This window comes from Onychomys torridus, chromosome 9, assembly GCF_903995425.1.
Source record: "Onychomys torridus chromosome 9, mOncTor1.1, whole genome shotgun sequence".
NCBI lineage: Eukaryota > Metazoa > Chordata > Mammalia > Rodentia > Cricetidae > Onychomys > Onychomys torridus.
Window position 1 is genome coordinate 4,623,326 of NC_050451.1, and position 250,625 is coordinate 4,873,950.

A 250,625-nucleotide genomic window follows, 5' to 3' on the forward strand; every position below is an offset into this window, starting at 1 on the left:
TGGTTACTACATTTTTTCTTTATTGTGAACCTGCTACTTGTAACTTTTAATTGACTTCTTTTACCATATGGGGACATCTGATGGGGTTTTTCTGTAAACTAGAGCTAGGCCCAAGGTCAGGGGCTCAAGGGCACGTTATGCTATGCAAGGGCCTACATCCTGTTGGGTCTTTTCCACAGCCTGTCATGGCTGCAGAATCACCAACCAAGGCAGGGGTCTAGGCAAGAGCCTGGGTTCCTCACAGGGGCTGCTCCAGTGCCACACCTATTTCCATCCATGATGATCATGAACTAACTCTCTAAAACTGTAAGCAAGGCCCCAGTTAAATGTTTTCTTTTATGAGTTGCCTTGGTCATGGTGTCTCTTCACAGAAACAGAACAGTTACTTTGAAAAGGAGGACCCTAGCAAGTCTGGTCAGTTTCAGGAATTTCCTGAAGCTATTTTGAGTTGCTTACTTCTTGTCTTAATGAACTTTCCTGCAGGATAGAGTGTTTCAATCTCAGAGGAATTATTACACAACTTTCAACTATGTAGAATTGTCTTTGCAGGCATAAAAGATCTAAGATTGAGTCTCCTACCATGCTTCCAGAGAGCTATTGAGGCCTGTGCGTCAGGTCAGAGTAAGGTGTGGCAGGGTCAGAATTCCTCCAAGGAGGCCCTGAGAAACTAGTCCGAAGCTCTGTGGGTGAAGCCTAACTTGCAATGGAGGTTCCAGGATATGGGAAGTGCCCAAATCACAAGATGTCTACCAAGGAAATCTGCATGCATGGGGTGTGTCTAACTCAAGAGAGGCTGTGGGTGCTGAAGGCCATCAGATGGGAGAGGCATGGCTGCCTAGACCTGTTAGCATCCAGATGATTCCCTCTTGATTCCCAGATGCCAAACATGAGCTCCAGGATTGAGTGTTTTCCCTGCTGAGTTTCAGTCTTGCTTTGGCCCGAGCATTCCTTGCCTTGTTCTCCCCTTTTGGAATAGGAGTGTCTACTCTGTGCCGTCAAATACTAGAAGTACATGACTCATTTTTTATTTTATAGCAGCACATGGTAAAGAGGTTGCCTTGAGTAACCTCAGAAAAGACTTTGGACTTTTAAATAGTATTGATACTGTTAAAAAACTGGGGACTTTTGGAGCTGAGCTGAGTGCATTTTGCTTTGAGATGGCCATGAGCCTATGGGAACAAAGGGGAAGGAGATGATATGTTAAAAGTGATGTGTTTGGGTGCCAGGTTGACAGGGGGTAAACTATCACAATTCTGGTTGTGAATCTGACAGCATCTAGAATCATCAAAGAGATGAACTTCTGCCAATGTCTGTGATATATATCTAGATTAGGTTAGCCTCTTGGCATGCCTGTGATATAATATCTAGGTTAAGTTAGCCTCTGGGCATACCTGTGATATAGTATCTAGATTAGGTTAGCCTCTGGGCATACCTGTTATATAATATATAGATTAGGTTAGCCTCTGGGAATGCCTGTGATATAATATCTAGATTAGGTTAGCCTCTGGGAATGCTTGTGATATAATATCTAGATTAGGTTAACCTCTGGGAATGTCTGTGACATAATATCTAAGTTAGGTTAGCCTCTGGGAATGCCTATGAGGGATTATCTGTATTAGGCTAATCAATTCCATGGGCTAGATTTCTCAACTGTGTAAAAACGAAAAAGTGGGATGAGTCAAGCGTTCATCACTTGGCTTTCTGACTATGGGTGGAGCCTCCTGCCCCTGCTATCATGGCTTCTCTGCCAGGATGGATTGTACCTCTTGGAACTGTAAGCTAAAATAAATTTTCCTTCCTTAAAATTATTTTGTCACAGGAATGAGCCCATAATACAATATCCGTGTTACTCAAAGCCAAGCTTTGGTCCAGTCTGGGTCTCTATGAGTTTTGTTTGTCGTGGGGAATGGACAGAAGACAGAAGAGGAAGAGGCAGAAACTCTTCACCAGAGTGAGCAGAGGCCCATCACCTTCACATGAAGGGCAACTCGCTCCCCAGAGCAGGGTGCATTGTCTTGTACTCTTGTCCTAAGACCAGCCCAAGGAAAGGAGCCTTAACAGGACAATTTCATATAGTATGAGGAGACAATGGGGTGCTGTTCTAAGTCTCTGAAAGCTCAGCTTTGGACAGTGTCTGTCTCTGTCCTTAGGATGGACCATACTAGTCTGGCTAGCACAGTCTCCCATTCCCACAAAGAAATCTGACTAAAGTGAGGGTCTGAGGTGCCTGCTCCTATAAGATTCCTCAGGACCCCAAATCTACCTGCAAACAGTCTTCAGGTGTTTATGCTATTACTTAGCAGACTTTGCTCATGTACCTCCTTGATGACTGGAAGAGACACCCAGGACACATCTGTGGCATGCTTGGTGTCAGAAAGAATGGGTTGAGGACCTAGCTCTATCATTCATAAGCTGAGGGACTTTCAACAGGTCACCTAACCTCTGTTTCTTCAACTGTAAATGGGCCTGTCTATAAGAAGCTCTGGGTTAGTTGTGATGGCCCTCACTGTCAGAGCATCTCTGGGTTCCTGGGATGCATGAAGGGCTCAATTGGAGGAGTCAGAGACCACGGAGCCAGCCAGTTGCAGAGAACAGTGTGCATTCTGAGCTCCAGAGCTGGTGGGTTTTCCTCTCACCTCAGCATTCTTTGCCCACCTCTGGGCCTGATGTGTTCTTGAGCTGTTACAGATACCTCTCTCCCCAAAAGCAGCCAACTCTGCACTGGACACAGCCTCTCTTTAATGAAATCACAGGATGTCTTGACACAAGGGACCAGCATGTTCAGGGAGGTGGGGCTAATTCAATGCTCTCTTCTCCCTCATCAGGGGAGAACTGATGTGTTAGCTGGAGGGCTCAGAAGATGTCAGAGACAATATAGTCAGTGTGAACGCCATCGATCAGACCAGCTCCGTTGTTGTGGATAAACCAGCAAGGCACTTCTGTTCCATGTCTGGGGTCCTTGCTGTAGTCTTTTTGTAAGCCTCTGGACACAGACAAGACAGCTGGGGTCCTTCTATAGACAAGGCAAGGCTGCACCTCACCTTACCCACATGAAACCGGAAAGAAGGCCTGGGGGACAAAATGCAGGCAAGAGCGGAAGCACTGGACAGCAGCCCACTCACCTGGTGACTGTCAGCTGCCGATTCTTTACCACCATTGTGGCATCTGACTTTGTAGGGTCAGAGCCTGGGCGGATGTCAGAGACTTCAAAATCCAGGGGAGTGAAGAATTGCCCTGCAGAGGCACATTGGAGGCCGCGGTTACTGATGAAGGAGAGAGAAGCCTGAAGGGCAAGTGCCTCACAGAGAGCAGGGGGAACAGAAATGTCACAGAGATCTGGTGACCAATGACCTGCCGCTCTTACAAGGTCCCTGGAGCCCTCTGACCTTCCTGTGAATTGGGTGTTTCTGCCACTCATTCCCAGGCTCCCTTAGCTTCCTAAGTCTCACTCTGTATTTGCTCACCATTTTTAAGCTGGACAAGGCCTTCAAGCACTGAGTCTTAAAGGATTATTATGTTGGATTGGAAATTGGCCTGTCCTAGTGCTCTGGGACCCATGAGCACACCCTGGCTTCAGAGCACCAACTCACAGTTCTGCCTGCCTGGCCAGTCATACCCAGTAGCCCCTGCGTTCGGGCTGACATCCTGAAGCTATCCAGCACGTAGAAACCCAGAAAGTCCTGGTGGACTGCACTCCCCTTCCATGTTCTGTGCAGGACAATCTCAAAGGTAACTCTGTCTTCCACAGACACCACCAGGTTCCTCTTCTTATTGATGGTCACCACGACCCTGCAGGGCCAGGGAGGCATCAGAACAGGATTAGCTGCCCTCATCCTCTAGGACCCAGACATAACAACGCCCCCGCCCCATGGCCCTCATTCTGTGAGGTCTGTTTCCTCCCTCTCATACGTCTCTCTGTCCTGTGTGGCTTAAAATGTCCCAGGCCCGGTGCCAAGTCCTCTGTGTAAACTGAATCGCTCAATTTTTCACTCTGATCCCATGAAAGGACCAAGGTTCAGAGGGGTTAAGTAACTTTCTGGAAGTCGTGTAGCTAGTAATTGGTGGCTATCTGAGTCTGCGTCCCACAAATCCCACTCATGGCCTGAAGCGTCCACCTGGTCTCAGGGCTTCTTCCTGTAGCTATGTTGGTGTCTCGAGGAGTTGGTTGAATAAATGAATGAGTAAAGGGAGGAATAGACATGACAGGTACCCCAAAGGAAGAGCAGAGGACTCAAGTTCAGGGCAGTAAGCAAGCAGGAGAGCTGTGGGGAGGGAGTGGCCTTTCTCCCAGCCTGGGGCTGGCTTTGCTTGGTGGAGATGGGAAAGATTCACAGCTCCAGTGCCAAAGCTCATGCCCAGGAATGAAAACAGTGGGCTGTGGGATGGCTCAGAGTCTGGCCATGTGCATAGGTCCTGTGGGCATCCCTTGAGCACACTGCCTGGAAGCTGCGGGCTCTGAAGACTCAGGCAGCAGAACTGGGGCTACAGCTTTGGACCTTGACCCCATGCCACAACCAGGCCTAGTTACCCATCCTTCTGCAGCGTGACCTGGTCCCTCCAGGAGAACACAGGCCCACCAGAGCCTGGGTTCAGTGTGATGTTCTGAGGAGTCACTTCCAGCTGAAAGTCTGATGCAGGATTTGAAATCCCAAATCTCCCAAAGTATGTGCTCTCATGTTGCCCAGGGCTGCTGGCCTTGTTTCCAATGAGCTGCCCATTCACTGAGAAGCCTGCAGTGGGGTGAGGAGCCATCCAATCAGTCAACATGGGCCTCTGCTTATGCCCCAGCTCCTTCCCAGGATGTCCCTTGCATGCCACAGGCCATGTCATCTTTAAAGGTCTCACCTCCAGGAGTGGTCCTGCTCTCAAGACCTCCTGTGGTTCTCCTGCTTCCTCCCACCCAAACTGTACCTACTAGATATCCTATACTTAACTTTCTCTTTTGGACTCTGGCCCCCTCATACAGAGACAGACTCACAGGAGGTCTAGAAATGCATCCCCGAGGCTCTGACCAGCCTCATCCTCACTGACCCTAAGTGTTGTGCCTCACGCTCCAACATGGACATCTAAGAAACTGATCTTCGAATGCTTTCTCCCTTCCCTAAGTTCCCTGGTCTGGCCACAGGTCCTGTGTGTTGTGTGAGTCACACACGCAAACCTTAGGGTAGGGTGTAGTCAAGGACATGGAGTAAGAGAAAAGCAAGAGGTGCCTGCCAAGCGGATGTTATGCAAGGCAGTGGGCAGTGAAGACCACCCCAGTAGCTTCTATTTAAATAGGGAGGGTAGAGGCACACTGGCTCTGCCCCCACCCTGACAGAGAGCGTATTACCCACCATACCTGTGTCAGGGTCCTGCACCAGGCTCAGGATCACACCAGGTTCTTCATTGATGTTGAAGCACAGGCTATCCTCTTTCTGGGGCATGTAGATGATGAAGTGGGGATCCGTGTCCACTGGGAATACAGCATGGAGTCCATTACATTGTGTGTTGGTCTGATGGGGCCAATCAGGGGAATCCCTCAGACCCTCCCGAGACTCACCACCTGTCACTCGGTTTGGCAACTTTGAGACTATTGGACTGTGGACTGTAGGAGAAGGCTGTGTGGCTGACAGCACAAATGCTGTAGGTGAGAATGAATGGTACTGAGAGGGGGGAGGGGTGATATGGCCTCCTAGAGCTGTGCAGACACCCCTGTCCATGCAGCTGGCCCAAGGCTACAGACAAGGCAGTCACTAAGGCATCGTATGCACTCCATGCCTTTCAGGGTATTGGTCCTGTGAGGTAGCCTCGACCCCTCTGTCTTCTTCAACTGCGACCATGGCTGGGGAAACCAAGCCTACTCTGGGAGAATGTTCTAAGGATTTCCAGTGAGGCCGTGAAGGGAACCAGGGTGGGTGATAACCAGGGTTTTGGTCAGAGCTAAGTGCTCAGTTGAGGGCCAGCAGGGTAAGTAGGGAGAGTAGGAGTCCCCAAGATGGCTGCTACTTACTCCTTCTGGGTCCCACCATCTCTGCAGAAGACAAGGAAAACACAATGTTACTCTGACACCCACCCCAAGGACATGCAGCTCAGTCCACAAGTATACCTCGTGCTGAGATGACCTGGTCTAGGCTCAGTCCTGCTGAGGTTGAGGGTGCCTCCTAAGGGTCCCCCACTACACACACACACACACACAGACACTGAGCAGAGGGGCTCAATGGAGACCTGAGGGAAGGCTAGCAAAGGCTCATGAATCATGAAGGATGCAAGCCTGAGCTTGTCATGAAGACAGAAGGAAGAAGCCCAGGAGAGGTTAGGGCCAGGGAAGATACAGAAACATTGAGTTTCGTGCTTGGGGAAAACAGCGTGTGTCACCTTCCAGCCACTTAAAGCCATGTGCCAAATCAACAGGCCGAAAACTCACCCAGGGGCTGTGAATCTAAAAGGAAGGGAAGAGGAAAAGAATTAACCCCCAGGAGGATTTTGGCACATGACCGTCCTGACCACAGACCCCCTACTGCCTGTACCCTCTGGGGTCTTGTCAATGGTAGGCTCCAGCCCATCCTGGTCTGTCAGGCCTCTGATCATCATAGAGGTCAATGGAGTTACAAACTGATAGTCCAGGGACATCTTCAGGACCTGGGACGACAGGTTGGCCCTCTCTTCCCGCTCCGTCTTCATCCTGTTTGTGAGGGATGTACTTGACTCCAAGACCTCCACACAAGGGATGACAGGCATGTGCTCCTTCCCTCAGCTTCCTGTCTTTCTCTTTCACCGACTCTACAAACATTCAAGTGCTCACAGTGCCCTCCCTGCACAATGACTGTGGCCTTAGGGACTTCACGGTTGCAGGACTTCTCATGGTGAAAACCTGGATATTTGTCAGGGCCAAGGCATGTGCCTCAGAGCTACACAGCTTGCCTGCTATGAGACCAGGGTAGCCTACCTCTCTGACCTTTGTACTGCTCTCCCATTGAGTAGAGGTGACAAAGGAACAGATGTGCATGTCTAGACACAGCAGCCCCTCTGAGGCAGACTCCTCTGAGGCAGACTCCTCTGAGGCAGACTCCTCTGAGGCAGACTCCTCTGAGGCAGACTCCTCAGTGGGGCAAATGGGCTGTCTTCATCCCAGAATCCCACCCACAATGGAAGACTCACACTGTAGACCCTGAGGAAGCAGAGGGGGGAAAGTACCCTTGATTCCCTCACAACCCTCGGGCTCAGAACCACTATTCTCTGTCTACCAGGAACAAGGGTGAACGGTGTCCACTCCTGACAGCTGCAGGGCCCCTACCGCTTAGCCAGCAGCTCCTGGATGGTGAGGTAGGCCCAGAGCCGTTCCACGTGATTCTCTAGCATGTGGCCACGCTCTTGGAGCAGTTTCTCCATCTCTTCCTCATCCACTAGGCAGGTGGCCTTGAATTCTTGCCTCTCCTGAGAGTTGAAAGAGGAGGAAGGCCGTAAGCCATGACAGTACAAGCCTTGGATGATGCCAGAGGCTGTGGCAACCACCCTCATCTGGTCTCTGCTTCTTCATCCTTTGTATCATCACCTCTCTAGAGCCTGCTTTCGTCCCCATCCATCATCCATCCATCCATCCATCATACAGATGTGGCTAACCATCCCTTGTGAGCCAGGTATAGCCTAGGCCTCAGAAATTCGATGAGACAGGAAGCCCAGGCCTGTCCTTAGGGAGTTTCTCTCTCTGGCAGAGGCCAACAAATAGCTGTTATTTCTGCTGTTCACTTCTCCCAAGGGTCACAGAGTGCCAGCTCGGCTGCGCTGGCCAGCTGGACCATAGCTGGACCATAGGCATGCATTGTAGTCCCCAGAAGTCTTGGGACAAGGCATTCTTTGTACCAAGGCCTGTATCTTGTACTATATGAATATTCCATTTACCCCCAACACATACACAGGCACTCAAGGGTAGTGCTATCTCTATAGTACAGAAAAAGTACCATCTAGAGAGACGGACAGGGCAAGGCTAGATTCTAGCTCGCTTTCTTCCCTCCAGGCCTAAGTTCTAAGCCCTCAACCCACTGTGGGTTGAATCCATGCCCTAAAGGAGGTCTCCTATCCCTGGGACCTTCCACACATGTGCATGTAGCTGGTACGTAGAGGTTGTCCAGGAAATGAGACCTAGTGAGAAACAGAGACCGGCCTCTCATTCTCTCAGGCTTGGGGTGAGAGGTGGGGGGCAGATGATATGAGGAGGATTGAGTGATCCTACTGAGCCAAGGGATTACACTAATTAATGCCACATTGGTTCTATTCCAGCCTGTCCAGTACCAAGGCTGGGATATATTTGTCTTCCCTTGAGAGGACATTACATCGGGAAAGAGGCCCTTGGGATGGTGGGGTGGGTGGGGGAAGAGTGTGAGTCTAGAGTATCTAAGTACTGCCTAGTTTCTACACACCCCCCCATCCCTGACAGCCTTTCGTTTACCCCACGAGCCCGAACATCAGCCTTAAAGGTGCTCAGTTTGTGATCAGCAATGCGTCCAGCCACCACGATCTCGGAGCCATCATAGTACTGTTTGTGTTTGTGCTGAGTTAGAGCCAAGACAGCATCCTGGGGATACTGCAGCTCCACATCTGTCAGCAGGGGGTTAGCTACTTGATTGTAGAAACCCTGCAGGGAGAGGGAGTGTAGCCTCAGAATGAGCAGCTGGGAACCTGTGAGGAAGGCTACTACTCACAAAGTGGAATGTTGATGTCCCACTTTAGAGGTGGGATCTAGGCGGAGAGGGGTTAAGTAACTGCTTAAGGTCATGTAGTTGTTGACTTCAACTCTGCAGATCTATCCTCTCTAGACTGGTAGGCAAATGGCCACCAAGACCCCATGACATATTGATGATGGTGTGTGGGAGGGGTGAGGGAGACCTGTAGCTGCTGGGTGGCATCGTGGTCCTCATAAATTCTCTGGGCCCATCCGTTGTTCTCCATGGCCATGAGCTCCAGGAAGTTAAAGTCCAGATCTTGGCCAAAGCCGAGATTGTAGAGTGGGAACCTGCCCCGGATAGCGTTGCGTACATTCTTGAGGATCTGGGAACGGTCCTTCTCCCCTGCAGCCATACACATCCAGGTGGTGATGGGATGCTATATCTCAGGCATAAAGGGGGCCCTAGAAGCCTTTGAAACACTTCCTGGGAGGCAAGGTTCCCATCCCAGATCTACTCTAGTCCCCATTGACAACTGGAGGCACCACAGGGCAACCACACCAGCTGGAAGCAGTTCATTGAAGGCTCTACCCGACCATGTGGGCCCATCGGAGGCAGATGCGAGTCTGCTCCAAACTCTCCCATGGCCTGTGAAGCCCCGCCAGCCCTCCCACTCTCATTTTGCCCCATTCTGCCCTTGTCCTCTTTCCTGGGCAGGCCCTGCCAAGGTCTCTTCCTGCCCTCTTCTCTTCCTTCCGGCTCAGGGCTTTCTTCTTCCAAGAGACCTTCTCAGACCTCACCTGGGCCAAGTATCCCTTGTCAGGAATCCCATAACCCTGTGGCACCCTGCTCTTCTAGCTTCTGTGGTAGAGATTCGTTATACCACCTTGAGGGCAGAGACACATCTCATTCTCTTGGTGTCTCTTCCCAGCCCCTTGTCCTGGACTAAGCCTGAATAAATGGCTTAATGAAACTTAACCTATAAATCCCACCCATCTTTTGAGTCCCTAGGCATCCAAGGACCATATAGAAACAGTTGCTGTTACCCACTCACAGGACAGAGGTACAGCTTGGAGCGCTGTGGTCTGAACAGTTTTCAGGCTAGCATTTGACTTTGCCCTGAGCCTTTCTGCCCCAATGGCCTCTCTAACAGATGAATTGGTCCTTTTCGGTACTGAGATCATCGCCTCCCAGGACAGCCCTTGAGGAACTCACCCTCAGTAGGCTCTCCATCTGTCAACATGATAAGAATCGAGGCCGGGCTGCTGAGCTCTGAGTGGCTTCCTTGAGCTTTATTTAAGATCTCAATTCCTCGGAGCAAGCCTCCATTCAGGTTTGTGGCTGTAAAGGAGGAGAATTGGACCAGATGACACCCATATCACAGGGAAACAGAAGTGATGCTGGGGTGTCCTGAGACCCCCTCCCTTACCTCCAGCTAGAGAAAAGCGCCGCACAAAGTCCTGAGCTGCTTGCAGATTGGCCTTAGACGCAGGTACCAGTGAGCCCCTCCAGGACTGTACTTGAGACCCAAAGAGGACCAGATCAAAGTTGTCTCCTGGCTTCACATCCTCCAGGATCTTAAGGAGTGCCTCCTTGGTCTGCAAGGACAGGAAGTCAAAGGAAGGACATGGCCCCCGCATGGCTACAGGATAACTCCTTCCAGGAACCCAGGTAGCCACTGTAGAAATCCATAGTGGACATGTGGAGCTGACAGTCAGCCCCAAGAAAGCAGCCTGCTACTGGGACTTGGGGTGCATGAGGGGCACAAAGAGGGAAAATGGACCAAGTGTAAGGAGAAGAAATCACTAGAAGTTTTTTAGTGGGTAGAGCAGGATCCATAGAGTGCCCTCATTTCCTACCAGAGCTGGTTTTAGGCAGCCATGACTTTACCACCCATTGGGCAAAGTACTGAAAGCGCCAAGGTGCCAGGCCATAGATCATTTATCATTCCCAGCATTTCCAGGGCACGGGCTTTCTCTACCGAGTGCTTCTCCATGGGAAACTCCATGACCCGTAGGCACCATTACCCTCTGTTTCAAAACTGAGGAAAAGAGCTGGGCTCTCCTACCATCACACAGTGAGGAAACTGGCTGATCCCAGAGTAGGGATTCCCAGTTACATCCCCTTGTCTCTGCCCATCAGCATAAGTCCCAGACCCCTGTGGCAGCCAAACCTTCATGACAAGACTCATCAGAGAAGCTTCGGCTGCATGAGCCGATCAAAGCCGCCGTTTACCTGCCTCACTTTCTGGCCTTCCATGGAGCCACTGATGTCAATTACAAAAACCAGGTTCTTGCTCAGGTTAGTCAGGTTTTGGGGGGCAAAGAAGTGTGCAAAGTAATTGTTGGCCACCTGGAACAGAAGAAACCCAGAAAAGCCTCTCTCCCAAGTATCCTTCCCAGACCTCTTGGACTTGGGCTGTGAGCTGTAGGCTTACCAAGAGGTCACAGAGCTTGTCTCGATTGACATCATAGGTCACCTTGAAGTCTCCATTCAGCAAGGATGTAGAGCATGTGGGGCAGGTCTGCTGCTGTCTCACCGTGGGGCGGAAGAGCACGTGACCCTGAAAGCCAAGAAGGTGTGAGGCACTGGGGCCTGCACAGCTGCAAATAGGGGTCTGCAAAACAACTTAAGGGTTTTTTTTTTTTTTTTTTTTTTGTGCATGTGTGCATGGTGTGTGTGTGTGTGTGTGTGTGTGTGTGTGTGTGTGTGTGTGTGTGTTTACACCCGGATGTGTTTGCCTAGGCATCTAGGTTCTGAGGGTACACACTTGTCTGTGGTAAAAGAAAAGACCTGTTCCTTTGCTTTTATGCTCCTGGACTGTTGGATTTCTGTACTAACCACCACCATGTAGGGTATAAAATCAGGAATCAAAGCACAGCAGTATGACAGTGTGAAAGACAGCAGTCATCTTAAACTGTGGGGTGAGCAAGGCTAGAAGATGCTATGGCAGAAATGCCTATGATGCCAGCACTAAAGTGGCTGAGGCCAGAGGATTTCCAGTTCAAGGCCAGCCTGGGCCACATAATGATATAGTGAAATACTGCCTTTAAAAACAAAAAGTAAGCCAGGTGGTGGTGGTGCATGCCTTTAATCCCAGCACTTGGGAGGGAGAGGTAGATGGATCTCTGAGTTCGAGGCCAGCCTGTTCTACAGTGTGAGTTCCAAGACAGCCAGGGGTACACGGAGTAACCCTGTCTCAAAAAACAAAACAACAACAACAGCAAAAAAAGAGATACCCTCCCTCAAAAAAATCGAATAGACTATTGGTCTGTGATAGAACCAAGAAGAGTGAGACTAGAGGAAGTTAGTCACTGGAGAGGTGCCATGGCTCTTTGGGTGGTCTCTCTCTCTCTCTCTCTCTCTCTCTCTCTCTCTCTCTCTCCCCCCCCCCCCCCATCTATCTATCTTTCTCTTGGCTTCCTGGCTGCATAAGGTGAACAACCTCTATTCCTACATGCACTTCTGTCATGATGTTCTCTCACTATGTCCCAGAAACAGTGGAACAAGCTGATGACAGATTGAGACCTCAGAGACCATGAGCCAGAAAAAATCCCTCCCCCCTGAAGCTGTTTCTCTCGGGTATTTGCCATAGTGGATGGGAAATCTGATTAATAACTCATCATGGCAGCATAGCAACCCTGCCTGGATATTTTATAAGGGCCGGGCTAACTGTTGCTGAGGGCCCATCCCATCCCCTGCCAGGACACATACCTTTTTCCCTGAGAAAGACTTCTGGATGGTTTGAGCAGCAAGTTCTTTGCTGAGGAAGGAGGCCTGAGCATCGAGCTTGCTGATTCCCTGGGGCTCAAAGATGTCCACATCAATCTGCATCATGAGAGCCAATTCTGTGATAAGACCCATTTGGACTAGCACCAAATTTCAGCCCAGAGCCCTATGGACCTGCCTTCCTACTATGTGCAGTCCCCACCCAGCTCTTAGCAGAGCCTGGCTCATTATAGGCAGAAATACTGACAGACAGAAAGGTGTTCACATCTGAACCCTTCAAGTCAGCCCCTCAAGTTGCTCTATACATAACTGGGTCTTCAGTGTTTTTTTGTGATCTGGTGGCAGTCCTGGAGAATGCAGGAATGCCCTCAGTTAGTAAATATATAAACTGGAGGTTCCTGAATGAGGAGAAAGCTGGGAGATTCAGGAAGCTTCCTGCCCAGGAAGAGCCCACAGAAGCACTGAGGAGTCCATCTCATTCCCTGCATTTTCAGGCCTGAGAAAACATGGAGAGGGGGCTGGACCAGTGCTGGGAGCCAGAGATAGATGATAGATAGATAGATAGATAGATAGATAGATAGATAGATAGATAGATGATAGATAGATAGATAGATAGATGATAGAAGGACAGACGGATGGATGGATGGATGGATGGATAGATAGATAGATAGATAGAGAGATGATAGATAGATAGATAGATAGATAGATGATAGAAGGACAGACGGATGGATGGATGGATGGATAGATAGATAGATAGATAGATAGATAGACAGACAGACAGATATCCTTCCCAGGGACCTTGAAACTACCTCAAAATGTTGCACCAGCTGCTTGGGCCTGACTTTGATGACGATATCATATTGTGTAAGTTTCCGCTTCAGCATCTCCTCATAGGTGAGTTGAAATGTGGCCTTGCTCTGGGGTCCAGTGGTGATGTGGATGGTGAACTGTTCCATATTTCTGCCTGAGGCCCTGGATATGTCACCAGAGGCAACAACAAGCAGACAAAAGGTGACATGTGCATCCGTGACACCCAACGCATCAGCCTCAGAACTGTCCCTGAGATTATATCGACTGGATGGTCAAGGCCAGAGCTCAAGAATGACACCTATTCCACAAGACCTAAAAAGACCAAGTGACCCCTACCCTTGCCCCAGAGGCCAACTTAGACCGAGAGATAGGTCAACATGCTGCTGTACATTTGAAGGTCTGTTTATTCCTTTATCAGCATGAAAAGAGCCTTCGATGGGCTGGACACAACGCTAGGAGCTGGGATATGCCCATGATGAAACTCGGGGGCCCGCTGTGTTTAGAGGGTTGATGTGGAATGAGACAAACCGATGGAAGGAGTGGACCCCAGCGAGTGGCTGGAGGCTGAAGAGGCCTAAAGAGCTGGATATAATGGGGAGGGTGGAACTCATCTCCACGGGATCAGAAGGCGCCTGGGAAAGAGAGGCATTTTAAAAGGTGAAGTCAGGGAGAGGAGAGGAGGGACTTTGGCAAGCTGGGACAGGTGAGCTCTGCTTTCAGTCTGTGGCTGTTACAAACACCATGGCTGGAAGTAACTTAGGGATGGGAGGGTTGATTTCAGCTTAGACATTACACACCATCGTTGAGGAAAGTTGGGGCAGGAACTCCAAGCAGGAACTTGAAGCAGAAACCATGGAGGAACGCTGCTTACTAACTAACTAGCTCACTCACTAACCCATCCTTTACTAGCTTTCTTATATAGCCCAAGATCACCTACCCAAAGAATGGTATTGCTCACAGTGGGCTGGGCCCTCCTACATCAATTAATAGTCAGGACGACCCCTACAGACATGCCCACAACTCAATCCCTCAACCGAGACTCCTCTCTCAGGTGACTCCAGGCTAGGTCAAACTGACAGTTTAAACTAACTAGGACAAAGTATGTGAAAACCTTTAGCTTTCAGGGTGGAAAACACTGAAGGGTCTAAGACTAGAATATTGAGAGCTAGATACTGTGCTATGTTCCTGGAGTACAAGCTACTGAGGCAGGAGGGTCAGTTGAATGGAGAGTTCCAAGGAAGCTTGGGAAGACAAGGAATACAATCAGATAAAAAAAAAAAAGAAAGAAAGAAAAGAAAAGAAAAAGGCTGTTGGAGATGGATAATGCCAAATCTGGCTCGTAGAAGGAACTAGGAGCATGCTTATTTGGCTACAGTGGTGGCAGGTGACAGAAAAGGATGAGAAGAGCTAACAGTGATGTGTCCTCGCCTGGCACACTTTTCAGCATCTTTATGTCCCATTTCTTCGCTGTTGCCAATGACCCCTAAGCGTTAGGTATTGTTACTTTCCCCACATTTAGGATGAAGAGGGTAATTGGCCCAGCCCGTGGCTATGGGAAGGGGAGAGAGTCAGGAAGCCTGTGAGGTTGCTAAGGATTAAGCCCGAGGGCCTGGGTGGTCGGCTGTCTCACACTGCTGATGCTGTGCCTTCTGCAGCATGGATTGAATCCTCCAGCTGTGAGCCCAAAGCAATCCTTCTCCCCTTAAGTTGATTCTTGTCAGATATTTAGTGACAGCAAAGATAAAAGTGAGGAATACAGCTTAGGATGTAGCTCAGTGGTGGAGTTGCTTGTCTGGGTCTCTCCAAGTAATGCTAAAAACAAAAACAAAACAAAGATGTGAAGGGATTAAAAACAAAAAGTCACTGTGTTCCAAGACTTTCCATCCTAGGTCCCATGTGGTCTGGTCCCTGCTCACTTCTGTCTCACCTAATTCATGGTCCTCATGGGGCTGGCAGTGTAAGACATTGTGGTGGTTTAAAAGAAAATGGCCCCCAAAGGGAGCGGCACTGTTAGAAGGTGTGGTTTTGTTGGAGTAGATGTGGTCTTGATGGAGGAAGTGCATCACTGTGGGGGTGGGTTTTGAGGTCTCATGTGTTCAACATGCTGCCCAGTGTCTCAGTCTACTTCCTGTTGCCTGCAAATCAGCATGTAGCAGCTCCTTCTCCAGCACCATCTCTGCCTACATGCTTCCATGCTCCCTGCCATGATGATAATGGGCTAAACCTCTGAAATTGTAAGCCACCACCTCAATTAAATGTTTCCCTTTATAAGAGTTGCCACCAAAAAAAAAAAAAAAAAAAAGAAAAAAAAGAAAAAAAAAGATTTAAGCTGGGCGGTGGTGGCGCACGCCTTTAATCCCAGCACTTAGGAGGCAGAGCCAGGCGGATCTCTGTGAGTTTGAGGCCAGCCTAGTCTACAGAGCGAGATCTAGGACAGCCTCCAAAGCTACACAGAGAAACCCTGTATTGAAACCCCCCCCCCCAAAAAAAGAGTTGCCATGGTCATGGTGGGTTTTTTTTTTTCCCCACAGCAATAGAAATCCTAACTAAAACAGACTTATACTATAGACACCTATTCCCGATCCACATAGTATATAGGTATCTACCTGTCTGTCTGTCTGCCTGTCTTTCTGTTTTAAAGAAGCAATACACACATCACAAAAGCCTGGGAGACTTCAAAGGAAGCAGGAGAAGTCAAGAGAGGAACTTGTGTGGACAGGGACAGTAGGAGAACCAGTAAAGTTCTAGAAACCAAGAAAGGAAAAGATTTCCCAGAAGGGCAAAGATGTCCTTTTAGGAGCTGGGCTTGGTGATGCATGCCTTTAATCCCAGCGCTTGGAGGCAGAAGCAGGTGGATCTCTTTGAGGTCAGCCTGGTCTACAGAGTGAATTCCAGGACAGCCAAGACTGTTACACTGAGAAACTCTGTCTTGAAAACCCAAAAAGAAAAAGAAAGAAAAAAGATGTCTTTTTAGGGTGAAGTAAAATAGATGTGTCTTGGATGGAGAAAATATTGAGTCTTGGAGAGAAACAAAACAAAACAAAACAAAAAAATCATCCCCTACCAAAATATAGATTACTATAATGGTCTATAGCCTACCCAAGAGTCACAATATGTAAACAGATACACAGTGTGTCTGTGGTACTAAAGGATAACTGGAAGAGGTGGTAAGAAAAAGCTGTCTAGAGCCTAGGGACATAGCTCAGTTGGTAAAGTTCCTGAAGATTTGAGTACCTGAATTTGATCCTCAGAACCCACATAAAAGCCTTGCATGGTAGCCTATGTATGCAACCCTAGTGCTGGTGGTATGGAGACAGGCAGATCCCCAGAGCTCACTGGCCACCCAGTCTAGCCAAAGTGTTGAGCTCTGAGCTCTGTAAGAAACCTTGTTAAAATAATGAGTTTGCTTTCCTAGCCTCCATGTGCACACTCACACACAAATGATGAGAACAACAATAAAAAACATGTACACACACACACACACACACACACACACACACACACACGATGGTAACAACAATAAAAGCTGTCTAAAAGGTCTCCTTAAGGCGACAGTGAAAGGCAGGTTGGCAACACTGCTCTATATCTTACTTAATGGCCTAAAAAACTGGCCAGGTGTGATGGCGTACACCTTTAACCTCATCACTTACAACACAGAGGCAGGCAGATCTCTGTGAGTTCAAGGCTAGCCTGGTCTACATTGTGAGACCCAGGCCATGCAGGAGATACTGAGACCCTATCTCAAAAACAAACAACAAAAAAAACCCAACAAAAATAAATAAGTAAAAAAACACTTAAAAGTAACTATTTTTTTTATTGTGGTAAAATATGCAAACATAAGGTTTACCTTTTTTTTTTTTTTCCCTTAGTCTCTTGATATAGTTCAAGCTGGATTTGAACTGGAAATTACCCTGCCTCTGCCTCTTGAATGCTGAGATTACACACTGTGCAACTATACCTAGCTACCTTTATTTTTTATTTATTGTGTGTATGCTTGTGTCAGTGTGTGTGCATTTATGTGCGTTTTTGTGCATTTGTGTGTGTGTGTGTGTGTGTGTGTGTGTGTGTGTGTGTGTGTGTGTGTGTGTAGGTAGGTAGGACAGAGGACAATTTGTGTCAGTTAATTCTCTTCTTCTACCATAAGGGTCCTGAAGGTGGAACTTGTCATCAGGATGAATATCAGCCTTTACCAGCTGGGCCATGTCATTGGCCAATATTTCTCATTTTTATCATTTACTTATTCTGTGTGTGTGTGTGTGTGTGTGTGCTCATATACATGTCCTGATGTGCAAGTGGATGTCAGAGGACAACTTTCAGGGGACAGTCCTCTCCTTTCACCTTGTGGGTCTCAGGAATCATTCTCAGTTCATCAGGCTTGGTGTTGAGTGACATAACTCACTACTTCCAGCTATCATTTCAAAGTGTACAATTTAACAGTGTAAGCACACTTATAAGTTGGACAGCTGCCACCACTGTCCCCAGGTGAAGCTCTGCACCCCTTCTCTGTCTGGGAGCTGGGGAGCCGGCTGACCTGGACAACACCATTCTTCCTTCTGTCTCTGAATTTCCTTCCCTCCTGTATAACTTGCATAATGATATCAGACAATATTTGTCCTTTGTGGTTGACACTTCATTTACATAATGTCCTCAAAGTCTTTTCATGCTATTGTATGCAAGAATTTCCTTCCTTTTATATCACTTTATGAGACACACACACACACACACACACACACACACACACACACACAGACACTTTTATCTATTCACCCAATGATGGGAACTTAGGTGGTTTCCATCCTTTGCTCTTGTGAATGTTGATGTGATCACAGGTGTACAAATATCTCTTTGAATCCCTGCTTTGAATGTGTGTGTGTGTGTGTGTGTGTGTGTGTGTGTGTGTGTGTGTGTCCAGAGGTAAAATGGCTGCATTACGTGTGTAATTTTTTGAGGAGCCATGATACCAATTTCCATACACGCTGAGCCATTTTCTGTTCTCATCAGTAACACACAGGGTTCTAATTTCTCCATATCCCTTGGTCTTAATATATCTGAGGGATTACACTTGCCAAATGATCTAGTTACATATTTAAGATTGGCACATTTCTTTGGCAATGCCAATTTCCTCTCAATAAGAAAACTAAACTAAGTGAACCACAAATAAATATTGAATTGTATTTAATGATATTGCTAAAGATAAATTAGTTACAGTGGAGGAGGCAGATTTGTATTAGTAACTATTGACAGTCACAGGACAAACTGAGTTTCATTTCAATTGTGCAGAGGTGACTGGGCCTTTTAAAAGGAGAATGAAGGCTGGGCATCGTGGCACACACCTTGAATTCTGCACTCAAGAGGCAAAGCCAGGCCCATCTGTGAGTTTGAGGCTAACCTCAGTTACATAGTGAGACCTTGTCTAAAACACACACACACACACCACCACCACCACCACCACCACCACCACCACCACCAACAACAACAACAACAACAACAAAATGGATAATGAGGGGGAGATAGAGAAGTGAGCAAAGGGGCTTCTTAGAAAACTGACAAATTCTAATGGTTTAGGAGCATGATGCTGTTCTATGCCTGGAACTCAACACTAAAGAGTAGCATTGCCAGGTTAGTTACATTGGCAGATCTTATCCCAGCAACAGTAACATAACAATAACAGTTAAGCCAGCTGTATCTACTAGAAGATGGGATTCTATTTTCCCACACAAACTGGGAAACAGATGCCTAAACTTTCTGATGACTATATTTCAAAAGGGCTTTCTCTCCTGCAGAAAAACATTCCTGGCTTGTAGAAGATACATGCATATATATTCCGACGGGACAGAGGAATAATCAGTAATTCTTCACCTTTTAAAAGCAAATTCTTTGGGCAAAGCAGGTAGGTGTCGGCTAATAGACTTCTTCTCAGCCTTGTACTTGCTCAGACAGGTGTTAAAAAGGGGTCTTGGTGTTCCCGGGGGAAGCAGCATGAAGCTCCCTGTTAAGTCTCTCAGGATGGTGGTTTTGCAATCATTCTGTGGGAGATCTTTGCAATTCTCAATCAAGCAGGCTGAAACTTTTAGGGACGACAAGTACTAATGTCTAGTGTATTTCTCAGTGCATCAAAAGGGCAGGCGAAATAATGTCATGCAAAAAAATAAATACAGTGAACATCATTAGTGAAGTTTAGAGTCAGCCAATCTTTCAATAGAATGTGATCCAACCGCACAAACAGTGAATTTTTGTAGAACGAATGAATGATACTCGGCTCTTATAACCAGTAAGGACTCATTGAACAAAGGCCGAACCACAAAAGCAGGACCTGAGACTCTGGAGTCGCTCTGGCTTCCCAGTAGCGAAGCTCTATGGCAAGTCCTCCACGGTTGTGGGACCGCTCTGGCCGCTCCAGTAACGACTCAATGGTAGGTCCTCCCGAGGCTTTGGAGCCGCTCTAGCTGCGGCTATGTCGGCTCTATGGTGGGTCTTCCAATTCTGAGCATGCGCAGGACTACACCGCCTGTATTGCTATGGTAGCGGCGTCCGGGTGGGCCGGGCCTGTAAGCTCCTGGCCCGACTGGGCCGTGTTTATGGAGGACTTCACCTCCTGTCGGGCATGAGCGGGGCCTCCCGCTGCCTTTCCTGCCGCTGCCGCAGCTTCCCGACTGTAGACTACCTCCGGGAACATGCCTCAGGCTACCTACTGCTACGTGCGGGTCGTGGGCAGGGGCAGTTATGGGGAGGTGACGCTCGTGAAGCATCGGCGGGACGGCAAGCAGGTCGGGGACTTGGGACCCTGCCTGGGGCGAGGAGGGAAGGGGTGTGCCGAGGGCAACCTCAAAAAATAGTAGGTCCTGAGTGGGCAGGGACTCATCTTCGACTCGAGGTCAGCTTCCCAACTCCTTCTACAATAGTCGCCCCAAACTTTGTCTCTTCTATGGTATTAACTAGTGTACTTTATCTGCAAACCTCCTGTCACCGTAAATTTCATGAGAGCAGGGGCCATGCGTTCCGAGGCCTCAGTGCCACCCGTGAAGCACCATCTCTTGTGTGGCTTGCTCTACTAAAGCTCAGCTCATCTTTCCGCCAGCACTTCCCAAAGTCCCTGTTTCAGTGAGTACCTTGACCAGCCATGCAGCTGCCTAGGCTGGACTCGTGACAGTTATCTTTAGTGCTCCCAACGCTGTTTATATTCCTGTCACCAGACCAAACCAGCATCTCCATCTCTCTTGGTACTACCCCAATACAGGACACCATTCTTTGTAGCTAAATGCCCGCTCCTTCCTAAACGAGTCCCTGTCGCCTCTTTTCTTTTCTCTAACCCATTGCTTTTGTGGCAGTGGTCTTCCCAGAACTCATATCTGATGTCATTCCTTCTTTGTGTAAAGTATTTTATCTCCCAAAGGCTCATGAGCCAGTTCTTCAGTATGACTTGCTACCAGGGTGTCCACAGAATGTTTTGCAGAAAGGCACAACTATGAAACGGAAAAGTGGCGTTCCAAACAGCTAGCTGAGAGAGCCCGCACACTCCAAGTCTAGGACCCACTCTCCTCACAATGCAAGATTCTCCGCCGACAACATAAGCTTTCTCATAAGGTTAATTCAGTAGGCACCCTGGGGAATTATGGGACATTTGTGCTAAGAGTCAGCTATAATAATAACCCTTCTTTTTGAGCAGTACTTTGAACTTCAGGAAACACATTTATGCATGTGTTTATTGAAGGAGTGAATATATGATCTTTGAGATGATTGAGGGCACTATATTAAATAAAATATTTTCTTTTTAAATGGGAATGACGTCCTATATGGAGGACCAATGATGCTTTAACATTTTTGGGCCATGAGTATCTAATGTGTCTCATACACCTATTTAAGCTATATCTTAATGCCTCTTGTGGCATTTAAAGGTTAAGGAGCCTTTTCCTTTTTTTGTCTAACAGTATGTTATCTTGGATTCACTTTTGAGTCATTATTAATTTTTGTTTTTCCTCCTTTTTTGAGATAGGCTATCACTATGTTGTTCAGGTTGGGTTTCAAATTTCTGGGCTTAAGTAACCCTTATGCCTTAGCCTTCAAAGTAGCAGTGGTAGCGCGCTTGCCTAGCAAGGTCCTCAGCTCTGGTTAAAAAAAAAAGTAGCTGGGATTGCAGATTCAAAGAAATTGTAAAATGCAGAGGGAAAGGGTAGTTTGTGACCTGGAATGGGCATAAGTCAGACTTAATAATCATTAGCTGTACTAATTGGTATAGTACTTACCTAGCATGTACAAGGCCTGGAGTTTGAGCCCAGCACTGGGGAAAAATGCACAATTGTCAGGGGCAAATAGTTTCCCCAGTTTTATGCTTTTGTTTTGTTTTGTTTTGAGATAGGTTTTCTGTGTAGCCCTGGCTGTCCTGTAGCCCAGGCTGGCCTCTAACTCAGAGATCCACCTGCCTCTGCCTCCAGAGTGCTGGGATTAAAGGTGTGCGCCACCACTGCCTGGCCAGTTTTATGATTTTTAGATCTGCCTACCACCTCCTCTTCAATGTATCCAACTGGCAATTTTGTGCCTCTTGAAAAACAAGCCAGTAGTTTATCTGATAGGCTCCAGAGGTTGGTTTTGAGGACTGGACATTCGTGAGAACTCTTAGCTACTTCTGAACCTAGAGAACTCTGTTTTCTTGCACCTTATGAAAGTATTCATTTTCTTTGTTAGTACGTCATCAAAAAACTGAACCTCCGAAATGCTTCCAGCCGTGAGCGCCGAGCTGCTGAGCAGGAAGCTCAGCTCCTGTCTCAGCTCAAGCACCCCAACATTGTCACCTACAAAGAGTCGTGGGAGGGAGGAGATGGTCTGCTCTACATCGTCATGGGCTTCTGCGAAGGAGGGGATCTGTACCGGAAGCTCAAGGAGCAGAAGGGGCAGCTCCTGCCTGAGAGTCGGGTGGTGGAGTGGTTTGTGCAGATCGCCATGGCTTTGCAGGTACTGTCACTCATGGACTGCCGTAGGGACCTGACAAGGCCAGCATTCTCCCCTAAAACGGCTGCTTTCCGGTACTGTTTCCATGCGCTCACTCTGTCCTTTATGTCCCCAATGAATGTGTTCCCACCTGCTGTGCTGCACAAAAGGAAAAAGTCCTCAGTGATGGTGGCCCCCTTCACTGCCTGGGTTGTCCTTTATATTTGGAGTGTGCTTTGCCTAAGAAGACCCTGTCCACAGGACTCCTTGAAAAAGAGGTGTTTATGGTCTGTCTGTTGCTTCTACTGTCCGCTGCCCAGAGGACCCATGGGAAATCAGTAGGTAACCACCATGTTCACAGAGGCCAGATCACATGCTGGCTTTGCTCCTTGAGTGAAAAGCTGAAAACAAGCAGTGAGAAGGCTAATGGTTCTGTGTAAAGTAAGAACTGAGAAGGTTAATGGATCACTTCCCTCCCGTCCCTCTAAGCAGGGCCTGGCCATGACCAGACATGAGGTCACACTGGCCTCCCGCTGAGCAGGTAAATGGACACAACTGGACTAGGGTGGGGGACTTAGACAGGGAGTCACGCACATGGCAAAGTCACTGATGAAGGCTGTCTTGGGGATTTCCATATCGAAAGCCACCTCCCTGGCTTCATCAGCACTGTTGACCACTTGGCTGGTGATGACGTAGTGGGCAAAGCGTGAGGTGACTTTACAGTTGACTTTCAAACTCCTGATGAGCACACCATCAACTGTCTGGAGTAGAAAATTGGGGGATCCTGCCCACTCTAGAACAAAGGCGCCCAGATTCCAGAAGAATATACCAGACCTCCCAAGGAGATCCCCCTCTCTTTGCTGGAGACAAGAAGCAAGGTATGAATAATGTCACATTTCAGGGGATGGGAGCCTCCTCCCACCCCCCGTCTATGGCCCTGACAGGGGTGGGAGAGAGAAACCTATAATAAAGGCCCCATCCTCAGACCCTTTGCCAAGACTTTCACTTACTGTATCCACAGCCTGCCGCTTCTGCAAAACAAAACCAAAGCTGAGTGTGAGTGGGTACGCTCAGGGACCGTGGCCCATCTGTTACAGGGTGGGATTAAGGTCTGTGTCCCTTACTCCTCCACCTCCCTCCTCCTGCTGGGGGAAAACCCTTCAGGCAGACATGATCCAGTGGGTGGGGTGGCCCAGGTCCCTGAGTAGGATTTTCTGCAGCTCTAGGACCCCATGCAGGCACAACTAACTGCCTGTCTATGCCTAAGTCACATACCTCGCTTCCTCTGGGTCTGCCTGTGGCCAAGCCCAAAGCAGGCATGGCCTGCAGAGTGAGGAGGGACCCCAGGTACACGCACAGCAGCGCCCAAAGCCCCATGCCACCGTCCATGGTCTCCAGGCTTTCACTTTCCTGTCACCTTCCTCGGGACATTAATCAATACTGTGCCAGATAAACATAGTTTAAACATTAGACACAGCAGAGGCAAACGGCAGGACTTAGGGAATCAAAGCTTGGCAGTGAGCTAGGTCCACAGCTCCGTGGTAGACAGTTTGTCTAGCAGTGTGGTGGGAAGGTGGTGCCAGGGATGACGTAGTAGGATAGTGACCCATGGACTGTGTGTGAGTGATTTCACTAATACAGGAAAAGTTAGAGTAGAATTTACTAAATTTGCTGAGATACAACCACAGCAGGCAAGAGTGAAGAGAAAAACTGTCTGTACAGGGATATTGTTAGGGCTGGGTTGTTTTTAGTTTTTTAAGACAGGGTTTCTCTGTGCAGCCCTGGCTGACCTGAAACTCACTCTGTAGACTAGGCTGCCCTTGAACTCAGAGATCTGCCTGCCTCTGCCTCCCAAGTGCTGGGATTAAAGGCGTGTACACCACCACCTGGCGTAAGAGTGGCATTTTCTGCAGCAGTGTCAGGGTGACTACAACCAGGACTTGTTGAGGTCTTTGTGGTCTTGCTGAGAGGCACCAAGGCCCTTGGTCTTTGCTGAGCATACTTTGTGTTTGGGTGAGAGCTCCTCCTCAACCCCTGGCACTCTGGCATCCCTATACCCAAAGAATCTATGATGTTCTGGTGGAAGATCCACCTCAACTCTCCTCCCCCATCTCTTTCCCCAAACCTGCCCCTTCAAACCCCCCAAACTCAGCTCCTACCCCAGAGAGGCTCAAGTCCATTCCCACAGGGTATATAAGCTGCATCCCAGAAAGCAGACACGTGGTTCTTCTGGTCTTTCCTCCCAGTCTCCTCTCTGAGGGGCTGAGAATCACCCAGGAATGCTTTACCCATTAAACCTGGGCCTTTCCAATTCGGTCTGATTTGGTTTAATTTGGATTGCTGCGTTGGTGAAGAGGCAAAGACTTATCACTTTGATGTAAACGCAGCCTTGTTCTGAGGTTAGAATGGCTCGGCCCCAGGACAATGTCTGCATATTTAGGAAGACATCTTTTCACATGCTTACATGGGGGAAACATGTTTGTTTGTTTTTTTAAATGTCTGTAGTGTTGGAACTCCGGCCACTCCTCCAGCTATGTGACTGCACAGGCACTGTTCAGTAGCCAAGCAAGGGGCCTTACGTCCTACGTAATTTGTGCAGTCTGCGCATGCGTGGCATAGCTCCATAAGCCCATATGCACATGTGCAGGGGAAGCCATAAGAAGTGGATCACAGACCGCTCCCCTTTCTCTTCTCCCCACTCTCTCTCTCTCTGCACCTGTCTCTTCCACAGGTCTGGTCGCGCTCTCTTCTGTCCCTCCCCAATCCCTTCTAAGAAAACTCTGCTCTGACAATGGGTTTTGTCATGCCTAATGAACTTGATCGCACAATAACAGCTCTGCTTATTAAAACCAACAATTAGGAGCTAAATCAGTCTCTCTTGCTGTAGCATTGGGATGTTTCTGAGTGAGTGTCATCTGTGTTAAACATGGATTTCATATATAATCACAGAAGATACTCATTCTTTGTGCATTAAATATTTATAGCAAAGTCAGGTTTAAGAGCCTTGAGTTGACAAAGAACCAAGGATGACCATGTGCCTTATCAGTTGGTCAGCTAAGTCTCGTTGAAAGATGGCTGGGCTAGTTAGTATTCCAGTAATGTGTGGCTCAGGTTGTCCTGTTGCTGTGGCAGAGTGGATGAAAATGCAGAACAGATTTGTGTTTTAATATGTACATCCCTGAGTGAGACTGTTTTTGAAGTATCTCTCAGGCCCGGGGCTTATTTGTCCAGAATTAATTGAACTTGTTTAAATTCTCACATGCTCTCTAACTTTTAACATTAAGAGAAACCCAAATACGTCTCAACTTCGACCTTTTCCGCAGAAGGGCTCCTAGAGTCCTAATTATTCAGCTGGTAGCAATGAATATTAGTCAGTTAATCAAAGCCATTAGTGAGGGCTGGGTGCAGCTCGGTGGTGGAACTCTTGCTCTGCACTTGCCCTGGGTTGGACCCCAGCACTGAAAAAGAATTCAATTATTCCGACAATAGATATTTACAAAGATATTTACACTTTTTCTCTAAAGCTAAAAGTGATGCTTTGTACTTTAAAATGTTGTCTAGGATTTCCTAGGTCTGAGAGGAGTGCACATCTGGCTTTGGATAAGTTGTTCCACCTTCAGTGGGAGTTTGTAAATTTTTATTTTTTTCTTGGAGACAAGCATTCACTTTAGTCTAGATTGGCCTGGAACTCACTATATAGCTCAAGATAATCTCAGACTTATAGCAGCCATCCTGTGTGAGCCTTCCAAGTGTTGGTCTAAATAGGCCTAAGGCACCATGCCTGTTTTATAAGCATATATTTAAATGATCCAGGTATTATTAAAAAATGATAGAGTTGTCAAGGCATCAGTAAATAATTGCAGAAGGTACCAGGCCAACTAATACGTTGAACATAGATGTGTGCACATGCATATGCACATATGTGTGTATATGTGTGGAAGCTGGATGTGAAAGTGTTAGACATTGAATGTGAAATGCACTTATGTGGCAGCGAGCTCCAGAGATCCTCTGGTCTTCACCTCCCCAGGCTAGGAATGCACCAGTATGCCTGGCTTTTTACAGAGTGCTGGCGATCTAAACTCGGGTTCTCATGCTGTGTGACAAGCATTTTGCCAACCGAGCCTTCTCCCCAGCCCCTGGAATTCACTTTCCTTACTTTGAAAGTTGTAAAGTAGTTCATTATTTAGAGCTTATAGAACAGTAATGTTTTGGTTGGCAGACAACTAAGGCTGTTTAACTTAATTACTCATGGTGTATATAAAAACCTGGAAATAAGTAAATAAATTAGTATACTTACATATAATGAAAACTTTTTCTGTCTTCTCAAGTATTTACACGAGAAACACATCCTTCATCGAGATCTGAAAACTCAGAATGTCTTCTTAACCAGAACAAACATCATTAAGGTGGGCGACCTGGGGATTGCCCGAGTGTTGGAGCATCATGGGGACATGGCGAGCACCCTCATTGGCACTCCCTATTACATGAGCCCTGAGCTGTTCTCAAACCAGCCCTACAACTATAAGGTAGGATGCACACAGCTGTAAAGGTGTGCACTGCGTGGCCTGGCCTCTGGGAGAGACCAGTATTTCAGAGCCCGTATGAGTAGTTAAATCAGAATTAACTGTGAATCAGTTGGAAGAAAATGTATGCTTTGTTTTGAGAGGAAAAATGTAAATAAGATATTCCACATTAACCATTTACTGTTCTTCTCTTGTAGTCTGATGTTTGGGCTTTGGGATGCTGTGTCTATGAAATGGCCACCCTGAAGCATGCTTTTAATGCAAAAGACATGAATTCTTTAGTTTATCGGATTATTGAAGGAAAGGTAAAATAATTTTAGAATTGGACAAGGTTTATATATGATAGCTTTGTAAATATCTATTGTCGGAATAATTGAATTCTTTTTCAGTGCTGGGGTCCAACCGAGGGCAAGTGCAGAGCAAGAGTTCCGCCACCGAGCTGCACCCAGCCCTCACTAATGGCTTTGATTAACTGACTAATATTCATTGCTACCAGCTGAATAATTAGGACTCTAGGAGCTCTTCTGCGGAAAAGGTCGAAGTTGAGAAGTATTTGGGTTCTCTTAACGTTAATATATAAAAGTAGCCGATTGGCTTCAAAGAGCTGGCAGTTTGAAAACTTCTCCCTGTGACTGACTACAGGATGCATAGGTGCTATCTCCCAGTAGCCTATAACTGAGCGAGCCCTATTTACAACAAATTCATGCTCTTAGAATGTGCTCTTTGGTAATTGTCATAATTGCAAGTAACTGATAAGAACTGCAGAATGTATTAAATATGATGTGGATGCCAGAAATACTAACTTCATGTTATTTCCCTGAGGCTGGTTGCCCTTTGCAGTGACTTAAAGATTATCCAAAGACCCATTGAAAAATTTTTTAAAGTGCACAAGTAAAATCATTGTAGGGCTGAAGAGATGGCTCATTGGTTAAGAATGCTGCTGCTCACACACAGCAGCTCTCAGCTCTATGTGCCTGCAGACCCTAGGGCATCTGATGCCCTCTTTCAACCTCTGCTGACACTGTGCTTGTGGTGCATTTACATACATACAAGGTAAAACACCCATATACATAAAATAAAAATAGAAACTCTTTAAAATTTGTTTCCAGTCTTACTATTTAAAGAATTCAGTTTTAAAAAGGAATAAAAACATTTTCATGTTCTTTTTTTTTTCCCTTTTTTTTCCAGAGCTGAGGAGCGAACCCAGGGCCTTGCGCTTGCTAAGCAAACGTTCTACCACTGAGCTAAATGCCCAACCCCTCATTTTCATGTTCTTGATAACTACTATTAGCAATCTATTCCAAGGCCTCTCTTTTCTTTCTTTGAAACAGATATAGCTCCTGGTGTGTATGCACTTATACACAAGTAGTCTAAACAAGAAACAAGTGCATCTCACTGCACACAGTGGCGGGACCCAGCTTACATCTTTGGATTAGTCGTAGTACTTGTCTTTTACTTTTAAGCAGCTGCTAATGTTTTATGGGAAGAATATTGCTGTGAAGAGACGCCATGACCATGGCAGCTCTTACAAAGGAAACATTCAATTGTGATGGCTCACTTACAGTTCAGAGGTTCAGTCCATTATCATAATGGTGGGGAACATGGTGGCACACAGGCTGACATGGTGCTGACTACATCTCTGCTTTCAGGCAACAGGAAGTCAACAGACCATAGGAAACCTCAAAGCCCTCCTAACAGTGACAAACTTCCTCCAACCAAGGCCACACCTACTCCAACAAAGCCTCACCTCCTAATAGTGCCACTCTCCATGAGCTTACGGTGGCCAATTACATTCAAACTACCACTGTAGCACAACTTACTCCTAAGTCCTCTACACTTGAACACTTTATTTCTAGTTACTGACTACTGCAAGACCAGCACTACACTGAATATTGTGGTATATAAATTTTATTGGTGCTCTTGGGCCAGTGAGACAGCTCAGTGGGTAAAGATGGTCGCAGCACAAGCCCGATGATCGGAGTGTGACTCCAGAACCCATGGTGGGAGGAGAGGACCCACTCCCAAAAGTTGTTTTCTGGCTTGAGTGTGTGCATGCTCATTAATGCACACATGCTAATAATAAGTAAAATTTAGATGAAACTTGTGTTCCTCTCTGAAGGACAGAGTCCTCAACTGGGATTGCTCAGCTGAAGGGATACTGTTGTATTCTTTTTTTTTTTTTTTTTTTTCAGAGCTGAGGACCGAACCCAGGGCCTTGCGCTTGCTAAGCAAACACTCTACCACTGAGCTAAATCCCCAACCCTCTGTTGTATTCTTATAAATGTGTTATTATAACCAGTACAGACACTTTACATAAACTAATATGCATGCTGTTTTCTACTTTTGTGGGTATATTACTTCAAGTAAATTAATAACTATTAATACTTTTATATCTTATAATGATTTTTAAATATTGGGAAAGCCTGCCAGTTTTTACTTTGTTTCATAATGTCATTAATCATGATTACAGTATTGTTATTCTTTGCAGTTACCACCAATGCCAAAAGTTTATAGCCCAGAGCTGGCCGAGCTGATCCGAACAATGCTGAGCAGGAGGCCTGAGGAAAGACCCTCTGTGCGGAGCATTCTGAGGCAGCCTTATATAAAACACCAAATCTCCTTATTTTTGGAGGCCACCAAAGCGTAAGATGCTTCCCTTACAGAAGGCTGGGCTACTCTGGTGGGGCAAAAGGGGGAGGCGTCTAAATTTCCTTTCTTTTTAAAAATTATTTATTTATTTTTTTATCTTATGATCATTGGTGTTTCACCTGCATGTATGTCTATGTGAAGGTGTCAGATCCCCTGGAACTGGAGTTACAGACAATTGTGAGCTGCCATGTGGGTGCTGGGAATTGAACCCAGGTCCCCTGGAGGAACAGCCAGCATTCTTAACTGCTGAGCCATCTCTCCACCCCCCCTAAATTTTCATACGTAAAGATTTATGGTGAGTTTTTGTTCTTGTTTTTCCTAACAAAAAGTAAAACTACATGATTAGAATATGTAAGAAGACAAGATTCTACCCTCTTGGTGTTTTTTGGCCTGGGCCTCAGAATTTAACTTGCATAGGAAAGTAACAAAATTTATTTAATAAAAGGTTTATGTTTCGTACGTAGAATGAAGTTTTAAGCAGTGAAACCTAATGTGTCTGTGGTAGGCTAACAAGAAAGGGATTGTGAAAGGAGCAGTGTGGAGAGGTAAAGGGAAATTAGAATCACCTTACTGAGGGTGACAGATTTCTATCCACTCAGCTTTCAGCTTTTGGTTTTTTTTTTTAAAGTTTTATTTATTTATTATGTATACAATGTTCTGCCTGCATGTACCCCTACAGGCCAGAAGAGGGCACCAGATCTCATTACAGATGGTTGTGAGCCACCATGTGGGTGCTGGGAATTGAACTCAGGACCTCTGGAAGAGCAGCCAGTGCTCTTAACCTCTGAGCCATCTCTCCAGCCCTCAGCTTTCAGTTTTTCATTGTATTTTATTTAATTTTTTTTGTTTTTTTTGAGACAGGGTTTTTCTATGTAACAGCCCTAGCTGTCCTTAGAACTTGCTCTGTAGACCAGGCTGGCCTCAAATTCAAGAGATCCACCTCCCTCTCCTCCAAAGTGCTGGGATTAAAGGCATGGCCCACCACTGCCCAGCAAAGTTACATTTCTTAGGGTGGCATATTCTGTTACCTTTTATGTACATGTTAGTCAGATCTAGTGGCACAGGCCTATAATCCAAGCTACTCAGGATCACAAAAACAAATCCTGCCCAAGTTAGAGAGTGAGCCAGCCATGGCAACTTAGTGAGACCTTGTCCCTTGTCCCTGTAAACAGACTTTCTTTGGACCACCAGCTTAAAAAAAAAAAAACCAAAAAAAAAAACAAAACGACAGGGAGACTTATTAATTATGAAAACTCGGCCTTAGCTTAGGCTTGTTCTTTTACTCTGTACTGCCTGTCCTGCTTCCTCTTCATCTGGCTTATGACTCCTCCTTTCTTCTTCTCAGAGCTCTCTCTGTCCAGAAGTCCTGCTTATACCTCCTGCCTAGTTATTGGCCATTTAGCTTTTTATTAAACCAATCACTGTGACACATCTTTACACAGGGAAAAGGAATTTTCCAAAACATTTCCCCCTTTTTGTCTAAATAAAAAAGAAAGGCTTTTAACTCTTAACACAGTAAAACTATATACAATAAGAATAATTATCAAGTAAGAATTACATTTACAATGGCCAGTCCATTTGCATTTGGCAAATTTAAAGAAAATATTCCATTATTTATCCTTAGTCCAAAGTTTTATACCTCAACTATTTTTTGTAATAACTTTTTAGACCTTAAACCATCTTTTTAGGTAAACAATTTAAGCTTCTATGTTTCTTGACCTTATAAACTTTATATCTCTTATGTAAGTTTCTTTTCTGAATTTGGTAACAAGCAAAACTGTACAACTATAACTATCTAGTCTTCAATCCACATCAGAGACCCAAGAAGGATAAAATATTACTTGAGTAAACAGGAAGTACAGGGTGAACAACTTCCAAAATAAGAAATGACAGAGACATCTGGCTGCCTAGACAGTCACCCAAGGTTCCTCTGTAACATTGTAGTATCCATCTTTGACCTACAGGCTTAGACTGTCCAACAGACTTTTTTTAAAATTTTGAATTTTGAAGGGACTGTCCTACCTTGTCTTGGTAAAGTTTGGCACTTGCTTTCTTTTATGTCCTGCTTGTCCAGTTGAGGCAAGAGCAGTTTCTTGGCCCAGCGGCTAGCATTTTCCACAAAGAAAGCAAACTCCATATGGAGGTTTTTCAATGCCCATCATCCCTTTTTGAAGTAAATTAGTGCTGCCAGGAGCAGACATGGCTCACTGTCATGAAAAGCCTTATATTATTAAAACGTTTTGAATGCCATATTCTGTAAGTCTTTGAAATGTTTGAAGACCATCTATCTAAAATATATCTCTGTATAACCTTGAAAACATATCTAACATGACTACAAGTTTGATTGTTATAGGTGACTAACTACAACTAACTTGCATTCTTTACTATCCTAAATAGTTTCGTTGTTGTTGTTGTTGTTGTTGTTGGCTTTTGTTTTGTTTTGTTTTGTTTTTCAAGACAGGGTCTCTCTGTGTAGCTTTGCGCCTTTCCTGGATCTCGCTCTGCAGACCAGGCTGGCCTCGAACTCACAGAGATCCTCTTGCCTCTGCCTCCTGAGTGCTGGGATTAAAGGCTTGTGCCACTACCGCCCGACTCCTAAATAGTGTTTTTTTTTTGTTGTTGTTGTTGTTTTTTCCAGAGCTGAGGACCGAACCCAGGGCTTTGCGCTTGCTAGGCAAGTGCTCTACCACTGAGCTAAATCCCCAACCCCTCCTAAATAGTTTTTAAAGATTAAAACTTTATTTTTATTTTTCTGAGACAGAGTTTCTCTGTGTAACAGTCCTAGCTGTCCTAGAACTCACTCTGTAGCCCTGGCTGGCCTCAAACTCACAGAGATCCACCTGCATCTGCTTCCCGAGTGCTGGGATTAAAGGCGTGTACCACCACGGCCCAGCTAAAACTTTATATTTTTAATTGAGCTGCATAGGTACAATATCTTAAACAAGAATAGAAACATATATACAGTATAACAAAAATAACCTTAAATTTGTATCAGTATACAAAAACTCATATCAATGTAAAGTATTTAAGACTACTAGTTGCTTTTTTAATATAAAAGTAGATTCAGAATCTACACCTTTATCCTATCATTTCTATATTATATTCCCCCTTTTTCCCTTCAGAAAGAGATCCCTGAATCTAATCTCCTTTGTTTAGTTTTTTTTCTTGACCATGACCAATAACAGCTTGTAACCAACCCCCCTAAATGATGACAAACATCCATAATCCACCAAATGACAAAAACCACCCATCCCACCTCTTGAGAATGTGGGTGTCATGTTCTCTAGACTGTTTCCTGTTGTCTAGAAGTGACAACATCTTTATGAGAAAATTGGGATAATGGTCAAGTCCTGGGAAAACTAGCCATAATATTAACTGTTAAGTTTCTGTGCAATGGGAAAGTATAAGACTTATCTGCAGGCCTGGCTAGAATAGTCTGTGAGGCTGGATCATCTCAGCAGCAGCCTTGAAGCTGTTCTGGATGTAGAACTCTGAGGAAACTAACAGAAGCATTCTGAGAGGCTGGATCACCTGGGCCACCTGTCTTCATTGGTGCCTGGTCGCCTTGCTCTGAAAACACACACTTTTAAGAGAAACATAAATACCTGCATGAACACAAGTATGGACTATGTGTTGTACACAAGCTAGCCAAAGATGATTTTTTTGTTTCATGTTTGAGCAGATAAAATTTACATCACCTATCTTGTAGTTTTTCTAGGTTTATTTTTTTTATGTCTATAAAAAAAAATAAAGGATTTTCAGGGGGGTCTCCCCTGGTCAAATTTGATTTCTATCAACCTTGAGTGAATCCATAGCCTTTTGTTTTTTGTGGAAACAAAAGCAAAACCTTTCCCCAATGCAACATATTTTTTGACCTTCATTTTGGAGGTAAGACATTTTAAAAATATATAGGTTGGTTTAATTTAGCAGTCTCCATAATCTAATGTTTCTCAGCAGCTGTTGTTCACTCATCAACAATCAAAAAGTTTAACATCAACAAAACACAACACAGGATCCAAACTCTCTATATATTTTCCATCTTTATGTAGCTTATCCTTTTTATATTATTTTATTTGCTTTTTAAAGACTTTATCTTATTATTTTTAAAAATTTTTGTGACTGTCCATACTTTTTTCTTGTCTAGACTATGCTTTTCTGGGTGCCTGTAGCATTCTCTGTTTACATGAGTCAAACTTTAAACCCATAGTGCAGTTTAGATCACAGGCAGCAGCTGTGAAACCCGCTCTGTACAATATGGCCCACCTAAGAGACTGTGGAACTTGGAAGCTGCATCTGATGTTTGTGTCTTTGGAACTTTCCTTTTTAAGCTTTCTCAGGCTCTGTGTGGAAATATGTGCCCCATGTTGGGCACCATAAGTAGGTGAATTTTCTCTTTGGGCTGCCAGCTCACAAAAAAATGACACGGAGACTTATTATTAATTATGAAAGCTCAGCCTATAGCTTAGGCTTGTCCCACTAGCTCTCATAACTTAAATTAACACATTTCTATTCATGTACATGGTGCCATGGGACTCATAGATTTTATCTCTCCTCCTGCATGTTTTGCTCTCACTGTGTCTGGCTCAAGATGCCTCCTTTCTTCTTCCCAGGGCTCTCTGTCCCCAGAAGTCCCACCTAACCTCTTCCTGCCTAGCTAATGGTTATTCAGCTCTTTATTAAACCAATCACAGTGACACATCTTCTCACAGTGTAAAGGAATATCTCACAGTGTGTCCCAAAATTAATAATGGGCTAGACATTTAACAAATAGTGGGATGCTTGCCTCGTGTACAAGGCCCTGAATTTAAATCCCAGTATCATAGAAACAGATATTAAAATTTGCATAATTGTTGAATCAAAAACCTAGAGAACCATTTAGATGGGCCAGTGAAGTGGCTTAGCAGGTATAGACACTTGCCACCAATCCTGAGAACCTGAGTTCAGTCCCCAGGATCCACATAGTGAAGGAGAATCAGCGCCTATAAGTTGTCCTCTGACCTCCACATGTGTGCACACACAGACATGAATATATGTGATTTTTAAAACCATTTAGAGAGCTACTCTTAATTATTCCCCATGTAAGAAAATGGTCATATATAAAAATTTCTGTGCATTCAAGTTTTCTCTTCGTTCATATAACTTTTCAAGAGAAAAGGAATCCCTTTCTTTGACCACATGTCTTACTTTTAGCAAACTGATATTTGTGTATCTAAGACTTAGGGTCGGACAAGATTGTCACTATCTTGTTAGCTTACTTCTGCCTGTGGCAAGAAAGTTTGTGAGGAGAGGAGGCAATGTTAGAGGTGCTCAGGGGACGAACATTTTCCCCTTTTCAGACAAGGTCTTGCTATAGCCCAGAACTTGGACTCTTGGTATCCTGCTTCAGTGTCCCAAGTGCTGGAATTACAGACGTGTACCACCACTCCAGCTCATCACCACTGCCTTTCTGTTCACTCTTTTTCTTTGTTTGGTTTTCAAGACAGGGTTTCTCTGTGTAGCCTTGGCTGTCCCAGAACTACCTATGTAGCCTTGAACTCACAGAGATCTGCCTGCCTCTGCCTCCCAAGTGTTGGGATTAAAGGTATGCAGTGCCACTGTCTGGCTTGTTCACATCACTTCTAATTGGCCTTCTGTGACTCAACTCTCCATGCTTTCCTGAGATTCAGCTCAGTCTTAGAACTGTGTTAAGCAGTTCAGGTGTTATTTTTGTACACATTTATTCTGTAAGTTAGAGAATATAAACCAATTATTTTTACTCTGAAAATTTGCATATTTATAGTGATATTATATTACTATAAACATGTGAAACTTAAAAGAGGAAATTTATCCTGGTCCTTCCATATGTGAGCTACTTTCTCATAGAAATTTTGGAATTTGTATTCATAGAAAGTTATAAAGATAGTACAGAGTTACTCTATACCCTTCATCCTACCATTAGCATCTTAGATTATTATCATGGGGCATTTGTCAAAATTAAGAAACCAGGGCTGTTGATCTGACTTAGCAAGTAAAGGTGCTTGCTGCTAAGCCTGCTGACCTGAGTTCAGTTCCCGGGACCTGCATAGCAGAAGGAGAGAGGCAACTCACAGATTGTCTTCTGATCACATGTGTGTATTTTTGTGTACACATGCACACAATAAATGAATGAATAAATGTGATTTAAAGATTTATTTATTCATTAGGTATACAGTGTTCTGTCTGCATGTATGCCAGAAGAGGGCACCAGATCTCATTACAGATGGTTGTGAGCCACCATGTGGTTGCTGGGAATTGAACTCAGGACCTCTGGAAGAGCAGTCAGTGCTCATAACCTCTGAGCCATCTCTCCAGCCCCCATAAATGTGATTTAAAAGAGTGTTTTACAAGTAAGAAACCAGTTCTGGGTATAGTGGTGCATGCCATTAATCTCAGAATTCAGGAGGCAGAGGCAGGCAGATCTCTGTGAGTTCCAGGTCAGTGTGGTCTATGCAGGAGTTCCAGGACATCTAGAACTATATAGGGAGACTGTTTCAAAACAAAACAGAAATCTAAGAAACCAACCAACACTGGTACATTACTGTTAACTAGCCTCAGGCTTCATTGGCTTTTGCTAGTTTTTCTGTTAATATTTCCACTTTATGTGCCAGGATTCAATCCAAGACACAATACCCCATTGAGTTCTCCAGTCTCTTAAACCCCCTTGACCTCCTTTGTGTCTCTGATTGCTTTTTTATTTCTTATATTCTCAATTATCTTGAAGACAAATGTCTTAGAAAATACTCTATAGGTTTTGACAAGACAGTCTCTGTAAAATGATGCCATTATTTTGTAGACACACATATCACATATTTTTTCAAACTGTCAATCATCACTGTGTTGATAATATTACTTTCTTTTCTTCCCTATAAAGAAAAACTTCCAAATATAATGTTAAAAACTGTGACTCCAAAGCCAAGCCTGTTGCTGCTGTAGTTTCCAGAAAGGAAGAATCAAATCATGAAGTGATTCACTACCAGCCATGGCCTTCTGAGGGCTCCACTACACATGTCATGGTATGCTCCCTGGTCTAATGCTTTAGGGACTGTATGAAAACAGGTCATTTAAGTGAACAACTTTATGTGTCAATGACTGCTTTTCTAGAGATTCATTATGCAGTAACTTCTGGTTTTCAAGAAGGCATACTGGTGAAGGTCAGTCTATTTTCTTACTTTATCTGCAGTAGACTGTCAAATTGTTCACAAAGTCAATACAATAACTTTTATTTTTTAAGATAAAATTTACATAAAAACTATTTAAACTACTCTGTTCATTTGTGTGTGTGTGTATATGAGTATACTCTCATATGTGTGAGAATGTGACACCTGTGTTTGTGGGGGCCGGAAGAGAGCATTGGATCCTTTAGAGCTGAAGTTACAAGCATGTTTTGGGGACCCGGCTTAGTGTGTGGGTGTTGGGATGCAGACTGGTTAGGATGCAGGCTGTGGTTGGGATGCAGACTGTGGTTGGGATGCAGACTGTGGTCTTCATGATTGCACAGCAAATGTTAACTGCTGAACCATCCCTGCAGCCCCAAAGAAGCCCACATAATGTGGACAGTCATGGGCATTTAGCACACTCACAAATTGCAATTATTACTCCTTTTCTAGTTCCACAATATTTTCATCACCAAAAGGAAGCTCCTTACACATTAAGCTGCCACTGTTTACAGCCTCCTCTACCTTGCCAAATACCAGTGTTTTCTGTTTCTATGCATACATTTCCCTTTCCTGAATATTTCATAAAGTGGAATCATATAACTGGTGGCCTTTGGGTCTGAGTTATTATGTTTTTAAGGTCCACACAGCGTATACCAATACCTTATTTCTTTGAGGTCTGAATAATAAACTGCATCGGTTTATCCACTTATCTATTGGTAGACATTTGGGTTCTTCTCACTGATGGGTCTTGCTGTGAACATTTAGGACCAGTGCTTGAGCACCTGGTTTCAGTTTTTTTGGGTTGTCTACCTGTGTGTAAAAGCCAGGTCAAGTGGTAAGTCTGTGTTTAACCCTTTGATGCACTACACAGTTTTCCCAGCAGCTGTATCCTTCTGCATTTCCAGTTTCTTCGTGTTCTCACCAACCAATATTACTTTCTGTCTTATTGGTTCCATTTTTATTAGTAAATATTAATATAATAATATCAGACAGGTGTGGTGGTACACACCTTTAATCCTAGCACTTGGGAGGCAGAGGCAGGCAGATCTCTGTGAGTTTGAGGCCAGCCTGGTCTACAGAGTGAGTTCCAGGATAGCCAAAACTACAGAGAAAGCAGGAAAAAAAAAAAAAAAACTAACAAACTCACAAAATTTTGTTAAATTTATTAGTTCTACTAGGTTGGTGTGTGTGTGTGTGTGTGTGTGTGTGTGTGTGTGTGTGTGTGTGTGTGAGAGAGAGAGAGAGAGAGAGAGAGAGAGAGAGAGAGAGAGAGAGATCTTTGTGTGTAATCTTGTAATCTTTAGGGCTTTTATGTACAAAACCTTCTAGCCTACAGACAGATAATTTTATATCTTCCTTAGTGCAGATGCCTCATTTCTTCTTACTTGCCTAACTGCTCTGGATGTCACCTACAGCATTATGTTAAGGGAAAGTAATGAGGGGCAACTCCCCTTTGCTTCTGATTTGGAAGGGAAGCCTCTTAGTCTGGCCACTGAGCACACTGTGCAGTTAGATTTCCCACACACGGCCTTACTATCTTAGGATGGTCTCCTCTGGCCCTTGTTTGTTTGTCCACGCCATGCAAGGGTATTGAATTTTGTCAGAGGATTTTTCTGTATCTGTTGAGGAGGTCATGTGCTTTTTCCTTCACTTGTAAACACCCTCTCCACCAATGCTAGGGTGTTCACCCACAACCTTGTGCATGGTAGACAGGAGCCCTATTGCTAAACTGTATGCCCAGACCTTGAAAAACATTTCTTTGCATTTATGTCTTACTGATTTATTTTGGCGTGTGTGTGTGTGTGTGTGTGTGTGTGTGTGTGTGTGTGTGTGTGTGTAGAGACAAGGGGAGAGAGGGAGAGAACTTGCAGTAGTGTGTTCTTTCTTTCCACCACGTGGTTCCTTCTGGGGGTCAGGCTCAGCTTATCAGGCTTGGCAGCATGTGCTCTTGCCTGCTGAGCCATCTTGACAGTCTGTATTTTAACAACTCTTAAGCATATTGTCCAGTGTCCTTGATTATATTCACAATGTTGTGATGTAGCCCTCATCACTAGCCTCAGAAATTCTTCCAACATATAAAACTGAAACTCCTTACTCATTAAGCTCTAAATCCCTAACCCCATCTCCAGAGCCTAGGAACCTCTTATCTGTTTTCTGTATCAATGAATTGTCACGCTTTAGACAATTTATATAAATAGAATCATAACACACACACACACACACACACACACACACACACACACACACACATACATATATATATATATATATATATATATATATATATATATACAAATATATTTGTTTGATTTTCTCTATTTAGCTCTCGCTGTCCTGGATCTCTTTCTGTAGTCCAGGCTGGCCTTGAATTCAGAGATCGCCTGTCTCTGCCTCCTCAGTGCTGGGATTAAAGGCGTGTGCCACTATCGCCTGGCTATATGTAGTATTATTTTTTTTATCTGGATTTTTTCACTTAGCTTCTTTTAAGGGTCATCTGTTTGATAACATATTTTAGAATGTCATCCCTTCCCTTTAAAAATGTTTATGTCTTTGTATATGTTTATGTAAGAGTATGTGTCATGTGTGGGTACTTGCAGAAGCCATCTTATGTATATACCACACTTTATCCATTGCTTTGTTGATAACATTTGGGTTGTTTCTACTTTTTTTCTTTCTTTTTTTTTTCTTTTGGAGACAGGGTCTCTGTTATTTAGCTCTGACTGTCCTGGAACGCAGAATATAGACCAAGCTGGCCTTGAACTTGTAGATATGCCTGCCTCTGCTTCCTGAGTACTGGGATTAAAGGCATGTGCTACCATGCCCAGCTTTCTTTCTTTTTTAAAATAGAGTCTTGCTATATAGCCCTGGGTAGCTTGGAACTCACTGAGTCCTCAGGCTGGCCTCAAATCATAATTGTCCTATTTCAGCCAGCCACCTCAGTTACTGAATATGAAGCATGCCACTGTGCACACTCTTAATAATGATGCTGGAATCATTGGCCCACATACCTGCTTGAATTCCTCCTTTTATTTTTCTAAAGTGCATGCCATGGGGCTGGGGAGATTGTTCAGTGGTTAAGAGCACTGACTATTCTTCCAGGGACCAGAGTTCAATTCCCATCATCCACATAGTAGCTCATACCTGTCTGTAACTCCAGTTCCAGGGCTTCTGACACCCTCACATAGACATACATGCAGGCAAAACACTAATGATCATAAAATTAAAAATAATAATAATAATAAAGTGCATGCCAAGAAGTAGAATTGCTGAGTTAAATGGTAATTCTATTTGAGGAACCTGCTGTTCCATTTTGAGTTAATTTTTGTATGTGGTATAAGGTACTGTAATAAATTCAGAACATCTTTTCATCTAGGGTGAAGATAAGTGTTTGTCCCAAGAGAAACCAGTGGCCACTGGTCCGTTGAAATCACCTGCTAGCCTCAAAGGCCACACTGGCAAGCCAGACATGAACAATACTGTGGAGTCACTTGCCACAATCAGCAGGATAAACATCGATATCTTACCTGCAGAGAGGAGGGACTCAGCAAATAATGGCATCGTTCAGGAGAGTCAACCGAAACAGCCGGACACCTCTAATGAAGTCGACAGTCAGCGCAGTATTTCTCAAGACAAGAGGGAGCGGCTGCAGGGTGATAACAAGTCCAGCGAGCAGCCTGAAAATCTGCTTCCCAGATGGTCTTCTGATGATGGGGATAGGGATGGGGATGAACCACTGAAGCCATTGCAGCCCCTAAATAAAGACCAAAAGCCAGAACAGGTGAGTGATGCACAGAGGGAGTGGTTTGCAGAGGGAAAGAAATAGGAGTATGGTTACATAAGTGTAGGTGTGGGCTAGAGAGATGGTTCAGTTCATGTTGCTCTTGCAGTGGGCCTGGGTTTGGCTCCCAGCACCCCCATGGTGGCTCACAACCATCCATAACTCCAGTTCCAGGAGCTCCTTCACAGGCACTAGCATACATGTAGTACACATACATACATGCAGACAGAATACTCATGCCTATAAAATAAATAAACAAATCTTAATTTTTAAATTATTAATAAAACCCAAAGATATGGGTATGTCGGTTGTTTGTTATGCAAGTTTAAACTAGAGAATATTTTCATCACCTATTAAAAAGAACATCAAAGCTGGGTAGTGGCGCATGCCTTTAATCCCAGCACTCAGGAGGCAGAGGCAAGCAGATTTCTGTGAGTTGGAAGCAAGCCTGGGCCGCAGAGTCAGTTCTAGGAAAGGTGCAAAGCTATACAGAGAAACCCTGTCTCGAAAAACCAAAACAAACAAACAAACAAACAAAAAGAACAACAAAAACCAACCAACCAAACCATGCACAGTGACAGTCACTCCCCTTTCTTCCTCATTTGCAGCCAGTGGCAGTCCGTGGATTTGCCAATCCTCAGCATCTCATGTAAATAGAGTAAATGATTCATGGCCTTTTGTGCCTGGTTTCTTTTACCTTACATAAAGCTTTATGTTTTCAAAGTTTATCCATGGCGTTGTGTGCCAGTATGTTTTTATTGTCAAGTATGTTGCCCTGTATGTATCTACATATAATGCTTTGATTTGTGTGTGTGCATGTGTGGTATTGGGGATTGAACTCAGGGCTTTGCACATGCCAGGCTAGGCAAGTCCTCTACTACTGAGTTCAGTCTCTAGCCCTGCTGTGGATATGTGTGTAGTGCTTCTTTAAAGTTTGTTTATTTTTATGTGTGTGCAATGCCTGAAGAAGCAAGACAATGGTGTTGGATCCTCTAGAATTGGAGTTATAGACAATTGTGAGCAACCATGTGGGTGCTGGGAATCGAACCCAGGACCTCTGGAAGGGCAGATAGTGCTCTTTACCCCTGAGTCATCTTCCCAGCTCCTGTTTTTGTTTTTGTTTTTGTTTTTTAATAATATTTAAAAAATCATTTGTGTGCATGTATGTGTGTGTGTGTGTGGAGCATGTGTGTGCTGTGACATGCAGGTGGAGGTCAGAGGACAGCTTATGAAAGTTGGAACTCTTCTACTATGTGGATTCTGGCAATTGAGCTCAGTTTGTCAGGTTTGGTGGCAAGACCTTTACCCACTGAGCCATCTCATCAGCTGTGTGTGTGTGTGTGTGCACGCGCGCGCCTTTTATGGATATATATTTTCATTTGTTAGGTAAATAGGAATATAATTACTGGGTCTAATGTTTAGTTTTATGTAACTATATTTAACTTTTTAAAAAATTGTTTATTAATATGTGTATATATAATGTGGGGAAGGGAGTAGAACATATCATGGCATGCAGAAAGCAACTTTGTGGAATTGATTCTGTTCTTTATATTCTGTTGAGTAAATAGGGATGGAATTGTTGAACCATAGGTTTAATTTTATGTAATTGTATGTTTAACTTAGAAAATATTATTGTGAAAAAATATTGTTGTGTATATAATTGTGTGTATGTGTGTATGTGTGTGTGTCATGGACACCATGGCCTGGGTATCGATGCCAGAGGACAATTTAAAGAGTCAATTCTGACTTTTATATGGGTTCAAGGGATCAAACTCAGGTCATCACACTTTCATGGCAGAGCTTTTATTTACTTAGCCATTTTACTGTACCTATGTTAACTGTAAAAATGTTTATGAATGTGGGTGTTTTGTCTGCATGTGTGTCTGTGTACCACTTTTGTGCCTGTTGCTTGTGGAGGGCTGAAGAGAGCATCAGAGCCCCTAGAACTGGAGTTATAGCTGGGTGTGAGCTATAATGTGGATGCTGAGAGTTGAACCTGAAAGAGTAGCCAGTGGTCATACTCACTGAGCCATTTCTCTAGTACCCCACCATGTTTTAACTTTTTAAGAGACCACAAGGCTGTTTTCTAAAGCAACTGTTTGCTTTCCAGTAGTGATGTATGAGGGACCTACTTTGTCCAGAATTTTTGTCAGGACTTGTTCTTGTCCATCTTTTTGTTTGTTTGTTTGTTTAAATACTGTGACCAAACACAGTGCTTAATACAGGCTAAGCAAGTCCTCTACTACTGTTCTACATCTCCAGCCTTGTTGTCCAATGCTGTTTTTTCTGTCAGCACAGAGACTGCACTTTAATCTACTGCTGTTTCAGCTAGCAATTGTGGCTCCGCTCAGGCCACAGCTTGTTGGGAATTCTGTTCCCTCAGGCACCGACTATGTTACTACTGGCAAATATAAGTTTTAATTAAATCACTATCATTCTATTTACCAGTAAGACTTGGGAGTCAAAGGCTGGGATGAAAACTTGCTAGCTCAGAGAGGTTGAGTACTAACTCTTTGCCTATGTCTCCAAAAGAGAGCATCTTTCTGCTCCACTAAAACAAAAATCCCACACTACACAAAGTCCCTCCCTACTACCTTCTGTGCATCTCTGTCATCTTACAGACACCCTCTGACTCTGTGATTACTTTCTGTCAACGAGTTGCTGACTTGGCCTCCTGACCCAAGATTGATTTTATTAATGCAAATGTAAACTCAGGGTTCATGGTGTAATCAAATATCCTGCAACATTTCCTCCTTTTTGTCTAATTAAAAACAAAAGGTTTTAGCTCTTAACACAGTAAAACTATTTACAATAAGAACAGTTGGGCTGGAGAGATGGCACAGAGGTTAAGAGCATTGGCTGCTCTTCCAGAGGACTCAGGTTCAATTCCCAGCACCCACATGGCAGTTCACATGAGGTGCTATTCCTTTTTTTTTTTTTCAATATTTCTTTAAAGTTTTATTTATTATGTATACATTGCAGAACACCAGAAGAGGACACCAGATCTCATTACAGATGGTTGTGAGCCACCATGTGGTTGCTGGGATTTGAACTCAGGACCTCTGGAAGAGCAGCCAGTGCTCTTAACCTCTGAGCCATCTTGCCAGCCCCCATGAGGTGCTATTCTTAACAGTTTCCTAAGCAGAGTTGAAACAGATATGGCCCGTATGTGTAGGAAACACAGTTCTTTTGTTCTGAGCAAGCTTCCTTTTTCCCAGCTGTATTGAAAACACTGGAAAGCAGAAGAGTGCTTCTGTAATTCTACTTCCAGAGGTTCTGACACCCTCATACAGACATACATTAAATAAATACATCTTTTTTAAAAAAAGAACAATTAAGCTGGGTGGTGGTGGATGCCCCAACATTGCAGAGGAAACTTGGGTGACTGTCCAGGCAGCCAGATGTCTCTGTCATTTCTATAGTTTGGGAATTTGTTTACTCTGCACTTCCTGTTTACTTAAGTTGAAGGCTAGATAGTTATACTGCTGTCTTTGTTACCAAATTCAGAAAGGAAACTTACAAAAGATATGTAAAGTTTCTAAGTTGAGACACATAAAAGCTTCAGTTGTTTATCTAAGAAAATGTTTTAAAGTCTAAAAAGTTATTTTTAGGATGGTAAACAAGTTATGATAGAAAATAGTTTAGGTATAAAACTTTGGACTCATCAAGATAGGTTAGATAATAGAATAATTTCTCCATACAAATGGACTAGACATTGTGAATGTAATCCTTACTTGATATTTGTTCTTTTTATTTTTTCTTTATTTGAGACAACGTTTCTCTGTGTAATAGTCCTAGCTGTTCTAGAACTCATTTTGTAGACCAGGCTGACCTCAAATTTACAGAGATCTGCCTCCCTCTGCTTCCAGAGTGCTGGGATTAAAGGCGTGTGCCACTACCGCCCTGTGAAAACATAAACTTTTAAAGGTAACATATATATATATATATATATATATATATATATATATATATATATATATATATTTGCATTAATGTAAGTATGGAATGTACAGTGTGCATAAGTCAGCTAAAGATGACTTTCTGGTTTGTTTGTTTGTTTGTTTGGTTTGGTTTTTTTTGTTTGTTTTTTTTTTGCTTTTTTTTTGAGCTGAGGATTGAACCCAGGGCCTTGTGCTTGCTAGGCAAGCGCTCTACCACTGAGCTAAATCCCCAACCCTGACTATGTTTGAGCAGATAAAAGGCATTTTATCAACTTAATAACTCCATTTGGACTGCATAACCAAACTGTAATATAAATCTCTATCCATGCCATATGAAAGGATGGCATGTAATAATAATAAGTCATGAGGACTCTGTAGCCAACAAAATTTATCATGTCTCATCCAGTATCAGACCTGTTTGCATGTTGAGGGATCAGCGTATACGTCACCTGTTCTGTAGTTTTTCTTGGTTTCTTCCTTTATGTTTGTAGCCAAGATTTTTTTTTTAAGATTTTATTTATATTGTTTTAAATTATCTATATCTGTGTCTGGGTATGTGCACATGAGGGCAGATGTCCTATCAGGCCAGAGACATCAGATTCCCTGGAGCTGAAGTTACAGGTGGTTGTGAACCACCTGATATGGGTGCTGGGAATTAAATTCAGGTCTTCTGGAAGAGCAGTACATGTTTCTTACCACTGATCCATTTCTCAGACCCTTAATGTGGTTTTGACTTGCATCTTCCTAGTGACTCATGTGCTGAGGATCTTTCTATACACGTACTGGTCATTTATGTACTTCCTTAGAGAAATAGTCTGTACAGAATTATTGGCAGATCTTTTAATATTTATTTTAATTTTATGTGTGTATTTGCCTGCATGTATATATGTATACCATATGCATTCCTGGTACCCATACAAGCCAGAAGAGGGTATTAGATCCTCTGGATCAGCACTGCAGACAGTTGTGAGCCACCGTGTGGTTGTTGGAAACTGAACTTGGTCCTCTGCCAGAACAGAAAATTCTCTTCTGCACTGAGCCATTTCCTAGCCCTTGTTGCCAATTTTTAATTGGTTTATTTCTCTTTTTATTATCAAATTGAAAGAGTTCTTCTAGATACCACATCTCATGAGACATAAGATTTGACAATATTGTCTCCCATTCTATAGGTGTCTTTTACTTTTATTTAATTTTTTTCTTAGTGCTGGTGACTAAACCTAGGACATGAGACATGCTAGGCCAGTATTCTACATTGAACTACACCCCAAACATTAGTCTTATATTTCTTTTGTTAGTTTATTTCTAAGCATTTATTTTTATTTAATGCACATTGGTGTTTTTTGCCATGGGTGTTGGGTCCCATGGCACTGGAATTACAGACAGTTGTGAGCTGCCATGTCGGTGCTGAGAATTGAACCTGGGTCCTCTGGAAGAGCAGTGAGTGCTCTTAACCCCTGACACATCTCTCCAGCCCCTATTTCTAAGCATTTTGTTAAAATAATTGCTTTTGTTTGAGACAAGGGAGTAAAAACCAGAACATAATTAAGGTCATCATTTCCTGTAAACATAAGCATTCATTTTGAAAAAGAGAATGCTTCCTTCTCACTTCCATTATACAGTTAACATTATTTTTAAATTTATGTGATATGTAGGTGTTTTGCCTTCATGGATGTCTGTGCACCAGGTGTGTGGCCAGTGCTCATGGAGGCCAGAAGAAGGTGTTGGATCCCCTGGAATTGGAGTTATGGATGGTTGTGAGCTGCCATGTGGGTGCTGGGAATTGAACACAGGTCCTCTGGAAGAGCAACCAGTGCACTTAACTGCTTAACTATCTCTCTAGCTCTTCATTTTGCAATTGCAAAAGTAGGTGTGGAGAGTTTGGCATCTGAAGTTCTAAGACTGTTCTGTGACTATGTGCAGTTCTTTAGTATGTGTTCCTTTCCTTTCTTTTCTTTTAAGGATCAAGTTACTGGTGGATGTATAATAGAAAAACAGGACAGCATCCACCCAAGACTCCAGCCACACAACTCTGTGTCTGAACCTTCCGTGTCTCGACAGCGAAGGCAGAGAAAAAGAGAACAGACTGACCATGGTCAGGCAAAGAGCCAGGTGAGCAATCTCTTTGCAATGAGTCATTGTGCTGCTTGGGAGACAGGCTCTGGGAAGCTTGACTTTTGTTTAGAATGAATAACAGTTGCCAAAAAGTACAGAAGAAACAGAAAGAATGGAGCGAGAAGCTGGGCAAGGATAAGATGCTTCATACTCATTTTCAAGTATCAGTGAGTTGGAAATACAGCAAAAATGAGTGGGTCATTTTGAAAGTTAAAGGAACAGGCTGTTTGGTTCCTTTGTGTTTTGTTGCTGAACATGAATTTTCTTTTTATATATTTTCTTGACCATACATATTTTTTTCTATGCAACGCTGGAAAATGAATTCAGGGTCTTGTGAATACTATATAGGTACTCTACCATGGAGCTGAATTCCTAGCGCTTGATACTGGCCCCTATTAAAATATCTTCCATTGGGGCTGGAGAGATGGCTCAACAGTTTAGAGCATTGGCATTTCTTCCAGAGGTTCTGAGTTCAATTCCCAGCAATCACATGGTGGCTCATAACCATCTATAATGGGATCTGATGCCCTCTTCTGGCATGCAGGTATACATGCATATAGAACACCATATACATAAAATAGATAAAGCTTAAAAAAAGAAGCTATGTCTTAAAATATATATGTATATGTATATGCACATATATCTCTCTATATAGCTACATATGGATATATACATTCAGATATCCTATCCCTAAGCTTCTTAAGTAGTCCTTCACTTTTGGCAGAGTCTCTGTAGCACAGGCAGTTCTTGAAACTGTGATTTTCTTGCCTCAGCCTCTCAGGTAGCTGGGATTATGGCCTGCACAACCAAGATTGGATTTTAAAATGTTGATATAGCTCATTTGGTAGTTTGCTTGTCTGGCATGCCTGTGGCCCTGGGTTTGGTTCCCTAGCATCAAGTAAACCAGGCATGGTGGCACAAGCCTATGACCCCAAAATTTAGGATGTGTAAATACAATTAGAAATTCATACTCATTCTTGACTACATATAGTCAATTTGAGGGTAGCCTGGGGGAATGAGACCTTCCTTTGTCAAAAAAAAAAAAAATTAAGTGCTTTAAAGTTTTTAAGGACAAATCAGTAATGAATGCATGGGGACTTGACAATGGGAAGTTTTAGAGTATATGAAACTGATAATCTCCCCCCTCCTCTTTAAATTACTTAAGTTCCAAGAGTCACCCCCTCGGCTTTTGCCTTCCCCCCCTGCTGTTGGAAAAGTGGATACCGTAGCAACAAGACAAAATGATGAAAACCAAAGTAGACCTGTGGCTGAGTCTGTAGACAGGTCAAGGATCAGTTCAACATCATCGTCTAAGGTTTGTATGAATGTGTGCTGGCTTTAAAAATACTTCTTATAAGTCAGTGTATAGGTGGAGGTTCATATTAAAATGTATTAGCCCCACTTTACCAATTCTAGAAGGGACAGATTTGTGCCTTCCAGCATCGGCTTTGGTTGCAGTGCACATCATCTGCACTTCCAGAGAGCCACTGCAATCACTTAAGGAGACTAAGTAGACTCTGAATATGAGAAGTACGAAAGTATTTTCTCGCTCATCCACAAATGAACATCTTCCAGAAGCCAGGGCTATGATCACTCTTCCATAGCTGTTACCCTTGTGTGGACCACGTGCACTTGAGAGACCCGTGGGAGGCCGTTAGCACTGTTGGATGATATGTCATGCATTGCTACAGGGAAAGTGAGTAGAAACAGAGATAACTCCATGACTTTCTCTCAGGATCGACCGTTATCGGCCAGAGAGAGGAGGCGACTGAAGCAGTCACAGGAAGAGACGCCCCCCTCAGGTGACTCGGACGTCTTTATCTTGTTGGTTGTTGCTGGCTGGTGAGAAGAATTGGCTCTGGTTGTTAGGGGTACAATCTTGGAAGCAGAATAATCCATCTGGGAAAAAGATTTGGAAGAGTTCTTAAAATTTCTTAGATAAGCCTTATAAAATACTGTAGAGTATATGGACTGACTATTGACTGCGTATCAGAGAAAGAGGGTTAAAGTGAGAGCCAGGGAGTGGAGAGATGCTCTTGCAGAAGACCCAGGTTCAGATCGCAGCACCCACATGGCAGCTCACAACCATCTTTCACTTCAGTTCCAGGGATCCAACACCTTCTTCTGACCTCCATGTGCACCAGAACACTCATACCCATAAAATAAAATTTTTAAATCTAAAATTCTTAAACAAATAAATGAATAAATTTAAAAGAGAGAGAGAAAGCCAGAGTGTTTGAACTTTGAATCTCAGGCTGGAAATCAAGTGAATGTTTACCATGTTTTCCCATCCAGATCCTGTTAGTCAGGGAGCTACACTGGGCTAAGGAATGGAGGGGTTTGGGTTTGTTTATTTGTTTGTGGTTTGTTTTTGTTTTTGTTTTTTTTTCAAGGCAGGGTTTCCCTATGTAGTTTTGGTGCCTGTCCTGGATCTCACTCTGTAGACCAGGCTGGCCTCGAACTCAGGGATCCGCCTGGCTTTGCCTTACAAGTGCTGGGATTAAAGGCATGCGCCTCCACTGCCCAGCTCTATTTGTTTGTTTTTTGAGATATGATCTCACTATATAAACCTTGGCTGGCCTGGAACTTACTATGTAGACTAGGCTAGTCTTGAATTCAGAGATCCATCTGCCACTGCCTATTGAGTATTGAATTAAAGGTGTGTGGTACCTGGCTCTATGGATTTTTTTTTTTTTTTTTTTTTTTTTTTTTTTCCGAGATAGGGTTTCTCTGTAGCTTTAGAGCCTGTCCTGGATCTTGCTCTGTAGACCTGGCTGGCCTCAAACTCACAGAGATCCACCTGCCTCTGCCTCCCGAGTGCTGGGATTACAGGCATGCGCCACCACCGCATGCCTGTAATAATTCTATTTTTAAAATTGTTTTTAGATTTATTTTATGTGTATGAGTGTGTTACTTGCATGTACATATATAAGCCACTTGCATGCCTAGTGCCTACAGAGGTCAGAAGTCGTTGGCTTCCCTGAAAGTGGAGTTATGGATGACTGTGAGCCACCATGTGTGTGCTGGTAACAGAACTCAAGTCTCCTGCAAGAGCATCAAGTGCTCATAACTGCTGAGCCATCTCTTCAGCCCCTCTGTGGGTCATTCTTAGTACCATCACTAAAAGTTGTGTTACCAGTTTTCCTTTATTAAAGGTGGCTGTGTCTCCAGCATTATGGTAAATGTGTTAAGGGCAGTTTCTTATTTTGTATTTATAGTCATCCCCAAAGGTAGGTAGTATTACCCTGTGGTTCTAGAAGGCTAAATAACGTGCCCAAGCTTCAAAGCTGGTAAACCCAGGACTAAATTTGAGCTAAAGTGACAGACAACAGAATGACGATGCATATGCTCTTTGGGTTACTCTGGCTGACTTTTCCTGTAGTGTCTTCTGTACTCAGTACAGTGTCCTCCTTAGCTGAGTCCAGCACACCACAAACGGCTGCTGGGGTGTTCATATTTTCAGGTCCTTCAGTTCGGAGCACTCCAAGTACAGCAGAGCCAGTAAAGCCACAGGAAGACCACCAGCCTGTTTCTGCCAGACCATTCTCTTCTGACTGCAACATCACTCAGGTGCATCACACACTCCTGAGGGACATGGAGATGATGTGTCTATTCTTGGGAATCTTAATACGGCTAACCTAACAGATGTCAGCATCATGTTTTAGGGGCTAATCCTTTTGGGAGACAGAGTCTCAGAAACCGAGGCTGACTTGATACTTACTATGTAGCTGAGGGTGACCTCCAAATCCTCCTGCCTCCATGTTCTGGGTGTTAAGAATACCGGCATACACTACCATACTCAGTTCATTTTAAGATTAAATCTTGTTGTGTAGCCCAGGATGACCTTGAACTCTTGATTCTCCTGTCTCCATATCTGTCTTAATGTTCTGTTGCTCTGAAGAGACACCATGACTATGGCAACTCTTATAAAGGAAAGCATTTAATTGGGGCTGGCTTACAGTTTCAGAGTTTTAGCCCATTGCTGTCATGGTGGGGGGCATGGTGGCACACAGGCAGACGTGGTGCTGGAGAGTGACTGAGAGTTCTACATCTGGATCCGCAGGCAGCAGGAAGAGAACAAGACACTGGGCTAGAGCATAAGAGATCCCAAAGTCCACATCTCCTCCAACAAGGCCATACCTCCTACTGGTGCCTCTCAGTGTGACCAAGGGTTCAAATCTGTGAGCTTAGGGGGCCGTGCTTATTCCTACTGCCAATGTTCCAATTTCTGGGGTTAAAAGAAATGTGTGCCACTATGCCTAGCCCTCTTTTTCACTTTTGATCAAGAAAGGAATTCAGGCCAGGCGGTGGTGGCGCACACCTTTAATCTCAGCACTAGGGAGGCAAAGGCAGGTGGATCTCTATGAGTTTGAGGCCAGCCTGGCCTAGAGTGAGTTCCAGGATAGCCAAGGTTACAGAGAAACCCTGTCTTGAAAAACCAGAAAACAAAAACAACCCCTCCAATAAACAAATAAAACAACAACAACAACAAAAAAGAACTCAAATAATAATTTAAAAGGTTATGCTTAACTCATTGAAGGTACACATTTTTAAATGTGTATGAGTGTTTTCCCTGTATGTGTGTTTGTTCACTACATGCATGCCTGGTGCCCTTGAGGCCAGAAGATCTCCTTGAACTGGAGTTACAGATAGTAGTGAGCCACCATGTGGGTGCTGGGAATGGCATCGAGTGCTCTTAATGGCTAGGTGACCTCTCTAGTCCAAGGCCATATATTTTCCAGGCATTCTTGTTAACAGTTGAAGGTTTAAGTCAGAAGCCTTTCTTAGGGAGTTGTCTTGTTCTCTCTCTCTCTCTCTCTCTCTCTCTCTCTCTCTCTCTCTCTCTCTCTTTGTTTTGTTTTTGTTTTTTGATATTGGGGATTGAGCCTAGGGTCTCACACTTGGTAGGCAGGTATACTACCACTGAAGTATATTCCCTAGACCATTTTTCAACTTTTATTTTGAGACACGGTTTTCAAACTCACTAGTTGATCTTATAGCCACTCAAGCTAGACTTGAGCTTCAGCCTCAGCCTCTGAAGTAGCTGAGATTACAGTCCTGTACCAGTAGGTCAGGCTAAGATTGTCCATTAGGCAACACTTGGTCTATTTTTCTGTATCACTAAATATCCCATGTTCATGGCCTGATTTTTGTTTTGTTTTGTTTTGTTTTGTTTTGAGACAGGGTTTCTCTGTGTAGTTTTGGTGCTTGTCTTGGATCTCACTCTGTAGACCAGGCTGGCCTTGAACTCACAGAAACCTACCTAACTCTGCCTCCTGAGTGCTGGGGTTAAAGGTGTGCACCACCGCTGCCCAGCTTTATGGCCAGATTTTTAACTCAGTTGCTAATGATGAATCTTTAGTTTCCTGTTTGTGTCAGGTTATTTAAGGTTTTTGAGATAGAGTCTTCTCAAATTCACTATATAAAGCCTAGGCCAGCCTGGGGCTTACGGCAATTCTTCTGCCTAAATTTCCTGTGTGATGGGATTAGATATGAGCCACTAGCAACCTGGTGTATTGTTTACAGTATCATTTAGTTACTTCACTAATTGACACCTGCACTTTCTAAAGCTGTGAGGTTTATGTGAATTATACTAGGTAACCCTGTATAATAACTTTAATATTTCACATAGGAGCAAGTAGGAATTGCCTGGATTAATGTGTCATTGTGTTTTGTTTAAAATGCTCCTTCTGGGGTAAGCCCCTGTGCCTGAGAACCGAATCACCAGAACAGCCATCCACTCTGCTCTGCAAAGGAAATACCTTCATTACTTGAGACCCTGCTGTTCCTCAGTCTTCAATTGTGAACTCCAGGAGTGAACTGGGACAGCATTTGAATAAATTCACTTTGTTTTGTTTTCTGAGACAGGGTTTCTCTGTGTTACAGCCCTGGCTGTCCTAAAACTCACTCTGTAGACCAGGATGGCTTGAACTCAGAGATCCACTTTCCTCTGCCTCCTGAGTGCTGGGATTAAAGGTGAGCACCACCACCGACAGGCATTCATTTGAATAAATTAACTTCAGGTTTTCTGTGAGTTTCTCCTTTTTAGTTGCATGGAGGTACATTATGTCTGGTTACTGCACTTAAAACATTTTGAGTATTACGTCTTGATTTTGTTCTTTCCAAACACTAATAGGAAAAGAGACTTATACATGGTCTATCTGAGGATGAGTTAAGTTCTTCTACAAGCTCAACTGATAAATCAGATGGGGATTCCAGGGAGGGGTAAGTTCTTGGTTTTCTGTCTTACTTCTGTTTGAACTGAGTCTAAAAAGTATTCCTACCTGTGGTACTCATAACATTACACATGGTTTGTGGTACATGCTGGAGCTTAAAATACCTCTTCTGTGAGAGGAAAGGAGAGAGGGCTCAGTGGTGAAGAAGGCTGGCTGCTCTCCCAGAGTACCTGCGTTCCCTTCCCAGCACCCACATGGCATCTCCCAACCCTCTGCCCCTCCAGTTCCAGGTGACCCGAAGCCCTCTTCTTGCTCTGGGAGCACTGAATGAAGGTGGTGCATATACACGCAGGCAAGACACTTACACACATAGAGTTTTTTAAAAATTTTAAACATTTGGGGCTGGAGAGATGGCTCAGAGGTTAAGAGCACTGACTGCTCTTCCAGAGGTCCTGAGTTCAATTCCCAGCAACCACATGGTAGCTCACAACCAACTGTAATGAGATCTGGTGCCTTCTTCTGGCCTGTAGGACACATGCTGTATACATAATAAATAAATAAATCTTAAAAATAATTTTTTTAACGTTTATATCTTCTATGGAAACTGTAATTTTCATTCAGAATTCTTACAGAGTATATTCTTGGACCTACAAGTTTGCAGTTGTTATCAGTGTTGGCTGCTATTTTCCTTAGAGCTTTACACACACACACACACACACACACACACACACACACACACACACCCCTTTGCCTTCTCTAGGATTCTTTTTTTGAGACAGGGTCTCACTGCTCTCTGAGAATTCTAAATAAATGTGTATTAGACTGCTTATCTAATTAGATAATCTTAAATCTTATTAGACTGGCCACAATCTCTGTGATGCTCAGATTAGTCTTCCACAGTTTTCTTTATTCTGTTTTTCATAGATTCTATTGCTACGGAAGATTTGCGCTCACTCACCTATCTGTGTCTAGTTCATTCACCCCATTTAACACATTGTGTTTTCATCTCTAAAAGTTCAACATAGGCCCATTGTGTGTCTTCCATACTGTTCCCTTAGCATGTTTATGTTCTTCTCTCTGTAGCCATATGAAATATATCTATAACAACCACTTCAGTGTCCTCGGCTACTCATTCTATTACTTCGGTCACTTCTGGGCTTGTTTCTATAAATTTGATTTTTTTCCCCTTCACAAGGGAGATCTCTCCTGCTTCTTTTCAGTTTGGAGCCTATGGATTTTAGCTCTCTGAGGCTGGTATTTCTGTGACTATTCTTGACTTTTATATTTGTGTAAAATTAAGTCACTTGGAAATGGCTGTGTAGAATTTGTATACAAAGTTGGGTTGTTTCTTTCTGACCCTCCTTTCTCAGATCCCTCTCACCTTCCATTTGCAGTGGCTATTGACCCCTGACCCTTGCTTCTGCAGGTCAGAAAACCTGAAGCTCTGCTTCTGTGTTTTGAGATGCCTGTGGTCTGCCCTTGGGCTAGAACTGGACTCCTTTCCAAAGCCACCTGTCGATTTGGTTCAGTCTTCATTGCCTTCCTACAGTTGATTTTTGTATTTTATAAGATTATAGTTGCTGTAGAAGGGTCAGTATGTCAGACAGCAAGTGCATGGGCATTGGCAAGCAGAACTCCCTAAGGGTCTTTTCACATCTAACTTGTCGGGAAGTCAGGTAAATATTAAGGAATGTTCCCCCCTCAGGAAGAGCCATACAAATGAAATGAGTGACTTGGTGCAGCTGATGACTCAGACTCTTAAGCTGGACTCTAAAGAGAGCTGTGACGATCTCCTGGTACTAAATCCAGTGTCAGAATTCAAACTTCATCGGAAGTATCGTGACACGCTGGTGCTTCACGGCAAGGTTGCAGAAGAAGCGAAGCTCCACTGCGAGCAGCTGCCTTCAGGTGACTACTGGATTCTTTCACGCAGAATAGCAAATTCAGTTAGTGGAGAACAAGGCTGATAGTGTAAGTTGTTTTTGTTTTTAATTTCTCCTTTGGATAGCTACATAAAAGGTATATCTTATGTAGTCAGTAGATACATTCCAAAGTTTCATGAAAATTTATATGTCTTTATGTTTTGGTTTTATGAGGGCTGGGATTAAAGGCATATGCCACCACTGCCCAGCCAATGACTAATTTTTAAGCATTAAAATACTAGAGGTGAAACTTAGTGGTGGGCACTTAGCTAACATGCAAGGCCCTGGGTTCCGGTTATCCCTAGCACCTGAAAAACCAATTTTTTTAAAAGATTTTTTTTTATTTATTATGTATATAGAAGAGGGCGCCAGATCTCATTACAGATAGTTGTGAGCCACCATGTGGTTGCTGGGAATTGAACTACCAATTTTTTAAAAACTAAAGTATAAGGGCTGGAGAGATGGCTCAGCAGTTTAGAGTACTGGCTGCTCTTCCAGAGGACCTGGGTTCAATTCTCACTGTCCACGTTGCAGCTCGTAACTATCTGTAACTCCAGTTTCCAGGGGACCTGAGACCCTCTTCCAGTCTCTGTGGGCATACACATAAAATAAATATGAATTTTATATATATATATATATATATATATATATAAGCTAGACAGAGTTACTCATGCCTATAATCACTGTACTTAGCAGGCTGAGGCAGGAGTATCACTTGGAATTTGCAGCTTGTTGAGCTACAGACTAAGATCCTAACTCAATCAGAAAAAAGTAACATGATAATAACATAGACATGGTAAGGAAGTGGATAGGACACTATTGGAAGTGAGGAAAGGGGGCTAGTGACTGGTGGGGAGGTTTGGGGAGGTCATAGGAGGTAATTCTGATCAAAGTGCAATAATTATACAAATGTCATAATGAAACACAGTATTGTATGTCAACTAAGAAATTTAAAAAATAAAACAAAGGGCTGGAGCGATTGCTCAGTGGTTAAGAGCACTGGCTGCTCTTCCAGAGTCCTGAATTCAATTTCCAGCAACTACGAGGCAGCTCACAACCATCACTAGTGGGATCTGATGCTCTCCTCTGGTATAAAATTGTACATGCAGATAGAGTACTCATTCTTAAAATAAATAATCTTTTAAAAAAATAATAAAATAAAACAAAAAAAGGTATATTTATTTATTTTTTGATACTTTGGGTTTTTTCTTTTTCTTTTCTTTTTTTGTTTGTTTTGGAAACATGGTCTCTCTACACAGCCCCAGCTGTCCTGGAACTTATTCTGTAGACCAGGCTGGCCTTGAACTCACAGAGATCCACCTGCCTTTGCCTGGGATGAGAGGTGTGCACCAGCATGCCCAGCTCAGAGAGCGATGTATAGATGAAACCATTAGGCCGGACTCTTGTTGAAGTGAAAATAGCCTCAGCAGGATCTGTAAAGACTGTACTGTTCTCACTGTAGTGGTCTTACTGCCCCTGGTTTTGTTGCTGCATTTTTAGCTATCATATCGGGTTCTGAGAAGATCAGGAGAATAGTCGAAGTCTTGAGAGCTGATGTAATCCAGGGCCTGGGAGTTCAGCTTCTAGAGCGGGTGTATGATATTTTGGAGGAGGAAGATGAATTGGAGAGAGAGGTAAGTGTCTTAAGCTGCTTGTGTTACAGGCTTTTAAATATACATAATATAGTTGATGTACCATGTGATTTGCTTATTTGAAGTATACATTTCAGTGATTGTCCATGTCCATTGTCCATAGATAACCATAGCCAGTGTTTACACATTTCCCCTGCTCCCCGCAGAAACCTTAGAACATTGGCAGTGTTCTCCATTATTTCATGAATCCCCAGCTACCCCAAGCAGTCACAAGTCATTCTCTCCACATATATTTGCATGTTTCCTATTCTGGATGGTCTGTATAAATGGAATCTCATACAAGTAACCTTTGTGTTTTGCTTCTCTCCATGTAATAACATGTACTAATGCATCAGTCTTTTTCATGGCCAAATATATTATCCTGTGAATTTTGTTTATTCATCAGGGGATGGTTATTTGTGTGGTTTCCAATTTTTAAAAAGATTTATTTATTTATTTATTTATTTATTTATTTATTTATTTATTATGTATACAGTGTTTTGTTTGCATGTATCCCTGCAGGCCAGAAGAGAGCGCCAGATCTCATTACAGGTGGTTGTGAGCCACCATGTGGTTGCTGGGAATTGAACTCAGGACCTCTGGAAGAACAACTGGTGCTCTTAACCACTGAGCCATCTCTCCAGCCCAGTTTCCTTTTTTTTTTTTTTTTTTTTTTTTATAAATAACTCTTCTGAACACTCATGAGCAATTTTTTGTGAGGGTTCACTTTTCTTGGATTTGTACATTGCTCTCGGAGTGAAATTGCTTGATCATACAATAGCTATATTGAAATGTTTGGGCAGTTTCCAGAATGTTCTCTAAAGTGACTATACCATTTTATATTCTCACTAGCAGTATAAGATAAGAAGTTCCAATTTCTCCACACCCTTGACAATCCTTGTTACTGTCTGCTTGATGATAGACATTCCAGTGGGTATAAAATGGTGTTCATTATAAGTTTGGTTTGTATTTCCTTGATGGCTAATGATGTTGTGTGTATTTTCATATATTTTAACAATTTGCATATTTTCCTTGGAGAAATGTTTATTTTAAACCTTTAAATTGTCGAGTTTTTATATATTCTGGATACAAGTCTGTCATCAGATGTAAGATTTACAAATGGTTCTCCTAATGTATGGCAATATTTGATTCAATCCTAACACTATGAGCCTATACAGATTTTCTGTTTCTTTGTGAGTCAGTCTTGGTAGGTTGTTTATTTCTAGGAATTTCTCAATTTCAACTAGGTTATGAAGTTGGTTGCCATACAATCATTTATAGTTGTTGCAATATTTTTTATTTGTGTAGAATTGAAAGTAATATCTCCATTTTAATTTCTAATTTTCATATTCCGAATCTTTCTTGCTTATTAATCTGTTTAAAACTTTGTGAGGGGGCTGGAGAGATGGCTCAACGGTTAAGAGCACTGAGCTCTTCCAGGAGTCCTGAGTTCAATTCCCAGCATTCACAAGGCAGCTAACAACTGTCTGTAACTTCAAGATCTGACATCCTCACACAGAAATACATGCAGGCAAAACACCAATATACATAAAATAAGAATAAATCATTATCATTATTTTTAACTGGAGCTGAGGACCGAACCCAGGACCTTGCGCTTGCTAGGCAAGCACTCTACCACTAAGCTAAACCCCCAATCCCCGAATAAATTATTTTTAAAAGTAAAACTTTGTGAACTTTTAGTAGCACTTGCTTGCAGTCCCAGGTACTCAGAAGGCTGTGACAGGAGGTCACTTGGTTCCAAGTGTTTCAGACTGGCTGGGCAATAGAAAGATCTGCCTGAAGAAGAGACAGGGGAGAGTGGGCAGCGGTGGTGGCGGTGGTCAGGGGGGCATTTGGCTAGAGGAGGAGAAGAGGACTCAGGTAGTAGGTTCTGGTTTTCTTGGGATACTGTGCTGTGTAGTCTGGGACAAAGGTAATTGACACCCAATTGTTTTTAGTGTGGCTGCACCCCCAGTCAAATCTCGGTAATTGACACCCAATTGTTTTTAGTGTGGCTGCACCCCCAGTCAAATCTCGGTCCAATAGGCTGTGCTGGGCAGAAGAGGAACTCTTGCTTCTTGGCTGAACTCTCCTGGATTTTAGCTTCAGTTTTGCAGTAGAATGATAGACATGTTGATGTCCTGCTTCTCCCAGAAAGATAGCCTTTTACCTGGGAGCAAGGAGGCTGTTGCATGAATCCTAAATGGTCCTATAATAAAAACCCAGAGCCAGATATTGGGGTAAATGCTGAAAGATCAGAGAGGCAAAGGAACAAGCCACGAGAGAAACTTCTCATCACTACCAAATCCTCAGGCCGAAAGAGCGGTGAGATTCTGTCTCCATGGATCCTCAGACTGAATGCCTGAGTCCTTAGCCAAAAGGGCCGGACTCCTGTCTCTTCCCACTTTATATTCCTTTCTCTGCCCAGCCATATCACATCCTGTCTCAACCTTCCTAGGGATTAAAGGTCTGTGCCACCACTGCCTGACCTCTATGGCTGGCTCTGCCCTCTGATCTTCAGGCAAACTTTGTTAAGAGCACAGATGAGGCAGACAGACCGTGGTGGCGCATGGCACCAACAATACAGAGAAACCCTGTCTCGAAAAAACCAAAAACAGTTTTTTTAGATTTCATTTTATGTGTGTGAATGTTCTGTTTGCATGTTTGTCTCTGCACCATGTGCATGCCTAGTGTTCACCAAGGTCAGAAGAGGGCATTTGATCCCCTGGAGCTTGAGCTATGGACCATGTGGGTGCTGAAAACTGAACCCAGGTCCTCTGCAGGAACAAGTGCTCTTAACTGCTGAGTCATCTCTCCAGCCCTCTATCTTTTTAAAAATTACACTAATTTACTGCGTGTGCATGTGTGAATGCATGCATGCATTCACATACATACATGCACATACCATGACAAACGTGGAGAGTGAAGGACAGTTGGAGAGTTGGTTCTCTCCTTCCACTGTGTGGTTTCTGGGGATCAAATGCAGTGCAGAGGCCCTCAGGCTTCAGTGGCAAGTGTCTTTACCCACTGAGCCACCTCACTAGCACTTGAATGGATTCTCTCATACATTCTATGCCTACTCTCCAGCCCCCACATTGACCCTTTTCAAGAGTATAGACCATGTGTTCAGTAAAATAACACTTGGAGCCCGTAATTCCAGCAGTCGGGAGGCAGAGTCAGATCTCTGAGTTTGAGGCCAGCCTGGTCTATAGATGAAGACAGAGAAACCTAGTCTCAAAAAACCCAAAAAATTAAAATAAAATAGCATGTGGTTTTGTATTTTTCTATTTTCTTCTGTTTCCTTTCTTTTCTTTTCTGGACAGGTCTCATGTAGCCTAGGCTGACCTCAGATCTGCTGTGTAGCTGAGGGTGACTTTGAACTTCTGATGCTCCTACTTCCCTACTCCAAGTGCTGGGATTATAGGCATATGCTGCCAAACCCAGTTTATGCAGTGCTGGAGACCAAGGCCAATGCGCACTGTGTGCTAAGCAAGATTAAGTCCCAGTCCAGCTACTGGGCTTCTCTAGGTTCTCATGAGTAGTTTTACATTGTGTTTTTTTAATGAGGGCCTTTGTTTTGTAACATAAACTGGCCTCAGATTGGTAGTCCCCTGCCCCTGCCTCTTGATGCTGGTCTGACAGACATAGGCTACATTCTGAGCTAGGTTATTCTTTTATTTACTGGCAGGGTCTCATGTAGCCTAGGCTGGTCTCAAATTTACTATGTAGGCTAGTCTGGAAATGCTCAGTCCTCCTGCCTCCACCTCCAGGTTATGTATTTTTACCAGAATATCATCAAAGTGATGCTGTGTCTTCAGTGAATTCTATCAGAATAGCTATCATATCCATTCAACATACTAGGTGTTATTCTAAATTTCAGCATCCATTTCAGCAGATCTGTATGTATGCCACGCCTCTTTGGGTTATTAGTTAGGTCTTGTAAGTCACCCTTTTCTATTTTGAGATTGGGTCTCACTCACTAAGTTGCTTAGCTTGGCTTCAAACTCACTCAGGCAGGCCTTGAACTTGAGGATGGGATTCAGGTCTGGATTTGAGGTTTCAAAAAAATTTTTTTTGTTGTTGGTTTTTCGAGACAGGGAAAGTTTCAAAATGTTATGTAGAAGTCAGCAGTGTGGACTAGAGAGGAGGTGTTCAGGGGTACAGGGTGCAGTGGGGACAAGCTCTTGCCATGTAAAAGTGGAAGTGGAGGGCCAAGTCCACAGAACTGCTCTCTGACTTCCACGTGTGCACCACAGCGTGTTTGAACTTACACAGTTGTACTTAGATCATACACATACGTTTTATGTAATTTTATGTAAACATAACTGGTAGTATTCCCCATATGGTTTTCTCCTTGGTATTGTTAGAAGTAAGACAACAAATTCAGGGGAGTAGTAAGATGAAGCAGTTTTAAATGTACAATTCAGCAAAGGACAAAGCAGATAGGCAAGGCAGAAGCAGCTGGCTTGCCGATTTGGCACAAGTTTTTCAAGTTCCCAGACGAAGAAATTCTCCACCTTATTGGTTTATCTTACCTAATGAATAATCTGGGGTGTGAGGCTGCCCCTTTCTGATGGCCGACCCTTGTAGCCAACTGCCTGCCACTACCCCACCTCTTGGACTTGTGTGACAAGAGCCACCAGCTTGGGGCTCAGAGCTTCCTTCTTATCTGACATGGTGACCTACTGGAATGGACCTGATCATTACAGTGTGGTACTCAGGAAAACCTTTGTTTTAGAGATCACAGGAATTATTTTTCTGTTCTGTCCTGATTTTCTTCTCTGTTTCTCAAATAGGAACGATTACGGGAGCACATGGGGGACAAGTATACAGCTTACAGTGTGAAAGCTCGCCAGTTGAAGTTTTTTGAAGAAAATGTGAATTTTTGAGATTTGTTCTAATGTGCTGCCAGAACTAAAGACTATTTTCAAAGGTTTTTCAATCTATACAACAACAACAACAACAAACCTGTTTCAGTTACTCAGAGGCCACTTGCCATCCTCCAGGCTCTCTTTGGAGTCTTCTTATTATATAACATTAGACAGGCTAGCCTAACATGAAACATGTTCACAAAAGAAAAAACCTTGAATATCATTTTATTTTTACGAGGAAAAATGTTCTATTTGTTACTGTTTACTGAGCCTTAAATCAACTTTATATCTAGTTTATTTTTAAAGATATTAACTAGCTAGAAATGGGGCCAGAAAACGTTGGATTATATTGTACTGCAGTGATAAAAGCAAGAAGAGAAAAAACTGGCATCTCCTTCTACTTGCTATTGTTTATAACCTTCGAGAGTAGTGATGTTTACTCGATAATGTCCACTTAGTGTTCTGGGAATAGAGTTAAAGACCATGAAAGTCTATGTTGCATATGAACAACCTTTTTTTTAAATTTAATCTGAACCTTAGTGGGGTTCAGTCTTCAGACTCTTAGAACTCTTGTTCAGTCTGAAGTGTAGCTTATAACTCATTTCTTTTTTCCATCAGCAAAGACATCTCTTAAACGTGAATTCTTCTTTCAACTAAGCAATGTCTACGGAAAGTCCAGGTCCTTAGTTCAGTTGGTTATAGGCAATGTCTGTCTTTATGTACAATAAAGTGTCAGTTGAGTTTCTATATCTTAAATGTGTAACTGGACAGCTGGGTGCAGTGGTGCACACTTGAATCCTAGCACCTGAGAAACACAGGCAGGTGGGTCATGAGTTCAGTGCTAGCCTGGATGACAAAGTAAGTTCAAGGCCAGCTCATATTAGAGACCCTCATCTCAAAAAAAAAAAAAAAAAAGTCAGAATTGTATATCACATGTGTTACTTAATAAGTAATGTCCATCTAGAAAGATTTTTATAAATAAAATACAAAAATTTTCATTTTTAAGATTAATTTTCATTGTGTGTGTGTGTGTGTGTGTGTGTGTGTGTGTGTGTGTGTACACGTATGTGTCATGTATGTGCAGGTGTCTGAGGAGGCCAGAAGAAGGTGTTGGATCCCCTGGACTCAGTTCTGCAGGTGGTTGTGAGCCACCTGATGTGGGTGCTGGGAACTGAACCCAGGTTTTCTGTAAGAGCAGCAAGTGCTCTGAACTGCTGAGCCACCTCTCTAGCCCCTCACCATTATATTTGAAGGACTGAAAATTACTCCAAATGTTTTTTTTTTTTTTCTCAGACAGGGTCTCACTATGTAGCAGTGGCTGTCCTGGAACTCCCTATGTAGACCAGACTGCACTCCAACGCACAAGAGATCCGCCTGCTTCTTAGTGCTGGGATTAAAGGCATGCACCACTGTGTCAGCTCCAAATGTTGTTTGTAGGGGGAAATCATTTTCTTTGAGAATTACACACCAATATTTTAATGGTCTCTTTTAGTCCTTTGTTTTTATTGTGCCAAGAGGTAAAAGTATTGAATAAAGTAAAACCTGTTGACCTTACAGTCTTAAAATTCAGGTCACAGCCTAGTCCCTAGCCTCTTCGTTTTGCTCTGATGGGTTTATGAGAACAGCTTGAAGACCCACTGTCAGCTGGGTGTAAATCTTTAGCACCCAGCCAGCTTTCCTGGGCTGGCCATTTCTTCCTTTTCTTTCTTCCTTCCTTCCTTCCTTCCTTCCTCCCTCCCTCCCTCCTTCTCTCCCTTCCTCCTTCCTTCCTTCTGGTTTTTTTGAGACAGGGTTTCTCTGTGTAGCTTTGAAGCCTTTCCTGAAGAACTTACCTTATAGCCCAGGCTGGTCTTGAACTCATAGAGATCCGCCTGGCTCTGCCTCCCAAGTGCTGGGATAAAAGGCGTGCGCCACCACTGCCTGGCGAGCTGGTCATTTCTTAAAAGTTCTAGAACCCTACGTCTTTCTGGATAGTCTTATTTCTAACTTACTGGCATAAATATATTACAATTATCTTCCTAGCTTTAAAAAAAATTCTCCCGTTTAACAAAACCAAACCACTAAACCAGGTATGGTGGTACACACCTTTAATCCCAGTTCTTGGGAAGTAGATGCTGGAGTTCTAGGCCAGCATGGTTGTGTAGTGAGCTCCAGGCCCTGTCTCAAAAAACAATAATGCCATGTTTTCATATTTCCACATTGTTTCAAAAAATTTTCCCCATATTGTTTTTTCTTTCTTTCTTTTTTTTTTCAGAGCTCTACCACTGAGCTAAATCCCCAACCCCCCATGCTGTTTTTATTTAAACATTCACTAAGTTTCCATCTTCATTTTAAAATGTATTCTTGAGCCAGAGAAATGGCTAAGTAAGTACAAGTCTGATGGTCTGAATTTGGACCCACATGGTTGAGAACTGACCTCGGCAAGCTGTCCTCTGACCGCCACATTCATACTGTGGTGCACCTGCCTGCACATAATACACAAATAAATGTACATGTAATTAAAAAGAGTCCACAGAGAGATGTCTCAGCAGCTGAGAATATACTACTCTTGCAAAGCATCCAAATTTGATTTTCAGCACACTGACATCAGGTGGATCACACCCGGGACCTTTGGCCTTTATAGGCACCCGCACTCCTATGCACACACCTCTATACAGACACATGCACACAGTTAAGAGTAAAACAAAAAAAATCTTATATATATATAGCAATATTGCGTTTTCTTACTGTTTTTCTATGTATCACTTTGATGTGATAATCCGTTGACACTGGTTTCTGAAACATTAATTCTGATACTTTCTCTAATTTTTTTTTTTTTTTTTTTTTTTTTTTTTGAGACAGGGTTTCTCTCTGTGTAGTTTTGGTGCCTTCCTGGATCTCACTCTGTAGACCAGACTGGCCTTGAGTTCAGAGAGATCTGCCTGGCTCTGCCTCCTGAGTGCTGGGATTAAAAGCATGCACCACCACTGCTCTGCAAAGTTTCTAAGTTTTGTTTTGTTTAAAGATTTATTTATTATGTATAGTGTTCTGCCTGCACGTATCCCTGCAGGCCAGAAGAGGGCACTAAATCTTATTATAGATGGTTGTGAGCCACCATGTGGTTGAAATTGAACTCATTGAACTCAGGACCTCTGGAAAAGCAGCCAGTGCTCTTAACCACTGAGCCATCTCTCTAACCCAGCTTCTAAGTTTCCAATCACATTTATTATACTTAACAATATGCCTCATCTCTGTCTTAATTTTTCTTTAAAAGAATCTTTTCTGGGTTTGTGGAATTAGGATCTTTGCTGATGTTAAACTCATAATATGGGAAGTCCTAAGAAATACAACCCTGCTTTTAATAATTTTTCCATATCCACTCCTAATATGAGACCTTTAAGCACATTTTTCTTTTCAGTCCTTTGGAGCTCTTAAAAGCAATGTCCAGCTTTATAGTTACGACTTTGGGCTCCCTCAAGCACACACGTTTTCTGCTTAAATGCTCTTGTCCCCGGGGTGCCAAACTGCTATCTTACTAGACTCACATTGGTGGGTTCCGCAGAGGTGTTTGCTGTGAAGACTTACTGGCCACCCTCTCCCTCTCCCAGCGCCTTGGTTTTCCTTTCTCCTCACCTCAGGCTTGCTTCCTCCCTGGCCTGTTGGCTAGGTTGGCCACCATAGGTTTGGCTCCAGCATAATGGGATGGAGATACCGCAGAGGTGTCTGGGTAGGGCTGGGTTCTCAGTCCAGCCCATAGCCACCTGGCTGTGGAGTCTGGTGGCTTCCTGGGGGTCTCTAAGCTTGAAACTGCCTCCTCTCCAACAATTAGGATTATTTAAAATTAAAAATGTAAAAAGAACTGTGGTGTGGGAGGGGGGTTTGGGGGGGGAGGGTGTGTATGGGGTGTGTGTGTGTGGGGGGGGGGGTGTCTTGTGAAATGGCTCTGCAGGCAAAAGCTTTTGCTGCTAAGCCTAACAACCTGAGTTCAATCCCTGGGACCCACACAGAAGGAAAGAACTGACTCCCACATCTGTCCTCTGATCTCTACATGTGGGCCCACACACAGTACATACAAGTAAATGTTCAAAATGAAAAACAAAAAAACAGAAAGAGACAAGGGGGCTGTTGATACTGCTCAGCTGGTAAAAACATCCAACAATCTGAGTTCCAGCTCCAGGATCTAGATGGTATAAAGAGATAACCAATGCCTGCAAACTGTCTTCTAACCTCAACATGCACGTGCGTGTACACACACACACACACACACACACACACACACACACACACGAAATAAAAATTTTAAAAAAGTGTGAATTAAAAAAAAAAAATCTAGGAACTTGCAGTGACAGAAGAAGATGATGCTTAACGTTTTCTAAACATAAACATCTAACTTTGGCTTCTTATAAAAGTTTTGTAAAATAACCAACTAAAGATCAGACATAGAATTGCACCATGAGTTTTAATTGATAGCATTTGAGCTAGGCATGGTGCGGCATGCCTTTAATCTCAGTACTCTGTGAGGCCAGCCTGGTCTACATAGAGTTCCAGGACAGCCAGGGCCAGGCAGAAAGACCTTGTCTCAAACAAACAACAAATAAATGCACAAACAAAAAACATCACCATACCACCACCAAAACCCACCATTAAAACCATTCAATTGCCGGGTGGTGGTGGCGGTGGCTCAGGGAGGCGGATCTTTGTGTGTTCGAGGCAAGCCTGGGCTACCAAGTGAGTTCCAGGAAAGGTGCAAAACTACACAGAGAAACCCTGTCTCGAAAAAAAAGAAACAAACCAAAAAAACAAAACAAAACAAAACAAACAAAAAAACCATTCAGTGACTCATACTGAATTATGAAACTTCGATAGTTACAAATTGGACTATCAAGCCAGGTGTGGTAGCATATGCCTGTAATCTTAGTTTGGGAAGCTGAAGCAGGGGGATTTGGGGCTTGGAGACAGCCTGGTCTACATAGTGATAACCTATTTATTGCAAAACTCTATTAGAAAAAAAAAGTGCTAGCAGTTATGAGGTGTTTATTCATCATGTACACCTGAAAGAAGCATCGTATACTTATATTCCTGTTCTCCATAACAAGATTATGAAGAGATGGTATAAAACAGTTATAAGTTAAAATACAACTTGAATCATGAAAGTGCCGATCAATTATTTTTGGCATGTCTCTTCATTTTTCTGTCCCCCGATGATTTCTTGTCTTCTGGGCCTGAGTCTTGAACAGGTAACCACTTCAGGGGGTGTCGGCGATAGATAGGCCATGGAGGAAGTGTCAGCTAGATCAAAAAGGAGAAGAGGCAGCATGTATTTCCACTCAAAGTTTAAAAGATCATTATGTATAATGTCTGGTCCCCAAATAACCACCATGCTAAAGGTGAACAAATGACCAGAAAAGGTACGGCAGGTGGTGAGAACAAACAAGCCTTAAGTGTTTATACATACAGTTTTAAGAACTAAAAGAAAGATGGAGGCAGTGGGCACAATAGGAAACCCCTGCCATATTTTATCTTACTGCCTGGAGTAAGCTGCAGAAGGAAATTAGAAAGCTCTGCTCTTCTGTGCAGCTCACACCAGCTGACATTATTTAACATTCTACTTTTCCAATAATACAAAGCAGAAACATTAATGGGAAAGATTAAGAAAGAGCTGATTCTGGTTCTCACTACTAGGTCCAACCAAGTTTCCCAATTCAGAAAATTTATGTTGCTGCTAATAAACACCCACAAATTTCTTACCAAACAAGAGAAAGCAAATCCGGCCATAACTATGTAGACAGTCCACCCAAACTGTTCAGCCACGTACCCGTAGATAAACCCAACGACCTGAAAAAAAAAACCCAAGTATATTAAATACAGTCAAACAGAAGGAGACGGGATTACAAGATTAAAGGTAAAAGCAATACTTACCGCAGAAGAAAGAATAATTCCCTGAAACATCTGTTCAGCTAGCTTCTGGCCCTTGTAATCCTAGGGACGAAAGAGAAGGGGCAGAGTTGGTCCTACTACCGAAAGACTGCAGTTCTTGTGGGGAACTCTGTGTGTTGGCACATTCAACGCCTGTAGTTTCCCAGAAGGGCCCGAATAAGGAAGCAAAATATTGATTTTCGGGGAAACTCTGGCATCTTAACGGAGCATGGGTAAGGGAATCCTTTCTGGGGCAGAGAAGAGTTAGTAGGGGAAAGTTACGGCGGTCTTTGGGGATGCGAACCACGCAGCACCAGTCGGTATTCCAGCAGGGTTTTAGAAGCAGCTAGGCTCCTAAGTGGCGGGCGGGGACCTAGGACGCGAGTCCTCACCATCTGGGTGGGTAGCGAACTCAGATGTTCCAGCATGATTGGCGGAGAAGATCGACGACAAAGCAAGGGTAGCTGATTCTTAAGGAGTGTAGCTTGCGGGCTGAGACACCGAACGCAGGCTGGCCGACCTGCCGAGCCCCTCAATCCGTCGGCGGTGGCCCCGGAAGCGGATGTCTCTGACGAGCACGGACAACCTCTGGCCCCGCCCCGCGCCATCACCAAAGGAGGTACGTCTCTTAAGGTTCCTCGAACCCGGCACACTGCTCACGAGGGCTGGGGCTGCGATCTGGCCGGAGCATCGTACGCCGGTCAGTGCTACCGGCTGCCGGGAGCCGCGATCGCGGCGGGAATCACTTGCGGGCTGCGCCCCCACCCCCACCCCCGCCTCTAAACGGCCAGCGGCACGCGCCGCGTCTCCATAGCGACGGCCTTTTTCCAGGGAGGACCCGGGCAACCGGGCTGCCCCGTGGCGCCTGCTGCGCGTGGCTCTCTGGAAGCGGGAGCCACGGTCAGACTAGGGTTTGTGGCACAACGTGGCTGCTGCAGAGCTCGCGGGCCGTGGGCCACGGCCGGAGTGCGGTGGACGCGGGCGGCTCGCCGGTGGGCCTGGGGCTGGGGCCTGCGGTGCGAGCGCTGAGCTGGCGGGGCGGGCCGGGGCGCGGGCGGCGGCCCCTCCTCCCAGTGCAGGTAAAGGCGGCTGCGCTGAGCTGCTGAGGGCCACGATTCGTCTGACGCGGCTCTAACCTGGCGTGTCAGAGCGTGGCGGGATCCCGGGAGTGCCACACCACCTCCCCGTCACTCCTAAGCGTAAGGAGGCCATTAATGACCCCTAGAGTTAGAGAAGATAACCGAGCCACATTCTCCAGGGAAAGGAGATTGCCTCGGAGAAGAGGCCCTGGTGACCCCACGCCTTATGGAATGAGCTATCATACTCCCACCTACAGGGTTCCAAATTCAGCCCAACTACTTGGTTGCAGGTTTCCATGGCTCTCACACTCCCAGACCAGGCCCTCCTAGTAAAGACCAGCTAAGTTTCTCTTAGCCCCCTTTTTCAAGGGTGGTGTGTATTTCAAATGCGCGAGCTTTCCCTTATTAGTGAGCAAGATGGGATACCCGTTCTGGGGATCTGGCCCTGTGGGGCCGTCTGCCTCTCTGCTGTGCGTGTAGAGTCAGTGAGATGCTAGGCACTCTAGGCCTGGAGGTTGCTGCTGCCCCCATCTATGCATCCACGGAGCCACCAGTTTTTCAATCTTTTTTGTTTTTCTTCCAGCCAATGGACCCAGGCACAGCTATGACTTAGAACTTGAATGTGTCAAGGGAGATGATGGCCACATCACTCCAGAAATATATGGCTTTTGAATTAGCTGTGAGGGAGAGGCATCCAGGAGAATGGAACACAGGGAGGTGCAACGTGGCGTTTGGGGAAATTTCCTGACCCTGACAGTCAAGTAGGACCTAGCCAGTAAAGGGTGAAGAGAATGTCCCGGTCTCCTTGCACTTTGCCACCCTACAGAAAAATACAGACTCCTTTGGCACTTCTGACCTCAGAGACAGAACATCTTAGGGCAACAACAATTTTCATGGGTCTTCCCCCCTTTTTCCTTCCCTGTGTTTTTCTTAGTATGTATGAATAGACTCACTCTGTTACAAGTGTAGCCGTTCATCCCTCAGGGTTGTATCCCGACCAGTGCATTTCATAGGATGGCGGTTGCGATAGAGACCATAAAGTGTGTGAACTATAAAACGAAGGAAAACCGAAATGGTGTTTTACCAGGTCTCCTTGAGCTAGTGCTCAGCTGGAATCCCATTTCCTTATGCTGGAATTGAGTGTCCATTATTATTAAGATTATATTCTCTTCTTGAATGGAGAACTGGATACTCCTGGATTAGTAAAACCGGTCAACAAATGCCACATGCCTGTTTCTTTGGTGGGGATGGTCTTAGGTGACAGGGATACAGCAGTAGAGTTACATTGTTATTTAGTTCCCTGTTTCCATAGAACTTACATTCATTCATAGATACAAATACATACGTGTGATGATTTCATAACTGAAGGAAGAGTCAGATTGTTGGTGTAAGAAGACCGAAAGATGATATTGGTTGGTGGTCTTCACAGAGCAATTTGAAAATAGGATCAGACATCTAAGAACACAGAAGCAAAGGCAAGAAGAAGAGTGTTTCAGATCTTCTCAGTCCTTCAGTGTGAAGGAGGCAGAGTGCTATTCTGTCTGTCCTCCATTTCCTCCTCCTCCCCATTTTAACTAACGGAAAGACCCCAGAACATGCTAGCATGCGGCTGGGTGTGCTCCACCAGGAATAGAAAGGAGGTTTTTTTGTTTTTGTTTTAGTTTTTTTTTTTTGTTTTGTTTTGTTTTTTGTTTTTGTTTTTTTTTTTTCGAGACAGGGTTTCTCTCTGTAGCTTTGCGCCTTTTCCTGGAACTCACTTGGTAGACCAGGCTGGCCTCAAACTCACAGAGATCCGCCTGGCTCTGCCTCCCGAGTGCTGGGATTAAAGGCGTGCACCCCACCACCGCCCAGCGAAAGGAGTTTATGATGCTTTGTGAAAACAGTTATAAGACAGGGCACAGGGCACGCAGTGGGATGGCTTCTTGTGAGTGTGTGTGGTCTACGGTAATAGGAGGGAAAATTAAAAATAGTTGTTAAGACTGTGACTATAAATATAAGTAGCTAGCATATTTATTTGTTTTAGAGATGGAGGTTGGCTCGAGGAATGGGTAATGTGCTTACTACGCAAGTGTGAGGACCAGAGTTCAAGTCCCCATTATCTGTGTAAATGCAAGGTGGGTGTGGCAGCCACCTGAGATCCCAGCACTTGAGGTGGAGATGAGATCCTGTGAACAAGCTGACTAATAGACTGGCAAGTTGGGGTTCAATTAAGAGACTTTGTAAGGTGGAGTGTGATCATCTGATGTCAATCTCTGACTCTCCCCTACACACACACTTGCACTCATACATGCATTTATACATGCCATAATATACATACACAAGCAAAAAAAAAAAAAAAGAAAGAAAAAGAGTCTGAAACCTGGTGCAGCTATAATCTCAACACTAGGCATCAGGATCGAAAGTTCAGGGTCAGCCTGGGCTGTAGAGTTGAGATCCTGTCTCAAAAACAGCAATAAACAGAAGAATTTTTTCCTTAAGATTTCTTTCATATTAATAGGTAATATCTGTCCTGCATGCTCCCCCTCGGTGTGTGTGTGTGTGTGTGTGTGTGTGTGTGTGTGTGTGTGTGTGTGTGTTTATGAGGAGGTTTTTTGTATATGAGTGGTTTGGGAATGTAAAAGTTTTATATTTCTGAGCAAATCACCATGATTTTTCATAGTGAAGAAAATTGTACACAATTGTGCTCTGACAAAAATGTTGCTACTATTATATACCTAGAGTGTGTATGAGATTTTGAGAGCTCCTTCTGAACAAATCAAGGAACCCTCATTACGAGGGAAACAACGTTGGTCAGATTTACTCTGATAGCTGGTATTTTTCGTGTAGCTAACTGGAAGACTTAGCATCGATTGCATTCTGTCATGTGTCTCTACTTAGGTGCATTCAGTGTTTGCTAGAAGTGTCTTTCTATGTTCTGCTAACTGGAGTAGCTCAGATACATGTAACTTCCAGTCCGTATACAGTGCTACCTGTAACTAACATAATGGAAGTTGATGAGATAAAACATGGCGTTTTGTACCAGCAACTAGCTGGGGTTTTTTGGAATGAGATTGTTTTATCCAGTCTTGGTGGAATTTAACTCAAAGCAGGCAGATGTTAAGGCTTTATTGAGTAGCTCCCAATCTGCCAGCTTCTGTATGTAAGACTCAACTTATGATGTGATAAACAAAGAACAGGGTATATAATGTGTGTTCTTTTCTTTTGTGTGTGTGCAGTCCTGTGTGTGTATAAGAACAAAAATGTGGAGGCCAAAGGTCAGCCTCAGGTGGTGTTCCTCAAGATGGCCATCTACCAGGGACGCTCCTGTCTTCATCTCAGTGATGGGATATGAGTCTGCTACCACACCCCGGTTTTTCTGTAGGTTCTGGGGATCTGACTTGAGTCCTGACTCACAGAGCAAGCACTGTGGACCTGGCTCTCTCCAGCTTACAATGTGTGTTCTTTAAGTTTTTTAGTGTGTGTGTATGTGTGTGTGTGTGTGTGTGTGTGTGTGTGTGTGTGTGTGTATGAGAGAGAGAGAGAGAGAGAGAGAGAGAGAGAGAGAGAGAGAGAGAGAGAGAGAGAACCATGGTGTGCACATGGACACAATTCCCCGGTTTCTGGGGATTGAACTGTGGCCATCAGACTTGTCCTGCAAACACTCGCTTACTCACTGAGCCACCTTGGCAGTCTGTAATGTGTATTTTTTTTTTTTTTTTTTATAGAGGAAGTTCATTGGTGGAATGTGTTTTGTGTATACTGTTCTAAAAAGAAGTGTGTTCATGTGTTTTAGATTGTTCTTTGTAAGTCTGAGTTACATTGTCTCAGATTTGTAATATGACCCATGGTCCGATTTAAAATAGATATCCCTGCTTTTATATAAAGACCTTGGGAAATTAAATGTCCAATGTACACATGGGTCAGATTAACTTTCTTAGCAGTGTGGTGTGGCTGAAAGTGCTTTGTAAAATAACTATCCCTATCTACATGTTTAGATACTACTATAGGTGAAGTTTACAAGAGGGTTAAAGAGTCCCAGTGTCTGGTTTTATAAAATCTGTCTTTGAGGAAATATTTCCAAGAGATTGTTATAGAAATATGTTTAATCGATTTAGTTCCATACATACATATCCAGTCTTATTTCCATGAATTGTTTTGGAAAAGGAAAGGTGTCAAACGGGCAGAGGGCCCAGAGAGTGCCAGCATTGGACCCACTTTTTCACTACTGGGTCATTTCGTCAGCAGAGGTGAATCTGGGGGCTCTGTCTGGGTGTGTTGTGCGTGCAGGTGTGCAGAGCCCAGAGCCGGGCCTCCAGTGTGCTGCTGTACCACTCTGCTCACTGAATCTGTAGCTAGGCTGGTGGTCAGAAAGCCTGGCGAGCCTCCTATCTTTGCCTCCCTCCGTCAGTGCTGAGGTCACAGGTGTGCATTTGACCATGCCCAGCTTTTGACGTGGGAACTGCAGATATACATGTGGCTCCTTGTACTTACCCAGCCAGCACTCTTACCCACCGAGCTGCGTCCTCAGCCTGGCTTATTTTCCCTAAAAGCAGGGTTTTTTTTTTTGTGTGTGTGTGTATACGAACATTCCTGCTTCTCTGTGTGTGTACCATGTGCACAAAGTACCTGTAGAGGCCAGAAGAAAGTGTTGAATCTCCTGGAACTGGCTAAAGCTATGTGTTCTCAAATATCATATGAAAATACTGTATTATGATCATCATAAAATTTTTAGGCTCTGGGCTGGAGTGATGGCTCAGAGATTAAAAGCACTGGCTGCTTTTCCAGAGTTCTTGAGTTCAATTCCCAGCACCTACATTGTGGCTCACAACCATTTGTAGGTGGATTTGATGCACTCTTCTGTCGTAAAGGTGTGCATACAGAAAGCGCACTCATACATACATCAAATCAATCAATCAATCAATCAATCAATCAATCAATCTTGAAAAAAAATCTTTTTTCAGGCTCCAGATTGGGCGCTTGGAAGTTATTAATTTAAAAGTAAGTGTCTGAATAAGAGTGTTTAAGTGGGGCTGGAGAGATGGCTCAGAGGCTAAGTGCGATGCCTGCTCTTCCAGAGGTCCTGAGCTCAATTCCCAGCAACCACACGGTGGCTCACACCATCTGTAATGAGATCTGGCGCCTCTTCTGGCCTGCAGGCCTGAATGCAAATAAAACACTGTATACATAACAAATAAATAAATTATTTAAAAAGAAGAGAGAGAGAGTGTTTAAGTATTTTGATGACCATGTACTTACTGACTTTGGGGACTTTTATTTTACAGGATTAGTATCGAATGTTCGTGTAAGACAGAAGAAAAGGATGTCATTCCGTAAAGGTATGTTCTCTCTCTCCAAATTCCATTGTTTTTATACCTAGACCAAAGCCAAAAGATGTAATGCAGGTTTCCTCTGTTTCAGTAAACATCATCATCTGGGTCCTGGCTGTTGTGCTCTTCTTGCTGGTTTTGCACCATAACTTCCTCAGCTTGAGCAGTTTGCTAAGGAATGAAGTTTCAGGTATGGGAACCTTTACTAACTCTGTACTCCTGGGGGTCCTCATGTCCCACATTCTAACTTGTAGCACTAATTTAAAGAAAACTTGTTTCTGGACTTAGAAAGACGCCGAGACAGTGTAAAGGGGCAGAAGGCCAAAAGAGACCAGTGACCTCAGCAGATAGGACTGTTCGTTCCAAACAGCAAAGGACAGACACAATGGGGAAGGGGTGTCTGTGAAAAGAAGGAAGGGAATACTTGGAGTTTATAGAGGAGATTTTGGGAGTGGGAAGTTAAATGCAGATTCAGGACTGTGTGCAAGTTCGACTTCCTGGAGTAGTTTGTCCAGACAAGGCTGTTCTAGCTTTAGAAGTTGTCTTGCTTGGGCTGTCTGGATAAGGTGGATAGCAGTCTGGGTCTGGCAGCTTGTTCCAAGTTTACTCCAACAGAAGGCATAGTGGGTACTCATCAGTTTCATATGGTGCCTCCCGCTCTTGTCTCTGTAGTGAAGTCTTTCGCTAAGGACTTAATCTGAGAGAATATTTGTTCTATCAAGGCAGAGGCCTTAAGGAGTGTCTGTGGGCTGCCATCTGCTTGCCTTTCAGCAGGTCAGAGCTTTAGAAGATGAGTACACGCAGTGACCTGGTGTTCGTTTGACGCTTGCTCTTGTCACTACAGTGCCAACATGGTGACGTTCTTTTAACTTAGCAATTACAGCAGCAGGACTTTTGTAGTAAAACAAATCAAAGTCTATCAGCTGATTAAAAATCATTCTATTGTATAATTACAGTGCAACTCTCTAGTTGTTCATATGATTCTACCCTGGTAATGAGGGATATTTGAGGCTTCAGGGTGTTTGTAGATATCTTTTTGTTGTTTTCTGTTGTTTTGAGACTGGATCTGTGGCTTGGACTGGCTTTAAACTCACTATGTAGTTTAGTCTGTTCTTGAATTCCTGATCCTCCTGCCTCCGCCTCTATAGTAATGGGATTACAGGTGTGAACCATAATGTCCTTGTTTTCAAAAATCATTTTTGAGGCTAGATGTGATGACCCCCACCCCCCAAATCCTAGCAATTGGGAAGTGAGGCAAGGCAAGAGAATCATGAATTCGAGGCCAGTATAGGTAATAGCAAGACTTTATTTTAAAAAATATATATACACACACTCTAGTGGCTAGCAATCTAGCAGTGTGCATCTTGGCATACCCACACATCATATATACACATACACACAATAATAAGTAACATTGGTGGTGGGGTGGAGTTCAAGTCGTCTTTGGTTATGTACCAAGTTGAGGTCAGCCTGAGCTACATAAGACTCTCAAAAAGGAAATAAAGCCAGAGTTATCTCATATCTATAAGCCCAGTACTTGGAGGCAGAAGTGGAATTATTTAGTCCAAACTAGTTGAATAAGTTATTTCATTGATCCGAGAACCTACTATAAAAATTTTGACCTGGTATCTTCTTTTCTCACTTTGTATTTTTTCTATATATTTGAGATTATATTAAACTACATGATAAAAATAAGCTTTCCCATGATTTTCATCATAAGCATAATGTAAACTTCATATATGTAATTAAGAATTTTTTTTACTTTATTTGTGTATGTAATTTTAATGCTGTTAAATTTATTTGTAGCCATAAGAAGATACATTTTCTTTTCTTTCTTTCTTTCTTTCTTTCTTTCTTTCTTCCTTTCTCTCTTTCTTTCTTTCTCTCTTTCTTCCTTTTTTTTAAACTTTCAAATTTTGATGGCAATCCCACAGTAAGAACTGCATTACATGCAGCACATACATAGACATAGATATCTGGCTAGTTAAAATTCACATACTTTATTCATGGTTATAACTCCAGGACTAGACATTATCTCGCATATAATAGGATTCAGTGTTCATTGATGGCAGAGTTAATATACAGCCGTCCTAGATTCATAGTACTGGCCATAGTATCCAAATCTTCAGATATCTGTACCTTTTGCATAAAATTATAAAAAACTTGCATATTACTTTACTATAAAGTATCTCTAGATTACAAATATCTTGTATAATATAAATCCATGTTATATTGTACTATTTAGGTACTAATGATAAAAATCAAAGTTCTACATATTTAGCACAGTAATTGCTTTCTGATGTTTTCCACTGTTGGTTGACTAAATCAGCAGATGTGGAAATCATAAATATGGAGGTCCCACTGTATCATAAAAGGCAAGGATGGTTTACAGAGTAATACTGCAGTTATTTTGTATTGAACTATCATTTAAAATTTATTTTTCTATACTAATCCAAAGCTTTTCCTGTTTAAACTCAAACCATAGGCCTAGGGATATAGCTTAGCAGTAGAAAGCTTGCTTAACATATGTTAGAACCAAGGTTCATCCCCAGCTCAGGAGAGTAAATTCTGATCATGATTCGTTACATTGATTTTTATGCCTCCATATGATTTGTGGTTTGAAAAACTGTTTCTAGGTTTTTATAAATATAAATAAAAGGGTGGCTTGTTTTGGGGTGCTTGGGTTGAACCCAGGGCCTTATACATGCGGAATGTATACCCTTACTGCTGAGCTAAATCCTCAGCCTAAAAATTTGACTCTTCTCTATTTTAGATATTGTCCTTAAGAAAGAATGATTAAGACAAAGGCCATATACCCCTTTAAGGCTGCTTATAAACTGCCAGAATACATTTTAGAAAGGTTCTGTAACTTCCTACTAATGGCATACCAAGAGTGTTGTTGCCAGATTGTTTTTTAATTCTCCCACTTCTTTCCAAGTGGTTACATATATGAAAACACAGCATTCTATTGTATTCTTCAGAGTTAGTGGGCAAGAATAAGTACATTGCTACTATAATTCTCCTGTTATCTCCTTCCATGTCTTGGACTCTGTAACTTGCTGGGCAGCCCGGTGGTAGTGGCACACCTTTAATCCCAGCACTCAGGAGGCAGAGGCATCACAGTGGATCTCTGTGAGTTCAAGGCCAGCCTGGTCTACAGAGGGAGTTCCAGGACAGCCAAAGCTCCACAGAGAAAACCTGTCTCAAGAAACCAAAAAATAAAAAAATAAGAAACTTGCTGGACATGTTTACATTTTTTAATGTAAACACCTTTACTTTCAGCAAGGGAGATCTCCTGAGTTTTGAGGTCAGCCTGGTCTACATAGCATGTTCCAGGCCAGGCAGGACTGCATAGTGAAGCTCTGTTTCAAAGAACAAAAGAAACAAAAAATTAAACCAAACCAGAACAAAATATCATGAGATTGTTTGTGTTCCTGTGCTTTCCTTGTGTGTGATCTTTTCAGATTCGGGAATTCTGGGGCTTCAGCCCGTAGACCTTGTTGCGGATGTTCGTCAACATCCAGTACATGGGAGACAAGAGGAGATTCCTGTGGTCATTGCTGCCTCTGAAGACAGGCTGGGTGGGACCATTGCTGCCATAAATAGCATTCATCATAACACTCGCTCCAATGTGATTTTTTACATTGTTACACTCAACAGTACAGCAGACCATCTCCGGTGAGCACTGCTTTCCTAATGATTCTGCCTCTACCTGATGCTCTTCACCGGCCCACTGCTCAGCCAGGAACTACTTTACAACATATATGATATCTTCCTGTACAGTACAGATATTTTTTTCATGTGATTGTGTCATGTCTCTATGGCAAGAGACATGATAATTTATGTCAGGGACTAAACTAGATGTCATAGTCACACTGTTCTTTTAGTAATAGGTCTCATGTTTGGCAGCCTGACTTTCTGAATAAGGGAAGTGATATATTGACTTATGAGTCATAGCTTCTTACAGATATGCATGCACAAAGCACTGGGTTCAATTCCCAGCACCACAGAAACTGGGCATGGTGGCCGTGCCTGTCATCCCAGCACTCAGGAGGTAAAAGCAGGAGGATCGGAAGTTCTGAGGGCATCCTGGACTACAAAGTGAGTTTAAGGGAAGCCGAGGGCATCCTGGACTACAAAGTGAGTTTAAGGACAGGCTGGGGGTATGAGACTGCCTTAAAAAAAATTAAACCAGCCGGGCAGTGGTGGTGCACGCCTTTAATCCCAGCACTCAGGAGGCAGAGCCAGGTGGATCTGTGTGAGTTCGAGGCCAGCCTGGTCTACAGAGCGAGATCCAGGACAGACACCAAAACTACACAGAGAAACCCTACCTCGAAAAAAAAAAACAACAACAAAGAAACAAAAAACAACAATAAAATTAAAAATAGAAACCTACAAAACTTACTCTAAAAAGCAGTTTGTCTGAGTCTGTCAGAGTTCTGAGTATTTCTGTCCTTACGGCTTTCTCCATGATTCACATTCATGAAAATTATGTTTTCATTCTTGAAAAATCAGAACCCATCTGGGATATAGAAACATACTGCAGGTTTGGAATGAACTAGAAAAATGTATAGTGCTTCTGCAAGTAACATGGATGTTCTTACAGAGTCAGATGGATGAATTTCTTAGGTTCATCACAGTAACTAATCATTCTGTAGCTAACATTGAATACTAGTTTTATTGATAACTAGCGTTTACTGCCATTAAGATTGGACTAATTTTTTAGAAGGCTAAACATTCTATGGCCCAGCTGGGTGTGGTGGTGCACCCTTGTAATCTCAGTGTTTGGGTGGCTGAGGGAGAATAGTAAATTCAAGGTCACCTTGGGCAATGTAATAAGATAGTACCTCAAGAAAAGAAATAAAGGCTGGGAGGTGGTGGTGGTGCACGCCTTTAATCCCAGCACTTGGGAGGCAGAGCCAAGTGGATCTTTGTGAGTTCAAGGCCAGCCTGGTCTACAGAGAGAGATCCAGGAAAGGCACAAAGCTACACAGAGAAACCCTGTCTCGAAAAACCAAACCAAACCAAAACAAAACAAAAAGATAAAAAGTCCATGTTTTGGTGAGGTATTCTCAAGTCTAGAGTTTGTGCAGTAAAGCTTTGGGAGAAGAGATTTTCTCGGAGATCCTTGGTTGAGAAGGAACTTTGGTGGAAATGCCTTCATCTCAGGTGAGGAACCCCTAGTATTAGAGAGATAAAGAACTTGAAACACCTATTTTGTGCCTTGGGTTTCTCTTACATTGCATTATACCACTGTTAGAAAAGCATACATGGTGCTGGAGAGATGGCTCATAGGTTAAGAGCACTGGCTCTTCTTCCAGAGGTCCTGAGTTCAATTCCTAGTAACCACATGGTGGCTCACAACCATCTGTAATGAGATATGGCGCCCTCTTCTGGCCTGCAGGCATACATGCAGACAAAACACTGTATACATAATAAGTAAATATATCTTTAAAAAAAAAAGAAAAGCATACAGAGATAAGGCTCTACTTCAGAAACATAACTGTTTAAGACTGAAATGTGTTTTTCCTTTGTCAGGTCCTGGCTTAACAGTGTTTCATTGAAAAGCATCAGGTACAAAATTGTAAATTTTGACACTAAACTTTTGGAAGGGAAAGTAAAGGAGGATCCTGACCAGGGGGAGTCCATGAAACCAGTGAGTTCCATGTGTCTTTGTTTCTATTGGGGGAGTATTTGATTAGAATACTTGTATAACTCTGGGTACAGTGCAAGTAGTTCCCTAGGGACCAAACCTGGGCAGCTCCAAAAGTCCATTATCTGTCTTTTATAAGGGTTCTGAGAATGTTCTAATAGCGTCTACAAATAAGAGCCCAGCTACTATCTCCTGTGCTGATGCTTGTTTCCTTTTCAGTTAACCTTTGCAAGGTTCTACTTGCCAGTTCTGGTGCCCAGTGCAAAGAAAGCCATATATATGGATGATGATGTAATTGTACAAGGTACCAAAGAATGAGTTCTTTTTTTCATCTGCATTCTGGGCTGTAAGGATTGTTCTATGATAATCCACCACAAAAGGCCACCATTAGAAGTGGGAGGAACAGGTTACAGGGCTGTGGTGGCACATACCTTTAATCCCAGCACTCAGAAGGCAGAGGCAGGTGGATCTCTGTGAGTTCATGGCCAGCCTATTCTACAGAATAATTTCTAGGCCAGCCAGGACTACACAGAGAAACCCTGTCTTGAAAATATGGGGGAAAAGTGGAAGGAACAGAATCTCAACAGCAATTGTTCATTTCCCTTCATCCATTTCAGGTGATATTCTTGCCTTGTACAACACACCACTGAAGCAAGGACATGCCGCTGCATTTTCAGAAGATTGTGATTCCACCTCCACGAAAGTGATCATCCGGGGAGCAGGGAACCAGGTAAATTGCTTACTGCAAATCTTATTCGCTATGAAAGCTTTAAGTGGTAAATTCAGGGCTCAACCTTACATTAAGCAGTTACTTAACTCCAAATTGCATGCATGCTTTTCTGTGGATTCATTTATGGACTTTACAACCAAATTCTTCTCAGATAGTCTACTTACTAAGACAAATTTTAGATCCCAACTGTATTTCTGTCAGACCTGTCACTTTTGCTAATCACTTGAGAAGTCTCCTTTGTCTGACTACTGACTTCTTTGCTATAAAAAGATTTTGTTTGAAGCAGCAAATATCTCATTTGTGTTTTTAGTACAATTATATTGGCTATCTGGACTATAAAAAGGAAAGAATTCGTAAGCTTTCCATGAAAGCCAGCACTTGTTCCTTTAATCCTGGAGTTTTTGTTGCAAACTTGACTGAATGGAAAAGACAGAATATAACTAACCAGCTAGAGAAATGGATGAGACTTAATGTGGAGTAAGTATGTAACTCATTCAGCTATTTAAACAAAGCCTTTACTAATAGAAGTTGGTCAGCACTGTTCACTAACATTCTCTATGTTTTACCAAGAGAGGGATTGTACAGTAGGACACTGGCTGGCAGCATCACCACGCCTCCTCTGCTTATCGTATTTTATCAACAGCATTCCACCATTGACCCTATGTGGAATGTCCGCCACCTTGGTAAGTAGAGAGTTTGTCAGGCTGGGTATGGTGGTTTATGCTGGTAATCCTAGCACTTGGGAATGCTAAGGCAGCAGTACTACCTTGAGTTTGAGGTTAACCAGAGCCACCTAGCAGACTCTACATCAAAACAAAGAAAAAATAGCGGCTGATTCAAGCTAATTAGACATTGGTATCTAAGAACTCCTCTTTAGGGATGAGCTATTCCTGGTGTTTCTCTTAAGGTTTCTGCAGCACAGCACAGCATTGCTTTGTCTTCCTAGTACAATCACTTGGCACATTTCCTCTCTTTAAGGTTCCAGTGCTGGAAAACGGTATTCACCCCAGTTTGTAAAGGCTGCCAAGTTACTCCACTGGAATGGTCACTTCAAGCCTTGGGGAAGAGCTGCTTCATATGCTGATGTTTGGGAAAAATGGTATATTCCAGACCCAACTGGCAAATTCAGTTTAATCCGAAGACATATGGATACCTCAAACATAAAGTGAACTACAATTGAAGTTAAACGCTTCACTCAGGAAATCCTGGAAGATACCACATGTGGGAAGTTAACAGTGTTAGGCTTGGGTCCCTCTGTAGCAACTCACAGAAAAGGGAATGTTTTAGCTGGTAGAGATCACAAATTGCTTCTGTGGCAGTCAGCTTCCCAGATGACTACAAGTATCTCCATCTGCCTTACCAAATGCTTGCTTACTATATTGCTGACCGACCTGAAGGACAGACTGATAAAACCAGCACTTGTCTATATAGCTGGTGTAGTTAGGAACTGCAGCTTGGTTTTAATTTTGTAATCTGTGGTCCAGTTTGTAAATAAAATCTACATTTTCCAATAAATTTCTTTGCTTCCAGAGAACTAATTTTCTACCCCGTATCTTTTTTTCACATTTTCAGTTTTTAAAAAAATTTTAAAATAATATAGCCTCATAATTCCAAAGATGGGAAAGCAGAAAAGGGTAAACATTTTAGAACTCTTTCCCATATTGGCACCCAGCCTCCTGACAAGGGCAGCTTGTTTTTTCACATTTTACATATCCAGTTTCTCCCCCTACCCGCTTCCACTCTTCCCTCTCTATTCACATAGGTAAAGCCTCCCTTGGGAGTCGACAGAGCATTGTCAAGTTGCAGCAGGACCAAGTTCCTCCCCACTACATCAAGGCTGAACAAAGCATCCTACCATATTGAATAGGTACATCAGGGACAAGTCCTGTCCCACTGCTAGGGGACCCACAAAAGATCAAGCTACACAACTGTCACCCTGATGCAGAGGGTCTAGGTTGGTCCCTAGTTGTCCATCCAGAGCCCACAAGCTCAGGTCAACTGTATCAGGTTTTCCTGTCATGATCTTGATGCCCCTAGCTCAGACTCCCAGAGTTCAGCCTGGTGCTTGGCTGTGGATCTCTGCATCTGCTTCCTTCAGTTACTGGACGAAGGTTCTGAGTTAGGGTATTCACCAATTACAAGGGAAGGCCAGTTCAGGCACCCTCTCCAGTACTGTTAGGAGTGTTAGAGCCCCCCTAACAAGGTATTTCTTTTATTATTCTTGTCCTCTGTTCCACCCCCAACTTGACCATTCTGATCCCTCATGTTCCCATCCCCCTCCCACGAGTTTACCCAGGGTATCTTATCTATTTCCTCTTCCCAGGGAGGTCCATGTGTCTCTTAGCTTCCCCCTTACTGTAAAAATGTAAACACTGCTGTTCTTCCAGAGTTCAATTTCCAGCAATTCAGGTCACAACAGTATTACTGTACTAATTCTTCTAGAGCCTCCACCCCATGGCATACAGACCACCTACCTACTCACTTTTTTTTCAGACAGGGTTTCTGTGTGTAGCCCTGGCCGTCCTAGGACTTACTCTGTAGACCAGCTGGCCACTAAGACAGAGATCCTCCTGCCTCTGTCTCCTAAGGGCCAGGATTAAAGTTGTGTACCACCACGCCTGACACAAATGCTTTGTAGTTTGTTTTTAATGTACATAACATGATACATATTCACAAGATTTACAGTTTGTGTCATATCAATCTGGGGCACTGCAGACATCTAACATCTGTAGCAGTTATACATAATCTGTTTTAAAGTCGTAGGCATCATCATCCTCTTCACTCATTTTATCCAAGGTAAATGATCTGTCAGATGGTTTACCTGTATAGGAGAAAAAGAAAAGTTAGATTTTTATACAAGAAAGTAAAAGCAATTGTGCTCAAAATCCTCTGTCCCAGACTCACTTGCTGTTGACTCCACAGTTAATTCCCTGTTGTCTTCTATAGGGGTACAGGGTACATCCGAGTTCTCTGCCTGTGGACCAAAGACATCTCATTAACCCTATGGGGTAGGGTAGGGTAGGTCAGTCTTGGGTGGCACACCAAATTAGGAATTCTGTCACCAATTGTTACTACCTTTGGCCCCTCCTCATTCTTCCGAGCAGTAACACTAGAAAAGTCACTTACATTGTTTTCACCATCAACACTTCCTTCATCTTCACCATCCTGTTTGTGTTCTTTCTGTCTTGGCAATTCTTCAGGTATGTCTGCTTCTTCTATTATTGCATTTGTCAGGCCCGAGGACCGGAAAAGGATTCTATTAGTTAAATGAGGGCCCTTGAGAACTAGGAGGAATAAAACTCAGGTTAACAGCTAAGACTTCTAGCATTGGCACTGTTATACTCATCAATACAAAAGGAAAACAATCTCACCCTGGATGCTGTGTGCATTATTTGTTTCTAGTTCTTCTAGATTAAAGCCCTTCTTCATGTTTGCTGCAGTAATTTCACTGAGATGTGGAGGAGGAGTCCAGGGTGTAGGAGGATGGCAGTAGTAACCTAATGAGGCACTGGCATTAAAAATAAGATTTGTCAAACACAGTTGAGTCCCTTATTATTCTATGCTGTCTTCAATGCCAATACAAAGAAACCTTACCCTGTCCACTCAGACCATAACAATTTAGCAGCGCTTTCAACATTTGGGCTTCCACCTTTTTGGTGCAGACCTCTTCTCTGAGCAAGTTTAGTAAAAAAATCCAGAGCATCCTTATACCCTGGGACAGTGTATCTTAACACCACCTTAAAAACAAAACACGAACTACTGTCATTAATCTGTGTCGATAAAGAACAGTGGTAAGGAGTGCAAGGGGACGTCTTTACCTGTTGACTGTCAGCCTGGGAGAGAACAGCACTGGCGGCCTCTACTGGTCTTAGGACTTCAATGCTTGCTGGACTCCGTAGAGCAAGTGCAGCAGAGGAGTTCGATGGTGAGATAATGAAGCATGGACTATCTATGACTGTGATCTGCTTGTCCAAAGGGACAATCTGCATGTTCCTGAAAGAAAAAGAGAGGGAGATGGAATTAACAGGGACACTGGTCTATCTAAGGGCAAGACAACATGAAGCTCAGGGTTGGATTGAACAAACTCAGCACAGCTGTCAGATCCAATTTGTCATCAATGCTTCATGTTTATGTGAAACCCTAACACATAGATATAGATATAGCCCTTCTAAAATAAGCACTGTACGTTACAGTGCAATATACCCAAACTTCAGTTATTTCCTTATCTTTCCGAGACCAGGTCCATTTACCTTCTTTGAGGCAGCTTTCTTCAACCTTTCAAACTCAACTGCAGGTAGCTGGGCCTTTCCAATCAACTTCCCTAGCTCAGCACCAGCTATCTTTCTTTCACTGATGTCTTTCTAATTATTAAGTTTTTTTTTTTTAAGCTGAGGATCGAACCCAGGGCCTTGCGATTGCTAAGCAAGTGCACTACCACTGAGCTAAATCCCTAACCCCTAATTGTTAAAGTTTTATTTACCTTGTAAGTCCCATGGGAACTCCAACATTACATATCCGTTCATGTTTTAAGCTATTAATGATGCTGCTTTTCCCCACATTTGGGAAACCTACAAAAAAAGTAAACTCAGATTATAAACCACTTTATCTGGCCATACCAGGTTAAGTGTTCTCCCAGATGCCAACTTCTGAAGCTGGTAGGTATTTTTTTCCCCAGTGTTTTGTTGAGTTAAGCCAGAATTAACATTTGAGAACAAACCTGTTCTTTAGTAATTAACCTTGGCTAAGTTTTTTTACTTTAGACTTATGTGCTGAACGAAACTCACCAATTACTCCAACCTGAATAGCTTTTCCACACGACTGCTGAAAACCTCCAAGAAGCTTACAAAGGGCTTCCTTGCCACAGCAGATTTTACTTTGGAATGGAACAGTCTTCTTCTTCTTTACCTTTACACATTAAAAAATCCAAAATACAGTAGTTTTAATTAATTCTGGCAAGTACCATCAGGTGGACTCCAATAAGTCTGGCACCAGAGTCCAGTTCTTAGAGAACCCACGGGGCTCTACTGCCTTTCAGATGATCTTTTGATGAAATCAGAGTTGGATCTTATTGTTTTTCATCTTAATCAACATTTTGCATACTCATCATATTTCAATCATCATAAACCCGAAGAAACCAACATTTCCCAACACTAACAGTGTACCTTGAGCATTTTCTCTCTGCTCTTCAGGTTTGTTGAGGCTTTGAACACCACCGTTGGCAATTCTTTATTTAAATAATTTAGCCAGTTCTCCAAATTCTCTTTTGGTACTAGATCTGGTAAGAATCGGGAAAAGACATGCTTCAGTTTGGTGGTTTTAAGCCTAATTTATTAAATGTGGTAAACTATTGACTGTATTCATTTGCATTTCCCCAATCTTTCAAAAGGAATTAAGGAGAAAAGTAAACTTCCTGTCATGTAACTTGAGTCTTGAGATGAGTTACATCTTTATTTCTTTATCCCTAGTCCCATGTATTCCAGATTGGCCTTCAAACCACTGTGTAGTTGAGAATGGCCTTGAAATTTGGAACTTCCCTTTATCCCCTCAGTGGTGGAGCACAGAAACACACCACCATGCTTGCTTTTATGTGGTGCTAAGCAGCAAACCATCTTGAGTACCAGGCAGGCATCCATACCCACTGAGCTATTTTTGAATCTTGGTACTACTCACTCAATCTAAGCACTAGGTCAACCTAAGAACACATTTCCAGAATTTTCCTTCACCTAAGAGGCACCAGCTTTCTAAGACCAACAGTGATTTAAAATCACTTTTATGTTAGTTTTCTACAAAACATGCCCCCCTCCCCCCATATCTGTTTAAACTTAAAAACCACTGCTGGAAATTCCTTACTAAAATTTAGCCAACTCTCCAAAATCTCCTTTGGTAGCAGATGTGTTAAGAATTAGGAGAAGACAAATGCTTTCTCTTCAAGTCTCTCTTCTTCAGCTGCTCAAGCCCACCCAGACACACAGCTGAGGGAGAGTAAGTCCCGAATCCAGTGCAGAAACCACCTCCCCCACGCCCTTGGCTACCACAGTGCACGTTCATTGGGTCTGCTGAGGTCAGAGTTGGATCTTATCAGTCTTCAGGGAGAATCAGACTGTTCAGATATTTTCCTCATACCTCACAAGTGCACACATGAGACAAAGGGGATTCTTTCTACTCACCTGATTTATTTAATACAAGTACCAGCTTTTTACGTCCACTTTGGACAATAGCTTCTTCTACTTGAGGACACCTGCAACCAAGAGGATCTCTGGCATCCAGAACCTCTAACACAACATCGGAGGCCTCAATCACCTGTCAATTAAGAAACCATCACAACAGCATTCCTTGTTGAGCAACACCCTCAATGTGGCCATGAGTCCAGAAAACAGGAGCTCTATGCTTTCCTTTTCATATGAAGAATGTTGGCAATATCTCCAACACAACAAAGGCAGATAAACTGATAAAACATGGGTCTCCCAAGTGGAAACAACCTCATCAGGTCAGAACACATGATCTATTTAGAAGTACTGAGAAGGCTTAGCCAGGTTCTTGGAACAGAGAAGACTGAGCCTGAGATATGAATATCAGGGTCAGCAGTGCTAGGAAGCAAGTGCACCAAGAACCCACTACCTCCCTCTCGACTTTGACTGCAATTTCTATGGATTCTCACTTTACAAAGGAGCTCTCAAGTTTTCAAACTCTCATTACCATTTTTGACACTGACCTATACTAAGATACCTTTTTAAGTTCCTGACAATGCAACTTCTTTGGATTCTGTTTGCCTGATTTAGCTTTCTTCCTTTTGGGTTCTTCAACCTCCTACAATATAAAAATTAGGGGAAAAGATGGTAAAATCAGTAACAGTAGTTGCTACCAGTAATATTAACATTTCCACAGATGACTACAGGCAATATATTTGGTATTTTAAATAGGAGTCAATCTACATTTTCTTATAAATCTTTCATGCCTTTAATTTTATTTCTGCTTCAAAGCACAGCTCATTTTTAAAGAGAGATATAACCCTACCTGCTGAGGTTCCACATTAGATTGTTCGTCACCAGGGTCAACTTCATGTTTTCTTTTCTTTTCTTGTTCTTTTTGCCTATCAAGTTTCTGCTGCTGCTTTAGTTCTTCAAGCTGTGTCAGAGCCATAAAAGAAATGAATGAGCTGGAGACCGGTGTTAGTTTACTCTGGAAACCACATTCTACTGCAAGCTGCAGCTTGCAAAGTTTACCTGTTGTTTCCTTAGCTCAGCTTCACGAAGAAGAGCTTCTTTAAAGGGAGCACTATTTGGAATCCCAGGGTCCTTCCTAGGCTTCTTGTGACCCCGTTTTTTTGCTTCCTTTCTTAACTTTCGATGATGTTCTCGTACCTATAAAAAACAACACTGTAAGGTCGGAAGAGGGTGCTTGCCTAGCATTCATGAGGCCATAGGTTCAATCCTCAGTATTGTATAAAAGAAAAAAAATTCTCACCCTACAAAAACACTTTACCACTTAGGATTTAGGCAATAAGCCAATCTTAAGACATAATTTACAATGCATGAGAAGCACCCTAGAAAAGTGGAACTTCAAGTGGAATTATGCAGAGAACATGTATGCATAAAACAGAAAAAACACTCAGCAGCTCTTTGTAAAAATTCTGTCACAGTGAGCAGTTTCAGCTTTCTCTCACCCTGCACCTTCCCACAGCCGCATTCTTGATGTTTAAGAGCTTATATCCACATCCAATCCCTGAATCATTAATAGAGCTTTCCCCATGGAGGATAGAGTATGAAAAAATCAGTTTGGTATAGGTCTCCCAGGAACACTCACCTTCTTTTGGATTTTATACCGCTTATGGCAGGTCATACGTTTGCTTGCTTTCTTTAATTCTGCCAAAAACAAACAGAAAAACAAACAAACAATTAGGAAAATACTGTATACCTGAGCAGTAACCTAGTTTTCTTTTTACTTTCTAAAAATTACATGTATGGATGTTTTGCCTGCTCCTCTCAAGGCAACCACATGTATGCAGTGCTCTCGGGAGGAAGCCATTAGAGGGCTTCATTTCTCCATGGAAAGCAGTGAGCTGACATGTGGATGCTGGGACTCAAACCCTGGTCTTGGTCTTATGGAAGAGCATCCAGTGCTCTTAAATGCTAAGCCACCTCTTCACTCCATCCACTAAAAAAATTATGTTTCATTTACTTATTTTATGTTTGGTCTGAGAAGTAAGTTCTCTCCACCATGTGGGTTTGGGAGATTAAACTCTGACAGTCACAGTTGGTGGCAAGTGCCTTTATGAGCTTAGCCATATCCCTGGCTCTCAAGACACTTATTTTATCAGGCCAGGGGACTTACAAATTTATATTGAAAATTTCAGGCCTTGTACTTACGTTTTTGATGACCACAATGTTTTGAAGTAATTTTCTTGTTGTAAGTCAACCACCAATTTATATGAGACTCATGGGGGCGAGAGGGGTTGGAAGATGGCGCATGCCTATCAACACAGCACTTTGGAGGCTGAGAACAAGAGGACCGGGAATCTAAGGCTAGTCTGGGCTACACAAACCTTGCCTCAACCTTCCCTGCAAAATTATGCCAGGTGTTTAATACTAGTACATGCTCCACTTTCAAATCCCGGTCAATTTGACCCAGTAGATCGAGAGTGAAACCAGCTTCTAGAGGAAAGCACCACAAACCTCAAGGAGAGTAAGGGGTTTCCTTTTATGAACTTTTGCTCCAGGGTTTCAGTACAAAATCCAGGATGGCTGCAAACTTTCGAGCCTCCTGCGTTATCATTACGTGTACAGGGCTATTGGCACGTGCCACCAAGGCCGACGGACTGGTTTTGAATAGTTTTTTTTGTTTTGTTTTGTTTTTTGAGACAGGATTTCTCTTTGTATCTTTGGAGCCTGTCCTGGAATTCGCGCAAGGTAGCCCAGGCTGGCCTCGAACTCAGAGATCCGCCTGTCTCTGCCTCTCGAGTGCTGGGGCTAAAGGCGTGCGCCACCACTGCCCGGCTTTGAATAGTTCTTATACGAAAGGAAATTGCCGGTCCGAAAACAGGCTCAGACACGTTAACGACATAAATCTGGTTTAGTCTTCACCTAACGGGCCTAGCTTTCCTTCTACAGAACAGGCCCTGGTGAACATGGCCGAAGTCGGTCCTGGGCCTTCCAACCCTCAGTTCTGCAGGGAAACAGAGCCACGGCCTGCGGGAGCCCTCTGCCTACAGCCAGAAAGAACGACCTGCTCGGTTCGCGGACTACGCACACCTCCCGACCCTACTCACTCGGCCGCTTCATCCTGGCAGCGGACACCTCAGGAGCAGAAGAAGGGTCAGATCCACCTTGCCTTCACGGACGCCACGTGCGAACTGAGGCCGCGGGCCAAGGTCTCGCGCTCAAGCTACTGCCGTAAAGCCCGTCGGTGCTCTGCCGCGTGCGCGCGCACACACTGTCGCGCAGAGTCGGGATTGCTTGGCGGCCCCGGGTTGGATTTACGGCAGCATTGGGAGGGGTGAGGGCGGTAAGGGCGGCGGGTGCCGGAGCGACGGCAGCGGCCGCGGCTGGAGGAGCAGTAGCAGCCGTGGCGGCCACGGGGCGGGGCGCGGCCGTCGGGGACCGCGGCCGGGGCTGCAGGCGGCGGAGCGGCGGGGTAAGGCCGGGCCCGGGGCGGGAGGGGCCGCTCCCCCTCGGCCAGCTGCTGGGCCTTTGTGTCGGCCCGGGCGGGCTGGAGCCGCGGCGGAGGCCCCGCCCCGCGGTGCGGACGCGCTGGTCGGGCTGGGCGCGGGGCGGGGCACGGCGGCGGGCCTCGGGACAGGCCCAGCAGCTTGGCCGCACCTGCCGGCGGGGACAAAGGCAAACCAGGGCCCGGAAACTCCCGGCGCTGCTCTTTCCCGCCCGTCGCCGGGCGGCTTCAAAGCTGTCAACGTTTCCTTTAGTCCCCAGAACCAGTGACAGGTCGGGCAAACTCTTCTTTTCCTCCGCCTCTCAAGGCCTCCTTTTTTTGTTTCTTGTGCGTTCGGCAAAAACTCCCGAATGAGTTTTTTGGTTGTGTTTTTTCCTCTTTCCGTGTGATTGCCCAAACCGAATATTTTTGTCAGTGAGACATATTTAGAGGTTAGAGACTTCAGCTTCTCATCTACAACGTCACGACGAATCGGGGTTTTTCAAACTGTATTTTCTGGTTTTAAAAGTGTTTTCCGCCTCAAAGTATTTTACTTTCCGAAAAAGAAGTGAGTCTTGCTATTAGCAGAAAAGACTTTTTATTTGAAAGATGGGGCAGAAATACAGAATTCCTGGAAAACAAATGGCAAATACACAGTAAGGTGGATATAGAAATTTTAGTAATAACTGGAGAAATGTTTGTTGGTTTAAGCTGTCTTAACCCAAACTTTTCAAAACTGTCTTTCTGAGCCAGGCACAGCAGAATACACCTGTTGTTCCAGCCGGTGGGAGGTCGAGTCAGGAGGATGGCAAATTTCAGTCCAGGTTGGGTTACATAGTGAGACCTTTTGCCAGTAAAACAGAAAAGTGATTCTAAGTGTCTTTCTCTCCCTCATTTAGTAGTATTCCTTTTCCCAGCTATAATTCAGAAGCACATTGGATTAAAGAATATAGCTTTTGCTTTAGTAGTTTTTAAGATCCAAAATGAAAGATTGGAAAATATCCTTTTTTATCTTTGACCTGGCCTTACTTTGTTGCCAGGTTGATGAGCTCAAGTTTATGATCTTCTGCCTCAAGTCTTCTGAAAACTACATTTACAGGCATGTGCCACTACTTGGAGGGTGAGGGGAGTGAGGATAGTATCTTTGAAGAAAGGTTTGGGATCAAAACAGTAACAAATGTGTATGTGCAAAGGCACCAGTGGGAATAGAAGAATCTTGACGACTTCCATTAGAGTATAAAACATAGCTCTAATAATAGTGCTTTACCAAACTTCCCAAGATAAGTAAATTATATACCTGTATAATACGCCATTATTAGTACATCAAACATTGTGAAGATGAATGCTGACTTGGTAGCCTTCTCTCATTAGAACACAGTTGCAGAAGCTATGGTTTTTATCACTTTGTTTATGGAAAAGATGGTTGAGTTGGTTTGGGGTTTAGCTGGTAGAGTGCTTGCCTGGTGTATGTGTGAAGCACTAGTTCAGTCCCTCAGCACTGTGTACACCTGGGCATGGTGGCACTTGGTTGTAATCCCAGCATTTAGCATGTGGAGGTGGGAGGCTCAGAAACTCAAGTCCTGAGTTCAACACTAGCTTGGGATGTATGAAACCCTGTTGCAAAGAGAAAAAGAAAGAAAGAAAAACCAACAAAAGACTGAGGCATAAATATTAAAGGCTTGAATGACAACATGGGTGGTTTTCCTGTGGGAAGTATGATTATAATTGCTTGCTTTTTTTGGTCTTTGAGTCATCTTTTTAATCAATATCTTTTGTTTTAAGTGTGTGTTGCAATACTAAATATTACTAAAAAGACTCAGGATACTAAAAGTTAGCAAATTGTCAGATCTTTGGCTATACTAGCTACTTAAAATAGTTACACATTTTTAAGTGCTCTTTTTTTTTTTAAACTTACTTTGTATATGTGTGCATGTGTATGTACAGGCTAGAGATCCATGGCATTGTCTTCCTCTCTTGCTTTGTACTTCTATTTATGTTGAGATCTAGTAATTTATTTCATGTGTTTCATGTTTTGCCTCCCATGTGTGGCTGTGCACCATGTGTGTGCCTGGTACCTGAAGAAACCAGAAGAGGGTCCCCTGGAACTGGAGTTATGGATGGTTATGGCTGCCATGTAGTACTGGAAATCTAACCCAAGTCCTCTAGAGTACTCTTTACCTCTGAGCCATCTCTCCAGGGCTACCTTATTTTTTAAGACAAGGTCTCTCAGTAGATCTGGAGCTTGCTGGGTTTTGGCTAGGCTGGCTGTCAGTGATCCTCCTGTCTTTATCCTGTTCCCTCAGTGCTGGGGTCACAGGTCCCAACACCTGTGCCTAACTTATATGTAGGTGCTGGTGGTCAGAACTCTGGCCCTCATGGCATGGAAGGCACTTCAACTTCGCTATCTCCCCAGACCACTAAAGTATTGATTGTCCACGGGAAGCATCCACATTCATTGTCCATCTCTTGGACTTTTTACTGTAAATGAGGCTAACATCTAGAATTAAACTCCAGAATCATTTGTTTTCTGCTTATAAAGAAATAGCCGGGCGGTGGTGGCGCACGCCTTTAATCCCAGCACTCAGGAGGCAGAGCCAGGCGGATCTCTGTGAGTTTGAGGCCAGCCTGGGCTACCAAGTGAGTTCCAGGAAAAGGCGCAAAGCTACACAGAGAAACCCTGTCTCCAAAAACCAAAAAAACAAAACAAAACAAAACAAAACAAAAATTGCAAAACAAAAGAAAAAAATAAATGAAGTGATGCTTAGAGACTTTTTAATAAACATCTCATGCATTTTCAGTACATTTATTTATTTCCAGCACTATTTTATAGAATGGCTACAAAAATAAAGAGGGCCCAGCTCTGTGCATAGATAGTTCAAGAGTTTTGCTCTGAAATTTCAAAGCAATTTAATGTATGTTGTTTCTTCACTGTCAAAGGGTGTAGGTACACTTTATTTTTTTCATGTTTTTGTTTGTTTTGAGATGACCTTGAACTTCTGCTTCCGTCTGCACCTCTTTAGTGCTAGTGTTACATGTGTGTGTCACCATGCCCAGTTCCATGTGGTTCTGAGGATTGAACGTGGGGCCTCCCACCTGCTAGGCAACCAACTCTTTCAACTTAGCTGTTTGCCAAGTCCTTGTTTTCATTTAAAGATGAAGAAATAGATCTGAGAAGTTGCGATTTGGATAGCATCCAACAGATAATGAGAGGTGGAAGGTCTGGGACTCTTGAGTGTAGGTCCATTATTTCTTCCACACTGCATGTTAAAATGTATACTTTGGATAATAAAAATTGAAAACCATTCTTCCTTTGCATCTTTTTCTAGTTTTGTGAAAGTATATTAACGATTAAAGGGTTACTTAATGATTAAAAATTGTCTACTATATCATCTAAAACTACAACATACTCAGTACTAATAATTTACATTTTTGTCATTTGCTTTCCAGTGCATTATAAAAAGCAGTGATTTTGAACTGCTAAAATAATTGGAAGACTTTTTAAAGCCCTGCTAAACTTAAATGCTATGTCTTTCCAGTGCAGGTAGAACTTTTAGAAAGAAATGTGTTTCTCTGACTCTTGGGTGGAGGGGAGGAAGAATTTTGTAGAGTTTGCTCTCATGAGCCGTTCTTGGTTTGTTCCAGCTTGCCAACACTTGGTGTCACATGTGAGCCTCCCACATGTGTTCACTCTCCATTCCAGCTCTGTGATTGAACTCTGCTCTTATTGACTAGGGGGCACTTGGGTCCTGGAATTGACAGTCATTTCATGTGAGTAAAGGTGAAACTCAGCGAGACATTCTAAGCATGTGGAAGCATTTGGTTTTTAAATGGAAGAAATGTAGGTGCACCTGGGAACTGATATGCCTGTTTCTTTTTCTTTAGCAGCTCTGTTTGAATGTTATGTTTTCTGTCTGTTCGTACTCATTTATACTCCTGTTTCCCTTTTCTCTGCCTTGTTCTTCTCTTTCAGTTCTGAATAAACTAACTGAGTAAGCACTTATAAAACCCTACCTTCTCTCACTGGCTTCATTTGGCCTTCAGACATAATGAGGAGATTGGCTTTTCGAGGCGCTGGTTGTGCTCTGGTAAAGCTGGTAAATTACTGATCATCTTCACCCTTTTCTGTTTCTGTCATTCTTTACCTTTTCCCTTCCAACATTCTGAAGTTTTGCAGTTCTTCCTGTCTGAATCCCTCCTGTGTTTACCAGTGTTTCCAAGGATAGTCCTTAAGTTCATTAACTTGTGGAATGATGGCCAGTTAGCAGTCTTTCATACAGTGAACAACAACAGAACCCGGGTGTTTTTGGCCCAAGTTTGTAGAAAACTTTTAACCACTTTTAGTCAGTTCAAACTAATATACTTGGTAACAAACCAAAGCCTGGAGAAAGGAGCATCATCACTGTAGGTTCTGTTTTAAACAACATGTGCAGTTAAGTTCAAAGCAAGATAGGAGACCCCTTTTGTTTCTTAGTTGCTTAAGAGATTTTTTTTTTTTTTTTTTTTTTTTGGTTTTTCGAGACAGGGTTTCTCTGTGTAGCTTTGTGCCTTTCCTGGAACTCACTTGGTAGCCCAGGCTGGCCTCAATCTCACAGAGTTCATCCTGGCTCTGCCTTCCGAGTGCTGGGATTAAAGGCATGTGCCACCATCGCCTGGCGAGGTTTTGTTTTGTTTTGTTCTTGTTTTTGTTTCCTGGAGAGCCTAATTTTTCTCTCTGCAGCACTGGCAGCCAGTGCTCTACTGTTCTTTATTGTTTAGCTTCTAGAGTCTGAATTTCCTAAACCAAATGTTGAGTGAAACTGGGTCTGCTGTTAACTTTCAGCTTTAGAAAAGTTCTTTGAAATTACAATGCACTATTTGATACTGCTGTTAAATTATATAAGCATTGTAGGACTTCCTGGGTCTATACCCTTTTCCTGTAGTAACTTATTCATTTCTTACATTATAGCCAAATGTGTATGTTGTAAAGTTATGTTAAGAATAGTTTCTTTCTTTTCTTTTTTTGAGACACTATGTAGTCCTGGCTGGCCTAGAACTCAATATGTAGACCAGGCTGGCCTTGAGTTCACAGAGATTCCCTCTGCCTCTGCCTTGCTTCTCAAGTGCTGGGATTAAAGGCATGCACCATACCCAGCAAAGAATAGTTCTTATGAGGGTTAGGGAGCTATCTTAATGGGTAGAGTACTTGCTGTGCAAACGTAAGGACCTGAGTGTAGATCCCCCAGCACCCACCTAAAAGCCATGTGTGGTGATAGTGTCCATAGCTCTCTCACTGGAAGGGTAGAGACAGGTAGGTAGGTCTTAGACACTCACTGACTAGGCATTCTCCAGGTTTAATGAACAGTCCTTTTTTTAAAAAAAAAAAAAGGTGGACAGTGCTAAAGGAAGACATCCAATGTCAACCCCCCCCCCCCACACACACAGTCTCTTCTGGATTAGAGATGGCTTAGGGTTAGAGTGCTTTCCTATCATGTGTGAGGCCCTACATCTTGTCCCTAGTACTGCAAATAGCAATAAGAAATACCAAAAGCCAGCAAGTAAATGAAAATTTCAGCCTAAAGCCAAGAGCAAATGTTTATGCGCTTCCAAATGTCCAAGAGCCCATGTATATAATATATAACATGTTCTTCCAGATCATCTAGTGAGGCTTAATGCTGTTTTCAAAATATGTGACTATAGTGTACGCCATAGGGCTGAAAGGGAGGACTTAATAGAAGACGTCAAAGCACAGCTCACTAGTTCTCCCCAGATATAGCAAAGTTACATTGTTTCACAGGAGTATTTTCTATGAATTCTGCTTTAAGTGGAGAATTCATTTTTAGGGTGCTGCTACAGTTCCAGAAAGTGTGCTGCTCCACCCCCTTTTGCACCACTCATTGCCTTAAGTACCAGTTCTTAGATTTGTTTTCCACACTATGGCCCACTTAGGTCGTGGGTATAATTGTAAGACATGCAGGAAAGCAAATGAGGCTGCTAGCCCTTTGTGATGACTGTAGAGCCGTTGTACCTCCTGCTTATTAGGCTGTCTCAGTGTCTTAGAGATCAGTATTTCCAGCACACTGTTAAAGACTACAGATTGGGGACCGGAAAGGTGGCTCAGTGGTTGAGAGTCCTGGTTGCTCTTTCAGAAGACCTGTCTGGGTTCATTCCCAGGCACTTACTTGACAGCTCACAGCCAGTTGTATCTCCAATTGCAGGGGATCTGATGCCCTCTTTCTGGCCTCTTCCGGCATCAGGCACACATGTGAAGGACAGATACTTCTGCAGGCATAATATCCACGTATATCAAAAATAATAAATTTTTAAGAACTACATATGGGTTGGGAAGCCACATTGTAAGATAAATCTGGGGCAAGAAGTAGTTGAATAATCCAGAATTATTGACAGAAATGTGCATACTTCTGCCAAATTTGCCCTATCAGAGTTTGATAGTGTGGTACTCTGATAAGTAAAAGGCTAAAAACATTAAAGTCCAGGACTTAAATTAACAAAAGAACTTAGAGCTAGTTAAATTCCTCTGGAACGAACTATCTTAAATGAACCAGAAGTTTGGTGGCATGTGCCTAGCTGAGAATTTGTTGGCATTGTTGAAGATTCAATATAAGTACTTGGCTAATTATTTCTTATAGAAGAAATTGGATTCCATGGGTTCCAAGAGAAGAAGAGCCACCTCCCCTTCCAGCAGTGTCAGTGGGGACTTTGATGATGCACACCATTCTGTGCCCACACCAGGCCCAAGCAGGAAAAGGAGGAGACTGTCCAATCTTCCAACAGTAGATCCTGTGAGTAACTAAGACTTCATGGTCTGCCTGCTTTCCTATGGTTTGCCTACACTTCCTTCTTTGAAGCAGTTTAACTAGCCTTCTTTTCCCTCTGGTTTGATAGGTTTATTTCTCTTGTGAAAAGTATGTATTTAGCCACAAGTCTTAACAGTAATAGTATAATTTAATATTTTAAAATGAAAATATCAGTGTTTCGTGTTTTATATTCATTCAATAAAACAATTGTGTGCCTGTCATGTAGTGAGCACTGTTCAAGTCCTTGAGATATGGTTGTGTGAGGCTAGCTCCATTTTCACATGGAGCATGGAGTTCAGTGTGTAATATAAACAGATTCCTGCCTTAGACTCTTTTGAGTGCTAGAATTAAAGTTGTGTGTCACTGTGCCCAGCTTAGATGACTTTTTACAAATGATTTTCATTATTTTATGAGTATGAATTTTTTGCCAGTGTGTATGTAAAGGCACTGTGTCTATGCAGTTCCTTGAGGCCAAAAGAGGGTGTCAGATCCCCTGAATCTCGAGTTACTAAGTTAGATTACTTTGAAACAGGAGAATGATATGAGCCAATGAACTGATTTAGTTTAAAAGAAAATCAGAGTCAGACATGGTGATGCATACCTGTGATCTTAGTACTAGGAAATGGGAGTCAGGGACAAAGATCTAATAAAAGTTACAAAAACTTAACAGTGTTTTCTGTTTGTTTATTGATATATTTATTTTGGTGTTTTGAGACAGAGTCTTACTATATAACCCTGGCTGGCCTACAACTCACTATGTAGACCAGGTTGGCCTTAGAGTAGAACTATGTTTTGCTTCTGCCTCCCAAACATTATTTTAAAGAATATGTCCTTCTTCAGCATACTTCAGACTTGGGCTCCCACGGGGCAATTTGAGGAATTTCCCTTTTCTTCTCTGTTTTTTGTTTGGTTTGGTTTTTTTTTTGGGGGGGGGGGGGCAGGGTTTCTCTGTGTAGCCTTGAGCCTTTCCTGGAACTCACTGTGTAGCCCAGACTGGCCTTGAACTCACAGAGCTCTGCCTGCCTCTGCCTCCTGAGTGTTGGGATTAAAGGTGTGTGCCACCATTGCCCGACTCTCTGTTTTTCTTTTACGGAGATGTTTTTATTAAATAATTGTTGATTATCCTTAGGCCTTTGTTGGATTTTTTGATATTTTTTCTTTTCTTCCTTTGTGTAGATTGCTGTGTGCCATGAACTCTATAACACCATCCGAGACTATAAGGATGAGCAGGGCAGACTCCTCTGTGAGCTGTTCATTAGGGCACCAAAACGGAGGTGAGTTGGGAACACTTATATACAGTGGGAGGATTTGATGCATGGTCTACAGATAAAATGTTTGGTAATGGAGTTTTCCTTCATTAGAAATGGTTTAATTCTGGGATTCAATTTAGTCTTTTATTCTATCTTAATTTCAGTCTTATTCATCAAGATATTTGTTTATTTATTTGTGTGCGTGTGTACGTGCTATATTGTGTATATGGAGAAGTTGTGGGAGTTGATTTTTTTTTTTTTTTTTTTTTAAACCTTCTACCTTGTGGGTCCCAAGGATTAAACTTGGGTTGTTAGTTTGGTGGCAAGTCCCTTTGCTACTGAGTCTCTTGCTTGCCTGAGTGCCATACATGCTTTATACATGTCATATAAATGCTTTTTAGAAATTGATAACACAGTTTATAGATAGGAACTTCCACAAGTTCTAAAAGATAATTAAGAGTTCAAACTCATGTTTTTCTGTGACCCTTGTGTTCTTGACCATTATGTTACATAAAAGAGCATCATATTAGTGTACATAAACTCTTCGTAGAAAAGGTATGACCTGGGACCTGGAGATTCAGGGATTAAGGAAGGGTCCTTCAGAGGACCCATGTCAGGCAGCTCAGAACCGATTGGAACTTGAGCTCCAGGGGATTTGATTTCCTCTTCTGACCTCCATGGGCACTGCACTCACATGCACAAACCTGCAATGACACATGTACACCTAATTAAAAATAAAATATTAAAGAAAAATGTATGCCCTTCTGCTTGCTGCTTTCTATCAGCCCACTAGTATTGAGAAGTGCCGATGTAGACTACAGAAGCTGGAGCACTGTTACCTTGCAGTTTTGAGTCCTTTGCCTAAGCAGCTCTGCAAAATGCACATTTTCTCAAGGTTTTATACCTTAGCCTCCTGAGTGCTGGGCTTACAGGTGGGAGCCACTACCACACCTGGTTGTGAATATCTTTGAGACTTTATTTTGTTAATTTTAGACTGTATTAAGGTTTGACTTTTGGTAACAATGGCTGAAATAAAAGAGAATTTTGTTTTTTATTAGAAGACCTGTCCTGCAAAGTCTTTAGGGACCAAGTCTGTGTGTCCCAGTTCTGTCCTTGGGGTATCCTCACAGTCCAATCTAGATGATTCCCTGTAAATGCCCTCAGCTGTCAGGGAAAAGAAGGCTGCATTAAGGATGTGAACTGAACATGGCATACCTTAGCTTTTGTGTTGGCTGGGACTAACTGTAGTAGGGCTGAGGAATATAGTCTGTCGATTTAAATGCTGTCATCCTTGGAGGAAGGAGAGTGGCTTTGCAGTAGTGAGCAGGCTCTACACATCAAGGTTAGTGTTTCTTAGTGTTCTGGTCTAAATGTTAATTGATCCTTGTCTATTCTCTGTAGTCATATAATGTCAGGGTGCCCTTCTGTATTATAGAGTGAGAAAAGCTTTTACAAAAGAATGTGCACTGCCCAGAACTATTTATGTTAAATTTTGTTTGCATATACCTATGGAGAAAAGTCTGAATGAGTTTATAAAAACACTAATTGTGTTCATACTTTCTATTTTGTTATTTGTTTGTTTTTGCAGTACTGACAAATGAACCTAGGGCTTTGTACATGCTAGGCAATCATTTTTAAGCATGAGTTATGTTCCCAACCCTTTTATACTATTGTGCATGTTTGATTTTTGTGAAAACATATGTAAGGCTATGCATTTTGAAAGTAAAGGATTGCTGTTTTGATCATATTGTATCTCATGATCCATCACTTTGTGTGTGTGTGTGTGTGTGTGTGTGTGTGTGTGTGTGTGTGTGTGTGAGAGAGAGAGACGGGGGGTGATTCTAAAATTGTTTGTGAAGCACTTTCTGGCTTACCTCTATAGGTACATGTCATTAGTGGATTCTCAGTTGTTTACAGATGTTGTCTACCTATAAGCATGAAAAGCTGTGTTGGTCCAACATTAGCAAAAAAGAATAAACTGTTGGCCCAAATGAAGAGAGCCATCTTGTATATCAAATTGTAGGTCTTAATGCTCATTCTGAGAAAGTCCTTCAGTACCCCAAGGTATTAATAGTAGGCCAAGATGGTCCTTTATTGTTATTCACTGATGCAAGCCACCTGACATGGATGCTGGGAACTAAATAGTGTTCCTCTAGAAAAGCTAGAAGGACTTTAAACTGCTAAACTATCTCTCCAGCCCCAGCATTTTATTTTATACTTCATTAAAATCAAAAGTACTTGATATGAGTCTCTGAAAGTTAAATGTATTCTTTCTTTCCTTCCTTAACAATTGATGAAGCTCAGAAGCAATTAGGTAAGGCTGAACAAAGTAGGTATCTATAGGAAGACAAGAGGTGGAACTACATAGGAGTTTTGTGTTGGAGCTTTTGTAACACAGGGTGTTGAACCTAAGCGGAGAAGAATGAGAGTAACTCTGTTTGGGAGAGGAGTGCCAGCAGCGGTCTGTGGTGGGATTGTGGGAACTGAGTGAGATGTAAGGAAGGCATCCACAGGTGGGTAGCCCAGCACAGACAGTTCTAGGTCCAAGCAGGGTAAGAACTTTGTGGGTTGGAGGTAGGATAGCAGTAAGAATTAGTATATACAAAAGAACAGTCATATATATGAACACATTGAGTGGTTTCTCCCTGCAAGTATATTCGTTTATAAGCATATCTATATTCCCCAGCTCTTTCCACTGAGACAGCATGAAACACCCTAGTAGAAATGAGAACAGATGGCCAGGTGGTGGTGGCACACGCCTTTAATTCAACACTCCGGAGGCAGAGCCAGACGGATCTCTGTGAGTTCAAGGCCAGCCTGGTCTATAGAGTGAGATCCAGGACAGGCACCAAAACTACACAGAGGAACCCTGTCTTGAAAAGCAAAAGAAAAAAAAAGAAAAAAAAAAAAGAAATGAGCACATCTTATTGTTTCAATACTACTTACCTTTAGAAGGTACCTGAATTTCTTAAAGAAATACCTGATTTTCAGAGCAGGGCAGGGATGATACTGGAGAATTGTATGGTGCCAGGAAATAAATAAGTTCACTGAAAGTGATAATATGTTAAAAGATCATAGAAAATAAACACTCCCAGCTGAATGTGATGGTTCTTGCTTATATTCCTATCATTCAGGAGACTGTGGCAGGTATATCATGATTGGGAGGCCTGCCTGAGCTACATAGTAAGTTATAAGCCAGCTTGGACTATATAGAGTGACACCTTATCTCAAAACATGACAAATGAAAACAAAATATAGAAGCTACCTTTAAAGCAGTTTGATACTAACATAGGCATTGAGAGGTGGGTGGATCTGTCTGAGTTCAAGGCCAACCTAGATGTGGACAGCCAGGGCTAAATAGTTGAGACCCTGTCTCAAAAACAATCATTGTTATCATAATAGTCTTTAACCCATTTAGTATAGTAGGAACTCGGGAGCCCATATGAAAATAATAAGTGAGTAAATTGAAAGTATGATTAGAAATGGGCTTTCTGAAAGTATCTCCTTATAGAGTACAAATGAAAGAGTAGAGAAGTCTGGCAGATGCTGCCTTGATCAAAGGTAACCTTATATAGTAATAGAACAAGATAAAACCATGTGCCATCTGGTAAGATCCAGTGAGCTACCGCCACATCACCTCTGCTAAACTCTGTCCTATAAAGAACATGGGGATTTTCAACAGGAAACCAGAAGGAACACTCCAATTGAGTAATGCTTTACAAAATAACTAGTCCATAATCCTTAAAAATACATGAAAATCAAGGGAAGGCTGAATAACTATTTAGAATGAAGGAACATAAAATAAAATTGAAACGGGATTCTATGCTTGATTTATTTTTCACTGTGAAGGACAAACTTAAAATAGCTGACAATATAAACAGGGCCAACAGGTAGGTTGGCATCATCTCAGAGTCTCTGTCCTGGTTTTGAATAGTGGTTCCTTGGTTTATAGGAAATAAACACAAACCTGTGTCGGTTTGCTGCTTTGGAAAATAAATTCTTCAGGATGTGTCCTCCCCACCCCCCCACCAGAGCCAGGGCCTTGCGTTTGCTAGGCAAGTGCTCTACCACTGAGCTAAATTCCTAACTCCCAGGATGTTCTTAAAATTAAAGATTTTTTTTTTTTGTATTTGTGTATTTTGTGCATTCATCCATTCAAGTGTACATGTTTGGAGGTTAGAGAACAACTTGGAAGAGGTGGTTCTCCTTCCACTATTTAGGTTCTGGGGGCTGAACTCAGGTTGTCAGGCTTAGGAGCCTGTTTAACACCTTCCTGATTCATATTCTTACAACTTTTATGACAGTTAAACATTTAAAAAGCAAATATACATGCTGGAAGAATGACTATAAGGTGTTTGCCAAGTTCTCAAAGGAGATTAAACCCTAATGACCATAACATTCTTTGAATGTATTAACTTTTCTGTTATTCATCTAAAAGGGAACTAAATAAACATATTGGGAAATTGAGAAAATAATCACTCAGATCATTTTTAGGTTTACTTGTTTTGTGGAACTCCTTTAAAAAAGCCAAAAAGACTATTAATGTCCATGAATCCCAAGAAATTATCTTAAGAACTGAAAACTTTCCTAATTGCCTTTGTGTCCTTTCTGTCCCTCCTTTTCAGGTTATAACTGCCATCACCAGTCAGGTTTACCTGTCCTTAGCCCCGTTGAACCAGGACCATGCTCATGCTAGACAAGCACCTTGCCATGTAGCGACATCCCTAGCCCCATTATCTGCATTTGTGTTTATTATTCCTGTAATATTTTATTTAGATGTAGCTCCTGTTCCTGCATACTTGATAAGCATCTTTCTCCTTTGTACCTTTATTAGTTGATTGTGAAGCACATGACAAGAAAAGGTTCTGTGGTGACTAAGTGGGGAAGGAAAACTCTTTTTGTGATTTTTGTTTGTTTGTTTGTTTTTGTTTGAGACAGGGTTTCACTAGGTAGCTCTAGCTGTCTTGGATCTCACTCTGTAGACCAGGCTGGCCTCAAACTCACAGAGATCCACCTGCCACTGCCTCTCAAGTGCTAGGATTAAAAATGTGAGCCACTACACTTGGCTCATTGTGTAATTTTTAAAAAGAGCTTTGAATTGTGTTTTGAGCCACTTTGGAAACCAGGAAATGTATGTTATTTTTATAGAAGATACCATTGACATAGGTTTAGTTCTGGTACCTTTAACCTTAGATATTTGGCATATAAAGTTGATCATTCTGTTAACTTAGATTTTTTTGTATGATTAATACATATTTTGAAAAGAAAACACATCTGTATCTTGCTTTTGTTATTTCCTTTTAGCTCTAGTAATGAGGGCAAGTCTCTTTGTGAATTTCTAATTAGATTTGTTGCTAGATATGTTAGATATTACACAAATAGTTTTGAAATAAAACTTTTTATATGCTTTGGATTAATGTCATTAAAAGAGACTTAAATTTTAACAGAAATCAACCAGACTATTATGAAGTGGTTTCTCAGCCTATTGACTTAATGAAAATTCAACAGAAACTGAAAATGGAAGAGTATGATGACGTTAATCTACTGACTGCAGACTTCCAGTTGCTTTTTAACAATGCAAAGGCCTATTATAAGGTAAGAAAGCTTCAGATTTGGAAAGGATCTAATTTTATAATTGTCTTTTTTTTTTTCAATCTTTTAAATTTTAAAATTTTATTCATTTAATTTGGGAGAACTATATATGTAGAGAGCTGTGTGCCGCACCCTACAGATGGCACTGGCTTCCTCCTTCCACCTTCCCGATGGTGAGCGCTCTCGGTGGTAAACAATTCCATATTCTGGATCTGGCTTGCTTCCGTATACCTGGACCTGTCCGCGATGCCCACGTGGCGGTTTAGGGTTGGCTACCCAGAGGCTATTAGGGCTGAGGGAGGGCTCCCCCCCCCCCCAGAAGATTGTTCAAGGTTCCTGAGTAAACTGCAGAAAGAAGAGCTTGGTGTTGCGTCTTCCTTGCTGGTTGAGGCGGCCGTGACATATATAGGTATTGGCTGACCTTGAGCTTCTGATCCTCTTGCCTCTATCTTCAAAGTTCTAGGATTATAGATGCATGCCACCATGCCTAGTAATTATTTAAAAAATATAATATGTATATCTTTTTATATATACTTAGAAAAGATATATATTATATTATACATTATATATCATATATATTACATTATATACATATGATGTGTATGCATGTTTTGCCTGCATGTATGTAAGTGCATCATATATGTATAATGCCCACAGAGGCCAGAAGAGAGCATCCGGTTTCAGATGGTGTAAGCTGCTGTGTGAGTGTTTGGAACCAAACTCTGGTCCTCTGTAAGAGCAGTCAGTATTCTTAACTGCTGAGCTATCTTTGCAGCCCCAAGCTAGCTTGTTAATATTTAGCAATTATTCAGATAAGTAATAGTTTTTCTACCTTACTTTATTGTTGTTTTGATTTTTGTTTGTGTAGTTGGTTTGGGAGGAATTTTTTGTTTTGTGGAAACAAGGTCTCAATATGTAACCAAGGCTGGCTGGTCTTAAACTTGCTATTTTTGTATTTTTATATTCTGGAAATTAAAATCATTTGAATACTAACCGTTTTTAAATTATGTTTCAGATATCTTTTTGCATTGTGTGTTTTAAACTTTTTTTTTAATACTGGGGATTGAATCTTTTCAAATGGCACTCTTACTTTTGAACAACCATAGCCTTCAACTTTTGTAGTCTGATGAATATGTTTTTATTTATTTGTTTGTGGTTTTTTGAGACAGCTTTTCTCAGTATAACAGCCTGGGCTATCCTTGAACTTGATTTGTGGACCAGGCTGTCCTTGAACTCACAGTGATCTGTCAATCTCTGCCTCCCCAGTGCTGGGATTAAAGGTATGCTCCACCACCACCCTGCTGTATTGTAAAATTTTAAAAATCTTCCTTTTGATTTTAGTTTTGATTTATTCTAGCTAAAATTTAGTATTTGTAAAGTTTTAGTAAAGTATTTTATTCTTTTTCATTAAAAAAATACCTCTGCTGAGATTGAACCTCAGGGTTTCAATATGCCAACCAAATATTGTACCACAGGTATATCCCCAGCCTCAAGAAATTTTAAGGTCAATAGTTAACTTGTCAAAATCTATGGCCATACTACCCTGAATTCGCCAGATCTCATCTGATCTCAGAAGCTATGCATGGTCGGGCCTGGTTAGTACTTGGATGGGAGATCACCTGGGAATACCGGGTGCTATAGGCTTTAAAAAAAAAAAGCAGCAGCTGCTAATTATATATCACTTCTACTTGCAAACAAGACTTTATAATAATTATGCTCTGGGCACCTCTTCTTATTCATGCTGCCTAGTACTTTTTTTGTAGCAGAATTTGAATTCCATACATGAAAATTATTTTACATATTTTTTTTTTACTCACAAATTTACAACTTTGTTGTCTACACAGGGTCTCTGTGTAGCTTAACTATCCCTGGTACTCACTATGTAGCCTGAACTGGATTCATACTCATGGCAGTCCTTCTGCCTCAGATTTACAAATATTAGGATTACAGACTCATGCAACCATACCTAACTTTTCACTTTTTTTTTTCTGCATTGCTTTAAGAACTTATCTGGGAGCTGGGGCTACATGTAGCTCAGATATAGAGCCCTTGCTTAACATGTGCAAAGCTTTAGGGTAGATCTTTAGTACCCGAGGAAAAAAACGGTGGCTATAAAGTTATCTGTTATTGCCGCTGCAGTTTCTTTAAAGGTTTTTTTCTGGCTCTTTTCTTTTTGGTTTTATTGTGATGCATCTAGATGTTCCTCTCTTTTTACTTGTGAGCTTTGCTTCCTAAATCTTGGGTTGGTATTTTTTCCTCGGGAAGTTTTCTGCCTTAATATTTTCATATATTGCTTATACCTCATTCTCTCTTCTTTTAGAACTCAGACTGGCAATCAGTTGTCTTAGTCAGGGTTTCTATTGCTGTGAAGAGACATCATGACCATGGCAACTGTTTATTATTATTCTTATTCTTATTCTTATTTATTTTTGTTTTATTTGCATTGGTGTTTTGCCTGCATGTAGGTCTGTGTGGGAGTGTAAGATCTTGAAGTTACAGACAGTTGTGAGCTTCCATGAGGGTGGGTGCTGGGAATTGATCTTGGGTTCTCTGGAAGAGCAGTCAGTGCTATTAACCACTGAGCCATCTCTCCAGTGCAGCACCCCCCAGTTCTCCCCCCCAACCATGGCAATTCGTTTTAGTTACTTTGTCTTTTTTTTTTTTTTTTTTTTTTCAGAGTTGAGGACCAAACCCAGGGCCTTGCACTTGCTAGGCAAGTGCTCTACCACTGAGCTAAATCCCCAACCCCCCATCATGGTAACTCTTATAAAGGAAAACATTTAATTGGGCCTGGCTTACAGTTCAAAGGTTTAGTCCATTATTGACATGGTAGGAAGCATGGCAGCACACAGGTAGACATGGTGCTGGAGAGATAACTGAGAGTCCTACATCTGGATTGGTAGGCAGCAGCAAGAGAAAGTGACACTGGGGTTTGAGCCTCTGAGATCTCAAATCCCAACCCCAGTGACACATCTCCTCCTGCAAGGCCACATTTCCAATAGTGCCACTCCCTGTGAGACTAGGGGGCCATTTTCCTTCAAACCACCACAGCCATTTCATTAGATTCTCTTCCCACCTTTGTTTCTTTGAAACCTTTCTCCGCTTTTGTGTATTTAGGTATCCTTTTGTTTTGTTTGTTGTTGTCTTCTTTTTTTCTGAGACAGGGTTTCTCTATGTTGTTTTGGTGCGTGGCCTGGATCTCGCTCTATAGACCAGGCTGGCCTTAAACTCACAGAGATCCACCTGCCTCTGCCTCCTGAGTGCTGTGATTAAAGGTGTGCGCCACCACCACCCGGCTTTAAGTATTGTTTTTTAGGTAGTTTAATTCTTTGAATATTTTGAAATTTGCTGTTAGTCTATTGTAAAATAGAAATAATTTCATCTGTTTTTTAATCTTTTATAACAAGTCTTTATATTGACTTTCTTATATTATTAATTTTAAGTTAACAAATCATTTGTCTTCTGCCTCAAGTGTCTCTGTAAGTTTATTTCCAAATGCCTTCAAAATGCATGTTCATATTTTTTAGAAAATGGATTAAGTCCTGTATATCTTCTAATCATAAGAATTTTAAAATAATTGTAATAATTGCATTTTCAATTTTGCCTCAAAATATCAGTCTTGATTGAACAGGATTCTTTAAAACTATCAATTACCGATAAAAGTAATGTTTCTTTCTCTTCTCTTTGCTAATGTATAGCCAGATTCCCCTGAATATAAAGCTGCTTGTAAACTCTGGGATTTGTACCTTCGAACAAGAAATGAATTTGTTCAAAAAGGAGAAGCAGATGACGAAGATGATGATGAAGATGGGCAAGACAATCAAGGAACAGTGACTGAAGGCGTAAGTGTGGAGTAACAGGGGTAGCTTGGGAAGTTGGGGTAGCTCTCGTTTTTCTGGACTGTTGTGGGAAGTTGTTATATTGGTAGCTGAGAGGGTATGTGAACCTTAAGCTAGAGAACCTCACTCCAGTTTGATGTAATCTTAAACATCTTGGACAGTGTTACTCTGCTACTCATGGGTGTTTTCATATTAGTGCATATTTCCTGCTCAGTTTTAAAAATTATTATCAAGTTCAGTCCAGTATTACTAGATTAAAACAGTGGATAAGGGTAGGTGGTGTTGAGTCACCTTGGTTAGGAGTGCTTTGTTTTCTTAAGCTAGAGGACAGTTAGAACTGGAGAGGAGAAACAGCAAGCAAACTGAAGATTCTGGCGGCTCCTGGGAGGAGGAAGGTGAGGGAGAAAAGAAAGCAAGTGTTCACTTTACAGTAGAGGTCGACAAGCAGCTGCATGGCATAAGGGGGAAGGGCTCTCAGAGAAGAGGGAACAAGCCCCAAGTGTCCAGGGAGCATGCTTAGTCTTTTGGCCAGTATCTGGAAAAGAGGGTGGGGGAGAAAAGGTAGAATTGAAGGAAAATTATAAATGCCAGGTACTTTGTCAGTATCTTTAAAGAAATTAAATAGGCTTAATAGTGGTGCCAGGAAAACTATGCAAGCTGCTGTCAGGGATACTTTAATAGGTTAGGTACTTACTGTGTGATCCTAGGAATCCACATGTGTTCTGAACTCTGAGATTTTGCAGTTGCTATTACCTATGCTTAGAAATAAATTTATTTTATTTTTGTTCTTTAAAAAAATTATTTATTTTTGGGGGGCTGGAGAGATGGCTCAGCAGTTAAGAGTACTGGCTGCTCTTTTAGAGGTCCTGAGTTCAATTCCCAGCAACCACATGGTGGCTCACAACCATCCATAATGAGGTCTGGTGCCCTCTTCTGACCTGCAAGCATATATGTAGGCAGAACATTGTATACATAATAAATAAGTAAATCTTAAAAAAAAAAAACCAATTATTTACTTTCATTTTACATGCATTGATGTTTTGCCTCCATGTGTGTCTCACAGACAGTTGTGAGCTGCCATATAGGTGCTGGGAATTTAACCCCGGTACTCTGGAAGAGCAGCCAGTGCTCTTAACTACTGAATCATCTCTTCACCCCCTAGAAATAAATTTTTAAAAGTGATATGTGTGTGGGTTTTGTACCTACATATGTCTGTGTACCAGTTGTGTTCCTGGTACCCAAGGAGGCAGATAAAGGAGAACTCGCAGAATGTGGCTGTTGAGGCCCCTATGAGGCCTTTCTATAGCTCTAGCCAGAAAATAAAATTTAGGACTTGGCCTTTTCAATTTATTTTTGATACTTTCATACATGTAAATAAATGCATTTGGAATTTTTAACTCCCCATTACCCTCTCACTGCTGAAACTCTTCCCAAGAAAGGACTTGTCTATCTTTATTCACTTATTTCATTTACATAAATGATGAGAAATAGAGGAATCTTGCATATTCATATTTATGTCTCCTGGGCTTCTTTTATATATGTAATTTTTTTTGAAAGGGGAAAGGCTTTTTGTTTTGTTTTGTTTTGTTTTTCGAGGCAGGGTTTCTCTATGTAGCTTTGTGCCTTTCCTGGATCTCGTTCTGTAGACCAGGCTGACCTCGAACTCATAAAGATCCGCCTGGCTCTGCCTCCCAAGTGCTGGGATTAAAGGCGTGCGCCACCACCGCCCAGTGGGAAAGCATTTTTTAGCTCCTAGTTTTTATTTAAGGTAAATTGTTATATTTTATTTTGCTTTGCTGAAATTTTAATTAGAATATAAATTATTTTATTTTATTGTACTTCCTATGTATGTATGACTTTCCAAAGGTAGTTTGTAAAAACCTCTAGGGTAGATTATTATATGATTTAAATTATAGTGTAGTTTAGCCTGACTTTTATTTATTTTATTTATTTTAACATAATTCTTTATTGTTTCTCTTGGAATTTCACATCATGCACTCCAGTCCCGTTCACTTCCCAGTATTGGTGAAATTATTAAGGCCACTCCACATAGTTAAAAGGGAGGTTTATTTTGTGGGGTAACTTACAAATGAAGGGATAGGTTGCAGGGTCTGGGAAAGGTATGGCGCAGTCCAGTGGTGTTCTCTGGAGAACTCTGCTTGGTCTACCTCCAGCGTCCAGGGTCCTGGAACCAAGAGAAGCCTCTCCTCTTGATCCTGGGTCTTCAGCATCCTCTTCTCAGCCCCACCTTGTAGTCGTGACCATTACTGAAGCCTCAATGGAGGTTGGAACTTCCAGGCCAAGGCTGGAATGGCTACTCACTATATCTCCCCCTTAGGTTCTAACCTAATACAAGACTATATACAAAGAAATGGTTATCAAATATTGTCCAGGAATAATGAGGGATAATGACCTAGATAAGTTGGAATTACCATCAATGCAAACAATATCAAGCAAAAAACACATACTAAAATCCAGGGAAGTCTAGAGCGAGGGTAGGTGGCATGTTACAAAGATCATTCCAAAAGGTGTCCTATCCTAAAGAACCTGAGTCTAATACTTAATATATTCTATCTAAGATATTATATATGTATATATACTAAGTTGTAACTATAACTGCTAGTCTTCAACCTCATCAAAGACCTGAGAAGGAATATAATAATACCTGAGAAATGGGAGAAGGACGTAAGCAACTTTCGGGAGTCTTGCAAGAGTAGACAGAGACAGCTAGCAGCCTGGACAGTCACCTAATGTTTCTCAGCATCATTGGTACATTCAAATTGGCTACAGGCCTCGAGTATCTGACAGACCATTTTCAGAAGCAGGAATTCTGAAAGACCATCTTACCCTGTCTTGGTCGCTTTCCTTGTGTCCCGCTTGTCCAGAAAGGACAGCATTTGTACTGTCAGCAGTTGAGGCAAGGGCAGTTCTTTGTCCAGTAGGCCATTTTGTGCCAAGAAGACAAACTTCCAAATGGAAATGTCTTAGAAGCCCAACATTCTCTTGGGATCAGATTGGTGCTGCCAGGAGCAATTGTGTCTCACGTCAACAGAATTCTAAGTTATTTAAATGCCATATTCTCTAGGTCCATAAAGTGTTTGAAGATTACCTGTGCATCTGACCTATGTATTTATAAATCTGGATAACCTAACTAACATAATTATAGAGATGACAAGCATAGGTGACAATAAATCTATAAATCTTATCTACCTAAACAACCTAAGGATGAAGGCTTCATATAAATAAGGCAAACAGTCTGTAAGCAAATGTACAGTAAAAGGACAATGACTTTAAATTGTGACAATACACAAAATATCTTTAACAGAGGTAGGAATGTATAGTGCAATATGCAATATGATAATAATCCTAAATATATATCAGTATACAGAATATCTTAAACAGAAGTAGAATATACATACAGTATGACAGATATAAATTTACATTTGTATCAATATACAAATATTTCAAATAAGAGTAAAAATATGTGTACATTATAACAAACATAGTTCTGTATTTGTATCAATATACAAATTATCTTAAATAGGAATATAAAAAGTTTATATTTGTATCAACATATAAGAATTCATAACAGTGCAAATTATCTAAAGCTGCTATTTTACTAATGTATATGATAGTCTACCATAATTTATCCATTCCATTTCTTCTTTTCCTTTTTTTTGAGACATATTTTCTTTCCATAAGGAGAATACTGAGGCTGGAATGGCTACCTACTACATCCCAGTTCCTCCAAATCCTCCCCTCACCCCTACAGCATGCATCCCCCCCCAAAAAAAAAATTAATTAACACAAAGCAAAGAAACAAACAAGCAAACAAAAATCTTGATCTTTCCAATGCCTCTTCATTCATCTTAGTGGCATCGGGAGCTATGGTGTGTCACATAGTGTACCTTTTGTCCACCTTCAAAATGTTTATTGCAATGATTCAGTGGTCTGGTTCAAGGCCTCTGCTATACCATCATCATTGGGCCCTCTCCAAAACTCCTCTCAGATACCCTGCTGTTGCCCTAAGTTATGGAGATCCTGTGGTTATCATTCTGCAGGACCAGTCCCTTCTCACACTCCAGTAGGTCATAGATGGGGTCGATATTAGGGTGGGCCACCCCAAGGCCTAGGCTGTGGGTCTGGGGTGGTAGCTGAACTGATCAGTTCCGGCCATTAGGACCACCCCTTCAGGCAAGGGGCTGAGCCAGCTCTCTTCTGTCTGTGATAAGGGGTGGGGATCATCTCTCCCAAGTGCTGTGGGCCTAGCTCTCCCAAGGGGGAGGGGCAGGAGGGACTGGGCCAGTAACGGTGGGGCCATCTGAACACAGCCCTCGGGTTTCAACATGCATGGTTCCTATTATTACCTGTGGTAACATGAGCCATAGACATCATCACAGACCCCAGCTATAGCAGAAACATGGACCCAGACATGCCCTCAGTTAGCAGCTCAGGCCCGGACATCATCTTGGCCCTGGTAGCAGCAAGGTTGTTGGACACCAACATGGTCTTAGGTGGCTGTCTCGACACTGGGCATCCACTCAGCACCTGGTGGCAACAGGAGCCATGGACATCAACCCAGACCTGCTGGGTCACAGACATGGCCCACAGTAGCAGCCTGGGTTTGAATGACACCATGGCCCCATGTGGCAGCACAGCCACCCAGATGGGTGTGGCTTTGATGGCAGCACCACCCTCAGACACCAACGTGGCCACAGGTTGTAGCCCAGATCCTGGGTATCCATCTGGCCTTTGGTAGTACCATGGACCATGGACATCAACACAGACCTTGGCTATGGTAGAACTATGGACCCAGACATGGTCCTCGGTAGCAGCCCAGGCTTGGATGTTACTGTGGCCCTAGATGGCAGCGTAGGCCACTCAGATTGGCATGGCCCCCATGGCAGCATGGCCCTTGGGCACCAATATGGTCACAGGTAGCAACCCAGACTGCTGGCATTGGCATGGCCTTTAATGGTGTCAGGAGCCAGGGATATTACCCCAGACCTTGGCTGAGGGTAGTGCCATGGACCCAGAAATGGCCCTTGGCAGCAACTCTGGCCAGGACAACACCATGGCCCCAGATGGCAGTGTTGGCCACTTAGATCGGTGTGGCCTTGGAGGAAGTATGGCCCTTGAGCGCCAACCTGGCCACAGGTTGCAGCCTAGACCCCAGGCAACTTTGTGGCCTTTGGTGACACCACTGGCTATGGACATTGACACAGACCCTGCCTATGGTAGGACCATGGACCCAGACATAGTCAGCAGCAGCAGTTTGGGCTCAGGTGTCATCTTGGCTCTAGGAGGCATGGCTTCAATGGCAGTGTGGCCCTTGGATACCCACATGGTCCCAGGTGGCATCCCAGACCCCTGGCCTTGGCATAGCCTTTGATGGTATCAGGAGCAATGGACATCACCACACACTGTAGCTGTGGTAGGGCCACGGACCCAGATATGACCTTCAGCCACAGCCCAGGCATGACTTCTATTTTAAATAAAAACTTTTCCCATTTTTATTGGCATTGATTGTATAAAATAATGGGTTTTATTATTAAATTTCATGTTTATGTAATAAACTTTGACCATCTTCAGTCCCTATTACCATAGCTTTCCCCTCTCCCACTGTTCCCTTCCTCTACCTCTATATCCTCAAGGGTAGTCTTCGAGGTCCCAAGGGATCCCACCGAGCACTGAGGGCTTCATGCATTTTAGGCAGACAAACTATCACCTGAGCTGTATCACTAGTCTTGGAACTTTAATTTTTAAATCAAGAATGGTTTTCTTAGCATTTTCTCAGTTGCTGGAATAGATTATATGAATGTATACATGCCCCCAGATTCTCATGCCACTTGCAGAATGTTTCTAGAGTGGTGGGCTGGGTTGGGAGGAAAGAAGGAAGGACCTTAAAACTTGAGACTACATTAAAAATAAATGTGAAAATACCAGTGCATGTGCAATTTGAATTATAAATTACTATTAATCTTGATTTTTTTTTGCACACAGGTATGGTTTGAATCTGAACTACTGTTTACTATAGATTTTGGCTTAGACAATCCCATTGCTCATTGTAGAAACTTGCTTCAACTGGTCAAGTACTGTTTGAAACACATAATTTCTTGTATTGGAACAGTGACTTAACTAGGTGTAACTAAGTGCAAGTTGCCCAGTCTGAAGAACAGAAATCTATATGAGTGTACTCCATTTAGTTTTGTTTTTTTTTTTAATTAAATTTATTTATTTTACATCCTGACTGCAGTTTCTTTTCCCTCCTCTCCTTCCTTTCCCTCCCCCACCTCTTTTCTCAACCCCCACTTATCCAGTCCTCCTCTATTTCTGTTCAGGAAAGGGACAGGCCTCCATGGGTATCAACAAAGCATGGCAAGCAAATCAAGTTTCAGGCCGGGTGGTGGTGGCACACGCCTTTAATCCCAGCCCTCAGGAAGGCAGAGGCAGGCGGATCTCTGTGAGTTCGAGGCCAGCCTGGTCTCCAAAGTGAGTTCCAGGAAAGGCGCAAAGCTACACAGAGAAACCCTGTCTTGAAAAAAACAAAAAAAAAGAAAAATCAAGTTTCAGTAAGACTAAACTCCTCCCCTTGTATTAAGGCTGGGCAAGACAACCTAGTATAAGGAATAGGTTCCCAAAAGCCAGCCAAAGCCTTAGGGACAACACCTGAAGTCCCACAAGTAGACCAAGCTACATAACTGTCACATATATGTAGAGGGCCTAGGTCCTATGCAGGCTTCCTGGTTGTCAGTTCAGACTCTGAGCTCCTATGAGCCCAGGTTAGTTGTTAATGTGGGTTTTCTTGTGATATCCTTGACCCTTCTGACGCATACAATCTTTCCTCCCTCTCTTCAGCAGGATTCCCGAGCTCAGCCTAATGGTTGGCTGTGAGTCTCTGCATCTGTTTTGATCAGTTACTGGATGAAGGCTCTTTGATGACAATTGGGGGCTGGAGGTGGGGGGTAGTCAACAGTCTATGAGTGTAGCAGAATATTGTTAGGCATCATACATTGACTTTTTTTCCCCCTCCAATTGTGTTTGATTCTATCCTGGATCTCTGGGCCATCTAGCCTCTGGGTCCTGGCACTCCAGACAGTGTCAGGGATGGGCTCACTCTCAGGCATGGGTCTCAGACTAGAACAGTCATTGGTTGGCCACTCCCATAATCTCTGCCACCCTCACCCCAGTACCTCCTATAGGCAGGACAGACTGTAGGTGAAGGGTTGTGTGGCTGGTTGCTGTTCTGATCCCTCCACTGGAAGTCTTGCCTGGTCACAGGAAATGCCAGTTCAGGCTACGTATCCACTGTTGCTAGGAGTCTTAGCTGGCATCATCCTTGTAGATTCTGGGAGTTTCCCTTGCACCCAGGACTCCTGTCTGGCCCCCAAATTTCCCCTCTTTCATGTTGTCTCTTTCAGTACTCTCCCTCTCTATCCCCCTCACCCCATCCCTCATGTTCCCATAACCACTTGCACTAGTCCACTCACAAGTCTCTTCTATTTCCCCTTCCCATGAAGAATCATGCCCCCCCTTGGGCTACAATCCACAGACCCAGAGAGGCTAGGTAACAAGGAGGGTCCATTCAGTTTTTTTTTACTTAATTTGAGGAGCTTGAGTAGACAAGTATTATAGAGCATGTTTTCTCTAGTTAAGGATATGGATTTCCACATTCACATATATGGTACTTTTACAATGTTTATTACAAAATTAAGATTCATTATAGGACTTAATTAGAAATGTGACAAGGAGCTTCACTAATTCATGTAGTCCTCAAGTTACAAGCTTGTGTCCACACTAGAGCATCTCTAAGGTACTCTTGAAACTTGATAAATACTGCTTAGTAGTTGCTCATTTGAATTAGTTTTATAATCTTAAAAACTATTTACTGCTTGGTACTTATGTATGGATTTGTTTTTCTCCCTGTTCCTCCTTATGCTCTAGCCTTCTCCAAGTTACCTAAAGGAGGTCCTGGAGCAGCTTCTTGAGGCCATAGTTGTGGCCACAAATCCATCAGGACGGCTCATCAGTGAACTTTTTCAGAAACTGCCTTCCAAAGTGGTAAGATCCAAAGTGATCAATGACAGATGAATTAAAATATTTAATTTTAAGTATTTTAAGAATTTTATTAGGTACTAATAAGTAAAATAAGATTAAAGGTTAAGTACTAGAGGTAGCCAAATGATGCACTTCATGGCCCCAGCAGACTGCACAAAGGACATAATCTGTCATTTTACTTGACTAGAAGATAACCTTTTTTTTCTTAATAGAGGTAGAAGCCTTTTTGCCTGCATGTGTGTGTATGTATGCCATGTGTACGTGGTGCGTGTGGAAGTTAGAAGTATTAGATCCTCTGAACTGGAGTTAGAGATGGTTTGAAGCTACCATGTGGGTGCTGGGAATCAAACCTGGGTTCGCTGCAAGAATACCAAGTGCTCTTAGGTGCTGAGCCATCTGTCCAGCCCCCAAAGTTTGGCCTTTAAAAAAAAAAGATCATAGGTGTGTATATGTCGGGAGATAGGGTGATGTGGGAATGGGGATGGGGCAGATTTCCTGGCTGTATTTCTTTTTTTTTTTTTTTTTTTGGTTTTTCGAGACAGGGTTTCTCTGTGTAGCTTTGCGCCTTTCTTGGACCTCACTCTGTAGCCCAAGTGGGCCTCAAACTCACAGAGATCCGCCTGGCTCTGCCTCCTGAGTGCTGGGATTACAGGCATTCACCACCACCACCCGGCTCAGCCCTTTTTATTTGTGTTAAATATTACTTCATTTTGTTATTTTGAGATAGGATTTCACTACATTCCCTAGGCTTGTCACAAACTAATCTTCCTGCTTCAGCCTCTGAGTACTGGAATTGCAGATCTTCCTGATCTTTATTTTGGCCATTTTAAAATGTACAATTCTGTAATATTTCAGTACATTCCCATTATTGTGCACCTGTCATGGAGGGGTCCTAAACAAATGCTAAGTGAAATAGCTAATCCTGAAGGAGAAATAGTATATGTGATTCATCTCATGGGAGAGATTAGAATAGTTAAAATCAAAGACAGAAAGTAGAATGGTGGCTTCTCTAGGGAGAAAAAGTCTGATGAGCCCTCAACCTCTGGCATCTGAAGGAAAAAAAAATCCAGCTTTTGATACTGGGAAGATAGATGGCTCAGTCAGTAAAGCATTTGCCACACAGATATGAGGACCTGAGTTGGGATTTCATTACCTAAAAAACAGCTGTATATAGTTGTGCTGCTATAACCCCAGCCCTGAGGTAACAAAGGCAGGAGGATCCCTGGAGCTTGCTGTTCAGCCAGTCTAGCCAGTTTGGTGAATTCCAGGTTTAGTGTGAAACTCTTTCTCAGAAAATAAGATGAAAGTAATAGAGAGAAATAACTGATGTTGACCTCTGGTCTCCACATGCACACATGTGCACATACATGAACACATACACTTGTCTTGATTAAGATTCAGTTGTTCATTTTCATTCTGTGTCTACAAGAACAAAAATTATTCAGGGATCATAGTGGAAGAGTGAGTGGAAATTTATAAGAGCAAGAGGAACAGAAATTCGTTGTGAGATTGTGTCTTATAGAAATGTCAGGGAAGCTATATCCATAAATTCTCACCAACACTGTTGCCTAAAGAAGACCAGAATAAGGATGACATCAGTAGACATGCTAACATGGAAGAAGGAAATCCTATGGGTCCTCAAGCCTAGACAAAGAACTACAGACAACTAAGCAACTTAGAGAGCAGGAGAACTAGTCTTCCCTAGGGAAGAGCTCCCAAATTGGTTACCCACTGGTTACCCAGTACCAGGTCCTATATGTGCAAGTAACATGTAGACTGAGCAAGTTGTATTTCTATATTTAAGAACACACATACACGTTCTCTGCCGCTCACAAGTAAAAATTATGGAAATAGGAGCCAAAATTTGAGAGAGCAAAGCGGTGTGAGGGGTGCTTGTAAGGGATTGGAGGGAGGAAAGGGAAGGAGGAAATGATGTAATTGTATTTTCATTTCAAAAGTGTTATAAAAACTTTAAAAAAGAGCAAAACTACTTTTGGATTTTGGTCAACTTCAGTGATTTACTTCAAGAAACAAAACTTGTAGAAGAGCCTGTGAGCAGTGGCCATGAGAGGCATCGTGAAAGTTGCAAAGGACATTCCCCAGTGTGTCTGTTTCTTGGGATGAGCTTGGATTCGATCAGTTCCACAGGTGTATCTCCATGTGCCCAACACAAAATCTTAAATGTCTTTAAAATATTAGGAGGGAGGGAAGAAGGGAGAGAGTTCGAATTAAAACCTCATGGTTGTTGAACATGAACTTTGTAGATGCAATGTTGTGTTGCAAATATGAAAAACTTGAGTCCATCCTGAATTTAAATAACTGGGTCCAGTGGTATGTTCCTAAAATTCCCAGGAATTGGGAAGCTGAGGCAGAAGAATTTTAAGAGTTTGAGGCTGACCTAAATTTCATAGTGACACCCTCTCTCTCATTTTCCCTGAAAAAGAAAAAAGAAAGAAAAAACACATTCTTTTTCAATATTCTTTAGCCATGAATTTCATAAAGTTTCTCAGTTTTCTGGTTGAAGAACAGACTTACTTTCTGAGTTCTTTAGCTTATTGAATATACCTGTTTTTGTCTTCCAGCAATATCCAGACTATTATGCAATAATTAAGGAGCCTATAGATCTCAAGACCATTGCTCAGAGAATACAGGTATGAAGGTGAACATTTGTAATCACGTATAGGGCAGATCGGCTTGTACTTTCTTAGGAGATTTTAGAAAATAAAGTGTAGATATTTCTTTTCTTTTTTTTGTATTTTAGGAGGAGGGTATAGCTTAGGTTCAAGATCCTAGGTTCAATCTTTTTCCAGTAAATGAATGAATGCATAGGTAAATAGCTAAATAAGTGGGACTGGTTATAGACATTTCTGATTATGAAAGGCATGTTGACAATAAAAGCTTTGTTGTTTATTTTTACCCTCTTCTAAATCGCTTTAGGATATCTTAGAATGAAAGTTACTTACAATAGATATTTGAATATAAGGTTAATGAAAATAGGTACTTGTCCTGGTGCCCTTTACCTGGTGTGTGTGTTCCCTTTCTTTCCCAAGGGAAATGCTCTTTGGAAACAGGCAGAACTCAGAGTTGTGGTGAAACAGTTGGTACTGTGTACAACCTCTTTATGGTAATATTGTCATTTCTACTGTTGCTTGTTACCAAGGGCCCTGGTTGCTTTCTGGTCTGCTGCTAGACTCTTTCTTCACACAAGTCAGGGATGGATCCTGCCATCCTTGACTTTAGTCATTCAAGATCTAAATTGGGAATTAGCTGACCCATGGAGATTTTTCTTTGCCTTGCTGCTAGGCTGTTGGAAAGCAACTGTTTGCCAATGTTCAATCTCATGGCCCCCCCTCTGCCTGTGAGAGCCCTTCCAAATGAGACGGGTGTTCGGGTGTTGGCCCGCCTGCCCACTATTCTCCGCCTTATTTGTCTTTTCCCTGTCTGTGCTATAGTTTTGCCCTTTCTCCTCCACTGCACTTCATTTGATTTCTCTACTCTTCAGAACTTACCCTGTTTATTTCTGTGTACCTAGCCATTAGTCACATGTGTCTTCTACCTGGAATATGTGTCTCTTTCCTCTGTAAGTTTGAAGCAGCTATATGAGTACCCTTGCATTATTTTGGACCAAATGAGCTGTAAGGTGTAATAGCTTAGGCACATGGTAGAACTGTTTTCATGCTTTACCTCAATGGCTTGGTAAATAGAGGAAGTGTAACTACACTGTTAAGTCTCCTTTAATGAATGAATATTCGTGTAGCACTCAGTGTTTGGTAAACTATGTTTTTGCTAAATAAAACTTACCTCACTTGATTTTTGTAGTTGTTTTTCTGAAAACAAGATAGATTCTGGTTTGTTATATGTCACAAAATATACTTGTAAATAGGTACTAGTACTAATCTATAAAAGGGAAAATAACTAGGTGTTATTTACAAGTAAACTTTCCAGTGATATTTTTGACTATAGTAACAGCTTAAAAATATGTAGTCTTTTTCTTTAAAGGTTATATTGACTAATTCTTATTAAGAAAAATTGCTATATTTTGTTGTTTACTATAGAATGGAATCTATAAAAGTATTCATGCAATGGCCAAAGATATAGATCTTCTAGCAAAAAATGCCAAAACATATAATGAGCCTGGTTCTCAAGTATTCAAGGTTAGTGTTTTGTTGTTGCTATTTTCATTGATGATAGTAGACACTAACTTAGTGCCAGTGTTTATTATAACCATAAATTCTGTCCATTTAGAATATAGAACTAAGTGGTTTAGTATTTACAGAGTTGTATAGCCATTAATGCCAGTCAGTTAACTCACTTTTCATTTCCCTATAATTTCCCAAACTGTAAGCCTCTATCTACTTTTCTGCCTCTGTACACTTGTCTGTTTGGGAAATTTCATATAAACGGCATCATACAACATGTATTCCTTTGTGACCAATTCCTAATACACTGTTAGGAACACTCACATATATAAGTACTTTATGGACATACATTTTCATTATACTTGAGTACATACCTAGGAATGCAATTGCATGGTTTACATTAACTATATATTTATCTTACTGAGGAATTGGTAAAGTGTTTCCAGAATGAATTTACCATTTTACATTCCCATCACAACACAAATGCTGCATTTTTCAACATTCTCAGCAAACATGTGCTTTTCAGCTTTGTTTTTATTACAGCAAACCTGGGAGTGTCATAGTGTGTTATAATGTTGATTTGCTTTTCTTTAATATAGTTAATGATTTGAACATCTTTTTATGTACATAGTAAACATTTGTGTATGATGTTTTCCTCTTTAGAGAAGTCTCTCTTTTGATTCTTTGCCCATTTTTAAAATTAGTTTACTTATTTTTTTCATTGTCATTTAATATAGTTATAATATATTTTGAATATCATATCCTCATCAGTTGATTTTAAAATATTTTCTCCCATTTTCATCTTTCACAGTAATTTATTTTGACATTGTTTTACTAATTCTGAAGAATTCTAGTTTGTCTACTTTTTTTCTTTGTTTGCTTATATTTTAGATATCATAACAATGAAATTATTAACTAATCCAAGGTCAAAAATATTTACACCTGTATTTCTTCTAAGAATTTTATAGTTTTAGATATTACATTTAGATCCTGAATCTTAAGTTGAATTAATTTTTGTGAATGTTAAATAGGAATCTAAATATATTATTTTACATGGGTTGTTACCCCAACACTATTTTAAAAGTAATTCTTTCTCCATTTTATTGTGTTGGCATCCTTATTGAAACTCAACTAACCATAGATATAAGGGTTTATTCCTGGATTCTTCTGTTCATCTACCTATATAGGTTTTTAAAAATAATTATTTAATCTTTGTATTTAAACTTCATAAATATAAAAACCATCTTTTGAAATGTAGTACATAATATAAAATAAATGCTTGATTTGCAGTTGCCCCTTAGAAACTTTCTGGTTCTAATAATGAATAGTTGGGGGTTGGGGATTTAGCTCAGTGGTAGAGTGCTTGCCTAGCAAGCGCAAGGCCCTGGGTTCGATCCTCAGCTCAAAAAAAAAAGAATAGTTGGTTGTAGAAATGTCTTTGATTAGCCAGGCAGTGGTGGCACATGCCTTTGATCCCAGCATTCGGGAGGCAGAGGCAGGCAGATCTCTGAGTTCAAGGCTAGCCTGGTCCACAGAGTGAGTCCCAGAACAGCCAGGGCTACACAGAGAAACCCTGCCTCAAAAAACCAAAAAAAGAAATATCTTTGATAAACTACTTATCATTGAGAATTTAGAAAAGGATGCTCAGAAAGTCTTTTACTAATAAAATCATTATTTTTTTTCTGAATGCTGGCCAAAATACTCAAAATTGTTGTTGGTAGTTAATATTAACTTATTTGCACTTATTTTATGCTGAGTTTATTCCTATGCCATAAGTTTTAGTTTTCTCTAGGGTATCTTTTTCTCTTTTTCTTCTGTGCAGCCTCCTTGGCTTAGAAATAGTATGTCCTTTTTCAGGGAAGATTACCTCAGTGTGGCAGGAGGAACTCATATATGGGCTAGTCCACCAGTCATACTCTATAAATCCAACAGCACATCTTGGGTGTTTTGTTCACCTGGATATGTTTAATGACTACAGAATCCACATCTAAACCCTTTGTTCAGCATTCCTATCTTATTTTTAAGCATGTGCAGGCAGTAAAAATTCAACACTCATTTCTTTGGGTTACTGACCTTGTGCCCCAGTGTTTCGCCTGGGCATACCTGCTGGCTCTACCATCACACTGCTGGTGTTGTACACAGTGCCTCTTTAAAATGATACCTTTCTGGTGTTTGGTGACTTTTCAGATATGTATACCCCTGATGACCTGGGCAAGTTCACAGGTAGACCCCCCCACCATCTCTACCCCCAGTGAACTATGCAAGGGAGGTAGTAGCTATAACATTGTTTCCTTTAAAAAAATGTTTTTAAACTTTGTGTGAGTGTTTTGCCTGCATGTATGTCTTTGCACCATGTGCATTTGGTGTCTGCAGAGGCCAGAAGAGGGTGTTGGAACCTTTGGGACTGGAGTTACAGACAGTTGTGAACTGCCATGTAGATGCTGGGAAGAAACCCAGGTTCTTTGGAAACGTATCCAGTGCTCTTAAATTATGAGCTATCTCTGCAGCCCCTCATAGGTGTTCCTGAAGTTAACATGAAAATTTGAACTTCTTGATTTGTATGATTTTGTAGGACTTTCTTAGTCAAGGGAGTAGCAAACCATTTCTACAGTTTACCCATCTCAGTCCACTTTATTTTGTATTTTTAAGAAATTTGAGTGAAGCCAGATATAGTGGCATACATCTTTAATCCCAGCACTCAAGACACAAGACAGGGGAAATCTCTGTGAGTTCAAGGCCATTTGGGTCTACATAAAGAATTCCAGAACAGCCAGAGCTACATAGAGAGAACCTGTCTCAAAAACAAACAAACCCCCAAAAAACCAAACAAAGAAAAGAAATTTGAGCAGGAATCAGGAATGAATTAGGAGGTACTTAAATTCTTAGTTCCTGAAAGGACATTTGAGTGAATGGTACTTGTTTGCTGATGTAGTTAAGAATTTTTTTAGTCTAAACTAAGTTGTTTTTATTTATTCATTTATTTTTATGAAGCAGAGTTGGAATTTATTAGGAATAAAGTTTAGCATAGGCATGAGATTATTACTAAGGTATATGCTTAGGAAAAAGAGAGTAATGACCCAAGAGCATGGGTATGTGCTTCTCAACAGAGTCAGCCTGAACTATGAGAAAGGAAACTTTGAATTTAATGTGTTAGGTTGCTATAGTAATTTAAGCAAGTACATTTATTTATCTGAAATTTGTGTACATGGTCTTTAAAATTAGAGAATTACATCTTTTTTAACTTTTATAACATTTTATGCAAATATAGAATTTATTGTATTTTGCCATTAGATCCGATGTGCCTCTTAACTTGCCAAATTATAAAAGAGCAGCAGCCCTCTAAACTTGTACTCAACTAGTGACAACTTGTGAAGATAATTTGGAAGTTTGTGGGATGGTGTTAGGGATGCAGTTTTGTGGCTAGTGAATAGAAGTCTGCTCCAAATGAAAGGAGGACATGAAAGCCAGCAGCAATGCATGAGTTAGGATATTTTTCTATCTCTTCTCCCCATTACTTTGTTTGTTTGTTTGTTTGTTTTGGTGTGTGTAGGTCTAAACATGTGGAGGTAAGAGGCTAACTTGCAAGAGTTGTCTCTCTGTCCACCATGTGGGTCTTAGGAATTGAACTCAGGTTATCAGGCTTGGTGGCAAGAGCCTCTACCCACTGAGCCATCTTGTGAGTCTTTTTCTAAGTAAAGTAATTTTATCTTGCTAGGATGCCAATTCGATTAAAAAAATATTTTATATGAAAAAGGCAGAAATTGAACATCATGAAATGGCTAAATCAAGTCTTCGAATAAGGTAGGTTTAAGATATTTGTGCCTATTTGCTGAATTTTTAGCTAGTAAAATCAATACAGTAGAAAATAAGATTAATATACAGCTGATACATGATTCTGAAAACAGTAGAAGCTTTTCTAGCTGCTTCATTGTAGCTGGACAAAGTTATTTGAAAAGATGTTGGACATATATATTGTGTAAGATTGTATAATAATACTATATATTTATGTTTACAATAAGGATGTTAAATCAGAAGAACTCAGGTCTCAATCTGGCTTGTCCTTCATTAGGATTCTATCTTTGGGATTTCATTTCCTCATAAGTGAAATGGAAACATTGAGGAACTACTTTCAAAGCTTTCTTCTGACCCTCATGTTTGTGTCAATATGGTATCTTCTGGTTCCATAGCAACCATACGCTCATGAAGACTAGCTCTGGCCAGTTTCTTCAGTGTCCCAAATCTTGCAGAACTTGCTGTATAATAGACTCTCAGAAGTATTTCACTACTTCTCTTAGAAGAAAATAGTTGTTTCCTTTTTGTTTGCCCAGCATTTTGATTTTTAGCTATCCAGTCTCTGAGAGTTTTTTATTTTATTTTTTTATTTTATCTTTGGATAGGACTGCATCAAATCTGGCTGCAGCCAGGCTGACAGGTCCTTCGCACAGTAAAAGCAGCCTTGGTGAAGAAAGAAACCCCACTAGCAAGTGTTACCGGTGAGAGTAAGAGGGTATAGTCTGAGAGCTGGCTCATGCTATGACGTCAGGCATGCAGCCAGACGGCTACCTTAAAGTATTACTGTAGGTTTTGAGGAGAGTATATTAGGTCTTTTACTTAATATAGTTGAGGTAAGAGCTAGACATAGTGGTATATACCCATAATTTCAGAACTTGGCAAACTGAGACAGAAAGATTGTGAGTTCAAGGCCAGTCTGGGTTTGATAGCAAGATCCTGTCACAAAAGTAACCACAAGTAGGTTAAGGTTCTATATAGATCTTTCCTCACCTCTCAGATAATACTTAAGTATTATTAGGTAGTGTTTAGTGTTACAATAAAATATGGTACTAAATAAATATTGTGTTCATAATAGAATTTATTATAAAATGAGTGTCTTAGAAAAACTAAATTCATATTTGATATAAAATATGGAGTAATGTACTACATTTAAGTGAAAAACAAATTGTAGTAATCCACTCCAGGCCTTCTGTTACCACTTTCTCTCTTTTTGTAAGTTTTATTTTATGTATATGGGTGGTTTGCCTCCATGTATGGCTGTGCATCGTGTGAGTGCAGTGCCTGTGGAGGTCAGGAGAGGGCATCAGATCTCCTAGCACTAGAGTGACAGACAACTATGAGGTGCCCTTTGGGTGCTGGGACTCAAACCCAGGCTCTTTGGATGAGCAGCTAGTGTTCTTAACTGCTAGCCATCTCTTCAGCCCCAACTTTTCTTTTTTGAGAAGAACAAAAATCTCACTTTTCTTTGCTAAAACTGATTGTGAAGAATATTATAAATTAAAAGGACAGTTAATAGAAGTTATTTTTTCCTATTAGTGCATTTTAACAGTTCCTATTTAAGGTGAACAAATCATAACGCCAGTCTGTTTTCTAACTGCTCGTTTTTCTTTGTAGTAATAAAAGAGCGGTCCAAGGGGGCCGCTTATCAGCAATCACCATGGCACTTCAGTATGGCTCGGAAAGCGAAGAGGATGCCGCCTTAGCTGGTAGGCGATTTTTATAGATTGTGATCCTTCTGGCTGAGGGAAATTGCATTGACTTTGGCCTTTCTCGGAATTGGTTTTTGTTTTTTTTTTTTTTTTTTTTTTAAAGAAAATGTTATTTTGTTACATTGATTCAATCTTGGGTAAGTAAAATTGTCAGAGGTAAATTGCTTTGTGTTAATGGATAATTGGATAAATACAGAGACAGGGAACTTGAACATAAAAGAGTAGATAAAGATAAGTCAGGCAAGAGGCTAGAGAGATGGCTCAACAATTGAGAGCACTTGCTCTTGCAGAGGACATGGGTTCAGTTCCCAGGACATATAGGGCACCTCACAAACCTTTGTAACTCAGTTCCAAGGGGTCTGACACCCTCTTCTGGTTTTCATATGCACTACATGCATATGGTACTTAGATACAGGCAAAGCACTCATACACATAAAATAAAAATAACACTTTTTTAAAAGAAGATAAATCAAACGAATAATAACCAAGAGTAAAGAAATAAATAACCAGACAGTGTGTTTCCAAAATGGCGGCAGGGGCGCGGGCAAGAAGCCTTTAAATTGAAAAGTGGAATGCAGTAGCCCTCTGGGCCTGGGATATTGTGGTTGATAACTGTGCCATCTGCAGGAACCACATTATGGATCTTTGCATTGTCAGGCTAACCAGGCATTTGCTACTTCCAAAGAGTGTACCGTCGTGTGGGGCGTCTGTAATCATGCCTTTCATTTCCACTGCATCTCACGATGGCTCAAAACGAGGCAGGTGTGTCCGTTGGACAACAGAGAATGGGAATTCCAAAATTATGGGCACTAGAAAAGACTCTCCCTAAAGCTTACCTGTTTGTTACTCATGTGGTGACTTGCCTTCCTGTTAATTATAAATTAGATAGAGCTGTGGTTTTTTTCTTTCATTTGTCTTGGGAATTTGCTGTTCCCACAGCCATATTGTATTTTGTGTCTAATAAAGTTGTTAAGTTCGGGGGGTGGGGGGAGAAATAACTTTATTGACTTCTCATAAAGAGGACTCTTGAATACAGATATTGACAAATAAAAGTGTTCTGTCATAGTAATGAAAGATTTGTTTCCTTGGGAAGATGTTACAGAACAACTCCAAGTATGTAAAAACAAACAGATGGAGCTTTGTGGGAAACTTGAAAATACTGTCTTTAGAAATTAAAAGGGCCCTTCTCACAACCACTAAATAAGAGGTGGTAAGTGTGGATCCATTTACCATGTCCCAAGCTCCAATAGCCACCACCCCTTCCAGTGGTACAAGGGATTGAACCCAGGGTTTCATTCATGCTAGGCAAAGCCCTAATACTGAGCTATATCCCAGCCCTTGAACAGAGTTCTTTTGTATTACTTTGTTTCCTGTTGTTGAAACAAGTTACTGTAAACTTAGTGACATAGAGCAACATAAATTTATTTTCTTATAGTTGTGGAGCTCAGGTGTCTCAAATCAAGGTAGTAAGTAGGTATTTTACAGAAAAACAGATTTCTTTGATTTTTCTGATTTCTAGAGGCTACCTATATCCCTTGGCTCATGGTTCCTTCTTCCATGTTGAAACTATAGCTCTCCAGCCTCAGTATTTGTTATTCCTTCTTCTTTTGACTCCTTCATGGTAGCATCCTTGTTATTACTTTTGAGTGCTTACTCATGTCAAAATTGTTACTAACATCTGCAAAGTTCTTCTGATGTAGGTAGCATTCATAGGTTCTATGGATTGGAGCATTGATATGTTCTAGTGCCTGATATACAAATTACTATAACAGGCATGATGCATTCTGCACCTAGAAAATATATATTCCTCCCGGGTTCACATTTGTCAAGATTGACTATCTACTGAGCTTAAAATAAGGTTTTTTTTTTTTTTTTTTTTTTTTTTTTTTTTTAATTATTTTTGGAGCTGAGGATCGAACCCAGGGCCTTGCACTTGCTAGGCAAGTGCTCTACCACTGAGCTAAATCCCCAACCCTCAAAATAAGTTTTAATAAGTTTGAACGTTTCAGAATTATGCAGTGCATATTTCTGATAATAGTGTAACAAAGATACCAACTAGTAATGAAAAGGTAAAGTTTAAAAACCTAAATGGGTGCCAGGTATGTAGCTTAGTTGGTAGAGCCCTTTCCATACATGCATGAAACCCTGGTTTTGTTGTCCAGTACCTCATAAAAGCAGCTGTGTACATTCCTGTAATCCCAGCATTCTGGAGGTAAAGGCAAGAGGGTCAGAAAGTTGAAGATCAACCTTAGCTACAAAACAAAGCCCTCTTCTAACCTCTTCAGGTTCCTGCACACACAGTATATGCACATACACATACAGGTAAATAAATCTTTAGAGAAATGAGTAGCATGTGTTTTATATTTCTATAAAAATTATTAATTTGCTTTGTTCTGGTGTTTTTATGACTTAGCTTCTACCTGAACATTTTCTTACTAAGGAATCAATCATTCTCTGATACTAGAGATGAGTGACGGAAAGTCAGACTTAAGGCTTGAATCACGTTTAAGAGTATCAGCCTAATCTAAATTTATACTATGGTAAATGTGTTAGTGTTAGTTTTTCTAACAAATACCTAAAGATAATAAACAGTATCTTGCTTTGGCTCACAGTTTTGAAAGTTCTAGTCCATGATCTATCAGACCTGTTTCTCTTAGTCCTGTGGCAAGACAGCATTTCTTACATAGTAGGGGCTGTGGTAGAGTCAAACCTTTCACCTATGTTGGAGAAGTGAAAAGGAAGAGAAGCAATTCCTTCCTCAGGTGCATGCCCCTGGGACTCCACTAGTCCACATGTTTTAGTCTCTACCACCTCTCAGTAATGCCGATATGAGGAACAAGCCTTTTAACACAAGAGTCTTTGGGGAGTGGGGTGGGGAGTCAGGTGGGGAGTGGGTTCGTTGCAGATCCTAACTGTAGCACTGCTTTTGTTTTGGTTCTGAGATCTCTGAATGGCTACTTATCCCTTTAGGCTGAGTATAGCAGGAAGTCTGAAGAAATCACATTTCAAAAAGAAACTATTTTCGGTGCTTTAACTCAATGTAACTTTTGAATTTAGAAAAATATTACTCATTCTGGCTAATATTTTTCTAAAACATGCAGTTATACTAATTTTTTTTTTAGGATTTATTTTTATTTATGTGTATATGTCTGTATGATTATTTCATGAGTGTGTGTTATGTATATGAAGGTGTCCATGGAGGTCAGAAGAAGGGGTCAGATGCCCTGGACCTGCAGTTAAGGTTGTTATCAGTTGTCCAGTTTGATTCTGGGGAGTTAATTCAGGTCTGGAAGAGTGGCAAGCATTCTTAACTGAGCCATCTCTCTAGTACCTTATAAATCATGTTTAACATTATCTTTAAGGAAATTTTAAGATCTTTTAAAATCATTTTCAAAGCTGTGCATAGTGGCACATGCCTATAATCCTAACACTTGGAAGGTAGATGTTTCCTGTAAATTGGAGGACAGACAAGTCTATATTTAAAAGTCTAAACTTTCATCCCCCCCCCCCCAAAAAAAAGACCTAAATAATAAGTAAAGATTGTTTTTACCTGAGCATAATTGAGCATGCTCACAATTCCAGCACCCAAGAGACTAAAGCAGGAGGATTTCTGAGAATCCTAGGTCAGCTTTGGCCATAGTGTGGGACCTAATTTAGAAGCAAAGAATAAAAGTATTTTCAAGTGTTGGTTCTGGGCTGCAGAGATGGCCCAGTGATTAAGATCACTTATTGCTTTGTAGATGACTCAGGTTCAGTTCCCAGCACCCACATGGCAGCTGACAACTGTCTGTAACCCAAAACCAAGAGGACCCAGTACCCTCTTCTGACCTGTGGGCACAAGAACCCATGCATACGTGGGGGCAAAATATTCATAAAACAAAATCTTTTTTAAGAATTAATAAAATTGGGGCTGGAGAGATGGTTCAGTGGTTAAGAGCACTGACTGCTCTTCCAGAGGACCTGAGTTCAGTTCCCAGCACCCACATGGCAGCTTAAAACTGTAATACTAGTTCCAGAGGATCCAAAACCCATGGCAAAACACTAATGCACATAAAATTAAAAAAAAAAAAAAAAAGCACTTAAAAAAAGAATTAATAAAATTAAATGTTGATTGTTTTGTCTTTATTTCCCTGGTAAATATGTGTTTGTCTTTCCAGCTGCACGGTATGAAGAAGGGGAGTCTGAAGCCGAGAGCATCACTTCCTTTATGGATGTTTCAAATCCTTTTCATCAGCTTTATGACACAGTTAGGAGTTGTCGGAATAACCAAGGGCAGCTAATAGCTGAACCTTTTTTCCATTTGCCTTCAAAGAAAAAATACCCAGATTATTATCAGCAAATTAAAATGCCCATATCGCTTCAACAGATCAGGTAAGACTGCTCTACATTAATAATCAGTATGGGTATGTCTTCTTGTTAGTTGAGTTTGCACATACCCTATGTCCAGAAATAGATAAGGATATTAAATGGTGAAAAAAAAATTTACCTCAGTATTTAAGTGTCTGTCTTATAACTGAGTAAAGTAAAAACAAAGGAGAAACCTTTATGCCCACACTGTCATTCATTGATATTTCTTCATTTAGTCAACTTTTTTTGAAACAGTCTTGTAGTGTAGTCCTGGCTGGCTTCAAAGTCCTCCTGCCTCAGCATACAGGAAATCAGTTTATTTGGCCTTACTAAAATGATACAGAAATTAGGCTAACATTCATTTAGAAAATAGTCTAGAAAATTGTCATTTATTTTCTTTGCCTTTGGAAGGATAGTGAATTTTATACGTTACAAATTTCCCTTGTAATTGTTTTTTATCTTTAATTTCTTTTTCCTTTATTTAAAAAATAAACGCTTATTTTTTAAACACTTTTATGGGTGTTTTGTCTGCATGTCTGTCTATATACTGTGTGAGTACCTGGTGCCTGCAAAGGCCAGAAGAGGACATCAGATTCCCAGGAACTCCAGTTACAGGCAGTTGTGAGGTGACATGTGGGGGCTGGGATCAAACCTCAGTTCTCTGGAAAAGTAGCCAGTGCTGTTACCTTCAGAGTTATCGCTCTAGTCATTAGTTCATTTTAAATCAGCTATCTTAGTTAACAGTTGTTCCGAGTTGGAATTTTGTAATACACACTTCGATTTGTTAAGTGAGAAGATACAGAATTTGGAAGATTCATCTGCATCTTCCCCTATTTAAAAAATCACAGCATTAGGAAGGTTGAGAACCACTATAATGTATATACTAATGTGAAAGAATGGAAAGTAGCCGGGCGGTGGTGGTGCACGCCTTTAATCCCAGCACTCGGGAGGCAGAGGCAGGCAGATCTCTGTGAGTTCAAGGCCAGCCTGGTCTCCAAAGTGAGTTCCAGGAAAGGCACAAAGCTACACAGAGAAAGTCTGTCTCAAAAAACCAAAAAAAAAAAAAACAAAACAAAACAAAAAAGAATGGAAAGTAGTGAAATAGTTGAGGCCTTGCAGGCATCACACTAAAATTTTGAAAGACAGATGGAACTATGTTTCCAGCTGTGCTATTCAAAAGCTTTCTATGATGCTAGAAATAATGTTTTACGAGTATCATCCTGTGTGATAATCACAAGTCACAGATATTGTGCTCTTAAAATTTGTTAAATGCAAGTAAGAAACTTGATTTTGAACTTCTTTTGATTTTAATGGCTATGTGATCCACCATGGTCCTAGGAATATTTGTTGGCAGAAGGAAGAGGTGGATGTCTCCCCAAACAGCACAGAGTAGAAGACTGGGGCTGGTGGTAGTGTATTTTTTTAGCATCCCTTGGGTTCAGTCTCCAGCCCCAACGAAAGAAAAGTCAAACAAGTTAGAGGAACTGGCTGGAGTGGCTCCTCAAGCCACTCTCCATTGTGCTAGGGTTTGCCATCCCCATGTCCCTCTACCCTACCCCAGTACCCCATTACCGTTGAGTAACACTGGCGCTGAACAAGCAGTTCTTTTCAGGTTTGGATTCTGTTTTGTGGCATGTGTACATATAATTGTAGAATGCAGTCACAGGCATACCATAACTCGTGTGGTGGTCTGAAGACAACTTTCAGGAGTCAGTTCTTTCACTGTGGGATCTGGGATTGAACTTGGTTGTCAGACTTGACAGCAAATCTTTTTACCCACTGACTCTTTTGCTGGCCCAGAGTTTCTGTTCTTTGTGGGTGTTCTTAACAGCTACTGCTTCACCTTTGGTTTGGCAGGAATAAGCTGTGGTAGGCTCATGAGCTGGTACTGAGAACTGAATTTGTGTTTAATTGTTTTTGCTATATCCAGAGAATTTGTTTTGTTTTTGTTGTTGTTGTTTTTGGTTTTTCAAGATATGGTTTCTCTGTGTAATTTTGGTGCCTTTCCTAAATCTCGCACTGTAGACCAGGCTGGCCTTGAACTCACAGAGATTCACCTGGCTCTGCTGGGATTAAAGGCGTGTGCCACTGCCCCTGGCCAGAGATGTTTTCTGATATTAATAGCTCCTTAAGCACTGCACAGAATCTGAATATCACTTGAATAAAGTGAAACTTTAGATGCAGATTAGACAGTACATTCTGTGAGAAAATTTGGGATCTCTACATCCATTGCTGTTTTCACCTATTGTCATTTTCTTAGCACAGTTTTTTTTTATTTCGATGATTAGCATGTAAGTACTATAATCAATGTAAAGGTTCATTTCCAAAATTCATACAGTTAGAGCCAATAGAGACTATATTCAAAGAGCATACAGCCCATCTGAGAGCTGGTGGTTAGTAATAGCAAGAGTGTCTAAAATGCTTGAATTCTTAGGGATGTTAAGTAAAATAGACAGTTCTCAGCTGCACACTCTGTTCTTTGTAAGGACTGCTCTAGAGGAGTAGTAGTCAGTAGACTTGGCAGCTAGGTCTGCCTCTAGTCTCCCATCATGAGAGCCCTTCTCTGTCTGTGCGTCTTCTCTGGAGATAATCTGTTACTCTGGATGGGTTTTTTGTTTTTTGTTTTTGTTTTTTGTTTTCCAGAGCTGAGGACTGAACCCAGGGCCTTGTGCTTGCTAGGCAAGCACTCTACCACTGAGCTAAATCCCCACCCCTGACTCTGGATGTTTTTTCAGGACCTTATCACAGTAACCTGTATGAACTGGAGTGGCATCCTAATTTTCAGAAACTAATAGTTAATGGTGATTGATTGAATTAGTTTAAAAATCTAGTTTTTGTTTCTCAGGATTTTTTCACTGGGAGTTTTCCTAGTGTATTTGCTTTCACAGTTGACCACTTTACTAAGTCCTATTATTTAGTTTATTTTTTTAGGTAAACTGTGATATTGTCTAAATTTAATAGTGCTTTAGACCTTACTTTTTAACTTGAAAGCCAGTTACAAGTGGTTAATAAAGACATTGTGTTGTGCTTGTGAAAGTTTTTGTGGTAGATTTTCAGGAGGATGATTGGTAATTTTCATAATAGAAACTTCTAATCATTTATTTGTCTTTCACAGAACAAAGCTAAAAAACCAAGAATATGAAACTTTAGATCATTTGGAGTGTGATCTGAATTTAATGTTTGAAAATGCCAAACGCTATAATGTTCCCAATTCAACCATCTATAAGCGAGTTCTGAAATTACAGCAAGTCATGCAGGTATGTTGCTGTTTGTTGTATCACTGAATTAGTTTCATGTGTTTGGAGTGTCCTTTTGAGATATGTGTCTCCCATCTCCATCCCTAGAATATTGAGTCAATTGTTTCTACTACAAGTACTGTTGAATGTTTTTAAAACTTATCAAAGCCCTGGAGAGAAGAAATATTTTAAATACATTGTAGTAGAGGAAGCAAGGCCCTGTGGGGAGAGCCAGTTACAGTAGTCAGAGAAAATTACCCTTCACTTCCAGATGGTAATTGTCCCGTCTACAGTTTAGTCCTTCAGTTCTAGACTTTGTTAATATAGGGATGGTCTTTGTGGGCCTAGTAGCATACAACTATGATCCCAGCACTCAGGAGGAGCCAGAGGCAAAGAGACTCTAATTTTCCCACCAGGTCGTGCTGTATAACAAACGTGTGTGTGTGTGTGTGCGCGCACACACAAGTGGGGGGGCACAGCAGGTGGAGCTGGCTTTGGCAAAAGAATATCTGATTCATCATTGTAGTATCCAAGTGTTTGTCCAATCTCTTATAGCATATCTTGGAGAGAACTAGATGCTTTTGGGTCATCTAGGGATTTTTAGGACAAAAGATAGATATGAAATACAGAATTAACCCAGGCAAAGTGGTGGTGGTGGTGGTGGTGGTGTAGTATGGCCTTTAATCCCAGCACTCGGGAGGCAGAGGTAGGCAAATGTCTGAGGTCGAGGCCAGCCTGATTTACAGAGCGAGTTCTGGATTAACTGTCTTACATGTGAGTTTTTTGTTCTTGTTGGTTTTGTCTTTTTCATTTGTGTGGTGGCAGGGGGCTGGTCAGAGTACAGTTTGTAGGAATCAGTTCTCCCCTAGGACCATGTGAGTCCAGGAAATCAAACTCCAGTCATCAGACTTGGCACCAAACACCTTTACCCATTGAACCATCTTGCTGGCCTGTCTCACAGCTCTTGGTATATTATTTCCAGAAGCAAGAATAATCTTGAACCAAGAAGAAGCAAAAGCAATTTTAAGTTAGACAGAGTCTTTCTTTATTTTTATGTCAGCACTGCCTCTCAGCTGTGAATTTCACACGTCTTTGCTGTGTCTGTCTATCCTCTAAATTTGCTGTGCTTGGCCCTTTCAGCTGTGCTTGCAAGGGGGTCTTAAGGTGTGTAATGAAAAATCACCTCAGTTGGTTTTGGTTTTGGTTTTGGTTTTGGGGGTTTTTTTGTTTGTTTGGTTGGTTGGTTGGTTGGTTTTTCAAGACAGGGTCTTTCTGTAGCTTTTGGAGGCTGTCCTGGGACTCGCTTTGTAGACCAGGCTAGCCTCGAATCACAGAGATCCACCTGCCTCTGCCTCCCAAGTGCTGGGATTACAGGTGTGCGCCACCACTGCCCGGCTCTCCACTCAGTTTTAAACTTTTTTCTTTGTCATACTGCTTAGAAATCAGGTGCCAAAGGCCCCCTCCAGATTAGCTTAACTTAAGTGTGGCCTGCTGGGCCAGCTGACCCCATAGCTCGCCTCAGAACTTTTAACTGTACCATGCCATTGATGGTCATATATGCTCTATGTAGCATTGATTTTTAGTATGAATCCATTTTTTAACCTACTTTTCTATGGTGAAGGCTTTTGTTAAATTAGATTATTGAAAATGTTTGAACACTGTTCAGTTTTGTTCATCCTATGTGAAGTTGTTGCTCTCTGAATGAATGTGATATGCCTGGTTCTTTAACATTCATATATTCATAGAATGCCTGACGTGTGAGGCTGACTCCTGGCATTTACTCTATTTTAGGCAAAGAAGAAAGAGCTTGCCAGGAGAGATGACATTGAGGACGGAGACAGCATGATCTCTTCAGCCACTTCTGATACTGGTAGTGCCAAAAGAAAAAGGTATATGTTCTTCCCATATCTGGAACCAGCTCAGTTCTTATGTATTTTATTTTAGATAAACGCAGAAAACAATGTAAGCTGTGAAGTATGAATTCTTCTGAAAGCTTTGATAGTATGCTCTTGGTAATATGTCTTTTCCAATTCATTTGTAAGTTGGATAGTGTTTTATTTTTTTACAACTACCATATTTCTTTAAGAAAAATGACATGTAGCTTAGGGAAACATGCTATTCTTTTTGCTGTCCAGTTTTCTTTTTTCAGGTGGCATTTTCAAAGTGCCACTTAAATCTTAGATAACTGTTTCATACTGAGTTGCAAAAATGGAGCAGTAATGAATGAAAAAAGGTAAGGAGTAAGTCAGCTCTGCTGCTGCAGGGAGATAAGTCACTGTTCTGATAGTTGCTTTTCATTATTAACTTGGTTAACCGTCTTTGCTTACGGTTTTGAGAATATAAAATCATAACTATTATAGGCAATAAAATGTTAAGCTGATTATTTGGGTGTTTTTTTGTGTTTTCCTTACTATCCTCTCAACTTCCCTAATCCTTTTCTTCTCCTCACTGGTTTTAAGGAGAGGAACTTCACTGAGATTCTGAAGCGAGGCTCTTATAAGGAATCATGCAAGACATCTCTTGGAATTTCTCTGGCCTGATCATTTTGGAACACCATATTCTCCCTGAAGATTTACATTCTTTGTAGCAGTAGTCAGTCTGAGGGGATCCCTTGAACAAGGAATAAGTTAATCATTAATAGCAGGGCTTGACAGTCTCAGAATTGAATGAAGAAGCCAGTTCATTTTTTAATATATTTCTGTATTTGCATTAAAAGACCCACTAAAATCAGAAGATTTTGAAATGTGATTCAGGAGTAAAAAGCTACCCTGTCTTTCTCTCTTAAACAGCAGTTGGGAACAGTTTTTAACTTGGACAATAACTGCAAAGCTATGCAGTATTAGCTAAATTAGTCGGTGTACCCTGAGATGCAAATCTCCTCCATTATTGGCCTATGAATTTCATCCTTCCAAGTTCTTAATTCCTTGTTATACTAGGGACCACGGAGGAAAAATGTGAAACCAGATCAGAGACATCAAATCAAGAACATCTCTGAGTAAGATCAGTCACCAATCAAAGATAGAAACTTCTCAGGCAAAAGAAGGTAATGGAGGCAAAAGTGATGGTGCAGTTGGCACCAGCATGGAGGAAACACTTTAAATAAGTTAAGGAAGCATTAACCTAGGCTAGACACTTAAAAATTACAAGCTCTGGGGGCCCTAGTTTGTGGTATAGTCAGTCCAAGTAGATGAAGTAATTGCCCTTCAACTTCCTATGAAAAGAACACTAAGCTATATGTTATTAATATTATTAGATCATATTTCAGACAAAAGTCTCCTTGTGAATAGTTTTCCTAGGAAATGGTTCATATAATAAAGTGAAAAAAAAAAAGTGGCAGAGCCATAAATTAACAATTAAAAAAAAAAACAAAAAAACTATCCCAGGTCTGGGCTACAAGCATGTGTGGAAATTTAAAAAAGATAGAGAATTAAGTCCTATTGGTCAGTAAGAAAGTGATGAACCTTTAGTTAAAAGGTTTTGATAATAACTTAGTTTCTGCAGAAGTCAAGCAAACATGAGCTTGGCCAGAGGTGTCAGAGCCATGTTTTCCAAATACCACTCTACTCCTCAATAATGTATATGATTCTATTTTTGCTTTATTTTTTTAATACTGAAAAGTCTTTAAAAAATGGTTTGTGATTATGTATTCTCTTCATTCTAGAAATGCATCCTTTCCCCCTACCTTCTACTGAAAAATCTGCTTTCTGTTTTCTGTGTTGAAATGTTTCAAGTGTTATGATCTTTTATCTTTTGGACCAAATAATCTTCTTTTTTCTCAATCATATTTGGCTTATGCATAACCCTCCAATGTTGCTTGTTTTATTTTTCTTCACATGTATTGTTTGTTTCTGCTTTCCCAGGAATACTCATGACAGTGAGATGTTGGGTCTCAGGAGGCTATCCAGGTGTGCAGACCTTTTTATGCATAAACATACTTTTAAAAGTGTAATTCTTCTGTGCCATGGTCAGTACTGACACTATGAGAAGAAAAACCTTATGCATGTGAAACAAGTGTTTGGGATACCAGTTTATTTTATGAGTAAAGACAGCAAAAGTCTTGTTAGTGTGTCAAAATTAGCCTCCCTATGTCCGTGACTACCTTCAATTTGTTACTGGCTTGCTTTTCCAGGGGCAGACAGTCCCCTCACTTATCATTGTGGCTATGCTTCTTGAGCAAGAGGTAGAGGCTGGCATAGTCCGTGACATGGGCTTGTGGGTGCTGGTTGCATCTCAGGAATGCCTTACTGACTGAGATGGTGGAGAGGTCAGAATCAACAATGGCAAACCAGTTATCAGTGCCTGCAGGCACTTGTGCAGTGTGTTGGGCTAGTGCTTCTTGTTAATTTTCTTAGTCTCTGATCCTGTCGGCATCTTACTTCTTAAAAGCATCCATTTCTTTAAGGCATCTTTTGTATTTTACTTAGGATTTTCAGTACAGCCTACAAGTTGCCATGCTACAGTGCTGAATGATAGTGTATAGTGGTTTTTTTTTTAGATGTCTTTTTATTTTATGTGTGTGGATGTATATCTGTGCACCATGTGCATGGAGTACCTGCAGGGGCCAAAAAAGGGTGTCAGATTGTCTGGGACTGGAGTTAGAGGCATTCTTAGGTGTAGCAGCTCACTACCATAATCAGAACATCCAAGAGGCCCAGGAAGGAGAATCATTATTAATTTGAAGCTAGCCTGGGTTATAATATGAGAATCTGTTTGTTTTGTTTTGTTTTTAAGGAGATTCAAAACAGAGTCTCTTCTCACTCATAATCATTGTGCCTTTTTTTTTTTCTTTTTCTATTTCTTTTTTTTTTTTCTTTCTCAGAGCTGAGGACTGAACCCAGGGCCTTGCACTTGCTAGGCAAATGCTCTACCACTGAGCTAAGTCTCCAACCCTGCCTTTTCTTGAATTTATATTTTGTTTTTCATGTGTTGGAAGCTTGCTCTACTATCCTGATACTCTTATTACAGAACCTTTTATGGCCAATCTCCTCTAAAATTATCTTTATCACAATAGTGTATATGATTTGACTTGGAATCCCCTTAAGTACACAATGATGGACAGTCTTGATTTTGAGTTCTCTTAAGATGTATTTTCATTGGGCATTGTGGCTCATACTTGGTTTATTTATTTTATTTATTTATTTTAAAGAGTTACTTATTTATTGTGTATACAGTGTTCTGCCTGCATGTATCCCTGCAGGCCAGAAGAGGGCACCAGATCTCATCACGGATGGTTGTGAGCCACCATGTGGTTGCTGGGAATTGAACTTAGGACCTCTGGAAGAGCAGCCATCTCTCCAGCCCATGGCTCATACTTGTAATCTACACACTTGGAGCAAAGGCAGGAGGATTCTGAGTTTGACTCTAGCTTTAGCTGCATCATGTGAGATTTTTGTCAGGAAAATAGCAAGAGTTTTAGACAGGCATGATAGTAAACAGATACCTACAATCCTGGCAATGCTGAGACAGGACTTCTAGACTACTACGCTAGCTCACATTGTGAGACCCGGTCTCAGGGAGGAAAGAAGCCAGATGATCTTACCTTAATATGCTTCAAGATACTGATTCTCAAAGAATGTTCATGCTGGTTAAAAGGTGTGGGACCTATTTTTAATGTACCTTTTCAAAAAAATGGAGGTTACCAAAAGACTAGTAGTTATTAGCTTAAAAGAGGTGAAGGGATAGAATGTCTACAGGTATTCTAAGAATGATCCTGAAAAGCAAAGTGACATTGGAAATGGACAGAAAGGGGGCTGGAGAGGTGATTCTGTGGTTAAAAGAACTTGCTGTTCTTCTGACAGACTCAAGTTTGGTTCCCAGAACTACATCAGATAGCTCACAGCTACCTGTAATTCCAGGTCCAGGAGAAAACACACACACACACACACACACACACACACACACACACACACACACACACACACACACACACACACACACACACACACACACACATTAAGAAGAAAATAGCCAGAGATTCAGGAGGGGGCAGCTGAAGTTTCTATACTTTTGTAATATAGGATTTATTTGTTCCATAAAGTATATGAAGCTGTCAGAAGCCATCTATGGAATAATGTTCACTGTACATATTAGAGATAAAAGTAGTAGTAGCCACTAAAGTTAACACAGTTGTTATGAAGGTCAGCCCTGAAGTTTGCCTGGACCAGTGCTTCTCAGTCTCAAAGGCAATATGTTATGATTTAGAAAACTGAAAGTGAAATAATAAAACTGGATTTGTTCAAAGAAGGTCATGTGTGACCCTAGTAATAGTTTTGTAATAGCCCCTCTGAGGCTGTAAACCAATTATATATTGTTCATGATATATGTAGAAAAAAGGAAATTACAGTTACTAGATTAGAACAACTTTTTATTAGAACTTTTACTAGAATAGATAGATTCATGTTCTGAATATGACTCATTCTTGGCTACCAAGTGTTGGGATTATTGGCATTGAGAGAATGGACCATTTTCTATGTTACTTGATAAAATTCAGTTAAAAACTTTGTCTTTTAAAATCTCACTAAAGTCTGCAACAGATCAGTCCCAAATGAAAGTGTTTGTAGCTTCATATAGAAAAGTCTCCTGATATTGGAAATGGTTTGCAGAATCCTGGAAGAGAATAAAGTTAATCTCCTGGTTCAGGTCTGGCCTTTGACTGAAGTGTTCTGCTTCTTGGAACTTCAGGAATGAGGAACTGATTTCTTTCTGAGTTAACTAGTGAGCTCTTTTAAGCCAAGCGTTTCAAAGCTGAATTCTTACATCTTCTTTTTAAAGTCAAGTTCTACATGTTAGACATTTCTAAACAAGCCATAAGCAACTTGGTTTTAAGTATGACTTCTGTGACTTTTGATTCAAGTTCTGAAATTTCTTCTCGGTTCTTGGAAGGTAAAGTTGTCTTGCCCCAGTGTGGAGCTCTGCCATTTTGGAGCTTTGTCCCTCTTAATAGCTACAGACCTAGAGATCAAGAACACCTTTTCCACGTCACTGTCCCATATTGCTTCTTGGAGGAAACACTATCCATTAAATGAATCATCTCCTAGGTTAGCTAACAACTGTTCCCTTGACTGAGAGACAACAGCTCTGAAAGAGAAATCTGAAGAATGGTGACAGGCCACAGAGGAGGAGGGCAGGCAGAGTAAAGGCTTGTACTGAGGGTGGGCCCAGGTCTAGGAACCAAAGTTCTCTTCTTTTCTCTCCTGTTTAGGTCACTTCAATTTGTCATGACCTCCGTCATGCTATCTAGATATTTCTGAGACTGAAGGGTGTCTGGGTTTTCTTTTTTGTTTGTTTGTGTTTTGTTTTTCAAGACAGGGTTTCTCTTTGTAGCCCTGGCTGTCCTGGAACTCTGGAACTTGTTCTGTAGACCAGGCTGGCCTTAAAGTCAGAGATCCACCAGCCTCTGCCTCCTGAGTGCTGGGATTAAAGGTATGTGCCACCACCGCCTGGCCTTTTCAACTGTTGAGTATTCTTATTTGAACACACACACCACATGCACAAATGCACACATGATCTTCCCCCTCCTTCCTTTCCCCTTTCTCCAACACTGCCCCCATCTCATGTAGATCAAGTTTGCCTAAACTTACTATGAATCTAGAGATGATCTTGAAATAATGATCCTCTTGCCTCCACCTCCTGAGTGCTACGCTTACAAATATGCACCACCATACCTGGCTTCTTTTCTGGTTTTTAAAATTATACCTTAAATTGAGGCAGTGTATCATGACCCAGAAGGAGAGTAGGAATAGTCTGAAGACGAGGCTTAGAGACTCATAGCTGTATAATTTTCTTCAGTGATGAACTTCCTTCCTCATAGAAGATGGAAAACAACTAAAGCTTACCTCTACATACTATATTATAGGATCTTAGCAGGTGTTTGTGGACTAGAAAATCTTAAGTCATCTTTTTTACATACCTGACCACTTGGAGACTGCTGTGCAGACTAGATAGAATTTATCAATATCCTGATGACATAATACAATTGATCAGAAGTCAAACTAGAAGATGATGCCTTGAACGTTTCATTTAGCCTCTAAGCTGGTTTTCTCAACAATTAAGTAAGGTGACTGTCTTTGTCCCCTTTTAAACTCTGGTGTTAGTCTTTGGTCCTTGTATATACCACTCATATCAGCTTTTCAGGATCTTATCTCAATTTTGGTCTCTGGAGAAAAGGCAAGGATACATGCTGAAAACTAAACATTTAGAGAGAACTCATGAACCACAGACTAACTACTTCAAGCTACTTTTGGATTAGACAGGAATGCTGGGTAAAGGAATAAGTAGAGACTGACCCTGACATGATCAATGCTAGAGAGATTTGTACTCTCTATGAAGACATTTGTTTGGTAGGGGTTTGTTTTGTTTTGTTTTATTCCTGGCATCCAGAATACTCTGTTTAGGAGTAGCTATCTTAAGAGATGAAATACTGTTGGGTTGTTTTGTTGTGTCTGTGTTTAGAAATGAAATAACTAGTTTTATTACATTCTTTGTCTCAAAACCCCAAACGTATTTCAGCTGGTTATTAAATTTTTTTTTTCTTATGGTATCACTCAGTCTCTTTGATTGAACATTACATTTTGAGAGCTATTCTAAACAGGTTTGTCATTGGTTGTTCCTGCCAGGATCACTGTTTTAATCATTTTATAAATTTGCTTAATAATCTTTTATACCTTTCCAGGGTGCTTACTATGTTTATGGCACATCTAATTAATACACTGTAATCATTGTGAAGTACCTGCCCACAGTTTTGTCTTATATCATGGTCATCCTTGGATAAAGAAAACTGACCCTGTTGTTTTTCCCCTTTTCTACCTCCCCCTCAACAGTAAAAAGAACATAAGGAAACAGCGAATGAAAATTTTATTCAATGTTGTTCTTGAAGCTCGAGAGCCAGGTTCAGGCAGAAGACTTTGTGATCTATTTATGGTTAAGCCATCCAAGAAGGACTATCCTGATTACTATAAAATCATCTTAGAGCCCATGGACCTGAAAATAATCGAGCATAACATCCGCAATGACAAGTATGCAGGTGAAGAAGGAATGATGGAGGACATGAAGCTCATGTTCCGGAACGCCAGGCACTACAATGAGGAGGGCTCCCAGGTAACGAGGCTCCTAGAGTGGGTGCTTTCCTTTTGGACAATAATGGGGTTTTTTGTTTGAGTTTTTCAAGACAAGATTTCTCAGTGTAGTTTTGGTGCCTGTCCTGGATCTTGCTCTGTAGACCAGGTGAGTTTGTGCCACTGCCGCCCGGCAGAATAATAATAATAATAATAGTGTGTGTGTGTGTGTGTGTGTGTGTGTCTGTCTGTCTGTCCCCATCCCTGTAAGAGCATAGGAAGCCAAAGGAGGGTTAGAGGTGTCTTAGTTTCTCTCTGTCTTATCTCAGTGACTTTCAGCTAGGCTGGTGGCCAGCGAGCCATAACCTATATGCACATGCCTGTAACCCAACTCTGAGGAAGAGACAGGAAGATCCTGAGGGCTTGCTGGCTAGTCAGCCTAGCTGAAAGTCAGTGAGATAAGACAGAGCATGATTGAGGAAGATACCTAAGACCTTCCTTTGGTTTTCTATGCACTTACATGGCACCTAAATTTTTATCCTTTGTGTTGGGGAGATGGTTTAGTCTTGCTCTGCATGCATCAGAACATAAGTTCAGGTCCCCATCACCCAGTGTAAAATGTCAGATATAGCAGTATATACCTGTAATCCCAGTGCTGGGAGGTAAGACCAGAGGATCCCTGGGACTGTCAGTCAATTTAGCCAGGTTAATGAGTTCCAGGTTCATTGTGAAGACCTCCAACAGCCACTCTGGTTTACATACACAGATACACACACATGCAAAATGAAGAGCTGGGTATAAAGGTGTGCACTGTAGTCCCAACATTTAGGAAGCAGAGGCAGGTGGATCTCTAAAGTTAAGATCAGTTTGGTCTTCTTCATATGTTCTAGGCCAGCTGGGCTATATAAAAAGATATGGTCTCAGAAAATAAAAATGAAAGCTGGGTGGTGGTGGTACACGTCTTTAATCCCAGCACTAGAGACAGGGCCAGGCGGATCTTTGAGTTCAAGGCCAGCCTGGTCTACAGAGCAAGATCCAGGCCAGGCACCAAAACTACACAGAGAAACCCTGTCTCAAAGAAACAAAAAAAAAAATGACAATAATGGTAATAAAAAGATGAATGTTATAAATTCTTCCTGTTTTTGCCAGTTTCTTAGACCTTAGTTTCTTTGTGTATAATTTAGAAATAATAATAATAGTGCTTATTCTGGAGTTTTATAGGATATTAAAGGGATATAAAAGAAGTAACTGGCCGGGTGGTGGCGGTGCACACCTTTATCTTTCTTATTACTTACTTATTTTTAAGGATTTTTGAAAGATTTATTTTTGTTTTATGTGTATGAGTATTTTGCCTGTATGCATTATGCATCATATGTGTGCCTGATGTTAAGGTCAGAAGAGGGTGTTGGATCCCTTGGAACTGGAGTTACAGATAGTTCTGAGCTGCATGACATGGGTCCTGGGAACTGAACTCAGGTCTTCTGAAAGAGCATTATTCACTCCAACTGCTGAGTCATGTGTCTAGCCACTTTATCTTTTTTGGGGGGAGAAGGGGCGGGGTTGGAGGGGTCAGTTGAGCCCAGGACTTTTATGTGTTCTCTGCCACTTAGCTCTTGCTTTAGTCCATGATTTTTTTTTTCCAAACCAAAAAGTGATTTTTAATTCTTATAAGTACAGCCAAAGTATGATCCTCCTTTGATATATTTTCTATTTTATATCTTTTATCTACTTTAAATATTAAAAAATAAAACATTTTCCTTTTCTCTGCCCTTGATTTGAAGCAAAGTACACACTAAGGATACTTGTAGATCGAAGAAATAGGCCTTTATATAATAGAGATTCATACTGTCTTCAGTATCCCTGGCTACTGTACACCCTGAAGAGAGACAAAGAAGAAAAGTCACCTTTTTTCTGCTTTTCTGCTCTTGTGGACATTCAAGGGAATATAGCCTCTGCTGGGGAGATAGGAGGCCACTATGGAGCAAGCCATTGAGTGAGGAGCCTTGTTCTTGGCTGTAGATTACCACCAGTGGGTCAGTCTTTGGAGGAATAATTTCACTCTTAAATTTCCACTGGGATGAGTCTGCTAACTTGGAGATCTGGTAGAGAAGATAGGGGGTTTTGTTTGTTTGTTTGTTTGTTTGTTTGTTTGTTTTAGGAAAACAACACATGTAAAAGTGTTTTGGAACTTCTGTTAAAACCTACAAAACTGAGACTTAGAGAAATGACTCAGTGGTTAAGAGCCCTGACTACTTACTCTTCCAGATGACTCTTGATTCGATTCCTAGCACCCAGGTGAATACAGTTCAAGGAATTCAGGATCCTCTGCATTCTGCAGACACGCGTGTGTGTGTGTGTGTGTGTGTGTGTGTGTGTGTGTGTGTGTGTGTGTGTGTGTGTGTGTGTGGTGTAGGTTAAGCACTCAGACACATGAAGTAAAAAAATAAAAAGTAAACTTTTACCGTAGTGGATCTCAGATACTAGCTTGCATTTCTTTTCTTTTTCTTTCTTCTTTTGTTTTTTCTTGAGACATGGTTTCTCTGTGTAACAGCCCTAGCTGCCCTGGAACTCTCTTTGTAGACCAGATTGGCCTTGAACTCAAAGAGATCCCCTGCCTCTGCCTCCATAGTGCTGGGATTAAGGATGAGGGCCACATTCAACATCAACTGTACTAAACAATGTTTTAAACATTCACACCTATTCATTATTATTATTTTTTTTGTTAGTTGGTGTTTTTAATATATAAGATAGGATTTCACTGTGTAATTGATGCTGGCTTCAAACTTGTGATTTTCAGCTTCCTAAGTGCTGATAATTAATTTATATATCACCACCTTCAGAGAGATTAAAAATTTCTTTACTCCTTAATTATAGTGTTTTTAGGAAATAATCTCAAGTGTATTTTTGGAATGTAGGTATACAATGATGCCCATATCCTGGAGAAGTTACTCAAAGATAAAAGGAAAGAACTGGGACCACTACCTGATGATGATGACATGGCTTCTCCCAAACTTAAGCTGAGTAAGTCTGCTTTATATTTGGTTCTTCAGTTTAGTCTGCCAAAAGAGATTGGCAGTTTCTTGACATTTCTTTAATTAAATGATGAATATGTTTTTATTCACTGGCACTCTGCTGTTAGGTAAATCGTTTTAAGTAAACAAGGGTATAAGACTCTCAGCTTTTTCATTGATGGGACTGAATATCTGACAGTGGAAATGAGAGAGGATTCCTTTGGGCACAACTTCAGAAGCTCAGTCTCCATTGTTCCTGAGCTATAGTAAAATAGAACATCATGTAAGAAGGGCACAGAGTTGCGGATTTGCTTAGCTCCTGGAGTCAAGGAGCAGAGAGAAAGACATGGAGTGACCAAAGATAAGAAACCTTCAGAAGCGCTCCACCAGTGACCCACTTACTCCTACATAGTTTCCCATCCCAGTATTGCTGTCCGATTATGAGTCCATTGAGTAATCTGTTGATAAAAGCAGAGTTCTCATAGGCAGTACCTCTCAGTGATCATATATACCATCTGGCTTCCAAGTCTTCCATGAGGAACTTCTCAAGGCATATTTTATATCCAAACCATAAAAAGGGGAACTTGAATATAATGACAGAGGTTTTTGCTTTCTGGAATGCAGTGGGTAACAACCATTAAATGAGAACACTGTCTATCCTTTATTAGATGCCAGAAAGAAGAATGTGGCAGGTTTTGTTGGTGTATGTTTTGTGTTTCATAAAATTAAAAATGAATCCCAACAACTCTACTGGATTGAATTTGGGAGGTGAGAAATGTCCTACTCAGTGACTGAGTACCCTATGTGGATATGGTTTTATTGGAAGTTTTAAAGGAAAAGAACACATCAAAAATAATACCATTGAATTAAAGAAGATATTTCTGACTTATTTAATATATATTTTGTTTGTTTGTTTTTAAATAATTTATTTACTTTTGTTTGCATTGGTGTTTTGCCTGCTTGAATGTCTGTGTGAGGGTGTCAGGTCCCAGTTACAGATAGTTGTGAGCTGCCATGTAAGTGCTGGGAATTGAACCCAGGTCCTTTGGAAGAGCAGCCAGTGCTCTTAACCTCTGAGCCGTCTCTCTGTAGCTTTGGAGTCTGTCCTGGAACTAGCAGCTCTGTAGACCAGGCTGGCCTCAAACTCATAGAGATCCACCGCCTCTGCCTCCCGAGTGCTGGGATTAAAGGCGTGTGCCACCAATGCCCCTATTTAATATATTATAAATAAAACAAATGCTAAATAAACAATTTCAGATAATCTTTTATTTATTCATTTATTTATTTATTTTTGGAGCTGAGGATTGAACCCAGGGCCTTGTGCTTGCTAGGCAAGCACTCTACCATTGAGCTAAACCCCCAACCCCAATTTCAGATAATCTTAATGCCAAGCAAACAATAATGATGTCAAATAATCTTTAGAGCTGTGTTTATTGGAATGGAAAAAAAAACTAACATCTTTTTAATGTAAACTACCTATAAACTGAATTTCACCAAGGCTTTGTAAACTACTGCTAAATGACACTCTTTTGTTATTAAGGAATTAATTTCTTCATGTAATTATAAAAGTGTACACATAGCCAGGCATGAAGGCACTTGCCTGTAATCCTAGCCTTTGGGAGGTGAAGGCCAGAGGATCAGAAGTTCAAGGCCAGCCTTGGCTACGTAGTTAGTTTGAGGTTAGCCTTGGCTATTTGAGCTCTTTCTGTAAACAAACTAGTTTGGAGATATCCTGTTACTGAGTTGGTCATCATTTCTAGGACTATCCATGACTGGAACTAGGGAAAATGTGGGTTTATATTTAGAGGTAAGATATGGTAAACACAATTGATATTTCGATACTCAAGTTTCAAGAATTTTTCAAGTTTTTCAGAATTTCAAGGTAGTTTCAATATCTTTTTTTCCTGTAGTGAAATTCTTAGTTCTCTGGGATGTTAGAGGTGATGGCATTAGAATGTCACAGAAATACTCATTTACTTACCTGTTCACAGCTATCTCAGCATAAATGGATTTGATCTCATATAAAAAAAATATGATTATTAGCTGGGCAGTGGTGACATATATTTCTGTAATCACAGCACTCCGGAGGCAGAAGCAGGTGGATCTCTGAGTTCGTTGTCAGCCTAGTCTATAAAGCAAGTTCCAGGACAGCCAGAGCTGTTACACAGAGAAACCCAGTCTCAGAAAATCAAAAAGAAAAAAGAAAAATGTGTACACACACACACACACACACACACACACACACACACACACACAATTACTAGCTTATGTGTTATTCATACACCTTTAATTCCAACCCTTAGGGGCTGAGGCTGGAGGGTGGAGAGTTCAAAGCCCAGCAATGTTATATAATCAGACTCAATCTCAAAAAAGTTTATATACATATATAAAATTATTTTATATATGTATATAAATAAATATATTATTGAAAAGATTAAAGGTTTTCTTCCAGATTTTTTTCTTTTTTTCTGGAGTGGAAGACCAAACTCAGGACCTTCTGCTTGCTAGACAAGTGCTCTACCACTGAGCTAAATCCCCAACCCCCAGATGTATTTTTTTGTAAGATCTATCTCACTGAAGATATGCTGATAACTGTGTTTTTACAAATCACTTGGGATAGCCCCCTTTTTTTTATTTTAAAAAATTGTTTTTTGATAGCCCCTTTCCCCTTTCCTATGGTTGTACTGCCAGCTATGTTAAAATTTATGCTTACTCCATTTTATCCACGTAACATTACATCTCTCTCTTCAGGTAGGAAGAGTGGTGTTTCTCCTAAGAAATCAAAGTACATGACTCCAATGCAGCAGAAACTAAATGAAGTATATGAAGCTGTAAAGAACTATACTGATAAGAGGGGTCGTCGCCTCAGTGCTATATTTCTAAGACTCCCCTCTAGATCAGAGCTGCCTGACTACTATCTAACGATTAAAAAGCCCATGGACATGGAAAAAATTCGAAGTCATATGATGGCAAACAAGTACCAAGATATCGATTCTATGGTAGAGGACTTTGTCATGATGTTTAATAATGCCTGTACCTACAATGAACCAGAGTCTTTGATCTACAAAGATGCTCTTGTCCTACATAAAGTCCTCCTTGAAACTCGGAGAGACCTGGAGGGAGATGAGGATTCTCATGTCCCAAATGTGACCTTGCTGATTCAAGAACTTATCCATAATCTTTTTGTGTCAGTCATGAGTCATCAGGATGATGAAGGACGATGTTACAGTGACTCCTTAGCAGAAATTCCTGCTGTGGATCCAAACTTTCCCAACAAACCTCCTCTTACATTTGACATTATTAGGAAGAATGTTGAAAGTAATCGCTATCGGCGACTTGATTTATTTCAGGAGCATATGTTTGAAGTATTGGAAAGGGCAAGGAGGATGAATCGGTATGTTTTCAAAGCCATTCCTTTATGATGAAAATATGTGATGTTTAGTGCAAAACAGATGAAGGAATTCTACTTTGATAAACTTTTTCACCTTAGGTATGTTGTTACAGTGGGTAGCCTGCTATCTTGAATTCTCGGTAGGCAAAACTACTTTTTTTCCCTTTACAGTGTTGGGGGCATCAAAACTTACATAAAGCAGGTGTACTCTGTAAAGTGGAAAGAGCGCTGCTAAGTTGTCAGAATGAGTGCCAGCGAAAGGAAGACGAGGTTAAAGCTCTTGTGCAATGCTGAAACCTGAAATACAGCCTTTCTAGGACATGTCTTCTAAAGGCTAAGTAATACAGTGTGTGATGGAACTCAAAAGTAGAGTGTTTCAGTGAGAATTAGTCTAAGAATGCTTTAAATGAATTAAAGAGCTTTGAGTTATTTTTTGAGGTTAGACTGGTCTAAATCCAGCCACTTTTTAAAGAACTTTTTATTGTTATTTTATGTGTACAGATAGATGTCCTGCCTGCATGTATGTCTGTGCACCACATGTGTGCAGTGCCCACGGAGGCCAGAAGAGGATGGAGTTACGATGGTTGTGAGCCACCATCTGGGTGCTGGAACTTGAACCTGGCTTCTCTGGAAGAGCAGTCGGTGCTTCTAACCCTTGAGCCATCTATCTACCCACCTCAATCTCTATTTCCTGGCCACAGTTTCCCCTCCTTCCAGTCCCGCCGCCTTTTGCCCCCCCCCCCCATCCACTTCTCCATTTCTGTTCAGGAAAGGGGCAGGCCTCCCACGGATATCAACAAAAAATGGCATTTCAAGTTGCAGTAAGACTTAGTACCTCCCCATGTATTAAGGCTGGGTGGGCAAGGTGGCCCAGTATGAGTAGGGTCCCAAAAGCCAGCAAAGAGAGACAGCCCCTGCTCCTCTGTTAGGAATCCCACTAGAGGACCAAGCTACACAACTGTCACATTTGCAGAGAGTCTAGGTCAGTCCCATGCAGGCTCCCTGATTGTCAGTTCAGACTCTGTGAGTCCAGGTTAGTTGATTCTGTGGGTTTTCTTGTATTTATCAATTTAAGAGCTTGTGTAGGACTATAAATGGCTTAAAAGAATACATTTACATTTACTAAGGATTTTTCAGTTTCTTGGCCTGTGTATATCTTTGCCACTTACTGGTAGCATACTTAGTATAGTTAGTTCAGCAATTACAACCTAAGTTCTGTATGCTCTTAGAGGCACTTAGTTGAATTGAACTCTTTTTAAAGAGAGTAAATCCTACCTTCTTTTGGTTTATAGTGTTACAGTGCTGAGAGCTGTAGATTGTTTCATTCCATGTAGGAAATCTTCGAAACCATCATTTGCTCTAGACCTTAAAGGAAAAGTAAATGCTAATTGATTGCTTTTCCTGGTGGGGATTTGTTATAAAGCATCATGGTAAAGCCCTTCATGTAAACAATCTCTAACACATCCATGCTTTTCTAGGGAAGTGATAATCTTTTCCATTTTCATGAGAATTAGAGATATATAGGAAGAAAAGAGTTTTGTTTGTTTGGTTTTTTGTTTGTTTGTTTTTGTTTTTGTTTTTTTTTTTAGCTGAGGATTGAACCCAGGCCCTTGTGCTTGCCTAAGTGCTCTACCACTGAGCTAAATCCCCAACCCAGGAAGAAGAGTTTTATAGTCTCACAGCTACTTGGTGAAGTGGCTTGTTTGTTCCTCACTGAGGACACTACTGCTGACAGTCACCAGTTAGTGAACACAGCCATGGATGAGAAACATTGTTGAGCTCTGTATTCTAAAAGCTTGAAGGCTTGGGGGCAGAATAGGACTTATACTTAGGGAATTGTGAAGTAGCATATTAAGGATTGGGGATTTAGCTTAGTGGTAGAGCACTTGCCTAGCAAGCGCAAGGCCCTGGGTTCCATCCTCAGCTCAAAAAAAGAGAGAGAGAGAGAGAGAGAAGTAGCATATTAAAACCCAACACTTAGAAAAGATAATGCTGTAAGGAACTTTGTGGGCCAGAGTTCACTTAAAAAAGTACAAAGCATCATGAAAGAGTTGGAGGATGAATAGAGGGCTGATACTCCAAATGGTATGAAGAAAGGCAAAGGATTGGGGTGTGAAGATGCTGTGTTCCAGAGTTGGCGTTAAGGCTGATAAGACCCTTAATGAAAATGTTTAGGAAATGGTTCCTTGTTGTGAGATACTAGGAACAGAAATAAAGAGGAAAGTGGGGCATTTCTTGCAGTCAAATTCTATAGGAGTTTTTTATTCAAGTAATTTTTGTTGGATGACTACTAGTTAACAAGCATGTTCTAGGTGCATGAGATGTAGCAGTACTTTCATGAAATTAGATGTCTGGTTTTCTCTGTTTAAGGAGTCCTTAAATCTAAAGACCTCCCTGTGGTCCTATCATGGCTTGAGTTCAGTGAGTCTTCTAAAGAGCATGTGTCTCTTAGATTATGGGGAACTTAGTATGTGATTTATATTTCTAGAAAACAATATCTTTTCATTCTCCTATTGTTGACATGATAGGCTTTTGCTTTTGAAGTCTGGAAGATACAGCCCAAGACACATTTATAGGGGACAGTAAACTGCATAGTTTATCTCATGCCCAGAGCTCTGTTGAGAAACAGAACGGGGCTGGAGCCATAGCTCAGCAGTTAAGAGGACGGGCTGCTCTTCTAGATCACAACCATCAGCAACTCCAGTTCAGAGGATCTGACTCTCTCCTCTGGCCTCTATAGGTACTAATCATGTAACTGGTGCAAAGACATATATTCAGGGAACAAAAGCAGACACGTAAAATTTAAAAATATAACAGAAGCCATTTCAAATTTTGTAAATTAAGATAGTATTGGGACTTCTTGTGGTATTTATAAGAATTAATTTTTTTAAAAGGGCCTGGGAGATGCTTAGTGGGTGAAGTTCTTGTCATGCAAGCCTGAGGACCTGAGTTCAGATCCCCAGCCCTCACATTAAAAAAAGCCCAGCGTTCTGGCACAGAACTGTAACTATAATGCCTGAGAGTGAGAGTAGCTGAGGGTAGACAACAGGAAGATCCCTGGAGCTTCCTAGCCAGCGGTGAGTTCCAAGTACAATACTTATCTCAAAAAAATTAGGTAGAAAGTAATAAAGATACCTGACCTTGACCTCTCACCTCTATACACATGCATGCACACACACCCACAAACATATACATGCAAATGAACAGATGCATACCCATACAATCACCACACACACAAAGAAAAAATAATAATAAATTCTTAAAAAGAATTGATAAGCCAGATGTAGTGGTTTATCCCGGTAATCCCAGCACATGGGAGCTAAGGTAGAAGGATTCTGAGTTCTAGGCCAGCCTGGCCTATAAAGAGAGAGCCTATTTCACAAGATCAAAAGGAAGAAGGAAATAGCTTTAAATGTTATCTGTTTAGTGAATTATACATCACACTTTTATCTACTTTGTTCACATTAATGATAGGCATTCTAGATGTATAAGTATTATTAATAATTAAATTCATGAGAGTTACACATGTAGATTTCTAGAAGATTCTTATTTCAATGCTACTTGCCCCTAGCTACAACTATGGGATAGAAAGAATCTGAGCAGTGACTAGTAGCAGAAAATTGACACAGGGGGCAGTGGTTTATTTACAGTAGCATTCAGGAACAGCACAGTTCTGAGTCCTGCAGTTGACCAGTGTGGTGGCAGTATTCCACAAAGCAGCCTGTCTCCCTTGCAGGTAGAAAGACTACATAGAAACACAAGTGCAGGAAAACACCTAGAGCTTCTTTTATAATCTTGTTTCCTTTTGCTGAATGTCTGACTTACCTGAAAAGTTTACTTAACTGAAGGAAATTAGAGTTGGTCATTTTCCCTCTTGAGTTTTTGTTCTTGCACAGTGAACACCTGGTTTTTTTGGGCTAACACATTCTTTTTTTTTTTTTTTTAGGCAGTCTCATTGTGTAGCCCTGGCTGACCTGGAGTTCAGCGATCTGCCTGACTGTGCCTCTTTCTTTCTTTCTTTTTTTTTTCTTTTTTTCTTTCTTTTTTTTTTTTTTTTTTTTTTTTTTTTTTTGGTTTTTCAAGATAGGGTTTCTCTGTGTAGCTTTGTGCCTTTCCTGGAACTCACTTGGTAGACCAGGCTGGCCTTGAACTCACAGAGATCCGCCTGCCTCTGCCTCCCGAGTGCTGGGATTAAAGGCGTGTGCCACCACCACCCAGCCTGACCTGCCCCTTGAATGCTGGGATTAAAGTTGTACACCACCCCTCCCAGTTTTTTATTTTACTATTTTCTTGACAGGATCTCATTATTTACTTTTTTCCCCTACAAGATGTTTTTGAAAACTAGAATTATATTACAGAAATCTTTTAAGAACAACTAAAGCAAAGATTAGTAAGTCCTTCACAGTACATTTTGAATAAAAAAAAATTAAAGGATATATCTGGTGTTTAGTGATTCGTACAAAATTTAATTACATCAGGTGGCTTGATGAAATTTGAAATCTGCCCTTTCAATGCAATACGAATTTGCCAAATATATATTTTTCACTTATAATTTCCCACTAAAATTGTAAGCTTTTATTAATTAAAAAAAAAACTTTTTCAAGAAAGATTTCAAAAATAGTGTCTTAGAGGCTTCTTCTCTTAGTAAATTTTATTTTTATTGCTTTCCTGAAAGTATTAGCATCTCTGGATCTTTAGAACATGTTTCTAGAACCTCTCCAGAATACCCTTTAGGTTATTGGCAGTACTTTACCGGTTCTCATTGTTGGCAGGATAGTCACCCAAAGTATCTCTGACAGCTGATACTCTAGTGTCCGTGTCAGGAGACAGCTGATTGGCTCCGCTTTGCTGCCCTACTCCCTAATCAGAATATCTACCTAACTGTTAATAATACCTTGCCACTACACCTGGTGACGTATGCCAGTAATCCCAACACTTGGAAGGTGGAAGCAGGAAGATCTTACAAGTTCAAAGCTAGCCTAGACTACCTACAGAGTTCCAGGCCAGCTTGGGTAACCAACTGAAACTATGTTTCAATAAAGTTTTTTTTTTTTTTTAATAGTTTACTAATAACGAAAGAAGCTTAGAAAAATTCTGAATATGACATATAATTTTTTCCCTCTTGCAATATTTGCATCTGCCAGTTCCTTTCAAATCAGTTACTTTTGAGAAACAACTAATCGTTTGTTACTGGATTTGGAAAGCATTCCTTCAAAATAGAGGTTCACAGCTTTTGGTGGAAGATCAAGCACTGAAATGCATTCCGCTTGGGCTACTCTATTGTACTATAGTTTAGGTTCAGTTCTTCAGTGAGTGCTGTCAGTCAAGGTAGTGATGCTATAGGACCAAAAGGAAGAAAGTAGACATTGCCTAAATCTTTTATCACCTTCTGTAAATGAGGGTCTGCAGTTAAGAAAATAGATGCAGCCGTGGTGCAAACGGTGGTGGTGCACGACCTTAATTCCACCCAGCATGCTACATGTCTGTGATCCAGCACTTGGAAGGCAGAGACAGGTGGATCTCTGAGTTTGAGGCCATCCTGCTCTACAGAGCTAGTTCCAGGACAGCCAGGACTACACACAAAATCTCCCCTTCCCTCCTTAAAAAAATGCAAGTTAAGTGTTGGACTTGGTCAGGAGCAACAGTACAGTTCTTGATTCTGCCAACTCCTATCATGTCTGAGAAAAATGTGAGGCCTTTCCTTTGACATGAGTGAGGAAGGAATGTGCCTTGAGAAAAAGGAACAGAGTGAGAACTCAGATACTCAATTGTGTATGTATTTTTTCATTGTCTTTTTTTGTTTGTCTTTGTTTTTGAGATAGGGTCTGTTGTAGCTCAGACTGGCCTAAAATTCACTATGTAAGTGAGTGAATTTGAACTCTTGGTCCTCCTGCCTCCACCTCTCAAGTTCAGGATCACAGACATGTAGCATCACACATGCATGGCTCAGATACTCCGTTTTAACAAATTTAGTGGGGGCACCCTTCTAACTGAGCCAGAATACTATTATTATATCAGTGAACATAGTGAAACATCTAATGGGATTTAGCATGTACTTGAGGTTTTATGGATGAAGCAGTTCATGTGTCAATGGATACTCTTAATGCCATTATAGGACAGATTCCGAAATATATGAGGATGCAGTAGAACTTCAGCAGTTTTTTATTAGAATTCGTGATGAACTCTGCAAAAATGGAGAGATCCTTCTTTCTCCAGCACTCAGCTATACCACAAAGCATTTGCATAACGATGTGGAAAAAGAAAAAAAGGAAAAATTACCTAAAGAAATAGAGGAAGATAAACTAAAACGAGAAGAAGAAAAAAGAGGTTAGTTCCTTTTCTCTTATTAAATATGAAGAAATATTGAAGTCTGTTCTAGTCTGTGCCACAGTTAGCTTTGGAGAGTTTGTGTGATTGAAGATTCAGACTGTTGACTAGTTCAAATAAGACATGCTCAGATAGAAATCTTGTCATCATCTGTTTGGTTGTCACACTGAGTAAGTTTCTTCTGACACAGCTAGATGACAAGTGTAAGAACTTATTAATGCCTCACGCTTGAGAGGCTTGTGTGGCCTCCAGTGCATTCTCAGCAGCGAATGCGGCAGTTGATGCCGTATCTTTCAGCAATGGAGCTTTCTTCTTAAACACAGTGAGAAACAGACAAGTAGATGAGATTTCAGTTGAACCACATTCCTAGTGTCATTTTAATCATATCAACCTAAAAGCGGCACTTTGAATTATTTGCCAAATTCGCAAATATTTTGATGATGAGAATTTGTCGTTGCAAATTGAGAGTCTTTTCTGGGGTAATGAGGGTAAGGGACAATGAGGCAGGATCTCACTATGTAACCCAGGCTGGTGCCAGTCTTAACCGTGATCCTCCTTGCCTATGCCCTCCAGTGCTGAGATTTTAGGCATGCATCACTTGGCAAAAGTGATCATTTTGTGTAACATTTCAGTTCACATAGATACCTAGAAATATGACTATACAACAGTTGTATTACTCTGTAGCATCAGACCTTCTTAGATATTTTCCCTCAAGATCAGAAAACAATATTAATTGACTTGAAATATCTGAGGGGGGATAGAGAATGAGAACATACCGATTAGTGAGAATATCATTTTGCCAACATAGAGGTAACTACATAAACATCATTTGCTACTAGAGAGAATACACCCATTCAAGGTTGTACTGATGAGTGATAGAGTCTATATCTTTTCCAACTGAAAGCAGTTGATGTGGAAATGAATTGAGTAAAGCTGAAGGCTTGCTGGCCCAAAAACATACATGTGTGAGAATGATATAAGAACCTGGTGAAAAGCAAAAATCCAGTGAAAACTGGCTGTAACTTTGTCTTCAGAGATTAGTCAACTAAGGGTAGATCCTTATGGAGTAAAGTGTTTGAATGTGACTATTACCCAAGTCATTGGCTGACTCCTAATTTTTCAGAAAAGGAAGCAACCCCTAGTATCAGGTCTCCAGGTATTTCTGTCATAGTAATACTAGTGGAAAGAAATGAGAGGGGAAAAAAGAAATTGAAAACATAGTGGGTGAAAACTTCAAAAATGTGATGACAAGCATTAACCTACAGGCCCAAAAACCCCAAGTAAGATAAACCCAAAGAGATCCATTTAGATACGTCAAAACCTGCTGGAAGAAAAATCTGAATTTCAAGGCAAAAACAAAACAAAACGAAAACATCAGATAAAAGAAAACAGCAGCATAATTAATGACTGACTTTTTTAAGATTTATTTGTTTGTTTGTTTGTTTATTATGTATACAGTATGTATGCCTGCAGGCCAGAAGAGGGCACAAGATCTCATTACAGATGGTTGTGAGCCACCATGTGGTTGCTGGGAATTGAACTGAAGACTTCTGGAAGAGCAGCCAGTGCTCTTAACCTCTGAGCCATCTCTCCAGCCCGACTTTTTTTTTTTTTTTTTTTTTTTTTTTTTTTTTAAGGTTTATTTATTTATTATGTATTCTGTGTTCTGTCTGCATGTATGCCTGCAGGCCAGAAGAGGGCACCAGATCTCATGGTTGTGAGCCCCCATGTGAGCCACCATGTGGTTGCTGGAAATTGAACTCAGGACCTCTGGAGGAGCAGCCAGTGCTCTTAACTGCTGAGCCATCTCTCCTTAATGGCTGACTTTTTATACAAAATAATGAAGGCTAAAAAGCAGTGAAGTGATATGAAAATTTTCAGGGTAAACAACAAACAAACCCAAATTTGTATTTAGATAAATTACCCTTTAAAATGAAGTTTATGAACTAGAGGTGTGGCTCAGCAGTTAAGAGCACACCTAGAGAAGCAGTGTTCAGTTCCCAGCACATGTCAGGCAGTAAACAACCACCTTCTTATTATTTCAGCTCCAGGGGATCCAGCGCCCTCTTCTGGCCTCCAAGGTTACCTAAACTTACATGCATGCACATACAGACACAAACATACGTAATGTAAATCTTTTTTAGAACATGTGAGGGAAAACAGCTGAAATGAAAGAGCTCAACAGTCATATTCTCAATATTTTAGTAATGGCTAGAACAAAAATGGTCAAAAATCAATAAACACAGTATAAGCACTAAAATGACTTGACTGGGCATATCAAACATAGGAACAAATACCATTATTTATAATAGTCAAAAGCACCCCAAGCATATGGTATGTGAATAAGGAAATTTATACTATATCCATTCCATGGAATATTATTTAAAATGAAATACACATAGATCAATTTTGAAAACATACTTCATGAAATATGTTAGATGAAAAAAGGCAAATAGTGTTTGCTTGAACCTGCTTGGAATGTCTAGAATAAGCAAATTCATTGAGAAAGTAGGATAAGGGTGACCAGGAGCAAGAAGAAAGGGTGGGAAGTTACTGTCTAGTTGTTGCAGTGTTTTAGTTGGGGATGAAAAAGTTACAGAAGTAGTGCTCTTGATTATAAATACTGAATGTCCATTTTTGTGCTAACATTCTGTTGTAAGTAGTCTAGGGTTTTTTTTTGTTTTTGTTTTTGTTTTTTTTGGTCATGGTCTCAGTTTTTTCCAGTTTTTGTTCCTCACTGATATAATTCAATTACTTCCATGTATTTTTACAAACTCCCTTCTAATTGGTGTGTGTCTGTCATCTAAATACCCTTGGCTCAAAAGTCCCTTCTCATCATCTGAGTCATCTGGGTTGTGTGATTGAGAGCCTGGTGTGATTCTTCATCCAAACGATTCCTTTCATGTTGATATGTTGACCAAAAAATGCCCTCTGTGCATACATGCATAGGATAATAGTTACAGGTACTCTAATTCAAAATGGAAGAGATGAAAGAAAGAATTAAGAAATTTCATTAATTTTTGAATCCAGCTAAACAGAAGCCATTGAGTTTCTAGAATGAGAGGATTCCTCTATGGCACAGTACTCTGCTTCAGAATTCTTCCTGGGGAAAGGTGTTTGTAACTGAATGACTAGTTGGCTTACTTCTTGTCTATAAAGAGTGAAGGGGCTAGGTAGCCTTTTTTTTTTTTTTTTTTTTTTTTCATTTTGTACACTGCTTCTATTAGTACAGTTTTCTGATTCTGTTTGTATAAAATTCTCAAAAACTTGGCAATGCCCTTAGATCCACAGTGAGGGTTTTAAATTGGTGTAGACTTTTGGAGATTATTTTGGAATATGCACTTAAATTCAAATGCTTGTTGCCAGCATTTTAATTTATGGGAAACTATCCTTAGGAAGTTGAAGATGTAGAAAGAGTCTACTAGCACAAGTTTCTGAGAGTGAGAAGTATTGGGAGAGCTACTGGTAAAGTTCTGAATGCAACACCAGTAGCCACAGGCAAGACTCAGACAGAAGTTTTACAGCTTTTAAATGAAGTGTATCTCTCTCAGCTATGTTTTTGTTAACATTTTAAATTACAATATGCATTTAATGGAAAATCAACCAAAGTATCTTTACCAGATGCACATTTTATTTGTGTTGATCTTAAAATTTGTCAAAGAGGTTATTGATACTTTAGAAATTTGGTTGTAGTGTCAAAAGGCATCATCTGAACTCAGTGATTATGGGAGGTATCACCACAAATTAAATGCTTTTAGTTTTTTATGTCTGGGACTATGCCGAGTTGATGGCATAAAATGTGGTGGAGCTGGCATTGGCCATGAATCCCAATAAGGTGGTTCCCTCTGTAAGAGAAAAGCAAAGATCATGGAGGTGAGCATGCAGGAAAAGCTCATAGAATTTATATGGGAGCTCTCTGTGCTAAATGACCTGGTAGCAGAAGGCAGCCTCCCCAGAAAGAATAGTACCTGTCTCAAGACTCCATTGACTGCATATACTATATGATAGAGAACCATAGAGAGGACTATAAGCTTTGGCCTAAAGTAAGATACTCTAAAACAGGATTACATGTACAAATCAGTAGTAGAGAACTAGCCTAATACAGCCATGGCCTTGTTTGATCCCTGTCACTGTCAAAAACTAGATTAAAAGTATGTTTTTAACAGATTCACAATAAGATAAGATAAACATCTATAAATGTTTTTACCTAGTGAAGTGGTAAGCCTTTGGGGAAAATGATAGAGATTGAGTAAATAGTCTGTGCCCCAGTCTGAAGTCTCCTCCTGGGCTTGAAAAGCCGGTGTCAGAGTTTAAGACAAGAAACATAAAGCTTTAGATGAGGCTGGCCAGTTCTCATGGTATCAGGTTATACACAAATCCACACTCAAACACAATCTGCTTGGGAATCTTTCTTGGGAAGAAACTATCTCTCAGAAGCTCTAGGCTCCTTTTTGTATTATATTTAATGTTACATTTATATTATATAGTCTCCATAAGAGATTCACAGAAGCTAGATGGTGGTCATGTATGACTTCAAGTGACTTCCGTGTCTGTTTTCCAACCAGATTTTTCTTTTCAGCTGGAATTCACTACCCAAAGATTTTGTTTATTTATTTTATGTGTATGAGTGCTGTATCTGCATGTGCACCTTTATGGTGGAAGAGGGCACCAGATCCCACTGGAGATAGTTGTGAGCCACTTCGTGGGTGCTGGGAATCAAACTCAGGACCTCTGGAAGAGCTGCCAATGCTCTTAACCACTGAGCCATCTCTCCAGCCCTCATGCACGACTTTAATCCCAGCACTTGGGAAGCAGAGGCAGGTAGAACTTGAGTTCAAGGCCAGCCTGGTATACAAATAGAGTTCTGACCAGAGCTGTTACACAGAGAAAGCCTGTCTTAAAAAAAGAGTTGGGGGGAGAGATTCACAGAAAAACTGGGACTTGCTATTTCGGAGAGTGCTTTATTTGAATATCATCTGTATATAGTAATACTAAGGGCATTTTACTTTTAAACAAGTAATAATCTGTAGTGTTTGCAGATAGCTTGTATTGTAACCATTAAAAGATGTTTTCTTGGCTGGGCAGTGGTGGCACACGCCTTTAATCCCAGCACTCGGAAGACAGGAGGATCTCTGAGTTCGAGGCCAGCTTGGTCTACAGAGTGAGTTCCAGGAAAGGTGCAAAGCTACACAGAGAAACCCTGTCTCGAAAAACCAAAAAAAAAAAAAAAAAAAAAAAAAAGATGTTTTCGTAACAAAAATAAGGTCTGGGAGATACAGCTCACTGGTAAAGTTCAATCCCTGGTCCACACGGGTGTGGGAGATCTTGCCTAAAAAATGAAAATCTTAGCTGGGCGGTGGTGGCGCATGCCTTTAATCCCAGCACTCGGAAGGCAGAGGCAGGTGGATCTCTGAGTTTGGGCTACCAAGCGAGTTCCAGGAAAGGCGCAAAGCTACACAGAGAAACCCTGTCTCAGAAAACCAAAAAAAAAAAAAAAAAAAAAAAAAAGGAAATTAAAATCTTGTTTAAAAGTATTTTGTCTCAGAGGAAATGTTTTTAGTATTTTATACACACACATACACATAGTTTACCATTGTATGCCATACATATTTATTTCTAAAATGCCACTAAATTTAATTTAACCTTGTAATAACTTAGAAGAAATAATTTCATTAACATCAGTATGGAAAAGAGGTATATCACATTTTCTGTAGGATTTATTCTGTAATGTCTTTCTGAATTCTTTTTGTTTGTTTGTTTGTTTTTCGAGACAGGGTTTTTCTGTGTAGCTTTGTGCCTTTCCTGGAACTCACTTGGTAGCCCAGGCTGGCCTCGAACTCACAGAGATCCACCTGCGTCTGCCTCCCGAATGCTGGGATTAAAGGCGAGCACCACTAATGCCCGGCCAATGAATTCTTAAAAATTAGTATACGAGTGTATATCATTGAAGTGATTTGTCTTATAGAATAGTTACTTAAATCATTGTCAGTTTGTTTTCATTCAGAAAGGCCGTTTTGAGTGAACGCCTTAATGGTGAACACATATAGTTCCATCTACTTGGGAGGCTGGGGCAGGACTAGAGCACTTGAACCTGTGAATTTAAGAACTAGACAGCTTAATGAGACCCTCCCTCGTCTCAAAAAATCAAAATTTGGTTTGAGGTAGTGACTATTGAAAATATACTGCTGCTGCTGCTGCTTTTACTGATTCCTGTCTTTGAATTCCACACAAAGAATTAAGTATAGCCAGATGTGGTGGCTCATCCCTATAATACAAGAGAACCTAAGTTGGAGGCTAGTTTGGGCTACATAGAGAGATCCTCAAAAAAAGGGACAGAGGAGGGAGGGAAAGAAAGGAAGAATTCAGTGTATTAGTGTGATGTGCTTGAATGTTTGACACCCACAGTCTTTTACTGAATATCCTTTTTTTTTTTTTTTCCCAATCCAAGAAGCTGAAAAAAGTGAAGATTCCTCAGGTTCTGCAGGCCTCTCAGGCTTACATCGTACATACAGCCAGGACTGCAGCTTTAAGAACAGCATGTATCATGTTGGAGATTATGTATATGTTGAACCTGCAGAGGCCAATCTACAACCACATATAGTCTGTATTGAGAGACTGTGGGAGGATTCAGCTGGTAAGTTTGTTTTAAATTGAAGGACAGGTACTCGGAAGATGGCTCAGTGGCTAAGAGCACTTGCTGCTCTTGCAGAAGACCTGAATTCAGTTCCCAACACCTACATCATAGATCACAACCATCCCTAACTCTAGTTCAGGAGATCTGATGCCCTCTTCTGACTCCTGCAGGTACCAGGCACACCACTCATACATTTTTTTAAATATAAAAAAAGTTAAGGGGCGGATTGATGAAATATGACTGTATTTACTTTTCCTTTTTCCTCTGGAAGAAAAATTTTAACTCATTTATTTAAGCCTTCCAACAATAGTTACATCAATAAATACACTGTTCACTGTACCAATAAATATAATTAAGCACCTACTGTATATAAACATGGGATCTAGCACTGTTGGGCAGTGTCACAATTGATTCAGAAATGTAACTTCTTTTTTTTTTTTTTTTTTTGGTTTTTTGAGACAGGGTTTCTCTGTGTAGCTTCGCACCTTTCCTGGATCTCGCTTTGTAGACCAGGCTGGCCTCGAACTCAGAGATCTGCCTGGCTCTGCCTCCTGAGTACTGGGATTAAAGGCGTGCGCCACCACTGCCCGGCTGAAATGTAACTTTTTTTTTAAAAGATTTATTAAGTATACAGAAGAGGGCACCAGATCTCATTACAGATGGTTGTGAGCCACCATGTGGTTGCTGGGAATTGAACTCAGGACCTCTGGAAGAGCAGTCGGTGCTCTTAACCTCTGAGCCACCTCTCCAGCCTGAAATGTAACTTCTTAATGTGTAGACAAGAGTCGTTTATTCAGTAACACTTACAGCTAAACTCTGTGTAGGATGGCAGAGATTCAGAAGAGCAAGTCTCATGTTTTTATCTAGAAAATTTTTTCCAATGAATGTCACAAATAAAAAATATTATAAGCAAACATGTAACTGAGCTTATAATTTCTTGTCAAAGGCCTCTCTAAAAAAAATGCCTTTTAGCTGGTTTGGTGGCACATGCCTGCTATCATAACACTTAGGAGGTTGATGTCAGCCTGAACTTCAAGTGAGACCTGTCTTAAAACAGAAAACTAAAACAATAAAAAAAGAAAGTTAGCAGGGTGGTGGTGCCTTTAATCCCAGCACTCGGGAGGCAGAGCCAGGCGGATCTCTGTGAGTTTGGGCCCAGCCTGGTCTCCAAAGCGAGTTCCAGGAAAGGCGCAAAGCTACACAGAGAAACCCTGTCTTGAAAAACAAAACAAAACAAAACAAAACAAAACAAAAAGTTGCCTTTGAGACATTAAGAATGATGCTAACAGCAGGTACAAGGATAGGCAATTCAATTCTTTAAGCTACCAATCAGGCGAATCATGCTTTTGGATTCCATCACCTTTGTGCTAAAAAAAGTCCTTTCCTGTGCCTACTTCCTTACTGAAGCACGGGAATCTATTGTGTATCGACGGGCAGCTCTTCTGCCCTCTTCTTTGTGCATAGCTCTAAAAGGGAAATGGTGTCTTCTAGGTCTCTTAGTACTACTTTGTTTTAAAATACTAATTTCCTCTAATATAATTCTACCAAGAAATTTTAATGTAAAACCACATGACATAATGGCATAATGGATGGGTAAAGTATTTCCTAATTCTGCAAAGAATATAAGATTTCTGTTAATAATTCTTTTCTTTCTCTGTTTTTGAGGTGAAAAATGGTTGTATGGCTGTTGGTTTTATCGGCCAAATGAAACATTCCATTTGGCTACACGAAAATTTCTGGAAAAAGAAGTTTTTAAGAGTGACTATTATAATAAAGTTCCTGTTAGTAAAATTCTAGGCAAATGTGTAGTCATGTTTGTCAAGGTAAGAAACTCATTCATTCCACTGATGTCATTCCCTGGAAATACAATTTAAAAGTATAAAACTCTGTAGTTGAAAAATTAGGAACTCTGTTTCAAACATCTTTAGCCTGTGTCTGTATATAAGAAATTAACATGAGCCAGGCAGTGGTGGCACACGCCTTTAATCCCAGCACCCAAGAGGTAGAGGCAGGCGAATCTCTGTGAGTTCTAGGCCAGCCTGGTCTACAGAGTGAGTTCCAGGACAGACTCCAAAGCTACACAGAGAAACCCTGCCTCTAAAACACAAGGAAAAAAAAAATTAACATAAATATAATTGTTAGAGACCGTTTGCTGTATATTGTTTATTTATACACAAATATATTAATGTTTTTATGTTGCTGGGCTATTTTGCAAGGATGATGTTTTCTGAAAGGTAATCATTATCAATTATCAGTTTTGTTTTTAGGTAATAAGATGTGCTATTTTCCATATATGCAAATGAGACCTGTCCAAAGCTTTAAGAACATTTTCACAATATGGAAAGTAATATATTTTCAAAGGGCAATCAGAAATATAAATAGAATTCATATTTATCTTTAAAGGGTATATAGCCAAGGAAATAACCCCCAATTATCTAGCAATTTACCTTTTATTGTCAGAAAGTTTTAATAGTTCGATGTTAGGTCGATTGATTTTTAACATTTGTTTTTATTTTGGGGGTTACGTTTCAGAAAACTTACCTACTTGTGTTATTATTCCCAACCCATCCAGGAATACTTTAAATTATGCCCAGAAAACTTTCGAGATGAGGATGTTTTTGTCTGTGAATCAAGATATTCTGCCAAAACCAAATCTTTTAAGAAAATTAAACTGTGGACAATGCCCATCAGCTCAGTTAGGTTTGTCCCTCGGGATGTGCCCTTGCCTGTAGTTCGAGTGGCCTCTGTATTTGCAAATGCAGATAAAGGGGATGATGAGAAGAATACAGACAACTCAGAAGACAATCAAGCTGAAGACAGTTTTAACTTGGAAAAGGTATGTGGATAGTAACCATCTAGAAATGAACTTTAACCTTAAAATATCTATTCCAGAAAGTAAATTAATATATTTAAACTCAAAAAAAGAAAAGAAAATTTGAGGGTATAAAACCTTAGTCAAACAGAGGAGGAAACTCAGTGAAAAGGAAAAATATTAATTAAGTGTAATATATAAAGTAAGTTGAGTGGCCAGGGCAGAAGCAGGTGGACCTCTGAGTTTGTGACCAGCCTGGTCTACAGAGTGAGTTCCAGGACAGCCTGGGCTACACAGAGAAGCTTTATCTCGGGAAAAAAAAAAAAAACAGAAATAAATAAATAAAAGTGAATCTAGGGGCAAGAGGCTGGAGAAATGGCTTAACCCTGAAGAGCACTGGCTGCTCTTTCAGAGGACCCAGTTTAACCCCAGCGCCCACAGGGCAGCTCACAGCCAGCCTTAACTCCTGTTCCAGGGTCTGGCTTCTGCAGGCACCAGGCACGCACTAGGTGTATAGACATACCATGTAGGCAGACTATGCATAAAAATGTAAATCAAAGAGACCAGTGAGGATTGAGTATATGCTCAACATCATAGGTGGGTTCTTTTTAACACTTTGTAGGACTGCTGTAATTCAAAGCTGTTTAAACTAGCCATGGTGGCACATGCCTCAGGAGTCAAGAGACAGGCTGATCTCTTGAGTTTGAGGCCTGCATGGTCTACAGAGTAAGGTGCAGAAGAGCCAAAGAAACCCTGTCCAAAAAATAAAAATTAAAAAAAAAAAAGCTGTTTAAACTACTTGATATTATAGAAATGAAAACCCTTAGTTCATTGTATAAAGCCAGAGCAAACTGTGTTCCACACCCAGCAAAGTCCATGAGAACTGTGCCTTGGTCTCATGTATGATATCAATATAAAAATTGAGACAATAGTATTTTTGTAAGTGAAATCAAAGCCATTTTAAAACAACATGATCAAAATGATCAAGGAAGGAATCTTCCACTTAGGAATGAAAGGATTATTCAAAATAAACGGTTTTTTTTGTTTTGTTTGTTTGTTTGTTGTTTTTGCCAGAGCTGAGGACCGAACCCAGGGCCTTGCCCTTGCTAAGCAAGCCCTCTACCACTGTGTGGTTTATTTATTTACTTATTTGGTTTTTTTCAAGGTAGGGTTTCTCTGTGTAACAGTCATGGCTGTCTTGGAACTTACTCTGTTGTTGACCTGGCTGGCCTCAAACTCACAGAGATCAGCTTGCCTCTGTCTCCCAAGTGCTGGGATTAAAAGCATGTGCCACCACCACTGCCTGACTCAAAAGTTTTTTTATATTTCATTAGATTACTAGTTTTTTTTGGGTTTTTTTTTTAAACTAAGATTTTTATATCACTTATGCTTTCCAATAACCCCATCTGGGGGGCACACTGTCATTTATTTTATACATGAAGAAATCAAGCAAAAGAAATCAGGTAATTTGCCCTATGTTGTTACATGTAGTAGGTAATTTATTCAGAACCAGAATGCATCATGTTTATGTCATAAAACTATATTATTTCTTGCCATAATAGAATCAATAAAAATAATACAAATTTAAAATATCTTGAGTTATTAACATTAGAAATGAAGACAGTATCCAGAGGCCAGGGTAAGGTGCCAAACTAGTGGTTGGCACTCTTCTCCCTGCTTTACCTGCCTAACGACAGATAAGAGGCCACAGTAGGAGGGCTAGTGTCCCTTTGGGAACAGAGGACTAGAAGAACAGATCCACACAAGGAGGGAGGCTTCTAACTGGACTCCTTGGGAAGTGTAGGTCTCCTTCAGTGCCTCCTTTGCCCCCAGCCAGTGCTCATCTGCCCTCCCAGGAATGTAGAGCAGGTCTGAAGAGGAAGGCTTCAGGCAAACACTCCAGAGGATCCTCATCACTCTGCCAGGTCTCCTGAGTTTACCTGCTCTGCCACTCCTCTTTCCTATTTAGTCTGCTGTGTGCTTTTGTGGTGTGAGAAACCAGTCTTCACACTCATTTCTGCTGAGTTATGAATGACTTCCCTGGGGGTTTCACAGAGATGTTAACCAGGAACTAGGACAGAAACGATGGAGAGAATCTTTCTGTGTATCAAAAAGGCAAGTTAAAGGCCAGCTTGTTATATTTCTGAATCCTGCAGGGATCAGAAAGGAGTATTACTTTCCGGAGTGGGCAATAAAATGAGCTATGCCATTAGAAGAGACTGAATAAACTTAATTTATAAAGATATTATTAAACAGAAGCTGGTCCTGGTGGCACATGCTTATAATTTCAGGATTTTGGAAGGTTGAAGCAAGAGAAAGGAAGGCTCGGGACCTGCTTAAACTATAGAATGAATTGAGGGCCAATTTAGTAAGACTCTGTTTTATAAGTAGGTAAATAAAGGGTTTGAGATATCAGTTATCGTCTAGCACATCTTAGATCCCATCCCTATTACCACAGAGGGAAGGGGGAAATTCTCTAAAATTAAACAAAGAATGTTGCATACAATCTGTTCCCTTTTTGGTTTGTTTGTTTGTTTTTTGGGCTTTTGTTTTTTTTTGAAACAGGGTCTCCTTTTGTGGCCCCGACTGTCCTGGAACTCACTCTGTAGACCAGGCTGACCTCAACTCAGAGATCTACCTGCCTCTGCCTCCCAAGTACTGGGATTAAAAGTGTGCACCACCACCATCTGGCTAGAATTTGTTCCTTATATTCTAGTGATGTGTGAATTTTCTACTTCTCAAAAATCCAACCCCCTCTGAGCAGTGGTGACACATACCTTTAATTCCAGTACTTGGGAGGCAGAGGCAGGTGGATCTCTGTGAGTTCAAGGCCAGCCAGGACTACACAGAGAAACCCTCTCAAAATAAATAAATAAATAAAAGTCCAATCCGGGAGGGGGGGTGTATAAAAATGAACATTTTATGAAAATTATAAGTTTGAAATGAATACAATACTTAAGAGTTTGATTTTCACAATTTAATGTTTGGTTTCTCAACCTTCACAAAAAAAAATTACTTATAGTTGTTTCTTCAGTTAATTTGGAGTCTCTATCTGCCCCCTGCTTGTTATCTTCCAGTTTTAACCAGTTCCTCTCCACAGGACAAAGAAGATGTCCCTGTGGAGATGTCCAATGGTGAACCGGGTTGCCACTACTTTGAGCAGCTTCATTACAATGACATGTGGCTGAAGGTTGGCGACTGTGTCTTCATCAAATCCCATGGCTTGGTTCGCCCTCGTGTGGGCAGGTGAATTAGGGAAGATGAGGTTGGGGCTGAGAGTTGAGGCTTAGTATTTCACACTCAGATTCTCCAGCTTCCTCACACCACATTTCCTCTGCTCCTACTTCTGTGGCAAGTAGAATAGTATACGCATGTGTATTATCCCAGCAATTGGAAGGCTAAGGCAGGAAGAACAAAGATTTCAGACTAGATCCTGTCTCAAACACTCAGAGAATGAAAGGTAATTTTACTTCAGTGGAGCTTTGTTCAAATGAGAAAATAGACAAGCATCTTGCATAAGTAAAGTTGTATGTTAGATCCTGGTACATACTGTTGAAATTGGAGCCAGTAAGGGGTTAGAGAATGATCTGTATAGATTTCACTAAGAATCTGGCAGTTGAATTAACATGAAGAAATGGTAAGAATTGTGAATATCAGAGAAAACATTCCAAGCAGAATTAATAGTCAGTATAAATGCTTGAGAGATAAGTACACCACACTTAAACCAGAAGTTTGCTACTAGCAGAGTGAACCCTGTGTAAGGTAGTAGGGTAATATGCAAATCATGTAAGGTTTCAGAGACCATTGTGGGCACTTGAACTTTTGTAGAGTTAAATAAAGTATCTTTGTATTGTCTCAAGCAGAGAAGTAACATTTGACTCCTGCTTTATTGTGATTGCTCTGCTTTCTCCTTATTGATACTGAAACGGTTCAAGAATAGAAGCAAGCAGATCTGCTAGGAGGCTATTGTAATAATCCAGGCAAGAATGATAGCCTGTTTTTTTTGTTGTTGTTGTTGGTGGTGGTGGTGGTTTGGTTTGGTTTTGTTTTTTGGGGTTTTTTTTTTTTTTTTTTCGAGACAGGGTTTCCCTGTGTAGCTTTGGAGCCTGTCCTGGATCTCGCTCTGTAGAGCAGGCTGGCCTCAAACTCACAGAGATCCACCTGGCTCTGCCTTCTGAGTGCTGGGATTAAAGTCGTGTGTCACCAATGCCCAGCTGAATGATAGCCTCTTAAATGTGGCTAATTAAACACAGTAGTATTTAGGAGGTCAGGCTAATAGCATTCCTAATCAATGGATTATAGATTCCAAGAGTAGGGCAGTCAAGAGTGACTCCTGTAAGTTGGTGTAGTAAACTGGAAGGTTTACTTAGTATTCACTGAAATGAAGATACTGCTTTATGTCTGGAACCCTGAAAATATGGAATTTTAGGTTGATAAACAGTACAGTAGAGTAGCCCAAAAGGAAAGTGATCTAGTGCTTGATCTTCCACCAAAAGCTGTGAACCTCTGTTTTGTTTTTGTTGTTTTTTGTTTTTGTTTTTGTTTTTTTGGTTTTTTTTTGGTTTTTCAAGACAAGGTTTCTCTGTGTAGCTTTGTGCCTTTCCTGGATCTCGTTCGGTAGACCAGGCTGGCCTTGAACTCACAGAGATCTGCCTGCCTCTGCCTCCCGAGTGCTGGGATTACAGGCGTGCGCCACTACCGCCCGGCTTTCGAACCTCTGTTTTGAAGGAATGCTTGCCAAATCCAGTGACTGAACATCTCAGTAAGAAAACCTGAGAGTTGGATAAAATGATCTAGTTACAAACCTTGATACTATGTTAAAGTCTTTTCTCACCTAGTGGCCAATTGTCCTTTTCTCTTTTCAGAGTATCTTCTCTGAAAGGTATCTTAAAGGGTGAGGAGCACCCATGAAATTCCTCTAAATGCTGTATACTGTTACATTTTAGCTAGTAGAGTTTTTATTAGATAATCATTCAAGACTAAAATTATTTTAACTTCATTTCTCTATTCCCCCCTAAGAATTGAAAAAGTATGGGTTCGAGATGGAGCTGCATATTTTTATGGCCCCATCTTCATTCACCCAGAAGAAACAGAACATGAGCCCACAAAAATGTTCTACAAAAAGGAAGTGTTTCTGAGTAATCTGGAAGAAACCTGCCCCATGAGCTGTATTCTAGGTAAGTATTTGTCCTTTTTCATCACAGTTGTTCTGTAAAACATTAAATAAGTACTGCTGCTCTGCAAGGCGCTCTGCTAGACATAGGATCTGTAGCAGTATAAAAATATCAAAGTCTTTGCTTTCATAAAGACGTTGGAGCAAAGGTTGGGGAGTCAGTAAATAAATAACAGTGAACACCAGGTGGTAACTAGAGTTTAAATGAAAATTTTTAAAAAGGAGTTGACAATAGTGTTGAGGCAAGGTCATGTGATTGGCCAAAATCTGCTGATAGATGCTCTATGAATTGACCCTAGTATAGTTTAAAAATATACAAAAGAGAATTCTCTGAGGCTCTGTTCTAGGTGTAGCAAATGTGTTGTTTTAGATTGGGTTGTGTAGCTAGAGCACGGGAGGGAATGGGGTATAAGGAATGAGCCCTCAGAGTATTCTGGATATTCACATAGTAGGCCTTATAGACAGTGCAGTGATTGGGCTTGAAAGGAAATTGCAGTCATGTGGAGCAGAGCTGTCATGTGAGGTGACAGACACATTAGCAGTAAGAATCATTATGGATGCTGTGTGAACAATGTTGTAAGAGTAAGGTAGGGTAAAGGGAGGATAATCTAATGATTCAATTTCTGTTAGATTCTTCAACTTGATCATTTTATTTTCTCCATTTCAAACCAATGTCTTGAGTTCTCTTTGGTCATCTGCCTAGCATTCCTAGTGGTATTTGATAGGTTTCCTGTAGCCTGATAATAGGTTTCTTTGCCAGCGCAGTGAGCTAGATCAAGCCAAATTAAAAAGTAAAAGACCAGGTATATTTGAGCAAACCAACTCCCCTGTAAGTCCTCCAGCTCCTAGAGATCCTTGTAGGCGTAGGGTGATGGTGTGTCCTCCATAAGCAGGGTTTGTGCCCAGTTATAATGTTTTGGGCAGGGATTGGGGGGCTGGCAGCCTCAGGAGGAGCTGCCACTTGGCGGTTTTTCTGAGAAGGCGGAAAAGAATGAGAGGGAGGAATGGGCAAATGAAGCAGGGCTGAGCTGGAGACTCCAGCCGCACAGCATTCTGTTTCTTAGATCTAGTTGTGTGCATGCATCATCATATACTAACAGTGTTGCCAGCTGTTCTGTCACCCCAATCCCCAAGAGCCTCTAGATCATACACTAGCCATGCTGCATCCTTGAGACAGCTTCCGAAAAGATTACTAGTTAGAAGCTTTACAGTGATGGTCAATGTTTTGTGGATCCCCCACCAACACTCCAAGTTAGAGGTTGAACCCAGGGCTTTGTGCATGCTAAGGCGCACACTCTACCATTAACCTGCATAGCTACACATAGACCCTGATTGTTCATGATTTTAAATGAGCCACCATGGATCACAACCAAAGAGAAGTCTTTGTTAGTCTTTATTTGATGATGATGTTAGCTTAGTTGTTTTGATGCTTATAATTATTTTCAGAATTACATGTCGCAAAACTGTTTAGTTATTCAGCACATTTTCAACTTTCTGTCATGGGGAAAATGAACTAAGACCAGTGAAGTCATTAAACTCTTGCCTTTCTGTAGCAAAAAAATATCTTCCTTTTAAATTCAGATCCACACTGAAGTGATGCCAAAGTCACTTTCTATTGTAAGCCCAGCAGAATTATAAAGAAGCATAATGAGGGTGAGACTGATGTTCCAACTATTAGGGCAGCTATATAATTTGTTGGGTTAATTTTTATTTAATTTTAGGGTTTTGTTTTGGGTTGGTTTGGTTTTTGTTTTTTGTTTGGTTGGTTTTTGTTTTTTCAAGACAGGGTTTCTTTCTCTCTGTAGCTTTGGAGCCTGTCCTGGAACTCGCTTTGTAGACCAGGCTGGCTTCAAACCCACAGAGATCCACCTGCCTCTGCCTCCCAAATGCTGGGATTAAAGGCGTGCGCCACCAGCGCCTGGCTAATTTTAGTTTTTGTACAACTTTTTTTTAAAAAAAGATTTATTTATTATGTAGACAGTGTTCTGCCTGCACACCAGAAGAGGGCATCAGATCTCATTATAGATATTTGTGAGCCACCATGTGGTTGCTGGGAATTGAACTCAGGGCCTCTGAAGAACAGCCAGTGCTCTTAACCTCTGAGCCTTTCCTCCAGCCCTGTACAGTTTTTCCATATGACTTTTTAACCTTTTACTCTTTGACAGAGGAGAAACACCATGGTCCCTCAGCAGAATTCAAAGAGCATTGCCTCTAGCAATATGTTCATAGGCACTTAGAAGATTCCAGAAGTATAGCTCATCACAAAAAAATATGTACTGCTCCAGGAACAGTATTGAGTGACGCCAAAAGAATCTTAGAGAGAACATCTAAGACATAAGTGCTTCAGTCTTTTTTTTTTTTTTTTTTCTTTTTTTGAGAGGGTCTCACATAGTTATGACTGTCCTACAACAGACTATGTAGACCAGGATGGCCTCAAACTCACAGAGATCTATCTCCTAAGTGTGTGCCACAATGTCCGCTTAGCCTAGCTCAGTCTTACTTTTTTTTTTTTAAGAGAGATGATGTCTCACAATGAAGCCCTGACTGACCTGGAACTTGATATGTAGACCACGTTGGCCTTAAACTTAGATCTGCTGGCCTTATCCTTCAAGTGCTAGGGCTAAAAAGCATGTGCTAGGGGGCTAGAGAGATGGTTCAGAGGTTATGAGCACTGGCTGATCTTCCAGAGGACTCGGGTTCAATTTCCAGCACCCACATGGCAGCTCACAGCTGACTGTAACTCCAGTTCCAGAGGATCTAGCACCCTCCCACAGACACACATGCAGGCAAAACACCATTGCACACAAAATAAAAATAATAAAGAAATTAACATAAAAGCATGTGCTAACATACCCAGTTCCATTTTCTTTTTACTTATTTCTAAGGTGTATGTGTATTTTCCATGCATATATGTCTATACATCATGTATGCCCAAGGAAGCGAGAAGAGGGTATTGTATCCTCCAGAACTCTAGTTAACAGATTTATCAACCAGCATGTGGGTGCTGGAAACCAAACCTGGGTCCTCTGCAAGATAGCAGCCAGCACTCTTACTGCTGAGCCATCTTACCACCATCACTACAAACTCATTCTTGAGTTTAAAAAAAAAGTATATAGAGAAGCTATGTTCCCAGCAACAGCCATCCATGTCCCCACAGTGTGGGCTGGGTTCAGATGAAACTCTGGAAAGTCTTGGTGTTAACTCATTGAGATGGCATGAAAGTTGTTAGTAATGGACTCTTATCTTAGTAAATTGTTTTTCTTGCAGGCTAGGAGCACAGGAATTTGAAGTTAGGCTGAGCAACATAATGAAACTGATATACAGAATTTTAAGGGGTTGGGGCATGGCAAAATGACTGATGAGATAGAAGGCACTTTGCCACCAAACCTGATGATAACCTTAATTCAATCCCTGGGAACTACAGAGTGGAGGGAGAGATCTGACTCGTGCAAGTTGTCCGCTGACATCCTCATGTGCTACCCTGCTCACACACACACAAAGGGGGAAAAGTGGTTTTTTGAGACAGATCTCACTCAGCTCATAGCCCAGGTTGGCTTGGGTAGACCAGGCTGCCCTAGAACCCATGGAGAACTGTCTGACTCTGCCTCCTAAATGCTGAGTTTAAAGATGTGAAAGTAAAAAGAAAAAAAAAAAAAAATTAAGTCCCTAAGAAAAAAAGTAGCACACAAGGGGCTGGAGAGGTGGCTCTGCAGTTAAGAGCACAAACGACTCTTCCAGAGGACCTGAGTTCAATTCTCAGCACCCACATGGCAGCTCACAACTGACTATAACTCTAGTTCCAGGATACCTGATAACTTCACACAGACATAGATGCAAGCAAAACACCAATGCACCTAAAGTACAAATAAATAATGTTTTTTTAAAAAGTAACACACCTTAACAAGTAGATAGAACTAGGCTTTCCTAAAAGCTGAGTAAAGGCTGGTAGCTAAACCACAGTCAATACTTGAGGCAATGGGATAGTTCAGTGAGCATTCAGACTACCCAATCAGAGACCCCTATTGTCAAAGCCCCAGCAGGTGCAGCTTCTGAAAGGAATGTGTTAGACCCGGAGGCTAGAGATGAGCTAGCAAAAATCTCCCATGACTTAAAAAAGAGGGGACTTGGAGCTGGTACCTGGGTTGGTTTTTTGTTTTTGTTTTCCCCTACAAGATGGAATTCCGTGAAAAGTAAGTGATAGATGCTCTGAGAGAAAAATCACCAAAACGTTACCTGCTAGTGACTGCTGGAAGCCTGGAAGCGCTTCCTCAGGCCCCTCTCTCAGGCTATCCCAGGTAACCTAATGATACAGCTGGCTCTGACCAGCCAGCCCTAAAATGTGGCTAGCATTTGAAGACATCCTGTAAACCCACTAAGCAATATCTACTAAATGAACAGTTTATGAATATTACAGTCACGTTAAAGATCTCTGAAATCTTACTGATGCTAAGCCAAACCTATGGTATACTCTCGCATTTGGCTTTGGACCAGCAGGAAATGCCCTCATCCAGAACTCCAGCTTTAGCATTGTCCTCATTCTGACCTCCTGCTTAAAAACCGTGACAGTTGTTTGTCAGGTATTTTTAGGGTATGATTGTTGTTGATAAGAAAAGTGGCCATTGCATAATCACCTCTCTCTAGAGTATTCCTTTCAGCTCTTGAAATGCTATTAGGAATGATATTTAGACATTTTCTTGTCTAGAAGGAAAATTTGGAAGAAGACATTTCAATATAAAGTTTTAATGTCAACACAGTAATTAAACTAGAAATTTACTTTTCTTTCTTAATTATTTTTAAACAAATAACATTCCGGGCTGGAGAGATGGCTCAGAGGTTAAGAGCACTGGCTGTTCTTCCAGAGGTCCTAAGTTCAATTCCCAGCAACCACATGGTGGCTCACAACCATCTACAATAAGAGATCTGGTGCCCTCTTCTGGCCTGCAGGCTGAACACTCACTGTATACATAATAAATAAAGAAATCTTAAAAAAAAAAGAAAAGAAAAAAATTTAAAAAAAAAAATAACATTCCTTACTTGGGGCTGATCATGTAGCAGTAAAATTCTTACTTAAATCCCTGGTTTCCATCTCCAGGATTGCAGACAAACAAAACAGTTATTTCCCAAAGCATCCCATCCCCTACTTTTTCTTACGACATTTTAAATATATATACCACACTTTATGTCATTTGATACTTAGGCCCCAACTGACAGTATGTGGTTAATTTGCCTTTTAGTGTGCTGTGGTCTCAATATATGTGTCCCTCTAGGATTCTTAGGTCAAAACTTAATGTCAGTGGGCTCTTTTGGGAGATGCTTAGGTCATAAAGGCTGTGCACTGAGTAGACACAGTTTTAGAGGGGATAGTAGAAGTTGGTTTACTCTCTCTTCGTTCTTGTGCTCCTTCTCCATCATTCTTCAGATACCTAGAATTTTCTTCATGCTATAAATGGGAACTTTACAGACACCAGCGTCTTCATTTGGGACTTCCTAGCTTCTAAAACTGGAAAGTTTTTTCTTCTTTAGAAATTGCCCATCACAGCCTAAACAGACAAATGTTTTCAACAAAAATAACGTAGTCATATCACCTCACTGAGAAAATTCTATATTTGACAAAACAGACAAATTCTTTGCAACATTCATCCTTCAGGAAGCTTTCCACAAGTAAAGCAGCTAAAATTCATTTGGGGGGTTAGGAGGGAAGGGAAATGTTCCACTCTGCCTTTGGCATGGGAACTTCATATGAAGAACTCAGGCTCTCATCTTCAAGACTGATGCTGAAGCAAAAAAAAAAAAAAAAAGAGGGCTTGGGGGGCTGGAGAGATGGCTCAGCAGTTAAGACCACTGCTCTTTCAGAAGACCCAGGTTCAATTCTTTTATGACAGCTTACAACTCTTTATAACTTCAGTTCCAGGGTATTCAGCACCTTCTTCTGACCTCCATTGACACCGGGCATGCATGTGGTGCCATAGACATATTATGCAAGCAAAACACAGATAAATACATTTTAAAACTTTTAAAGGGAGGATAGGTTGAAGCTAAGTTACAGTGCTCACCTATGAAGGCTTCAGCCACATTTTCATAATTAAACATTATATGGCTGTGAAGCTCTGGCTGTATTCCAGAACTTGATAAAGATTGTTGGTTCTAGGCTAATGAGATAGCTAAGTAGGTAATCTGAGTTCTATTCCTGTGTCCCAGGTGATGAAAGGAGAGAACCACAAGTTATTCTCTGACGTACATGTGCTTCTACACACATACACTAAATTAAATGTAACAATATTTTTAAAAATTTGTTTCTTACTTATATATGGTGTGTGTGTTAGTATATATGTGTGAGCCCATAGAGGCCCAAAGAGGACACTGAACCTGCAGTTACAGGAAGCTGGGTGTTGTGAATGCTGGTTATTAAACTTGATCGTCTGGAAGAGCGGCAAGCACTCTTTGTGCGTGGGGGGGGGGGGGGGGGGGGGGGGTGTTGTTTTGGTTTGGTTTGGTTTGGTTTTGGTTTTTCAAGACAGGGTTTGTCTGTGTAGTTTTGCTGCCTGTCCTGGAACTCACTTTGTAGACCAGGCTGGCCTCGAACTCAGAGATCCACCTGGCTCTGCCCCACCGAGTGCTGAGATTAAAGGTGTGCACCAGCACTGCCCGGCGCAGCAAGCACTCTTAACTACTGAGCCATCTTTCTCCAGTCCCCCAAAAGAAATTTTTATTCTGTTTTGCCAGATTTTCTTGGTGCTTCTGAGGAAAAAAAAAAATGGCATTGACATGCCCCTGTACCGCTGTTTTCACTAATGTAACTTGGGTAAATCTTTTCTAAAGATTCCTACTGCAATGTATTGGCTCCTACAAGGTTTAAACCAGCTTTACATCTAGAATCTTATTTCATTCTCAACATGACTATATAAGAAAGATGGTGGTATTTTCCAGAGAGGTGAAATTACTGCCCAAGAAATGGATCAGAACTAAAACTTGGATTCTCTTTCTTTCTTCCTTTTTTTTTTTTTTTTTGCCAGAGCTGAGGATCGAACCCAGGGTCTTGCGCTTGCTAGGCTCCACATTATACAGAAAGGAGAGGTGTGGTGAGAAGAAAGATCAATGAAAATACAAATTTAAATATCTTGGGATAAATTTAACATACCGTATACCACATCTATATGAAAAATAGTTTTTAAATGCTGTTGAGAGAATGCTTAAATGAAGTTAAAAGACTACTATGTGATTGACTAGGTCTCAACATAAAGATATCTGATCTCCCTAATACATCTTTACTTTGATCCCAGTAGATATACTAGTGGAAATTTTCCTGTGAGAAAATTAATACTAAAATAATGAGGAAAATTCTTTAAAATGTGTTGAAGTTCCAGGCAGTGATGGCACACACCTTTAATCCCAGTATTAAAAAAGGAGAGGCAGGCAGATCTGAGTTCCAGGACAGTTACACACAGAAACCCTGTCTTGGAAAACCACCAAAAAAAAGTATTAAGAGAAGGTGCATTCTTATTATATACTAAAACATTATGGCCCATAATAAAGCTGTTTAGGTGGGGCTGGAGAGACGCCTTAGTGGTTAAGAGCACTAGCTACTCTTCCAAAGTACCTGGGTTCAGTTCCCAGCTTCTACATAGTAGTTCACAACTGGCTTTAACTCCAGTCCCAGGGGGTGCAATGCCCTCTTCTGGCTTCTAGGGGCACATACTTGGTACACATGCATAAATTTAAGCAAGCGCACGAACAAACATACACACACACACACACACACACACACACACACACACACACAAAATTATTAGTAAATAAATAAACCATTTAATGCTCAGAACTCATACCAAAAAAAAAAAAAAAAAAAGACAAGTCGAACGTATAAAAACGGAAAATCTCAGGGTTGGGGATTTAGCTCAGTGGTAGAGTGCTTGCCTAGCAAGCGCAGGGCTCTGGGTTCAGTCCTCAGCTCCGACAAAAAAAAAAAAAAAAAAAAACCGGAAAATCTCTTTAGAGCCCAGTCTGGATAGAACAAAGTCAAATGGAAAATATTTACAATACAAAATGTAGGCAGTTCTACTTCCCTTCCCTATGAAGAACTCCTCTAAGGCGATTAGAAAAGTACCAGTTTCCAATGAACAAACAATACACAGAAAGACTGGGAAGAAATCATCAGTGGTTCTTTTTTTTTTTTTTTTTTTTTTTTTTTAAGATTTATTTATTATATACACAGAAGAGGGCACCAGATCTTATTACAGATGGTTGTGAGCCACCATGTGGTTGCTGGGAATTGAACTCAGGACCTCTGGAAGAGCAGTCGGTGCTCTTAACCTCTGAGCCATCTCTCCAGCCCTCACCAGTGGTTCTTAAATGAAATTATGCCCAACTTTAGCTCTTAGAATAATGCAAATTTAAACTACCCAGATACTTTTCAGTTTGTTTGTGGAGTGAGGGTACCCTATCAGTTTGTCAAAGATCTAGAGTAGTGTGATAGTGCCCTTCTCTATCCAAGCACTCAGGATGCTGACACAGAAAAAGACCTTTAGTTCCAAGCCACGCTGGGTAACATAGAAACCTGTCTCAAAAACAAACCAAAGGCTGGCAAGTGAGTAAAATTGTTTACCATGCAAACCAGATGACCACAGTTCAGTTCCCAGAACCCACAGTGGAAAGAGAAAGGTCCAGTTCTCAAAAGATGTCCTCTGACTTCCACATGCTGTCATCATGGCACATGTGTACCTGCACTCATACACATAGTAACACTCACGCATCACATAATAACAGTTCTTTTAGAGTAAATGAAACACTAAAGCTCCAGGTTTTGTTACTAGTTGACAAGAACATCAGCAGCATAGGAAACAATATTCACCCACTTTGTGCTGATCTATGAATTGACACAACCTATTTGGAAAGTGATTTGAAGTATCTATGAAAATGAAGTTTATGTTTCAGATTTATTCACTTACATGCAAATTAATTTACCTCAGCATTTTTCAACTAGAGTAGGGACAGCAGAGACTCAGAAACAATCTAACCCTTTATCAATAGGGTGCCGAGCAGATAGAAACAGTGATCCCCAGAAAATAGTGTTTGTAACAAAGATTGGTTAAACAGTGTAAGTGAGGACCTACCATTTGGAGAGAGAGAGAGAGAGAGAGAGAGAGAGAGAGAGAGGGAGGGAGGGAGGGAGGGAGGGAGGGAGTGTGTGTGTGTGTGTTAAAATATAAATAACATAGTTAACCATTTTTAAGATACTGTGGCATCATGTACACTGACAATATTCTGCAGATATCACTATATTTTTGCAACTTTTTTAATTAATCACTTTTTTTCCCAGTAAATTCGAAAATAAAATCGTCATGCAGTTGGATTAAGGTAGCCACTCTGACAAACAGGTGCCTAGACTTTATACATTTCAGTGAACTCTGCAGCGAAATGGTCATTCTGAAGCCATGGAGCTTTACTTAGGACTTTACACTATAGGGTCTCTCTCTTTAGCTCTGGCTGGCCTGGAACTCAATGTGTAGACCAGGCTGGCCATGGATTCACAGAGATCTGCCTGCCTCTGTTTCCCAAATGTTGAGATAAAAGGCATGAGTCATCACACCCAGCTTGTCAATTACATTCTAATACACTTCACCACAAATAAATAAATAAATAAAAGTGGAAACTAGAAAAACGGCATGAGTCATGTTTCATGTTGCTAGTAGGCATGCAAGGTAATATAGCCCTTGTGGAAATCAGTTTGGAAGTCCCCCCCAAATCCTGCCATAGAGATATCTGCACATCCATGTTTATTACTACTTTATTTATGATAGCAAGGAAATGGAACCATTAGCTGATAATTGGATAATGAAAATGTGGTATATATGTAAAATTAAGTAGTTTTCAGCTTAAAGAAAAACAAAATCATTTTTTGTGGAAAAATGTGTTAATTTAAGAAAATATAGTATTGTTAGATTATCCAAACTCAGAAACATTGCATGTTGTTCTCCCTCCTATGTGGATCCTAGTATATATGTAACAGCTGTAAGTGTGGATAGAGTGTAAAATTGAAAAAGAAGACCAAGAAATATTAGGTGATGTGCAAGCAAGGGCAGGATGTAGGTAAAATTACACATGTAATTTATTTATATTTTCGTCATTCCCAAGTAGAAACTACTATTAAATAGTAACTTAATTTCCTCCTCCCTCCTTCCTGCCTAGGAATCTATTCCACTCCATTATGTGAATTGTGAATATTCTGTGTATTATACATAAATGAGACAGTGGATATTTTTTTCATAGTATATTTCATGTAACATAATGTTTTCAAGATTAATCCATGTTGCATGCATCAAATTTTATTTCCTTATGAGTAATATTCTATAACAAGTAATATTCTATAACAAGTAATATTCTATAACAAGTATACATGATGTTTTGTTATCTATTTATCTGTTGGCCAACTGTGGATTTTTTCTACATTGTAGCTACTATCAATAATGTTGCTATGATCATTGCTATCCAGTTGTTTGATCCTTCAGTTCTTTGGGCTAGATACCCAAAAGCAGCATTGCTGGTTCATTGCTTAATTTTTAAAAAATAGTTTTACTTATTTTTTGACTGTTTCATGCATGTGTTCAGTCTTGGTCATATCCAAATCCTCCTCCAGTTCCCCTTGTGTAATTTGAGGAATTGCCAAACTGTTTTCCACAGCGGTTGCATCGGTTTAGTCTTTCCAGTTTCTCTGGTTTTGCCTATACTTGTTATTTGCCATTGTTCCTTTTTCCTTTCTCTTAGAAGTCATCTTAATGGATGTGAAGTGGTACTTCATTGTGGTTTTGGTTTGCATCTCCCTAACAATTAGTGATGCCAGCCATCATTTTCCTTTACTTATTACAATTTTAAATCTTTGGGGGAAATGTCCGTTAATAACCTGTCTCCCGTTTTTAATAGGATCTTATAATTGTTAAGTTGTGGACTTTTTAAAAAATGTTCTGGGTAGTAAGTACTAAACTAGATGCGTAATTTAAAATTTGTTTTCTCTGTCAGTTGTCTTTTCACGTTTTCAATAGGATCCTTTGGAGTTCAAAGGTTTTTTTTGTTTGTTTGTTTTTTGCTTTTTGGAGCTAAGGATTGAACCCAGGGCCTTCAAGTGCTCTACCACTAAATCCCCAACCCCAGTTCAAAGGTTTTTAATCTTGATGAAGTCTGCATTTTTTAATAATTTTATTATTTATGTATGCATATGTATGTATGTTTGTATGTCCCCAAAGAGGTCAGAAAGGTGGTGGCTCCCCAAAGTGGCAGTTCCAGACAGTAGTGAGCTGTCTGATGTTGGTGCTGGGACTTGAACTCAGATCATCTACAAGAACAATAAATGCTCTTCTCCACTGAGCCATTTTTCCAGCCCTGAAGATTGACTGTATATCCCTCTGTGGTGTATGTGTCCCTCTACTGTCTGTTCTGAGAAGCTACTACTTAATCAGAGATGAAGAGCTTTATTTTGTAACTCTTCCATGTAGGCATCTTCCATGTAGGCATTTAATCCATTCTGAGTTGATTTTATGTGTGGAATGTGGTGGGGATCTACTTATCTTGCATGTAGAAATTTAGTTGTCTAATTATACAGGTTTATTTCTAGGCTTCTTTCAGTTTTATTGTGTTCATCTGTATATATCTTTATGCCAATATATATCCTATTATTTATTTAACTGTGAATCAAAACATAAGAATATAAAATTTGGGAATGAGGAGAGAGTTCTGCTGGTAAAGTGCCTGTCTTGCAAGTATGAAGACCTGAGATTGGTCTCCAAAACGATATTTGTTTGTTTTTTTCTAAACTTCTCCCTTTTTCTTCTTTAAAGATTTATTTATTATTATGTATACAGTGTTCTGCCTGTATGCCAGAAGAGGGTGTCAGATCTCATTCCAGATGGTTGTGAGCCACCATGTGGTTGCTGGGAATTGAACTCAGGACCTCTGCAAGAACAGCCAGTGCTCCTAACCTCTGAGCCATCTCTCCAGCCCCCCAAAACGATGTTTTAAAAAGCCAGGTTTGGTGGTGCACACTTGTAGTCCAGCACTGGAGGACAGAGACAGGCCCCAGGGCTCACTAGTTGACCAGCCTAGCCTACTCGGCAAGTTCCAGGTTCTTAACTATGACAGAGTTTACTCCTTTAATTCATCTCTAATTTACTCTTTCAGGAAAATGTGCTGTGTTGTCATTCAAGGACTTCCTCTCCTGCAGGCCAACTGAAATACCAGAAAATGACATTCTGCTTTGTGAGAGCCGCTATAATGAGAGTGACAAGCAGATGAAGAGATTCAAGGGGTTGAAGAGGTTTTCACTCTCTGCTAAAGTTGTAGATGATGAAATTTACTACTTCAGGTAAAGCTTTAAAACAAAGGAAGAAAGGGCACTTAGGCCAACTTATCAAATAGTGTAGCCCATTGTTTTGAGTTCTTTATTAGGTCTTGGACTAGCATTACATAATTCCAATTGAAAATATTAATTTAGTGAGATGTAGTAATTCCCATACTTGGGAGGCTGAGTAGGAGGATTGTGTAAGTTTGAATCAGCCTGGGCTACAAAGTGAAACTTTGTTGCAGAGAGAAAAAGAAAAAGAAAAAAGATAAGTACCTTATCTTAAACACCAGCAACTGTAGAATGGAGCAGAAACACTTGGCTTGTGGTTAGCAGCCTCTCTGGGGGGGATTGCTCAGTTCCATATTATGACAACTCCTTTTAAACAGAGTGCGTTTGACCTGACCAGTATTCTGTGAGTATTTTTGAGAATTATTTTTAAGTAGAAGTGCCGTCACAAATACCCATTGAAGCTACTTTGAGTAGTTGTGGAAGGTTGTAAAATATCCTTTGTAGATATTCAGATCTGCTCTCTGACAACCTGGAATGGTTAGCAACTTTTAAATTAATTAATTAATTAGTTAATTTTCTGCACTTTTCCCCAGAAAACCCATCATTCCTCAGAAAGAACCTTCACCTTTGTTGGAAAAGAAGATACAATTACTAGAAGCTAAGTTTGCCGAGTTAGAAGGTGGAGATGATGATATTGAAGAGATGGGAGAAGAGGATAGTGAGGTCATCGAACCTCCGTCTCTACCTCAGCTTCAGACTCCCCTGGCCAGTGAGCTGGACCTCATGCCCTACACACCCCCACAGGTAGGTAACATGCCCCGTTACTTGCCTTGTTCTCAGTTCTGGTCTGCAGCAGACATCCAAGCCCTGTGTTATCAGCCTTTGTTTTGTTTGAGATGATATCAGTAGCATAGGCTGGCCTCGGACTGACTGGTATATTCAAGGTGGGCCTGAATGCTGCTTCTCTTTTTGGGTTTTTGGTTTTTTTTGTTTTTGTTTTTTGGGGTTTTTTTTTGTTTTTTTTTTTTCTCGAGACAGGGTTTCTCTGTAGCTTTGGAGCCTGTCCTGGACTAGCTCTGTAGACCAGACTGGCCTTGAACTCACAGATCCACCTGCCTTTGCCTCCCAAGTGCTCGGATTACAGGCATACGCCACCACTGCCCGGCGAACTCTGTTTCTCTTGCCTCCATTTCCCAAGCACTGGAGTATAGGTGTTCACTACCACACTTTCCTATGTGAGCTTTTGCCTAGAAATCTGCACCAAGGAATAATAATATTTTGTTTTGCTTCTCAGAGCCTTTGTTTATTTACTAATTTATTTTTAATTGACAAAAAACACATTTATCATTAAGCCAATAATAATTTCTCTTTTAAATTTAATAGAGATGGCTTAATAGCAGTTTAATTGAAGGCTTCTTGCCCTGTACTGAAGAAAAGCAATAAGAAATGGTGTCATGCTCTTTCTTAACTCCCTTAGTTTTCAGTGGCCATACCTGTGACTTTCTGCCTCTGTTTCTGCCTCCTAAATAATGGGGTCATCGATGTATTTTTCATTTCTCCTTTTTGGTTGAAGTGATCCCTATTGTATTTATTTTCCTCATTCAGAATTTTCTCACAATTTTAATTGTGAGGTCACTCACCATTGTAGATTGCAATCATGGAATTCAGTGAAATTTCCATTATTTTGTACAAAGCAAGGAAGAAGTATATTTTTACCAAGAAAAGGTTAGCTACAAACTGTCTATAAAACATTTATTATTGAACCATATGTGTCTGGCTTCCAGAAATGATGTTAATAACCTAGTGCCATTTTCTGATACCCTATGTAAGTGTTCTGTCTTCCAGTCTACCCCAAAGTCTGCCAAAGGCAGTGCAAAGAAGGAGGGTTCTAAGCGGAAAATCAACATGAGTGGCTACATTCTGTTCAGCAGTGAGATGAGAGCTGTGATTAAAGCCCAGCACCCAGACTACTCTTTCGGGGAGCTCAGCAGACTGGTGGGGACAGAGTGGAGAAATCTTGAGACAGCCAAGAAAGCAGAATATGAAGGTAAATAGAGACCAGGCACAACTGTCCCCACTTTCTAAGCAAGGGCTGTTTTCCAGGAATGCATGTGCAGAGACAGGTTTTACTCTTTTGTTCTTAGCACATGCACATGAATTTGGTGTTTTAGACTGTTTCAGCCATCAGTAGCACTCTGGCAGTAGATGCCAGTACACGGAGTGTTGTTGCCTCTGACTTGGCCTCAGATCCTGGTGGTGGTGCCTCTCCCCACAAATTTCTCAAACAAAAAAGTTTTGCTATTAAAAATTGCATGATTTTATTTCATTTACCCTAGTAGGCACACACATTGAGCAGGGGAGTGATTGCTCAATAATGTTAACTTTAATTTTGATTAAAATTCACCTGCAAGTGGCCTTTTAAAATAGGTGATCTTCTGTTATGTCTATCAAGAAGCCAAAGCTGTAAGTTAAACTCTAGGCTTAGGCTTGGTGTGCCTGGTGCTGTCTGTGTTCATACCTAATCTTAAGACACTTGGGTGACTGACAAAGCTCACTTGCCTTCACTTCCCCTACTCTGTGATTAGAGCACTTTGAGCCATGAGCTAGTATTACTGAAAGGTTGGGTGGTTCATAACCATAAAGGATAAATTCTTAAGAGATTTTTGGTGGTTTGGATCTTTTGTTGTTCTAGTTAATATTGGATATGGCTTTAATAAATGAGAGTAAGCATTATATTAGGTAGGACTTTTATAAATATTGTATGTTAGATAATTTTCCAATATAGAGTCTTCCTCTCTACAGTGGTCAGTTTGCTTCTTGACCGAGTCCACATCCATTCTTCTTCAGCAAGCACACATGATGAAGGCTGCTCCTTTTATTGAAGGTTATGAAATCTCCAAAGTAACTCTTTTGTAAAAAAGTTATACTCCTTTCATTTGTTACTATTTATTCTTAGAAAATTATCTGACAAGCTTCCTTAAGGATCTTCTGCTGAAGACTAATTCTGCAAGATGCTCAGCTAAGAAATACTTTGTGGCAAAATATGTTTCAGAAGGATTCCAAACTCTGGACATAGTTCTAAGTTAACGTCTCTAAGATCTCCTTTTTTTTATTATCTGTAATTTTCTGAAATTTGACCAGGCATTTATCTGGTATCTATTAATACCCTGGAAAGTTAATTTGTACAACATTCTTTGAGTAACTCTATTCAATCCCATAAGAACCTATAACTCTGGGACACTTGGATATTTCAGGGACTACTGCAAGTTAGGACCAAATATACCATTTTAGAGGACTGTTGTCTAAGAAATTAGGCTACTCTAGTGTAAGCCTGTGTTGAGGCAAACAAAGCTAGTATTGTGTGGGTGGTTATTTGAGATATGAATAGGACAGAGGATTTAGAGGTGATGTGAAGGCAGGAAAACTGGAGCATGGCTGAGAGAAGAAGAGACGATAGGTGAGAAATTCTCTCATGCAGTGGGGTGTCTGGAATTAGGAAGGACCTATTGAGAGGGGAGTTTATGATTCAATAGCCTGAAATTCAAACTTTGAACTTTGGGTATTTCTGCCTACCGAATTCAAAATGCAAAGTTGGGAGTTTGGCTGGTGTAATGTTAGTAGTTCTGACTTCCAGAGCAGCCCAGGTCAGCTTCTCTCAGGAAGAGCTAATATTTGATCCACACACCTGAGCTTTTCTGTTTTTCCAACTTCAGTTTTCTTTTTCCCTCCCAGTTTACTATTTCATTTGTGTAATGAAAAACTAAGACTTAATATTGGGGTACCTAGATCACTAATAATTTTTTTTTTTTAACTATTACCTTGGGAAAATAGGTTGTTAGAATGGGTTTGGTCCTCGCACTTAATTGTACTCAGTTTACAGAAGATATTAGAAGGGGATAGTGCTAGTGAGTAATGATAATTGTCTACAAGCAACTCCATCACCCCTTGGGGACCTTTGACTTGCACATTTTTCACATTCTTCCCATAAAGGAGTGGAGCTGTGACTTCTTGAGTCTCTCTAAAGCCACGTGACCTCAAGCTGTTTTCCCCAGATAGCTGTAGTCTTTGGAATTCCTTGTTGGAGAGTTCACTGTAGAAGTTGAATTTCAGTGTGACTCCAGGCGTCGGGCCATAAGTTGCTGTTTCTCCTGTATTCTTGGACAAGGCACTATCGGTTTGACTTGTCCATCTGAAGACTAGGAAGGACTTCCTACTTAGAATGGGAACTTCAGGAGCGTGCCCTCAAGAAGGTCCAGCCTGCCAGGAGCGTGACTGTTGAGGAGCTGCTGGCTCTAGAGGTGCAGAGCAGCTCAGGAAGTGAGGGCTCTATGGACTGATAGCCCAAAGGTTCCAAACATATGTGCTCCTCTTGCATTTCAGGTGCACTAAGTAGATGCTGGAATTCTTGCTGATTTAGGATAACTTATGGTCAGCTTTGAACTTAGCTTCAGGGAACCTGGTTCTTTCAGAACTTCATTGCTACATACATGTATGTATTAGTTCTCCGTTTCTGATGACTGTAGTCTAGCTAATTGTGTATTTCCCTCCCCTGGAGTTTGTTAATCATGACCTCTTTCTTTGCTTCATTAGAATGTAGAAACTGGCTGTTTACGTTTCCTAAAATCTTAAGCTAGAGGCAGTAAGCTACTTTTCCCTTACAGAGTTAATTTTCTTCAGCTGCTAAACTTGTGATATTAATGATGAGTCCTCAAATTTTAGTAAAATTGGATACAAGGAATCAGGAAATTAGAGTAAGTACAATTGTGCCAAAAAATTATAATGGGCCATGGAATTGCTTCATGTTGAAATTATAATCTGTTATGCTATTAATACTAGAATAATGGTAGCGCTTCTCATCTTCAGAGTGCCTCGTGAGATTAACCACGGTGGTTACGCTGGTGATGTGTTTCGATAAAACCTGTGCTTTCTGAATGTGTGTTGCAGTCTTAACATTCTTGAAATCTTTGCAGACCAGTTCTCAAGATGGGATAGGAAAGCTGAATTCTAGGTTATCAAGTGAAATCGGCCCGACTCCTGTGTTGAGACTAGTCATCTACCGTTCCTTCCATTGAGACAGAACTGTTGCCTGTGTTTTTACTAGTCCTGTTGAATGCAATGGATGGTATTTTGAATTCCTGGGTTAAAAACAGAATTGAAAATCTGAAATGCCTTTACAGAGCGGGCAGCTAAAGTTGCTGAGCAGCAGGAGAGAGAGCGAGCAGCACAGCAACAGCAACCGAGTGCTTCTCCCCGAGCAGGCACCCCTGTGGGGGCTCTCATGGGGGTGGTGCCACCACCAACACCAATGGGGATGCTCAATCAGCAGTTGACACCTGTTGCAGGTAAAAACAGGAGCTAAGACCATTTTTTTCCACTTTAAGAAATTCCTTCATTTTTTTTTTCTCCAAAAGGAGTAGGCCACCACAGTCTATAGCCTTTTCTCATGACAGATTCAAAGTTTGAAGTCATCCATGTTGTCCTGTATTGCTTTTCCCATACAGGCAATGTCTCTTCTCTATCCCAGAAGTGGGCCATGGGTCCAACCCTGGCAATTAGTAGGTAGCAGCTCTTCCCTTGCTGTGGGCATGGTCTGGCAATGTTCTTAACCCAGGCTGCTCTTGACAGAGCACTACAGCAGGAAATATAAAGAGACCCTGAGTTCTGTTGGGAAGAACTCCAAGGAAAACATAAAAGCAGTCTTTAGGTGATGGTGATTTTCTTTCTCATGCCAGTTCAGTTTGCCTTATTCTGCTGCAGCCATCCTTAAAAGACTGACCACTTAAAAGGATTTTTGACAATGAATTATTAAATCCTTTCTTGGTCACCAACGTGCATGACTGCTAAGTAGAGGGGGAAGTCCTCATTCAATTCATTGTGCCCACTCTGTAATGCTTTTCTATTTAATTACATTAAACTGCATTTTCTGTTAGTATCCCAGTCACATACTTAAATAAACAAATAAATAAGATGAAAGAAAAGGAAAGGAAAAAAAAAGAAAAGAAAATGATGAATGTGGTTTGCTTGTGTGTGGTGTCTCTGGTTCTGGTAGCCATAGCAAACTTGACTACTGTTGAATTGAAATCTTGTCTGACATGTCTCCACGAAAAGCCTGCAGACCACCTCTCAGGCCTTCCTTTGTTACTTCTCCACGTCTGGTGAGCTCTGTACAAGCCACCTGTGTTTCCTCTTAAACAATAGTCTGACCTCTTTTGCACGGAGTCCAAGACAGTGTTGTTCAAGGTAGCTTTGTTGAGATACTGTTTTTGTTTTTGCTGGGGTTTTTTTTGTTGTTGTTCTTGCCGTTTTCGTTTTTTTGCCTTTTTTGTTTTTGCTTTAGAGGACGAGTGCATAGGGTAACTTTTCCATTGTGGCTCCTAACTTTTGTGATGGCAAGTTCTCAGATGCACTGTCGCTGAGCTCAGCAGTTGCACTCACCAAAGCACATCTGAATCATGGCTGTCAGTGTGACTGATGTCGATCTAACAAATCTCATAATCGCCTGCTCTATTCCATGGCCCATTTTGGTTAATGGGGTTCCAGAGGTTTTCAGAAATCAGGTCTTGATCATGGGGACTTTGAAAGTTAGGATTCCCTCATTGACCTCCTCTTTTGTTCTATTTGATGTATAATACTGTGGCACTATGTCCTTGACTACAAAATCCAGGAATATATTAACAAAATGAATACAAATAGCTAAAAAGAAACAAAAATTAGCAGCTGCAGCATTTTAGCTCCCTGTTGGGGAATAGCATCCTATAGCTGTGTGGTTGAGGAAGGTGGTCCCTCTAGAAGACCACTGCTCTGTTACTAAAGGTGTACTGTCCAGGCTTCTGGGCCACAGGAGTGAAGGGCAGAATCTCTACAGTAAAGAGATTTTGGTCCACAGTGAGAGCTTTGCAGCTTAGAGGGGGATTTTTCATGGAATATAGGTTGCTTAGGGCCTGAGCCTTAGCCTTCTTGTTGTCTGAGACCAGCTTTGCTTACAAGCATTGAAGCTCATTTGAACACATGTGACTGGGATAATAAATGCCAAAGTACAGTTTAATGAAGACAAGTGTCCTGTCTTTCAGTTCTTAATAACTTAATCTTCAACCACAGCCTATGACAGCTGCGTTCAGATGGGCTTTTGTAATTGAAAGCAAAGCCTCCTAACATTGTTCAATTTCTCACCTACTTATCCTTAAAAGCTGTACCTGGTGGCGTGTTGAAAGGGCAGTTTGGCAACATTGGATCTCATCATGTTTAAGATGATGGTATCTGTTCAAAGTCATTTTTAACCTTGAACTCTTAAAAACTGAAATGCATTCTATGTCATGTATACAAATATTTCAGATTTGTTTTGTGTAATTGTAAGTTTCTCTAGCCAGTTTAGCTATAACTAAGGAGGCAAGGTGAGTCAGTTTCAGGGTTTTGGTATGCCATAGCTTTAAAAGACTAAACTTGTACAAATAATTGGTTTCTAATACCTCTTCAAAGTAAAACTGAAATTGTCTTCAAAGAGGATTTTGGTGCTACGCCTTGGCCTTCCTATGTGAGAAACTGCCTAAAAGTGACTGTACTCCAGGGGGAGCTTTATATTCATTCAGACTCTTACAATTCCAGGAGAGTCGTGTTTTGTTTTTATTTTTTTGATAGGTGAGTCCTTACCAAAATAATTTTACCACCCCCCCACTTTCAAAAAGTACTTGTTTGTTTTAACACTTCCCTAGCCAGCAGATGTTTTGTCATTTGATGGTATGCTTGGAAAAGAACAAAAGCCTCTGTTCATAGGAATTCTGTACCTCAGTTAAAACCTCCATCAACAGAAGGTTTACACGAGGAAATTTGTAAACCTGGAGACAGTGATGACAGCTGGCCTCTTCTCCTGTGAGCAGAGCCTGATTCTCCAGCTGTTCCCCCTTCAGGCCTGCTGCATATTGTTTCTTAGGGACCTGGACTTTTGTTGGCTTGAGAAGATTTAGATTTCTCCTTAACATATTCTGAAATCTAAAGATGAAATATTATTCATTGTGATGGATGTTAGAATTGTTCTCCAGCTCAAACCTTAACATAATCCATTCTTAACAGCAGTGGTGGAGATAGAAGGGAAGAGTATATGAAGAAGTCTTATAACCCATTCTTTTTTTTTTTAAGATTTATTTATTTATTATTATTATTATGTATACAGCATATATGCCTGCAGGCCAGAAGAGGGCACCAGATCTCATTACAGGTGGTTGTGAGCCACCATGTGGTTGCTGGGAATTGAACTCAGGACCTCTAGAAGAGCAGTTGGTGCTCTTAACCACTGAGCCATCTCTCCAGCCCTTATAACCCATTCTTCACAGCAGTGGTGGAGATAGAAGGGAGGAAGAGGATGTGAAGAAGTCTTGAAACCTTTTTTGCCCCCAAACTGGGAAACCATGCCTTGTGATCAGGACTGTGCACCTCATTTCCCTCCCTTCTGATTTCCCTTCATGTGCACCCACGATAGGGATGTGAGTGTGGGCAGAGTGGAGTGTTGGGGTATGTACTGATCTCTTGGAGTTGCAGGCAGCAGAACAGTCACTGTTTGAACAGCTTGCAATAGTTCTGACCTGGGAAAAGCTGTTACTAGGACTCCTCTTTATTATTAAATGAAAACATTATGTTTAGCTTATTGAGAATATAAACAATAATTTACTAAGTACTAATTCATCCAAAAATGTTGGGTTTCATATTTATAACTTTATTTTGTTCATTACTGCAACAAAATAATTGCACTAATTGCTGTTATATCATGCAGTACTAAGGGTGCTTTATTCATTGGTAGTGCATGGAGGGGGTTGTTATTACTTAGCTCATGTTGCATGTTAATGATGCATGTCTGAAATTTGTTGTGTCCTTCAAGGCATGATGGGTGGCTATCCGCCAGGCCTTCCACCTTTGCAGGGCCCAGTTGATGGCCTTGTTAGCATGGGCAGCATGCAGCCACTTCACCCTGGGGGGCCTCCACCTCACCATCTTCCGCCAGGTGTGCCTGGCCTCCCAGGCATCCCACCACCCGGTAAGAACTTCATCCTCATTCACTCATTAATCTCATTTTTTTATTCTTTTCCTCCCTCAGCCAGTTCTTCCAGGAGGCACCGGCTGCCCATGGTGGCCAGGCTTCCCTCAGTAAGAATCCCAGAGCTGTCAGCAGTAGGGCCCATCCTACATGCTGAACAGGTGACCTACTATACTACCTGTGCCCATGTGCATCTGCTACCTGGCAGCAGCACAGGATGCATTGCAGAGGCCAGACCCATAGACCAAGGAGCAGGAGGCATGAGTCATTATCAGATATGATATGTTTGAAAAGCCTTGAGGGCCACAACCTCTTATCATTAAATTGCTAGCTCAGAGTCCTATATAAAAGTACTTTTTACTCCGAGTACATTTCTTAACCTGGTGAAATTCTTACCTCACAGGGTCTTCATTATAGAGTCCCTGCACCATCTCTTCCTCAACAGCCCTTTTAAGGTGATCCTACAATAGCATATGTGAAACTCTTCAGAAATCCTTTACTTTGTAACAAAATGTAGGAAGGAAAGGAGGTTGTGTTGATTTAGTCTTGAGTCTTTTAACAAACATGAAGAACACTTTATGTAACACCCTGTTAGCTATGGACATACTTGCTTGTCAACAGAACCCAAAAGTTGTTTTATGTAGAAATATATAGATGGAGCTCAGGAACCACATTGTTTCACTTTATAATCAAAGTTGAAAGATTGGAAAACCATGAGTTTCCATAATAATTTCCATCATATGCAGAAAGAACTTGCTTTTGGCTATAATCTAGTTAGGAGAAATGTGATTTTTAAATGACTTGGAGGGGCAATTGATCCATTACTGAAATGTCATCTTAGAGAGCCAAAACCCAGGTGAAATGTGGATGGAAGCTGTCAGGTTTACTTGCATTATGCTTGGACCCACTGCCCATAAGGTTCTCCATGGTTCCAAATAATATTTCAGAGGGTGAACCCAGCAGTGTGTAGGGAAACAAATGCTGACTCCACCATACCACTTCTTTTTTATTTCCTCTCTCCCTCCCTCCCTCTCTCTGATAGGATCTGGCTAATGTAGCCAAGGCCAGCCTGGAACTCAGGATTCTTCTGCCTCACCATCCCAAGTGTAGGGATGACATGCATGTATTCCCCTCCTACAGTTTATCCACATTCTCTGTGTTCCTTAGAGAATAAGCTTTTTCTTTTCTTTTCAATGTTCTCAAGGGAAGAAATGTTTGTGGCATTTGTACTCCATTCTGGATGTGGTGATTCATGTTAGATGCTGTCACCAGGAGTCAAACAGAAAATAATTTTTCTTATATGGCAAATGAACTTGGCCCTAAATCTGCTCTTATACCCTGGCACAAGGTTTCTCTGAGTCAGTCAGTAAAACCTTACTGGAGTTGACACCTTCTAAATGTATATAGCACTTGATAGAAGTCCTATGTAAGGCAAGTACACACCCCATTATAGCAGCTGTGTTTTGTGATCCTCAATTCTTTTGTCTACAGAATCTAAACTACATTGAAAGAAAGCACAGCACACTTGATAATAGTCAGGGAGACAGAACTCTTTGTACACCCATGCACAGCTGATCTGGCTTTGAGCTTCAAGAGGCCTATCTGTTGTCTTGGCTAATGTTCGCAATGGCTACCCCAGGCATGGTACTTGTTAATAGGAAGTCGAGGGGGTTGCTGATTTGTTTGTGCTGTCCTGCAAATCTGTGATACAGCTAGTTTTGGGAGCCTCCAAGTCTGTAGTGTCTAACGTAGAAGAGTGACCTGAAGGGAGCCGTGACTATGGCTTTACTAATGTGTTGCTGAAGCAGCAGCTTACCTGCCATTACAAACTTCTTTGTTCAGTTCATAAATCACCATAAGGACAAATGTCATAAAGAAGGACACATCTGTCACAGTGATTGGGTTATACTTGCAAAGACTTGATGTATTCCTCCTTTTAAAACAGGAACTTGTTTTGCAATTTTTTTTTCCTCTCTCTCTAACAAATAAAATGTCTTGTACTTCTGGAAGTGACACTTAAGAACTCTGAACCTTCAAATGACCGATTTTCTGCCTGTCAAAATGCTAGCTTTGGGAGAGAGATATATACAGTTTCTATCTAACCCAGGCTGGCCTCAAATTCACAGCAATCTTCCTGTTTCAGCTTCCCAAGTGCTGGGATTACAGGTGTGAGCTCACATACACAGCAGAACATCGGCATTTTAATCAGAGGGACAGAAGACTAGGAAGCTAGTCCTCCTGGTTCCTCTCCATATCACTAGCAAGACTTAGGCTTTAAGGAACAGCTTTAAGTGGTTTGGTTGTGGTTTGTTAGTTTTGATAAACTATGTTCCTTGGCTATTTTTGTTTTGTTAATAGCAAACAGATAGCCCTGAGATAAAAATTGCCTTCAAAACTAAATTTAGGACAGTTCATTGTTATCAACAAGGGCCTGTGAGACAACAGTTGTTTATGAACCAAAGGACGTTTACCCAGTGATTACCAGAGAGAATAGGGCCATGACGTCTCTATTCCTTTGTCATTTGGAATCCGAAGTGATGGCAACAAGGCTACACTGCTTCCACATCATCCACTGAAATGCCTTCTGTCTGCCAGCATTAGTCCCCGAGGTAGAGCCAGCTGGGTGGCCTGCAAAGGAATATTAAGGTAGTGCCTCCAGCCTCCACAAAGCTCAGGTAAACTGCTCTTCCTTGGCTCTTGTTTCCTGCCCCAGTACAGTGGTTGTTACTGCTGAGCCTGATCCCACAGGCTCCAATTGCATGAGACTATATGGTCAGAAAAGTGCCTTGAAAACAGAAGTGTGTTCTGACTATAGCTCACCCAGGGTATTCCTAGAATCTGCAGGGTTCAAAACATTCTAAGCCTGGAATAATTAATGTACCTCTGACAAAATATACTGTTACTGTGCTTTAAGTAACCAGAAACAAAAGAACATAAATTTCCTAATTAGATTGTTTGGGGGTACTTACGGTTCCTATCCACACTCAAGGGCAAAGGTACATTTGTAGGCTGGCATTCTAAATGGTATCAGCTCTTGTCAGTTTTTCAGTCAGTGAAACCCAGAGCCTCTAATTGTGCCATTGCATTCTGAATTATAGGCGTGATGAACCAAGGAGTGGCCCCCATGGTAGGGACTCCAGCACCCGGTGGAAGTCCTTATGGACAACAGGTGAGCCTCTTAGTTTGATTTTCCTTGGATTCAAAATTTCAGTCCTTGCCTTCTCAGAACATGTGCAAGATTATCTTTGTGCCTTAATCCTTCAGGTAGGAGTTTTGGGGCCTCCCGGGCAGCAGGCACCACCTCCATATCCTGGTCCTCATCCAACTGGCCCCCCTGTCATACAACAGCCAACAACACCCATGTTTGTGGCTCCCCCACCAAAGACCCAAAGGCTTCTCCACTCAGAGGCCTACCTGAAATATATTGAAGGACTCAGTGCTGACTCCAACAGCATTAGCAAGTGGGACCAAACTCTGGCAGGTAAGGAGAGCCTTATGAAAAATATATTTCCTCCCTGTCCTGTCATTACTGCTGACTCTTATACAGCATCCCTGTTTCTTATACCAGTAAAATAAATTACAGATTTCGTAGGATAGATTGGGGGTTCTTTGCACATTGAGCCAATAAAAATGGACGCAAAAATCAAAGCTCAGCTATATCATACTAGCATCTTCTCAAATACTTTGACTTTTTTCAGATGTTTGAGCATTAGGATGCATGTCAAATTTTAAAAAGAAAAAAACTGAGAAGTATATTTCTTTAGTCTACCAAGCTATTCATTTAGTTCAACAATGTATTTGCAGTATATAGTGAAATATGTACCGTATTTTCTTTATCCATTCTTCAGTTGAAGGGCATGTAGGCTGTTTCCAGGTTCTGGCTATTACAAACAATGCTGATATGAACATAGCTGAGCAAATGCCCTTGTGGTATGATTGAGCATTACTTGGGTATATGCCCAAGAGTGCTACAGCTGGGTCTTGGGGGAGATAGATTCCCGTTACCTGGTTTCTGGAAAAGAATTTGGAAGCTTCTGCTTATTCATTTTAAAAATTAAATTTGTGTGTGTTTGTGTGTGTGCATGCACATGTCGGAGTTCACATGTGCTTTGGTTGCATGGAGGTCAGAAGACAACTTTCAGGAGTCAGTTCTTATCCCTATTGAAATAGGGTCTCTCTTGTTTATGTTGTTGTCCTATTGACGCTAGGCTGAGTGCCCCTTGAACTTTTGAGCATTTATCGTCTGACTCCCATCTTTCCTTAGAATTACCAGGAGACCTGAAACCTAGCACATCTGCCTTTTTGTATGAGATGAGGAATGGACTCCTGGTTATAGTCAGACTTGTGCAACTAGCACCTCTGTGCACCAAGCCGTCTCCCTGATCCTGGATTTTTTGGTTTTGTTGTGGTTTGGTTTAGTGTTTGAGACAGAACCTGGCTCTTAAATGTATCTCAGGCTTTCCTTGAATTGGCATTCCTCCTTCTGCCTCCTAAGAGCTGGGATTAAAGGTGCATGCTACTATACCCAGCTTGTACTTATTTCTTTCCAGATTTTATTTTATGGGTGTTTGTCTGCATTTTTATATCTGCACCCACCACATGCATGCCTGGTGTCTGCAGAGGTCAGAAGAAATTTTCAGATCACTGGAACTGTAGTTATGGACAGTTGCAAGTGGTCCTGTGGGTGCTGGGAACTGAACCCGCCCTCTGCAAGAGCAGCCAGTGCTCTTAGCCACTGAGCCAGCCCTTATTCAGGTTTTTGTTTGTTTGTTTGTTATCTTTAGGGGGAGTGGGTTGTTTGGTTTTTGAGACTGGGTTTGTGTAATTCTGGCTGTCCTGGAACTCACTCTGTAGACCATAGACATCCAACTGCCTCTGCTCCTCCGTGCTCGGATAAAAGTCATGAACCACCACTGCTGGCTCCTTATTCATTTCTAAACCCAGCTAGGAAATGTTACCTCTTTTAAGAATATTAGGTATGTTTTCCCTATCTTTTATAACATTGAAATAATTGTTACCATGGGGTATCTACAATAAAGTATCAATCATTGCCAAATAAAAGAAGATATCAGCCAGGCAGTGGTAGCGCACGCCTATAATCCCAGCACTCAGGAGGCAGAGGCAGGTGGATCTTTGAATTCAAGGCCAGCCTGGGCTACAGAGTGAGTTCCAAGAAAGGCGCAAAGCTACACAGAGAAACCCTGTCTCGGAAAAAAAAAAGATAACAGTGCCTAATAGAAGAAATTTGCTATGATTTATAATCTTTAGCACATATTCACAGTTTTAATAAGTATTGTTTCAGTAAATACATTAACCCTTAAAACTGGGGATCAATTTTATCTTAAAATTCTAATGTCTCTCTGTTTATACTTCAAATTTTCAGCTAGAAGACGGGATGTCCATTTGTCAAAAGAACAAGAAAGCCGCCTACCTTCTCACTGGCTCAAAAGTAAAGGGGCACACACCACCATGGCAGATGCCCTCTGGCGCCTTCGGGATTTAATGCTTCGGGACACTCTCAACATTCGACAAGCATACAACCTAGAAAATGTTTAATCACATCACTGTGTTTCTTCTATAGAAGCAAAGAGTTGTGGAACGGTAGCCATTTTAGTTACTGGGGGTGGGAGGGAGGAACAAAGGATGATAATTTTTATTGCATTTTACTGTACATCACAAGGCCATTTTTATATAAGGACACTTTTAATAAGCTATTTCAATTTGGTTTTGTTATATTAAGTTGACTATCAAATACACAAAGATTTTTTTGCATATGTTTCCTTTGTTTAAAACCAGTTTCATAATTGGTTTTATATATATATATATATATATATATATATATATATATATATATATATATATTCATAGTTTTATCTTTACTTGTTAATGGACTTAAATCATCAAAGGGTTTGGCTTGGCTTGGGGGTTTTGGTTTTCTTTTTTATAAATATATATATTATATACACACACACATATAAGAAAAAAGCAATGAAAAAAAACAGTTTACAAATTAGTTTAAATTGACAAGGAAATGTGAAGTTGGTCCTAGTTTACATCTTAGAGGAGTGTATATGTACGTTTCACATGTCTAAGTATCTGCAAGTTCTCTTACAGCTAAAATGACATGCTTTGAAAGGTTGTTTAGACTGTAGATGTGTGAGAGACCCAACACTAGAGAAATCTAAAGTCAGTGCTGTGCATCCATCCACAACTAGTATAACTGAAGGAAAAAGTAACTTTGTGCTGAGTTAGACATCTGTATTGTCAGTGACTTTTGCAGAACATGTGCTCAGATCTATTTAGTTTTGGAAGGTAAGTTTAAGAGTACTTTTGATTTGTTTATGGTTCAGTTTATACCTTCATGTTATATGATTTGAAACTTTACATCTGTTACCTTGAAAAACATTGAAGAAAGTACTGAAGGATGCATGGAGGTGGTTTATTTTAAGCATAATACCTAACCTAAGAAATATGTAACTGGACACAAGCTGTGTCTTGGACATAACTGTGCAAGGGTAGACTGCCTACATATGCAGATGCTCTGGATTCTTTATTTCCTTGGTATCAGTTGTGGTATTTTGTTTGTTTGTTTATTTGTTTCAAGGTTGGAATTCTCAACCAGAAATACTACTTTCTAAAATGTTTTTAAATTCAGCTTGTGCTTTGGATTATAGGAAAAGGAAATTATACTTTTAAGAAAATGTTCACAGAAAAAGACTATTACAGATCCCAAACACTTGGATGTGGTGACCTTGTCTTTCTTTCTTTCCTTTTTTTGAGACATGGTCCTACTATGTGCTTTGGCAGGACTGGAACTCACTGTGTAGACCAGGCTAGCCCCAAACTCACAACTGCCTGCCTCTTCCTCCCAAGTACTGGGATTAAAGGCAAGTGCTGTAATACTCAATAGCCACAACTATGTCTTTCTAACACGGCCTTAGAATAAACATTTTGAGGCAGTGTAGGATGTTCAGGTGGCAGCATTTCACATGGTGGTCTGTTTTTAAACCTGCTTTATTCTAATAGGATGGTTGTGTGGTGCTGATGCTGCCACTGTTGACTGGGAAAGACTGTCAAGACAGTCTTTTCCTTTAAAATATAATGAATCAGTACTCGTGTGTAATTGCCATGCTTAATAAATCATGAGAGTATATAATGGAAAGAAGTCCCTGGTATCTACTTTAAATACAGGAACCCTTATAACTTAATGCCAATAGTCAACCACTGGATCTCAATTTTCATCAAGTATTTTAAAGAATTTTAATTTTTAAAAAATGTACTGTAGATTATGCCAGTACCTTACTGCTAAACTGAATTAAATAAATCTTTGATTCCTGGTTATTTGGACCATTGACTCATCATGGACTATGTAATGTAATCAGATTATTTTCTTTTTAGGTATCCTTGAATTACACCAAAGAACCAGAAACTTAATTTTGGTTAAATTATTTATTTATTTCATGCATTCATTTTATTTCCCCTTTTAAAGGCTTAGATGAGGCTCCCTGAGGAGCCTCTAAAAACCCTTCACTGTCAGCAACCAGGGGCACTAGGAGCCAGAGCACTCCTCCTGGCTCCTGCATTGGTGTATTGGTGCTGTAGGAACCAGGAGCCAGCCCAGGTTCCATTAGGCAATACAAATCCAACACAGGGTATCTATCACTAAGGCAGGCCCTGATGAAGCTTAAAAAACAATTAATTAATTAATTAATTAATTAATTAAAACCATTTAATATACTATTTATTTTAGAATCATGCTTTTGGAGAATACCAGTTATTACTTAGGATATAAGATTTGAGATCAGCCATCTTCAAAAAAAGAAAAAGCCCTGACTTAAGGCAGTACAAGTAAACAATACACTTTCTCATGACTTAAGAACTTTAGTAATGTGACTTAAGAAATATAATGACCTAATTGTTTTCAAAACGTAAGTTCCTATGAAGAATTTTGTTTATATTGAGTTGGGGGACCTATAGGTTTAAAATATCAGCCAACTGATTTAAAAGACCTTGGTTTTACTAAATCTGCCTTCCCCTTCTGAACTGGGGTGGGGTGAGGGCCACTTGTGTAAAATCCCCAAATTGATGTTATAACTTTGAGCTTGAACGTTCATTTCCAAGACATGATTAAAAATTGGTTTATTCTATTTTCTGTACTATATCATTATCTGAAGTTTCAGTGGTAACTGGTTCTATCCCGTGTATGTATCATATGTTTGTTCATCAAAGCTTTTTAATCCAAATAAAGACAAGAGTTTGCAGAGTGATGTGGATTAGCCAGGCTTGGTGGTTCTGTTAAAGCTGTGTCGGATGTTTTGAGCAGAATGAAGAAAACCCGTGCAAGCCCTGATTCATGCTCAGGAAGATAGAACTAACTGCCAGTTCAAGGAAGAAAGCGCCTCTGGCCAGGGTGGGATGCAATGTGCAGACCCCAGCTGCAGCCTGACAGACCTCACATCCTCAGGCTGGCAGTCAAAGAATTCTTACCATGTCCTCAGGATTGCACAAGTGAGGGTAGGCAGTAAGGGAAGTACGTCCTCTATCAAAAAGCAGAGTACTCATTTTAAATAGCTTATCTGGGACCATAAAACAAGTGGTCCAGGCGAATCTGTAACATGTCTACAAGTTCTTAAGATGTCTTATACTCTTGGTTTTTTGAGACAGGGTTTCTCTGTGTAGTTTTGGTGCCTGTCCTGGGTCTCACTCTGGAGACCAGGATGGCCTCGAACTCATGAGATCCGCCTGCCTCCCACTGCCCAAGTGCTGGGATTAAAGGCGTGAGCTACCGCTGCCTGGCTAAGATGTGTTATACTTTTAGTAGAAAATGTTAAAATTAGCCATTTTCTGCTAACACCACTTTGCAAAGCCCTGTGGTTCTGTCCTGAAACTGTAGGGAGGGATACAGTCACCTTTGCCCATGAGCATAGTTTGAAGGCTCACTGATATCTAACATTCTACTCAAGCCCTACACAAACAAATGCTGCTAAATGTCTTTGTTCCTTTTAATTTGAGAGTATGCTGGGTCAGTTGACTGAAAAGTTCAGCACTGAATAAATTAACAGACTATTACTCTCCCCTATCTGGGGTATTATGAACTCATGTCTTGGTGGTTGTTCATAGACGTGGCAAGACATTTTGTTATTCCTTTACACAGAGAACAATTGCCTTGGAAAACTCCATGGTCCAAGAATTCACTTTTCTTGAGAGGAAACTCAGTGTGAAAAACTCCAAACAAAACCCAAAAGAGAGAGAGAGAGAGAGAGAGAGAGAGAGAGACAGAGACAGAGACAGAGACTAATGTGGTTAAGGTAAAATATCAGGGATTTAGATAAGTCTTACAATACAGAACTGCAAGGCAGATAAAAATAACCTTCCTTGTTACTTACTGTATGCCTAACGTAGTCACTTTTCCCATTAATTCATATGAAAGAGTGAAGCTCCAGATGCCTTGTTTTTCCGTAGTTTCACAGTGGAGGCTTACAATAAATGCTAAGTTTTTATCTCTCTGGCCCAGTGGCTCATACCTTTAATCTAGCCACTTAGGGGCTGAGGCAGGAAGGTTGCAGGTTCAGGGCCAGCCTGGATAAGTTAGTAAGACCCTGTCTCTTAAAAGGATGGACCCAACTTGTCTAGCATGCACAAAGCCATAGGCTTAACTCTAGTACTGCCCCAGACACACACACACAAATCATCCTAGAATAAGTTAGGATATGTGGTGTAATTTTTGAAATTTTAAAAAATTGAACATATTTTAGGAAGTTAAATTTACACCCTGGGAGCTGGAAAGAAAACTCAGGTTAAGAGTGCTTGCTCTGCCGGGCGGTGGGGGCGCATGCGTGTAACCCCAGCACTCAGGAGGCAGAGCCAGGTGGATCTGAGTTCGAGGCCAGCCTGGTCTACAAAGCGAGATCCAGGAAAGGTGCAAAGCTACACAGAGAAACCCTGTCTCGAAAAACAAAACAAAAAAAAGTGTTTGCTCTTCTTCGGGAGGACCCAAGTTTGATTCCCAGCACCCATAATGGGAGCCTCACAACTACCTGTGATTCCTGCTCCAAGGGATTCTCTGGCACCTGTATACATGTGCACATACCCCCACACAATTTTTTTCTTTTTTGAGACAGGGCTTCTTTTTGTAACAGCCCTGGTTGTCCTAGAACTCACTTTGTAGACCAGGCTGGCCTCGAACTCACAGATATGCTTGTCTTTGCTGGAGGTGAGCGTCATCACCACCTAGCTATACAATTTTGTTTGTTTTTCAAGACAAGGATTTTTTGTGTAGTCTTGGCTGGCCTCAAAATCTCACCTGCCTCTGCCTCCCAAGTGCTGGGATTAAAGGCGTGCACCACCACTGTCCAGGTACACACAGATAATTTTTTTTAATTTTTAAAAATATTTGCACCTTGGTTAACAAAGATGAGTGCTTACTCATAGCTTCCAAACTAATGTGCTCTGAAAATGTTTTACATTAAATGTCAAAATCAAGTTGTTCTGCCATTTTCGAAAGTTTCTTCTTTAGTAGAACTGATGGAGAGGAGATAGAGGGACGGGCAGGGAAGGAGCTATAGCAACAAGCTGGCTAATGGTTGTATTGGTATGCTGAGTACTCTTCGCGTCTAGAACTGCAAGTGTAGCCACTAATGAGAATTATACCACAACTTCTTACACAGCAACTATATCGATATAAAGTTATCTCTGAGGTTGGAGTCGCACTCTGATTGACACAAGTAGACAGATTATATGCAATACATTTCTCTCCCTGGTAGTATTGATCATTAACGGTGACCAAAAGTGAGTTGAACTTTGTGTTCATAGTACTCTGATGCAATCTGAACAGTTATGACTCTTTACACTGAATTGATCCTAACATTAGCAGACAAACTTAAAACAGGAAAAAGTTGTTAGAAAAAATTCAGCCCACCAAAAAAAAGGGGGTGAGGTAGGGATTTAGCTCAGTGGTAGAGCGCTTGCTAGGAACCAAGGCCCTGGGTTCAGTCCTCCGCTCCGACAAAAAAAAAAAAAAAAAAAAAAATTCAGACGTTCTGGTTCTATTTTTTCCAGTCAGGTTTTTATGTAATCCAGCCTAGCCTTGAACTACTGCTCCTCCTGGGTCCACCAGAAGTGTCTGTGGCAGAGATAACTAACCAACCTGTTACCCCATGGCCTTTGAGCACCAGCTTCTTTCTTCGTAATATTTTGAAATTGACTTTTTCTTTAGAATGTAGGTCATTTTCTTACTTGCAAACATGGAGAGTCCTTTTTCTACTAGTGATCTAAACTTATATTGGGGTCACATTGCCTGGTTGCCTTTAGTAGACTGTCTGACTCGACTGTATGTTAGCTTTGTATCTTCAGTAGGTGTGCAGCCCTGCACTAGAGCACTAGCTGGGCAATATGCAGTGACTAAGAAACCCCCCTGCTCTAGCAAAAGCTTACAAGTTGGAAAAGGATGGAAATGTGACCTGTGGAGTCACCCTATGTGAAGTATTCAATAGTGACTAGGGATATAGTCAAATAGAGATTGTATAACTATGAGAACTCTTTGTAAAGGCAATTCTTGGACTAAGATGCACTTGCTAAAGGATTAGTATTCATTAAAAAAAGTGTTTGTCTCTTTAAATGTTTTGGGTGTTTTGCCTGCATGTATATCTGTGTACCACATGTGTTCAGTGTTGACAAAGGCCAGAAGAGGTGTTGGAGTTGCAAATGGTTGTGAGTTACCATGTGGGTGCTAGGAATTGAGCCCAGGTCCTCTGGAAGAGCAGTCAGTGCTCTTAGCTACTGAGCCATCTCTCCAGCCCCCTTGAAAGAGTACATTTTTAATGGTGCTAAGGAGGCACAGGCAGGGATTTCCTTGAATTTAAGGCCAGCCTGGGCAAAAATGAGACTATGAAGACACAGAATGACTAAAATCAACACTGAAAATTCACATTTACTTTATTAACTTGTGAAGCGCGGTCTCTGATGTATCTTCCAGCCTTCTCTGATACTGTCTTTCTGAAGCTTTTCGACGGTACACATCATCTGTATCAGACAAAAATTCTGCTTAGATTTTTTTAAGAAACTGGGGAATTTCAAAAAGAGACTGGGGTCTTTCTCTGTGGCAGAGTGCTTAGCTAGCATAAGGAGTGCCATGGGTGCAAAGCCCCCAGGGGAGTAAGTGAACCAGCAGTCTGTCTTGACTGTCTGAATCTAGCAAATAAACAAGTTAACATAAAATGAGCTGAAGGAGTGCTGTGGGGAGTCTGAGATAACAAAAGAGTAAAAAGATAGTGTCTCTGGAGATACACTCATGTCCCAGAATCATGTCCTGGCATCTTCCTGTTCTCCAAGATTTCCCTTGTCCCTAGGCTCTCTGCTGCTCCCTTTCCCAGGTTCCAAAACCTGAGTAAGGAGGATAGTAATGTTCCTTGTTTTCAGCAGCTGGTTTTCCAGATTCTAATGCTCTTCCCTCCTATAAAAATAAACCTCTTCCTTTTTTAAATCCTCTTCCTTCAGGGCTTGTTACTTGACGGCCATCTCAGTGTTTCCATCACTGGTAACATTGGCTGCCAGCTCGGGTTTCTTGCTCTTCATCTGTGCCTTTTTACCACCCATATTGTTGGGGGTGAAGTGCCAGCCCCCTTGGCTTTCTTTATTTACATCTCCAGTCAGTGTTGCTTCTGCTCAGACTATAATTTCTGCTCTCCTATCCCACTCTTGGCTTTCCTGTCCGTCCTAGGAGCTGACCACCACCTTCCGCTGCCCCTTTGGCCTTTGTCTTCCCTCTCTTCCTGACAAACCAGCTCAAGTTCTAACTTCTGAACAGCCCTCCAAAACCCCACGAGAGATTGCTCCAACTGCCTCAACTTTTTGGTTCATTCTGCTTAAGGCACCTCTAGCTGACTCCATTAACATGGCTGAAAGCCATTTCCTCGGCTCTGAACGACTAAGAACACTCCTTTCTCAGAGAAAGGCCACTGTAAAGAACTCTTTGGCTAATTTTTAAGGTTGATCCCACTGGGCACTAGTACTTCCGAAGGTGCAGTCTCCCAGTCCCCTCTCCAACCCCCCCCCCCTTTCTTTAGAAGATTGCATGCCAAAACAAGTGCTGTACCAAGTGAGGTACAGCCCTAGTTCCAACTCCTCCTTTCTCACCAGCGTTTGCATATCCTTCAGTCTCTCCATGGGCCGATACTTACCTCCCTTCAGTCACCTTGCCTTATCACCTGCCTTCAAGGATAACCTCTCTGGTGTTCCTTCTAACCACTCCAAGACACCATAAAAACATGCTGAAGTCTGACCCTTCCATCAAATATAGATGTCTGGCCCAAACTGTCTTACTAAGCTTGAGATCTTTAGTTAACCCATTTCATCATGTCCTCAATAGCACCCAGGATCATCCTGCCTATGTTCTGCACCTCAACTAGTACAAGCCTTGCCTCAGGTGTTCCCTGAGAAGCTTCCATGCCCCATCTCAGTTACCAGACTTGGCACTACCTCTAGGCTGGCTGAGCTCCACCCACTTCTTGACATTCCTTTGCCCCTTAGACTAGGCCATCGTCTCAAATCTGGCCAACATATATTGCCTGTGTTTCTACCAATCTCTCCAAAAAGGGCAAAGATCCCTTTCAATCATTAAGATATATCCTTAAAAAAGGTGGGGGGGGGGGTAGGAAAGGGGAACTGGGGTTGATATGTAAAATGAAAAAAAATTAATATATTTTTTAAAAAAAGATATATCCTTATTGTCCAGTTCTTTCCTGGCCCTACCCAGGTACCCCTCTATCCATGTCACCTTTCACTCAGTCTGCTGCAGTCCTTCAAACAGCAAGCACAAAAGCTTCCAGGTTTCCCTTACCACTGCCATGAAGTCAGTGCCATAGATTTCCCCCTTATCTCCTGACAGTCCTAAATGCCCATCTTTTCCCAAGAGCTTTCCATCTGATCCAATGAGGTGCCAACCAGGATTCTTAATTGCTTAATGGTGGGAGACGGGGTGGAAATTGAGCTCCGGCCTATGTGAGTCAAGTACTCTACACCTAGTCTTATTCCCATGAGCTCTTCTGAAATGGAGGATCTCCTGCCTTGTTCACTAGATCCTCTCATGGTCATTAAAAACTGAGTGGTGGCGGGTGCAGTTGGCTGAGGCAAGAGGATGGCTGAAAGTTTGAAGATCCAAGGCCAGGACAGGCCCTTTATCAGAGTAGAAAGAGAAATCAATGGAGGCTTTGATGTGACAACCTAAAATTTTTGAGTTGGCAGTTCTCAAGTGATAAAGTTACATGAGAGGCAAAGCAAAGGGCCCAGAGGTTGGGAGAAGCCCTGAGAAACTGGACGTGACAGAGGCAGTCCACAGAAATGTTCGCAGTTCAGGGCCAAAGACACAGCACTAATGACTGCCTGTTAAATGTGGTAATCAGCTAAATCAGGCAAGATAGAGTCCTCCAGAGCCTGGGCTAAAGATCTCAAAGGGCAGGAGACTTAACCGGAATTTCTGAGTCCTCAGGATTGGTCCCTCTTCCGCATGTGAGCAATCCTGTTCCTCAGGCCCAACGTCACCACCGGCAGGGCCAAGGACAGGTTACAAAGGACGAGAGCCTGAGTGGAATCACGTGCCCTCTTAAAGTGCCGGGGGAGAAGGAGGGCTGGATGCCAATGTGAGCCAAACACAAAAGCCCCGAGGGCCTCCAATCCGTGCTGCACCAGAACCTGCCAAGTGAGTAAGAACACTTGTCCTTCGGACTACAGTGAAAGCCGCTCTGCAACCGAGTGGAGTCGGAGGCCTCTAATCGCATACCCACAGGAGAAACGGAGGCTGCTGCACCCCCACTTACAGAAGGTCTCCTGGCCCACGCGCACTTTAATCATGATCCACTCCATTGCTCCTCCCAGGACAAAAAAGAAGGGCAGGAACCTGTAGATGCCGAATCGCTGCTTCCCGGGCACCCGCTGCAGAGCGCGCCTCACCTGGGCCCTGAAGAACATGGCCGAGACTTCGAAGTGGGGTGCGGGCGGAACCAGGCGGACACAGCCCTGCTGGCCCCGCTGTGTCGCGGACTGAGAGTCAAGACCCCGCTGCTGCGCCACTGCCAGGCGGGGAGAGTTGGGGCGCAGAAGCTGACAGAGCATGGTCGGCTCCGCCAATCAGAGTGTGGCGGGCTGCTCAGACTGTCCAATCAGAGTGCTGTTGGGGCACGCGTGCTCAGTGAGGCTGAGCCGGCCCGAAGAAGCCTGCGCAGGCGCTTAGACTCTGGAGGCGGAGCAACCTCAGGGGGCGGAGTCTCCAACGTGGCGTGGCCGGGCCCACCCTCAGGCTGCTCTCAGCAGCTGGGGCTCGGAGTTGATTGCCGGGCCCCCTACTCTGCCATCGCCATCTTTTTTTGTAATACTCTGACCGAGGTGACGACTCTCTGTGAAGAAGATGATCTAAAATGCAGTTACGTGACGCCTCCGTTTTATTTCTAGGATGTGACTGGTTGGACTTGGCTTCTAAAATATCAAAATTCGACATGTATTTTTGAAAACTGAACTTTACCAGTATCACAACAAAAAGTATAATTGTCCACGACAAACTATTCTAAAACAATATAAATGCATGATGGATGGGGAAATACCGTTATTCGGGTACTTGTAGGTGCTTTTTTATGCATCACAACCCGGTAGTTGCAGAAGAGCTCCATGATAAGTAAGTAGGCACCCTCGTAAAACGGAGCCCTGTGTGAGAATTAAATGACACACTGTGGGTCCAGGGACGGGTCATTTACAGATTGAGAGCAGCTTTATGTCCTGTACACCAAAGTAGCCCTGGAGGGCAGGCCAAAAGAAGCCACACACAGCAAAACCCTGGCACTTCTTCCCATTTCTCTTGGTTCTGAGGACTAGAACATGTGGAGCGTCCACTCATTTGGAAGAGATTCACATGTGGCCAGGTCTCCACGGCCCACCTTGGTCACTGGGGCCCACAAGGGCTCAGCCACCCATGAGCCCACCCTTTGGCATCCATAACTACCAGTATACCCAGCCCAGGATTGCCACACCAGATCCTCAGCCGAGGCACAAGAGAGCTCCTCATTACACACCATCTTAAATCCAACAGCCACCGTGTGCCTAGTTGGGTGGCTCATCACTGACAGGGCCCCTGGAACCTGGACCAGCCTCTCCTGGCGCACACCTGCAGGCTAAGAAAACACAAGTAGGTCGAGTGTTTTCAAGCGAATATGAATTTCACTGAGACAGCGATTGAACAGACCATGGTATCTCGATTGGGGGTCTGCACTGTCCGGCACATTCGTTTACCAGAACCAGGTGGCTGCCATGACCCTGGCCCACAGCCACTCAGAGTGTGCCCAGTGGATGGGCTCCTAGTTAAATCCGTCACCGATGTTGGGTACCAGGCCATACAAAGAAAAGGCTGCCTTAGCAGACGTCAGCTGCCCTGCAGGCTAAGTGGTCTCACCCAGTTTGGGACTGTCACTGTGGGCAGAAAGAGCTCTTTGTGCGTTAGGTGAATAAAGCGGCCCTAGCTCCAGCCAGGCGTGCGGTTCGACGTGCAGTCAGTCAGAAACCGGGCAGGGGCACAGGGCCCCGGGGCAGGAGGACGCGTCTGGAGAGGACGGGACGGAAGCGCTAGGGTCAGGGGGAACCCAAGGCTGAGGGGAGGGGCAGAAAGACCCAGGGATGAAGGAGGGGCTGTGCTCTCCCGCACTCCAGCTGCTCCTGCTCCTCGGGGCCGTCCAGGGCCTCTCGGAGACCCGGGCTCTTAAGCCCTGCGACTTCCCGCGCAAGGGGAGAAGTGCCGCCATCACCACCGAGATGACCAAAGGGGGGCGCAGAGCCCCTGAGCCGAGCTGGGGACGAATAGGAGGAGGGGGTCGGGAGCCCGCCCCGCCCCGTCCCGGGACCTCCCGCCCCCCCGGGCCGAGTGCTGCGCTCATTGGCCGGATGGACTCCGCGCGCCTCGCCCATTGGTCGGCCGCCTTGAGAAGCACGCGGCCACGGTGGCGGGCGGGCAGTGGGAGGGCGGCGGACCGGTGGGCAAGCAGACGGGCGGAGGGCGGCGGGGCCAGCGCTCGGGGGCATGGCGGGTGCGGGACTGCGGGCGGCAGCTCGGCGCTGGCTGCTGTGCGGAGGCCACGGCGGACCGCGGGCTGCCTCGACCTCACCCTCCTGCCCTGGCTGCGGCCCGCCGGGTCCCGGAGCCCACTGCCCCAGCACCCCGCGCTCGGCGCCCGCAGACAGCGCGGACCTCAGCGCGCACTTGTGGGCTCGTTACCAGGACATGCGGAGGCTGGTGCACGGTGGGTGACGCCGGGTGGGCAGTGAGCCAGCCGGAGGGCATCAGCTTGGCGGCGTCCAACAGACGGCGGGGGCACCGTGCCCAACCGTCCTGGGTGCAGCTTGCTGGAAGCGCCCGGTGGCGCTCGCCAGGGTCCCAAAACCTGAGGGTCAGATGGCGTTTTGGAAAAGGCTCTATCGGGTTGATACGAGGTGCCTCTACGGAGCACTCCGACTCCCGGAGCGAGTGGAGGTTTTGTTTTCTGGCGGCAGGAGCTTGGAACGCCTGGAGCGGCTGCTGTGCACGCGGTCCTGGGTCCAGTCTTTGGTGAAAATCTCGGTCCCTTGTTCTCCGCTGGCCTTTAGTTACAGTGTGTGGACAAAGACTGAGCGGTGCTCACCGACGGCCCGCTGTAAGGCGACACCGGCCCGACATTGCAGGCACCTCTTGGCTTGCCTCTTGGCGCTCTACAGCACTCCAAACAAGCTCAGTCAAGGCGTTGGGGGAACAGAAAAGTTACTGTAGCCCCTGCAATCCCGGGATGTTGCTGTAGTCTCAGCCAGAGCTGCACAGGGCACTCCCCCTCCCCCTAGGCTTCCTTCCCTCTGGAATGGGCTGATGAGGCAGGAGATCTGAGTGCGGAACATCTGTCTGTTTGTCTGGGTGGGTCTAGTGGGGCCCTGTCTCTGCAGCAGAGAGATGTGGTCTGGGCTGCGGCCCCTATCGCTGCCCAGCAGGGTAGCCTTCGGCCTCCTCACACCCTCTCAAGACCCTCAGTGTCCTGAGTCTCCTGCCCCAGGATTGTGGTGATGACTCAGAACCAGGCCAAACAGGAGGAGGGGAGCTTCTGGAGGAAGCCCCAGAGGTGATGTAGCTTGCATTGTCTGGTAAGACAGAGTGGCTCTGTCAGGGAGAGTCCAGCTGTGACTGGGCAGGGGTTTCCACTCTGGCTGTGTGGAGACCTGGAGGTTGGCCAGAGATCACTCCTTGACAAGCTGCAGTCAGAATACTTGAGACCTCTGAAGAATAGTTGCTCTTGAGGATTGGGACTATTGCAGGGTGAGCAGTGTAACAGAAGCCTCTCTGAGTAGCTGAGAAGCCTAGGGGGGACTGGGGGCCTACTTTCATACCCCTCGGGGTCTTCCTGTGTCTTCAGATCCTTATAGGCCCCCTGAGTTCTTGTGTGGGCGGTCGCTTCCACTAACATGCCAGGGTGAGCTAGCTTCATGCCTCTGAACCCTGACCTTACCAGGCTGGGTTTTCTGAAGGAGTCTGAGCAAAGCTGCCAGGGCCAGGGCCAGTGGCCCTTCCGGGAGTAGTAGAAGACCATTACCTACGCTGCTTGGCCTCAGATGACTAGAAGCCTAGGGAAAGAAGGGTAGTTAAAGCAAGTGGAGCGACCTGAACGTGCATCTCAACTTAGTTGCCTGGTGCTGGGTAGTTTGATGGGTGACTTTGCCTCCCCAATGGAGACAGAAGTGTGACTCCATCAGAAGATTGGAGGAGGGAATGAGATGAACCATTAAACTCACCTAAGAAAGGAGGACAGGGTCTAGACAGTCATACAAACACAGCAGACCACTGCTGGGTCATGGCATATCCTCTCCTGGCCTACTCAGCAATCACCTGAGCTATGATTTCCTTGGTCCAGAAATAAGGTAGGTAGCCTGTGGACTGCTTCTCCTTCCTACTTGTTCCCAGGAAAGTGTATATGCCCCCGAGAAGACCCTGGAAAGCAGAGGCAGGGCATGGACGTAGTCAGAACTCCACAAGCTTGGGTCCACAAATGCCATGCCTATGCTTCCCACCCCAGGAGTTTTCTGGACACTAAGGCAAGTCATAAACAAAGTTGACATCCAGGAGTGCAGGGTTATGGAAATTACCAGCTCTGTGGGCAGCTGAGGCCCAGGGTCCTAGCGACACCAGGTAAGGGGTGTCTCAGAAGCAGTTCTTTAGAGGGAGGCCATCATCTGTCTTAAGCATGTCCCAGTGAAGAGCTCCATCCACACTTGGGGATCTTCTGAACAGCTGCTCTCTGCTGCCTGTAGGCCACCCAAGGAACTAGCCACACCTATTCCCACACCTACACACTGCACATAACACTAAAGGAAATGGGGGTGGAGCCCTGTGTTCCAAAGGGGCCTCTGAGGTAACAGCTCAGCACGTAGACGAGGTGTCTGCACAGCACAGGAGCCATTAGACATGCTGTGGAGCCAGAGACTTTTGCATCGTGATCAGGATTGGTGTGGCTGACAGACTCCCTGGAGATTTGGACTCTGCCCAGCATGCCTAGTCTTGCCTCTTCCCTTCCCCTGCAACTCCAGGGTTGACCAAGCGAGACCCAGGACAGGGCTCCTAGCTCAGGCACATCACACATTGGATCCTGCATATTGTGTAGGGACAGAGCAGGAATGTTGTACAAAGTAGACTGGTTCTGGTTTTATTCCCCCTTTAAAAAACACAAGCCCAGGGGTTAAGCTAGCATTCTTGAATTCAGAGACATGAGAGGGAGGGCCTGATCTTGTCTGGCTCACATCCCATGCCCTGTCACATCGTGTCCTTGTTCTCTGTTCTCCTCACCCACTTTCCAGGTGGGGGAGATAAGGCAGGTAAGCCTAGGACCCCAGAACCTTCCTGACATAGTGCCACGCTTAGCCTTCCTTTGTGGTTCTTCCAGAGGCTCGTGACTGTCACTGTAAAAGAGCAAGCTGGGTCGTGTCCCAAAAGCCGACATCTTATATCTCGCCTGTGGTAATTAGCAATGTTCCCTGACTAAGGCCAGGAAATGTCATTATGTGGTCTGGCAGGCAGTTGAAATCCGATTAGAGGGGCCTTGCTCCCCAAGGCGATGGCAGGTGCACCAAGTTGGCAGCCCTGGGGGTTCCCCGCCCCTCTAATGTTCTTGGGCCCCAACCCCATCTGTGGACAAAGTGGAGAAACAGCATTCATGGCCTTGGTTTCCAGTCAGGTCAGAACGGAGCCAGCATCCCGTGGGAGGAGTCCACAGTCCATGCATACTGCCCTTGGCAGGTAGCCCCAAGAAGTGGAAGACGAGGCCAGTGGACAGTGGTGCTCCTGGACAGGGTTTGTGTGAGGGGCATGACCTTCCTGAGGAGTGCTGCCAGGCTTCCCACACTCCTGTGTCTGGTAGAACTTAGTAGGCAGCCCGGAAGAGACACAGGTTCAGTCTATGTGGGGCACTGCAGATGATAGTTTAATGTGGAAAATGGAGGCTGTGACTATGACCAGATCCCCAGAAAAGAGCAGGCTAGCCATTGTCAGCTCTGCCCTCCCTTGGCACATGCCTTTTCTCTGAGTCTCCTCAGTTTGGCCTTCACTGAGCTAAGATACAATAATCCAGTGTCTTGTGGGGCACATGGGGCCGGGTACCCACAAAGTACTTGGGCCATTTGCCGCAACTGTGACGACCATCATGAGGTACTGTCCTCTTGTGTATCTCCTTCCTTCCAGACCTTCTGCCCCCTGAGGTCTGCAGCCTCCTAAACCCAGCGGCCATCTACGCCAACAACGAGATCAGCTTGAGTGACGTTGAAGTCTATGGTTTCGACTACGACTACACACTGGCCCAGTACGCGGATGCACTGCACCCTGAGATCTTCAATGCTGCCCGGGACATCCTGGTAGAACACTACAAGGTGAGGCTGCCAGGCCCTCTGCCAACAGGACCCAGCTTGGCCCACACTCCAGATGAGTCTTGGGGTTTCCCTGGTACCTTGGGCTGAGGGCTGGCTTTTTGTCCAACAGTACCCTGAGGGCATTCGGAAGTATGACTATGATCCCAGCTTTGCCATCCGTGGCCTCCACTATGACATTCAGAAGGTGAGTGGCTAGACACATAGCCCTCCTGACCAGATGTGTACAGGGCTGGTTTCTTCAGCCTCCTCCTCCTCATCAGACCACCCTTGGCCCCTTAGCGTCCAGTCAATGTTTTGTCGCTGAGGGTTGGGAGGTACCGGGGAGAATCTGGCTCAGGGCCAAGGACAAAAACTGACGTCCTCACCACTGGCCCTGCCCGCTGTATGCTTCCAGAGCCTTCTGATGAAAATTGATGCTTTTCATTATGTACAGCTAGGAACAGCCTACAGGTTAGTGTTGGGTCCACTCTAAATCTACCTTGTCCCTATCCCATACTGCTGCCTTGGCTTGGGCTGAGGGCATCTGTCCCCCGACTCGTCCCCAACTCAGGGGTCTCCAGCCTGTGCCAGATGATGAAGTGATTGACCTATACGGTGGCACCCAGCACATCCCACTCTACCAGATGAGCGGCTTCTATGGCAAGGTACCCACTCAACCTGCTGTTGCCCAAAGCAACCCAGACCAGGGATTTCGATGTGGGTGCTGGCATCCTGTGAGGCAGTGGCCAGTAGGTCACACAGCCTGCCAGTGCCCCAAGGCAGATCCCTCGGTCTCTAGTACATGGAATAGTGGCTGAGAGTTGACCTCCCTCCCCAGGGCCCTTCCATCAAGCAATTCATGGACATCTTCTCACTACCAGAGATGGCGCTGCTGTCCTGTGTGGTGGACTACTTTCTGGGCCACGGCCTGGAGTTTGACCAAGTACACCTCTACAAGGATGTTACGGTGAAGAGGAGGGGCTTGTCCCTTAGATGAAACAAAGTCTGTTTACAACTTGGTGGGCCCTCTTCCCTGGCCTGTCCTCACTGTTCCCTGGTTCCCTTCAGGATGCCATCCGGGATGTGCATGTAAAGGGCCTCATGTACCAGTGGATTGAGCAAGACATGGGTAGGCAGTAACCCTTACCATGCCTGCCTGAGCAGAGGGTCACAGAACTGGCCCTTGCAGACCCACCACCTCCCTTTCAGAGAAGTATATCCTGAGAGGGGATGAAACATTTGCAGTCCTGAGCCGCCTGGTGTCCCATGGGAAACAGCTGTTCCTCATCACCAACAGTCCTTTTAGCTTTGTGTGAGTCCAGGCCCACTGTAGAAGGATGGGGGGGTGAGGGGAGGATGGGACAGAGTACTGCTCCCAGACCCCCTGAAGCCAGTGCCCCCTCTGCACAGGGACAAAGGCATGCGGCACATGGTCGGTCCTGATTGGCGCCAGCTCTTCGATGTGGTCATCGTCCAGGCAGACAAGCCCAACTTCTTCACCGACCGGCGCAAGTATGAACATAGCAGGGACTCTGGGCTTGTGGGGAGGTTGGAAGAAGACTCCAAAACAACTCCAGGCAGTGGTGGCGCATGCCTTTAATCCCAGCACTCAGGAGGCAGAGCCAGGCGGATCTCTGTGAGAGTTCAAGGCCAGCCTGGTCTCCAAAGTGAGTTCCAGGAAAGGCACAAAGCTACACAGAGAAACCCTGTCTCGAAAAACCAAAAAAAAAAAAGAAGACGACTCAGGCACAGCACCCAACTGGCCCCGACTCAGCCTTCTCTGCACTTAGATGGGCCGGTCAGTGTCCCAGCCGACACTCGCTGTTGAGTGGGTGGGCCTTTACAGGGATAAGGAGGAAGTTTGCTAGTTTGTGGCTCTGTCACAGACTGCAAACCAGGCTCTCTGCTCTCCGCCCAGGCCTTTTCGGAAGCTTGATGAGAAGGGTTCCCTCCACTGGGACCGAATTACTCGCCTGGAAAAGGGCAAGATCTACCGGCAGGTAAGGACTATTTAGCGGAGCAGTACTTAGTGTTTAGTGGGTGGCCCTGGGCTATACAGGGGCAAGCTCCCAGCCTTGACCAGGCTTGCACTGTTGGGCTAGAGCCAATGGCACCAGGGCAGGACTATTAGGAAGCAAACCTGGGTGGTATTAGAAGGGCCTTTGGTCACACTGCTTGGGTTTGGAGTCAAGATCTATCCAATAGCTTAGGAGCCCTGGCTTCATCACCTCTAGGCCTTGCTGTCCTTTAGAATGTCCCACTTGAGTATGGTACAAAAGCCTTAGAATGCACCATGATCACTGTGAAGAGTTGGCACTGAACACTAGTACGGGCAAAACCAGCCTGGTTAAAGTCCTGAGGTGGGCCTGTGGACACAGTTTATGAATTGAGCACCTACCCACCCACACATCCATTTCCTGGGTGATGACTAGGAAGAGAGGCAGGGCATTGGTGGCCTATGCTGGAATCTTAGCCGAGATGGTCCTGGGACTGAGGAACCCACAGTTGGCCAGGAAAGCAGCATCCAGGTGCCTCAGCTCAGCTGGAAGGCCCCTGTTCAGCATCCTGCCCTGACGCACACAGATTTCCAGTTCTCAGCCCTCTGTCCTACCATCAGACTATGGCAGCTCATTTTGGGGGAAGGTGACTTTCTTTCTTGGCAGCTCTCTGGCCTAACGTTGTTTAGACCCTGTGTGGTTCTCAGGAGCCTCTCCCGAGTCCTTTTCTCCGCCCCTCGAGATTCTTGATGAGGGGGCACATCCTCCACTGTCCTTAGAATGCCGCCCCACACGCACCTGGCTCCTCAGTTCAGTTCTTCCACAGCTCCCTGCCACCCCCAGTTCCCATCTCTCTGAGGCTCATGGATGCCAGTGGCTCTATGGACTGTGCTTTGCACCTTCGGTAGCCCCTGACCTTCCAAACTCTGGCCCCTCTGCCCCACCCCCACCCCTTCCTCAGTTATGTCCGCGCCTCGGGGTTGTCATCTTTCCCTGACTTTGGAGCAGAGAAGCCTGTAGCCTGTCAGTAAGCTCTACAGTTGGTCCACAGGGTCCTGGGGGTGGAGACTGAGGAAGTTCACAGGACTTCAGGGCCCTTTGCTGGAGGGCCTGGGGCCCTCCCTGTGGTTGGTTTCTCACAAACAGGGATTAATGCCCTTGGCTGGGTGGGTGAAAGGCCACTGTAAGAGGCCCTTGAGTGAGGGCCAATCCACCCCTACACGAGATGTTCTGCTACAGGCAGGACCCCCCCCCCCTTTCCACTAGGAAAGGGGAAGTAGCAAGGGCCACGGAGCAGGGAGGCCACGGGAAAGGGCAGCCCAGCATCCGGCTGGCTTTGGCTGCCTCTGCAGAGTTAGGAGGACTGATGAAGGACAAAGCCTGGCTCCCACAGCCAAGGGGGAGCACTGTTGGCTCAGCAGTGCCCTCTACTCCCCAGGGAAACCTGTTTGACTTTCTTCGTCTGACAGAATGGCGAGGGCCACGTGTGCTGTACTTTGGTGACCACCTCTACAGTGACCTGGCGGTGAGAGGGTGGCGCTTCTCCCAGGGGGTGGCGGGAACCCTCCCAGCCGGTGCTGAGGTCTGCCTCCCATGCCCTCCACTAGGACCTCATGCTGCGGCATGGCTGGCGCACCGGGGCCATCATCCCTGAGCTGGAGCGTGAGATCCGCATCATCAACACAGAGCAGTACATGCACTCGTTGACCTGGCAGCAGGCGCTCACTGGGCTGCTAGAACGCATGCAGGTAGGGGCGACGGGAAGGGCTGGGGGAAGGCTGCACCTCCCGGATGCATGCTCACCCACCTCCCCACATTGTGTTTACCCAGACTTATCAGGATGCAGAGTCACGGCAGGTGCTGGCTACTTGGATGAAGGAGCGGCAAGAACTGAGGTGAGCCAGCGGAGCCACAACTGGGAGGCTGCCCCAGCCTTTCTTCTGCACACTGATGGGTCCCATGTTTCTCTCCTTAGATGCATCACCAAGGCCCTGTTCAATGCTCAGTTTGGGAGCATCTTTCGCACCTTCCACAACCCTACCTACTTCTCCAGGCGCCTAGTGCGCTTCTCCGACCTCTACATGGCCTCCCTCAGCTGTTTGCTCAACTACCGTGTGGACTTCACTTTTTACCCACGTCGCACACCCCTGCAGCATGAGGCGCCCCTCTGGATGGACCAGCTCTGCACCGGCTGCATGAAAACACCTTTTCTCGGTGACATGGCCCACATCCGCTGAGGGCACTTTTATTGTCCTGGACAGACCATTTGCTCTTTCAGCCCCAGCCACCCTGACAAGCAATAAAAGTGCTCTCTTTCTTTCCGTGTGCCTCTGCCTCCATTCAGGATCATCATTTGACCTTGAGGATCCTCTGGGTGTCGGGGAAGTCCTCCTCCAGCAGTGAATCCTGCAGAGGGATGCAGGATGCAGCCAAGCAAGGCTAAGCCTGGGGCCTGTCCCCACCACCCTTTCAGCCACACTTTCCACCCCATACTCACATCAAAGGGCTCACAAAAGACATCATTGCTGCCAAAGACAGGGTTGGGGACAGAAACCAGGGTTGGGCTGGTCCCTTCTTGCCATGGGGAGAAGTCATCATCAGCATTATCTTCTGCCTGGAAGAGGAATTGACTGGTAAGGCCCCCCAAACAAGATAGAAGGACCCTGTCCCCACATACCCCCAGCCCTTCTTCACCTGGAAGGCAGAGAAGCCAAAGCCTGTGGGCTTGCCTCGGGCACGCAGGTAGAAGGCTCCAGCTACCAATCCCAGCAGTGTTCCAGAAGCTACCACAACCCCCATACTTAGTGCCACAGGTTGAGGCTCAGGTCCCAGCACTGGCCTCTGTAAGCAAAAACAGGGTATCAAGGACCAGGCCAGAGATATCCCCTCACCCTGAGGCTCTATCTCCCACTTCTTCAGACTCACAGACTGGGGAGGCGTGAGCAGGGGGCTGGCCAGAGCATGGATGATGCCATTGAAAGCCAAGATATCCCACACGATGATGTGGCTAACCACAACTGCCCCAGGGGCCTGCTGGGAAATCTGTAGTCAGGCCTGGCAGCTAAGCTAGGGCTGAGCCAGGAGGGTGTCAGTAAGGCCAGACTCACCAGAGGGGCCATTGAACTGTTATCAGAGCCTACATCTCTTATGAAGAGGCTAAGTCCTGAGTGGGCAGGAAGCAATGTCACCTGGCTGGCATTGGCACTCAGAAAGGTGGCATTGGAAGCGTGGAGTTCTAGGTCCAGGCCACTCAGCGTCTAAGAGCAGAGTAAGATTTGTTGGGTTGGGCCCCCCAGAGAGAGCAAACTGTACCCAAGCCCCTGCTGTTACCATATTGTCCACAAAGCCTTCATTGACAGGAACAAAGAGTGTCTTGTAGGAGATCTCATTGTTCAAGAAGTCCAGGAAATCCAGACCTCGCTGGGTGGCATTGGCATAGCCCAGCAGCAGCTGAAGGGTGAGGAGACGGGGTTGTGGGCAAGCTCCCTCCTTGGGGATCCCAACGGCCTACATTCCCACTTCCGAGGCTAGACCCCTGCACACCCCATAGAAGGTGGAGAAGTTGGCAGTGGCAGCCAGGACATCGAGCAGCTTCCCGTTGCATGTACTGATCCCGTCACCCACAAAGCCGACCCGACACTGGCAAGCCACATCTGCAGGGAAGGCAGGTCAGTAGCTTAGAGAGGCTTCCTGGGGAGGAAATGAGGGGGTGGGGGCAGACAGAGGTCAGTGGAGTGGACATACCTTGCACACGGTAACAGTAGGCATCCCAGCGCTCCGAAAGGTTCTTGCGGACACCGTGGCTAATCACACCTACACCATTATTGCCACAGTCTGCCGCTGGGAAGACGACAGGGTGGGCTGCAGAGCCATTGGCCAACCAGCCCACGAAGCAGAGGTGAAAGCCCAGCTGTGGGGGACAGGAGGGGATGCTGAGACCAAAGCCCAACTCAATGGGCTTCCATAGGCTTAGCTCCTACCCGAGCCCTGGGCACCTGCTGGGCAGCAGAGAGTTGAGGGAGTGAAGCGAGGTCTGCTCCCTGTTCCTTGCACGCTTCCTTGGCCTCTGAGAAGGTCAAGCCATAAGGGCCACTGGTGGCCTGGATGTGGAAGACACCGGCTCGTTTTTCTGCAGGAAGAAGGGAGGATAGATGGTCAATAGGACAGTGGCCTATAATGCAGTGGGTTGTGGGGTCGGTAAGGAAGCACACCCTGGAAATGTAGGTCAGTGCACAAAGCATCTGGGTGGCAGGGTGATGACTCGCCCATGCATCGGTCCACAGGTGGTTCAAGCTCTGCCAGACATTGCAGTCCGTCACCTACGTAGCCTGCGTGGCATTCACATCGCCGCATGTTCTGCGGGCAGAGAGAGCAGTGGATGTCTCATGAAGACCGGAAGAGTGGGCCTGTGGGGCCTCTGCACCCAGACTGCTCAACTCCCTGGGAACCTGCTTACCGGACCAGTGTTGAGGCAGTCGGCATGCTCACTGCAGCCTCCACGGTGGCCATCCAGGCAGGGGTTGCGAGCCCGGCAGCTCCAACCATCACCCTCATAGTCAGGCAGACAGGTACAGTTGACCACCGTCCCCACCTGGCTGCAGTTGGCATGCTCGCTGCAGCCACCACGCCCCTTCTGGCACAGATCTGCCACTGGGGCGGGGAAAGAGTGGCTGAGCCAGATGTCTAGAGTGGGTCCAGGGCTTCCTACTGCACATCCCAGCCTTCCGCTTACCTGTGCACACGCGGCCATCCCCTTCATAGCCCAGACTGCACTCACAGCTGTTGCCCACACGGCACATGGCCTGGGTTGCACAGGGTGGGGTACACACAGGCTGCAACTCTGTCCCCAGGACCCATCCCATATGACCAGGTCAGTAGCTGTCCTCTTAGCCACTGCCTCTCCACCCACCTCAGGGGCCTCCTCCTCCTGAGTGTGCAGCTAGGGCATGTCCTGGTGTGCGTATATGTGCTGCAGGGGTACAAGCTCAAGCACTACTCACCCAGCTGTACTTCACAGTGTGGCCCAGTCCAGCCTTCGTCACAGAAGCAGGAGCCAGAGCCCCCAAGGCCTTCATCACAACGTCCATGTGAGGTACAGCGGCAAGCTGGGGAGAAGGGCAAGTTGACACACGGGACAAAGGAAGTAGGGCAAGATAGAATGAGACAGGACAGAGATGACCCACCTTGGCACTGGGGTCCAAAGGCACCTGGGGCACAGAGTTCACAGGCTGTCCCAGCAAAACCTGAACGGCACCTACACTGCCCACTTGCATTCATACCATCCTGGCACACACCGTGGCCACTGCAGGGGTTTCTGGGGCCACCAGGACAAGCTAGGGAACAGTGTAAACGTGTGATGAATGGGACCAGATGCTGTCATGATCAAACCCACACACCAGCACCCCGGGCTCTGCCATCTGTTGCCCTGCTGAGTGCCAGCCAAGGTTCTTCAAGAAGCATCAGTTCAGTCATGGCCTCACACCACTGAGACCCACCCAACCCAGAGAACACCCAGACCCTCCAGAACCCCACACCAGGTTATGAAGCTTCTGTATGCCTACCCCACTTCTTAAGCATTCTTCCACCCTAAAACACCCCCAAATCCTAAGGGTAATGGCCAGAGCTTTGTCTTGGGCCGTCTTGGTTGCTGGAAGAGGTGGTCAGCTTGTCTGTAACCCCCAGAATGCTTACCTTGGCAGTCGATGCCATAGTGACCAGGGCAGCAGCTGGGCTTCCAGGTGACAGTGACACAGTTGCGGTGGCAGCCCCGACCCAGGCGTTGGGGGTGGTTCCAAAAACCAGGCCGTAACCAGGCGCCGCTGCGCACCGTCGCGGCATGCAGTGGAGAGGTCCAGAACTTGGTGTAATCACGCCAGCAGAATTTGGGGCTGCCCTGGGTCAAAAGGAGTCAGGCCACAGGCAGCCTGAGCTTGATGATGCTCCGCCTCACCCCAACCCTCGACTCAGCCTCTAGTCCCTTACCTGCTCCTGTGAGCCCTGAGGACAGGGTGGCTCCAGCCCACAGACGCTGCAAGTCTTCTGGAGGGGATGGAGGCCAACACTGCAGGGTCAGGTGGATGGACAGGATAGGACAGATGGGCTGGACCCCTGCCATGCACCTGCGGCCCATGGCCTTCCTCACCATTTGAAGTGTCTGGGTCTCAAAACGATCACAGCGGGCACCAAGGCCGGGTGGCTCCAGCAGCTGGTCAATGCCATAAGCCAGGCCACCTTCAAAGGGTAAGTGCCGTTGCACAATGCGGGTGTTATCCTCACCTACCATGAGCTCACCCTAAAGGGGAAGATGTAGGGGTCATGGGCACTGCAGCCCCTCACTGCCCTGTACCTGTTTTCCTTAACCAAGCCCTCCCCCCAGACTCACAGGCCGAGCACGACTGCAGGAGAAAGAGATGGTGTTTCCGTGCATGGTTCGGAGCTGGCCCAGGTTAGGTAGGTCAGATGCCAAGGCCTAAGTAAATGGAGACATGATTGGAGTTGGGCATGCAGGCAACAGGGGCCAAAGAGTGGGTCTATACCCACCTCAATGTTGCGAATCACATGACCCCGAAGAATGGCTGCCAGTTTGTCACGGTGGTCCTCATGATAGAGCCAGTTCTGCCGTTCAGGAGGCAGGGCTCGCAGGGCAGAATCTGTGGGCCACAGCATGGTGAAGGGACGATGGGACGCATCTTGAAGCATGGGCAGAAGACCAGCCACCTGTGGGGTTGGAGCAAAGGGGTGACAGATGGAGATGAGGCTGGACCCCAGAAACCAGGAAGAAGATCCAGAGAAACCCAGCCCAGATAACTAGCTTATCTGCAACCATCCTGGGCAGACAGTCATTCCCTCTGCAGGAAATAGGTCCCAAGAACACAGCAGAAGCCTTAAATTATAGTGACCCATACATATGAACCATTTGTATGTAAACTATACATATACTGCTTTCCTATACCTGTGATAAAGTATTTATAAACTAGGTACAATTAGGGATGAACAAAAGCCAGGGGGTGGCAGCCACACGCCTTTAATCCCAGCACCCAGAGGCAGAGGTTGGCGGATCTCTGAGTTCGAGGTCAGCCTGGTCTACAGAGTGAGTTCTAGGATAGCCAGGGCTACACAGAAAAACCCTGTCTTGAGGTGGGGGAGGGGGACAATAAAAAACACTTGTAACAATATAGCATAACAAAAGTTATTTAAAATGTGAGATATTTCTAGGGCTTTTCAACTTAATTTTAAAAAAGATTTATCGATTTATGATGCATATGTTCTGCCTGAAGAGGCCAGAAGAGGGCACCAGATCTCATTAGAGATGGTTGTGAGCCACCGTGTGGTTACTAGGAATTGAACTTGGGACCTCTGGAAGAGCAGCCTTAACCTCCGAACCATCTCTTCAACACCTCAATTTAATATTTTTATTATACTTAACCTGGTTGGCTTTTGTTTTGGTGTGTGTGTGTGTCTGCGTGCGTGCGTGCGTGCGTGTGTGTGTGTGTGTGTGTGTGTGTGTGTGCGCGTGCGTGCGTGCGTGTGTGTGTGTGTGTGTGTGTGTGTGTGTGTGAGAGAGAGAGACGTGGGAGAAGGGGCATGCTTGCCACTGCTCACATGGAGACCCTCCAGGAGCCGGTTCTCTTCTGCTGCGTGGGTCCCGGGGATCAAACTCAGCTTGTCAGGCATGGTAGCAATCACTCTCACCCACTGAGCCATCTTGCCAACATGGTTGAATATGAAATTGAAATTGTAGGTAGGGAGCTATTGTTGATGGGCACACTTGGAGGGGTAAGTTTCCACACACCTTGGCTGCACACTTCCTCATGTTTACCCACACTGGGAGGCTCTTACAGGCACATTCATTTCCAGAACGAGGTAAGCATACATACATACATACTGTTGCACACATGCACACACACTGGCAGACCCACATCTGTGAGAGCAGTACCGTCACTAGGCGGCTGAAGATCTTGTAACCGAAGCTTTCAGCAGCGGTGGTGACATTTCTCTGCAGAAGAGCACGCATGAACCATGTGGTCAAGCAGGAAGAGAGGATCCCAGCCTGCTAACCCAGTCCCAGGCTCTTGCCCAGCCATACCTGAGGGGTTGGGATAGCATCAGCCTCCGAGTGCAGCACATCTGGCGGCAGCAGAACACGGTCAATGAAGTGCAGGACACCATTCATTGCCTCGTAGTCGCTGCTTACCACCCGAGCAAAGTCATTGAGATAAATGCTGCCCTGTAGGAGGAACACGGTTCCACTGGGGCAAAGCTGAGGTTGAATGGAGTTGATCAGCAGGGTGCTTGAAGCTATGGGGTGTGCCTGGGCCAGGGCAGGACTTGAGGTGAGGAGAGATTTTTGGTAGACTGTCCTGGGCTTTGCACTGAGGTAGAAGGTGAGTTGGTCAAGGGCAGAATCACCATGAGAAGCCTGCACAAGGCACCGACTAGGTCTGGCATTGTGGGAGCACGGTGCTGGTGTCAGCTTGGCTTGGGAGTCCCGGCTTGGGGCAAGCCAGTGCTAATGGGTAGGGCCCAGAGTGTGGCTATCCTCTGGGCCAGACTTGTCTCTCTCTCATTTTGGATCCAGGCTGAGTATTAAAGGAAGTGGAGGCAGGGCCCAGGGACATGTTTGAAGGGAGCTGAGCTGGGGGCTGAATCCTAGCCCTGAAGGAAGACCTGACAGCCAGTAGGACAGACAGTGTGAGATCTCACCTCCTTCTCACTGAAACGCAGCGTGTGCCCAGACAGTGCGGTGGCATATCCCTGCTCCAGCAGCTCTTGGCTCCCCAACTGCCGGCAGCCAACCACATGGTAGCGAAACACAAGCTGGCGATGGGCACGTATCCTAGCCAGCTCATCCTAGCAGAATCATGAAGATGGGAGAGCCAGTGATTGTCAGCTCTGCCCATGCAGTGATTAGAGCACTCACCTCTCTCCAGACCTCTCCCAGGGCCGTGTACCTGGGACATGTTGCTCATTAAATCAGTACTTGGCACGAAGATGGTGAAAGGCCCATCACCCTTGAGCTCCTTGTATTCCTGGGGAGGCAGGGCACAACAACTTGAGTGGGACCAACTTGAACTTCTGAGGATCCTCTGGGAAAAACTGAAGTTCTGAGAGTCCAAGGCCAGCCAACCCCCTCAAGCAGTTGAGAACATAGAGGTCCAGGGCTGGTTGGAATTTGCCCAGCAGGTCACAGAGGCCTAGACTGGTACTCACCAGGAGGTTGAGGCTGAAGAATGAGGCATACTTGTTCCGTAGGAGCTCCTGGGGGTGCGAAGGTTAGCTCAGATTTTGGGTGCCCCTCCCCCATTCAGGGGCCGGTGCCTGTCCCAGCACCGGCAGCCCGTGGTCTAAGGTCTGGCCGAAGTAGAGACAAAGAGACGAAAGGAAAGCCATGGGGGGTTCTGAGCTGGGGCCAGGATCATTTTCATGTGAGGTAGATGAGGTTTAGCCCAGGAAGAATCAGGGTCAGATTCAGGGTCATGATCAAGGATCAGAATTGAATCTGGGGTCTTCGCCAAGATTGCAGTTCAGGTTGGGGCATAGCCAAGACCAAGTCTGGGTTGGACTTGGGAATCCTTACCAGTACAACTCGTCCATGACAGGTGATACCGTCTCCCACAGTATGACTTGGGTTACAAGTACAGGTCCTCTGCCCATCCCCCATGCTTCTGCACACAGCATAAGGACTGCAGCCTCCGTTGTTCTGAGAGTGGAGAGGAAGGCTGTGGGGTGCCCGCCACCTCGGAAAGACCAGCCTTAGGGACGATCCCTCAAAGTCCCTGCTCAAGTTTACTTCTACTGTTGAGCCAGACTTGAGCTAGGGGTGAGTGAGGCCCTGGGGCCGTCCTGGAGGTAAAGAAAACTGCTTCTTACCTCAGTCCCCTTCCCCTAACAAACATGCCAGGATGTGAGGGTCTAACCTGGGAGCAGGGGTCCAGGAGCTTGCAAGTGTGGATGCCATCACCGCTGTACCCTTCACGGCAGCTGCAGGAGACCTGTCACAAATCCTGATCATTGTGGCTGCAAGGCACCCTGAATGAGAAGGCCATCCCAGACCTAGTCTAAACGGAGGCTCCAGTCAAGCCTGTCAACTGACCTGCTGGGGGCCTGTGGGGATACATTCAGCATGAACGTGGCAGCCCCCATGGTGGACGAGACAGCTGTTTATTTCTAGGGGAAGAGACACTGAGATGAGGAACAGCCCCGATGACCCCTCCATTCATCTGTCCATCTGCAACTCCAGGTGTCCATCTCCTCCCTCTTTGGGCCCCACGTCACCACATACCCTTTGCTCATTCAAACCTTCTTAGTCTGAGTCAGATGACTAGAAAGACCTACCCTCACATGTGCCTATCTTGGGGCACCTCACCCTGGCACAGCTCCCCGTCGCCTGTGTAGCCATCCTGACAGGTACACGTCCGCTGCCCAGGAGCCACCTTGGTGCAGTTGGCATAGGGTGAGCAGCCCCCATGGCCAGAGGCACATGGATCCACCTCTAGAGACAGACGTGAGAAACAAGCAGGAGATAAATGTTAGAGGGGAGAAGGGACAGGCACCCCAAGTATTCCAAAGTGGGGCCTAGGGCGTCCAATATGGCCAACCTGAGCAATAACTGCCATTGCCTGAATATCCCGCAGCACAGACACAGGCAGGGATCCCAGTGGAGTCCTGTATACAGCTAGAAGGGATGGCAGCCACTTAACCTGTGTCCACCCTGTCCTGCCCACAGTCACCCTATCATGGGTTGGCCTCACTCACTTGGCATTGGGATCACACTTCTTGGGACAGTGAGGATCGATGATTTCTGGGGGGAGACAGAAGGTTATGGTCATTCAGACCAGAATTGTTCCCCTATTGTCATGTGCCCCTAGCCCCCTGGGACCTACTTACTCTGGTCACAGCGGAGACCCTGCCAACCCACATTACAGACACAGCTTCCATTCCCTCGAAGGCCCTCCTGGCACAGCCCGTGGTCACAGTCACATACTGGAAGTGGGACAATAAAGGACATGAGGTACTTTCCTGCTCTTCATGGTATAGTAACCCCAGTCTGTTCTCCTTCCCAAGGGCCACCATCCTACTCTATGCAGACTCACCTCCAGAACAGGTGGGTCCATAGCGGCCCAGCTCACACATCTCACAGGCTGTTCCATGGAAGCCCTCTTGGCAGCGACATTCCCCATTGCCCAGGAACCTGTCTTGGCACTGCCCATGGCCTGAGCACACTCCACCTAGACCCCCCGGGCATGGCTCACATAGTGTGCCAAAGAAGCCTGGGCAGCAGTCGGGCACCTGTAAGGGGCAAGGGAATGGGAAGGGAAGGAGAGAGGCCCAGCACAGGCCAGGATGGATATCACTAGCCAGAAAGAGATGGTTACATCTCAGGGCCACAGAGCAGAGCAAATCGGAAGCACAGATCCAGGGAGGGTAGACCAGAACCCTCAGGGGATGTGGAGGATGCCTTCCACAGCCCTCCCCTGGTGGGGGTGGGCTCAAACAAGGGAGAGCTGCAACTGCATGGATTGCACAGGAGGGACAGAGAAGGCTCACTACTGCCTCTGGATTTGGCTGAAGGTGCCAGCTCTGGGATGCAACCCTGTATCTCTTCCATGCCCATTCCCCAGGGGTTAGATACAGGATCAACAGTAGCCCTCTGATTTTGGACATTCCCAAAGACCCCTGCTTTGTGTCTTTGCTCGAGGCTCAGGACCTCTACCCTTGAAATTCAGTCTCAACTCTTCCCCGGGGCCTACTCTGCTCTCCTCCTCCCCTGACAAAGCAGCAAAGCCTTGGTGGGGGACACCTCAGAGCAAACCTGGATCTTCTTGGCACATGTGTAAGAACAGCCCCGGGAGAAAGAAAAGCCAGATCTGTAGACACAGCTCTTTCTAGGTGTGTCCTAAAAGTGGAGACACATAGGAAGGGTCATCTGGTGGCTTGGGTGGGGACAGGGTTGTGCATGGGAGACAAACAACAGTGTGACAGGTGTCAGAGTGAGGTTGACAAGTGTGAGGAGGATAGAAGGGAGAAGGAGGGCCAGGACAGATGGGCCTGATGAAGGGATAGCACAGGGACCAGCCTAGGGCGGCAATGAGTTACTCTGAGCAGACCATGGCTGGGGTTCAGCTTTAACTGCAAGTTGTAGCTACCCATCTCAGGCCAGGTCCCAGAGGGTCTGGACCTGGGGGGTTAGTGGGGACATTGAAGTAAGTACAGGGCTGTGCTGAGCCCAGCATCACCTGCAGCTGGAAAGCCTTGAGTGCAGCGGAATTTCCGGGTACAGTTTATGCATTTCTCCTGGAGAAGAAGGGCAAGGTGTCAGTTGATCCAGGACAAGACTGGCCAAGTGTTCCTTCCTGCCACCTAGACCAAGCAGCTGCTGCTGCTCCAGGTTTTGTTTTTGTGTGTTTTGAAACAGCATCTCACTATGTAGGCCTGACTGGCCTCAAGCTTAAGAAGAGATCTGCCTACCTCATGTATATGTATGTATGTATTTTTAATATTTTATGTATGACTGCTCTGCATGCCAGAAGAGGGCATCAGATCCTGTTATAGATGGTTGTGAGCCACCATGTGGTTGTTGGGAATTGAACTCAGGTCCTCTGGAAGAGCAGCCAGTGCTCTTAACTGCTGAGCCATCTCCCCAGCCCTCACAGCTCCTATGGACCCCAACTTCTTACCCGAAGAGCTTCTGCATGGCTGTGTAGGCAGCGGCTGGAGCCCACTGTCAAGATCCCCGACAGGCCGAAGAGGGAGCTGCCAGGAGCCTCCAGAAAGGGCCCCTCCAGTGGCATGTGGTTCACCTCAGGCTGGGAAGGAGGACAGCAGGTTGAGTCTACCTACCCACTACTACCACCGTCACTCTGAGAGGCAACAAGACAAGAACACATTCTGGGACTGGGGGTAGCTCCAAGGATGGGGGGAGTCTTCCCGGAGCAGAGGCTGGGGTCTCCTTGGTGAGGAAGTGTCAAAGGCCAGTCCTAAGAGCAGAGTTCCTGGGAAGGGTCTCCTAATCCCTGCCCTTCAAACCTGGCCACTGTGATTGTAGAAGACCAGCCAGTGGGCGGGGCCCAGAAGGGAGTTCCGGTGTCCTCCTTTCCGTAGGGCCTCCACAGTGAGTGCCTCCCCAAGGATCACATGATGTCGGACTGTGTCTATGTCCTGCCAAGGAGGAGTCACTTCAGGGTTTCCCAGACTCTCGAGGGCCCTGGGTATCATGCCATCCCTACTATGTCCCTGTGTCTTGGCTTAGGAGGCTTATCCTGCCCATCTCCAAGGCCTCACCAAGATACTGCTGTTGCCTTGGGTCTCCAGAGAGTGGTTTGTGGGCACAAAGATGGTGTAGGCCTTGGCAGCCTCAATTTGGGCCACTAGTTTGTGATGCTAGAGATAGAGACAGGGAGCAAGGTAGAAAGATGAGCAGGCAGTCCTCAGACCTAATGCAGGGAGCCAGCCAGCCCCCAGCAACCTCCGGGAACTCACTCCCCTTGAATGAACCTCCTTTACCTTTAGCTGCTCCCGGAAGAGGTGGAAGGCGGGTACCTGATCTAGATGCTGTAGCAACCCTGGCCCAGTCTGCACAGCACCTCTTGAAGGCAACAAGACCTGGCATAGAGCAAGAGGGACTGTCAGCCCACCATTCCTGGCCTAGGAAGTACCCTGCACCTCCTTCTCCTGCTATACCTGGCTAAGGATGTGTAGGATGCCATTGGTAGCAAGGAGGTCGGTTACATCCACACTGACATTCTGCACCCAGATTTTCTGGAAGGCAGCAGAAGAGCTCACTCTAGTTGGCCACTGACACATGGTGTGAGAGAGATATCCCACCTGGCTCGCAGCCTCAGGCTCCAGCAGGTGGGTGCATAAACCCTCACCAGTACCCACAAGAGAGGGCAGAGTTACGCGCACCGGCACACATAGCTTCTAACGAGACAACTATGTGTCCCGTGTTAGTCTCTGAATCTGCCCTGGACTGACTGTTCCAGAGTTCAGCTCTTACCCCACTGATGTTATGTATCTGCCAGCGTGTCATGGGGCTCAGTGTGGCTACTTGTTGTCCACTTAACCGGGCTAACTCCTCCTCTGAGAAGGCACCCTGGAGAAAATGGGCCCTAAGGGGAACAGTTGGGAGGCATTGAACCAGATTAGTGTGAAGTGTGACCTACAAAGAACCTTAAGCCTGAGTTCTCCCTACTTGTGTAGATACACGGTAAACAAAGAACCAGATCCTCTCAACCCTGTCTGGGAAGGGTCCAAGGTTCCACCCAGAATCCCCTCCATGACCCAGACCCTTCCCAGCTGTCCCACCTGACCAGTTCTGGCAGCATCTTTGGCTGCAGCCAGAAGGCTTGGTCCTCGGGGCTCAGCCTCCGGATGGCAGATTCAGAAGGTACCAGGGCTGTGACTTTGCTGTCAGCAGGGAGAATGACACTTGAATTCTGCACACAGCAAGTGGGACAGGGAGATGAAGGTGACTGACTCTTGGAGTGCTAGGTAGCATTCCTGTATCCGAAGGCCTCGTAGACACGAGCCCAACCCTAGCATCCTGCCCCCTCCCTACCTTAAACCACTGTGAGAAGGCGGAGAAGTGGGCATTTGCCTCCAGTTCCTAAGGGGCAGGGAAAGAAGGCTGAGGGCATAGACCTAAGGACAAATTCAAGTCCCCAATCACCCCCTTCCCCACAGGTACATGGGAAGACAGCACAGACTTAGGGAAGAGAACAAACCTGTGCACCACTTACCTGGAGGATGTCTCCATAGCAACTAAAGCCATCACCGCCAAAATGAGGGGGGCATGTGCAAACCCGCTGACCTCCCCCAACTGCCTGGCAAGTAGCCTGGTAGGGGTAAGGAACAGACAGTTGACTGGATGACAGAGCAGGATTCATCACCTCCATTCATCACCCAAACAACAGCTGGATACCAGCTGTTCTCATCTTTTTCTCCTCTTGTTATCACCCCCCCTTCACCTGTGCGGGGGGGGGGGGGGGGCTGAGTCCTTCTGTGCCCCTCTCCAGCTATCCTGTCTGCATTCACAAAGCCCATTCAGTAGGCCTGCTCCCCAGGACCACAGGGCACTGGGCATGGGGACCATCCCACTGGTCGTAACTAGGGGCTTGGGGAGCCAGGCCTATAGAGCAACAAAGGTAACCCTGGCCTGCAGGAGCCTGAGCTTTTGAAAGCAGGAGGGGCAAGGCCTGAGGGGTGTCTGGGAAAGGTAGAGATGCTGTAGGGTAGGAGGGCAGAGGGAAGTCAAGAAACAGCAAGGAGCTTGGCAGGGCCAAAGGAACAAGGAACAGAGTGGGGTGGAGGCAATAAGAGGGACTGGGCAGGCTGGGGGCTCTTGGAGGGCCTTTGGCCTTAGGAAAGCAGCACAAGGGCTTTATCTTGTTGTGGAGTGAAGGAGTGGTGGCGTGGCTTGGGATTTAGAAAGATATAAGTGCTAAGGACAGACATGCCCAACTGCAGCAGGCCCTCCCGAGAGCCTCCCCAGGGGCTCGAAGCCTTTGTCTCCTCTTACCAGGCCATGGCAGCCGCCATTGCCTACCCGACAGGGGTCAATGGGGCTGCACTGGTAGCCATCCCCGGCAAAGCCCAGCTTACATGTGCATCGACTCTGGGGAGGCAAGGAGACAGAGTATGATTTCCCCACAGGCCCCTCAGCTCCCCAGGAGATCTGCCCACACCTCAGATGAGCTCTTACTATCTTGCCCTTGGAGATCTGTGCTCTGGAGCCCCAAGGGGAAACCAGTTCTCAGGGTAAGGCTGATCAAGAGATGGCCTTGACTAGAAGCTTCCGTGGAAACTTAGCACCACCCAGTACTCAGAACCTTGTCAAGGCCTTTGGCTTGAGGTCAGTGTCTTGAGGCAAATGGGCAGGGGTTGGCCAAGGCCAGCCCCAGGAGGGACATTGGAATCCCACCTCCTGCTCTGTCATCCAGTCAACTGTTACTGTCTCTCCCCTAATGGACATGCCTTTGGCTTGTCTACACTGCAAATAAGCCCAAGTGAGACCCTCACCCCCATCTCAATTGTTGGGGGTCATCTACACCTAAGCATTCAAAGCCTCAGTTCTAAGTTTTCTTTCTCTTTCCTTTCACAGGCTCTTGCTACATAGCCCAGGCTGGTCTTGAATGTGAGATCCCCACTTCTGCCTCCTGAGTGCTCCCCAGCTCCTGGATGGGGTTCAGATTTCAGTCTGATTTAGGGATAACACTCCACAAACTGTCGGCCCAGAGGCCATCACAGAATTGAGAGGACAGGGCTGGGAAGAGGGTGACTTTGAACCAGTCAACCTAGCCTCCTATTGGTACCATAGGTATTCTTCTAAAATATGTATGTATACAAAATTATTTTATGTGTATGGGTGTTTTGCCTACATGTGTGTGTATACCATGTGCATTCCTGACCATCATAAATCATCATATTCATAAATTACTCATCACCATCATAAATTATGTAACCCTCAATCTTACAGATTTTCACTTCTAAAATTCCTGTGGAGGCCTGAAAAGGACTCTGGATTCCCAGAGACTAGAGTTACAGACCATTGTGAGCTGCCCTGTAGGTGCTGGGAACCAAACCTGGGTTCTTAGTAAGAGCATCCAAAACTCTTAACCATTGAGCCATCTCTCCAGCCCTGATTTATTTGTGCTTAATTTTTATATATGGGTTTTGCCTGCATTATGTCTGTGCACTGCGTGTATGCATGCAGTGCCTTCAGAGGCCAGATGAAGGTGTCGGATCCTCTGGAGCTGGAGTTTCACAGTTGTGAGCTGCCACGTGGATATTAGAACCTAACCCAGATCCTCTGCAAGAATGCCAAGTGCTCTTAACCACAGAGCCATCTCTCCAGCCCCACCTTAGATGTTCTTTTGTTTTGAAACAGGGTCTATTCTGTATCTCTGACTGTTCTGGAATCACTATGCATACTAAGCTGGCCTCAGACTCATAGAGATCTGTCTCTCTCTGCCCCCTGAACACTGGGGTTAAAGGCGTGTGCCACTGTGCCTGGCCCATGTTAGATATTCTTAGACACTTATCAGAACGGGTTCATGAACCTCAAAATGCTTTAAGATCCCACAAGTATTTGAGACTAGACTGTGATGTTCCAGAGACAGATTACTGTGAATCTACAGATTTGGACCTCTAGAGGCAGTGTTTCCCCATACCTGCTTCGTATCACACTTCCCTAGTCTCGGAGAGAGCTTGCCCATAACAGGTGCTGGGTTACACATAAGGACCCAGGCAGCACATGAGTACCAGGGTGTATGACTTCATCTGCATCTGTGGGTCCAGACTCTGAGCTTTGAGTGGATGTTCCTGAAGTTAGATTGGGTGGAGGCAAGTCCCCAGCTATCGTTCTGCTCCTTACCTGTCCAGGGCCCACATAGCTACAGAGAGCATCCACATGACAGCCACCTCGAGTGTCCAGCCCACATTCATCAATGGCCACACAGATGCGGCCATCCCCACTCCAGCCTTTGTGGCAAATGCAGCGGTGGGTGCCCAGGTCTCCAGGAACACATTCGGCCTGTGTGGGTCAGGGATAAGTGACTCAGGGGTACAGAGCCATGGATGCCCCATCCCGTGTCTGGGTCAGAACATTAGTAAAAAGGTAAAGCGAGGGGAGAGAGGAACTAACGTTCTCTGAGCAGCTGCCACGGTCTGGGTGTGAGCAGGGATTGCTTCGTGTGCAGGAGAAACCATCACCTTCAAAACCATCAAGGCAGACACACCTAGAGTAGGGGAAAGAGGCCCCCATGAGCCTGGGGAAGAGGCTGGAGAATGAGCAAACCAACATGTGATTACGGACAGGACACAAAGGAAGCCAGAGTCCTCACCTGGCCTCCCCCTCCTGACTAATGCAGCGAGCATGTTGGTGGCAGAGCTGGGCCAACCCTCTGGATGTACAGCTTCCCGTGGACTCATTGCAGAAACGCCCTCGGAAGCCAGGGTCACAAGTGCCACTCTGGCATACTCCTCCACTGCCAGGACGGTTGTCACACAAACCATGGACACAGCCACAGTCTATGGGGAAAGAATGAGAACAGAGAGATGGGGCAGGAAGTAGGGCTTGTTGGAAGCCAAGATTGGGTTGCAAAGTAAGGGGCTGGGAATGGAGTGGCTATAATAGACTTGACTTTATGTTATTTGACTCTATGTTAGGGTCCCTAAATCTTAGCGCATTCAGACTCAAAGAGTAGATAAGTAAACTATGAGGCAGGCCATTTATTTGTTTTATTTTCATTTTTTTGAGACAAGGTTTCTCTATGTAGCTCTGGCTGTCCTAGAACTCGGTCTGTAGACCAGGCTGGCCTTGAACTCACAGATCCACCTGCCTCTGCCTCCTGAATGCTGGGATTAAAGGCGTGTGCCACCATGCTCAGCTTTGAAGTTTTAGTCCCATCATTCTAGCTACTCTGTCTCTAACCCACTATCAGAAAGTCTCCAATGTGTCTTGCTTAAATCTTGCTTGCTTTAAATTAAAGCACAGTTTTCTTCTGGTGAAAAACATCCATTACTGTTCTCCAGCTGGCACTACTTCCTGTGGCCACCATTCCTCTTAGAGCCCTGTTCCTTCTTGGGAGGTCCTTGTCACAGTTTCTGTCTCTGGGAGGTGGCCCAGGCCACCATCACTCACCTTCCTGGCACCGCTCGCCATGCTTGTTTGGGTTGGAGCAGATATGACAGGCAATACCCTTGTAGTCTGGAAAGCAGAGGCAGGCCCCATTGCCCTGGACCCCATCGCTGCACTGCAAGATGGCAGGCATAAAGGATCAGTCATGGACGTGGTCACCACATCCCCTCTTGCTGTGGATTATGCTCATTGTTAATAAAAACTGATCGGGCGATAGCAGGGCAAGACGAGATTCAGTGAGATAGCCTGACACAGAGAGAATGATGTGAGGAGGAAGGGTGGAGTCAAGGGAGTTGCAGGAGACACCAGCCAGCCACTGAGCAAGCAGGATGTGTAGAAAATGAGGTAACAAGGCACGAGAAACGTGGCAAAGTGTAAAAAAGAAATATGGGTTGTTGTTCGAATTTTGAATGGTCTTTTAATAAAAACCCAGAGCCAGATATCAGGGTGAAAGCTGAAAGATCAGAGAAGCAGAATAGCCAGCAACTATCAGAAAGTCTCCAGTATGTTTTGCTTAAATCCTGCTTGCTTTAGAGTGCCTCAGCCTAAAGAGAGTGAGTTTCTGTTTTCCCATACCTTATATACCTTTCTCTGCCTTGCCATATTTCTTCCTAGGATTAAAAGCATGTGTGTTTCCAAAGCAAAGGCATGAAATCTCAAGTGCTGGGATTAAAGGTGTGGGCCACCACTGCCAGCTCTGCTTCTCTCCTATACTGGATCAATCTCATGTAGCCCAGTGTGGCCTTAAACTCACAGAGATCCAGATGGATCTCTGCCTTCCAAGTGATAGGATTAAAAAGGTGTGTGCCATCACTGCCTAACCTCTATGTCTAATCTAGTGGCTGGCTCTGTCCTCTGATCCTCAGGCAAATTTATTATATATCACCACAATGGGTTAACTTAAATGCAAGAGCTAGTTAGTAATAAACCTGAGATATTGGCCAAACATTTATAATTCACATTCAGCCTCTGAGTTGGTTATTTGGGACTGGGTAATTGGGACAGGAAATGTCCATTTACATATGGAGCTCGATGTGGGATCAAAATTTCCACATAAAACTTGACAGAGCTTAAAAAAGAAATCTAGGGCTGGAGAGATGGCTCAGAGGTTAAGAGCACTGACTGTTCTTCCAGAGGTCCTGAGTTCAATTCCCAGCAACCACATGGTGGCTCACAACCACTTGTAATGAGATCTGGCACCCTCTTCTGGCCTGCAGGCATATATGCAGACAGAACACTGTGCATATAATAAATAAATAAATCTTTAATTAAAAAAAAAAAAGAATTCTAGATACACAAGAATGGAGTCAAGCATGTCTTTTCCCCAGTGGGCTCTGTTTGCTGGTGATGAGCAGAGGCATGGCTCCTTTAAGAGATGGCTTCTGGACTTGCTAGTGGCTCTTTTAAGAGGCCCTACTACCAAATGCTTATATGGTGTTTTTGAACAGCCAGTAGCACACTACTCAGTGGCAGCACGGATCTAGAAACTTCCCAGAGTTGGGGTGGTAAACATGGCTCCCAGAGATGGAGGTAACCATGCCATAAGACTAGGCTCTCAGGGAACCAAGGAAGAAGAGCCAGCACCAGGCACCATGATCTAAGTTATACAGCAGTTTTTTTGCTCATGCAGACAGAAGAGGTTACAGGTGAGCGGTAGGGACAGATTCAGACAAAAAGAGCCTCTAAACAGGTCACAGTGTTTAATATGCATAGGCTTGGGAGAGAGAAGAAAAGGAATATATACAGTCTTAAATTTAAAAATATAGTTTTAAAATAAAGTCCTTAGAAAAGGAATAGAGTAATTAAAAAATAATAAGCCACATAAAGAAATACACAGAGAGTCTGGATACTGTGTTATTGTTTTGTCTTTAAATTTTTTGACCGCTAATGAACAAATGATAACTACTGAGAGACATTTGATTATGATAGCTCCTAGATTAAACAAACCTATATATTTAAAAAAATATCTTGACCTCAAAATTTAAGTCAAAACATATGTTACTTTGGAAAAGAGGTTCTGCTTTTATTTCCACAGGAAATGAGAGGCTCTGGATTTATTCTGGTTAAGAAAAATCAGGTTTGATCAAAGAAGAAGCCCCAGAAAAAAATCTCCATTGGGAATAGATGGCCCAGATGATACAACGTTTCAGAGCACCTCTGTTGCAGTTTCCTGAGTTCTACATCCAGAAGAGCTTCAAGGCTCCTGGCTGAGATGATCCAGCCACACAGAATACTCAGTCAGGACCACAATCCTAAATTTTCTCATGATCCCCCAAAGATTACCAGTGCCCCCAATCAATAGAAAATAGTCCACAGAACTATACCTATATTCCCAAAAATAAATTATGGATAGTTGTCATTGTTTAGAGATTAGATTCAGGGATCTCATTGTAAAAAGAAAAGGGGGAGATATACAAATAATAGGATAAAAGGATAGATTATTGAATCTACTTTTAAACTAAAAAAGCAACCCCTAGTCTTAAATATTTCACATTGGTATGGATTTTGGCTCATTGATGTAAATTTAAAGTTAATTTTGTTATACTATATGTATGTTTCTACTTTTGTTTGGGGTATTGTGCTTATACAGCTAATTTAACAATGTAATACCTAATTAAAATACAGATTAATAGTCATCTATAACAGTCAAACTTATAGTCATGTTAGGTATGTTTTCAAGGTCATAAACAGATACATTTAGATAGATGGTCTTCAAACACTTCAAAGACCTACACAGAATATGGCATCTAATATGTTTAATAACCTAAGGCTTTTCATGACAGTGAGACACATCTGCTCTTAGCAGCACCAATCTATTTCAGAGACGATGTTGGGCATTGAAAAAATTCATATGGAGTTTATTTTCTTTATGGCAAAAGCTAGCCATGTGGGCAGAGAAACTACCCTTGCCTCAATTGCTGACAATTACTGTCCAGACTAGACCAACAGGACACAAAAAAGGTGACTGCTGAACTTTGCCAAGACAAAGTAGGACAATCCTTCAGAATTCCCTGCTTCACAACAAAGTCTGTCAGATATACTAGGCCTGTAGGCTAGAGTTGGATGCCCCAACATTACAAAGGAACTATGGGGTGACTGTCCAGGCAGCAAGATATTCCTGTTGTAACATTTCACCCTTTTGGGGTCTTTGATAGAGCTGAAGACTAAAGAGTTATAGTTTTCCTTAGTTATGATAAAAGGAAAATTAGATACAAAACTTTGGACTCACAAAAATAAGATAGATGATAAAATATTTTCTTTAATTTTGCCAAATACAAATGGGTTGGATATTGTTACCGTAATTCTTACTTAATAACTGTTTTTGTTATATATAATTTTACTGTGTTAAGGTTAAAATCTTCCTTTTTAATTAGACAAAAAAGAGGAAATACTGTGGATTATGCTCATTGTTAATTTAAAAAAAAAACTGATTGGCTGATAGCAGGGCAAAAAGAGATTCAACAAGACAGCCTGACAGAGAGAATGATGGAAGGAAGAAGGGCAGAGTCAGGGGCGTCATGAGAGATGCCAGCCACTGAGCAAGCAGGACATATAGAAAATGATGTAATATTGGGGCTGGAGAGACGGCTCAGCAGTTAAGAACACTGAGTGCTCTTCCAGAGGACCAGGGTTCAATTCCCAGCACCTACATGACAGCTCACAACTGTCTGTAATTCCAGTTCCAGGGGACTTGACACCCATGGCAAAACACCAATGTACATAAAATAAAAATAAATAAATTTTAAAAAATAAAATGAGGTAACAAGCAATGAGCCATGTGGCAAAGCATAAATAAGGAATGTGGGATAACTTAAATATAAGAGCTGGTTAAGTACTAAGCCTGAGCTATTGGCCAATCATTTATAATTCATATTCAGCTTCTGAGTCGATTATTTGGGACTGGGTGGTTGGGACAGGAAATGTACATTTATACCCTCCTCCCTGAACTTCCCTCTCTGGTGGGTTCACCCTAGAAGTGACCTCCAAAATCACTTAAGCTGCCAGCTAGCTACTGAGAGGCACATGGCCCTGGAGCTCACACATTAAGTCCTGTGCTCTCTGTGCAGACACTAAAATAGCACTGTCATTCCAAAGTGTCAAAAGCAGAATACTAAAGAATACTGGCAGATCATCTATTGGAAAATAAATGTAATAATCTATCAAAATAATTACTTCCTTTTTAAAAGGTTAGGAACTAGCATGGTGACACATGTCTCTAATCCCAGCACTCTGGAGGCAGAGGCAGATTCTATGGGTTCCAGGCCAGCCTGGTCTACAGAGAGAGTTCCAGGACTGCCAGGACTATAGAGAGAGACCCTATCTCAGTATACGTGTGTGTGTGTGTGTGTGTGTGTGTGTGTGTGTGTGTGTGTGTGTGCATACACTTGAGTGCAGAGACCCACAGAGGCCAGAAGTGCTGGGTCCCCTGGAGCTGGAGTTAGAGGTGGTTGTGAGCTACCTAACATGGGTGTTGGTAACCAAACTCAGGTCCTCTGCAAGAGTAGCTTGTGTTCTTAACCACTGAGCTGTCTCTCTAGACCTGAAAGTCTTAAGTCTGTCTTTCTCTCTCTCTTTCTTTCTTTCTTTTTTTGTTGTTTTTTTTTTTTTTCACCAAAAGTAATAACTTCTAATGAAACAGTTTGGCCCAACGTCAATCACCTAGAGTGGGGAAACTGGGAAGAGAGAGGCAGGCCTGGTTCTGACACCTCCCGCTGGGGAAGGTATCACCTTCATTATACCTAGCAGGGTGGGGACTCACATTGCCTTTGCCATAGCAGGGGTTGGAGAAGCCTCCAGGACACTGTGTGCAGTCAGGCCCAAAAAATCCTTTGCAGCAACCACGTTTCTGCAAGAGACAGAGCATATATGAACACCTAGGCCATGCCAACTCCCACACAGGACACTTCAGCTTCCTGGTCTCATCTCCAGAGCACAGAGATAGGGATGGACCCTCCAGTGGCACCTCTTTAACCATTAGGATGTGAGGCAGGGCTGGGTGTAGTTCAGCCGCAAAGTGCTTGCCTAGTATGCAAGATTTTGGGTTCTCTTCCTAGCATGGACACAAAAATCAATCAAACAAAAACCCTTCCAAACCAAACAAAAACAAAAAGAATGCCTGGGAAGGGGAGCCCCCTTAACCCAACTTGGAACCCCAGACAAAGAGGAAGTGGCCAGTGTCCCCAGGGGGTCTGGGCCTGCCTAGGCTTACTGTGATGGTCTGGTTGCAGTAGTGGGCACAGCCCTTCTTCAGCACGTTGAGTCCAGTTGGGTCATGGGTATAAACACACTCCTTGGGGAAGATATCCTAGGACATGCCACATAAGGCCAGTCAGCAGAATGGGTGCTGGGGTAGCCTTGCCAGGCAGCCCTGGTCCAATACTCCCACTCTCTGTGGGGCTAGGACACACTGAGCCTCCAGGTATGGTCCAGCCTCCCTCCCTCTACTCCCCACTGCAACCTGGGTACAACTGGGATGCTGGCAAAAAGGGATTCCTGAGGGCCAGGGGTGCTCACCATTTTCACACTATTTGGGGGGCATATACTGGCATTCAAGGCTTGGCAGTCCACACAAGAACCCTGGGAAGAACAGAGCAGGGCAGAGGGTCAGAGACATTCAACAAAGATATGAGGGGGGAGAAAGCTGCAGAGAGGCCAGGAAAGGTGTTGTGAGGAAGAGCCTCTGTAGGCAGATGGGCTACACGGCTCCTCTCGTGCAGGAATGGGCTAGTTACCACCACAGCAGGTTCTAATGGAATGAACCAGGACACTCGTCACCTCATCACTGTGGTCTCTTCGCCTATGCCCAACTGCCCTTGTGCCACAAGGCCCTCTGTCAATAAGAACTGAACTGCCACCACACCGTGCTTTCAGAACTGTGAGAAAAAGTAAGCCTCTTTCTGTGTATTACCCTGTCTCAAATATTCTGTGATAGTGACAACAGTGTCCTCTCCTGACCAGGTGCTAGGGGTAGGCATCTGGGTACAGGATGAAGAGCGGGTTCAGGGCAGGGCTCACCGGCACAATCGTGTGCTGCTCTTCATCACAGTGCTTGGGTAGGATAGGCAGGATGGTGGGGGGCAGCAGGATACCTTCCAGCATGTGGATCACACCGTTGGCAGCCAGCACATCCACTCTCCGCACAGAGATGCCCTCAGGTCCCAGCAGGATTCGGCCCTGCAGCACAGACCCCATGTGCCAACCCCAGCCAGCCTTTGCTGGTCTGTTTCTGTCCACTGTGGCTTTACCTCATACTTGTGGGACCTACGTCCATTTTCCTAGCCTAGCTGGGGCCTTGTCAAGGGTCCTGCCCATCGTGGTATTTGGGGCACACTGGCAGGCATGAACAAGGCTAGCATTCCTGCACTGACCCATGTGCTCAGCTGCTCACAGAGCTTACCTCGTCAGAGATATTCACAGACAGGACCTGGTTGGCCATGGTGAGGACACGTCCCTTAGAGATGAGCTTCTCAACTGTCAGCTGGGGCAGGAGACAGTGGTTTTAGGCTGGGTACTGGCCATACTTTGTCTAGGTGGCACACACAGTGACTCTGAGTCCCCAGAAATGGAGAAAAGAGGATGAGGACACTGGGTTCCCAGAAAGATCAAAACCTGCAGTAGTCCCTGAAACATGGGACATGGTGAAGGAGGAGACCCTCTCACCTGGCCACGGTTGTAGATGTGGTACCGTACCAGCTCCTGAAGTTTGGAAAGGCCCTGAGGGGAGGAGTCAGTTGATGGAGGTTGATGGGGGTGGAGAGGCTCTGGCAATCCCACCCCACAGCCCCATCTCTTCATAGAGCTTACTGATGTAAAAAGGTAGATCAGACGGCCATCTCGCAGGCTGTCCACAGCTTCATTGCTTGGGGCAAAGACTGTGAAGGGTCCAGGCCCATCCAGGATGGATGGCAGCCCGCAGTTCTGTAGCAGCAGAATGAAAGATTAGATAGATCCTTGCCTACCTGGTTCCTGCCACTGTCAGCCAGCCGGGAGCTCCCGCTACTTAAGTGTAAGACATGAGCAATGCATCGATCTGTAAAGCCCCAGGATTGTGACGGATGGGCTCTAGGAAGGTGGATGGGCTGATTCTGGGGCAGTGAGCTCTTCTGGTCTTGAAGCCCAGCTAGGTAGAACTGCTTTTCCCAAGCTCACCTCCAGGATAGTTTCAAACCGTGTGAAAGCCTCTGTGGAAGCAAGGATCTGGCCAACAGTTTTCTGCAGGTATAAGGGGCAGGATGAGGCTGCTTCAGTCCCAGGAGGAGGAGCCTGGCTCCCAGAAGCCAGAGAGGCCTCATGCCTGGACTTAAACACCAAGACATTCTCTACTGCACAAGGTAGAGAAGAGCTTGCCGACTCACCTTTGGGTCCCCTGGCAGTGGAGGCGGAAGCTGCCTCCGTAGGGCGGTGACTGTATGGAAGACCCCATTGGCTGCTATGTAGTTGGCCTTCTGGATAGTGAACGTCTGCTGGGGCTGGTCTTTATACTTATAGGTGTATCTCTGATGAGACAGACACGGGACTATGTCCCATATGCCCGTTGCTGTCCCACGGCCACACATTTGCCTCGGCTGTGCCAACCCCTTGCCGCTCCTCTGGGGGTCCCTCTCATACCACACGGTTGAAGGTGACGGTGATCTCCTGGCCAGCAAGTGTCCACCACCTGCGTGAATTTGAGGGCCCTACATCCTCCAGGATGTGCTCCCCCGCAATAATATGCTGTCTGCAGAGCTGCTGGGCAAGGGTCGTCTGCAGATGCATAGGGATAGGGTGTGGGGTTAACCCAGACAGTACAACCCTCTGCACCTCCCTCTGCCTGAGTCATGGAGAGGACAAGGGGCCTCGCAGGTCTCTTTTCAGTTTGAATAAGACTATCTCAAAGGGAAGCATCAGGTACGGGGAGACCTTGACCTGCTCTCAGGGAGAAAGGGCTCACATTCATGGTACTGGAGGGGGCAGAGGAGACAGAGAAGATGGACGGCACCAGCACAGTGAATGGGCCCGATGTGGTAAGGATCTCCTGGCAGCCCTGCTCTGTAGGGGAGAAAGGTAATGTCAGATGAAAATGGGGAGCTCCCAAGGGGGTGGGGCTAGGTGTCTAGTGTGGGAAGAGGACACCAGTGCTGGGATCAGTTCCCACATCTATCCTGGCCTCACCCAGTTCTTGAGCAAAGAAACAAGAGTCTGTGCTGAGGCTAGCTAGCCCTCTCCCCTCCCTCCCCCTCCCTCCCTCCCTCCCGTCTCTGTGGGTCTGGGGGGCATTGTCACAGGTAGGCTGAGGGGCATGTACCCAGCATGGCAATGGCCACTCTTAAGCGCAGGAACACCAGGCCCATCTGATTGGCCCTCTGAACCTCCCGGAGCAGGTGCCCATAGCAGGCTCGACCATCACCCACCTCGCCGTCCTTGCACACACAGCTGGAGATTCAGAGAGACTGGTCAGAGGGAGGGCAGGCCATCCCCCTGACCCTCCCCCAGCCCTCCCTTCCAGGCCCCTAGTGGAGGAATACAGCAGAGTCCACTGCCCACTCCACCCTCCCTGCTCCCTGCCTACCTGGTCTTTCCATCAGGGGTCACCCGACAGGTGGCCGATTTGTCACAGGAATGTGGTTTGCAGAAGGCATAGCATCCCGCAGAAGCATTGTTGTTAAGGCTGATCAAACCTGGCTGGCACACACAGACAGCCTGGGCAAACGACAAGGCCGGGAAGGGACGGTATGTCCACCAGTGAGAATCCAGGAAAACTGCTGGCATATGCCTCCCTCACACATCCCTGACACCTATCCTCAATGACCAGGGTTGACACTCTCCCCACATCTTAGAAGTGTAATCTGGGGTGACTTGCCAGGAATTTCACAGCCAGAGTGTGTAAGTGGCTTGCGAAGCCAGTGTCCTAGCTCACCTTGCCTGGATCCTTGTACAGACATAAGGTAGAGTTGCTGGGGCAGCCACCAAAGTTGGTGATACATGGGTCCTGGGGCAGACACACTTTCCCATCACCGTGGTAATTCTCTGGGCAGTGACACTGAGCCTGCCCCTTGGGGGTCACTGAGCATCGAGCCAGTGGGGAGCAAGGAGATGGCTTACAGGGGTCAGGAGCTGCCAGGACAGAGAGAGCCTGAGTGAGGTGAGTCGCAGGAACCCTCTTCCTGTCATGGTTTCCACCGGAGTGGCCACAGCCCCCTGCCTCTCGGGAACAGTTTTCTCTGTGTGTGAGTGGTCAGATGCATGTGCTGGGACAAAAGCCTGGGATGACACTCCCAGACCCCTAACAGGCTGCAGGCCGAGGTCCTGCTTGACTCAGACTCTGACACCCAACTGTCCTCCCCTTCTCTGGCCACAAAGAAGAGGCCCCAGGCAGCACTGCTCACCTTGGTCACAATGGGAGACCATCATATCCAGCAAAACACCAGCAGCTCCCATCCCCGCCCTGTGACCCATGGTTGCACAAGTCCAGGACATACAAGAGCCAGCAGAACCCCAGCCTCACTAAGGTACATATGGGGACATCACCTGCCTGTCCTCTGTGTATTTAGAATGTAGGAATAACCCTGAGAGTCCAGAGCTGTGGTGCAGTATCACAGGGGAAGGGGAAAACCCAGGGAGAGCCAGGTGAAAAGAGAGGCATCCTGGAGGGCTTCCTGGAGGAGGCTCCTGAGACTACCAAGAGCCTCAGGGCGGAAGGAAGCAAGGCCAAGAGGGAAAGGCAAGGCTGAGGATTTAGGAGAGGTTAGAGGCAGGTAGGATTAACTTTACCCGGAGGCTCTGCACGTTTGCTTGATTGGCAGTCAGGCCCAAATCTGTTGGGGTCTTGGCACTCCTGGCAGGCTGAGCCACTGAAGTTTCCCTGTGAATGCACTAAGTCAGTGGGGTTCCCCCAACACCGCTACCTCATCCCTACCCAGCCCTTACCTGACACACACAGGTCCCGTTTCCAGCTATGCCATCCAGGCAGGTCCCGTGGCCGTTACACGGTGTCTCGGCACCTCCAGGGCACTCTGTGGACCCCAAGAACTCAGCTTTTCTTCCAGAATGCTCCCCTTACCTCTGCTCCGGCCCCTCCCCCAGGACGGCTTTCAATGAGCAGTCACAAGGTGGAGGGCAATATGGTGCCCCTCGGATGAGAGGCTGGGGCCCAGGGGAGTGGAGCAGGGTCAGCCCCCTCCTCCATACCATAGCACTGGGAACCCCAGTAGCCGGGGCAACAGGCTTTCTGCACCATGTCCTTCCAACACTCCTGGCTGCAGCCCCTGAAGGAGACCAGCGAGCCTCCCAGCTGTACCTCATAGCTAGGAGAGAGAAGGGAGGCAGGCGGTGAGGGTGAGGTGGTGGGCACCTTCACTCCCGCCCTCCTCACACTGAATTCCAGGAATCTGATCCTGCCCACTTCTGTCCTCTCCATCTAGCCTAGGGCGGAGCACAGGGCCCAGGAGACAGTAGGTGCCCATACACCCCCTGGGACACAGGTGTGTGGGTTAATGATACTTTGTTCCCAGCTGGAGGTCAGTGAGGTTCCTCAGGGCCCCAGCCACCCTCCTGGATGTGGGAAAGAAGCCAGTGGGCCCATACCGACAGTCCACCAGCGTCTTCTCTGGGAAATTCCGGAGCCAGCCTGAGGGACATAGCTGCTTCCTGACAGCTGCGCACGTGGTGCAGGGTGAGTGAGTGACAAACTTGGTCTTTACATCACAGCGTTTGGAGCGTACCTGGGCCATGGGCAAAATGTACAGGGAGGGCTCAGAGCCCAGTCCAGCCCTGAGTCCTTGCTGGCTGCAGCAAGGCCACAGCTTCCCTTCTGTTCAGTGCAAACAAGTGCTACTGCCACATCCTGTCCCCATATCCATGGCTGGAAGCCTTCAAGACTTTATCTTCCTACAGGAGAATTATTTCCATCTAAGGTGAGATTGAAGTCCAGGTGACCCCTTTTCAACCTGGCACCAGGACAGGTGTATGTAAAGCAGGGCCTGGAGCCCAGATTCATGGCATAAAGCTCTTTCTTGCCTTTTTTGGTCCAAAGAGACACACAACAAGCCTCATACTATTTGCAAGAAAATAGTGACTTCAGCTGGGCCTTGTGACACATGCCTTTAGTCCCAGCACTCGGAGACAGAGGCAGGTGGGTCTCTATGAGTTTGAGGCCAGCCTGGTCTACAGAGTGAGAGTGAGTTCCAGGACAGCCAAGGCCACACACACAGTCTTGGGGGAGGGGAGAGAACACAGTGACTTGGTCCTCAATCTGTCACATTAGGACAAGGCACAAGCTTCCAGCCAAGGACCAGCCATGCCCTGAGCGGAGGGTCTGGTCTGGTGTTTGGACTGGGCAGCCATGGGCCAGAACGTCCTGATGCCAGTCATGGCCCGAGGCCCCACATGTAGATAGGGACCCAGGGCCCAGGTGATGACAGGCAGTGAGGGCAGCTGGCAGAACAGGACACAGGATGTTGTTGTGATGAAATAATACTTAGAGGAGGGGTTGGGGATTTAGCTCAGTGGTAGAGTGCTTGCCTAGCAAACACAAGGCTCTGGGTTCGGTCCTCAGTTCCAAAGGGGAAAAAAAAGACAAAATACTTAGCGGAGTATTTTAGCTCACAATCCCAGGTTACAGTACATCATTGCAGAGAAGTCAAGGCAACAGGAACTTAAGACAGCTAGTGATACCACTATATAAACAGAGGGAAGTAGAAGCACACTTTTTAGTGCTCAGAAACTCCTGTGTAGAGAATGGTGCTACCCACAGTGGGTTGGGTCTTCACACACCAGTTGACATAATCAACGCCATCTTCCACAAACGTACGCACAGGCCAACCTGACCTAGGCACTCCTTCATAGGGACTCTCCTCCCAAGTGAGTCTAGGTTGTGTCAAGTTGACAGCTGAAACCATCCCAGTGACTTGGACCTGAAGTCTAGGTTGTGTCAAGTTGACAGCTGAAACCATCCCAGTGACTTGTACCTGAAGGTTGTAGGAGAGTTGGTCAGGGCCAATGCTCTGGCAAAGGGGGTAGCAGAACCAAGGCTGGCATGAGAAAGAGCAAATGACCTTGTGGGATACACAGGGTAGCCCGAAAGTGGGATGGAGAGTGACTGCAGGCCAGGTTGACAACAGCCAGTTAAGCTTGGGTGAGGCAGAGCTGAGCTTGGCCTCAGGACTAAGTTAATGAGTGGTTTGTTGTTGTTTTTAAGTTTACCTACTTATTTGTTTATTTTTTGTTTGTTTGTTTGAGACAGGGTTTCTTTGGATAGCCTTGGTTGTCCTAGAATTTCCTCTGAAGACCAGGCTGGCCTTGAACTCAGAGATCCACCTGCCTCTGTCTCTTGACTACTGGGATTAAAGACGTGCACTGCCACTGCCCAGTAAATTTATTTTATTTTTTTAAAAGCTTTCATATATGTTTATATTGCATGTCTCATGTAGCCCCAGGCTGGCTTTGAATTTCTGATCCTCCTACCTCCACTTCCACAGGTTACAAGTGTGGGCTACCACACACGGCTTCAGTTAGTGCTTTAAAGTAACACTGTGTGGAGAACTGAGTCAGGGCAGGGGTCGGGGGGAGATGAGGGCATCATTTAAGGGTGGCTGGGGAAACAGATTAGCTTGATGATGGGGGTGGAAGGTTTGAAGAGACCCTGCCTGCCTCCATCCTGTAGTCCCATGCAGTGGCCTGAGACAACTCTTGGTAATCCTCCACTGGGGCCACCTTTAGGGTCAAAAAGAAGCTCCAGGGCTGTACCCTGGAGGGCAGACTGAGCTTCTAGTTGTGAGTGAAGGCTCTCAGAGGAGATACATTTTGATGGGGGAATGGCTTGGAGAAGCCACATGTTCTCTCCTTGAAAATGCTGACCACACAGAACTCGAAAGGGGTGCATCCAGAACACCCCCTCCCTGAAAATGAGTTACAGATGAGTGGCTTCCCAAAACTAGAGAAAAGGAAAACCACTTCCTTTGGAAAGTACGAAGCCCCAGGCGCCTGTCCCTGCAGCCCTGCTGCTGTGGTTTGGTTCTCTGCTTGTGGTCTCCCGAGAGGGAAGTTAACTAAGCACAACCTCAGATCTGGCTGTTCGTGTCTCGATGTTACGTTTGGATTCCCCATCCCAAAGCTCGTCCTTGCACAGCCAGGGCTTGTCTAGGAAATGGAGTGACTCAAACTTGGGTTCAGGGCATATGCTGGCTGACAGTAGGCTCCCCTGGAAACCACCTGCTGAGGCAGGCAGTACAGTCACCACCCTGGTGGGTCAAGACCCTAGGATGCTGGGCCAGGCTCAGGGTGAGCTGAGGGCTGTCACTCAGAGTGAGGGTGGGCTGGGCCGGGAGGAAGCTGGAGCTTTGTGAGCCTGTGTGAAGTGGTGATGGATGGATAAGCCAGCTGCCAAGTCAGCACCTCTCCAGGAACCACGCCCTAGACACACACTCAAATCCGAGTCTGCCCACCAGTGACACCAGACGGAAGTCCACATTCTTGCTGGTGATCCTGCTGGGTGGGATGAGGTTGGACCTCAGCTGAATCAGAGGTCTGCTTTCTGGGGGCTCCCTGGGACCTGCCAGGGTGCTCAGTTCAGGGCTGAGTTTGCAGTGTCTGCTTCCTATGTGGGCACTGCTGGAGAAGCCGAGGAGACAGGAATCTTAAGCCTACTAGTGAGGTGAGGGAAGTTCTCCCAAGCTGGGACCAAGATCCTGGGGAGTCTCTAGGTTGACAGCCGGGAACCCAAACCCCCTAAGGCAGGAAGGGCCCTTGAGCTGCCTCCTTTGCTTCTGCATCAGAGGAGTGGACAGAGCTGGGGGCTCAGCGATGCCCTGCTTTTCTACGTTGGCTGTGGATCCCTGGCTTATGCTCCACATCAAGTAGTCCCTGGGCAGAGGGCCTCTAGATGGACATGTGCTAAGACCCTCCCTCAGGAAGCTCTCGGTGCCTCCACGGCCCAAGCCTGCTGTGCCAAGTTCTACTGCCATCTTTGTTGGCTGTGCGACTCAGGGATGCTCTTTCTTCATTCCCAGCAGCTGCGGCTTGGGTCTCATGACATCTGGGAAGAGTGTGGCTGTGAGAGGAAGTAAGGACAACATTGCTCCACTCCTACCCACAGGATTTCAGAACCTCTTCCCTGCTGCAGACTGGCTGGGCCCTAGTCCCAGAATTAGACTAGGGAGTGTTCAGCACTGTACCAGGTCTCTGACAAGAAAACAAAACAAAACAAAACAAAACAAAACAAAACAAAACAAAACACACCTCTAAGCTGAATACAGGTGGCAAGGTGATTTCCAGCTCAGCACAACCCAGAAGTCTGGTGGTTTTCCCACCACCATGCTCAATCCAGGGTCCCACCTGCTCCACCCAGCCCTGACCTGGCCCTGAAATTATTTTTTTCCCTGTGGGACCACAAAGAGTGTAAAGACAAAGAGCCCCATGGCTACCTGGTGGCAGATCCCCGGTCTACTACAGGAACTCTTGAAGCCGCTCAAAAAGAGATGGACTTAGTTTCACAAGGGAAGCCCTCTTGCCCAGCTACAGATCCAAAACTCAGTCTCCACACTTCGGGTGTGGAGCTCTTCCCAAAGCCCAAGCAGCAGCCTCTTTACTGAGGGCTGAGGACACCTAGGGACAGGCAGCCTGGCGCTCTTGGCCTCAGGGGGCCATGCTACAACCACTCAGAAACCCTCATCTACTCAGTGCACCTGCATGGGGAATTGCAGACCTGCGCGGGAATCCCAGGCTGGGATCCAGACCGTGGCTCTAGTGGGAATAGCTTGTCACTATCCTCTGTGGGCCTTGGATTCCTGAGAACAAGCTGGCATGAGGTTGGAAAGGATGAAGGGGCCATGCCCAGGGTTGGCTACGGGCAGATCTGAGACTTAAGACAGGGCTCAGTGCTGGCCACAGGCACATTTGTGGCCAAGTTTTGAACAAGTATCTCCATTTATAGTTCCCAGAGGATGGGTAGTGATCCCATCTAAAACCCCCCAGGTAAGGACCACACAGACGATGGCCTCCATCTGGGTGGGGAGCCAGGAGATTGGGGAGCCCAGGAGGATGGGGCTGGCTTTGTTCCTGCTCACTCACAGGCTGGGGAACCCAGAATGGCTGCCCATACAGAGTACACAACCAACTAGCCAGACACAGAGGAGCTCAAGCTGCTGTAGCCTTGAACTTCAGGTAGAAGAGCCTCAGACATCAGCCTGGCAACCTGGACGTCAGACAGGTACCAGCGGCTTTGATACCCCCACTCACTCATCCATATACCAGCTACGCATGGTCCCTCCCTGTTCCCTGAGACTGATTCCTACTTACCTTCTGCCCTTTGATGAAGCCGGAGCCTGCCAGACAGAAGACCAGGATGCAGAGAAAAAGGAGGATCCGGGGCTCTGCCATGGTAGGCAGGTCCGCTATCCAAGAGAGAAATTGTGTGGAGACAGAGGTTGCAGTGGCAGGCAGTGAGTGAGCTCCTAGAGGCAGGCATGAGGAAGGAGGCAGGGCAGGGTGGGTGAGCAGCCGCTTTAAAAGCTACCGTCAGCTCACCCCCACAGGAACCCACCAGGATTTCCTCCTGCGTATCAGCAGCCTGCAGGCGGAAGGGAAGACGCTGGCCACTGACCCCCGCATGGGTGACCTGGGTCCAGTTCAGGCCTTCCTGGCCCAGGATGCCGCCCCATGGATGTCCAAAGCCACCATCAGCCACCTGCCTGGGGTCTAGGGAGATTCTGAAGCGAATTCAAACACCAATAAACAATTTTCCCACATCTGTCAAGCCGATTTTCCATTCAGAGGCTTTGGGCTTCTGGTGGCTGGCTAGGAGGTAGTTCTGTGCTGGGCTGGCTGCCCCTGGGCCAGCTGCCTCAGTTTTTCCCTCCGACACCAGAAGAGGTGAAAGTGTTAGCGCCATGGTAGCTTCTCAGGTTTTTCTTTCCATACCAGCTTGCATCACTCTGGACCCTCATGGCCTCCCTGAGCCCACCTCTACTCCGCAGCTCAGGTCCCTCCCACTGCCTACCACACTTCAACCCTTTCCACGCCTGTGGTGGGCTCCTGTGATGCCCCCAATTCTGCTGAGATGTCAGTGGTGACTGGGACAGAGTCACAGCTCCACAGCCAGAGGAGTTCCTTTAATCTTTTAGGGATATCCACTCAGGCAAACCCAGGACTCATGGGTTCAAAGCAGAAAAGAGATTCAGGAGCGGCTCGTGTGAAATAGAACTGAGGCTTTATTAAAAAGAGTGTAAAAAACTAGAGCACATCCGTGGGCATGTGTATGGGCTTCTCAGAGTCACCATTTATTGAAAGTGGTGTTGTTGTTGTTTTCTGAGACAGGGTTTCTCTGTGTAGGCTGGCTGTCATGGAACTCACTCTGTAGACCAGGCTGGCCTCGAACTCAGTTCTACCTGCCTCTGCCTCCCGAGTGGTGGGATTAAAGGCACGCGTCACCAACACTTTATTTTTAACTTTGATGTGTATGGGGCTTTAACTGGACATTTTCCTCCCCACATTCCCATAAAATTTTCCTTTCTCTTTAGCTTCTTGGTCAACTGGGGCTTTTCTTTAAAGTAAGCTCCAATGTACATACTGTTTCCCTACTAGGTAAATGTGGTGTCTGGGGTTAAAGCCATTGGTTCGGACTAAAATCTCTTGCTGTGACAGGCCAGACACATGGATCTCGATTGCAGCATGGGGCTCCAGTCATGTGTAAGGGGCTATCTTATCAACTGCCAACTAAGCCTGACTTAAACATTCTCTGCTCCTTTCCGTCTCTTCGAAGTCTTGCCTGGTTTTGTCTCCCTAGATGCTGTTCTCAGGGCTGCCTGGGAAGGCTGCTCCAATAAACTCTGCTACATTGAATCAGTTTAAGGCTGTGTGTGTTGTCCGGGTTAAGCCCTGGGCCTGGTACATGTCCCAGGCGCTTTACTATGGAGCCACACACACACCCAGGTCCCAGTTTTCCTTTAAACAAGGGTTCAGGCACTTCTTTGACCTGATCCCAGGCTTCTGGGCAGCCCAGTACCTGATTTCACCCCCTGGCATTAGCACTCGGCTCGCACTGCCCTACTGAAGAGTTCATTTTTTGTCTACCCTCGAGTGTTAGCTGAGAAAGAACAGGCTTACCACCTGGGCCGGTCCAGATGCATGGAAGAGCCAAAGCATAAAACGAAGAAGGTTAATTTACCATTCCTGTTACTGTTCGAGGATACAGGCTCGGAGCCCAGTTCTGCTGAATTTAGACTTTAGACAGCCTCTTCCGGGAGGTGTCCTTAGGACCAGGCTGGAGATGGCTGGGCTCGGGGTGGGAGGCGCTACTAACTTGTTACTGTTCTCTATTACTTGTTACAATTTCTCATTTCCTCCCCAGTCCCTTCCTCTGAGACTGGATCTCTGAAACAAGCTTCCCTATGATTTACAATATAGCTCAGCCTGGCCTCGGAAGTTTGGCCTTCCAAGTGCTGGGATTATAGGCTTGACTCACCAAGCCTACCTTTTAATTTTTATTATTATTATTATTATTATTATTATTATTATTATTATTATTATTTTAAAGACAAGGGTCTTGCTGTATACTCCAGGCTGGCTAGGATCTCATCATCATTGTGCCTCAGCCTCTTGCTTACATTAGGGTTATAGGCGTGTGTGTGTGTGTGTGTGTGTGTGTGTGTGTGTGTGTGCGCGTGTGTGATGATTTGAATAAAAATGGCCCCCATAGGACCACAGGGAGTGGCACTATTAAGAAGTGTGGCCTTGTTGGGGGAAGTGTGTCACTGGGGTGGGCTTTGAGGTCTCAAATGCTCAAACCAGGCCATTGTCTCACAGTTTTCTTCCTGTTGTCTGTGAATCCAGATGTAGAATGCACAGCTACCTCTCCAGCACCACATCTGCCTGCATGTCACCATGCTTCCTGCCATGATGATAATGGACTAAACCTTTGAACTACAAGCCAGCCCCAATTAAATGATTTCCGTTTTAAGAGTTGCTGTGGTCATGGTGTCTCTTCACAGCAATAAAACCCTAACTAAGGCAGTGTGTGTCATCATCCCCTTGCATTTGTGAGTGGATGCTGTGTGGTCCTGGGAATGGAACCCAGGGCTACATGCTTTCCTGTTCTTCCTTGGCATGTCCCACCCTGTCAGTGTGGAGGGCTAGGCTGGCCTTAGGGGGTATTGAGGGTGAGAAGCCCTTTCCTTGGGGAACTTTCTCTTTCTTATACACCCACACTCTTTCTGAGGGCAGCAGGTTCTCCATGCCAGGATGCCATTCTGACGATACAAAATGAACAAAAACAACAGCCCCACAACTAGACAAACTGGAGAGCAGCAGAGTACAACCTGGGGCTTGTCAGTCACGCTAAATCCATCTTCCCTCTCCTGCGACCCTGCCTGACGCCGGCCCAGATGAGGTGAGTGGGGAACAGACGCTGTTCTAGCGGTGGGAAATTGGTGAAGGGTAGGACACAGGGGTTGACTGTTGGGGATCTTCAGCTTGGGATGGGGAGGGGGGGGGAGCATTCCAAACCCCGCCCTCAGCCTGCCAAGTGGTGGGCCCTCCCCCTGTAGCTGCTCTCTCCAGACCCCACCTGTCAGAAAGCCCATCAAGGGTCAGCCCCTCCCCTGGGGCTGCCCAAGTCCACGCCTACAGGGTATTTAAGACTTGGTTGCCAGACCGGCTGTGTGATTTTATCTCCTGCCTTTCGAGTTGCTTTGTTCTGTTTACTAAATCTGGACTTATTAATTCGGCTTGATTGGCTTATTACATAGGCAGAGGATACCCAATAATTGGGGATCCAATACTTATCTACTTGGTGCTGAACCCAAGTAGAGTTTTTCCAGCGACCACGTGGCCCCGGAAAGTCACTCTCTCTTCCTCCCTGTCTCCTGCATATCGGAATGACTTTTGCTTGGCATCCGTTCCAAACCAAAAGCTTATAAAGGGGTCCAGGATTCCTTCCAAGTCTTCACACCTACTGGGTGAGAGGCTTCCGGTTTGCCTGCCAAGCCACTGCAGTGCCAGGTGACTTTGGCCTGTTCTGGGGTAGGGACAAAACCTGCCCTTTGGGGCTCCTTTGTTTGGGAGACATCCTGCACAGGGATATCCCAGCCCCCCACCGTTTTGGCCCCAAACTATCTCACCATGGTCTCTGGTCTCTGGTCTCTGGTTAACAGCTTGTGAATGGATATTTCTGGGCCCAAATTTGATTCCCAGACACCCTTGGGGTGTCTCCTACGAAATTTATCCAAATTGGGATTGTCTCACACCATCGCTTCACCCATGTTTATGATCGAGCCTTGTACTCCTGTTCCCTTCCCTCCCCCTGTCGATCTGCATCTCTGCCCTCCCTCCGCTCCCAGTGCCTGTTTGCTGCCTTATGCCTGCACTAGATCCGGTCTCTGTTCCTGACAGCTCTCCCAACCTGAACTGCTTAAATGTCTCAT

At 43.5% G+C, this 250,625-nt stretch overlaps 9 protein-coding genes, 3 non-coding genes and 1 pseudogene across 25 annotated transcripts; 5 read left to right on the plus strand and 8 right to left on the minus strand.

Annotated features, from left to right (window-relative positions):
- Window positions 1–2,555: 2,555 nt before the first annotated feature.
- Itih1 (inter-alpha-trypsin inhibitor heavy chain 1) lies at window positions 2,556–23,508 on the minus strand. Of its 2 annotated transcripts, none has more exons than XM_036199493.1 (22): window positions 23,379–23,508; window positions 23,114–23,134; window positions 22,698–22,864; window positions 22,158–22,262; window positions 13,178–13,340; window positions 12,354–12,467; window positions 11,077–11,202; window positions 10,875–10,991; window positions 10,069–10,237; window positions 9,855–9,980; window positions 8,863–9,044; window positions 8,426–8,611; window positions 7,274–7,413; window positions 6,507–6,661; window positions 6,404–6,418; window positions 5,990–6,010; window positions 5,540–5,620; window positions 5,339–5,452; window positions 4,529–4,730; window positions 3,617–3,789; window positions 3,123–3,234; window positions 2,556–2,983 (listed from the first exon to the last, which is right to left on the minus strand). In XM_036199493.1, the coding sequence occupies exons 1-22, from the start codon at window positions 23,490–23,492 to the stop codon at window positions 2,854–2,856; spliced, it is 2,733 nt and encodes a 910-aa protein (XP_036055386.1). In that variant the 5' UTR covers window positions 23,493–23,508; the 3' UTR covers window positions 2,556–2,853. The 2 variants fall into 2 exon arrangements, with proteins under 2 accessions (XP_036055386.1, XP_036055385.1); XM_036199492.1 differs by having other exon boundaries at window positions 2,854–2,983; window positions 22,698–22,887; window positions 23,110–23,134; window positions 23,379–23,492.
- Window positions 19,679–61,628, plus strand: Nek4 (NIMA related kinase 4). Of its 2 annotated transcripts, XM_036199494.1 has the most exons (15): window positions 19,679–19,945; window positions 21,861–22,127; window positions 26,432–26,629; window positions 26,824–26,931; window positions 29,115–29,269; window positions 36,165–36,306; window positions 39,824–40,228; window positions 46,129–46,278; window positions 47,447–47,596; window positions 48,017–48,083; window positions 49,745–49,851; window positions 52,418–52,506; window positions 54,163–54,365; window positions 55,880–56,013; window positions 60,807–61,628. In XM_036199494.1, the coding sequence occupies exons 1-15, from the start codon at window positions 19,853–19,855 to the stop codon at window positions 60,897–60,899; spliced, it is 2,361 nt and encodes a 786-aa protein (XP_036055387.1). In that variant the 5' UTR covers window positions 19,679–19,852; the 3' UTR covers window positions 60,900–61,628. The 2 variants fall into 2 exon arrangements, with proteins under 2 accessions (XP_036055387.1, XP_036055388.1); XM_036199495.1 differs by lacking the exon at window positions 26,824–26,931.
- Window positions 61,629–65,877: 4,249 nt separating this feature from the next.
- Spcs1 (signal peptidase complex subunit 1) lies at window positions 65,878–67,487 on the minus strand. The gene is made up of 4 exons (XM_036199579.1): window positions 67,169–67,487; window positions 66,780–66,839; window positions 66,609–66,695; window positions 65,878–66,149 (listed from the first exon to the last, which is right to left on the minus strand). Exons 1-4 carry the CDS (start codon window positions 67,382–67,384, stop codon window positions 66,021–66,023), a joined length of 492 nt encoding a protein of 163 aa, XP_036055472.1. The 5' UTR covers window positions 67,385–67,487; the 3' UTR covers window positions 65,878–66,020.
- A 5,657-nt stretch (window positions 67,488–73,144) lies between these two features.
- Window positions 73,145–81,082, plus strand: Glt8d1 (glycosyltransferase 8 domain containing 1). Its single transcript, XM_036199578.1, has 9 exons — window positions 73,145–73,170; window positions 73,253–73,351; window positions 76,626–76,839; window positions 78,700–78,817; window positions 79,034–79,118; window positions 79,432–79,544; window positions 79,855–80,021; window positions 80,115–80,227; window positions 80,523–81,082. The coding sequence occupies exons 1-9, from the start codon at window positions 73,155–73,157 to the stop codon at window positions 80,711–80,713; spliced, it is 1,116 nt and encodes a 371-aa protein (XP_036055471.1). The 5' UTR covers window positions 73,145–73,154; the 3' UTR covers window positions 80,714–81,082.
- A 1,097-nt stretch (window positions 81,083–82,179) lies between these two features.
- On the minus strand, window positions 82,180–89,000 carry Gnl3 (G protein nucleolar 3). Its single transcript, XM_036199922.1, has 15 exons — window positions 88,810–89,000; window positions 87,348–87,406; window positions 86,768–86,905; window positions 86,559–86,669; window positions 86,271–86,351; window positions 85,712–85,844; window positions 84,707–84,819; window positions 84,329–84,449; window positions 84,025–84,112; window positions 83,363–83,537; window positions 83,139–83,281; window positions 82,916–83,052; window positions 82,671–82,828; window positions 82,449–82,518; window positions 82,180–82,365 (listed from the first exon to the last, which is right to left on the minus strand). The coding sequence occupies exons 1-15, from the start codon at window positions 88,820–88,822 to the stop codon at window positions 82,280–82,282; spliced, it is 1,626 nt and encodes a 541-aa protein (XP_036055815.1). The 5' UTR covers window positions 88,823–89,000; the 3' UTR covers window positions 82,180–82,279.
- LOC118591681 lies at window positions 83,599–83,673 on the minus strand. The gene has a single exon (XR_004945978.1). It is a non-coding gene; the product is annotated as a small nucleolar RNA SNORD69 (small nucleolar RNA).
- LOC118591685 lies at window positions 84,585–84,664 on the minus strand. Its single transcript, XR_004945981.1, has one exon. It is a non-coding gene; the product is annotated as a small nucleolar RNA SNORD19B (small nucleolar RNA).
- On the minus strand, window positions 85,594–85,670 carry LOC118591679. The gene has a single exon (XR_004945976.1). It is a non-coding gene; the product is annotated as a small nucleolar RNA SNORD19 (small nucleolar RNA).
- Window positions 89,001–89,017: 17 nt separating the features above from the next.
- On the plus strand, window positions 89,018–196,508 carry Pbrm1 (polybromo 1). 11 transcript variants are annotated; one of them, XM_036199921.1, is made up of 33 exons: window positions 89,023–89,174; window positions 93,157–93,280; window positions 95,813–95,965; window positions 97,157–97,254; window positions 102,678–102,825; window positions 106,521–106,664; window positions 114,606–114,722; window positions 117,302–117,370; window positions 118,775–118,873; window positions 122,574–122,659; window positions 123,256–123,351; window positions 124,265–124,356; window positions 128,517–128,730; window positions 131,822–131,963; window positions 133,734–133,831; window positions 135,803–135,847; window positions 140,762–141,038; window positions 143,911–144,016; window positions 146,758–147,400; window positions 153,513–153,724; window positions 160,173–160,358; window positions 162,024–162,181; window positions 162,931–163,194; window positions 166,271–166,416; window positions 168,190–168,347; window positions 180,512–180,695; window positions 181,277–181,487; window positions 182,529–182,730; window positions 185,861–186,025; window positions 189,553–189,708; window positions 192,807–192,877; window positions 192,973–193,189; window positions 195,092–196,508. In XM_036199921.1, exons 2-33 carry the CDS (start codon window positions 93,233–93,235, stop codon window positions 195,262–195,264), a joined length of 5,178 nt encoding a protein of 1,725 aa, XP_036055814.1. In that variant the 5' UTR covers window positions 89,023–89,174; window positions 93,157–93,232; the 3' UTR covers window positions 195,265–196,508. The 11 variants fall into 11 exon arrangements, with proteins under 11 accessions (XP_036055813.1, XP_036055814.1, XP_036055812.1 ...); XM_036199920.1 differs by lacking the exons at window positions 123,256–123,351; window positions 185,861–186,025; window positions 189,553–189,708 and having other exon boundaries at window positions 89,018–89,174; window positions 93,157–93,271; XM_036199919.1 differs by lacking the exons at window positions 123,256–123,351; window positions 185,861–186,025; window positions 189,553–189,708 and having other exon boundaries at window positions 89,024–89,174.
- LOC118591643 lies at window positions 104,348–104,466 on the plus strand (annotated as a pseudogene).
- Window positions 196,509–201,619: 5,111 nt separating the features above from the next.
- Window positions 201,620–204,846, minus strand: Smim4 (small integral membrane protein 4). The gene is made up of 2 exons (XM_036199239.1): window positions 204,522–204,846; window positions 201,620–201,729 (listed from the first exon to the last, which is right to left on the minus strand). The coding sequence occupies exons 1-2, from the start codon at window positions 204,814–204,816 to the stop codon at window positions 201,638–201,640; spliced, it is 387 nt and encodes a 128-aa protein (XP_036055132.1). The 5' UTR covers window positions 204,817–204,846; the 3' UTR covers window positions 201,620–201,637.
- Window positions 204,847–206,650: 1,804 nt separating this feature from the next.
- Nt5dc2 (5'-nucleotidase domain containing 2) lies at window positions 206,651–214,919 on the plus strand. Of its 2 annotated transcripts, none has more exons than XM_036199125.1 (14): window positions 206,651–206,984; window positions 210,434–210,618; window positions 210,728–210,802; window positions 211,013–211,068; window positions 211,169–211,262; window positions 211,436–211,564; window positions 211,666–211,726; window positions 211,807–211,909; window positions 212,008–212,109; window positions 212,516–212,597; window positions 214,033–214,119; window positions 214,202–214,342; window positions 214,425–214,489; window positions 214,570–214,919. In XM_036199125.1, exons 1-14 carry the CDS (start codon window positions 206,765–206,767, stop codon window positions 214,829–214,831), a joined length of 1,662 nt encoding a protein of 553 aa, XP_036055018.1. In that variant the 5' UTR covers window positions 206,651–206,764; the 3' UTR covers window positions 214,832–214,919. The 2 variants fall into 2 exon arrangements, with proteins under 2 accessions (XP_036055018.1, XP_036055019.1); XM_036199126.1 differs by having other exon boundaries at window positions 206,714–206,984; window positions 211,052–211,068.
- On the minus strand, window positions 214,807–246,668 carry Stab1 (stabilin 1). Its single transcript, XM_036199123.1, is given in 68 exon segments — window positions 214,807–215,000; window positions 215,092–215,208; window positions 215,289–215,435; window positions 215,520–215,624; window positions 215,702–215,851; window positions 215,925–216,044; window positions 216,138–216,247; window positions 216,339–216,504; window positions 216,590–216,723; window positions 216,806–216,950; window positions 217,051–217,244; window positions 217,327–217,434; window positions 217,595–217,699; window positions 217,778–217,927; window positions 218,286–218,487; window positions 218,577–218,633; window positions 218,737–218,886; window positions 218,977–219,063; window positions 219,135–219,311; window positions 220,531–220,590; window positions 220,681–220,821; window positions 221,298–221,444; window positions 221,546–221,623; window positions 221,805–221,852; window positions 222,172–222,294; window positions 222,512–222,586; window positions 222,688–222,761; window positions 222,961–223,086; window positions 223,193–223,269; window positions 223,350–223,395; window positions 223,482–223,577; window positions 223,688–223,883; window positions 224,407–224,490; window positions 224,831–224,842; window positions 224,844–224,888; window positions 225,272–225,400; window positions 225,621–225,752; window positions 225,876–225,974; window positions 226,098–226,196; window positions 226,275–226,352; window positions 226,591–226,702; window positions 226,899–227,029; window positions 227,152–227,199; window positions 227,333–227,428; window positions 228,112–228,207; window positions 229,966–230,124; window positions 230,236–230,329; window positions 230,435–230,621; window positions 231,235–231,346; window positions 235,991–236,077; window positions 236,441–236,536; window positions 236,746–236,808; window positions 237,247–237,405; window positions 237,629–237,709; window positions 237,892–237,945; window positions 238,036–238,149; window positions 238,381–238,443; window positions 238,587–238,727; window positions 238,840–238,974; window positions 239,162–239,259; window positions 239,516–239,643; window positions 239,780–239,910; window positions 240,128–240,324; window positions 240,982–241,072; window positions 241,138–241,223; window positions 241,399–241,514; window positions 241,795–241,931; window positions 246,505–246,668. Coding segments are annotated over 68 exon segments (7,539 nt in total). The 5' UTR covers window positions 246,586–246,668; the 3' UTR covers window positions 214,807–214,943.
- Between the last annotated feature and the right edge of the window lie 3,957 nt (window positions 246,669–250,625).

Bases quoted from the DNA above. Each gene is read 5' to 3' on its own strand.
- Nek4 (XM_036199494.1), top strand. From the start codon at position 19,853: ATGCCTCAGGCTACCTACTGCTACGTGCGGGTCGTGGGCAGGGGCAGT. The intron at 26,932-29,114 runs GTAAAATAATTT...TATTCTTTGCAG, and splicing joins ATCGGATTATTGAAGGAAAG to TTACCACCAATGCCAAAAGT. The intron at 46,279-47,446 runs GTGAGCAATCTC...AAATTACTTAAG, and splicing joins ATGGTCAGGCAAAGAGCCAG to TTCCAAGAGTCACCCCCTCG.
- Pbrm1 (XM_036199921.1), top strand. From the start codon at position 93,233: ATGAGGAGATTGGCTTTTCGAGGCGCTGGTTGTGCTCTGGTAAAGCTG. The intron at 123,352-124,264 runs GTGAGAGTAAGA...TTTTCTTTGTAG, and splicing joins CCCACTAGCAAGTGTTACCG to TAATAAAAGAGCGGTCCAAG. The intron at 153,725-160,172 runs GTTAGTTCCTTT...TCCCAATCCAAG, and splicing joins ACGAGAAGAAGAAAAAAGAG to AAGCTGAAAAAAGTGAAGAT.
- Glt8d1 (XM_036199578.1), top strand. The intron at 73,352-76,625 runs GTATGGGAACCT...TGATCTTTTCAG, and splicing joins GCTAAGGAATGAAGTTTCAG to ATTCGGGAATTCTGGGGCTT. The intron at 79,119-79,431 runs GTACCAAAGAAT...CATCCATTTCAG, and splicing joins TGATGATGTAATTGTACAAG to GTGATATTCTTGCCTTGTAC.
- Smim4 (XM_036199239.1), bottom strand. From the start codon at position 204,816: ATGCTCTGTCAGCTTCTGCGCCCCAACTCTCCCCGCCTGGCAGTGGCG. The intron at 201,730-204,521 runs GTAAGTGGGGGT...TGTCTGATACAG, and splicing joins CGTGGGCCAGGAGACCTTCT to ATGATGTGTACCGTCGAAAA.
- Spcs1 (XM_036199579.1), bottom strand. From the start codon at position 67,384: ATGGCGCGGGGCGGGGCCAGAGGTTGTCCGTGCTCGTCAGAGACATCC. The intron at 66,840-67,168 runs GTGAGGACTCGC...TTTCGTCCCTAG, and splicing joins GTTCGCTACCCACCCAGATG to GATTACAAGGGCCAGAAGCT. The intron at 66,696-66,779 runs GTAAGTATTGCT...TTTTTTTTTCAG, and splicing joins GAATTATTCTTTCTTCTGCG to GTCGTTGGGTTTATCTACGG.
- Nt5dc2 (XM_036199125.1), top strand. From the start codon at position 206,765: ATGGCGGGTGCGGGACTGCGGGCGGCAGCTCGGCGCTGGCTGCTGTGC. The intron at 211,069-211,168 runs GTTAGTGTTGGG...TCCCCAACTCAG, and splicing joins CAGCTAGGAACAGCCTACAG to GGGTCTCCAGCCTGTGCCAG. The intron at 212,598-214,032 runs GTAAGGACTATT...TCTACTCCCCAG, and splicing joins AGGGCAAGATCTACCGGCAG to GGAAACCTGTTTGACTTTCT.
- Gnl3 (XM_036199922.1), bottom strand. The intron at 86,906-87,347 runs GTGAGTGTTCCT...TGTTTTTTATAG, and splicing joins GGTATAAAATCCAAAAGAAG to GTACGAGAACATCATCGAAA. The intron at 84,450-84,706 runs GTACACTGTTAG...TAATGTGTAAAG, and splicing joins GCAGAGAGAAAATGCTCAAG to GTAAAGAAGAAGAAGACTGT.
- Itih1 (XM_036199492.1), bottom strand. From the start codon at position 23,492: ATGGACGGTGGCATGGGGCTTTGGGCGCTGCTGTGCGTGTACCTGGGG. The intron at 22,263-22,697 runs GTGCGTGACTCC...CCTTTTGTGCAG, and splicing joins TTCATCAGTGACTTTGCCAT to CACAGCAGGTGGGAACACAT. The intron at 13,341-22,157 runs GTCCCTACGGCA...TGACATATCCAG, and splicing joins GAGAATGCTGGCCTTGTCAG to GGCCTCAGGCAGAAATATGG.